At 40.5% G+C, this 255000-nt stretch overlaps 11 protein-coding genes and 1 long non-coding RNA gene across 23 annotated transcripts in view; 6 read left to right on the forward strand and 6 right to left on the reverse strand.

Moving 5' to 3' along the window:
• The window catches only part of gabrb2a (gamma-aminobutyric acid type A receptor subunit beta2a), an 84175-nt gene extending 76686 nt beyond the window's left edge, over positions 1-7489 (reverse strand). For 2 of the 3 annotated variants that reach the window (XM_017711553.2, XM_017711555.2), the window contains exons 1-3: positions 7328-7489; positions 7121-7212; positions 6012-6079 (exon numbers count right to left, since the gene is read on the reverse strand). In XM_017711553.2, the coding sequence (XP_017567042.1) occupies positions 6012-6079; positions 7121-7212; positions 7328-7401 (234 nt within the window). In that variant the 5' untranslated portion in view covers positions 7402-7489. The remainder of the gene's footprint in view (positions 1-6011; positions 6080-7120; positions 7213-7327) is intronic. The other variant, XM_017711554.2, reaches the window with a different exon arrangement.
• Positions 7490-13976: 6487 nt separating this feature from the next.
• gabra6a (gamma-aminobutyric acid type A receptor subunit alpha6a) lies at positions 13977-36874 on the reverse strand. The gene is made up of 10 exons (XM_017711556.1): positions 36494-36874; positions 33692-33798; positions 33473-33540; positions 31089-31309; positions 30176-30258; positions 29945-30088; positions 26946-27098; positions 23164-23411; positions 18486-18727; positions 13977-14282 (listed from the first exon to the last, which is right to left on the reverse strand). The coding sequence occupies exons 1-10, from the start codon at positions 36526-36528 to the stop codon at positions 14270-14272; spliced, it is 1314 nt and encodes a 437-aa protein (XP_017567045.1). The 5' UTR covers positions 36529-36874; the 3' UTR covers positions 13977-14269.
• A 123-nt stretch (positions 36875-36997) lies between these two features.
• nudcd2 (NudC domain containing 2) lies at positions 36998-41127 on the forward strand. The gene is made up of 4 exons (XM_017711559.2): positions 36998-37367; positions 38298-38346; positions 38452-38603; positions 40034-41127. Exons 1-4 carry the CDS (start codon positions 37179-37181, stop codon positions 40115-40117), a joined length of 474 nt encoding a protein of 157 aa, XP_017567048.1. The 5' UTR covers positions 36998-37178; the 3' UTR covers positions 40118-41127.
• ccng1 (cyclin G1) lies at positions 40468-44137 on the reverse strand. The gene is made up of 6 exons (XM_017711558.2): positions 43959-44137; positions 42745-43008; positions 42041-42291; positions 41839-41917; positions 41639-41749; positions 40468-41460 (listed from the first exon to the last, which is right to left on the reverse strand). The coding sequence occupies exons 2-6, from the start codon at positions 43006-43008 to the stop codon at positions 41269-41271; spliced, it is 897 nt and encodes a 298-aa protein (XP_017567047.1). The 5' UTR covers positions 43959-44137; the 3' UTR covers positions 40468-41268.
• A 32-nt stretch (positions 44138-44169) lies between these two features.
• On the forward strand, positions 44170-48872 carry LOC119264282. Its single transcript, XR_005130941.1, has 2 exons — positions 44170-44442; positions 47688-48872. It is a non-coding gene; the product is annotated as an uncharacterized LOC119264282 (long non-coding RNA).
• On the reverse strand, positions 45878-69138 carry LOC108435605 (septin-8-A-like). 2 transcript variants are annotated; one of them, XM_017711560.2, is made up of 10 exons: positions 68985-69014; positions 65055-65169; positions 64763-64958; positions 61435-61621; positions 60450-60611; positions 59496-59592; positions 59051-59219; positions 57929-58061; positions 57454-57644; positions 45878-47714 (listed from the first exon to the last, which is right to left on the reverse strand). In XM_017711560.2, exons 1-10 carry the CDS (start codon positions 69012-69014, stop codon positions 47660-47662), a joined length of 1335 nt encoding a protein of 444 aa, XP_017567049.1. In that variant the 3' UTR covers positions 45878-47659. The 2 variants fall into 2 exon arrangements, with proteins under 2 accessions (XP_017567049.1, XP_017567050.1); XM_017711561.2 differs by lacking the exon at positions 45878-47714 and adding an exon at positions 49988-50488 and having other exon boundaries at positions 68985-69138.
• A 9738-nt stretch (positions 69139-78876) lies between these two features.
• sfxn1 (sideroflexin 1) lies at positions 78877-94734 on the reverse strand. Its single transcript, XM_017711534.2, has 11 exons — positions 94570-94734; positions 89781-89949; positions 88355-88525; positions 86834-86932; positions 86639-86714; positions 84757-84842; positions 84484-84611; positions 83339-83388; positions 83098-83147; positions 82942-82989; positions 78877-81464 (listed from the first exon to the last, which is right to left on the reverse strand). Exons 1-11 carry the CDS (start codon positions 94637-94639, stop codon positions 81368-81370), a joined length of 1044 nt encoding a protein of 347 aa, XP_017567023.1. The 5' UTR covers positions 94640-94734; the 3' UTR covers positions 78877-81367.
• A 3250-nt stretch (positions 94735-97984) lies between these two features.
• LOC108435596 (cilia- and flagella-associated protein 69) lies at positions 97985-125891 on the reverse strand. Of its 2 annotated transcripts, XM_017711536.1 has the most exons (24): positions 125838-125891; positions 125569-125716; positions 125223-125279; positions 124000-124065; positions 122687-122796; positions 122520-122596; positions 121085-121183; positions 120841-120993; positions 119537-119714; positions 117840-117963; positions 117688-117736; positions 117477-117598; positions 116256-116490; positions 115135-115299; positions 111739-111854; positions 110548-110666; positions 108919-109000; positions 108209-108401; positions 107460-107597; positions 107265-107341; positions 99950-100147; positions 99095-99181; positions 98844-98948; positions 97985-98520 (listed from the first exon to the last, which is right to left on the reverse strand). In XM_017711536.1, exons 2-24 carry the CDS (start codon positions 125689-125691, stop codon positions 98347-98349), a joined length of 2847 nt encoding a protein of 948 aa, XP_017567025.1. In that variant the 5' UTR covers positions 125692-125716; positions 125838-125891; the 3' UTR covers positions 97985-98346. The 2 variants fall into 2 exon arrangements, with proteins under 2 accessions (XP_017567025.1, XP_017567024.1); XM_017711535.2 differs by having other exon boundaries at positions 125569-125842.
• Positions 125892-126397: 506 nt separating this feature from the next.
• LOC108435607 (lysine-specific histone demethylase 1B) lies at positions 126398-153310 on the forward strand. The gene is made up of 21 exons (XM_037542980.1): positions 126398-126592; positions 128298-128464; positions 129487-129608; positions 129686-129775; positions 130841-130952; positions 131252-131365; positions 132725-132763; positions 133112-133289; positions 133691-133875; positions 137841-138011; positions 138988-139062; positions 140054-140188; positions 142447-142618; positions 143263-143390; positions 145243-145374; positions 145525-145599; positions 145708-145824; positions 146924-147049; positions 147445-147567; positions 150742-150894; positions 152425-153310. Exons 1-21 carry the CDS (start codon positions 126577-126579, stop codon positions 152506-152508), a joined length of 2514 nt encoding a protein of 837 aa, XP_037398877.1. The 5' UTR covers positions 126398-126576; the 3' UTR covers positions 152509-153310.
• A 2092-nt stretch (positions 153311-155402) lies between these two features.
• On the forward strand, positions 155403-176057 carry LOC108435608 (protein FAM133-like). Of its 5 annotated transcripts, none has more exons than XM_017711568.2 (11): positions 155403-155497; positions 158182-158277; positions 159603-159698; positions 162255-162353; positions 162755-162850; positions 164466-164567; positions 164735-164914; positions 166530-166628; positions 171435-171533; positions 173299-173420; positions 175714-176057. In XM_017711568.2, the coding sequence occupies exons 2-10, from the start codon at positions 158229-158231 to the stop codon at positions 173403-173405; spliced, it is 927 nt and encodes a 308-aa protein (XP_017567057.1). In that variant the 5' UTR covers positions 155403-155497; positions 158182-158228; the 3' UTR covers positions 173406-173420; positions 175714-176057. The 5 variants fall into 5 exon arrangements, with proteins under 5 accessions (XP_017567057.1, XP_017567056.1, XP_017567053.1 ...); XM_017711567.2 differs by having other exon boundaries at positions 155405-155537; XM_017711564.1 differs by having other exon boundaries at positions 155411-155619.
• Positions 176058-178800: 2743 nt separating this feature from the next.
• On the forward strand, positions 178801-208842 carry LOC108435609 (dpy-19 like 4). The gene is made up of 20 exons (XM_017711570.2): positions 178801-179398; positions 179887-179973; positions 181111-181320; positions 181782-181906; positions 184318-184408; positions 184821-184942; positions 185904-186049; positions 187519-187642; positions 187826-187960; positions 189003-189134; positions 189343-189444; positions 189540-189613; positions 189736-189894; positions 190171-190290; positions 193714-193834; positions 193923-193979; positions 198124-198206; positions 201088-201220; positions 203024-203182; positions 204552-208842. Exons 2-20 carry the CDS (start codon positions 179889-179891, stop codon positions 204714-204716), a joined length of 2343 nt encoding a protein of 780 aa, XP_017567059.1. The 5' UTR covers positions 178801-179398; positions 179887-179888; the 3' UTR covers positions 204717-208842.
• Positions 208843-227403: 18561 nt separating this feature from the next.
• The window catches only part of LOC108435610 (sodium bicarbonate cotransporter 3-like), a 90060-nt gene continuing 62463 nt past the window's right edge, over positions 227404-255000 (forward strand). For 3 of the 4 annotated variants that reach the window (XM_017711571.2, XM_017711572.2, XM_017711574.2), the window contains exons 1-3: positions 227405-227734; positions 247931-248012; positions 251705-251854. In XM_017711571.2, coding sequence (XP_017567060.1) covers positions 227654-227734; positions 247931-248012; positions 251705-251854 — 313 coding nt within the window. In that variant the 5' untranslated portion in view covers positions 227405-227653. Of the gene's footprint in view, positions 227735-247930; positions 248013-251704; positions 251855-255000 lie in introns of all 4 variants that reach the window. The other variant, XM_017711573.2, reaches the window with a different exon arrangement.

Consider the following 255000-nt stretch of genomic DNA (forward strand, 5'->3'; position numbering starts at 1 on the left):
ATAATAATAATACACTATTTCTGGCTAAATCAGTGACTTTTTGTTCAACAATAACAATAATTATCTTTAAAAACATATTACTGTTGTTGTTAAAGGCAAAGAAACAGAGTCGATTTCTGAATAAATGAGCTTTCAGCTGTACTGAGGTCAGACACAAAGGAGCACGTCTACTGTCTCGAACCTCACCCGGGGCTCTAAAGTTATTGGCTGTTGTGAGGCCTCAGATATTTTCCATGAACCTGAGAGAGCTACAGGGGGGTTCATGGGGTCCACCCACATAAGCTCTGCATTAGAGGACAAACCTCAAGCACCGCAAACCAGACACATAAAACATAATCCCAATTTGTTGCTTTGTTTTTGAGGAATAAGCCGATTTAAAACATTGCTTTTATTCATCCAACCTGTGCGTTTAAATATTTCTTTGGTTTGGATGAAAACAATTAAATTGCTTGCGATCACATGAAGAAATTCTGAGGTTGAACTGACAAACTATTACGTCCACTGTATCATTACGAACAGAAGGCATTGAAGCAACGGGGTCTTCCGTACAGCAAAATATGTATTTGAGACAGCACAATGCTTTGAGGCATTTCGAGGAAAATGACACGCAATACAAAACTTAGTGATGATAAAGAGTCAGTGTTGCTCAAAAAGAGCCCGAAAAACTATTTAACGTTTCATACGCTGAGCTGCACCAAATCCAGTTAAACAGGACTAATTACGCTGTCTGTGTAATGAATGCAGCTGATCAGTGCTCTTTAAGTACCGATGATGGCCACGACATGCTCCCAGAAGCATATTGTGACATAATGTGAGGCAATTTATCACAATAACAATAAATATTGTCACGTCGCCACCCCTAGTTTGCATTAGTAAAGTTAATGAGCCCGTCCTGTCAGAGGGCCTACTCTATAGAAACCTGATGCAGCTTGTTTTGATTGGACTGTTTGTCTTAGGATTACGCCAAAGGGATCCTCACCCTGTGTTGTAAGCCTTAATCATGTTAACAGAGAGCTTATTAAGTCGGTTTGTGTTTCCAAAAGTTCTTTCAAAACAATCCTCAAAAGTTCGCAGTGAACCACGTGTGTTAGGATTAACCATCAGGTCCTGGACGCCATGAGCAAAGGGCACACGTCTCTTTCACGGGTGTTATAGCACTGATATCCAGTCGTGTGCAAAAGTTTTGGTGCCCCATTCGATTCTGAGCCAGAATGAGTGAGCGCATCACGTCCCTGCACTGTTAGAAATACAGGTTCGGGGCAGGTACATTCCTCAAGCAACGTAAAGGTGCCCTCAAAGGTGCAGCAGCGGCTTTAAGGCCCGATTGTGCACCTTAAATCGTTTATTCCAAGTGAAAAGTACAGATTTGTAGCTTTTCAAGATCGAATGTTTTAAAACAGAACCACAGAATAGAAATGCCGAGGCGAGGCAGGGCGTGTGGAGTCAGTACAGCTCAGAAGGGATCATTTAAACGGATGATGATACAATTCGTTTTCCTTGCGCCTTCATTTCTGAAACTTCTTAGGAAGAAAGGGACGGAACCGTCACTGGGGCAGCGCCCCTCTTGTCCCCGGGACGGCTCCCTCGAGGCCACATCTCAGTACCTTCAGTCAGGGAACATAACTGTAATATACTCCGCTCAAATAAGCTGCATCGGCTCCACGCACCCCGTCTCGCCTCTAGCCTTCCTGTCCCATTGTTCTGTTTTGAAACGTTCGGTTATGGAAAGGCACTTTTCACCTGGACAGGAAAAAAAAATAAACTTATCTGAGGTTCACAAGCAGACCTTAGACCCGCTGCCGTAGCTCTGAGGGAACAGTCTGCACCTCAGTGAATGGAAGACGCACAGGCACAGCACCTTTATTTCTGACCGTGCATGCGTTCAAATCAGCAAATGAACAGCAGTCGTACAATAAAGTGTGTAAAACGTGTCATTCCACAAAAAAACTTTTGCACACAACTGCTGCACATGATCTATTCAAAATATAAACATCCCAGATAAAATATATATTTATATATATCACTGCGCTGCACAACTGAGCGACTGTCGATCAGCGCATCTGCCACACACCTGCCGTGTAAACACCTGGAAAAAAAAAAAAAAGAGGGAGGGAAGAAGGGAGGAAAGGTAAACGCACGTGCCTTATCAAAGCACTAATAAAGTGATTTAATTAGGCTCTTTCCCACCGTGTTTACCCATCAGTGCCGTTATTAGAGAATAAAGCAGCGACTTTCAGCTCATTTATTAGTAAATGAAACGTGAACCTCTGGCTCTCTGGGAGATTAAACTGCTCCATCAGCCGCTGCACAGCCGAAGCTGGAAATCAGTGGGACACATAAATCTTTCATCTCACCGCCATACATATTTCCCTCTGATTACAGAGTCGTGGCGCTGCGCGGCCGACAGGGGGCGCCGAGGGGCGACGCAACTTTTCTCCACGTCCTCTTTTTCTGTTGCTTTTTTTTTTTTCCTGCAGAATTAAATTAGAGTCGTCAGTGAGGGGGGGGCGGGACGGGGGGCGGAGAGGGGCGTCCATCAGCGCTGTACGCTGAGAGACGCACGTGCCACGGAGCGCAGAGCTCGCGTATCGTTTACAGAGCGGACCACGTGGCCGCTCGGCGTTGCCATGTGAAGCCGGTCTCCTTGAGGAGGGACGGATCACCTTGAACTGCTGCACCCCCCCAAAAGGAAACGTCACCGAGGGTCCGGTCTTCATCTGCCCCTGCGTTCACGCGCGGGTCAGGCTCGTCCTGCCGCTGTTTCCCTTCGCTAACGCTCGCGGACGAGCGGTGGCTAGGGCGCGCGCGCGCGTGCGCGTGTGTGAGTGCGTCAGTGCGAGTGTGTGTGCGCGCGCGCGTGTGTGTGTGTTTGGAATTCAAATGGAGCCTCCACACACACACACACACACACACACACACACACACACACACACACACACACACACAGAGGGGAGACTCTGAGCCCAGGCATGCCAATGAACTTCTGCAGTTTTGCAAAATCATCATGTAGCGCGAGCCCCGCGCGCAGCGCCAGCACGCGCCTCCGGGTTCGGCGTGAACAGAATACCATAAAGCTTTATGCAAAAGCTCATGACATCCTAATGACACGAGATCATCTTCGGATCAGCTGCTCTGCTCTGACCATCGCGGGCAGAAGACAGAGAACCCTGCGTTCTGGAGCAATAGCCCACTTGTGACAGCCTTAGAACATCCCTATGGCGTTCTTATGACAGGGGAGCACTGGACCAGCTGTTTTGGGCCATCACTCCACTGCTGAAGCTTATAGCATCTTTATTACAACCTCAGTCCATCCCTTTAACACCCTAATGATAGGAGACCACTTCTGGTCCATCATCTTAGACAGGGGCTAAATACACTAGTCAAGCTTATGCCATCCTTATGACAGCATAAGAACATCCGTCTGACGTCTTTACAACAAAAGTCCGTTCCTGGATCCAATGTTTTCACCATCATAGACAGGGTGTAAAAAAAAATGTTTTGGACCCAAAAAAGCACTGCTCCAGCTCATATCCTCATTACGCCAACCTCAGGACATCTTTATGACACTCTTATGACAGGACATCACATTTGGATCAGCTGTTTGAGCCATCATCTTGCACAAAGGCCAAAAAACAAGCCTACATTCTTAAAAAAGATGGTTCTTCGGGGGTTCCTGGTGAACACTAACAAACCTTTTGCATGATTAAAGTGTTCTCTGTATGGTAAAATTGTTCTTCAGACTGATGGACGATGTGCTGGAGATGGCTATATCTAGAACATTTTTAAATTGCTTCCATATAGCACCAACAAAAATTCTAATAATGTTAATATATCATGCTTGTAGCAATAGAACAAGCCTTTTTGGTGCTATATAGAAGCATCTACAGCATATTCTCCATCAATCTGAAGAACAATTTCACAATGCAAAAAACACTTTAATCATGAGTGTTCATGGTTCTACATGGAACCACTTTCTTTACTAAAGAAGCCCTAAAGAACCGCAATATCCTTATGACAACCCCAAGACATCCTTCTGACATCTTTATGACCATTTTGGATTCACTGTTTTGACCATCATGGAGGGTAAAAAAACAATGTTTCGTACCCAAAAAGCTCTGCTCCTGCTTATATCCTCCTTATGGCATGCTTAGAACATCCTTTTGACATCCTTATGGCAGGGGATCATGTTGGGAGCAGCTATTTTGATCCATCGTGCAGAACAGAGGGTGGAGATCTTAGTGTCTTGGCGCAACAATAAAAATCCACTGCTGAAGTTTTTGCCAATCTTATGACAACCTCAGGACATCTTTATGACATTCTTATCAATGCCATGTTTACGTCAGCTATTTTTAATGGACAAAGGCTAAAAAACACTGCTCAGGTCTGGCTTATGACAGCCTAAAAACGTCCTTTCTGACAAGAGGCCATTTTTAGATCAACTATTTTAACCTTCATGGACAGAAACTAAAACAAAAAACAAAAAAACTGTGTTTCAGAGCCCAAAAAATACTGCACAGGCTTATGTCATCCTTATGACATCCTTAGACCATCCATCTGACATTTTTATGACAAGATATCACATTCGAATGAGCTATTTTGATCCAGCATCTTGGACAGAGGCTGACGAATACCGAGTTTTGGAGCCCAAAACATCACTCAAGCCTATGTCACCCTTATGAGAGCCCTAGGACACTCTTTTGACATCTTTATGACAGAGAGGCCATTTTTAGATCAACTGTTATTGTGTCTTGGAAAAGTACCAAAACATGAAAAAACGCTTTAGGCCATCCTTAACAACCTCACAACATCGTTTTCACATTCTTCTGACATAAGACAATCTGTAGATGAGCTATGTTGACACTACTCAAGCCTACGCCATCCTTATGACAACATAAGAACATCCTTTTGATATTTTTATGACAAGTTGTCAGTTGGATCAGCTACTTTCATCCATCATCCCAAAAAGATAATAAAGAGCACTGTGTCTCGAAACAATAACAACAAAAATGCCTATGTCATCCTTATAACAACCTTAGGACATGTTTCTGACATCCATACGACAACATATCATGTGTGGATCAGCTATTTGGATCCATCGTCTTGGACAGATAATATAGAACATTGTTTGCTCAGAGGACAAACCCAATGTTGATGCTTATGATTGTAACAACAACCTCAAGACATCCTTTTGACATTGTTATGACAAGATATAATGCTGGGTTAGCTATTCTGAGCCATCATCTTGAAAACAGGCTGGAGAACACTTAGTTTTAGAGCCAAACAGCACTGCTCAAGCCTATGCCATCCTTACAACAGCCTTACAACATAATTTTGAGTTTTCTAACAAGAGGCCATTTTTAGATCAACTACTTTGACCAGGATCGACGGAAGATAAAAAAACACCAAGTCTTGGAATGAAATAGTCACTGGTGAAGCTTATGCCATCCTTATGACAACCTTAGAACATCTTTTTGACATTCTTATAACAGGATATCATGTTTGGATCAGCTTGGATCAGTGTCTTGGAACAGCAGCAACAACAACAACAACAAAAAACCCACGGGGGGAAAGGAGCAGGGGTACGACCCACTCCTGAAGCCTTATGCCATCCTTATGACAACCTTAGGACATGGTTTTGACTCATTCGCGACAATTTTTAGATGGGCTACTTCATGGCCTGAATAGGGATCACTGTGCTGTGGGATAGGGCTAAAGCCTATGCCATTCTCATGACAACCTTAGGACATTTTTTTGACATTCTTATGACAAGAGAAGAATTTTGGATCTGCTGTTGTGATCCCTCACCCTGGACAAAAGATGAAGATCACTGCTGCTGCATCTTTATGACAACCTTAGGACACCATGCCACATCCCTTTGACAAGATACCATTTTTAGATCAGCTATTTTGATCACTGTGGACAACGCTGTGGCTACAACGCTGTGTCTTGGCCATTACAGACAGGAACAGAGAGCAGGGAGATGCAAAAACACACTGCTGAGTGTTACATACCATGTTCACTTCGGACACCATGTCTATGCTGGCAATGTCTATGTTCATCCCCACCGCCACCGGAGCCCCTAGACGAGAGAGAGCCAGCAATTAACCAAAGAACAAGCACAGTGAGGCAGCGCAGTCAGGGATAGAGAGGAGACTGGCTCATTAGACTCGGGCTAAAACCCAGCACCACACATTCACGTGGCACTGCGCATGAAAACTGTTGATTTTGCTACAAACCCCAATTCGGCTGGAGGTGAATAAATACGGCGTTTCGTTCACTATTCCCACCCGTATTCCGCCAAAGATCCCGCCCCTTCTGAGGCTGCGATTGGCTCGTAGTTTCCACACTCGCAAGAAGCCCGCCGTTCTGGAGCGCGCAAGTCCCGCCCCTCCTGCGCTACGATTGGCTGGTAGTTCGTACTCACGCGCTCTTGAATGCGAAGCGCTTCAAAAGCTAAAGGCGTTCTAGAACGCCTACTCCGACGCGCCCCGCCCTCCTGCGCTACGATTGGCTGGCGGTTCGCACTCAGTGAAGCAGTACGCGCGTTCTAGAACGACAAGCCCCGCCCCGCCTGCTCTCCAATTCGCCCGCGGTTTGTTCCCACGAACGGTGCGCTGTTCTAGAACGCGTCTAGAACGGAAAGACTGCGTGTAGGTTCGAACTACGGGCCACTCGCAGCGCAGGAGGCAGGACGGTGCCAGCCAATGGCAGCGCAGGGGGCGTGGCCTGCCCGAATACGGGTGGGGGGGGGATCATAACGCGTGAATCCACAAACTGTGAATCCACTGGCAACTGTTAAACGCAGCTTCCTCAGCAGAGCCGAACCGAGCAGCGCAGCGGGGCTGAACTGCTGAGGAGCTGCGTGACCGCTGAAGCGGCGCGAGCCTCGCCAGCCTTATGAAGTTTAAAACACAAAAAAGGCTCGATGGTCAAGTTTAACGTGGAATAAAAACACGCGGGGGTCGGGGGCGGCGTGTCGGGGGGGTGGGGGGGGTGCACTGCATGCGTGCGCGGTTCATGCGTGACTGTCATGAACAAGGAAGGTTTGCATAAGTCATTGGGGATGTGCCGCACGTCTGAAATGGATGGGGTGGGTGGGGAGAGAAAGGAAAACAATTACCTCCGAAATCCGGCCTGAGTCGGATGTCGTATCCCTTCATGAGTCTGTCCACCGTGTCTTTGACCACTGGCATGTTGCTGGGGTCTCTGCTGCTGTAAGGAAAAGGCAGCGTTAACATGAGAACGAGGCGCGTGCAAGTGCTCTAAATTCCCCACGCAGGCAGCAAGCCTGACATTCTCCAGTCCGCATCCACCCCGAGTCCGTTACCTCTGCGCGCACACGGCGGTCATGATCAGAGGACACAGCAGGAAGATGCACTGTGGTTTCCTCATCCTCTCCATTGCAACAGTTCTGCTGAGGGGGGCTCGGACCTGGCGACGGCAGCGCACGTCCAACTTAGTCCAGCGCAGTGGAGGCAATGAGGCGCGCATGCGCACACTGCGCCTCCAGATCAAAGAGCAGCGACTGATGATGATGATGATGATGGTGGTGGTGGTGGTGGTGGTGGAGGAGCAGTTTGCATTGCGGAGGAGAAATTAAAGGGACAAGTGGGTGAAGAACGTAAAGACGCGGAGAGCAGGAAGGAAAACGAAAGCAGCCTCTAATGAAGAGGATGAAGAAGCTCCTCGACAACTCTGGGAATAACTTCAGGAGAAGGAGCGCGAGACAACACAGGCTTCTCACTGGTTAATAACAGCCACAAATAATAACAACAAGAGCAACAACAACAATAATAATAATAATGATAATAATAAATATTAATTTAATGAGTAGAATCGTTATTATTATTATTGTTGTTATATCAACACTATATATATATATAATATATCATTAATGGTTGTTATATTACCAATAATATGAATAGTAAAGATACTTAGTAGTTTTAATGTGAAAATACTTAATATTACTACTAATATTGATCATCGTACTTATTATTAATATTATGGAAAATTTTACTACTTCCATTACAAAAATACTAATCATATATTTATTAAATTAATATATAATATTATTGTTATTATGATTATGGTTAGTATTAGGAGTATTTTTATTGGTAATACTTATATATTAAACTACAAATATAACAACAACAACAACAACAACAACAATAATAATCATAATCACAATAATAATAATAATAATAATTATTATTATTATTATTATAGTTGTTGTTGTTGTTGTTAGTATTGTTATAGCTGTTGTTGATTGTTTCATTAAAAAATCCTCTACTGCTTTCTCCTTATTGCATGATGAGTTATTAATCATTAACAACTAATGACACTCTAACAGTGACAGACAAGGTGACCATAATAACCTCCTGCATTACTATATTATTAATAATGGCGTCTCATCGTTGATTCATTAATGACACCCATAAGCTTTGTTTACTGTGACAGAGAGAGACAGACAGACAGAGAGAGAGACAGAGACAGACACAGAGAGAGAGAAAGAGAGACAGAGACAGACAGATAGACAGAGACAGACAGATAGACAGAGACAGACAGACAGAGAGACACAGAGAGAGAGATAGTGAAAGACACAGAGAGAGAGAAAGAGAGACAGAGACAGACAGAGAGAGAGACAGACGGATAGACAGAGACAGACAGACAGAGAGACATAGAGAGAGAGATAGAGAAAGACATAGAGAGAGAGAAAGAGAGACAGAGACAGACAGAGAGAGAGACAGACAGACAGAGAGACATAGAGAGAGAGATAGAGAAAGACACAGAGAGAGAGAAAGAGAGACAGAGACAGACAGAGAGAGACAGACAGATAGACAGAGACAGACAGACAGAGAGACACAGAGAGAGAGATAGAGAAAGACAGAGAGAGAAAAAGAGACAGAGATAGACAGAGACAGAGAGACAGAGAGAGAGAGAGAGTGAAAGAGACAGAAACAGACAGAGAGAGAGAAAGAGAGATAGAGACCGACAGAGACAGACAGGAAGAGAGAAAGAGAGACAGAGAGAGAGATAGACAGAGAGAGAGAGAGATAGAGACAGACAGAGAGAGCGGGAAATAGAGACAGAGGGAAAGAGACAGACAGAGAGGGAGACAGAGACAGACAGACAGAGAGAGACAGAGAGAGCGAGAAAAAGAGAGAGACAGACAGAGAGAGACAGAGAGAGCGAGAGAGAGACAGACAGAGAGAGAGACAGAGACAGACAGCGAGACAGAGACAGACAGAGAGGGAGACAGACAGAGAGAGACAGAGACGAACAGAGAGAGGGAGACAGAGACACAGAGGCAGACAGAGAGACACAGAGACAGACAGATGGACAGAGACAGACAGATGGACAGAGACACAGAGGCAGACAGACAGATGGACAGAGACACAGAGGCAGACACAGAGAGAGAGAGAGAGAGATACAGTGACAGACAGACAGAGAGAGAGAGAGAGACACAGAGACAGACAGATGGACAGAGACAGACAGATGGACAGAGACACAGAGGCAGACACAGAGAGAGAGAGAGAGATACAGTGACAGACAGACAGAGAGAGAGAGAGACACAGAGACAGACAGATGGACAGAGACAGACAGACGGACAGAGACACAGAGGCAGACACAGAGAGAGAGAGAGATACAGTGACAGACAGACAGAGAGAGAGAGACACACAGAGACAGACAGATGGACAGAGACAGACAGACGGACAGAGACACAGAGACAGGGCCATGATTAATTTACAATGAACTACATCAAAAATTTACACTGTCAGTGTCACCAAGACTTGTAAGAGCTGGCAGACAAAAGCTAATCAAACAAGCTAAAGCAGAAGCAGCACGTCCATAATTAATCACGTAAGAAGCACAGGATCATACTTAAAGATGTGTCCTGACTGTCCGTGTCCACCTTTGGTCACATCTTTAAGTGACCTGTCCTATGTTGCATGTGGGTGCACAGACACTGTAAATGATCATGTGCTGTACCGTGTATTTCTTGCTGCACAGTTCAGTCACTGAGATGGAAACAGACTCAATCAGAGTGGTTTGGTGTGAAATGGTTAATTGTAGTGAGACTGATAGACTGATGGACTCAGATTTCTTTACAGTGGTGGTGAAGGGAACCAGGGGTCACCATGTCTACAACACAAACATAGCCATTTTATTTGAAACCAGCAGTTGACCTACATGTGTCTCCTGAGTTTTACTGTTTGATTTTGATGATGGTAAAACAGTGGTAGCTCAAAAAAAACACAATTTGTGGACTATGTTGTCTTATAACACCCTACGTATTCCACTCCACCATGACTGGGTTTATAAAACGTGCATTTCAGGCCAAAACCTGGTCTAAAATGAATTTAATACAATGTCTCTGACTTCAGACAGTCATTCATTACCATTTCATAGGTCATAGGTTTCTGTGAGGGAGCTCTAATGCTTTAGAAGCATTAAATGCCTGGACGTCTGGTTCCCATCACCACCACAGTGAACAACGCTGACTCGGTCGATTTTGTTTCTCTATCACAGAGCATTCCACAACAAATGACTCTGAATGGCTCTGTTTGCATCTCAACCATTTAATCATGCAGACACTGCAAAGGCCTGTTCTTAGGCCCACACGTCAGTTCCTCCCTCTCATACAGTTACTTTCTAAAGTTTGGGAACTCCTAGCTAAATTAAACATGCTGTTGACTTTTGAAGTGAAAACTAAAAACAACCAATGCAGCAAAATATTTTGAAAGAATGAAAAATGTCCACAAATGTTAATGTGCAGTTACTTTACATTTCATCAACTTATAGAAAATAACATGGTGTTTGTGGCATCTGAAAATGTTTGGACACCCTACTGAGTCAGCACTATTTTCAGCATCTCTTCTGTGATGTTCTTGGGCTGTTTTGCATGCATATTGCTGCTATCGGAAGAGAACCTCTCCAAAATCGGAACATTACAGGAGAAGGGAAAAAAAGACCTTACTGTTAGTGTAAGTCAATGGAACCAGAAGTTTTTAGGAGTAAATTTGAGCTGTTTCTTTTGGTTCATTCATTGTGAAATTCACCTAGAATATAAAGGGTAGCAGGTATTTTCAAAATATGTCAAAAACTGACAAACGACAAAAATGGAGATACAAGGTTTTCTTCCCAACAACAACTATATGTTGCATTTTTAAGATCTACTCACAGGTCTTGAATGATGTAAAGTCAAGGGACAGTGAGGGCCAATCCAAAAATGTTAGCTTGTGTGTCATAAAGTACTTCATGGTGAATCATGAGGGATGATTTGGATCTTGGTCCAGTTGTTCGAGATTTTCAGCTCAAGTGTCTTGACTGTCATTTGGTGATACTTCCATCCATCCTTCCATCTACACTGTGCAATGTTTCCTGTGCCACTGGATGGACAATCCCAATGCGTAATGCTGGACAGCTGGCAAGGTGTTCTTTTCATCAAATGCTGCTCTTTTTTTCTCCATTGTTGATGATTGTGGCCGGACGATTGTAACACTGAACAAGTTTTAATACTAATAACTAAATTATTAGGCTGCAGTTTGAGGGGTCAGCTGTAGCTGGCTGTCATTTAGATTCACTCTAAGTTGAATAAACAGTGTTGGTGAAATCCTCCAGAGATTGCAGTCCACGAGATGAAGCTCCTCCACCAAAATCCTCACTGCTGGAGTTGGGAAAGCACCTTGGAAATCACAGACTGGCTGCACCAGGAGATGCAAGTATCAGAACTCACTTCTCTGATCATCTCTCGCTCTCTTTTATTTTTTGTTTCTTTTTTTCCTCTCAGATGGAGAATTCTTTGAAGCTGCTGGAGAATATGAGCCCCCACCGCTGCTCCTCATCCAGTGCAGTGAAGACCGGGTCTCTATAGAGGGCACACATCTAAAAGCGTTGGTTCAATGTTGCATCACCGGTTAGAGCTGCAGATTATATCATCAACTTTTTATTCTGAGTGTGTTTCTTACTCTCTGTCACACACACACACACACACACACACACACACACACACACACACACACACACACACACACACAGATAATAAGCGGTGCAGGTTTATGATGTGCTGCATGCACAGACTTAGTCAGAGCAGATCGCAGTGAGGGACACGGGCCTGAACGACAGAGCCAAACGGACAGAAAAAGAAGCACATATGGCTGACAGAAAAAACACAGGAGTGGGAACACATGCTTGTCAAGCAGTGTCAGACAGGCCTGTGTACCATCACAGCTCAGGAGTGAGAGAGAGAGAGAGAGAGAGAGAGAGAGGAGGGGAGAGGACTCAGAGTAGAGAGAGTAAGAGAGCGACCGGAGAGAAAGAGTGAGTGAGAAAGGGAGAGAGAGGGAGGATAGCGAGCATAGAGAAAGAGAGAAAAGAAGAAAGAACAGAGAGGAGAGAAAGAGACGAAGAGTGAGAAAAGAATGAGCTGAAGAGAGAAAAGGACACGCAGTGTCACTGACGTGAGGCGCCAAAAGATATTTGACTGACCCTTGTGGAGAATCTACAGCCTGTTAAACACGAGCGAGTGAGTTACATATGGTTCCATAAGGTGCCTCACATCTAAAAGGAGAGACACTAGAATATGAGGGAAAGCAAAAGAAACACAGAAAGAGAGAGACAGAGAGACAGAGAGACAGAGAGAGAGAGAGAGAGAGAGAGAGAGAGAGAGAGAGAGAGAGAGAGGAAAATAAACAGAGAGATAGAGAGAGCAAAAGCAGCCAGCAAGAGAAAAGGTGTAGAGGGAGGGAATGGAAAGTGAGAATGGCAAGAACACAGCGTCACTGATGTGAGGCACTGCTCTTATGAAGCACCAAAAGCTATGTCACTGTTAAGGACGCCCCCTTATGGAAAATATTCAGCCTGAAAAACATGAATGAGTGAGTTACCAGAAAATGAATGAGTGAGTTACAAGACTCTGTTCTGTACGGTGTCTCACATCTAAAAAGAGAAACACTAGAATGAGAGACAGGAAAAGAAACAGAGAAAGAGAAAGAATGAGAGAGTGAAAGAGTTGAGAGAGAGTGAGCAAAGCAAACAGAGATAGAGGGCAAAAAACTGAAAGAGAGAGAAAATGTGTGGACAGAGAGTGAATGGAAAGTGAGAGAGAGAAAAACAAGAACACAGTGTCACTAATGTGAGCCACTGCTTTTATGAAGCTCTTACGAAGCATAAAAAGCTATTTGACCATTAACGACGCCGTCTTGTGGAGAATATTCAGCTTGCTAAACATGAACAAGTGAGTTACAAGACAGTTCCATAAGGTGCCTCATATGTTAAAGGAGAGACACTAGAACATGAGAGAAAGCCAATGAAACAGAGAGAGAGAGAGAGGAAACAAGAATACAGTGTCACTGATGTGAAGCACTACTCTTATGTAGCACCAAAAGCTATGTGACTGTTAATGATGCCCCCTTGTGGAGAATCTTCAGATGCTACATGTGAGCGAGTGAGTCAGTAAATGAGTGAATGAGTTACAAGACAGTTCCATAAGGCGCTTGACATCTGAAGAGAGAGAGACTAGAACGTGTGTGTGTGTGTGAGAGAGAGAGGGAGAGAGAGAGAGAGAGAGAGAGAAAGAGAGAGAAAGAGAGAGAGAGAGAGAGAAAGAGAGATACAAATATGTCTATATTCTACGAAAATCCCGTCTTGAGTTAAAGATGAGGCACATCGATGGTATTAAGTCAGTGGAGGTGTTGATTTTCAGTGTAATGTATGCTGTATATTTAAATATATATATTTAAATATACAGCATATAGTATATATTCAGAATAATACAGTATTTAGAAAATAATGCTATGCATGTATTGTGGCAGTGGTGGCAAAAGCTCATATCTCTGAAACGGTGACCAACAGAGGGACATACAGACATTTAACTCTTTTATGTACAGTAACATAACATGATTTTACCTCAGGTCATTTTGGGCCATTTCTATTGGTCCAGTCTTCACGAAATGATCTCAGAAAGTACAAACAAAAACTGAAAAAATAATGTTTTAATATGACATCAACAATATGTAGGAAATATTGAAATGATGTAGTTAAAAGAGTTGAAGTGTGGACCCCTATACAGCCTGTTACAGTTTAATGGGTTAACAGACAGACAAGATCAGCAGATTCAAATGTTTCGGCAACACTTTAACCTATGATGGTCATGCCAAACAGCTTCTTTAAAAGTGAATCGGAATTTAAGAGAGAAAAACGAAAACAGCAGATGCTTTTTCTTCAGCAGTGCATGAGCTGGCTGAGCTGAACCATGTGCCAGAGAGACTCAGTCGATCTCCCTGTGGAGATAAAAACACACAAAGACACAAAACGTGAGATGAGCAAAGATTACACCTCTCCGAGCGAGTGTGGCTCTGCATCATGACGTCAGTGATTAATGTTTGATGAAAATCATTTGTTCTGAGTGTGAAATCTTGGTCGGCGGCAAAGGGAGAGAGAGCGCTGTGCTGTGCGACGCCTCTCTCAAACCATTCTCAGCCTTGCTATTGTGTGTTTTTATTTGAGCGGCAAGAAACCTCCAACAAAACTCCCATTAGCTGTTCTCATGTACAAGCACGCCAGAGCATGGGGCGCTGGGTGTGATAAGGGCACCAGCCCCGAGAGTACGTGATGCTTTTCAAGCACTATTTTGGACTCGATTAGCTATTTAAGCCCCAATCAGGAACTGCTGCCACTGCTAGGTTGGCAACAGAGGCCTTCTAGCAGCTGACAACAAGACTGTCCTCATTAAAACTAAAATATACAGCTGTGCTGATAGTACGTTTAATTGCTGAGCTGTTACTCAGTTTGAGCCCTTGCGTCAAATATGTTTATTCTTCTTTACTGGATTGTTTATCTATGTATTCATAATCATTTTGATAGTTCAGTACACAAATGTGGATGTAGTGTCTCCTTAACACCTATAGATGGCAGCAGCTATGAAAGGCCAGGTACATTTTTTCATCATGTTGTGCATCAGAATATGAATTGTGACACATTTTGAAGTATCACATATAAGTGTATATCACTGATCAGCCATAATAATAATAATAATAATAATAATAATAAATATTGATCAGCCTTATTGTTTCTACTCTTATTGCCCATTTTATCAGCTTCACTTACCATATAGAAGCACTTTGTAGTTCTATAATTACAGACTGTAGTCCACCTTATTTGCATGTTGGATCATTCTCAGCACTGCAGTAACACTGACGTGGTGGTGGCGTGTTAGTGTGTGTTGTGCTGGTACGAGTGGATCAGACACAGCAGAGCTGCTGGAGTTTTTAAACACTCACTGAGTTAGTTGAGTTTGTGTCCACTCACTGTCCACTCTATTAGACACTCCTACCTTGTCAGTCTACCTTGTAGATGTAAAGTCAGAGACAACAGCTCATCTGCTGCTGCACAGTTTGTGTTGGTCACCCTCTAGTCCTTCATCAGTGGTCACGGGACGCTGCCCACAGGACGCTGTTGGCTGGATATTTATGGTTGGTGGACTATTCTCAGTCCAGCAGCGACACTGAGGTGTTTAAAATCTCCAGCCGCACTGCTGTGTCTGATCCACTCAGACCAGCGCAACACACACTAACACACCACCACCATGTCAGTGTTACTGCAGTGCTGAGAATGATGAATGATAACTTTTTTTTCTTACAGAATATCATTTTTCAAATGCACACGTCCTTTCCACATGAATGAAATCACAATTTTGTCTTTTGCCTAATCACTTTCAGCAATTGCACTGATATAATATACAACATCATTTCCAAAAAAGTTAGGACACTGCGAAAAATATAAATACAAGCAAAATGCAACAATGTGCAAATCATTTAAACCCTGTATTTCATTGAAAATCATATAAACAAATCAAATGTTGAAAATAAGAAATTTTGTAGTTTTTTGAAAAATATATGCCCATTTTGAATTTGATGGCAACAACACATTCCAAAAAAGGGGCAACAAAAGGGCTAAAAAAAAAAAACAACCACACATGATTCTGTAGTGGAAGTCACTGCATGGGCTCAGAAACACTTCTGAAAACCACTGTCTGTGAAAACAGTTCATCACTGCATCCATAAGTTAAAACTCTAAAATTCAAAGAAGAAACTATAGAAACAGGATCCAGAAACACTGCCACCTTCTCTGGGCCTGAGCTCATTTAAAAAGGACTGAGGTGAAGTGGAAAAGTGTCCTGTAGTCCAACAAATCAACATTTGAAATTCTTTTTTGGAAATCATGGACTTATTATCAGTGCACAGTCCAAAAGCCAGCATTCAAGATGGTATGGGGGGCATTAGTGCACATGGCATGGGTGATAAGCACATCTGTGAAGGCACCATTAATGCTGAACAGTATATATATATCCAGAATACGTCTTTTTCAGGGAAGGCCTTGAATATTTCAGCAAGACAATGTAAAGCCACATTCGGCATGTATTACAACAGCATTGCTCCATTTCAAAAGATTCCGGATGCTAAACTGAACTGCCTGCAGTCCAGACCTGTCACCACTGATAACATTTGGAGGGTTATGAAATGAAAAATACAACAACTACACCCCCGAAGTGTCGAGCAGCTGAAATCCTGTATCAAACAAGAACAGGAAAACACTTCACTTTCAAAACTACAGCAGTGTCTTCTCAGTTCTCAAACACTTACAGAGTGCTGGTAAAAGAAGAGGTGATGAAACAGAGTTGGAAACATGCCCCCGTACCAACTTCTTTGGAACGAGTTGTTGGCATTGAATTCAAAATGGGCAAATATTTTTCAAAAAAACAATACAAAGTTCTCAGTTTCAACATTTGATGTGTTGCCTTTGTAGTATTTTCCTTTACATTGTAGTTTACATGACTTGCACATGAATGCATTCTATTTTTATTTACATGCTGCACTGCGTCCCAACTTTTTTGGAAATGGGGTTGTATTTTATGCATGCAGAAATGATCCACGTTTGAATGAATAAAACTCTGTGCAGTACTTTTTTCAGCGCAAGAGTCAACTGGCCGCACCCTCAGCTCTTCTGGTTTTGTCTAGTCAGTCCCGAGGCTGTTTTACAGTCTGAAATTATTCATGCATTTACAGCTGAGCCAAACAATTCAGACTAGGAGAGCATGCTGCTATTGTTTTAGGGAGCGTTAGCAGATCAGTATGTGCTGCGTGGGGGTGACTTAGCTTCAGCTGTTTACTGCACAAAAGGGAACAGATCAAAGAGAACTGCACTCACATCACCTCCGCAGTCGGAGGGCTTGATCACAGGTAAGGCTCAAGGTACTGGTGCCCTGATATTGGTGTATGTGTGCAGTTTGCGAAAATAAAGACTTTACACCGAGATTAGCAAAACAGAAAGCCTGGATTCCAAAGCAACAAGCCACCCCTCACCTGGCTTGAGCCACACCTCACCCGGCACCTGAGCATTCACTGTAATAAACCACCAGATACTCACTTTTCAGGACTCCATACATTCTCGGCTAAGAAATCTTTCCCTTCCCCTCATAGACCTACACCTTTTAAAGGAGTAGTCTAGCAAAATGTTTACATCATTGCCCTTAATCAACCAGCCAGGACTTGTTTGACATTTGCTTCTTTAGCAGTTTTTTTCTGGAGCTACGAAGCGAATGCTGCCAAAAAGTCATAGTAACTTACAGTCACCGATTAGTATTGTGCAAACTGTGTGCCCAGATCACCTCACACACCTCAAACAACATTAAATTGATCAAAAATGGGTCAAAGCACGCAGCATTGGGTTCCCAATAAGTTGAGCTGTCCTATGAAGTTGCTTAGCTTGTACCGACAAAAGCATGTTAACTTGGGCGCATTGATCTCAGCTGAGATGTGGTTTTGACAGGAAACATGGAAGTGATCCTGGAGTAAAACTTTATACTAAATATATGTTTTATGCCAAAACTTTATAACAACGCTGTCATAAAACTATGTCTCGGGTATTAAGCCATGCTTTCTTAACCATTTTGTGTAATAGCTTAGTGGGATGTAATTTTTAGAGCCATTAAATGCTTCCGATGTCTGGTTCCTAGAACTATAATGGTGAACAATTCTGACCTTGGTAAATTTCTCTAGAAAGGCACTTTTCACACCGAACCACTCGGAATGATTGTGTTTGCATGTAAACCTTTGAATCATTAAGTCATTTTGCAAAATAGGTGGAATTCTCCCTGCGGCACAGCAGGCACTTGAAAACTTTCTGTTTGCTAACTTGTATTTCTGTAAAATCATGATAGTTTGTATACAGAAAATTTTTTAATGTAATCAAATTTTGAGTTGAAAACCATCTTGAAAATATGAGTATCGGTACACCCCTCTACATTAGCCTCGTAGATCTAGTGCAAAAATAATGACGCCAACTAAAAGCAACAAACATGTCTTTGCTGATCCAACCGGGTTTACTGGCGGAACTGTCACTAAGCGCATAGAAGAACCTGAATCATCTCCCAACTCTGTGACTGAGAGAGGCAGCTGGGTACATACATACAGGCACACACACACCTGGCTTTCTCTATGGTGTCCTTGCTGAGGTAGATGTACCAGTAGATGATGTTGAAAACAGCAAAGGCCAGTGGGAAGAGCATGCGGGCGTACTGGTCAATGGGGCTGGGGCCGGCCAGCGTCACATTGGGTGGGGTGGCTGAGCCCTGCTGGAGGAAGATGGGCAGACGGGTTTTGGGGGCTTCAGAGATGGAGCTCATCCTCTTCCTCACCCGACCTCCAACGCTGGGGTCAGACACCGTCTAGAAAAGAACATTTCATAAACGCATATGGAAAGTATTTTGCAGTGGCTTTGCATGTGACGCAGACAAACAGTGTTTTTAGAGTAGAAACTTCATATTTTGGGTTGCATCCTTGAATTTTGACCTTTAGTCACCGAGTCATTCTGCCAACATTTGTATTCCTTTTGCTAAAAAACACAACAAGGCAATAAAATAGAATTAATGGGATGATTCATTGCAAACTGTCTAGACATGCTGATTTCTATTGAAACCATTTTACACAGACAGGTGCCCCCAAACTTTTGACAGGCAACGTATGCAGCAGCTGGCATGTGAATAAGTTAAATAAGAGGGGCTGTTGAAAATGGGCGACTCCATAGAAGCTATAGAGGAGAGAAAGTGCCTGAGACTCAGTAAAAACTTTCCTGTGCGCAAAAGCTGCTTACGTGCAGCTTTTTTCTGCATTACAGGTGATGTTTAAAGCTCAGAAAGTGCTGAAACAACTCCACAGCAAGCCCGAGATTACCACTGAGTCGACTAACAGAGAACATGGCACAACATACACACACTGTTGCACTTTCTAGAGGGTGCAGCTTGAAGCACTTTTGTTGCCAACTGCAGCAAGACCTACTTTAGGTGTAGCCTGGCTCATGTTCTCCTTTTTTCTGTATTGTACTGCTTTTTCTTTTGTTTATTTGGCTTTATATACCAAAATAATATTGTGCCATCACTCTTTATCCCTTAGAATTAAGCAGGCTATGCTGTTACGGTGCCTTTCAGGCTGAAACTGTTCCTAAAATCTTCAATCACATTAGAAAAAATAAATGTGAGCTTCTCTTCTCGGATCCTTTGCCAGGCAAAAATGAACAGCTTGCTTCCCAACAGCCAGGAACAGCACCACGTTTAATCCCCTCATCTTCTCCTCCAATAACTCTGCTACAGACTGTCGGCAGTAACAACACTCTTCATCACTTTAGTGGGTGGGTCTAAACTGCTGCAGGCCGAATACGCGGTCATATGGAGCTGTGTTCATGGTTGTGACATCACAGCCATGATAAATTCAAGACAGGCTGTTCTACAGGTACAGTTTCTATATAAGAATTGTATAAAAAGTGGGGAAAAAACAGGATTTTGACACTTGACAAGGCCCAAAAAATGAAAGAGCTGCTCATTTAAATATGCCAGCACAGGAATTTAGCCGCATGCATGCAGCCACTGACAAAAGTAAAATAACTGTATCAGTTTTGTTGTGTAGATTTGGAGCTTTTCGTGCGCTACCATGTTTATCACTGCATAAAATATGCATAAGGCTTTTTTAATAGTTGGGTGCACTGTGAGCACGTAAGCTCATCCAGAGCTCACTTCAGATCAGTAAGTGCTCATAACTGATATGTTTAATCGAGGTAACGATAAAACAATGACGTGTAACTTCTGTTCCTAGTAAGGTTGTTCACAAAGCTAGTTTGTGGCTCAAAATGAATAATAAAAAAAGAATTTTTGGCTTTGTTGGATAGAAATTGTGTTATTAATGGAAAAGAGGCCATAAAATGGCAGATATATCACTTTTTGTGGCATTTCAAGGATGATTGTTTAGCATATTACATAGTATGGATTTAAAGGGTGACCTGATTCTCAATAATATTTTTTTCACAATGTTTCTCAAAACTGTTAAAAAAATAGAGATGCTCATGGAGCTCAAGGGCTATGCATAGTTTTTAAAAAAAAAGCAAAAGTGAATAGACAAAATCTTCTAAGTTTGAGGACAGAGTGCGGACACATGTCCCCCTCCCAGCCAGAGAGGAGGAACAGGAGGGTAGTAGGTAGCATCTCCACAGTGCACACAGAGATTACAGAAGATCTCATGGAGTGTGGTTCTAATATAGAGGCTATTTTTAAACGCCAGGCATGAGCTGGCCACATGGGAGCGCTCTCTGGAGACACTGCATGCCTGCAGCATTAGCATATCCAGCCTCAGCACATCACATTCTCATCACACATGTCCTGATTCAGTTACAGCTGTACGACACAGGGAACTGTGCATGAACGATACAGACAAGGACGACAGCTGGATGCTGCTGGTGTTTATCAGAAGTCACATTTAAAACAGCATGGCATCAATTTATAATATTTCCCTTCATAATTAAAGCAAGCAGAAAAAATATGCCAAAAGTGTGGATACATATTCAGTCCATAGCAGATTTGTGTTTGTAAGTAGGAGCGATGATTATTTATTATGATGTATATTTATGAAAAGTCATCGTTATAGGTACAGCCTTGCTTTGCGCAAAGATTTTACCACGGTTGTCATTTCTTGACATTGAAATTGACGCGCAGTCTTGGATTAACTTGTTAATGCAGAATGTACAGTCATATGCAAAGGTTTGGGCACCCAGGTCAAATTCCATGTTTTGGAACCCTCTACACACCTGCAGGCTTTAATGCACAACTACTGTCTATTTGCTGAACTCAACCTATTGAGGAAAAACATAACAAAATGTGGCCTGTGCACATTTTTGTTTTATGTTTTATTTTTTTTCCAATATGCTAAACTCAAAATAAATAAAAATGGAGCACTACAATTTGTAGAAAAGCACATTTTAAGAGTGTCCTGTGTAGAGGATGTGCTAACTTATTTTCACGTAGAAAAGCAAGAGAACATGGAAATTGGCAGGGGTGTTTACATTTTTGCACACTATTGTAAACCAAGTGTAAATTCAAATTCTCTAACTAATCATAGTTGTGGGATTTGGGTGTCTGAGCGGACAGCAGAGCCCCTCGATTTCAGAAAGATTTTACTGCTAAAAATAATAATAATAATAATAATAATAATAATAATAATAATAATAATAATAATAATACAAAAAATCTCAACTTTATAATATTTAATTGTAGTAAAGGCCACGTTCAGTTTATTATTAAAAATTATTTAAAAAAAAAAAACATTCCAGTGAAAAGAGCATGACTACGTGTAAATCATTTGTTAAATCTCAGCACCTCCATATTTAAAACCCCATCCCTGTACGTAATTATGTCATTACCTTAAATTAATTAAATGAAATAAAAGCTGAATATAAAGCAAAATGACTCCAGACGTCTGAAGGACAACGCGTAGCAGTTTTGACATGTGGCAGGCCAAAGTTCACATACAAACAAATGGTGCAGCCCAGAAGGTGGTCACAACTCCTTCTGAGCGTTGGCTTCTCTCAGTACCCTATCCCGCAATATTTTCCATGCCTGGTAACCTTTGGATTCCTCGCTGGGGTCTAGGCCCAGATGTCTATAAAGCTGCTCTCTGACAAAATCTACTGTGAAAAGAGCTTTATAAATAGAACTGTGGGGCAGAGCCGCTCCGACTGCAAAAAGAGCTGTCACACTCATCACGCAGACCAGAAACCATGTCAGTCACTCCACGGGCTGAGGGACGATATTAAGGAACTAAATCCATCATTCAGGCCAGGACACATGGTTCTCGGGACAGAATGACTTTAGACCCCTTAAAGAATTAGTTCGGCAAAAAAACTAATTTGTCCAATTTTCCATTTACCACAGATGTAGCTGGGTCAGTCAAGACATGTTTGAGCACAAACTTTGCCTCTTTAGTTTAGAACCGGAGTGGGGAGGCTAACATTGCTAACAAGCACTAGAACTCAATAGTCACCCAAGTAGCCCAAATCTTTGCTATAAACGTACATCAACAAAAACTCTTTCAACTTATTCAAACTGCATGTAGGTTATTATTAATGTCATACAGTCTTGGTGAAGTGGGTTGAGACACAGTATGACTTACAACTTAATAGGAAGCCATTTCAGACAACACCAGGGCTGGTTCTCTCAAAGCAGGACTGATCTTGGATCAGATTCCTCCATATTTATAATGTCATATTTATGATGATATCGACTACTGTCGTCATATCTTTATCAGTAGAGTGCTGATTTTGCGTTTTAGACCGACACATCAAGCTGGACCTTCTTTTTGAGCCTGTGCATGTGAAGATAATGTGATGTGAAGACTTAGGATGTGGTCCGGAAAACGATTATAAAAATGATTATTTCAGGCTTTTCAGGGAGATAAACAGCAGCACATGGACACCATATCTGTTTTTTTTCCTCCTGACTAAGTAATGCTACTTTTCCATTTTAGCAAAACAAAAATCTTACATAGTGCAGCTTTAAAAAAAATATGAAAAAAAGATTTTTTGACAAAACTGCAATAAATGAATAAAACAAGATGTCATAATTGGATCCAATCAGCTCCTTGTTAATATGAAGTTTATGCAGTCACATTATCTCCTGGTTGGTTGTTGTTGTTTACAGGGTCTCTATATTGGTCTTTTTTATTAAACATAGTTAGTCAGAGTTCATTAAGCACTAATGACGTCAATGATATACGCAGAACAGTGTTTCGTGACCCAAGTTATACTATAACACACTGTCAACACAGGGGCTGCAGCAGTTACCGATTCGTCTTCGTCGTCGCTGCCCTCGGCTATGGACTCCAGCACGGACCCTCTGGAGAGCCTGCGTCTCATTCTGTTGGCCTCCAAAGTGGCAAAGTAGTTAACTGCAGCAAACTCCACCAGAGCAGAGGCCACGAAGGCGAAGCAGACAGCAATGAACCAGTCCATAGCCGTGGCGTAGGCCACCTTGGGCAGGGAGGAGCGGGCACTGATGCTCAGAGTGGTCATGGTCAGAACGGTGGTGACTCCTGCAGGTCAGAGCACATTACAGGAGATGTGAAAGTTTGTGCGCCCCTAGTCAAATTACACTGTTGATTTTCAAAAATGTAATACATCCTCCACAGAGAATACACTCTTGCACGTTTTAACCCCTTAAAATCTCAGGATTATAACATAATAAGGCTTATTATTCAAATATGCAAACTTGCTGAGCTGTTCTTATAGAAGCGTGTAATAAAACTTTAGGCCTGCCATTTAAGGGGCTGATGCACAGTTACTGTTTATTTGCTGGATTGAATGTATCGGAGTAAAAATAAAACATAAAATATGGCCCATGCAAATGTTATGTTACTTTTTATGTTTCATTTTTTTTCCCCAATATGTTCAGCTCAGCAAATAAACAGAAATTTTGCACTAAAGTTTTAATTTCCATGGATGGAATACGTTCACCCTATTTTCACTGAGAAAATCAGCTGGATAATTTGGGCGTGGCCAAACTTTTTCAGTGAATATAGTCATGAATACAGCTCAGGCTTCGCTGATTCACTCAGCAAGTCAGAAAATAAAACATTTCTGTAATGACCGCATGAACGACCAGGCCTTTTGTAAGGCTAGAATGTGTGTCAACTTACTGATGGCTAAAATCTACAGGCATTTTTGATGGACTTGGTCATAAACATTTATCAGACCTCTGCAGATTTATCCTTCACATCAGATAATAAACTATTTCTGGGTCAAACCCTGCCAAGGAAACCCCAATCTAGAACCCTGACCTGCTGTAAACATCAAATACTACTAATTCTAGAGCTTGTCAGAGCCGCCTTTATTGATGACTATGCAATATTAATACCCTGTAAAATATTTGCTGTAAGTCATCATCCAGCCATAGGTGAACTGATTAGAATTTGTGCATGACATTGTTTTAGGTGAATAAATGCACTAAATCTACAATGTTCCTGGACTGGATAGGAGGAACACTGGTTTAGACTGTGACTGCTCTATGTAGTTAATGCTCAATGCAGTCTGATTCATATAGTATTGTGGGGCGACTGGCGCCCTCTGCAGGCAGGAGGAGAAAACGACATTGCGGAGATGCCTTTATATACTAAACTAGGCCTGTTTTAGTTTTTGAGGTTTGAATAAAGCATTATTACGTTATTCTTGTTGTTTTGTGAACAGATGAAGTCATTTTTTTAATGACTACATCACTTAGGACTCTGGATATGGGTTGACACTAGATGGCTTCTACATTTTTAAAAATAAAGGCTCCTAAAAGGTTCTTGGCTTAGATACATGGTGCTAGCAAAGATCTTTATTTGATTTAGAGCCTTTACATTATGTGTCTTTAAACTTTGTAAAGACCGGCGCATCTCATCTCTGCTATGGAACTGCTCCAAAGAACTGTCCGCGGCAGCTCTAATTTTAAGAGTGTACCACTTTTTAAAGAGAGGACCGGGACTGTACCACGGGAATGATCTTAAAAGGCCAACGAGTGCTCATGACAATGAACTCACGGATCTCATTTAAGTAACAATATCCCAATTAAATCATGACCATGTAGCTAAAATCACACGCATCTATACTTTTATAGTATAATTGCATATATGAAAACTTCACATACCATAACTTTTATTTCATAACTTAGGATTATTGTACAAAAACTGTATATTGTAGTGGTCCAATATTGGTGTATACTAATTTGTATATTGTGTATATATTTAGAGTCGTGTGTGTGTGTGTGTGTGTGTGTGTGTGTGTGTGTGTGTGTGTGTATATTTTTCTTATACATTTTTGTATATTTTAGTACTACAAGGGGGCTAAGATTTTCACTCACCTTTGCACTTGTGTAATTGTGACGTGACAATAGACATGATTTGATTTGAAGTTTGGAATTAAAGTTTTAATATAAACCAATTCAGTGTATAAAAACACACACACACACACACACACACACACACACACATTTTCTAAACCACTTATCCTTCTGGGGGGGGAGGGGGGCTGGAGCCTATCCCAGCAGTCATTGTGCGGAGAGTGGACAGGATGTATAAATACACATAAAAAAATATATGAAATGATTCTGTGTATAAAGTGTAAAATTATTTTATACATGTTATACACATTATAACATACACATATTACTGCTTATCCTGTGCAACTTCATGTTTCAAACACCTAATATGATACTAGGAAAAGATATTTTAGTTGTGTCCAGAATGATGAGAAGGGCTGTAAAAGATTCTAAAATAACGAGAAAACTGTATAACATCAGAAAAAGACGAGGAAAACCTTCTTCTGATGATGTTCTGTGATGAAGGTGCAAGGAATTTTGCTTTGGGGCAGATTTCTGCAGGTGGGTTGTTTTTATTTCTTTGTTGATCTTTTCACTGCCTCTGGTGTCCATTTTGCGCTGAATAAAGACAAATTTGCTGCTGTCTTTTCAATTTTGCTTGACTAGTGAGGTAAGAGTCATGCCAGCTTGACTGTATTCATACAACCCCAATTCCAATGAAGTTGGGACGTTGTGTAAAACATAAATAAAAACAGAATACGATGATTTGCAAATCCTTTTCAACCGATATTCAATTGAATACACTACAAAGACAAGATATTTAATGTTCAAACGGATAAACTTTATTGTTTTTTGCAAATATTCACTCATTTTGAATTTGATGCCTGCAACACATTCCAAAGAAGTTGGGACAGGGGCGTGTTTACCACTGTGTTACATCACCTTTCCTTTTAACAACACTCAATAAGCATTTGGGAACTGAGGACACTAATTGTTGAAGCTTTGTAGGTGGAATTCTTTCCCATTCTTGCTTGATGTACAACTTCAGTTGCTCAACAGTCCGGGGTCTCCGTTGTCGTATTTTGTGCTTCATAATGCGCCACACATTTTCAATGGGAGACAGGTCTGGACTGCAGGCAGGCCAGTCTAGTACCTGCACTCTTGTTTTTGTAGTGTATTCAATTGAATAAAAATTGCAAATCATCGTATTCTGTTTTTATTTATGTTTTATACAACAGTTCAGTGTCTGGGCTGGCAGTTAGTACTAGGTGACTCCACAGGGATTCCTACTGGTCATATGATATATTGGTGTAATGCATGCTGGGTATTGTATTCATTAATGAAAAAAACAAAAAAAACAGATAAATCTGAGCTACAGAAAACTGAAAACACAACAGGTCTATTCTAGTTTTAGGCTTGAATGCCCCTTTTAGAACATCCAGAATTAATAAGATGAAGGTAAATAAAGCAAACTTCATAAAACATATTAATGTAATATTTTACACTTTTAAAGATAATTACATTATATTATTTAGCAGTTAATAACCTTTTGCTCACAGAAGTCCAGAAATATAGAATAAAATATCTAAAAAATACCCTTTGGCGAACAGTCACATTATATAAATTGTATGTATATTAAACTAACAAAAACTGTTAGTACCGCAAGTGCTTCAAAACTTCTGAGCAGTAGAGCAAATACAGCACGTGTTGGTCTGATGTAGAAGGACTGCCTGGTTCTGAGGTTAAAGCAGGTCTGAGAGTGTTTCCCTACCAGCCACAGTGCGAGCTGGGACCGACTCCTTGTTGATCCAGAAGGCCACTTGGGACAGCACAACCACCATGATGAGGGGGATGTAGGTCTGAATCAGATGATAGCCCAATTTCCTCTGGAGGATGAAATGAACGAGCTGGACGGAGTAATGGCCTGAAACAGAACGAGAGCACAAGGGCAAAGGAGGACACAGAGTATGAGAGAAGAGTTTACAGTTAAAACTATTTATAGTTACATATTTAAAATGCACTGCACGACGAGAGGGATGGGGAGGTTCTTCAATGCTCAGCCATTCCAACTTTATCCCAGGCCTTCCTGAAATGTTTAAGATTCACTGTATGTTCCCATTTGGCCATCACATGGATATAATTACATTTAGAGGTTATTAAAAATGTCCTTATTTGTTTATAATGCTCAGGATATTCACAAATATATATACAAATATAATTTAAGTTTGCAACACATGGAGGCACTAAAGCACCGTTACTTTGAATGCTCAATGAGAGAAAAATGGAATGGACTTTATTAAATATAATATTGACGTGTTTATTAAAATAAAACATCATTTTTGAAAAAAACAATGTGTACAAGGGGGGTTTGTAGGTTATGTTGCCTTGAGGCAACACTGTGCAACAGCAAAAAGAAATGATACGGTGTTTTATATGAAATACAGCATGTTTTATTCTCAGAATATAGAAAAAGTAATGTTTGGCTTTCTTGCAAACCAAGTAATCCTTGAAAACCACAAAATGTAGTTATATTATAACTGAAGTTTGGGGGGAGGAACATGCCTGAAACCCCTCCTTCCTACAATCTAACGTCTCAAAAATGCACATCTGCACCTTCCATTCCTGTGAGGAATCTCCTCCCTCATCTCCTCCCAAGTTCTCAGAGCTCTCCCCTTCCCTCCTTCAGTCATCCCTCATACTACCACCACCATATTGAAGGCATGGTCCACACTTACATATAACAATTAGAACCACACTAAAGCCACACATAAGCAGAAACAAGGACATTTTAAGCACTCAGAATTTTCAGAAATAAATACGTATGTACCATTGACAGTAGAAAAACGTCTGTGCTGAATGTGACATTAAAGACTGGAGAGGGCTTCTAGCCTCTAATATCGAATACACGTGAAATACTAAAGTAAAATTTCCTAAATAAACAAAAATGAACTAATTCTATGAGCCTAAATAAAAAAGTAAATGATAACTGCAGTGCTACTGGCTAAATCCATCCGCTTTCACACAATGTTGCTTGTAGGCAACAAAATAATCTGAAAACAATTTCTTATTAAAATGAAAATATTATATGATACTGAACTTAAAAAAAAACAATCTCCAACAGATGTGAACATCATGCATGAGGGGTTTAAATGTGAACAATGACTCAAATAAAATACATCAACCCAATCACTGAAAACGCAGCCTGTGTGGTGATGCAGTACGTTTTATTCATGTGGAAATGATGCACACATTTGGATCTCGTGGATTGGAGGCACTGGTTTATCGGTGACTGAGGTGAAAAGAAAGAGAGAGGGACAGTGGAGCTCACTCTCGCTCTCTCTCTCTCTCTCCCTGGCTTTAACTGGGGCACTGTCCTCGCGTCTGGGCCTGCGCCTCATCCACTGTCTCTGTGCCTCACTCGTCTGATGGGTCCTCAGCAGGGGGACACTGCTTTTTTGCCTGCGCATAAATCTCCCTCTTGCAGACCCCATATGGCTTCAGGGCCTGCGAGCGGCTTTAGCCTTCGCTGTTCTTTTTAAAGACACACACAACAGCATAAATTAGCCCTGACTAGTTAAGCATCTTACACTGCCGCTCAGGGAAGCATTTGGCCGGCAATATGCCCACCTTGTGACTGTTACATCATGCAATTAGGTTGGAAAAGTCACTCACTCTGTTGCTAATTGGCACTAGAAAAGCTACAATAATTGCTACTGTAGTACTTTAGGGGAGTGTATCTGTGACAGAATGGATCGATTAGATTACAACTCTTTAGGAAGCAGTTCAGCATGTCACGAAATCTCTAATTTGTTTTGGAACAAATAAAAAATAAAGAAAGTTTATATACACATGTGGGTCATTCTCCATTTGAAGGGGGAAACTATGTCACAAAGGTTGCTGGGCTTAAAATATAAGGTCAGCATGTGCATTTACACAGTTGATCTGAGGTTAAATAACATTTTGACCTCATGATTTCTCAGATTTTTCTTTCTTATCTTCTTATCTTGTGTCATAGTCGCTCTGCATTTGCAAAACAGCTCACCACAAAACCAATTTCCAACATTTGAGAAACCATTTTCAACATAACACAATACTTTTGAAGAGGTTTGACTTTTGTATTTTTATATAAAACAGATTCATGTTTACTTTTTGATTCATCAGCATTGGTCACTGGTGTTATCAGGACTCTTACATTACATTTTAACACAGTATTTCTAACTCTTAATCTTGGCTCAAGGCTCAGAGAGGACGCATCTCAAGGCAGAGAAGGTGAGACCGCACTTGCTTATTATGTACTCCGATCAGGCATAACATTATGACAGATTGTACCACATTTATGTTTGTGCTGCTGGAGGTTTGAAACACTGTGTCCACTCACTGTCCACTCTATTAGACACTCCTACCTTGTCAGTCCACCTTGTCACAGAGGTTAGCTCATCTGCTGTGTTTAAAAACTCCAGCAGCACTGCTGTGTCTGATCCACTCAGACCAGCGCAACACACACTAACACACCACCACCACGTCAGTGTTACTGCAGTGCTGAGAATGATCCACCACCCAAATAGTACCTGCTCTGTGAGGGTCCATGGGGGTCCATTTTAAGTTTCCATATTTTGAAAACTTAAAATAAATAAATATAATAACACACATCATGTACCAGTGCTTTAAGGTCCTGTTATGTTATATATTTGCCATACTGTCCACCCTTCATTTGAAGCAGCACTGTCCATTAATTAGAGCCATTATCCAACCAGGAGGGCCAGTGCCTACCTGTGCTGATCTTCAGTGTTTCACTGGACAGCGTCTTTCCGATTAGATCATACTGCAGTAAATTGGAGGACTCAGGGGGGACGTCCACCGACTCTACCAGGCCCTTCCTCCACGTGTAAACGATCTCACGGTTCGTGTAGGCGTCTGCAGGCAGGACAGAAGAGGAGAAAAGTCAAAGCCAAATCAAGAACATCTGTGGTGTTGACGATAGTGAGAGACTATGGTGCTCACAGCTTCCAAACCGCAGAGGACAAATATGGCCATCCATGGGAAAGTCCATCAGCTTCATGGGGCATTCTGCACTTACAGTCAGCCTGAAACATCCCCCCCAGAAACAGATACACAACAAAAGAAAAAGAAAAACAAGAAGCAACTTGAGACCGTACGTTACAGTGATTTCACCAAAAGAGGGGTTAGGGATGATGAGAAGCTGCTTATAAGCAACTGAATGTTAAAACATTTTGCAGGACTAAATGGACCTTAGGAGTCTAAACCTTAGGATAAATCCACCTTAGGATGTCTAAACAGACATTAGGAATGGTTTGGTATGAAATACACTGTTCTAAAGAAACATAGTCAGAATTGTCAACAGTGGTGGTGATAGGAACCAGACGTCTAAAGAGTTTAAAGTCTCAGAAAGCCTCCACAGAAGGTTATTCAATGTAATGCCTCAAAATCAGTTTTATTATAGTTTTGAGATAAGATAATTGCTTAAAATGTACATTTGTTAATATATTCATGGCACAGAGGAACATAGAGCACCATGTATTGCAAAATAGTCCCCAAAATATAAAATATGAATGGGAATATACTTCTGTTAGATGTCACTCCTAAGAATTTCTAAGGGTGCCAATATTTGTGGACATACAAATTTAAGAAAAATATTTTGTTCATGACAAGATTGAGGCTTTTCCAATATTTGTGTGTAATACTGAAGTCTAGATGTATATAGAGTAACATAACTAGCCAAATACACACGGGCTGCATCTCAATCCACATGCTGTGGAGTTCAATATTTGGGGAAACTGAAAACAGCGTCTTTTAGCTCGTCCTCTCCATATGCTTAGTGTCTCTTGGTGATTTCTTAATTACGTTTCCTGCTGCTGTTTCGAGCGTCGGGGTTGTTCACGACTTTTTCAGGTACCTCATGGTGTAGAACACGGTGCCGTTCTGCATGATGCGGAACATCTTGTTGGGTGTGGTTGTGTTGTGTGCCAGAGATTTCCTTGCATTGCGGAAAAAGGTGTCAGGAGTCCAGATCTTGTCCACCATGCGGTTGTTCAAGCGCAGGATTTCAATGGGGCCCTCGAATGCCAACCTCTCGTCCACCCACATTTGACGGAAAAACATGTCCATGGTGAACTCCTGTGCAACAAATACACACACAACTAACCCATGAGCACCACAATTCAGCCAGAAATGCAACATGTTTAAATCTGAAACTGTACACTTCCTTTGGTCCATCTGTTTTCTCAGACTGTCTCAGGTTTAACAAAAATATCAAACCAATCCATGTGGCTTCAGAAGTGAGTTATTACTAAGTATATAACATTAAATTGAGTTTGTTTTATCAAAGCAATTAAAAACCCATTTTTCATTGTGAAGATACATAATTACATAATCAAAAACTGAAGTGGATACTGTTAGATGTTCATCCGAGGGAAAATATCATCACTTTAGACGAGAGGTGCCCAAACTTTTTGTTTTGGGCGCCAAAGTATGTTCATAGTGAGCCGAGGGCCAAGACAAAACAGGTAGCCAGCAACTTGGTCTTACATTTCCCACACAGCCATTATATGAAATATACATTGTCTTATTTTAATACTCCTGTAGTTTTCTTAGAAATGAGGCACCCTGTCTGTGTACTACTGTTATGCTCAGTTAACTCACAATTGCCAGATTATTCTTTTATTTTATAGCATTTCACTACATGCGTTATCCCTAAAAGTACTTTAAAAAGCTTCTTTTAAAGATAAAATATAAGAAGTTATTTGAAATGTGTGTTATCTCATTGCCTGAGGGTGTGGGAGGGTCTCCTAACTATTACTACTACTATTAATAATAATAATAATATCATAATCACTTATATTATATATACTATGACTATATCAGTACAGATGAGCACACCAGCAGACTTATGTGATGTATAGGGTCCTTTTTTTTGTCAATAATTTGTAGGTAGTTTGACCAGAGGAGGATGGGTCCCCCCCTAGTGAGTCTTGGTTCCTCCCAAGGTTTCTCCTCAGCTCTGAGGGAGGTTCTCCTTGCCACTGTCGCCCCTGGCCTGCTCACCGGGGGGTTTTTACATTCTTGTTAAAACTTTGTGTTCTCTGGAATTCTGTGAAGCTGCTTTGTCACAACATCAGTTGTGAAAAGCACTACAAATAAATTTGATTTGTGGGGGATTAGGCAACTTTCTGGTGGACCAAATCAAATGACTTTGAGGGCTTACTTTGACCCACAGGCCGCACTTTGGTCGTCTCTATAGAAGAAGTTCTGTTGCACAGTCGTATGCAAAAGTTTAAACACCCTCAGTCAAATGACACGTTTTGCTGATGTCTTAAGTGAAAATAAGTCAACACGGCCTCTACGTCCTCTACCGCTCATTCGCTGAGATTAACGTAGTGGAAAAAAGGAAATACAAAATATAAAATGTGCTGTATCTTTTGCACAGGCCACACTGTGTGTTTTATTTGTTCTGCAATATGTTACAAGACATGTTGTAAAACATGGTGGACGTGACTGGGTTAGCTAAAGGAGAATTCGACCAACGTTTCAGAACTGAGTCAACATTTAAAGGAATTACGCGCTTCACTTCAAGGGTTCCTATGACCATCACTGTGAACTGTGAATTGGTAAGCTTCTCTAGAGCAGACCATTTCAAACCAACCCACTCTGAAAGAGTCTGTTGACTGCGGACATCCTAAATATTTAATTATTAAGACATTTTGAAAAATAGGTGGGATTTTTCAACCAGCACTGCTCCCAGTAGACCATACGAACATACAATATACACACACACACACACACACACACACACACACAATATACACATTCAGAATGCAAATATTTTTCAATGTGCAATTAAGTGCAGTACAGATCTTATGCAGCTCTTATTTTATTTTATTATTATTCTTATTTTGTTGTAAATACTCTAGAGATTTAACTTTAATTTTTATTATTTATAATGTTTATAATGTTGATACTGTTTCCCGTTTCTATTACTGAGTGCCTTACTCCTGTTACTCTGCTGCTGCTGTAATACTGTGAATTTCCCCGCTGTGGGACTAATAAAGGATTATCTTATCTTATCTTATTCCCCTTTAACTATTTGGAGTGACATTAAAAACGTGACTTTCCACAAAGAGCGAGAGACAGAGACAAGTCTCAGACTCCATTATGGGTTCTTATCACACTCTCCACAGAGCACCATTCAGCGCCTGGATGACCGCGGACCCACCACGACCCTCAGCAACAACAGATGGTGAAAGACAGAGGGGAGCGAGTGAGGAACTGCGATCTCCTCACCATTTCCACATCTGACACTGGCCCAAAGCTGGTCACAAATATGTCTGTTTTGACTTCAGTGACTGACACTGCAGAGGAAACGACATAGAGAAAGAACTTAATAATCATAATCATTTTTACTCAGTAGAACATTTGAGCCTTTATATCAGCTGTGCAATGTAATACGATGTATTCGTCTATAAGATGTTATGAATCTAAATGATGTAACTGTGCGGTCACCTCCTGATCCAGGACGCAGCCGGTTATCGTAACCCTCAAGAAGCCGATCCAGAATGCGCGTGATGTTTTCTGAGCTTATCTTAACGTTTCCTAATACATCACCCAGACTGAGGAGACAAGGTGTTTGTACACAGTTCAGCAAGTTTGACTGAAATCCTTACAAAAAATGATCTAAAATAATGCAGTAAGAAACCATTACATTTATACTCACTCTTAAAAGTAATGGTTCTTCAAGAATTCTTTAGTAAAGAAAATGATTCTGTATAGAACCATGGAAACCAGAACAAAAAAGTACAAAATTACAAAGTATTTTATAGAATAAAAAGTACAAAGTACTTTAAAGAATAAAAAGTACAAAGTAAAAAAGTACTTTCTAAAACAAAAAAGTATAAATTACAAAGTAATTTATAGAAGAAAATAGTGCAAAGTACTTTATAGAACAAAAAGGTACAAAGTACTTTATAGAAAAAAAAGTACAAAGTACTTCATAGAACAAAAAGGTTTTTGCTCCATGTTGCACCGTGTTGTTCCTGGAGGAACGTAATTCCACTCCACTGTGTACTTGTACATAGATGGAAAGACAATAAAAGCCTCTTGACTTGACTCTTGACTTGAACAATCATGCATGATTATAGGGTTCTCTGTATCATTTAGGCTGCTTTAGACTGATTTCAAATTGATGGAGAATGTGCTGCAGAGTTCTATATAGCACCAGAAAGGTTCTTCTACTGTTACAATGCCAAGCCTGTAACAATAGCACAACTCTTTATAGGTGCTATATTGAGCCCCTTTCAAAAGGATTCTATATAGAACCATATAAAACACATTCCCCATCAATCTGAAGAACCATTTCATGATGCAAAGGGATCTTTGAGTGTACATGGTTCTATAAAGAATCACTGTAGTTACCAAAGAACCCTTAAAGAACCATGTTTTTAAGTGCATTGGCTGTACAATGCTTCTATAATGACCTTTAATATCTTGACCCCTGTATAAGTCTCCTGTAGTACTGTCTCATAGTGATCTATAGTATTAGTCCTGTAATAAACTATAGAACTGTCTTGAAAAACAGTCTCTTTTAGAAGAGAAACCAAACAATTTTTCAACATTTCTGCTTAATTAAGTCACTGAATTATTCAAATAACACAAAGTTATTCAGAGTGGTTTGGTGTGAAATGGTAAACTGTAGAGAAACTTACAGACACAGATTTCTTCAGTGGTGGACAGTAACAAAATAAATGTAATTAGTTTCTGTACTAAGTACTTTTTTGTGTTTCTGTAATGAAGTTTTTACATTTTTTACATCTTTCACTCCACTACATTTCAGAGTCTAATATCCAACTTTGTCCTCCACTACATTTTGAGAAATCTGTTGTTCCTTTTGGTTTCTGTGTGTATAAAAACGTAACATGTCAAAACGAAAGAAGCGCAAAGCCAGAGCACCAATCAGGGCCCAGCGGTCACTTTGTTTAGAGCTGGTTTAGACCTGTTGGTCATACCGACCCAGTGCAGCACACGGTTCAACGTCAGCGCAGCAGCGTAAAGGTTTGGGAGAGTCTGTTCAACATAAATGATGAACTAACCTAACTTTGTGTAAATAGAGCACAATATAGAAATATGTCCACATATGCAGTCGTGACTGACGCGGCTTTTTTCTGAATTTCTACAAACACCATTTCATTTTATAGTAAATTAGTTTGGGCTGGTTTATGTTTATGAACAGAGGCCTACAGATCAACATAGTAAAGGAGCTCATCTGTGATCCTGAGTTTAAAGCCAGTTTTTATTCAACTTAAACTTGGAACTAAGTTGTAAATAAATCTGAAACTGAAACTCAGCTTGTGTGTAAAAGTGATTTCAGAGCCACTCGGTTCTCCCTGATGGAAACTGTTTACCTTCAGTGTTTTGTGCTTATGATCATTTTAATAGACGTCAGCGTCACTAATTAATGACGTTCTATTAAAAGACTGGTTTACCAAGAGAGACGCTGGAGGACTTTCACCTGAAATGAGTTCATGAAGCAAGTCTGGTTATAAAAATGATAACAGGACATCAGAGCCAGAATTACTCTTTTAGTACTTTTACTTTATACTTAAGTACATTTGAAGGTAAATACTTTAGTACTTTTACTCAAGTGGAGGTCTAAAGGGAGGAACTTCTACTTTTACTGGTGTGATATTTTACCTTGGGTGTCTCTACTTTAACTCAAGTACATGGTTTGTGTACTTCACCCACCACTGGATGTCTTTACGGTGGTGGGATGTCTGCAACACAAATATAGCCATTTTATTACTCTCCAAAACCACCAGTGAACCTACACATGTCTTCTGATTGCTGTTAATAGTAAAATAGTAGAAAATCTGAAAAATAAGTTTTCTTTAGGGACTATTCAGCCTTAGAACTCATCACATGTTGTTATAAATGCATTTTAAAATATGTTTTAGGCAAAACTTTGTCTTAAAAGTAACATAAAACAATGTCTCAGTCATCAGGACGCATATCAGTAACCATTTTATGTGATAACTTTCTGTGAGGAAGGCCTTAAAATGTTTCCGACGTCTGGTTCCTACCAACACCACTGTGAACAATTCATAATCTGTAATGGAGCATTTACAACCACTCAGAAAGACTTTGTTTACATCTTAACCATTTAATCATGCAGAAACGCTGAAAAGTAATTCAACGTCTTAGCAGGCAGTTCTATACCTCCATACCTCTTTAACCTGTCTATAAATATCACATGTATCTTCTCACTATGGCATAAACATAGAAAATCACTTGTTCCAGGCTGTTTCCACTCACCACATCAATGATAACAACGCTAAAATCCGGCCCATGTTCTCCACACTCAGCCGGTGCCTCCTTCTCCAGCAGCACAAGTGTATAACTTGGACCTCTTTTCTTTGCTGTGCTGTGAATCTCAGCGTTGCAGAGTTGTCTGAGGTGAGATCTTGGAGAATAATCGAGTTAAGGGATTAAGAAAATCCACTAAGTGACTGGGTTTTTGGAAGCAAGCAGGCCTGGTTTCACCCAAGTGGTGAAAAGAAAAATAAACACAGTTTAAAAAGCGTAATTACATCCATAATTAATAGTGGCTCATTATCACGCCATCTAAATCTGAGGATGTTTAAATGATCCCAGCTCATGTGCATCATCAGGGCCCCCAGTGCTGCTTTGGCCTATTTGAAGTTCTGCCATCCAGCCACTCGGCCCGGTGCAGTTCCAGCTCCCACCACCAGGTGTCCGTGTGAAGACTTTACACGCTGCAGCTCCCCGGCGTAGAAGCAGAGCAGGGAGAAGATGCGGGAATGGCGGAGACTGTTTTGAAGGCTTCTCGCTGTGAGCGCCCAGGTCTCATCCTCTGCAGGTGTTAGTCTCTCAGAGGGCGGTGGTTTCAGCAGCGCGGACCGCGCCACGCCACGCCACGCCACGCCGGCTGGGGAGGTCGAGGCTCTGCAGCTGCTGCCGTAACGTCACAGCGCCCAGCATGTCGGTCCATTTCGAGGAGAGGAGCGGGGTCGTGCCCTGTCAGACGCCCTGGGGGTCGTGGTATCAGACCATGGAGGAGGTCTTCATCGAGGTCAACGTTCCTCCGGGAACCTCAGGCAAAGAGGTCCGGTGTAAACTTGGAAGCAAAGAAGTGGAGCTGAACGTCAAAGGACAGGAGATCTTCAAGGTACCGAGGCGGTATTAGCCTTTATTAGCCTTTAATAGACTTTATTAGCCTTTAATATCCTTTAATAGACTTTATTAGCCTTGAATTGCCTTGAATAGCCTTTATTAGCCTTGAATTGCCTTGAATAGCCTTTATTAGCCTTGAATTGCCTTTATTAGCCTTGAATTGCCTTTATTAGACTTTATTAGCCTTTATTAGTCTTTAATAGCCTTTATTAGACTTTATTAGCTTTTATTAGCCTTTATTGTGCTTGAATAGCCTTTATTAGCTTTTATTAAACTTTATTAGCCTTTATTAACCTTTATTAGACTTTATTATCCTTTAATAGCCTTTATTAGCTCTATACACTCACCAGAGATGGTTCTTCAAGGGGTTCTGTAGTGAAGGTAGTGGAACTTGGAGTTCTCTATAGAACCATTTTGAAGGAAAAAGGAAGGCAGTGTGTGAGGTTTTGTAAAAAAAATTTTTTTTTTTTTTTAATGTATAGATAAACACAATGATGGTTCTTTAGGGGTTCTCTTAAAAGTAGTGGTTCTGTTTAGGACCATTTAAAAGGCGAAAGGAAGGCAGGGTGTGACTTTTTTTTTTTTTTTTTAATCCTGAATCTTACATAGATATACGCTTAAAAGAAATTTAGGAGGAATGTGCTGTAGATGGTTCTGTGTAGAACCTTTTTGAAAAGGGTTCTTTATAGGGTTCTGACATCATAACAAAAAACCCTTTTTCATGCTATATATCCTTTTTTAAAAAGGTTCTACATAGAACTATCCACAGCACGTTCTCAGTCGATCTGAAAAGCCGTCATGCAGACGGTTCCTTGCATGTTTATGGTTTTGTGTAGAACTATTTTCTTTACTAAAGAACCCTTGAAGAACCATAATTTTAAGTGTGTATAACACAGGCCAAAGTTAACTGGGTTTACTGCCGCAGGGAAAGCTGTTTGGAACCACAGTGGGAGACGAAGCCACGTGGACGCTGGGTGAGATTTTGCTGTCATTCTGGGGAAAGTGGGTGATGAATGAATGAATGAAGCCTGTTAAATTGATCAGGTTATTGTTTGTGACTTTTCCTAAATGCCGTCCAGAGGACAAAAAGCTGATCCGGATTGTCCTGATGAAGACAAATCGGCAGGCTGGAAACTGCTGGGCTTCCCTGCTAGAAGGGCAGTATGCCGCTGACCCATGGGTTCAGGACCAGATGCAGAGAAAACTCACGCTGGAAAGGTTCCAGAGAGAGGTACATGAACATTCACGCACCTGTATGCTGAACACGCACTAGGAGAGCTGCCTGACACCCTCTCACATTGTGCTAGTCATACCCCAGAAGACTTTGAAAGGCTTTTGTCGGACACCCTCTCACAGTCGCAGGGTTCTTATGCCGGCCATACACCATAAAACTTTTCACGCAATTTCACTGTCGCAGACAAGTATCCAGTGTCGGAAGACTAACGTCGCGACTAACAGGACAAGATATGGATATGACATGTACAAGATGCCAATCTTGTAACGCGCCGTTTGGTGTGCCTGTGTGCGGTTAGGAGAAGAGCGGGTAACGCGCGTCTAGGTGTGCCTGTGTGCGGTTAGGAGAAGAGCGGGTAACGCGCGTCTAGGTGTGCGTGTGCGCGGTTAGGAGAAGAGCGGGTAACGCGCCGTCTAGGTGTGCGTGTGTGCGGTTAGGAGAAGAGCGGGTAACGCGCCGTGTAGGTGTGCGTGTGCGCGGTTAGGAGAAGAGCAGCAGGAAAGCTTTGTGAACAGTCCTGGAGGCTTGGAGTCCTGCGCAGTTTGGTGATTCTTGCACGAACACATCCAGTTCAACTCCTGTTAATTAACTACCAAGGAGTCTTCAGCGGTCCAGAAAAGCTTTATAGGAATCTTTTCTCCTTCCCCTTTGTCTTAACTCAAGATTTTCGCATCACAGAAGCAAATCTCATCCTGAGTTAGGAGTCTTTTCTCACCTTAGAGCACATTTTCTTATCCCAAGTTGCGAAATCTTATCTTACACGCTCGAAGTCGACGAGCAACGGTCATGTCTGTTACCTAGCAACCGACCATACGAGACGTTAGCCCGTGATTAATTAAGCTAGTTAGCCGGGCAGCTAACGCTAGGTACTGTCGCTGAGGTACAAAAGTCCAACAAAACAAAGTTAGTAATATTGTGACCGCGCTTCGTGTTCGCTTCGCGCTCCACAGCTTCAGTTTCATTTCCCACCCGCTTTAGCTCTGACTCTGCCTCCTCATTATTCACCAATATCGCTTTATCCAACTGGTTTTCTGTAATATTAGCACACGAAGGTGGTGTCCGGGCTTTTAAAACGCTTTTAGAAAAGAAAACCGGAACCCTCAAGTCAAAGCAGTTTTCAGTGTAGATCAGTGTACCATCACTGTGCCGCCAGTCACTGCATAAAATAGGAAACCCTGTTCAAACAAGTGAAGATAAACCCCAGAACTGCCTTAAGAAGTTAGACAATGTCCTAAGTTTTGTCCTGTTTCTGTAATACTGTTTCATCTGCAGTTGGGATAAGATTGTGAACTTTAGCTATTAACGTTAGGGAACAACTGCTTCTGTCCCAAACTGAAGTTGCCATGGTGATTAAGCATAAGATTTCAGGCTTAAGTTTCTATAATTGGGCTCCAGGTCCTTACACTTATTTTCTCTTGTTTTGACAGAATCCTGGATTTGACTTCAGCGGTGCTGACATTTCTGGAAACTTCCATGGTGGGGGACCAGATTTCTCTAGTTTGGAGAAGTAAAACCACAGTACTCCAGGAGAGCATGAGGACTTAACTGACAGTGAGCAGTAGGGGTTGGTTTCCGTTCAGTGGGAGGTCTTCAGGTGTTTTCTTTTGCACTTCAAGTGGGTGATTGTATGGGATCTTTGGACGTTCAATAATTTGGGGTTCAGGCTGTTGGTGTTGAAGCCATAACTTGCCACAAGAAGCCTTCAAGTCAGTTTGTCATTTAGGTTTACAGATGCCAATTTTTTTTGGTGCCTCAGCCAATGCTGTCTGTACAGCCATCGTTGAGTGCAGTGGATGTTCTGGATTTATAAAAACAATAAAAGTAGGTTATACAAGGGTGTCTGTCATTGAAAGTGAGCCAGTTTAACATTTCAATAGTGTTTTATTGAAAGGTGCACATTCATGTTTACAGGGGGTACATGTCTAATCATTAGCCAAATCAAGCCTGAGAATGTGACTGCTGAAGAGAAAACTAGCAGCAAGACATGCTTTGCACATTGGTGAAGCAATTTGGACCCTGTATCTAACATGTCTGGTTAGACACAGCCATGACAGCATGACTTGTCAAACCTGTTAGTCATAAGAAGCATCTCAGTTAGGAGTATGTTGCTCAGCAAGGTAGAAACCTACACACTGATTTATATCCCCAACAAGAAACTAAAAGAAAACATAACTAATCACCTTGGGTAGGAGTGTGCTTTAGGACAGTTCGGCAACCTAGGGTGGGAGTTAAGGGTTTTGGGCCCGATTTCTTGGTTCCATTGTAGTCATAAATTCACAAAACCCTTCTCCCTCCTCTTCCACATGGTGGACTGAGGACCTAGGTGGTTCAATACTTCACCGCTTTAAACAACCAGCGCCAATGACTGCGCCGATTCAAATGAACATACTGTACATGCGCGCAAGCTGATCAAACCAGGCAGGCATGACCCTTGTCTGGCTGACTGCTCTCAATCCCACCCTTGACTAGAAAGCCCTAGTCAAAGCAGACAATAAATAACCATTACCACGAAAAAAAAAAAAGAAAAAAAAAAGGGGGGGGGTTTAAAAGCCACACATTCAGTTTCCTTACAGAGCTTCACAAAGAAGCTCTTTAAGGAAGCCGATTCACCATCAAGTTGTCATAACTCAAAGCATTTACTCTAAATTATGGCCACCCAACACTAACAAGCAGATTCAGGAATTGTAGGCAGATGAGCAATCTTGTAGTAGCTGTGCTTCAGCTGTCGGGCCGTTCTACCAGAGATGATCCAACGTAGCCTCTGGCTGTTAGGCTTTGAGCACTTGGTGGTGGAATATTCCATCAGGCACTTGGCAACAAGCTCCCTTGCACAAACCAAATCTCCATCTTTAACCTAGAAAAAGGATTAAAAGAATTTGAAATCTGGTCAAAGGCCATGAGAAAGCAGTGCACTGCTGTATAAAGTTACAACAGCCAAGTTACTTTTCCAGACTTCACATAAGTCATTAGATAACCAATTACACAAGTCCTCAATACATTACTCTGTTTAGAAATTAGGGCTTGACACTTACAGCAAGTAACAGCTGAAGGTCCTGCACCGCTTCTCTCAGGACTACTACTGACTCAAATCCATACAGCTCCTCAACCTCATGTGCCAACAAAGCCAGGGCAAGCAAGGAAGGCTGATGGAACAAGATCATTAAGACACTTGAATAAAGTTGTCCAGCAATCCAGTGAACTATACAACTTCATGAAGACTCCACTGGCTCACCTTTATTTTCGTGAAGACAAAGGAGCAGTGGCATGCCTTGAGCTGAGCCTCAAGCCTCTCAATGTTTAGAATCTTCTTACTGCAAAAAAAAAAAAAAAAAAAAAAAAAGGGATTAGTCTAATGCAGAACATTAATCATAAGACTTACACCATACACAAAAGCAAGTGAGTACTTATTACATAATTGCACTCAAGTTGCTGACCTGTCAGCATCCATCTTCTCCTGGACACGGAAGTGAAACAGTCTAAGGAAATGCAGTGCAGTGGGTGCTCTGACTTTCCAGTAGAGTTTTTCCAGAATGATCTTTTCCATCCTCATCATATCTGAGACTGTGAAGCGGTTCTGGCTGATCCTGATCAGATCGCTTGCCAGAGGAATGTTCTCCTCTTCTGAGGTTTTCACAGCAATGTAGAAGCAGCAAAGACCAACACAGGAGAGGTGCTTTGGCTGAATCTGAACGTAAGGAAATACTAGGTTAATCTTTAGTGAAGTTATAGGAAAGTAATGTGGCCAGGGCTCAACATTGTGGCAAAGAAGCAATAAACCTAAGACACTGGGCAAGTTTACATATTTACACACCCACATTATGCTTGGACCAGCTATGGGTGAAAGGATGACCAGTTACAAGACTGAAGTATGAATGCATTGTTGTCTCAGAAACCTCGCATTTCAAATTGTAACTACAGTAGAAGGAAAAACAATTTTTAATGCAAGTCAGTGGAACCAGAAATTCCCCCCCCCAGTCATTCTGGGCTGTTTATTTTGGTCCATTAATGAAATTTACACAAGGTAAAGGGCAACAGGGATTTTCAAACAGTCAAAAATGTAAAACATCAAATGGAGATACAAGGTTTTCTTCTAACAGCGCAATTTAACCTTGCTGATTATTCCAGCCCTGAATCATACCTTCATCACAGCCAGAAAGCGGTCCAGGAGGCTCACAGCAAGGGAGAAGGTCTCAGCACTGAAACCAAAGAAGCGTGTCAGGGAGAGCAGATCCTTCACCTCGAAGTCCCTCAGCTTGGCGGTCATCCTCAGGCCATTATCGTGAGCAGACTCCAGGATGCGGAGGCCGCACAGTTTTGGCTGAAAGCGAGCCTCCTGCTCCAGGAGAGCCTTCAGCTGGACAGCAAAGGGCAAGGCCTCCGTTCCGTTCACTCTGTCAATCATCTTAAAATGAAAGAGGCAGCATTTAACAGCAGACAGTTCGTAATGACAAGCGTCACCAATAGGAAACCCACGGTGTTGGCTAGTGAAGGTCTCCTGGTCTGAAAGCTTCTAGAAAGTCACGGGGGGGGGGGGGGGGGGGGGGGGGGGGGGGCGGAGGGCTACATGTTACATGCCCAGACATGCCATTCTTTTGTCAAAGGCTTGTCCAACCAAGGACAAACGCTGATCCTTCACCTAACGACACAAACGAGGCGCCTTGTTTTAATCAAGTGTTTGGAAACAAGTGCTGAGCGTCACATGAGGCCAAGCCCACTCAACCTACAACAGCAGGACCACCATAAGGAGGCATGTCGGGACATGTTCTTGTTGGACTAGAGACAAACTGTTGTAGCGCAGATGAAGTCCGATTTGTGCTTAAATTTCCCCGTTCCACATTAAAAGGTGATGCAGTAGATGCATCAGTGAGCCTGAACGTTAAAGTTAACCGACGCACCATTTTAGGTGGAACGGGAAAACTCGAACAACAGCTGGCGAACAGCGAAGCTGACTTCAGCCTGTAGTTTATAACTCCTTTACAAACTAATAAAATCCATTTAGCAAGCATTTTTACACGCATAGGCAGGTCACTGTCGCCCACAGTTACTTTTATAGTCTTAGGGCTACATTAAGCGTTAGGCCGAGCCAGAATCCGTTACGCAACAGCTCAAAACATTAACCTAGTTACGTAGCGCCGTAGCTGAGCTACCAGGCTAACGTTAGCCGAACAATGCCTTACAAACAAACCTTCACAAAGTTGATGTTTAACAGCTGTAAGGCGAGTTATAACGCAGAGCCACGAGCCAAATCACTATTACGGACGACTAGTTCAGCGAAGAGGCCAACTTACAACTTCACAGAGAGCGGAGGTTAGGTTAGCGAGCTTAAGCGGCTAACGGACAAGACAAACTTACCTTGAAATATTAGCGTGCAGAAAGCGCAACAATACGCCCTTCAAAATAAAAATAAAAGTTGCAGGAAAGAAACGAACGTAAAAAGAAACGGCGAATGTAAGTATGAAAGAGTTTAAAGTCAGTGGAAAAGTGTCCGCCCTGCACACCCCAACCCGCGGCGTCAGGCGACCGAGAGGCCCCGACTGCCGTCCTTTATACTTACATGGCCCCGCCCACATGCAGGAGGCACGTCTTAATTGGCTGGTAGGGAGGCGGTGTCCCTTTGCTCTGCTTTCGCATTGGTTAAGAAAAGCTTCAGTCCCGACTCCAGCCCTCAAGCCACGCCCCTGCACGGCAGCTGCTGCTTTTTTTATCCTCATGGAGTCAGCGACAAAGTAAGAGCACTCTGGTGGGCAGGTCAGGGTGTGAAATGAAGCTTTCCCCCTTGAAGTCAAGGCAGATCTGAGGAATGGCTCGGTTCTCGGACTTGTTCATGCCATGTTTGGTAAGGGTAATCACTGTCCAGTGTAATCAGGGCATGTCTTTGTGATCAAATAGATCAAATGTGAAGCTGTGGAACCACAAGGTGATTATCAGGCCTAATGTGAGCCGAATGTAGACCTGACGTAGTCTTGTAAGGTCAGACAACTTAGCCCAGTTAGGCCTACGCTCTTAAAAGGATGGTTCTTCATGGGTTCAACAACTAAGGGAATGGTTCTGTTTAGATCCCTGAGTTTTATATAGAACTACACTTATTGCAAAAATGGTTCTGCATAACACTCGGTTAAGCTGTCTGAGCTTATTAGAACTACACCCTTAACAACGAAGGTTCTTAAAGGGTTCTTTAGTGAAGGGAATGGTTCTGTACAGTACCGTGAACACTCATGCATGCTTCAGTTTGAATGTGTTGTATATGTTGACCATGGTTCTGTATGGCACTAAAAAGGGTTCTTCTATTGTTGAAAGCTGAAAAAGACATTTCACGATGCCAAGAACTATTTTTGCAGTAAAAACGAGTGTTTATGGTACTGTCTAGAACCACTCCCTTCACTAAAGAACTGTTGAAGAACCATCTTTGTTAAGAGTGTGGTTTTAATGAGCTCAGACGACTTAACCCAGTTAATCCTATAAGAGCAGCAAACCATGGCGTACAGAGACGCTGCATACATAAACCCTTTTGCTTCATTAAAGGGTTCTTTGCATAGTGAAAGTGGTTCTTTAGATTCATGGAGATGGTTGTCATGTGCTGTAGATGGTTCTATAAAGAACCTTTTTGAAAAGGGTTCTATATGGCAAAAAAAGGGTTCTTATATTGTTACAATGTAAGGCTCGTTACAATAGAAGAATCCTTTTCGGTGCTATTTGGACCCAGTTCAAAAAGGTTCTTTATAGAACCATTTACAGCACATTCTCCACCCTGCTCCTGGTTCTATATAGAAACATCTCAATTAATTCTACATCAGCCCTTTCTTAACCTTTGGACCAAAGAGACTGTTTATTTTTTTACCGTGCCTTTAAGAATGATGTATGTAAATTGCCTGTGCTCTGATTGGCTGTACTGCATTGCGCTTCTTTTTAAAAGCCCAGGCTGAAGCCCTCCTTATAACCTCAAAGTGAGCAGACAGATTTATGCAAGTGTGCTTTTTTTTTGTGACATCACAAAAACAGTCCATGCAAAACAGGCACTTAGTTTCCCTATATAGACTGCATAAGCCAAGGAGTGAACAGCATGATTTGATGCTTTAATAATCTTTACAAACTATATGCAGTTAGTAAAAAAATGTGACGACAAATTTGATTTTCTATGATATACCCCTTTCAGTGGATTCCCTATGTGTTATTCATATATGTCTATAAAACCCTGTTTACTGGGGGGGGGGGGGTTTCTCGAGGCAAACAAACTTAAGTCAAGACTCTAAACTCAACAGAGACACTTATCAGCGATTTCCAAGGGCGATTTATTTATTACCAAACTGCTGTGGTTTGTCCAGGGAATATTTGACGTTTAAAGGGAATCTACATAATGATCAGCAATGCACCAGAAAGCAATTTCCAGGGAGATAAACAAATAAATAAATAAAGCTAATGAATTAAAATCTCTAATCCAGTGTGACGTCTTTAAGCAGCTCCGGTGGTAAACAGTGAAGGCTGCCATTTCACAGTTCTACAGCGCCCCCTTGTGTTTCACAGTGAATACAGCTCACAGTGTTGTTGAAAAACACTGGGCAAACCAAACCAAGCTCACTCACACAAACACTGACCTGTTTACAGTTAAAGCTGTAGGTTACATTTGGTAAAATTAAACAATATTTGTTTAAAAAGAAAAAGCTGCATGAGTTGCATCACTGATTAAATGTAGCTTTAGAGCTTTAATCAGACCGTAAAAGAAGCATAAACATATATAGGTTGCCATCCACGTGATGGTTACTGTCACAATACGAATCTAACAAGTCTGTTAGTGATACAGTGGTGCCAAAAATATTTGGGCATCCGTGCCATGCTTAAAAATGTACTAAGCTTATTGTATTAGAAAACAAAATGTCATACTAAACAGACCCTTCAGAGACAAAGCAAGTTTCTTAGAAGGCTTTTGCAGGTTTGCATCCAGGATGCCTTCACACACCTCTGAGTTCATGATCCCATCAATGAACACAAGTTCACTGACACCACTGTCAGTAAACAGCCCCAGACTTTGACTTTCCTCCTCTGCGCTTTACAGTACTATTAGTTTTGCCTGGTTGGAGTTCTTCTCCAAGTTTTCTCCATCAGTTTGAGGTGTTTTTCTCTGGAACAGATACATCTTGATGAACATTTTACAAAGCAATCTAAAGGGCTTCACTGGTGTTTACTAATGATTAACCTTCAATATGCAGATGATGCAGCTCTCACGGCAGAAAACTGTGAAGTCCTGAGGGCCCTTATAAGGACGGTTGAAGAAAAGAGTCAAAATCAGGGACTTCAGCTCAATATGAATACTAGTTTTATGACAGCGTAAAGGCCCGCTAACTTTACCATTGATGGAGAAGATACAGAAATGGTGGACAGCTTTTTCCCACTCTGATCAGTTATTAACAACAGAGGATCCAGAACTCAAGAAATACGACAGATTGGCACAGAACAGTCTGAAGGAGCTTGAAAAGACCTTGAAATGCAACAATTAATCTCTACAGACGAGGAGCAGAACTGTCCAGGCTGTGGTTTTCTCTGTGGTTCTTTATGGGGGTTAAAGCTCAGTAAGAAACAAGCGAGACAGGAAAAACACAAACTTTAGTGTTGGCAAAGACTTTTAAGAGTAACTTGGATGGCAAAGAAGACAAACGAGTGGATCCTCGACCAAATCAAGAATCACCTCTTACTTGAAGCCCATATAGCCAAACGGAAGCTCTTATTTTATTCTCAGAAGAGCCATTTTTATTGGAAAAGAACACTGTGCTTGGAAGAGTTGAAGGTAAAAGAGGACAACCAGCTACAAGATGGATGGAGACAATCAGAAGGATCGTTAATCTGCCAGTCAGAAGCTTAAAGACCTAAACAGAAGACAGGATGTTCTAGAGAAACACTGTCCATGCATTCGCCAGGAGTCGGAAACGACTTGACGGCAATACACAGTAATAGTAATTATGGTTAAAGTGTGCAAATACATTTTGGGGCAACTGTATATCACAAAGAAGAAGACAGTAGTCCTTTAGTTGTCTCCCTGGCCAATGAGAACGAAACAAACCCTAATTCAGATTCCTTTCTGTTCTGAAGGAGAAAGCTGATGGAAGACTGAAGAAGCTATGAAAGGAAAGAAGACAGAAGATAGATAGGGAGCAGAAGAGGGACAGACAAACGGACAGGAAGATAAACAAATAGACAGACAATAAGAGAAAGAGAGCATACAATTAATACCTTCATTTTTAGCATCAGTTCATTTGTTGTAACTGTTTCATGCAGTCATTTACATGTATAGAGAATGTAAGCATGTAAAGCAAAAACCCGTCTGGCCCTTTCAGAGTGACAGCATGTTCTGCATAGTGTAAAGTTTTAATACCTCCATCGATTTTTCAAATTCTCTGCATAATTCAGTGGTCATGATGTAAACAAAGTCATTGATGTCAAATAGTTCACTGTAGAGAAACTTACTGACTCTGATTTCTTTACAGCGGCGCTGATAGGAACCAAATGTCATGATGTCTACAACACAAATCAAGCCATTTAGTTACTATCCAAAACCACCAGTGAACCTACACGTCTTCTGAGTTTTATTAATGTTTATGATAGTAAAATAGTTGTAAATCTTAAAACAATAAGCTGTTAATAAGATGTTTTTCTGTATTATTTGGCCTTCTTTCCAAGTTTTAGCCCTTATTCTTGTGAACAATCCAGACTCAGTAAGGTTCTCTATATTGGAGCATTTCACACTGAATCACTCTAAATTACTTTGTCTACATCTTAATGATTTAATTATGCAGACATTTACATCGACATTTCAACAACATCGTATTTATATTTAAACCAATGAGAGCTTTATATCATTTCTATGCGCAGATCCCCTTTGATAATGTAGTTTACCAACACTTGAATTAAGGAAAGTGTTACTCTGCCCACAGTGAGGTCAAATGAAGTGGTCCAAGGCCAGGACATAAGGTCTTGTATGTAATATATCTGAATCCAGAAGCTCCCAGATGTTTCCATGCCTTATAAGAACTGGAAAGTCTAAAAAGAAATTAGGCTAAATGCACAATAACAACAGGCTTTTATGAGATCCAAGTAAAAAATATAAATAATAAATAACAAAAACTGAAATTAGTCTCTGGTTTCACAAAATAAAGGACACTTTATTTAATTCAATGTAAAAAAAACACAATCACATATGGATATATTAATGGTATATGGTAGATAAGTCTGCACAACAGTCTATAAATCTCCCTGTTGTGCCAAGATATAAACCAGTTAGTACCACTTATAACACACAGTGGGTAGTTCAAGGATAACAAACTTAAAAGTCAAATGTTGGTAATGTTAGATATGCAGACATACAGTGTAGACTGGTGTATTGTTATGATGCTGATAGTTCTACCGTGCATAGTGAATTGTCTCACTGAGTGATAAAAACCTCAGATCATATAAAACTTTGTTACTGCTGTATTTTCATGCTCTGTCATTTCATGAGTCCTGTCAATGCTAAGAATAAACATGTAAACTCACTGGACAAAACATTAGTCACCTGCAACTGAAACGTACCTAATTGCTTGTAATACCTCCACAAGGACAAATAACAGCTGCGATTCAATTTGGCTTGGACTGCACAGGTTTCTGGATGTAGGTGACATCGATGTTCAGCCACTCCTGCATCAAAGAATTGCGCAAATCGGCCAGATTTCGCCTTCCCTGGCATCTCACTTGTTGTTCCAGGTAGTTCCACAGATTTTCAAGAGGTTTCAAATCTGGTGACGATGAACATGACACCGAGCACCATTCACATACAGGGAGAAACGAGATTCATCGGACCAGATAACATGTTTCCAGTCACGAACAGTCCAATTTTTGTATCTCAACGTCCACTGTAACCGGGCACCTTTGTGAGCAGAAGTGAGCGAAGGCCCCATAATTTCAAGGTACGCAGGTCCCTGTGGAGTGTTCTTTCAGAAATTGGTTGTGAAGAACCTGCATTGACTTCTTGAAGCAATGCTCACCTGGAAGCGAAGTGATTTTTATTCACAAGCCATGAAGCTTCCCAGCATTCCTTGCCTGTCAGTTTTGTCTTTTGGCCATAATTCTTATGAGAATTTTCGTAGATGGGGATTTTGGCCACTGCTGGTGGATCTGTACACCCATACGCTTCAACACACTTGCAAATACAGCTACTTCCTTCACACTGTGGCCTTTGGCCGCCCGAATGTAATCACTCCATTTTGCCAATCATTAACATCTGCTTTGTGACCCATTTTCCACACACTAAACAAGACATTCACTGCACTGTACCACCTCTTCTCAATCTATGAATCTCATTGTACACCCTGCATATATATATATATATATATATATATATATATATATATATATATATATATATATATACTGTATATATTGGCTGATCATCCTCATGCCACAACATCTGCAGGAGCCTGAAGTTACTACCACCTTAAACATGCAAGGTGACTAACTGTTTGTCCGGGAAGCTTATGGTTCATTATCATAGGAAGGTTTAACATGAAAGTAAAAAAGGTAACACATTATAAAGTGTCATAAGATATTTTCATTTTTTAGTGAAAGGTACTAAATCACAATATGTCTTAGTAGATAATACTGCAATACTTTCACAATCACAATTTTGAGAGTCATATTGTGGCTCAAGTATCGTGATTATATAATACTGAGAGACCTCTTCTAATCCTCCCTCCAGTTACGATAAACTTAGTCTGTATAGTGAAATGTATTCTACAATAACCAAAAGCATATTTCAGTGATGACCCATCTGCTGCTCCATGTTGTGCTGCTGTCATTGTAAACCATGTGAATAGGCGGAGTGCTCCGAGCAAGGCTTTGAAAGTGTGCAAATAAGTCAACTGAAAGACAAAACAGAGGAAAGGGATGACAAAACAGCTCACATGGGTAAGACAGGGGTGAAAAAATCTTAAACAGTAAACAATAATAACTGACACTGACAGAGTTTAATCAATAGTCCTGGTGTGTTAAAACCGAGGCAGTTCAGGGGCTTTTCAGCACAGCTGTCTTCTTAACCGTTCTGCCTGGAAGGAATATTCATTAACTCTGTGAGAAAACCTTGATTTCAGACATGAGCCTCATATGCTGCTTCTTAATGAAGTAGCTCTGAAGCATAAGAAAAGTAGTTGAAGTGCGCATGCGACGTTTGCTCATGTGCAGTGTGGATATGACGAGTGAATGACTGCAAAAAGTTACATCTTGTCAAGTGAAATTGTGAAATTTAGTTGATGCATCTAGTATTTCTCGTTTTGGTATTGTTGTAAGTTTATTATCAGATTATTAAACTTTAAGATGAAGAGACCTTTATCAGTCCCACAACGGGGAAATTAACCCATCCGTCAAGCGAAACACCGCACACACTAGGGGGGCAGTGAGCACACTTGCCCGGAGAGGTGAGCAGCCCTATCCACAGCGCCCGGGGAGCAGTTGGGGGTCAGGTGCTTTGCTCAAGGGCACCTCAGGCACACACTGTCGGCTCTGGGGATCCAACTGGTGACCTTCTGGTCACAGGGCCGGGTCCCGACCCTCCAGCCCACGACTGCCCCAAATCTACACTCTGCATATTTCTATACTCTGAAAACGATGCTTCCTCAAAGGTAGAACAAAGAACCCTATGTATGATTAAAGGGTTCTTTGCTTTGTGAACTTGTTCTTCAGTCTGATGTGCTGTAGATGGTTCTGTATAGAACCTTTTTGAAAATGCGATGTCAGTCTTGATACAATAGAAGAACCCTTTGAGATGCTGTACAGAACACTTTTCAAAAAAGTTCTGTATAGAACCATGAACACTCAAAGAACCCTATGCATGAGTAACGGGTTCTCTGCATTGTGAAATGGTTCTTAAGATTGATGTACAACGTTCTGTACATGGTTCTATATAGATGCTTTTTAAAAAGGGTTCTATACAGCACCAAAAAGGGTTCTTCTATTGTTACAGTCAGGCTTATTACAATAGAAGAACTGTTTTTGGTGCTGTATAGAACCCTTTTCAAAAAGGTTCTTTATAGAACCATTTTCTTTATAAAAGAACCCTTAAAGAACCACATTTTAAAAACTTTTAAACACCTTTTAAAAACATTTTAAAACTTATGAATGATAAAACTTTGTGATTTTACTGTGATGATCTGACTGTACTGGCAGAAAATGTAGCTTATTTCAGGTGTATTTCTTGCAACAAGCAACACAGTGAGATATGATTACTTACTAAAGTGAGATAATAACATGCGTACCTAGTATGTATTGTTGGCTTTTTTTATCTTGCACATCTACTAAACGCTGATTTAAATACCTGCTTGCTCAACTCAGTCGATTTGTAAAGAACCCAGTCATAATGTTTATATGCATTATAAGGATATATGGAAAGTCTAATGATGAAACGATGATTTTAGGCTAAATGCACAATAACAACTGGCTTTTACAAGATGGAAGTAAAAAAAAAAAAATTCAACCCCAGTTCCACTGAAGTTGGGACGTTGTGTAAAAGCCGTTTGAACATTAAATATCATGTCTTTGTAGTGTATTCAATTAAATATAGGTTGAAAAGGATTCGCAAATCATCTTATTCTGTTTTTATTTATGTTTTACACAACGTCCCAACTTCACCGGAATTGGGGTTATACACACACACACACACACACACACACACACACATACACACACACACACACACACACACACACACACACACACATTTCCAGTTAACTATTAGTAGATCTACATCTGTACGAATCTTGTGTCAACTATTTTTCTCACACTGGCTCTGAGTAGACTTACAGTGTTCTAAAAAACTGATTTATTCATATTTATCGTGAACCCTGCTCATATATTTGTTCTAATCTATCTCTACTTACTCCTGAGACCAGGTGACACAGTTTATTTACACGGCTCAGGTGTGAGCTGATGGTGTAAATGTAAAACATCACACAGGTGAACGCTACCTGTTAGTGTGGATTTTGCCTGTAGTTTTATCCATTTTTATACAAAGCAGTTTGTCATATGCCAGTCAGTTTGGTATTACTTTACAACTCCTCAAACACTGACCAACTATTGACTGATCAATAACTTTTGAGGGGGGGTGGGGTGTTAATTGTGGACATGTATTCTCATGTATTTGAAATGCATATCTAATACACTGCAGTCCATGCCAAACACTAAAATGTATTTGAGAGTATTTATTATTGTCATATAAACCCAAAAATATTTTGAAATAGCTTTGAAATAAAAAAAAAATTAAATGTAGGAAATATTACACATAAAATTCTAACACATAAAATAAACACATCTTTATGTATTTATCAAATATGAAAATATCCAAAATACTTATCTAATGCACTTCACTGTTTGGAAATCTTTTAAAATGAATTAGTATCCAGTTTCATAATTTTGCTCACCAGCCAATGAAGCTTTAACATGGCAAAAGCAAGTGTTGTTGGTATTGATAGGCTGAAAAAATGCAGTTATGATTTGATACCTTTATTATTTGACATACATTTTGTGTGAGTGTCTCACCTCATATGCATTCAGTTCATGTACACTTAGTTTTATCTGTAAAACCTTTATTAAAACTACATATGATTGGAAAAATATAATTACAAATTACAAATAAGTGCGTTTTAAAATTAATATTTAACCAATACCTGTTTTGGCCATTTTCATACACTGCATATATATTTGATAAACACATTTGGAATATATTTGTCTTCCACTTTTTTTTTATTAATACATTTTTTTGGTTTGTTTTTTTGTGGAACTATTCCATTAAATGACCTTATGCTGCCATTAATGCTGGTTGTGTCCAGCAGTGGGCGCTACACTCAACAACCAGGGCAGATGAAGAGTGGTTGATATTGTAAGGTCACTCAGTGAACTATCACATCTACTAACGCCATGCAAGCTTAAAAGACCAACAGTCACTATATTCTAATGATGTAGTCTAATATTTATATTCAGTCGATTTATTCAGTCTCAGTGCTCTGTGTTTCTAACTGCAGTGATTATGTGAAGCATCTCTTACTCTCTCACTGCTGGTTCTAAAAACACACCTGACACAACAGTATGACAGCTCAGAGGGAGCCAGACCCCAAAAATAGCACTCTTCTCCTTTAGAGCAGAGGATGGAGACGGAGACGGCCGCGCTCACACACAGACTGATGCTGTCCTGACATAAAAATACTGACACCAACTGTTTTCTTTAATCAGCTGTTTTAAAGAAATGACATGTGGATTTGATGCTGACTCATGGCAGCATAATCAGCAAACATTAGGTTATTTAAATGTTGTATATATTTAACATATTTCAGCATAATTAAATGGTTGAGATGTAAACTAGACACTCAGAGTGGTTTGGTGAGAAATGCTCCCTTGTTTAGAAAACTACAGAGTCAGAACTGTTCAGGAATCAGACCAGGGGGTTTTTGCCTATAAAAGCCTTTATTTTTCCTTACAGCAAATAATTAATGTTTAAAAATGCCTGAGACCTTGTTTAAGGATAGTTTAGAGTATACACACACATGCGCAGACACACACACACACACACACACACACACACACACATCCATCATCTAAACCGCTTATCCTCCTGGGTCGCGGCGGGTTGCTGGAGCCTATCCCAGCTGTAATTGGGCCGAAAGCAAGGTCACCAGTCCATCGCAGGGCATTTTGAGTAAATATATATATATATACATTTATATACACACACACAAAGTGTATATATATATATATATATATATATATATATATATATATATATATACTTACTCTAAGTATATAGTATATGTTTATAATTAATGGTAATTAATTTTGTTAGTAAATAAAATGGCTAAATGGATATATTTGCATTGTGGATTTGACAACCGCAGGTTCCTATCACCACCACTGTTTCACACCAAACCGCTCTGAATGACTTTGACATCATGCACAAATTTTGAATCGGTAAAATTCTCCTGATATTTCTCACCTGTTATCTCACAAGCACAATTTTACAGTAACAGATTCATGGAAATGTTTGGGCGTCCCTGGTCCAATGACATATTTTGTTGATTTTCTAAATGAAAATAAATGAGCAAATCCTCTACAAAGAACACACATCTGCACATTTGAATGCATGATTACTGTTTAATTACTAAAGAAAAAACATTTCAGAACAACTAAAACATAAAATGTGGCCTGTGCAAAAGTTAGGCCAATTATGTATTGCATGTTTTAGTTTCACCAAAATGTCGAACTCAAAATAAACAGAAATTAAATAGCAAATAAATGATTATTTGGGTAACAGCTCAGCCTTCTGCACTGTAGACTGGGGTTCAATCCCCCCCTCTGGGTAAGCACCCTACACTAGACCAATAAGAGTCCCTGGGCTAGACTCCTAACATTACCTTCGCCTACCTATGTAAAATGATCAAAATTGTAAGTCATTTTGGATAAGAGTGTCTACCAAATGCCGTAAATGTGATGAATAGTACATTTTAGGTAGAAATTGTGCACTAAAATTAGCAGAAAATACCAGATTTAGGTGCGTTCTCTGTGGATGACGTGTGAACTTACAGTATTTTCACTTAGAGAATCACAAAAAAACACCAGGGCTGTTCAAACATTTGCGTACAACTGAAATAGAGATAGTTAATAGCTTATTCAAACCAGTGTAAAGACTTTTAGTATGAGTACAGGAACACAATACTTTGTGTTGGACCAATAGACAATCAGTGGTATCATGTATATCCTAACATACTCAGCACACCACTGGGCTCGGCAGCCTGTGTCTTGGTGCAGCGTGCTGTTGCTGAGTGCCAGGCTGCTGTGCAGTCATAGGGCTTCTCACTGCACTGACATCATCAGCCAGCTCATACAAACAAGAACAGCATACAGAGACAAACATAAAGCCTACAGAGACAAACTGAGACGCACTCAGAGAGACAGAAGACGTGGAGACACCCTGACACATATCATATAAATCCTAACTGCTTATAAATAAATGTATAACATGATTGATGTGGAACTTTGAAAAAGTAAGATGTTTCAGTGTGTCCAAAGTGATGAACATAACGAAGTTCTTATGAAACGATCATCTAAAATGTTCAAATGTGTTGCATTTCTAAAGTATTAGTCCAGCGTTTTGAACTTCTCAAGATTTTCTACTATTAATCATGAACGACTTTGAAAAAGTAAGACATTTAAATGTGTCCAGAATGATGAACAGAGATGTGGGTGACTGTAAAGTGACCAAGAACTGTAAATGAAGTTTGTACAAAATGTGCAAAATGTGTTGCATTTAAAAAGTATTAGTCCAATCTTGAGGTAAAAAAGATGACCAAAACTACTGTAAACAAGCACTTACATTATACTGATTATGAATTATTAATCAGTTCTTGCTGTTCATATAAAAACATGAAACATTCAGTAAGACTACAAGTTTATAATGTGGCCACACTGTCGAGTTTCGGGAAGGTGGCCATGCAAGGTGGCTCTGGGGTGCTCCACACTCCCACTTAAAAAGGACAGTTATTGTTGCTGTTGTGGTTGTTGTTGTTACTGTTGCTGGGCTGTTCAGGGTAAATTGTGTCTGAAGAGGGTGGACTTTGTGTGTAACGGGTAGTTAGAAGTGTGTCATGTGTCGTATCCTTGTGTATTTCTTGCTGCCTGTTGAAGCGCCTGTTTAAAATTAAAGAGCATTTGCCTGTACGTCCTATGTTGTTTGCGTCTTCTTCTGATCTGACACTGGAATAACATTTGAATCTAAATTATGCTTTTAATGTGTAAATAACAATATATAAATGATGCCATATCACCTTATAATTCCATATTTATGTTTTGTTTTGCATCTGTTGTTGACCTAATAGGAACATTCAATGCGAATGGACCAATAGAAACGGAAAAATAGAAAAATCAAAGACCGCTCTTTATTTATTTCATTTCCAGTCAAAATGGTCATTACGTACTAAAGTTTCAGCATCCAGAACATATTTTAATAGAAAATTACAGAGAAACCTCAACAACTAACCACTTTTTTCCACCGTTTACCATTATTGCATCTTCTGTTCTTTTTGACACACTTGCTTTCAGTTTTTTCAGTTTTCTGCTTTTACTTCATCAAGCAATCCCAAACATATTCAGTGATGTTGAGGTCTGGACTCTGGGGGTGGTCAGTCCATTGTTGTGAGAACACCAGCATTCTTTGTTTAATGTGTCTCCTTTTCTCCGTAAGAGAACAGCTACACATCCTTTCAGAGCCACAGTGCTGAGTGGTCTTCTCACAGTGGAAGGATGGACAGAAACACCTGTGGATGTTTTCAGATCTGAAGCCACTTGATCTTCTCCTCTCTCTTGAAGATGAAAGCTTTCAACACTGTTTAATCTGATGGGGACAGTTTTGGTCTCTACCAGATCTTACACGGTTGTTAGGAGCATCATTTACTTTATAGAGTTTTGGAAACTCCTGTTTGTTCACTTATTTTCCCCTTTCCTTATGCAAGTGAGCTCTTTTCTATTTAATCTCCTCAGAAATATTCCTTGAAAAACTTTTACATAGTGGCTGTTTTTGTGCTGACAACCTGTAGCATGATGTAATGTGTGTCTGCAGTGTGCCAGGGCCCCGACTGCCAAGGTGCTGTCATAGCGCGTCTCCCTGCACAGCACATGCAAACAAGAACAGCATGCAGAGACAAACAAAAAGCCCACAGAGACAAACCGAGAGACGCAGGGAGAGAGCAAGGACACAGAGACACGCTCACACACACGCTCAGAGAGGCAGACAGAGCCTAACACAGATAGGAGCAGACAGGCTGACACTGGAGGAGGGGAGACCACTCACTTTCTCTTGTCTTTGTCCTTTTTGATGGTGTGTGTGATGGAGCTCTGCAGCATGTGTGCCTGCAGCGCCTCCGCCGCCACCTTCCTCCTGCTGAACGAGTTCATCTCCTCCTCCAGCTCATGCCGCTTCTGCTCCAAACTCCTCTTCTCCTCCTGATGCACACGCTTCAGCTGCTCGAAGCGCTCATGCAGCTGCACACACACATAAACACACACAGGTTAGTTCTACGCTGTATCGGGATGTGGCGTCATACGCATGTCCTACACTTATGTGGGTATCTCTGTAATAATATAACCCTATCTATATGCAATTATCTGTGTAATAATACCCCTCCCACCACGCCACCACCCCACCTATCATCAGGAGAAAAAGCTCAGCTACTGCAGAGACCCTAAAGGACTTGATTAGTCAGCATGGGCTTCATGTCCACCAGTAGAGTGTTTATTCCCCAGGACGTCCTTCCCTGGCCCCTGACCTCTCTCTCTCGCTCCTTCAGCTCCGCCTCCGTCTCCTTCACTTTGTTGACGAACATCTGCCGCATGTCCTCCTCGCTGCGCTGCAGTTCAGCCAGGAACTCTTTCCTCTTGGCAACATAGATGTCGTGCAGACTGAGGAGGACCAGAGAGACACCAAAAACCTCAGCAAACATCAACAGCTCTTCTCTCCAGACAGCTGCACTTACACATCTCAGCAGCTACACACCAGATCTAAAACTGCAGTTAAACAAAATCTCTCTTTGGATTGTTTTATAGAGAGCAAAACAGAAAACGACTGAGAAAAGTGAACCCCAGTGGAATCTTATAGGAATGGGTTATATGTCGCCATTACTTGTCAGCTTCTTTAGCCCTGTAGTGCTTGTGCATAAACTAAAGATGCGAATGTCAGCCAACAAACATGTCTTGGCTACATATATATATAAAATGTATGTTTACATTTATGGCATTTGGCTGACGCTCTAATCCAGAGCAACTTACAATTTGATCATTTTTACACAAGTAGGCAAAGGTAGTGTTAGGAGTCTTGCCCAAGGACCCTTATTGGTATAGTGTAGGGTGCTTAGCCAGATGGGGGATTGAACCCTAGTCTACAGCGTAGAAGGCAGAGGTGTTAACCACTACACTACACCAACCACAACTACAACTACACAACCACATATGTTTGTGTATATATGTGTAGACAAACTGTATATATGGGACATATGTATATTTAATATATCTTATGGGTACATATATATAAGTATCTACATTTAATCCTAACCTTAGTTTTGCTCTTTCAGTTTCTCAATTAAAGAATAATTCATAAAGTACACAAAGTCATGTTGTTGGGTTTAATCTGCTTCCCTGAAATGCTCTGAGACAGAGGGCTCCATATTACATGTGCCATATAAAACAGTACAGTACACAATACAGAAGCTGAGCACACTAGAATCCACACCTGGTGCTGTTTAACCAGATAAGACCAGCAGTCAGACACCAAACATGTCTGGGCTGATCGATTACTTTTGCAGTAGGGAGGAGAAACTGTGTGCATTTTTATGTGTGAGTTTTACCAAACTACTGCATTACGTGTGGAGGGGCTGTCAACCCTGCAGCAGTACCTGAATGGCTGTGTGTCAGTGTCGGTGTCTTTAAAGCCCATCTCCTCCAGTTTGCAGCGGCGGTAGAGCTCGTAGTGGCGTGTGTGTGTCTGCTCCCGCAGGTCTTCCATGTTCACCCGGATCAGCATCTCTCTCAGCTTCACAAAGTCACAGTGACTCTCATTCTCTACTGCACTCCAACACACAAACACACATACTACTTAGACTGGCTTCACACAGTGAAACATTCATGCAACTAGTTGCGTGTTGTGAGTTGCAAACAACTCAGGTTCCATGCAACTTGACAGTCACACAAAGCAATTCAAACACAATCAAAATCGCATGCAGCACATTCAATTGCTCTAACACAATGGACTCCAAGTGTGGTCCTGCAGAACTACCTTCCTACTGAGCCTAGTCCCAACCACAATTTGCCACACCTGCTCCACTTGCATTAGATACTCACCCTGCACCACTCCCCATGGGTACTGCCTGGCTCGCACCAGCTTATTTCCCACTTTCACCTCCTCACAGCTCCCCACAACAGCAAACGGCATATGTGCCTGCAACACAAATCCACTGAGTGAAAACACCTGCTGGCCATTATAGCATCTGCACTTTCATCTGTTTTGTGGAATTCTTTATAACATTTTGAGGCTTGTAATAATTTAGGCCTGCAGTTTGCACAATGCTAATTTGTATTAGCTTCCATTGCATGTTTGTTACATAAGCCTCATAGCTTCAGAGCAAAACTAAACAAGCAAATTTCAGACATCAAACATGTCTTGGCTGACTGACTACATTTGGGTGGAGGGAAAAGTATTTGAATGATTTTTCAGCAAACTATTCCTTCGACCACTTTTTTTTGCTACATTATGTGGCCGTACACATTCAATCCCAATCCCAAATTTCAACACATGAAAGGTCTCAATATTCCCGCCTCAGGTGTGTCAGATGATGGAATATAACAACATTACTGGGAGGCCACATGGAGACAAGATTGGGACTGTCTGTGTCAGATGCTCAGTACTGTTTTCAAGTTCATAAAGGTACAATATTATAACACAATCAGATATTTCCACAGACTGTATCTGTGATAGCCTGTCATTTTAGCACATCCTGTACTATTTTGAACCCTGTTAACCTAACAGAGCTTTCATTGGGTTCACATTTCAGTTCTTCGCTCTCCTAACTACATCACTTACACAGTAGTGGTTAAAGGGTCAAAGCATTTTTTCCTTTACCCCTTTAAATGGCAAGGGCTCACCAGCAGGCCCAGAATTTTATTACACGCTTCTATGACCTAAGAACAGCCCAGCCAGTTTGCACTGAAGTGTCTGTAGATGCTGACTAATAACCCCTAGTAATAAGCCTGGGATTTTAGAAGTTCAAATTAAATGTGCACTTGAATTTGACTCACGTTCATGGTAGAGTTGATTTCTGTAACAGCTTCATCGTCTGTTGGAAACTGGTAAATCTGAACGCCGTTGCTGACCAGTTCGCTCATAATCTTAATCTTAAATTTCTGAAGCTCGCACTTAGAGATGGTGTCCGCCTTTGCGATAAGGGGAATTAAGTTCACCTGTCAGAAAATAAAGTTCATTTTAATTCATGCAATACATTGTTTTTCAACCCTACTTCATATCATCCAGTTCAGAATTCAGAAGCTTTGTAATACTGAAATATCAAGACACAAATCATTCCTGTTAATGGGAAGCACTGTCAGCTGCATTTTAACCCTTTAAACTCTAAGGGCACACAATTACTTGCTCTCATAATGACATACCTTGTAGTTACTGAATAATTTACATTACTAAGTTATGTAATAATAAGTCTTAATCATAATACCTGAGCGATAATCTAGCAGTTTAAGAGGTATAAATATAAAATACCTCACTGTCCAACTTCATGGTGACCATGAAGTAAGTTAACCTTAAAGCCTATATCTAAACATTACTTTTAGTCTGTTAGCTGTCTGCCTAGCTCACCAAACTAGATCTAGTTAAACGAATAATTAAAGCTGCTTGCATTGTTACTTATATACATGCAATTTGTAGCTACACGCAGATGTATTAATGAGATCCTGCTAGTGTGGGTTTCCTCCCTTTCAGCCTTGTACACAAAAGTGACATGAGTGCCAACAGCTCCCTCTTGAGGAGAATCTTCAGCCTGCTAAGTGTGGCTTCATAATGACCCACTGCCACCCTGATTACCATTAAAAATGCAAACTAATCAATTGAAAGAACTGCGAAATGTAATCAAAGATAAAAAACAAACTAATCGATTTTTAAATTTAGTAACAATGATAGTCCTTTTGCAATGTGCTCTGGTCTTATGATTAAAAACAAGATAATAAGACAGTAGTTTAAAGGTCAAACATATAAAAGTTGCGACACATCTAGTACCTTACTGTCCAGTTTCTTCATGGTGACCAGATCTAAAGACTTTAATGAATGGCCTGTAGGGGAGATGAAGTACAGGCAGATGTGGATTCTCGTGTCGTGGTAATTATGGAGGGAACGTTTGATCTTCAGCTCCTCTTGGAGGAAGTGTTCAAACTGGGTATCAATGTAGTCCACAATGGGCTTATAGCTACAGAGGGCAAAAGAAGAAATATATTCATCCATCCATCACAAGATGTAGCTTCATGAATTCTGTGTTGATCAATGCAAAAAAATCCATAGAATCACAGAATATTTTTAAACAATAAGTCCATATTGTTTGTTGCTTTGTGGTGTAATCCTTTCAGGCACCGTGCCCATTCCAGTTGCACTACTTATTTCTGTTTGTTATTTTTGTGAATTTTTTAAAAAGAGTTTAAGAAAATGATGCTGCCCAAATGCAGTGGGTGGAATGAGCCACTTACAAGCACAGTGGACTATGATACAAGTGAAAACAGTAAATCTGCTTTCTAACTATTATATTAATATTTGCCATGCATAACTTAAGCTTTAAAAGCTTACAGTTGAAGGTGATATTAGTTAAACAGTAAGTATAAATCTTGTAAATATAAACATTGTCAATCCTTCTGGACAGAAGGTCTCGATGTAAACAATAGAGCCCAAGAGAATCACTCTACAGAATAAAAACCTGTTATTGTTTGCATTGTGCGGCTGTTACCATTATTTTGATGAAGTTATCAAGTATTAATTAATCAAGTAATCAGTTTTTAAAATATAAAAGTAAACCTTAAAATTGAATGTAATTGAACAAGAACAACTTATACAAAGCAAAGATTTGTTTTTTACTGGAACACACACAAAATATAAAAAAGCATGCAAATTGGTGCGCCGATCAACGCTGCAAAAAATGGTATGTTGCCACATAAAATTTGTTTTAAATAATTATATTAAGTCAATATATTGGCAGATCATTTTGCTTGATTTAGGAAATTATCTGCCAGTATAGTGAGATCATTTTACGTGATAAAATGACATAAAACAAGTAAAAAAATGTCTAGAAATAAGACAGATAATCTTATAATAATCTTGTAAGTCGCTCTGGATAAGAGCATCTGCCAAATGCTGTAAATGTAAATGTAAATAATAAGTGCACAACCATCTCATGGGAAATGTTAGATATTTCAAATAAATTTAAGATCATTTCACTTGACAAGGTACCATTTCTGAAGTGAAACTTCGAGACGCCATTAGGGCAATGTAAGACATGCGTTATGAAGGGTATCCACAGGTAAGGTAAAGCCACTTTGAGAAGTTTAGAAATCTTTAATGCACAATAGTAATTTGCTCTGTGATGGGATATTATATGGCGTTTTCTCCAGTGATGACATTCAAGTTGATCTTAGCACTGTCTGTCTTTACTGGTCCTTTTCTCACCACGCCCACATTAACTTAGTATGTGCTCACTGTTAGATGAAGATGAATAACATTCATATATCGTTTAAGAGTTTTTTCAGACGTACGGGTGATAAAAGGCCTTTTTATAGAAAAAGACAGCAGAAGCAGAAGCTTCAAGAATAAAGAAAGCCTCTTTCAACAGAAGATATGAGGAGTGATTCCTCATATGATCCATATGTGAATGACCATCAGAGGTGGACTAAGGACACAAATCATGTAGTTGAGTTAAAGTAGAGATGCCCAAGATAAAATAAGTCTCCAGTAAAATTAGAAGTTCCTCCCTTTAGACCTCCACTTGAGTAAAAGTACTAAAGTAATTACCTTCAAATGTACTTAAGTATCAAAAGTAAAAGTACTGAAAGAGTAATTCTGGCTCTGATGTCCTGTTATCATTTTTATAACCAGACTGGCTTCATGAACTCATTTCAGGTGAAAGTCCTCCAGCGTCTCTCTTGGTAAACCAGTCTTTTAATAGAACGTCATTAATTAGTGACGCTGACGTCTATTAAAATGATCATAAGCACAAAACACTGAAGGTAAACAGTTTCCATCAGGGAGAACCGAGTGGCTCTGAAATCACTTTTACACACAAGCAAAGTTTCAGTTTAGGATTTATTTACAACTTAGTTCCAAGTTTAAGTTGAATAAAAACTGGCTTTAAACTCAGGATCACAGATGAGCTCCTTTACTGTGTTGATCTGTAGGCGTCTGTTCATAAACATAAACCAGCCCAAACTAATTTACTATAAAATGAAACAGTGTTTGTAGAAATTCAGAAAAAAGCCGCGTCAGTCTCGACTGCATATGTGGACATATTTCTATATTGTGCTCTATTTACAGGTTAGGTTAGTTCATCATTGGTGTTCTTGCTTTGTGGTTCTTTTGTTTTGACATGTTATGTTTTTATACACAGAGAAACTGTGAACAGAGAAATTTTGATTTCTCAAAATGTAGTGGAGGAAAAAGTCAGATATTAGACTCTGAAATGTAGTGGAGTGAAAGGAAAATTCGCCCAAAATGGAAATACTTAAGTAAAATACAGATACAGAAAAAACTACTTAAGTACAGTAACTAATTACATTTACTTGGTTACTGTCCACCACTGGTGACCATGGCGAATCATCCATGTGCAGGTATAAAAACTATTTGAGTTTACAAATGACGATGGACTGAAAGGTATGTGTGTTGTGTTTAAGCAAGGTAAATATGTCTAATTTTCTGTATATTCTGGTCTCCACCACCCTTTTCCCACACCTCCTGCACCCACACCCTTCAGAAGACCAGTCTGCAAGAATATTATCAGTATTAAATGGGTCTGCGGTGCTAGAAAGGTTCGGAACCACTGCTTTAATTATCTTGCCCAAATAGAGAAAACAGACCCAAATCCCTTGGATTTTGGCAGTGGTTCTGAAATGAGGTCCAGAGTGGGCTAATGCCCAGCCAAAGCCCTTAGAGGAAAGTCTGTCCACTCACAGGCCATCTTGGCAATGCCGAGACATAAAAGACCATCGGAGAGACTCGAAACTAAAGGCCAACTTTCAGTTTAAAAAACATAATTTAAACCACTAAAATCTGCCAAAAATCTCAGGAATAGTTTACAGTGTTTGGCTGCACAAAAGCTTTGTGTAGGTTGTTCTTTCTACTGCGCTCACCTAATCTATACAACTGAGGGGGGCGTTTCCCACTAGCAGCTTTACCAGTTAGCCGACTGGCTCTTTTTATTGAAGATGAGACAAGAAGCTAGGATGAGAGTTCCATCTCAACTTCCAACCAGTGACCTGCCTCCTCCTTTATAACATCTCTGGTTCAGCCGTGCTTAATTAACAAAATGAACAGGCCCAGTGTCCAGAGCAAGAATAACCATGTTTAACGCTACCTCTCCTCTTTATTGACCTGGTCACCAAAACCAACAGTGTCCACAATCGTCAGCTTGAGGTCAACATTACTCTCCTGTAGGTTGTAGGTCCTGTGCCGTAAATAGACCGTGTTCTGGAAGTGGTTGACCTCTTCGTTCTCAAACGTTGTGTTGAAGAGAGTGTTCATTAGTGATGACTTCCCGATCCCTGTTTCGCCTGAGGAGACCAGAGGAACACGGCTTCAGTCGAAAACCTATCAAACGTCCAACAGCCACTCACAGCTCTTGCACTTTTCTCTGCTCCATTGCTTACCTACACAGAGGATGTTGAAGCAGAAGCCCTGGGAGACGGATTTGCTGACCAGCTGGTCAGGAAGGCTGTCGAAACCAACATGACCACGGAGGGTCAGCGTCCTCTTCTCCTCAGTCTGATTGAGATGAAAACACACACAAAAAAAATCTGATGAGACTCTTAAGCACACAGCTGACACTTTATTAGAAACACCGACCTTAGACCTTTACTCACTGGACATTTTAACAGAAACACCGGCCATGTCTGTTCACTTTGTACAGTGCTGTGAAAAAGAAATTGCCCCCTCACTAATGCATATTTGTCACGCTTGAATGTTTCACCTCAGCAAACTGTTTTTAATATTAGACACTAATGATCTAAGTAAACACATAACGCTAATCAACTAGTTAACCAAATTCAATTGAATTCTGGGTTCAGTTTCACTGGCCACACCCAGGCTTGATCACTGCCAGACCTGTTGAATCTGAACATCACTTAAATGTAACCTGTCTGAAAATGTGAAGCAGCTAGAAGGTCTCAAAATGCAGCACACGATGCCATGAGATTCAAATTCAGATGCAAAACAAAGTCATTGAAATCCACCAGTCTTGAAAGGGTTACAAAGCCATTGCTAAGCCTCTGTGACTCCAGTGAACCACAATGAGAGCCATTATCACAAACACAAGCCGTTATTAGGTTTAGGGAGGAAATTACTTTTTCACATGGGTGATACAGGTTTTGAATAAATCTTTATCTTCAGTAAACGGAATGATCATTTAAAATGCTGCTTTTTGTGTTTACTCATGCTGTCTTTATCCTATATTCAAATGAATTGGATGATCTGAAATACTTAATCAAAAATAGAGGAAATCAAGTGAGGACCAAATAACTTTTTTGCAGCACTGTATGTTTACAATTACTGACTGTAACACAGCTGATGTGTTGACTCCTGGCAACCGACAAACCCAGACTCATCCATCGGATTGCCAGACGGAGAAGTGTGATTCGTCACTCCAGAGAACCCGTCTCCACTGTTCCAGAGTCCAGTGGCGGCGCTTTACACCACTGCATTCGATGCTGTGCATTGAGCTTGGTGATGTAAGAAGGCCACATGAAGTTTGGAGGTCTGTAGTGATTGACTCTGCAGAAAGTTGGCGACCTCTGCGCACTATGAGTCTCAGCATCTGCTGACCACGCTCTGTCATTTTACGTGACCGACCACTTCGTGGCTGAGATGCTGCCGTTCCCAATCACTTCCACTTTGTTATAATCCCACTGACAGTTGACTGGAATATTTAGTAGTGAGGAAATTTCACGACTGGACTTGTTGCACAGGTGGCGTCCGATCACGGTACCACGCTGGACTTCACTGAGCTCCTGAGAGCGACCCATTCTTTCACTAATGTCTGTAGAAGCAGTCTGCAGGCCTAGGGGCTCGGCTTTATACACCTGTGGCCATGAAAGTGATTGGAACACCTGAATTCAGTGATTTGGATGGGTGAGTGAAAACCTTTGGCAATATAGTGTATATTAACTAAATGCAACAACAGCATTGAGACATCACATTATTAAAGGAGAACAGCAGACTAACTTTATCTTTCTGCAGGCCCCATAGTGACTGTTCTGTTGGCAGAATGAAAATAAACCCAGTTAGTTTAAATTACCATCATCAAATAAAATATTTTCCCTGTGACCCAGACTAAGTACTCTGATTTCCCTGCTTTCAGGCAGACTAGGACACTGCTGGCTCTGGGTGAAATGTTTAGCCTCCATTAAGCTGCTAGTGAGCAGTGAGGGGTAGAAGGGGAGGGGTGAGAACCCCCTGCTGTGAAAACACTTCACACCTCTCCACAAAGACGACCGTGCAGAGACAAAACAGGCAGCACAACTTCAGCTTTTTTGATATCAAATTACTAATTTGATTAATTAATCATTTGAATTATCTCTGTATATTATCATTTGTAAAACACTTTGAATGACCACTGTGTATGAAAGGTGCTATATAAATACACTTGCCTTGGGCAAGGAGGGGGACAGCATGTTAGATGCAGGTTGTAACTAAACCCTGCAGGAAAGTAGATGTCCTGGAGGACGGCTGGAAGCAGTGACACACCCTATCTGTACCACTTCCCCGCTGATGTGAGTGGTCAGTCTGGAGCAATTCTCTACAGTGAATCCATGAAGGCAGCACTTGGGCTCTTAAACAGGGCAGCAGGCCAGCAGGGCTGGAGCTGAATTGAGATGCATGGCTCAATGGCTCACCGCAGCGATGAGACCAGCCCTAGAAACACACAGCAGGCTGAGGGCTTCACAGCGCCAGCTTCTGTACAAGCACAACACAGCATTTCACTCACTGCCGTCATCTGCTCTGCTGTCCCACTGCTCTTAACACACACACACACAATGGACATAGAGGCCTCTTTATATACCCCCACACCCCCTTAGTGCCCTCACCCTGTAAAATAACCATAAAGAATCAGTCATGCCTCTTTTTTCTTGAAATTAAATATATTACCATCTCAGTAAAACAAACTCTGGCAAATTCGTTACATTACATTAAAGGGTCCATATAATGGGAAACTACATTTTCTTCACTTGAAACACTGAAACATTATTATGTTCGTTCGCTCCTCTGTATGCTTTGAAACTATAATACATACATGCATGCATACATGGAAACTAAGCTGGATTAACAGCATACAGTGAACTCACTGTTTTTGTGATGTCATAAAAACAGATTTGCCTATATCCACCTAGTTCAGCCTGCAGCGGTTTAGCCCAGAATTACGGCTGTTTTTGTCATAGGAAACCGCATACATGTCATGAACAGACCTTAAGGGGTGAAACTAAAATACAGTATTAAAGTAAGAAATGAGCCCTTTAATATGAATAATGCAATACGGCCTGTATTATTCGTTATTCATATGGAATTCATATGTAATGCAGTCCCAGTTAATGACTAAATGACTATGAATTCTCATAATTTCTTGCTCTATAAAGGGGGTAAAACATCACTGAAGTGCATGATGACTGTCATGTCAACTTGTCGCTAGGTATTGATCCTCTTCTGGCGGTTAATCAGTGCTCTAGAGGGAGATCAATAATGGTCGCAGACCAGTGGTGCAGAATGTTGGTCACTGTATGGGTGTGAAAGTGAAACCCTGCTGTCTGAACACGTTCTGTCACTCAGTTTCACTGATTTTAATTGCAGCAGCTGACCAGAGCAATAAAAGCAGCGGTGAAATGGTAATGCAGGCTGTTTACGTCGAGTTAAGCCCTGTTAGCATCACTTAAAAAGGGAAAATTAACTGGGGCAAAAGTCTTAATGTTAAAAATCAAGTAATTTCATAAAAACACAGGACAAATATCTTCATATTAAATAGGACACAAGGAATGTTTTATAGCCTCATATACAAAATAAAAGTCCCCCTTGCACTAGTGCATTTGTACAAGTTTAAACTGATGTACTAAATAGTACACATACATACAGCCATGTGCAAATGTTTGGGCACCCCTTGATCAGATTATTAAATAATAAAAAAAATACAAACCTAAAATGTGGCCTGTGCAAAAGTAATGGCACATTTGATATTTTAGGTTTAATTTCTTTTTTCTAATATGTTCAGCATATAAATAGAAATTGTGCACTAAAATTAGCATAAAAATGCCATATTTAAGTCTGGTCACTGCAGAGTTAATGTGTGAACTCTTTCACTTCGAAAATCACCAAAACATTTGACCAAGGGTGTTCAAACTTCTACATACGACTGTATAAGCGTTCACAGTTTGTCACTGTGTATGTAAACGCTTTGTATAAAGTAATCAATGGATGAAAGTCGCAGAAACTCAACAGGCTTTATGTCTTACTGGGGAGCAGCTACAGACCAGCGACGCTCTGAGACTAAACTGTTCCCACAAAAACACAGAGAATAAAACTGAATGGTCACTTACAGGCTGTATGTCTACGTCCACAGTGGCCATTCTGACAGCGGGTCGTCAATGTTGTCGTCTACTCCGCGACTGAAACTTCCCTCTGAGCCTCTTCGGTATGGCCGCTTGATGGCAACACCCTCTGAATTAAAATGCAGCTCAGGCAGCTTAGATGCTTAAATGCCGTCCTCCACAAACTTGGCAGCTCCAGTTTTCCTTGCACTGAGGGAATGTGCGCACTAAATACCCTTAAAGTGGAATTCTACGAATTTTTCTACATTTCTGCATAATGAAATGGTTAAGAATTACAATTAATACCAATCAAATGAGGAAACTGACTGCATTAAAGGGAAATTCCACCAACTTTACAAAAATGTTGCTGCGATGTGAACAAAGTCATTCAGAGTGGTTTGGTGTAAAACGCTCTGTTTGTGAGAATTTCTTACTGCGTCAGAATTGTTCACAGTGGGGGTGATAGGAACCAGATGTCTGAAGGGTTTAATGCCTCTAAAAGCTATATCACAGAGACTTATTACTAAAAAATATGTAAATATAAAACAAATTTAAATACTCTGCCTCATACCTGACACAATGCTTTATGATAGTTTTAAGACCAGAGTTTGCCATAAAATATATCTTTTAAAAAGTAATCATGGACCATTCTGCCATATTAGTTCCAAGAGTACAAGAATAAAGTTTTAAGTGCATTAATTAAGAGAATAATAAGCCAATTATATACAAAAATATCATTTATAGGGTGATCTATGCCTTCTGTTGGAAGGTGGCTGTGCCAGTCCCTAACCCCTAAACCTCGACTTATCTTCTTTTAAAGATCATTTTACTTCTTTTAAAGTGAAGCTGAAAGATTTCGATTCATCATTAGTTCAATTTGGAAAAAATTAAGTAGAAAAACAATTTATTAAAAAAATGTCTCGCATTTTCATGTCACTATTGAAACAAAACAAACCGTTTTAGTCTGTGGGTGGAGCCTAATTTTGGCCATGCTTGTATATTTTAGAGCAGTAAGTGAGACTGCATCCCTGTCCCTCATGGCCACATGGTGAGCACTTACATCTAATTGTTTTGAAGTAAAAGTGTCCCAAAGTCTAAAAATCAGTGTTGAACATTAAGAGCTGTCACCACTGAAACACACAAGTTCTGTAAATGAACTTTTTGTGTTTTAATGAAAAATATTCTGATTTTATGTCTGTAAAACTGTCCAAAGCTGGGTTTGCTATTCATGTACTGGCTACCACTTTTAGGTTGCACTCAAAAGTAGCTAAAACTGTCACTGCCTAAACATTTGGTGAAGTTTCAGTGGTTTTCTATTTATATTTATATTATTTCTTATTATTCTATTTTTCTACAATTATTATTTTTTTAAAATTAGTATTTAGTGTTTTTTTAGTGTCTGTTTAAGTTCACACTTTTCCTGTTTACCGTCTATATAATGTTATTGTTACACCATGGGGTCTGAGAGTAATGCAGTTTCAGTACACTGTATGTCCTGTACATATTGTAGTATTGACAATAAAACTGACTTGACTTGACTTATGAGAGTTTTGAAAGAACCAAAGTGGAATGTTCAGTCATTTGTTTTTATAAAATAGACATAAGTAAGGCATAGGGTGACTCAGAGAGACGGGACTTTAGTCTAAGTCAGTTAAAAGTCTGAAATGTGCTTCCCAATTCAAACCACATACAGTGGAGAGCTTCATTAAGGATGTTGTAAAGCAACATTTTTTCATATCAACATTACATATAAATACTCAGAAGACTCGTGTAGGTTCACTGGTGGTTTCTGATAGTAAATAAAGTGGCTATATTTGTGTTGTACACAGTGTGACGTCTGGTTCCCATCATCACCACTGTAAAGAAATCAGAGTCATTTACTTTCTCTACAATGAGCCATTACAGAAAACCAGACCAAACCATTCTGAATGATTTTGTTTACATCTCAACCACTGAATTATACAAACATTTTGGAAAGTTGATGGTATTTCCCTTTAATGTTGTCATTTGGTTGGTATTTTGCCTACTGAGCAAATTTATTAATAAGGGACTGCAACCAGCTGGGCTGGTTCATTAAAGATTTTCATGAGAAATGGTCAGAATTCTTCTGTCAAAGACAAACAGGCACATAAACCTATAGATGAAGCAGACCACTCCAATATAATATGATCAGTTTCTTCAAGGTGTTATGCAATCAAATCAGTAAATGAGACTATAAAGCGCAGTGCAGTATGGAATTCTAGGAGCGGCCCGGTGGACTAAAGCTTTTAAACATGCTCTAGAGTAGCGCTACAGGAATTTCTACAGGATTCCTACAGCAAGTTCAGACAGGTCATACAGTGAACTACACTACACTACAATACATTACTGCTATATACAGTACTCCATTACAGCACTCCAGGAATACTGTGCTGAATTAAATGTATTCTCCTGCTAGTGCTAAACTGCACCCCTAGGGGTCTCACCTCTCTATTTAATAAATTATTTAACACAATCGTGCGCTACCGCTCCCACGTTTAGAGTCACTACCAGAAAGTCTGGGACCATTGATTTCAGTAATACAAACTCATCTGTAGAAGCTCTTGACAAAAATGATGTGTCCACACTGATGAACTGAGCTGTACAGTATTAAGAATGAAGTTATAATACAATTAACAGTCGTATGCAAAAATTTGTGCACCCCTGGTCAAATGATATACTTTCTTTATTTTATAAGTGAAACTAATACAACACATTCTCTACGAAGGACCTTAAATATGGCACTTTTCTGTTCTGTATACTTTCTGTTTAACTGGCTGAAGGAAACATATTCGAAAAAACAACTGAAAAAATATCAAATATAAAATGTGCCATAGGTTTTGCACAGGCCACATTTCATGTTAAAAATACATTTAGTGTCTAGTGTCACGATTGGCTCCTCCCACTCCATGTGCCTTTTTGTTTTGGTTTAAGTCCTGCCCCCTGTTTGGTCACTCCACCCCTGATTGTGTTCACCTGTCCCTCGTTACCCTTTATTACTTAAGCCCTGTGTTTGTACTTTGTCTTTGCTGGGCTTTGTATCGGTCTTTGTCATTGCTCTGTTGGATGTTTGCTTTGTCTGAATATCTGTTGTTGTTTGTTTCTGGTTTGTCATGTCCACCCCACAATCTATTCGTATGGGCTCTTTGACCCTGGACCGTTATGACCCTGATTTTGGATTTTCCCTCAATAAAAGTCGCTTACCTCCGCACATGCGTCCGCTACTTTGCTCCCCGTCACATCTAGTTTATAATATTTCTGATTTAATCTTTTTGCCGTATAACGTTGGCTAATTATTATAGCAATAATTATCAATATAACAAATTATAAATGACAAACTTTGTTAATTTTTCACTTTTTATATAAAAAAATAAGATATTTATAGGTCTGGAAAAAAGTGTAATGTTTCATGTGTAAATTTAGAGTAAATTAGCTGGTTAGCTTAGTAAAATACTGAAGATAACTGTAGTTTAATTACAGATCTATATTGCTGTATTAGTGGAGTCTGTGGCTGTGAAGGCAAAGTATAAAGTTGCTATTTTATTGTTATTTACTGTTAATGTGGTTCGGTAAAGTACTTTGATAGTAATGCATTAGTATAGAGTAACATACTGTAATTTTACACTGGAATGTATTAAACTTCACAGGACTGTCTATCCATCCACTGCTCATTAAAACACAAACACTTGAGCAGACTGGGCTTCTCCGCGGTGCGACCTAGAGAGACTAGAGCTGTGGTACGGTGCCCCATCCAAAGTCATGGGGACCCCCAAACTCGGTACACTTTTGTATGTAAATGAGTTGAATCAGGTGTGTCAGATGAGGGAGAGTATAAGCAATGTGTGAAGTGTGGGGTCTTCAGGACTGGAATCAGGATCTATTGCAATAGACAGTTTCTGGTTAAAGGTTCTGAGAGTAAATGGACTTCGTACCAGAGAGCTGCTGTTTTTAACTCCACGCCCACTGAACATTCCCCTCAAGCAGAACACTTAACCCTGAAGCAGAACCTCAGTTCAAAAAGTTTAATCACTGTCAATCAAATTATATCATCACTGTTCGAGGACAAACAAGGACCTTCAAAAGTGCAGCAAAACATTCTTTGCCCTTAATGTAAGAAAATGTAAACATTTGTATTTTGTATTTTATTTGGATTTTGGAGCATTTTTATTGGTACATTCATCATGAAATATTCATATGACATTAGCAGCTGCTGAGCTCAAATAATGCTTATAAATGAAAACTGAAAATATTGGAGATACTTCTTTTTGCTAATGTGCATGTTTTGCTGATTTTAGTGCACAATTTCTATTTCATGCTGAGATTAACCTATTCAAATTTTATTTTAAATACTTTTATGTTTTACACATTTTATGTTTTCATTCTTTCAATTTGTTGAATTAAACAAATAAACATGTGCATTGAACTGTGCAGAATTGTTTCCTGTAGATGTGTTTACTTATTTCCACTTATAAAATCATCAAAACATGTTGTTTGACCAGGGGCGCCTACAGTTTTGCTGCTGCTGCAAAGTAAACAGTAAATGAGTTATTCAACAGAAACGTCCATTTTTGTGGCACTAGCATTTACAGATATTTAACAGTTGAAAAACATGTTAGGATTACAACTTATTTCTATTTTAAAATAAAACAATAAGTTATTTGAATAGTTACACCTTCATGAGCCTCAATTTAGCCATAATGCTTTTTAAATCCATTATATTTAAAGTCATGGGCTGGAGGTTCGGGAACCAGCCTTGTGAGCGGAAGGTCACCGGTTTGATCCCCAGAGCCGACAGCACATGACTGAGGTGTCCTTGAGCAAGACACCTAACCCCCAACTGCTCTCCGGGTGCTGCGGATTGGGCTGCCCACCGCTCTGGGCAAGTGTGCTCACTGCCCCCTAGTGTGTGTGTGGTGTTTCACTTCATGGATGGGTTAAATGTGGAGGTGAAATTTCCCCGTTGTGGGACTAATAAGGGTCACTTAATCTTAATATAGACTTACAAGCACCACAGAAGAGCTCGTCCTCACAGTCATGTGTTTCTGCTGTTTTAACTGGAATAATCTATACATGACTGTGAAATATATGAATTAACCTACATAAAGAAAACAAACAGCAAATAAATATTGTAAAAAATCCATTAATTTGAGATAAATATAACACTGATGACATCACTTGACTTCCATTTACCTATTTTCTGAGGATCTATGAAGAAAAGCACAATGTAAGTCCACTGTGTCTTTCAGTTATCAGAGATTTTCTCATTTAGCTCATGATTTCATACAAAGCTTTCAGCTGAAGTCACTGGTGTGACCTACTTTACTCTTAGGTAAGTGTGAAAAAAAAGTAGAATCTGAATGGATGAAATGACATATTTCAGTGGATATTCCATGACTGACAACATGTGGTTTGATGTTCTGCAGCAGCCGTTTTGTAAAATGCATTTTGCATTAAAAAATGTCCCCGGTGTTACCTCTCTTATGTGTAACACCAGTGACTCCTATGGGGCGACCTAAGCAGCACTGAAAGCTTTCATCTGTGAGAACGAAGAGAAAATGAAGCTGCTTCAGGTCTGAAAACATCCACAGGTGTTTCTGTCCATCCTTCCACTGTTAGAAGACAACTCAGCGCTATGGGTCTGAAAGGATGTGTAGCTGTTAAGTAGCTCTGAGAAAAGGAAATAGACAGAAAAAGAAGAAAATCTGTAGACGAAACGAAGAAGCTCTCAGAACAATGAACAATGGACTGACCATCACTGAATGTGTTTGGGGCTGAGAGAATTTAACCAACTTCCACGACTGAACTTTGGAGGTGTGGATCTGAATGTGTGTGTGCGCGTGTTCTTCTGGATTCCTGTTCTCTAACCACACTCACCGGTATCTGAAATGAATAATGATGTATAACCAGTGTATAAATCAATTAGGCTAAATGTTACAGTACAATGAGACCAAATCCGAACAGCCTGGGATTCATTCAAAACATGTACACTCTTATCTGACCAACAGCTACACAGACAGCACCAGACACAGAGATCATTGATCTTTAACATCCTTTATTTCTTCTAGGTAACCTACACATTACAACATCCCCATTAATGTAAAAAGTAATAACACCTTTCTCAAAAATATCTGACCCATCTCATTTACTGTAAATGGCAATTAGAGCTTAATTTCATTCTGAATGTTTGTGCGCCCCACTGGGTACACTGCACATACTGTACCAATGAAGTTTAATAAACCGATGAACTACATCCGTCATTTGACTCTTATCGTGCTGGTTTTGTTCTGTGCCTTTTTTGAATATTGATCACATAGTTCAAAAATACAGATTGAAAACAAAGATTTTACATTTAAAACAAGAAAAAAAGAAAAGATGACTCTTAAAATCCAGCGTGCTTTGTAAAATAGTGCTATCACTTCTGTGTTTATCAGGTGTCTGATCTGATTCCTGTGTAGGCTGCACGCTGGTCACAGCTGAAGACAAAGTATTAACCCTTTCTGTGCGCGTTAAAGAAATACTGCAGTGTCTTTCAGCCTAATCTTTATCTGAAACATCTGTATAACACGTGATTATACTACAGTTTCTGTACTTAAACATCCATTTTTTTTTTCTAAGCCGCTTCTCCGTCAGGGTTGCGGGGGGGTGCTGGAGCCTATCCCAGCAGTCTTCGGGCGGAAGGCAGGATACAAGATACATCGCAGGGCAGACACACACAGTCACTCACACCTAGGGGCAATTTAGCATGTCCAGTTGGCCTGACTGCATGTCTTTGGACTGTGGAAGGAAACCGGAGAACCCGGAGGAAACCCACGCAGACACGGGGAGAACATGCAAACTCCACAGAGGACCCTGGTCGCCCGGCCGGGGAATCGAACCCAGGCCCTCCTTGCTGTGAGGCGACAGCACTACCCACCACGCCACCGTGCTGCCCTACTTACAAATTGTTATTTGTGGTAATCGAATGTATTATAGAGATGCTTTTGATAAAGATCAGGTTGAAACACACTAAAGTATCTCTTTAAGGCTCTTAATTCTGTGCGTAAATAATGTAAACGTTCAATTTTAAATCAGACACATAATTTTTTTAAAAATTACGTAAAAAATATATGCTTTCATAAAATCACTAAATAATAACCCAAAAAACTGCTGATATTAAATGCAAATTAGAACACAGCCTCACATCACAGTCCATTTAACAGATTAACGGTCTGCACTATACGCACCCCTCGCCTACCCCACAGCTCGAGACACTGTTCAATGCACAGACAGTTCCTGAAACATAACTAGTCATACAGAACCACAGAGAAGTAGAATTAAACACATCAAGGCTCAGTACAGTGAAAAAGAATTACACTGCTGATCAAATGGAATGACCACAAAAATGAACACTGATAGAGACCATTAACACTCACAAGCACAGCTACCGACGGTAAAACCAACAGGATTCTAAAATAAAGGCCGGTGAACAACTTTTGCAATAGAAAAGAAAAAACTAAAGTCACATTAGCAGCAAAGGCCACTAGACTTTCCACTAGTATAACAGAACACTGGGCCTATTTATACTAGCCTGGCTGAAGAACAACTGTAGTAACTGGCTTTAAGTGAAAAGGAAAAGAGAGAAAGAATATACAGAACAACATTAGATCATTAACTTTCCTACCTGTTCCTAATTCATGTTTCTGATTTTACTCCTATCAGCAAAGCTCTGTTTCCAAACAATAAATTAGCACTCGCCTTAATGTTGCCATAGACGTTCTAATATGGCATATGGGTAACCGATGTAGCTGATGAACCCCTAAAATTTAATACAAATAAATTGTCGCTGTCATACCAAAACCTCTTATCCCTGAAACAGCAATTTTATTAGGGATGCACCGATATGGGAACTCTGGGTTTTTCATGTGCATATCTGCCAAAACTGATACATAAACTTTAATAAACTTTAGAAAATTGAGGACTGCATCTACTTATATTAACATTACAGAGAAATACAACACATTGCCATGGATTCCCAGATGGTTGTTAATGTGTTGTAAAGCTGTTATATAGTTTAACTAAAGTTAAACTAAGTTTCAAGGCCGTTTCTATAGTATCCCAGGTGGTTGCTAAAGTGTTTCAAGGCCGTTTCTATAGTATCCCAGGTGGTTGCTAAAGTGTTTCAAGGCCGTTTCTATAGTATCCCAGGTGGTTGCTAAAGTGTTTCAAGGCCGTTTCTATAGTATCACAGGTGGTTGCTAAATTCTTGCTATGGAATCCCAGGAGTTTAGAAAGAAAATGTCATATCTGAACAAATGCTGTATATAATAACATGCAGTCACACCCAAAAGCATAAGTGGTTATTCTCATAAAAGCATGTAAAATTTCATGGTAATAATAATAATTATTATAATAATAATAATAATAATAATAATATCGCAGAGAAGAGTAAGTTGGCTTTTTCAATAAAAGGAACAGAACATTTTTATTAATAAATACATAATCAAATATCAGCTTGACGTATTGGTCCAACCTAAATATCTGTCTGATGCCAGTATTTTTTTTTAGCATGTGTTAATAACTAAATAACTCTTATTATTGTGCATCCCTAAATTTATGTTCTGATTTGCTTAAGAGGAAAAAAAAATCTTACCTCTTAACCCTCATTTTAGTAAATATGAGATTTTATTGCAGGTAATTTTGACCATTTCTACTGGAGCATTCATCACACAATGTAAAGGGCAGCTGTGTGTGTGTGCACGTGTGTGTGTGTGTGTATGAGGTATGAGGTTTTGAAATGACAGCTACAATATAGTACAGAAAGTCCTATAGGTCACAGTGAACTGTGAGCTGTCAATGATTATCACCTGCTTTGCTATTTGAATGGACTTTGCCACACTAATTAAGGACACATGGGAATGTTACCTTAGGCAAAACACTCCCCCCCCCAACTAAACAGTTTGTTCATGCAGGGTTAGCAAACAGAATGATAAAACATCATATTTAAACCAAATACTGTGGACTACTAACCATACTGCACCCTCTCTCTCTCTCTCTCTCTCTCTCTCTCTCTCATCAATCCAGTTTCTTCAGGACTGTGCAGCTCAGGTTGGCCTCTGCAGGCTGTTTTGCAACGGAGAGATAAAAACTCATTTGGCAACGTTTTGCATCAATTGCACCGCTCTCAGATAGAGGTCCCTCGATTCTTCGTTAAAGGTACACTAAGCAGTTTCCCCCACTGTGCTTGTAAGTCATTTATTGCTAGCTAAGATGAAAGTGACATCGAAGGTCACATGGCTTAAGGACAGGAACTACCCACCTGTGTAACCCAGTAGTAATCCTGACGGTGGAGAAGCTGAAAGGCTTTTTTTCAGAGTTGAGCCTTTAGCTTGCCCCATTCTACATACAGTAAAGCACCAATTTTGAATGGAAAGATTCTGTTTTAGTCTTCATGAACAGAGAGGGCACATAATGACTGGGTTTAAACCGTTAAAATGAAATAAAACTGTGACAGGAGTTCAATATGTCAAATTATGGTCTCTGTTGTTATAACATATTCCAGTTTTGTTTATCTAGCTCATCTCGTTTATCTAGTCAAGTCCACTAACAAGCTTTTTTGGTTGTTTTTTTAATAATTGGCCATTTGTGACCCACAATCAACTCATTTGCTTAAACTGTATTACCACTATCATCACTTATTTATTATTATTATTATTATTATTATTATTATTATTATTATTATTAGTAGTAGTAGTAGTAGTAGTAGTAGTAGTAGTAGTAGTAGTAGTAGTAGTAGTAGTAGTAGTAGTAGCATTATTAGTACTAGACCTGTCAAAATAATGAAATTTTCACTGACAATTAATTGTAATTAACTATTTAATTGCCTGGTTTGGCTAAATTAACTCTCCTAATGTGTCTCAATAACTTGTCTGTCTCATTTTCTCTTCTTTTTTTTTTTTTTTTTAATTGCCAGGTATTTACCTCAACCCACACTGATAAAAGCACACCCAGCTCAGTTACATCTGTTGTGACACAACCATATAATAACTAAAATAACTGCGGTCAGCTCAAATAACTGGCAGACCTAAACAGAGTAAGTATTATTCACTCCTACCAGGTGAAACTCACACATACGCAGCTAAGGTTCAGCTGTTCTGTGAGAATAAGTCACATTACTGGGTACCAGCTGTCATAATATCAATAGTACCATGAATGGAAAACACTATTTAGTGTACCTTTAAAGTGAGCTTGAAATTTTTGGCAGTTTTGTGTCAGAAGCAGCTTTAATGGACACGTTAACACTGTTGACTAAGTACAGTAATGCAATAAAAACACTAAGAGAAAGCACAGGATCATTTCCCACTGTCTTTGTTCCTCTCTGAACATGATTCCGTATGGCACATGGAATGGTTTGGCATCAAACATGATAACAGTGCCGTCCGCACACGATTGGACAGTGACACAGCTCTTGCTGTTGCAGCGCACTGGATTTGAAATGAATTAATACTTTGGATTATTGTCCCGCTACAAGATTTCAGACATTCTGGTTATTTAAGCAGTTCAGTAGTTTCTGAATTCATCCTGATGCTGGCATCCCGCTTTGGTGGTCACATCGTCGATAAAGACGAGTGATACAGTTCACATCATCTATCAGATTAGAAACCTCGCTGGCGGTCACACCTGCTCATACAATTCACCGTGTTTCATATCGTCGCTGTCCAATGAAAAACATGTATCTCCATTTTTTTGCGATTTTTACTTTTCTGCATCATTTGAGCTCAGCAGATGTCCTTTACATTGTGTGATAATTTCATGAAGATTGGACCAATAGCAATGCTCCAAAACTGCTTGAAATGAAATTCAATTCCATTGACTTACATTGAAAGTAAAGAATGTTTTTGCCCTCTCCTGTAAAGTTACTATTTTGGAGATACCTGTATTTCTTTGGACAGCAACGATATATGAGGTGGCTTTTTCTGAACAAGAGCAATTCCAGTTTCTCAATCTGAAGGTTGAAGGGAAACTCCACAGATTTTTCAAAATGTTGGCATAAATCTATCATTAAAATGTAAACAAAGCCATTCTTAGTGAATCTTAGTGAATCTAGTAAAAAGTGAATTAATCATTTTATAAATGGCCAAAACAACCAGTGAAGATTTACTCTATTGGCATAGTGGCACAGTGGGTTGTGCTGTTGCCTCACACCAAGAAGGGCCTGTACTGTTCCCAGCCAGGTGACCACCGTCCTTTCTGGAGTGGCGTTTCCTCCCACAGTCCAGAAACATGCAGTCAGGCCAGTTGGACATGCTAGATTGCCCCTGGCTGTGAATGTATATGTCTGTCTGTCTGTCAACCTGTCCAGGGTGTTTCCTGCCTTCTGCCCAATGACTGCTGATAGACTCCAGCTCCCCCCTGTGACCCAGAAGGATAAGTGGCTTAGAAAGTGTGTGTGTGTGTACTATTGTGCCTTACAATGCCCTGCATATAATCTCTTCCATGAAAAACTGATAATCTCTCCTCAAAACTATTACAAAACAATGTCTGTAGCATCAGGCAACGCATTTCTAACCATTTTGGTTTTAAAACACTCTTAGAGAGAGCTTCTAGAGCCATTAAACTCCTGCTTCCCTTCACCTCCACTGGGTCAGGAAGTTTCTCTACAATGGAGCATTTCACGCCAAACCATCCACATGACTGTGTTTACATCTTGATGAAGAAATTATGCTGATATTTCCAAAAATCATTTCAATTCCTTTTGAATTGACATCTTATTCATTAATAAGACTTTGGCCCAGCTCTCTAAGGAATTTGTGTCTTAATTAGCAAAGTGTAGCTCGATTTTTCTGTTCTGAGGCTTAAATCCTTTGGTTAATCCTCTGAACTCTGTCTAACTGTCTTATTATTTGTCTTCTTCATGACTTAAAGTGTTCCTCCATCAACCACTACCAAAATTTTCCAGGTTGTTTTGTTGTGTAAAGTTAACCAACGTATTCTTGCTTAAGTAGGTACCAAACCGCCAGCCTTTGTTTCTTGCACTTTAACCTAATTTTTATACTTTCATTTCAAATCCAGAGCAGCACAGATGCCACCATCCAAATGCTTTTGCACTGTGAACAAAACCATGTCAAAAACTCTACATGTAGGTACAAAACCGAACTGAAAGAGCACCTTTGAGACGGGTATTTTCCTAACACTAGCACACACCTGCAACGTCAAAAAAACAAAACTTTTTTTGATTTAAAAAACCCAACAGTCACTAGGGATAACATCTTACAAAACAACTGAGTTGGAATGTCCTTGAGATGAGACAGAGGAACTTAACTTTGGCACACTGAAGGTGGCTTTAAAATGGCGGTGAGAGGGATGGCTATGGCAGTGTAGGGATGGGGCTTTTCCTCTCATAGTCCTTTGTTAAAGTAGACTCTCTCCACTCCTGGATGACTCGCACGGATCTTTTCCTGAAGCTCGGGCTCCAGACGGCTCAGGGCCATGGAGCTGTGGGCACACAGTCCAAGAGATACATTAGATACAGACATTCACACCATAAAGCAACAAGGTCTAACGCTGCATTTACACTGGATCACAACAGTCCATCAGAAGCGTGTCCAACCTGGGGGATGCAGTATGTTGAAAGAGTTCAATGGTGCTGATCTATAATGCAAATAAATCCAGCCAAAGAGATTCGTTGAACCAATCAGAAGGCAGGATCCAATTCTCATCAACAACATCCAGTGAACGGCTGCTGCACGTTCCAACTCCTATGCAATTTCACTGATTTTTCCACAGCTCTCCTATGAACACTGCTTAACACAAGTCTTCCTTCAGGGTTAACGTGAATAATACTGATGATTTTGCCACATTAAAATTATTATGCTTGTCAATGACAACTACCTTCCTTTATATAGCTTTGTTTTTATCAAGGCAGCCATGAACTGAACTGGTCATTTAAAAGGCAGTAATTGAACGACAGGGCTACAATCATGGAGTCGTGGCAACGTACAATTGAAGCATCTGAGCTTCAGGGTTGGATTTCAGGTGCCTTAATGCATTAATGCAGTTTAGAAAATTAACAGTTTAGCACTTTGACATCACCAATTTAAACTGTTTTAACTTCAAGATGCAAAATCCAAGCACGATTAGCTGGACACTGACAGCCAGTGATAAACAATGACCTCTACTCCCAAACCTGTATCTGCCCAATGTTAATCAATATTTAGGAGAAGAATATAAGTTTTATCAAAAAAGTCAAAGCATTCATTACATAAATATTTCCTATTTCCTAAGCCTGGCTTGATTTTACATGGGATGCCCTGGTAACACTTATTACAGGCAACTGGGGTGCATGCAAGTGTGGTGGTAGTCGGTGGGGTGGTAGTGGGGGTTGTGCCACTACTAGGGTGCCACACTGGACCAGCTTAACTAACCATTCAGAGAAATAAAACCTGTTCATTTTCATTGTGTCGCTTTAAAAATAAGGTCAGTGCAGATGCACCACCTGCTTGTCCCTGTAAAACAATAGTTCACTGGCAAATACATTGAGGCAACAAATGCAGCTCATTTGCCAAGAACTATTAAATGAACTGAAGTTTGCTTCTTTAGTTCTGTGCTGGAGCTACGAGTAAGTAATGTAAACTTATAGTCCACCAATTAGCCTCACTCATCATACAAACTGCGTCTAGTTGTTAAATAACCCCAAATAGACTTGATATGTATGGTTGCAGACACTATTACATAATATTAACTACAAAAACCTCAGACATCAAACGCATCTCACCTGATCGATTACATTTTGGTAAAACTTTGTAAATCAGATTTTTTTCCTGAACTGATGCTTTAATGCTTTGTAATGACCTCACTGACCTCATTTAAGAAATGTGAATGTAATACATTAAACCAGCTCCTGCTTTATTGAGAAACTACACCTGAACGTTGAGTTGGCACAGTTTGAAACGGCTGTTTAAAGCTTTCTCACCTCTTCTGTGGGAACAGTGCGCAGCACAGTGGAGTGGCGAACACCAAGCTATGCAGAATAAAGGAAAGACAGTCACAAACAGCTCTTGCTGAAAGGCTATTAGAAACACTGGGAATGGCTATTTATTATACCACCAATCTATCTTTGGCAACTCACCAAAATCCCACCAAGCCGACCTGAATGGGTGCACTCATCCATGGGAACCTCTGAAAAGATGAGAAAAAAGAAATCAACCCAGCATCCACTGCAGCGCTTCTGCGGGGCTATTGTGAGCGTTAATGTACGCACTGGGATGTAAAACGCTGAGGCCCTTACTGAGCATGCTCAGTTCAAACTATTCAACTGCTGCACAAAACCCAGGCATACAGGACGAGAATTACATGGGAAGGACAAATACCTTAAGGAAGGCTTTCTTTTCCAGTGTGTTCATTAAAAAAGGTGGAATAGCTAAAAGAGAAAGAAAAAGAAATATTAGACATGACTTGTTTGGCAGCTTGTTTTTTTCATTTCTGCCAGAGCTTAATTACACACAACAGATGGAAATCCGGTTCTTGAGTGCTCTTCCAAACCTGACTCCTCTTAAAGAGGGCTTGATAAATATGAGGAGAGCTGATTCAGGCGTGATACAGCAGGGAAAACATGTTTTAACTTCTTGTGCTGTGCAGGGCGGCTGCCTGGAACAGCTGCTCTGGGTATTGTAAGCTTTTATGTTTTTAAATGCCAGTTGATATGACAGCTATATGTTCAGCGGTCTGGAATTATGAAAGGTTCTGTCTTACTTTCTGTTCATCCATCTATCTATCTCTCTATCCAAACACATACCAATGATCTATCCATCTATCAACCATCCATCCATCCATCCATCCATCCATCCATCTATCTATCTATCCATCCATCTACTTATCCATCCCCATCTACCCATTTACCTGTATATTGACCAATATTTATCCACCACCCATCTTTCTATCAATCCATCTTTTATTATCTTGATATTATCTTGTTATCTATCTACAACTTCCCATCTATCCATCTCTTTCTATCTATGCATCTATCCATCATCCATCTACCTATCCATCCATCTACTCATCCATCCTCATCTACTTGTCTATCTACTGACCTATATTTATTCAAACATCATCCATCTTTCTATCAATCTATATCTATCAATCAACTCTCTATCAATGCATCTATTGATCAACCTATTTCTATCTATGCATCTATCTCTCTCTCTATCTCTCTCTACTGACCTGTATTTATTCATTCATTTTCCATCAATCCATCTATTATCTATCCCTCCATCCACTCATCTCTCTATCCATCAAACGTCCCATATATATCTATCCATCAACCTGTATCTATTTGTCCATCTACTTCATCCATCAAGCCATTTTCCCATCCAACTATCTATCTATCTATGGACTAATCTCTGTTTCTATCGACACATCTATCCATCATCCAGGCAATCTCCTCAGCTAACTATCCATCTATCTGTATTCATCAATCCATCTAAATAGCATTTCTTTAAGGGAGTGAAATACTGACCCATTCCAGGAGAGGCCATGAGGATTCTGGAGATGACCACCTGTGAGATTGCCTGTTGCGCTGCGTTTGTTGACTCCCCTAACCGGTTATCATTCTCATCTGTGACTGGAATGCCGTGCTTCAGCTCCCTGAGAGTGAGACACAGCACAAAACTCAGTTAAACCATACACAAAATCCACCATCCGAACAGACCAGATACTCATCATCAATGGTCAAAGAGAGCCCACATGAACATCAAAGCGTTTGATTTCTTGGTTTGAAAGCTGATTGTACCTTTGCCTCATCAGTGGAATATTGATACAGTTAGCAGCAGCTACAGCAGCAAATGGCACAAAGCGTCCCACAAGTGGAGAGATATGCTGGGAAAAGGAAACAACATTCGGTTAGATTATGGGGGAAACATGAACAGTTGTAATTATCTATGCTGCCCTGGAGAGTGGGCAGGGTTTCAATTTGCCAAAGTATTTTTACACCACACTCTGAAGTGCAGCGTAAATGAACATGAGCTATTTTTACTGCAGTTATTAAAACTGCTGTGAGGTTAGAAGTACACAGCAGTAGTAAAAAGATTTAGAAACTGTAATAAACTGTGGCCCGAATGTGCTTATGCTATCAGACAGTTTGCTCTCTAGTCTCTTATGAAGATCACTGAGTGATTACCAGATAAATAGCTGAATGAGTACACGTCCATGTGAAGGTTATGGTGCAGCTGGGCGATATATTGTCTATACTGATACATCACAATACTGACACACCTTGGTACTGCAGTTCAGATTTACCAATATTTTAGTGCAGTTCCAGGCAGTATAATGGTTCATCCTCAGGTATATGTTTCGTAATAACCATTGCAGGCAATCATGCCACAAATAAGTGCAGAAAGTCTGACATACAAACAGTGCAAACCATGCTAATATTAACCCCTTTAGCTGGATGGCTGTGCCAGGGATGTTAGTCACATCCTTCTGTCTACTCTGTTGCACCTGTTGTCATTCAATGTGTTTTGAGGCAGTAGATATAAAAATACTGGCAGCCTTTTGGGGTTAGCTTTAGTCTAACATGGACACCAGACGAATCTGCTATTCTATTTTCTCTGAATCCCTTCAGAAGCCGCCTGACGCGGTCAGCTGTGCCAATTGAGGTCACAGTCGGGGCTCAAGCCCTGTGGACCCTGTGCGCTGGTACGGATAGTTCTACAAATGTAATACTTTCCACATTCCAGTAGCGTCAGACGGTCAGAGGGATGAGTGTATGGGACATGCATATAAGACAAGCTAGAAAATGATTGAAGCTGAAGTTCCACCTTAAATGGCACAGCTGTTACAGTCAGGCACCAATACAGATGCTAGAATACAGATGTAACTGCTGCTTTTCCCCTCTCCTCAGCACTAGTGTTAAAAAGAAAATTTGATATTGTTGTATTTATATATTGATTAGTTTTAATTTTAATGTAATAAAACATGTTCAATATTTTCATTAACAATAAAAATATTTCAGATTCGGTTGTTAAAAATGTTTTATCCTAGAATAATAAGCCACTGTTAACCTACAAAAAGAAGCTTACTTAAGCATCTAAAGTAGTTTTATTTGAAAGAGTATACATACACACCGTGATATAAACCAAAATGCCAAGACATTTAAATGATACTGTGATATAGATATTTGGCAATACTGCCCAAGAGTACTTTATACTTGCCTACTAGTATAAAATAGCCGTGTTCTATAGTTGATTTTTCAGTTTTTCTATGAATTCTATTTTGCACATTTTACTTATAGTTTCCAGAACCTAATTATTAACCGGTTATTGCCACATCACATTTACACAGGTGCAAAGGTGAGTGAACACCTGAGGTGCATAGCCCCCATCTAGGGCTTAAGTGTTACGTATCGTTGTTGTCGGAAGAAAACATTGTATCTCCAAAATGGTAACTTTACAGGAGAAGGGAAAACCTACTTTATTTTTAATGTAAGTCAATGGAACCAGACGTTTCCCAAGTAATTCTGGGTTGTTTCTGTTTGTCCATTCTTCATGAAATTTACATACAGTGTAAAGGGTCACAGATGTTTTAAAATTATGTCAAAAAACTGAAGAACAACCAAAAATGGAGATGTTCTAGTTTAAGTGTATAAACACTGCTGAAATGAACGTCTGAGTTACCTTTGCTAGCGCGTTGAGTCCTAAAGCCGTGGCGACCGCTCCTGTAGTCGCAGACACGTACGCTGTGCAGAGCTGACTGAACATCAAACCATTGAATGCTATTATTAACACATTGTGGGACGTGAAGAAAACACACAACATTCGACACTGAATGGGAACTTGCAAAGCACATGATTTACTGAAACATCCACTCACTTCACTGTAATGGGAGCATCTCCACTGCGGTTGGTGTAATTAACTATTGCATTGAAGGACTGATTGATCCACTGCCAGAACAGCACTGCCGGGGTTGTCCTGGTGTTTTAGGAAACAAAAAGCTTTGTACTGAATCATTAGAGGCACTATATTACCATGGGCAATATAGAGGCGCTCTAGTTTATTTACAATAGTTAAATAACAAATAATGAACAGATATGCAGGTGGTATTTTAACTGGTTTTAATTGAAAATCTTAAGTGAATTGCATTTAAAATGGTATTTGAGAAGGTCACCCAAAGCAAAATGTCCAAGATAATTTGCAAGACATTTAACATTTACTTGATACCCCACTTGTTTTTTGTAGACTCTCACATGCGATACTAATAAAACAATACAGTTGGTTTCCCCCTCTGGGAAGACCACCCATGTGTCTCAATTCAGGGGCTGTATCCTTCAGAGGCTGCATTTGAAAGCCGACTGCGTCACAGCGGCATGACTAGACTGTACGGTTTCAAAGCCTCCTTCATATGTGGCTGAGAAATGTGTCCTTCTTTTCTACGGCAATGAAGGATCTAACATGTGGATCGCCAGCCAACATATCCTGAGGTTCACCGTGTGCCGGCGAGGATTCGAGAACATGGCAGCATCAACAGACAAGCAAACAGCGACTGACGAAAACACTTTTAAGTATAATTATTAGGTTTAATTTGAGGCGAAAGGCTAACAATACAAATGTAAAAAATAACAAACAAACAAACAAACAAACAAACAAACAAACAAACAAACAAACAATCTCATCAGTAACTGGTGGTAAAGCATATCAGGCTCTAATACATGAAAAAAAAAAGAATAAAAAAAATAAACAACTAAAAAGTTTCTGGCTCCATCTTTAAAAGAACTTGACAATAGCGGTGTTTGGTGGCACAGCGGTAAGGGTGGGAACGCAAACCCGCTGTAGGGCAGACGGTCTCATTTCGGTTCAGCCTTCACGGGTCTTTCGAACCGTGTCCTTTGAAGGATCCAGCCCCTGAATTTGGACACACTGTACGCTTGAACTCTCCCTAGCTCTGCCCACTCACACCTGCATGTGACTCCAGGACTCATTACTCCCTTTATACGCCCCTCTGTTGGGTGTAGTGGTGGTGAAGTCTCTGTGTTCTCTGAGTTCTGTTCTCTTTCCCCTGTTTTTGACCCTATATGAATAATAAATATTTAACATAACGAAATAATGAAATACTAATGATCACAAATATATAATGAAATAAATCAGCGCAACTCTTAGTGACCCGCTGTTAGTAGGCAGTCCTGACGGCAGTTTGTGTGAAAGTACGCGGCCTTCGTAAATGGAAAGATAAATGCAGGTGCATTGCGTGTGCGTCCAGTGGCTACATCAAGGCCCACTCTATGCTGCGCCCGCACTCCTGCATACATCTGGCTGCTTTTGCTTATGTGACCGAACCATTTTTGCTAAAATGTCTCGACTGATTCCTGACTGGGGCCATGCTTTGCTGTTGCTCACCTGTAGAAGGTCATCATGCAGCCGGTGATGGTCATGTTCATGGGGACCTGAGCGGACATGCGGCCGATCACCAGCATCTTCTCCCCCGTGTCTGGATGAAACGCCGAGTCAAAAATATACTTTGCCCTCCAGAGCTCATCTTCTGTCAGACCTGGGGTCACCACCCCCTGTCTAGGGTACAAAAACATGACATAAACGGATATACTTTCGGACTTGGCCTTAGCATAAAGCCTTCTGCTGAGGTCATGAATAGTTCACATAATACAAACATTACGGAACTTAGTTTCGCTGCCAGCATATGAGGACCTGAGAATCAACACAACGTCTATGAACGGACTGAACAGCTGAACCCGACATGGCCCTGCAGGCCCTCTTAGCATCAGCGTTAGCTTTAGCCTAAGCTAATACCAGTGTGCTGTACGTTAGCAATAGCATAAGCTACACATCGTTTTCAGCAGAAGGGTGAAAATGCATCGTTATTGAGTCAACAAAACACTTGGGCCAATGAGCTGGTAGATTAAAATGGATTACAATAATATATAAAATATATTATTATATATAATAAATTATAATTAAGCTCATATATTAAAAGTACTTTTATGTATTATTTTTTGACGACAATAAAAATATTCTTGTGTGTACATTTTCACATTTTCTACAGCTGTACTCCTTTCAGCCACCTTGGGTTTGAGTGCTATATAAATAAATTCATTATATAAATAAGCATATAGATTTTTTAACTGAGAGGTAATATTATGGAGTATTTTAGGGTTATATTATGCCAAACGAGGTTAAGTCAAAGTTCATTTTTATAGCGCTTTTTACAACAGGTGTAAAAAAATTGTAACATATTGTCACTACCGAAAAAAAAAAAAAAACACAAAAAAACAAAAACAAAGTAAACAAAAACCCTCAGGAGAAGGAATTTTCCTGTTAATTCACAAAAAAGATGTGATATATGATATAGTATGTATAAGGTATACTGTATTATATGTATAATATACAATAATATATTATACATATAATATATTATGTTACAGTAATACATACCGTGTTGAGTTACCCCTGTATTTTGTTAAATGTGTCATGAAACGGATCACAATTATCACCGTCACACATCTCACGATGTGGCACCGGTACTGAGGTTTTAGTTACATGGCTATGCTATTAATTTGGTATTATTACTCTGCTATTATGGACCACAGCATGACTGAATCACTAATGTCCCAGTTTTTTTTTCATTCATTATAATCATTATCAAAAGTGGAATAAATGACGACGCTTAATGTATTGAATGTGACCAGCAGATGGTGAAGGTCTGCACGTTCACTCCATATTCAGGGAGTATAATTAAAATAATCCTACTGAATGATGAGGTCAGAGGTTTACACCTTACAGTTATCCAGTCAGTGAACTGCTCAGGTACCTATAATCCTGAATGATCCTGTGCGCCTTCTCGAGCTGTTCGTTGGACAGGAGGATGTTGCGGGGGTCTGTGACGGTGAAGAAGTGCTTCGCTCGGCCTATGAAGGTTCCCTGATCCCAGCGAGGTTCTTTGATGTTTATGGAGGTGGAGAGCTCGGCCGCCATGGTGACTACGGGACAAAATAGGGAGAGAGGTTCGGTTCAAGCTCAGAGGGGTTAGGCAGGCTAAACACGTTCCACATTTGCGTGCAATCAGAAGCCTCAGGGTCATAATGTTGACAAGCTTAAGTGGGAAAGCCTTGAATAGCATGGCAGTATGTTTTGTGGATAACGGCCTCTGAGAGAGCAGTGAACTCATCATGATTGATTTTAGACTCTTTTGACGACCACACCAGCCACCCATGTCCTAAACTAACACTGGACTGAAAGTGCGCTGTTTTTTTTTCATCCTACAGAACAATGCTTCACATGAAACTCCTCCCTGGATTAGCCGCTGCTGAATCAGCACCAGGTTGCTATGGAAACAGCTGACCAGCCAACCAAGGAGGATTTGAGTTCACCTCCTCTGAAGCGCATGGCAGCAGCAGCAGCAGCAGCAGACGGCTTGACTTTCAACCAGGCCGTGTTCTCTCACGTGAACAGTTGCTCTACAACTGCAGCAAGACGCAGGCAACAGGCCAAGAATACCACAGTACTGAAAGAGGGGAAAAGGCCGGAGTAGTCAACGCTGAACGAGAACAAGAGGTGATGTGAAACCTCTTAGCGTAAGGCGGTCTTGTTTGCTTTCAAATGGCCAATAGAATTGTAAGCAAACAAGACCACCTTGTTACTGAGGGTCCATGCCGAACCGGAAGCTGCAAGCTGGCCAATATTAACCGAAGACAATATATGTGTTCATCAGTCATAAGGAGCTGGGCTGCCTTCTGTCCTGGGAGGACCTTCAGTTATTTTTGGGATGGTGTTATACAGACCCAGACAAAACATTCAGGCTGGCTACTGAAATGTCCGGTTCTAACAGGGACGGGCCAAAACATTTGAGCTCTGACTGACACCAAAACATGAAATGTTTTACATAACACACCAGGTCCACCAGTGCAGCAAAGCCACAAAAAGTGTCATCTTACATTTAATGTAATAACTCTTACAAATGCATTTATTTTTATTTTACATTGAAAAAAAAATTGACTCCTTCAAAAATGTACAAAATGGAAAAAGGCTAGTAAACCACCGCTGTCACAAACAAAACCTCGATCTCCATTTTTGTTGTTTTTCAGTTTTTGACATAACCTGAACGTGCCTGTAGCCCTTTACATGGTGTGTATATTTCATGACAAACAGACCAAAGGAAACAGCTTTTTTTTCTGAGGCTGGAACAGACTGAACCAAAAATGTTGTGTTTATAACATTATATGGGGGGGGGGGTCGAGCCGGTTCGATCCCCAGTGCCGACAGCACATGACTGAGGTGTCCTTGAGCAATTCAGCCTTTTTCTCCTTCCTTCCTTTCTTCATACTTTGTAAATTAGGCTAGTAAATAATTAATTTCTACCTCCGTGTCAGCAGCAACATCTTCTATACAATCATCTTATATTCCGCCTAGTCTTTATTTCTTTTTCTCTCCGTTGTTCATCTTAGTCTACTTTCTAAAATAAAAGTCTCTGTGCATTTGAAATCTGTTTGGGGAGATTTAAAACTAGTTAGACCTCGTATGCAGGACAGTAATCTGGGTGGCCCAAGGGAGGAACAGCAGTGGCAAACAATCAGCGGGGTGCCACCCTTATCAAGCCAGCGGACTGATACAGCATTGCTGTCAAAAACAATTGTCATTTTTCAGTTTTTGACATTACTTGAAAGTGCCTGCTGTTTTTTACATTGTGTGTAAATTTCATGATGAATGGACCAAAAGAAACGGCCCAAAATGACTTGGAACAAACTCTGGTTCCATTGCTTATACTCGCAGTATAATAGTTCCCATTTTGGAGCTACAAGGTTTTGTTCCACCAGCAGCGATATGCTCACTGTCTGGGGAAGTAACAGGGCATAAAAGGGTAACTTTGTTTTCAGTTTCACTTCAAGGAGTTAAGGACTAGGCCTTACAGAGGTTCTCTTATTCTGCAATTGCTGCCAGCTTGCAAATCACATGACGTCCAGAATGACCGCATGCGCCTTCGTGCCTCTGAAATTTGACAAATTAAATTTCCTTTTTTTCCGTTGCTCTGTGTGTAGCTTTGGCACCAAATGGAGAAATGCAACTTTGGAGGCACCTTGGCTCTTTTTCGGGAAAGGATCAACATAAATCACAAATAAATACATTTAGGATGTAGATTTTCTCTGAAGTATCAAACACAGGTGCTGAATTTCACACTGCAGTGTCAGGCAGTATCGATATGATGGTCTGTGAGCCTTTGGGGACTGAGTTTTACTACCCAGGCCAGATTACATTCTTCGAGTGCCAAGGCGGCGTTGCTGATCTGGTTTCAGTGCTATTTTGAGGGCTATACATACTTGCAAAACTACTCAACCTCTTTCAGAACTTGGAAGTAGCCTTACATTGTCTTAAAAGTACCAAAACAGCCTTAGTTTCTGCAGATCACTGGGAACCCAGGGAAATATTCAAAGTATACAGTAATGCCACGTTTTCACATCTGCCACTGATTCCAAATAGTGAGTCTCGGTATCTGCTGCTATAATCTTACCACTGGATACTGGTATTAGCATATGATCTGGATTAATTGTATCCGTCTATACTGCCAGTGTTACTCAATGATTAGAAATGTCCCATTTTTCACAAAAATGCACGGAATAAACCCAAAGACATCTGTAGTAAACATCATACACTCTTCAGTTCAGTGCACTGTCAGTACAGTATTACTTGTACTGTAGCTACACATCCAGCATTAGTACTACGACTACTAAGAAAGACATGAAGCTTATTTTGTGTGTCCCACATTGCACCTGGTCCTGCATTGGCATACACTGTGATGTATCAATCTATCTAGAGATTTGCTTTGGCCAAACCTTGTTCATGCTGTGGCTTGTTCACTGCAGCCAATGAAATGAACTGCACAGGTCTCAGACAGGCCCATATCCCAATTTTTAATTGAATCCCCCCCACTGAGGTTCATTTATCTTGTTTGTATTGGTTTACTTACTGAAAACAGTCGTAAATCATTTTTACGTGACCCATTTTCCCAGTTTTAGAATTGAACAGGCTGTTTTTGTTACTGTGCCTTTAAGGCAGACGTATGAACATGTTCTGACTGGCTGACCTGATTCACACCTCTGTCAGAAAGCAGTCCAGGCTCAAACACTCCTTATAACTTCAACATGAATGGGCAGGGCTAAACTGCTGTTCGCTGAAAAGGTGGACCTACATAAATGTGTTGTTTCTTGTGGCATCACAAAATGGACTGTGTCCAAAATAGCCTTTTTTTTTACATTTTAGTTTTAATATATATACACACTTCATATGTAAAGGTTTGTGGTCACCCCTACTATTTACTGAGTTCAAGTGTTTCAGCCATTAATCATGGGTGGGTAACATCAAGCACATAGCCCTGCCATCTCCATAGACAAACACTGGCAGCAGAATCGTCCTGTTCTAGTAGTTACAAACACGGCGCCGTTGAAGGATTTCACCTATGCAAGTCGGTTCATGAAAGTTTAGCCATGCTAGATCTGCCCTAGACAACTGTAAGTGCTGGAGTTGGGTAGAGCATGCCGCTGGAATTGGGTTGCCTGGAGAACACAATCTAACAGACCGCATAGGCTGATATAGCTGCAAAAAGAGAAGGAGGGCAACTCTACATTAACGCCAATGGTCTTGGAACAAGATGTCCAACAACCCCACGCAGGTACGATGTTTAGGAGTGGTGGTTACAGTGCCAATTTGGCTTTTGTGTGACATGAGCCCTTTAAATACTAGTTGCAACATGTGAAACAGTCTTTGAGTCAGGCCTGTGCAACAGCACGGTGAGATTTCTCATGAACTACTGCACCAAAGATGGCTGCAGGAGCAGCAGCCGAGAGCTAGAGCAGGCGGTCTGGACCAGCTGCGCTCAGCCGTAAACCTCAGATCAGACCTGCGCTAAGATTTAAGGGTTTATTGGTCATTTTTAGCGTCATGCACGCCGAAGCACAGCAGCAGGTCTAACGGCCTCGGGGTCTTTCCCCCTGAGGTCTGCATGAACTTTGATCACAAAGATGCGCTGCACGGTGATCACACAGCGCGCGCTCACTCTTCGGTTCAATAAGATCTCGATTAACTGGAGATAATGACGTCTCGCGCCTGCAGAGCTCGCGCCGGTTTGTGCCGTGTTAACGTTACTGCCTCGTTTGAAGTGAACCGCAGTAACGCGCGCAGCAGAGCGAGCCGACTCGCGCGCAGTCCGTGCTCGGTAATTGCATCATTCATTCCGCAGCGCGCGGATGGAGTCCGGCCCCAAACCAGTCAGTACTGGTTACGGAGCTCGCGCATCTGAGTGGGCTGAGAAGCGCACAGAGCCCCCGTGTCGGCTCGAGACCGAGCAACACGTACAGACCCCGCCTGACAGGCACGGCGGGTCGCGACCACCCGAGGAGACGCCAGGCGTTGTTATCAGACGAAGCTCCGAGTCCAGCTGTGCAGCCGCTGCGCCGCCACATCACCGCATCGCCCAGCCGCCGGACGGCCAGCGGGACCCGCCGCTGCGGAGCGGCACATAAACACGCCGCGCATTTCAGCGCCGCGTGACAGAGAAGATCGCCGCTGCGCCAAATCAAAGGCAAAAACGTGCGCTTAGCGTTACTTACAGCCCCAGTCCGTCCGCTCAGCCCCAGTCACAGCACTGCCGCTCGCCCCGCGGCTCCCCGCTCGTCTCATATGCAAGCGCGGAAGAGCAGCGCCACCTTTCAAACTAAGAGTTTCGGGTTTCCTTTAAAAACACACGGCGTCCGGCTGTAAGCCCGGCTTCTGTCACCACCAGGCGTTTCTACGGCAGTCCAGAGCAGGTCAGCATTTTTCTGGACCGTTATCTTGACATCAGGACTTCTGATCTCAAGATAACAGCAGTTGTTTCCTTGATATACTTATTTTAATTGGATTTTCTCGTGAACTCAAGATAAGAGTTCTTTTCTTGACATCAAAACTTGGTTTTCTCATCTCAAGGTTATCATGTTATCTCGAGAAAACGTTTAGTTATCTTGGGATCACACAATCTTTGCCACAAGCAGGTATTTCTACATTTCTACAAGTCCAGACAGGCCATGAGGCAGTCATAATTTTCTGGACTGTTGTCTTGATATCGCGACTTATTTACCTCACAATCTTAAAATAGCGAGAGTTATTTTCTTGATATCACAACTTATTTTTCTCATAATCCTTGAGATTAGAAAGGTTATCATGTTATCAAGCGCTGTTATGTTAAGAAGTTCAGAGGAGCCATGAGATAGTCATAATTTTCTGGACTGTTATCTTGAGATCATTACTTATTTGTCTTGTGATCTTAAGATAACAGAAGTTGTTTTCTCAATATCAAAATGTATTCGTCTTGTGATCTCAAGATAACGAGTTTTTTTTCTTGATTTCACAACTTGTTTGTTTTCATAATCTCAAGATTACCCAGATTATCTCATTATCCTGAGAAGGCATCTTGTGTTATTTTGAGATTGTAAAATCTTTGCCACAAGCAGGGATTTCTATGGAAGTCATGAGGTAGATGAATAAGTTGTGATATCAAGAAAATACATCTTGCTATCTTGAGATCACAAGGCAAATAATTTATGGTCTCAAGATAACAAGAGTTATTTTACTGATATCACAACTTTTGTTATCTGGAGACCACAAGACAAGTTTTGATGTCAAGAAAACGTTTGGTATCTTGAGATCATAAGAAAAATAAGTTGTGTTCTTCAGAGAGTGATCTCAAGATAACAGTCCAGAAAATTCTAATTGCCTCTGGGTCTCTCGGTCTTATACGCTACATCTGTCCTACATGCGCTGTAAATATGGAATACACTTTTATTCTGACTCTCATAGTTTACTTGATTTGTGCCTATCTATCTATGTCTGTCGGTCTATCTATCTATGTCTGTCGGTCTATCTATCTATGTCTGTCGATCTATCTATCTATGTCTGTCGATCTATCTATCTATCTATCTATCTATCTATCTATCTATCTATCTATCTATCTATCTATCTATCTATCTATCTATGTCTGTCGGTCTATCTATCTATGTCTGTCGGTCTATCTATCTATGTCTGTCGATCTATCTATCTATGTCTGTCGGTCTATCTATCTATGTATGTCTGTCTATCTATGTATGTATGTATTTCTGTCTGTCTGTCTATCTATCTGTCTGTCTGTCTATCTATCTATCTATGTCTGTCTGTCTGTCTGTCTGTCTATCTATGTCTGTCTGTCTATCTGTCTATCTATCTATGTCTGTCTGTCTGTCTGTCTATCTATCTATCTATCTATCTATCTATCTATCTATCTATCTATCTATCTATGTCTGTCTGTCTGTCTGTCTATCTATCTATGTCTGTCTGTCTATCTGTCTATCTATCTATGTCTGTCTGTCTATCTGTCTATCTATCTATCTATCTATCTATCTATCTATCTATCTATCTATCTATGTCTGTCTGTCTGTCTGTCTATCTATCTATGTCTGTCTGTCTATCTGTCTATCTATCTATCTATCTATCTATCTATCTATCTATCTATCTATCTATCTATCTATCTATCTATGTCTGTCTGTCTATCTATGTATGTATGTATTTCTGTCTGTCTGTCTATCTATCTGTCTGTCTGTCTGTCTATCTATCTATGTCTGTCTGTCTATCTGTCTATCTATCTATGTCTGTCTGTCTATCTATCTATCTATCTATCTATCTATCTATCTATCTATCTATCTATCTATCTATCTATCTATCTATCTATGTCTGTCTGTCTGTCTGTCTGTCTGTCTGTCTGTCTGTCTGTCTGTCTGTCTGTCTGTCTGTCTGTCTGTCTGTCTGTCTATTGGATTTCACAGTTTTCACTCATATGGTTCAGTGAGGAAAATCTGTTTAAAGTACTGCACATTGGACAGAAATACAGCTGTGCATTCATTCCATTTTAAAGTGGACTGTATTAGATTCTGACATGAATTCAGCATTTTTCTTTTTAAAATGCAAACCTTCATGTATTGTTTCTCAGTAATGAGGTAAAGTGGTGTGAAAACCTCCTATCTCAACATTGCTTTTTAACTCCGCATGAAATCCTCTCCGTAAATATCCCTGCTAGTATTACTTTTAAAAGTTGTGCATTAAAAAAATAGAGAGAAATCTTATTTTCTACAGTGTAAATGAGGAAATGCAGTCACTATGCATTATTTGAAATTATTTGCATTAGAATGAAATACAGTGGCACTTATCAGACTTAAAATATTAGTTTAGATTAATGAAATAACTCTGTATGGCCTGATACCAAGCACCAAGGCTAGTATCCTGACACGAAGTCTTTTTGTGGACGTAAAAAAGGGAAATCCTTGTGAAACCTAGTCGTTGTGTACGCCAACAGTAGTATATATGAAAGCTCTTAGTTATTGCTGAGGTCCCTCTTGTACGTATATGGAGGGTTGTGTGAGATGCACTATGGAGAGTTGCGTAACAGGGCCTGTACGGAGGGAACAGTCTGGTAAGAGTCAGACCAGAGGGGGTTTTTAAAAAGTCATCATACGCGTTTGGTTGCATAGGTTACCAAAAAGGCGTAAGGTTTGGAGATGATGGGGACTAAAATGGTATGGAATTGTGTAAATGGGGTGGGGAGATTACCTCATCGGCCCCGAGATGAATAAAAAGGGACGTTTTGAGATGTTCTTGGCATTGTGGTTGTCTGGGAACCATCTTGCCATTTGATGCTGAATAAAGCGAAGGCCTTTCCCTTCCGCCCACAAGAACTCAGCGGCTGAAGTCTTTTTTCATGCCTTTTCTTGCTTCTTCAATTTTGTTGTTTTAATTCTTTCTGAAGACGTTAGGTTACAGATAGTTATTATTGTAATACCACAAATAAAATTAGAGCTACTTATAAATGTCCAGAGAGGCAAAAGAGAGATAGCTCTTGGTTGTGACATCAGAAATGTTTTTTTTTCTTTCTGCTAAGTTTCTGTTTTGGAGATATGAGGTTTTGTTCCCAAATTCAAAAATACAGAGTCTCCTAGATCAAAAAAGCTTGAGCAAATGGCCTCCAAGTGCACTTAAGATATATTATACAATCAGATACAACAATCCTCCAATAGCCTGATGGAATCCTGCTTGAAGTTGAGCCAACTCAGCAAGGCAAACAAAACAGACACTATTACGCATCAGCAGGAAACAACAAATGTGTAGCAGCTTCGAGTCTGACAAAAAAATACATATATATTATTTATCTGAAGGATTGTACATAATTTCTGTAGATTTATTTATAAAAGTTCTATATATCTGCGCAGAGGGGAGAAACTCCGGTTCCTGGAGGTCTCAGAGCTGTTGAATTGGGTGCATTAGAGCTGTGGAGATGCTAAACTCTGCGGTGATCTTTTGGAGATTGATTGTCTTTACTGTGGTGTCTATTTGACAGTGACAGTGTTAGGAAGCTCCAGCTCAGTGTTTGAAGGGGCCACTTTCCTCAGTGCTCCCCCCTCAATAGGCACCCTCTCCAGAGCTAAATCTGTATTTGCCAGGGGTCCTCCAGTCAGAGCTGCAGGGGTGCTCTCAATCGTCAAGACACGGCTGAAGAAATTCTGTTACACGAAAAACACACATTGAATACATGCTGTTGAATGGACACTTGCAATAGACTGTCAAACACAATTCAGAGAGACACATCACAGGATATTTATGGTCCATGGACTATCACACCATGGTCTGGTTAATCTGTGCTACATTCGTATTGCTTGCTGCCATCAAAACAAACACTTTTACCTTTTAATTTCAAGTTAATAAGCAATTTTTCAACAAGTGACATCATCCAGAATCTCGTCAACGTCTAATCAAACACAGAGACAGCATCAGAGCCTTAAGATGATGGGACAGAGTTCATGTTATAGCAGTACAAAGCTCTTACGGTAGTCTGCAGGTTGGGAATATGAGTGGAGTGAAAAATAAACCCGTCCGATTTCTCCCTCGGCCGAGACAACTCGATAGATCTTTCCTGCAGCAGCTTAGACTCCTGAGGCAAATCAAAGAATCCAGAGATGGAAATGAAGTACATACTGGCTGAATATGATGCACTGGACTCAGTTTCTGCTACTGTATGTTGTCATTCGTAGGCTAACTATAAGTCAATTCAGCAATGACCACAATACAGATACGCACCTTTAAGATTTTGTAGTCTGATGTCTTTGCAACATGATGCTGCCAGGACTTTGCAGTTAGCTCTTGTTGCTTACGGTTTAAGCTGATCTGTATGTTGAAAATAAAAAAAATACCCACAACTTCAGTTGCAAGTGGAGTCTATGTGGATATTTAGTTGCTGTCCAAAGAAAACCATGAATTTCTAAAATAGTAACATTACAGGAGAGGGCCAAAAACATCCTTTACTTTCACTGTATGGTAATGGAAAGACATTTAATTTCAAGAAATTTTGGAGCATTGCTATTGGTCCAATTTTCATGAAATTTTCGCTGAGCTCAAACAATGCAGAAAGGCAAAAATTGCAAAAAATGGAGATACATGTTTTTCATTGGACAGATTGTAAGTACCTGACAACACTGTGTGGAAGCTGGGAAAGTTTGCAAAAATATAATACCACGATAATTTTACAACATAAAACACACCAAATACTTCAACACCTAAACACATTTTACTAGTAGTGCCAATTTAAAAGCAGCCGCTGAAAACGCTGGGTTGATTTGGATTCAGAATTTCAATCACTGTACTGCACCACAGCCAGTTAAACAGGACGATTTATGCTCCTCTTTAAAATGAGAAAAAACAGCAAGTTAGTCTGTGTTCTTTACCCACTACTGACTTCAACAAGATGCTAAAAAAAGCACAGCGCTTATCATGATTACATTGTTATATTGTCCGCCTCTAGAACTGCCCCTCTAAAATATACAGCAACCAGCTTCATATGCACTGGATATATGAGGCCTGGCCAAATATGATGAAAGGATATTTGGCATTTCACAAACTGGCTGTGAGAACAAGAGTCAATAAACATTGTTTGACCTCTTTATATGCAAGTTTCTCCTCCTTGAGGTCTTCCTGCTTCTGCTGGTCCAGAATGCTTTGCTGCAGCAAGCAGACGTGTCTGGCTGTGTCTTCGCTTGTCTGGACGATGGTGCTGAGAGCCTCGGCGTCCGGAGTGATGGGTCTGACACCCTCCAACTCCAGCTCAGCTGACACTTCACTCCACACCTCTCCTGTCTGCACACACACACACACACACACACCCACACACACACACAGTGTAACTGACATTCCACACTCTGATGTCCAATGAGCTGTAAAGTTGGGGAAACATCATGATATGTGATCATTATCTTGATATATTATGTCACTATGCACTTTACTGAGTATATCATGGGTCTCGCCAGTATTTCTTGTGCATAATACATCTAATAATTAGCCATTTGGGATTAAGTCATATATGCACAACTCCATACCTGTGACATTTTGGGTGAAGAAGCTAGAACTTTCATAGCGCACTATATAGCTTGGAGGGAGATGCTGAGATTCATTGAGAAACTGTGCTGTAGCAATTTGGCTAAAATGTGCCAAACTGCACTAAACTAAAAGCAGGCGGTGATGTTCCTGGGCAGGATATTCCAATCTCTCTACAGCCTATTTTAAAAATCACTAATCACATCATTGCCCCGCGATGGACTGGTGACCTGTCTGGGGTGTATATCCTGCCTTCCGCCCAATGACCACTGGGATAGGCTCCAGCACCCCGTGACCCTGAGGGAGAAGCAGCTTAGAAAATGTGTGTGTGTGTACTCACATTATACCATTTAGTCAACCAGAGCCGCATATACGAACTGCAAATGTTGACTTTTTGCCTCTGTTTACGTGTACTCATGTATGATCAAGTTTGTGATGATGTTTGTTATTATGTCTATTATTATGGTTGTGTGTATTTTTGGGTGCCATATTGGTTTGTGAGATCTGCTCAAACTGCTGGAGGAGACCAGTGTGAAGAAAAAAAGAATGTCCGTCCATCCATCCATCCATCCATCCATCCATCCATCCATCCATCCATCCATCCATCCGTTTTCTAAGCCACTTCTCCGTCAGGGTGAAAAAAAGAACGTGATGATTCTTAATATTAATCATTAATCCATTGACTTCTTATATTCTTAATGATGTTTAAATGTAGATACTTTGAGTTTCACTACAGTTTATTCTGGCTCCTATACTTACACTTCCATTTCCTTTGGTCATATTTTGCCTGTTTCAGCTTGTTTGCAACCTTAGAAAAACTAAACAGTATAATATTGTGATATTTTTATATTTTTGATATACTGCCCGCCTTTACACAACTGTCAGCTCAGACTAGACCCTAATGACTAATAGCTAATAAGGATTTTAAAAAGCTGCCCTGTTTTCTAGAAGCAGACACCTAATACATTTGAAGGGGAACTCCACCAATTTTGCAAAATTACTTAATCATTCAACTGTTTAGATGTAAACAAAATCATTCAGAGTCAAAATTGTTCACAATTGTTGCACTAGGAACCAGACATTGTAGTTACCACTACAAATTGACAATATTGTCAATATATTATTGACAATAAACTGGACTGGGCTAAGAACACTGACGCCCTCTACAGGAAGGGCCAAAGTCGTCTCTATTTTCTGTGAGGCGCCTGAGGTCCTTCAACATCTGCCGGACTATGCTCAGGATCTTCTATGAGTCTGTGGTGGCAAGTGCTATCCTCTATGCTGTTGCATGCTGGGGAAGCAGGCTGAGGGTGGCAGATGCCAACAGACTCAGCAAACTGATCCGCAAGGCCGGTGATGTTGTGGGTGTGGAGCTGGACTCGCTGATGGTCGTGTCAGAGAGGAGGACGCTGTCTAAGCTGAAGGCCATTATGAACAATGGCTCCCACCCACTCTACGACACGGTGATGAGACACAAGAGCTCATTCAGCTCAAGACTCATTCTACCAAAATGCACCACAGAGAGCCACAGGAAGTCATTCTTACCTGTGGCCATCAAACTCTATAACTCCTCCCTCAGTGTGTGATTCACAAAACTCAATACCAAACTGTTCAATAATAACAACTGTGTGTGCAAAAACTCAGAGGGACACTAACTTAATTTAAATCATTTAAATAATTGTAACTGCTTTGTACCTGATGTTTCATATTACTATCACAATCACCGCCACCTTACTATACTCATAAGTACTTAAATCTGGTGTACATACTGTAAATTCTCTATATTGTCTTAAATTATTAGTAAAGTGTTTATTTTTACATAAGTGGCTGCAACTGTAACAACTGCAATTTCCCCTGGGATCAATAAAGGAATCTGAATCTGAATTATCACCATTTTATCTGCTATCCAAATTAACCAGCGAATTTTTGTGTTTTGTAAGTAATGCTTATATTGTAAAATAGTGCTAAGTTTGAAAAAATCCCATTTTTGGGTACTATTTTTTCCTAACAATTCCTTGCATGTACCCCTGTCTGCCCTGCACGCCTTTTGTGTTGTATGGGTTGGCAACATTGCGTCTCACTGTGTCAGCAAAACTCATAGCTTTTGTGAGTAACATTAATCATCGGAGGGGCTGTGATAGATCACAGGTTCATCTCGCTGTCCTTCCCCATAAACCTGTGAGCAGAGTAGCAAGTAGTTTGTTGTTGACACTGTCAATTTCCATTCACCCTGGGCTCTTCTGCCTCGCCGTCGGCGGGTGCAGTCTCTCTCTCTCGCCTCTGTTTTCTGTAGAAAGGCGCATTTCACACTGAACCACTCTGAATGATTTTGTTTACATCCTAACCTTGGAATGAAGTCATTTTGCAATTACTGGAGTGGAGTTCCCCTTTAACATGCCTACAGTTTTTCATCAAATGAACCACTGTTCTTTTAAATGGCCCATATCCTGAAAGAACAAATTTCCTTTGCTTTTTTAAAAAAGCAAAAAAGCTGCAAAAACAGGCATTTGCTTCTGTGATGTCACAAAAACCTTTGCCTTAACATATATCTGCCTACAGTAGCTTAGCTCCGCTCAGTCATGCTGAAGCCAGCTGTGTTTTAGCCCTGACAGCTTTCTAATAAGGCAGAATACAGGAGCAGCCAGTCAAAGCAGACCTCATTTACATACAGTGCCTTCAAAAAGTCTTCATACCCCTTGAACTTTTCCACATTCTTTCACGTTACACCCACAAACTTAAATGTATTTTATTGGGATTTTATGTGATAGACCAACACAAAGTAGCAAGTAATTGTGAAGTGAAAAGAAAATTATGTATAGTTTTCTTATTTTTTCATGAAGTCTTTTGGGGTATGTCTCTACCAGCTTTTTATGTGAGCTTATGTGAACAGCAATTTTTGAGTTTTGCCACAGATTCTCAACGGGATTTAGGTCTGGACTTTGACATGGCCATTCTAACACATGAATATGCTTTGATCTACACCATTGTAGCTCTGGCTGTATGTTTAGGGTCATTGTCTTGCTGGAAGGTGAACCTCCATCCCAGTCTCAAGTCTTTTGCAGCCTCTAACAGGTTTTCCTCCAGGAGTGCCCTGTATTTAGCTCCACCCATCTATCCATGAACTCTGACCAGCTTCCCCGTCCCTGCTGAAGAGAAGCATCCCCACAGCATGATGCTGCCACCGCCATGTTTCACGATGGGGATGGTGTGTTCAGGGCGATATGCGGTGTTAGTTTTCTGCCACACATAGCGTTTTGCATTTAGGCCAAAAAGCTCAGCTTTGGCTCATCTGACCAGAACACTTTTCCACATGTTTGCTGTGTCCCCTACATGGCTTGTGGCAAACTGCACCAGGACTTCTTATGGCTTGCTTTCAAAAATGCCTTTCTTATTGCCACTCTTCCAACTACGACTAATAGTTGTACTGTGGACAGATTCTCCCAACTGAGCGGTGGATCTCTCTCTTTTTTTTTTTATGTCCGCCACCAACCCCCATCTTCGGAGGACCAATTTTTCTATATTAATGGTATTACAAATTTCTTTTAGTATACGCTGCAATCGTGTAGAGGGAGGACAATAAACTGCAAACATACAAGCAAACAAAAATTACAAGGGGCAATAAACGTGAAGAAAATTGTAGAAATTGGGAGAAAAAACAAACAAACATATAGAACACGTAAAACGTAAAAGGAGAAGAAAAAAAGAAAACAGAAGTTATAATATTTGCACCCTCAGAGAATGAATTGAGCTATAGCTATTTATAATATCTGCCATATACATTTATTTGTGTGTGTGTGTTAATATGTGACCAAATGTGGTTTTTCCTTGTTTTCCAGTTTGTCAGAATAGTCTTTTTAGCGATGGTTAGACCACCAAAAGTGCTCTGTTGTCTTTCTTGTTTAGATGGACTATGTTTAGCTGGCATGTATGTAATTATCAGGAGTGTTTAGTGAACTGTGTAAACAGATTTCAGAGTCTGTTATTCCCATTTTATAGAGCCTTTGCCCAGTGTAGTGAACTCTGAGAATGATCGTATATTGTATGAGGTGGAGGTTAGTAATGTTAGTCATGCTAAATGTGCTTTCCAGAATGTTTGTCCTGAGGTCGGTAGAGGGAGTAACCAGAAGATCTTCTTCCCACTTTTTCCTTGGTACATAAATTGTTTGATCTAACTCAGATAGGAATTTATACATTTTAGATAATATTTTTTTGAGGAGGAGATGTTTAGGAATTCTTAAATTAGTGCACTTCGTTCTAGCATATATTTTTTGTTTTTAATGTTTGAGTTTAATATGGATCTAAGCTGATGATATTCCAGAAACTGGTTGCTCTGAATGCCGTATACCTGAGTTAGATGTGGAGTTTTTATTCTGCATAATGTGATGTAAGTGTGTAATACCCATGTCTTTCCATCTAAAGTAAAGTGTAAAGTTGTTGTGTTTTTGGTGGCAGGAGAGTGTTTGGAGGGTGCCAATGATCTTATGCAGTTTCCACCAAGCTGTCAGTGTTGATGCTATCATTGGGTTTTTGAAACAGGAGTGGCGTTTGAGTATTGAACAAATGAATGGTAAGTCAGAGTTGTATTACTTGAAGCTTGTTCTACTGCTCTCCATAATTGATCTGTTTGATTAGGCTTTATCCATTTTATTATGTATTGCAAATGATTCGTTTTTTGTATTGTTGGAAATTGGGGGCTTCAGGCCTCCCTGGGTTCTGTGCTTCTGTAATGTAACTAATTTGATCCTAGGTGGTTTATTTTTCCAGTAAAATTTGGAGATAATGGAGTCTAAGGTTTTGAACCAGGTAGAGTGAGGCTGAATTGGACTCATTGAGAAAAAATAGTTTACTTTTGGTAACACGATCATTTTGATTGTATATATTCTGCCAATAAGGAATAGTGGAAAGTTCATCCAGCATTTGAGGTGATTGTTTATAGTTGAGAGTAATGGGTTAAAATTGAGTTGCAGCTCTGACAGCTGGGAGGAAATTTTGATGCCCAGATGTGAGATGTATTGGGTGCTCAAGTGAATAGGAAGAGACTGTGCTGCTGTAAGTTCATGTGATTGGTGGTAGATTTAGTCCAGTTAATAGAATAATTGGAGATTTTGGAGTAATCTGTATGGTTTGAGGAATTGATGTGGGGGGATTCTGCAAAAACGGTAGGATGTCATCTGCATTTAAACTGATTGTGTTGTACAGTTTGGGTTTGGAAACCTTTTATGTTTGTGTTTTGTCGTATAGCTGCTGCCAACGGTTCTATAAAAATTGAGAATAGGAGGGTTGAGAGGGGGCATCCTTGCCTGGTACCTCTGTGCAGTGTGAAATTTGGTGATATTAGTCCATTAGTATTAACTCTGGCCTTGGGTGCAGTGTAAAGAAGTTTCATCCAATTAATAAATGATTTGACCGAACCCTATTTTGTGCAATGTGGTAAGGAAGATTTTCCATTTGACTTTATCAAAAGCTTTCTCTGCATCTAATGTGACTATTGCAGTAACTGATTTGTGAATCGATGTGTGACGTATGAGGTTAAGTAGTCTGCACAGGTTAGTGGTTGAATGTCTTCCTTTGATGAAGCCGGTCTGATCGGGATGTATAAGTGATGGGATAAGGTCTTGCTTATCATTTTTGTGTCTGTGTTAATGAGTGATAGTGGACGGCAGCTGGAGGGTAGGGTGGGTCTTTGTTAGGTTTGAGAGGAAGTGAAATTATAGCGGTGTTCATTTCAGATGGTAAAATCTTGTATTTCGGATGTCATTCTATTGAATAGTGGGTCGAGTGTTGTCCAGAAGTGCTCAGTGGGAAAGCCGTCAGGACCAAGTGGTTTATTATTAGATATGTGATGAAAGGCATTATAAAGTTCTGACGTTAGTCGATTTTCCAGTACTTGTGTTTGTCCTTTGGTCAGTCTTGGAAGGTTTATGTTATTAAGAAAAGTGCAAATGTCTTCTGTTTCTGGCTCGTGTTCTAGTGAGTATAGATTTTTATAAAATTTTCTAAATACTTGATTGATCTCCTCTGGTGTTTGCATAATATTTCCTGTCTCATCCTTGATTACTGGTATTGTTGCTTTTTCTTTATTACATTTTACTAGATTAGCCAAGAGTTTTTCAGGTTTTTTGCTGTGTTCACAATTTTTGTGTCTTATTTGTAATATTAGGAATTGACTCTTCTTATTTATGAATTTGTTGTACTGTGTGTTATATTTCCTTAGCTCATTTTCAGTTTTTTCTGTGGAGTTGTTTAGCTGTGGATCTCTGCAGTTCCTCCAGAATGACCATGGGCCTCTTGGCTGCTTCTCTAATTAGTGCTTTCCTTGCCTGGGCTGTCAGTTTAGGTGGACGGCCATGTCTTGGCAGGTTTGCAGTTGAGCCAATGATGAACTGAACAGTGCTCTGTGGCAGGTTCATAGCTTGGGATATTTTTTATAACCTAAGCCTGCCTTACACTTCTCCACAACTTTAGCCCTGACCTTTCTGGTGTGTTCCTTGGTTTCATGATGCTGTTTGATCATTAATGTTATCTAACAAACCTCTGAGGCCTTCACAAAACAGCTCTAGTTATACTGAGAATAAATTACACACGGGTGGGCTCTATTTACTGATTAGGTGACTTTTGAAGGCATTTGGTCACACTAGATTTTATTTAGGGGTATTAGAGTACAGAGGGCTGAATACAAATTCCACACCATACTTTTCAGATTTCTATTTAATACTTTTTCAAGGCACTGTACATCATCCTTAATGGTACAGTAACAACAACAGCCTGTTGAGTTTGAAGGGATTAAAGCAAGGTTGGAAAATGGTCATGTAACTTAATTATCACACAAGAAAACGCGAGATATGGGCCCTTTGAGTGACACCATAGAGTCTGAGCTTACCTTAAAGTCCAGGTATCTGCTCACTATGCTCAAAGTGATGTAGTCTTCTGCAGTCAAACCACGCAGTTCCTCAAAGCCTACAAGCACATCCATTTTTCATTAAAACAAAAAAAAAGAAATAATGCATCTGTTCTCTCTCTCTCTCTCCCTCCCTCTCTCTCTCCCTCTCTCTCTCTCTCTCTCCGACATGCTCACCTATTCTGCAGAACAGACAGTAGATTTTTGAGCGCAGGTTTTCTGATACATCCATAACAGCAGCACTAGGTCTGTTTGCAGCTACAGACACTAATGGCTCCTCCTCTTGATAGCGAGACAGGATGGGTTTCTTCACATCTGCAGGTTAAACCAACACCATTAAAACACTGAACACTACTTAACCGAAAAATATCAACTCAGAGAACTGAGCCTACATCTTATTGAGTAAGGGTGGACGTTTTATTTAATAGACAAAGAGTTTTAATGTTTTAACTTTAATATCAAGACCAGAGGCCACTAGATCAGTGATGCTTTCATTGAAACAGTTTAGTCTACAGTAGTCCACTTTAAGGGAGAGCATTCAAGGAGGGCCCTCTATTGTGCACACACTGGATAAAGTAGTAATTTGAATATTTGTGGGGGAAAAGGGGAACATTATGTAGATCAGGAATGAAAAATTCAGGTCAATCAATAAGATCTGTAAAAAATGTTAACTGGTTTAACTTCAAATTCAGATTAGCCTGAACTAAAAATTGGCAAGGCAATTTAGTCCAAGACTAGTCTTAGCCCATGTATGTGAAGCTAATAATGAAATTTTACTTACAATGCTACAATGCTTCCATTCTGTCTAGAGTTCACCGATTCCTTACATTACTGACTTTCCCCTCATCTGCAACATTATTAGCATCATTTCACATTGGTAGCATAACATTTCTGGGTGAAATGGTGTTTTATCTCTGGCCCTGTACCAGTGATTCTCCCTTGCTGGTCTCTATTCACGCCGAGCTTGGCCTCCTCCTGCCTCCAGAGCTGAAGCAGCAGAGCCGGGGCAGTAAGGTCCTTCTCTCCCCTCCAAGCATCGACGTGGACCAGCGTCTTGTGGTTGTCACACAGCTCCAGCAGGGTCCCCAGCAAGGCACTCTTCATGCTCCTGGGGCTCAACTGTGAATTGAGGCAGAGTGAGATGGGGTGATGGGGTAAGGCTCACATTGTGCAGTTAGAGTGACCTGGTAAAGTTTTTATTGATTGGAGTCAGACTGTGTCAGATATAATCGTTCAAAATTCAAGCTTTTTGATTGGTCAGGAGACTTACTATTTAGGTTAAAGTCCATGTAGCCTAAAGTTAGACGCAGTAGGTTGTGTTATAGGGTTACTGACTGTGGTTTCATATCATTCTTGTCTAACTTTATTTTTATACCCCCACTGGCCGGGAAAGGGAACTGGTCTGAATGAGACCGTTCTTCATTGGCCCAGGTTAAGCGTTGTTCATATATGAGTGAATAAAAATAATCTTGCAAAATGTTCTTTTTATGGGCCAAATGACACAGCTTTAGCTTTAGGATGTGCACTGAGTTCTTCGGTTCAGAGCTACAGCTCCACCTGCTGGTCAATAAAAAGCCTTGCTTTCAGCAACAGCAGCAAACCTCTTAATGATGGCCGAGCTTGTGATGTTACTTACGTGGAGAAAGTCGAGTAAAAGGAAAGCGCCCTCTTTCTCCAAGAACAAATCTTCTGTCGTGTAACAGCCAACAATGCAAGACCTGCACGTTTTCAGATTAGGGGGTAAAATAAAATAGAAAAGGATAAAACAATATTATAGAAGGCGATCAAACAGTCGTTTAGGTTAATGGCACAGTTGAGCTTGAAACAGATTACTCTGCCCTGTAACAATGGGGATCACTCCCAAACAAAAATGGAATACAACAGATTCTGTTTATGGAAAATACCACATATTTGGCTGTATGCAGAAGTTTGGGCACCCCGGCCATATTTTGTTCATTTTCAAAGTGAAAAGAAGTAAACCCAACTGCTGCAGCCAATCATTTTTAAAAATAACAGTTTTCACTGATGTCATTGCACTATTACTTTGTATTTGAATAAATAAATATAGTGATTGTGGCAAGTGTTTGCAAATGTTTGGACACCTTTCCAGCTGTAAAGTCTAAGAACTTAATTAACTCATAAAGCCTCAATGGACTCAATAGGACTGGTAAGGCAGGACAAGAATTGTTAATATTTGCCATTAATGTTTGTCAACTGATTACAATTACACAGTGTAATAAATGCCTGCAAAAACAGTGAAGCCACAAAAAAGTTGTTAAAGTATTAAAACTTCCAGCAACTTTTACCGGAAATGTCATTTCAGGAGAATTGTGAAAGTCAAGGTAAGATCTGGAAAATTCTCAAACAGATCTGCTTGTATGCTGGCCAGAAAAGCAAAGAAAAAACCCCATATGACAGGAAAGGACCTGCAGGAAGGTTTAGCTGATACAGGAGCGGTTGTGCATCACTGTATGCAACCAGGACACCTTACCTGCAACTTTATCACCAAATCAAACATCAGAAGTATGCAAAACAGCATCAGAAACAAATCCTGTGGAATGATGAGGTAAAATTGGAAATCTTTGGCTACAGTCACCAAAGGTTTAGACAAAAGGGGAAGCGACATTTGATGAAAAGGACACCTTGCCTACTCTTAAGCAATGGAGCAGAAAACATTACATGGGTAGATGGAAGAATGACTTCCTCTAAACATCAGCAAATTCTGGAGGCAAATGTGACAAAGCCAGTCAAGAAAATGAAGCTGGCTTCTACAACAGCACAAAGAGCCAAAGCATACCTCAAAATCCACCATGAACTACTTCAAGAAAGGCAAGTTGCACAGTCCTCGGAGTTGCAGAACGTCTAAGACGACCCATTTTTCTGTTTTTTTAAGTTAATAAAATATCAAGTAGCTGAGCATTAACTTCTGCAGAAAAATGTTATTTTTAAAAATAATTTGCTGGAGAGGCTGTAGTAGCTTTTTTTGTCATTTAAAAAAAATCAAGGAAACATGTAATTGGCCAGGGGTATCCAAATCTTTGTATACAGCTGTACAATACATTTCATTTCCCAGGCCTAACAACTAATTCAACACAAGTGAACGATGTGATCAAGTCTATTAACTAGTTAAATCAGATGTGGTGGAGCAGGGAAAGCATGAAACTGTGCTTTGCTACTTTACTGAGAAAAACTACTTTTCCTAACCCACTTTTGGTATAGAGTGAGTAATGTGGTATGAAGGTGTTCAGAGCATGTGAGGGCTTACCAGACGCAGTCCACTGTAGACAGGAAGAGTCGGTTGTGTCCCAGGCCGCTGTAGAGCTGAGCTGGGTTCATTTTTAGATAACGGATGACCATCTCCACACCCTCTGCACCAAACAGCTCCTGCAAAGAAATCACACACAGATAATTACGCATTTGTGGTTACATGTGCCAGTGAGTCTCTGTCTCTACTGTTCACTGAATAAGCCTGTTACAGGATTACGTTTTGTTTTATTTATAATGTTTGCCTGGTTTTATATACCAAATCTTTCCCTCTCTCATCAGTATCTAAGCTGCTTATCCTTCAGGGTCGTGAGGGGTGCTGGAGCCTATCCTAGCAGTCACTGGGCAGAAGGCAAGGAACACCCTGGACAGGTTGCCAGTCCATAACAGGGCAGACATACAGTGACATTCTTGCACACAGCCACACCTAGGGGCAAGTTAGTATCTGGCTGCCTGACTGCATGGCTGAACTGTGGGAGGACTCCACACAGACAGGACCCTGGTCGACCCAGGGAATCAAACCCAGGCTCTTCTAGCTGTGAGGTGACAGCCCTATGCACTGGCGCCCCTGCACCAAATCTTCCTAATTCATTTTTATACCACCATTTTCCTGTCTTTTTATCTCAGGCTTTAAGACTGATGTATAGAAATGACATTGGCACACTGTTTAACAAGTAAAAGGAGGAACACCACATTCAAAAAACAGCCCAGGCTGAAATGTATGTGACAAACTTCAGAATAAACTGAAAATAAACTTCAGTCACTCTTTTTGGATGTCTGGATCCTGTAATGATGGATTGACTTCCTGACATTCAGGAACAGCACAGCGTTTAATCTCCACATCTTCCACTCCAATATAGCTGCTACAGACTGTCTGCAGTTCACACCACTTCACTTTAAAATGAATGAGCAGCACTAACCTGCTGTATGCCGAATGGATGGTCATGTGTAACTGTGTTTAAGGTTGTGATCGTGATGATATTAAAATAGATTGTTTCTGTAGTCGCTTTATAGGCTGGGGAATAAAGTGTGTGTTTTCAAAATGGTAACTGTATTTACATATTACATTAAACTTATATAAAAAAATAAGTTTTCCCTGGTATGGGCCCTTTAAAACCTAGGACAACTAAGGGCAGAGGATGCCAGCAGATGAACTGCACATCGTAAGGAAAAGCCCCTCTGGGTGTCTCACCTTCCTGTGCATGTCTTCCTCACACAGGGCAGACAGGGTGAGCAGCACGTCTGTCTGAATCTCCACACAAACAGCATCCTCCTCTTCCTCTCTCTCCTGGAAGTGCCTCAACAACCCTGAGCGTGGACACATATTTTAAACAGTTACAATATAAAGGCACAGACAGGTGACTAATAAAAGAAAAACCTGAATAAATGAGTGGAGAAACATAACACAAGTGTACATGCTTCCAGACAGGCATCCTGCATGATGCATATAAGCAATTAACATCCTACTACGCTCTGCAGCATATATAAAAGTGCTGAGTGCTGAGAAGGGGCCAAGAAAATGAAAAGGAAAATATTTAAGTGACTTTAAGTGAAGTTCATTGTTGGGTTGTGGACGGCAGGAGCTTTAGGCTCAAAGACTGCTCAACTGGCTAGTATTACAACAGAAGAGATTTGATATGGTCAAATGAGGCATCCATCACAATGTTCTCCCCAAGTGGGTGAGTGCATGTGTGGCATGCACAAAGAGAACAGTACAGGAGAGAATGCTTGACCTCTACGGAGAGGAGGTCCAGTAGCTGATATGCTGAGGGAGGGCCTTTGTTGGCAAGATTTGGATCTACTTGTCTCCTTAGAGGAAAGGGTCACTTTTACACTTTTATCCTCTGATGAATCATTTCTGAAACCTGGTCTTTTTTCCAGGATATCAAGACCTCCATTCACAGGGGTCGCTGAATGGTGTGGTGAGCAAGACAATGATGTAAATCATATGCTGCAGCCTTCTAAGTCACCTGATCTCAATCCAATTGAACACCTGGACTGACATCCCTCTACACCGCCATCATTGAAACATATCTTTTGGTAGAATTTAGAAAGCCACACAGACACGGGGAGTCTAAAGTATTTAGCCAGTCACCAATTGTGCAAGTTCTCCCACTTAAAAAGTGGAGAGAGGCCTGTAATTGACATCGTAGGTAGACCTCAACTATGAGAGACAAAATGAGGAAAAAAAAATTCAGAAAATCACCTTGTCTGATTTTTAAAGCATTTATTTGCAAATAATGGTGGGAAATAAGTATTTGGTCAATAACGAAAGTTCATCTCAATACTTTGTTATATATTCTTCATTGGCAATGACAGAGGTCAAACATTTTCTGTAGGTCTTTACAAGTTTGGCACACACCGTTGCTTGGGATGTTGGCCCATTCCTCCATGCAGATCTCCTCTAGAGCAGTGACGTTTTGGGGCTGTTGGCAGGCAACACGGACCTTCAACTCCCTCCAAAGGTTTTCTATGGGGTTCAGATCAGGAGAGGCCACTCTAGGCCACTCCAGGACCTTAAAATGCTTCTTACGAAGCCACTCCTTTGTTGCCCTGGCAGTGCGCTTGGGATCATTGTCATGTTGAAAGACCCAGCCACGTTTCATCTTCAATGCCCTTGCTGATGGAAGGAGGTTTGCACTCAAAATCTCACAATACATGGCCCCATTCATTCTTTCATGTACACGGACCAGTCGTCCTGGTCCCCTTGCAGAGAAACAGCCCCAAAGCATGATGTTTGGTTTCATTTGACCATATGACATTCTCTCAATACTCTTCCGGAACATCCAAATGCTCTCTAGCAAACTTCAGACACGCCCGGATATGTACTGGCTTAAGCAGGGGGACATCTGGCACTGCAAGATCTGAGTCCCTCTCGGCGTAGTGTGATACTGACAGTAGCGTTTGTAACGTTGGTCCCAGCTTTCTGCAGGTCATTCACTAGGTCCCCCCATGTGGTTCTGGGATTTCTGCTCACTGTTCTTGTGATCATTTTGACCCCACGGGCTGAGATCTTGCATGGGGCCCCTGATCGAGGGAGATGTAACAGTGGTCTTGTAGGTCTTCCATTTTCTGATTATTGCTCCCACAAGAGATTTCTTCACACCAAGCTGCTTGCCTATTGCAGATTCAGTCTTCCCAGCCTGGTGCAGGTCTACAATCTTGTTTCGGGTGTCCTTCGACAGCTCTTTGGTCTTCACCATAGTGGAGTTTGGAGTGTGACTGTTTGAGGTTGTGGGCAGGTGTCCTTTATACAGATAACGAGGTCAAACAGGTGCCATTAATACAGGTAATGACTGGAGGACAGAAGAGCTTCTTAAAGAAGAAGTTACAGGTCTGTGACAGCCAGAAATCTTGCTTGTTTGTAGGTGACCAAATACTTATTTTTTACCATTATTTGCAAATAAATTCTTTAAAAATCAGACAATTTGATTTTCTGAATTGTTTTTCCTCATTTTGTCTCTCATAGTTGAGGTCTACCTACGATGTCAATTACAGGCATCTCTCCACTTTTTAAGTGGGAGAACTTGCACAATTGGTGACTGGCTAAATACTTTTTTCCCCACTGTATATATATATATATATATATATATATATATATAGTGATTTTCTGGATCTTAGTGTGTTTGTTTAACCATTTTCAGAAGCCCAGTATTTTATGTAGTTAAAAAGCAACTCCTGGTTTGACCAATCAGTGCTTCAGTAAATAGTGCTCATGATGTAATTGATGATATTAACAAATCTCTTATTTGAATTATGAATATGACTTTATTCTAATGTACATTGTGATAAACTCACTGCTGAGGTAAATTGCTTAAAAATTTGCTTAGATGCCTAAAACTTTCACACAGTACTGTATGTGACAAACTGTTCAGTTCAGACTGAAATTCTCAGAGAGAAAAATACCATCCACACCCCAACAATGAACCTCATTTAAAGCCACATAAATCTTTTTCTTTTGATCTACTCGGCCCAAAATCGAGGTCAACCTGTCCTTCTCAGCATTTTTGTACATGCTACAGAGCATATGAGGATGTTAATTGCTTCTATATATCATGCAGTACATCTTTCTGGAAGTCTCTTTTCCAGGATGTCAAGACCTCCATTCACAAAGCATGAGGGATCACATGAATGGTGTGATGAGCAAGACAATGATGTAAATCATATGCTGTGGCCTTCTCAGTCACCAGATCTCAATCCAACTGAATACCTGGACTGACATTGCTTTACACCGCCATCACTGAAGCATCAACTGAGAGAATATATTTTGGTAGAATGGTGTTCCCTTCCTCCAATACATTTCCACAGACTTGTAGAATCCATGACATGACACAAAAGCTGTTCTGGCAGCTCAACATTCACATTTACAGCCCAAAATCTGGAAGCTAACTGGAATGGTAGGCAATTGAATCTTTTCAACAATCTTCAATAATAACACTTACTTCTGACAAGCTGTCATTTTTTAAATTTGCACTAACCAATCAAGCGAAAACCTGCACTAGCGGTGTAACTAAATCAGGCCTTTTGACAAGAACACAGTCAACAGTATATAATCTATAACACATATGGTATATCCCATAATATTTACCAAGGAGCTGGCTGAGGGCTCCCTGATCACAGAGGTCCTGGTTGATGAGGCTGTTGCTAAGTGACACCATACTCCTGAGGAGGCGCACACAGTACCTCATCTGAGCCTTCTTCCCGCCCTGGCCTCCAGCACCATGGAAACCATGACTCTGTCCAAAATAAGAGTCTGGAGAAAAAGAGTGAAAATGAGTTTATTTGATGTACATTATTTGATGTACTGACTGACTTACTGTGGCAGCGACTGCTTAATTATATCTTTAACACAGCACATCAGACTACAATCTCTGCAGAACACTGCTACTGAAATATTGTGAACCAACTCCAGATGATACAACAAAACCATTTATCCTGTCCTGATATTGAGACAGATATTGAAATCTTAAGCATTAGCCAATGCCAATACCAGGCCTGATAGACACCAATTTGACGTTTCTTCTTAAGAAAATGCTAATGTCTAAAATCAGCTATTTTTAATTAGAGCGCTCACATCATGGGAAACTGAACTGCCCTTCGTATTTTTTGAAAGCAGAAAGCTCAATTTTCAAAACACAGCATTTAGCCAGTTCGGCCACTTTTGAAACCAACATATTTACTTTTATCCACTTATTCATTCCACAGCGGTTTAGATCAGCACACTCACACTGAAGTTATAAAGTGTGTTTCTGCTCTGACTTTCTGACCGAGCCACAACACAGCCAATCAAAGGCAGCCGGTCAGAACAGAGATCATTTACATGAATCGGTCTTAAAAGCACCAAAAAAAACAGCCTGATTAATTCCAAGCAATAAAAGATTAGATTCGTTTTTGCATAAACCTTCATAAACACCGGGTTGGGGAGGGGTGGGAGTATGTGCTGTTGCTGGAGCCTATCCCAGTGTTCATTGGACGGAAGGCAGAAAACACCCTGGGTAGATCACCTGGCCATCACAGGGCAGACTCACAGACCTACACACGGTCACACACACCTAGGGGCACTTTAGTGTCTCCAACTGATCTGATTGTATGTCTTTGGACAGTGTAAAGAAACCAGAGGAAACTCATGCAGACTGGGGGAGAACATGCAAACTCCTTCTACAATGTGTCGCTCCAGCTGCTTTACCCAGCACACCTTTTCTAGCATACCTTGCTGAGTGCACCACTCCAGCAGCATCAGCAGGCAGGTGTTGGCCTGGCATGACAGATATTCATCCAGCATGAGCGGCGCCACTGTGGCCAGAGTGGCTAAAGCGTGCAGCTGTAGCTCCTCCTGCTGGACAGAGGTCCAACTGCGTCTGCCCTTTCCGCTGGGTCGTCTGTCAGATGAACTGGGCCGCACAAGCAGCATCAATGCCAGCATCACACGGCTCTCTTTAAACAGCTAGTCAACACAAACACAAGGACAGACACATTCACAAAGTGAAAACAAAGCCATCCTGGACCTTTTAGGTAATTTAGTCCCGGCTGGAAGTACGTTTAGACCCCAAAAAGTGGACGTTTACATACAGGACAGATGGTTGGCCTGAGTAAACTGCTACAAAAGTGGTGATTCAATAATTTTTTTGAATGTTACACTATCAATAAAGGTACATTTTAAAGCCTAAAAATCTAAAAAAAAGTTTTGAGTATTGTTTTTATTGTCTAAATTCCACCACTGTCTAAACAGTTTTTCCAGTCATATTTGTCTATTCAATGTATTTTTAAAAACTTGAATTATCCTAAAACAATCCAATCAAATTGAGGTCAAATTTGAGAATTTCATGGACAGACATGCATTGATCACTCGTTTTTACAGAGCCACATTGGCCAATGGCTAATTGTTTATTATTTATTTTTATTAGACTTTTTAACAGCGAAGCTTTAACATATTTCTAATATCTTCTATTAGCTAAAGTCACAATAATAATAATAATGTAATTTTCGCTGTAATGCCTGGCATTTTTTAATAAAAAATATTGATACCAATTCTGATGCAAAATGTCTTTTAATCCTAAGCACTAAACTGAGCAATTCATTCTGTAGAGAAGAGGTAACTGGCTTTTAAGCACAATGAATCATGAACAGCTATGCTTTTTCATTTTAACATTGTGGCACAGTGTAACCGAAGCACTCAAATACAGCACAAATGCACTTACATGCTTCATATTATTCACCTCATAAAATTACAATGCAGATCGGCTGATTTATGGGTGTTTGGAGCAAAATCTACTGATACTGATGTCAGCAGATTCTGATCATGCATCACTATTCAAGCTGTACTGATCTGTTTACTAAGGAATCGTGTTGTTGTGAGGTCAGAGATTTACCCCCTATGCCACACTAGTCTGCTGTGCTCAGCACTCCTGCCACACCTGCAGCTCCCCTTACCTGCACCGCCGACAGGTCTCTGGACAGAACAACAAGCAGATTGAGCAGTAGCTTCTTCATCTCAAAATCCTCACTGGTGAAGGACAGCTTGAGGTTTCGGATCAGCGGGTTATGGCTCTTCACTGCGGGACAGGAAGTAAAACTGATGTTAAATTATATAAAATCTCATTATCTATGACAGCATCCACATCCAGAACAGAGCAAGACTTACGTTCAGGAAAAGTGACGAAAAGGATGAGCTGCTTGGCGAATCCACTCTCCTGTTGACAAGAACGTTAAAGTTGCTTTGTAATGAAAAGAAAGTTAAGCAAGGAAGCATTGAGGATAACTCCAGAATGAGAAGGTAATGAACTCAGTACTTACAATTAGTGGAGCCCTGGGGTTTTCGGCAATCAGGGTTATAATCACTAGAAGGTCATTTCGGAGCTGCTGGTCATAGTGCCGGTAGCCATTAAGAAGCTGATGCAAAAAAGCCTCTTTCAAGACCCTGTTGTTCAAAACACTCAATCAAAGATGAAATCCAGGACCAGCGAATACTTAACACCTCATTTATTCCTGAGCTGAAGTGGTAGTTATGTATGTCTTATTAATGGTGTGCACTTTTGAACTCAAGGCTCCAACTCAAACAACTCAAATGCTAATTTGAAAGGCAAATTCTACACCAATTTTTCTACGTTTCTGCACAGTTCAATCACTGAGATGTTAACCTTCTGCACAGTTCAGTCACTGAGATGTTAACCTTCTGCACAGTTCAGTCACTGAGATGTTAACCTTCTGCACAGTTCAATCACTGAGATGTTAACCTTCTGCACAGTTCAGTCACTGAGATGTTAATCTTCTGCACAGTTCAGTCACTGAGATGTTAACCTTCTGCACAGTTCAATCACTGAGATGTTAACCTTCTGCACAGTTCAATCACTGAGATGTTAACCTTCTGCACAGTTCAGTCACTGAGATGTTAACCTTCTGCACAGTTCAATCACTGAGATGTTAACCTTCTGCACAGTTCAGTCACTGAGATGTTAATCTTCTGCACAGTTCAGTCACTGAGATGTTAACCTTCTGCACAGTTTAGTCACTGAGATGTTAACCCTCTGCACAGTTCAGTCACTGAGATGTTAACCCTCTGCACAGTTCAGTCACTGAGATGTTAACCTTCTGCACAGTTCAGTCACTGAGATGTTAACCTTCTGCACAGTTCAGTCAGTGAGATGTTAATCTTCTGCACAGTTCAGTCACTCAGATGTTAACCTTCTGCACAGTTCAGTCACTGAGATGTTAACCTTCTGCACAGTTCAGTCAGTGAGATGTTAATCTTCTGCACAGTTCAGTCACTCAGATGTTAACCTTCTGCACAGTACAGTCAATGAGATGTTAACCTTCTGCACAGTTGTTTCACAACGGGGAAATTTCACCTACAGATGTAACCCATCTGTGCAGTGAAACACCACATACGCACTAGTGAACACACACACTAGGGGGCAGTAAGCACACTTGCCCGGAGCAGCGGGCAGCCTTATCCGCAGCACCCAGGGAGCAATTGGGGGTTAGGTGCCTTGCTTAAGAGCACTTCAGTCACGTACTTTCGGCTCAGGGGATCAAACCGGTGACCTTCTGGTCACAAGGCTGGTTTCCTAACCTCCAGCCCACGACTGCCCAAAGACTGATTGATTGAATGTATGAACAAAAGGTAGTTTTATCTCAAAAGTACCTCAAACAAGTTAGCAGGCATCAGATGCCATATTCAGAACCATTTCATGTAATAAATTTGCGTAAAGGAGCTTTTATAGGCATTAAACACTTCCGACGCCTGGATCCTGTCACCACCACTGTAAACAAGTCTTAGGAGAAGTTAGTAAGAGACAGTAAATTCCCCTAAAAAGACCCATTTCATATCGAACTGCTCTGAATGAGTTTGTAATCAGATTTTACTGATCTAATTAAGTCAGTAGAATTCCCCTTTAACTCTATTTTTATGCAGTACTATACTATCCTACTACTATCTTCAATAGAACTGTGATGTCTCTCCCATGAAGGAGCAATGAGGAATGTAAACCCACATGATGCAGTCCATGTTGCTCAGCTGGCTGGTAACCTCCTCTCTGGAGCCGTTCTCCAGAAGGTTCCACAGGATCTCAGAGGAACGGAACAGCACTTGTCCGGACTGATCTGGTTCGTTCATGTGGAAGCAGACTTTCTGGGCTCCTTCTGCCTTCAGCATAAAGCTACAGTTCACGGCTGCAAGGCCACATGCAGTGAAAAAGGCCATCAGATGAGTAATTATATTACAAAAACATAAAGGAATGGGAAAACAACCATAAAAATGTAATCTCCTCAAATATGAGTTATTTAAAGTGAGAATTTTCCCTTCACTCCAGTTGTAATTAATCAGACAAGACATGTTTGATGTCTGAAGTTTCTTTAGTTTTACACTAATTCTTGGTACCACATTACTACTAATCCTAAGAGCTGGGAGTTACTTGGCTTAGCTTTAGCTCTCAATAATCTTGTAATGAAATAAGAAAATACATATTGTATGTCTAAATATTCACAGTTTGAAAAATGAGATGGTCTTAATGTTGCTATAGATGATACATGCAAGCTTGAACGCTACTAAAGCTGCTGGTCTAAGCTCCATTTTTAAACAGTTCTTCACAAATATCATCGCTATTAACATCACTGGTGTGGTAATTCTTTGTCATGTAATCTCAAAAATGCACCCCTCACTTTTTTGCCATGTTTAATGAACAAACCTGAATTCTATGACTGGCCTTTATTTGCTACAATAGTCCTCATTTCTGCTAGCGCCTGTGGGAGAAATGCTGGCCTACGTTAGCGCAAAGCTAGCAGTGCTATACGTGTACTTTCCCTCACTGTGTTTAATTCTACTTATTGCAGCTCCAACTGCTTTTGAAAGCAGAAAAAAATGTGATAGATCAATTAAAGAACCAACCAAAGCTAAGAATTTGGTTCCATGGTTCTGTTGTCATTAACTCTGCTTCAAAAGGAGCTCCTTCCAGCACTGCCTGTGCATGTGAGATATGCCCCCAGAAGCATGGGTGACCGTTCCAAATGTTCTGACTTGGTCTACGCCTCCCGAATTAACATTGTGCAAACTGCATGCCCAACTCACTTCAGACTTATCTCAAACTACATCAAGCTACTCTCAAATAGACTTGAGTATGTGGTTTCTTCAAGCTTCCTTTACTTGCTAGCTATATTAGCCTAAAAGCTCTGGTGCCAAACTTAAGAAACAAATAAAGACACTTAGCATGTCTTTGCTATCTACATTTGGGGTTAGGTTTAAATGAGAGCTAACCAAGTCTGGCAAACACAATTGAATCCAGCTGAATGCAGAGCTCACCGGAGGAGCTGGAGAGGACTTGTAGGGCCCGCAGGACCTGAAGTTTGGCTGGCAGCTGGTTCTCCATTAGACCCAGTGCCATCACCAGAGTCTCAGCCACACCGCTTCTCTCCACCATCTCCTGTCTGTAACCCAGGCTTGTAGGACACAGACCTGACAGAGAGACAGGCATACATTCCGTCAATACAAGAAAAGGCAAGTACCCCAATTCCTTGATAAAGTATGCTGTGTTGTAGGGACTCACCATCTTCACACGGCTTTGACTTGTCAGAGCTGTACAAGGATATGATGGAAGCGCAGATTTGCTCTCTAACCTTTGAGTCTGAGACCCTCATCAGATAACCTGCCACGATACGAACAATACACTCCACACTGTCATACGATAATACAAGCAACAAGTTCAGCATGATGCTCATTTAACTTAAAGGAAGAGTTCAGCCAAGAAGCACATATGCAGATGGTGTAAAATCCTGTCGTACCCTGTCCTCGTCTTTCTCGGTTTAAGCCTTTGCTCCATGTGCTTTGTTTAGGTCAGCCACTTGCTTTTGTTGTTAGTTGGTCTTTGTCTCCTCCCTGGTCCTGCTTTCTTGTTATCTGTCTCACCTGTCTGTTTTCTTTCTGTTTCAGTGTTTCGTTCAGAGTGTTCGGTCTTTGTCTTGTCTTGTGGATAACTTTGTGTCATGGATTTTTAATTAAACTAAGGCTTTTCACTTGCATCTTGCCTCTTTGTCTCCCTCAGCGTCACAGATTTCTTCTTATCCCAAATGCAGTTGATCAGCCAAGACATGTTTGGTGTCGGAAGTTCGCTTCTCACTGCTTTCACTGCTTTTGTAGTGAAAAAAGTCTAACGCAGCTAACAAGTAAGCGAAGTTTATACACCACAATATAGCATCATGCCTAATTTGCCATACTACCTAAATTGCCATACTATTGCTTTACACAGTGTCATGTTGTTAAATAATCTCAAATAGACTTACTTGGTTTCTAACACTGTAAGTCATACCGTTATCTATCAATATGAAAGAAGGTATTTTGCATCTAAAACCAGTAGAGGCAGCCATCATCAGCTGCTGAAGTCAGAGCTTTCCTTTTTTCCCCGTGTTAGAGAGGCAGATCCCACATAAACATAGCTTTTTTAGGCATGCAGTTTGCATGATGCTAATGGGTAAAATACAAGCTTCCATCACTTATTACCTACATAAGCCCTGTGGCTTGCATGCAAAACTAAGGAAGGGTCGGGTGGGTGAGGCGTGGAGGGGCTTGTGGTGAACTTATCATGACATTATAGCACGGGTCTGCCTCAGGCTGGCTGTATACCAACTTCATTCACCCAGTTGGTCCTTCATAGCTCAGCAATTGTAAACACGCCAGGCATACCTCTGAAAATTTTCACAATGTGTCACAGTGTGAGGGATGCTTGTTATGAGGACGAGCTAAAACTGAGGTCGCAAGAGGAGTTGTGTAAGATCTTAATTAATGTGTGGAAACTAGCAAATCGAGCTGGAAAAGAGCATTTCCAAATGACGAATTGTTAACCAAACATTTGGCTGCCACTGAAGCTAGCACCAGCTCCACTACGGCGAGCGAGTTGGCAGCCAGCCAACACTGGAATAGCCAGGCAACCCCCTGATTACCCGGAGGGATTTCGCTCACTAAGATTAATGGAGCCCATCACTTACCCATCTGAGACAGAGAGTCGGTCACAACGCTGGCATAATTCGTCTCATCCGAGGCCTTCTCCTTTAAGAAAGGAAGCCTTGAAGGGAAGTTTTGCATTGATTAATTTGGATGAACTGCTGCTTCCAGCCTATAATACATTTGCACTGATTACTGAGGAAAGTCTTACCTGCATATATGCAGCAGGTCACACAGTATGGAAGCATATTCGGGATGGTCTTTCGCTCTTTCCGCACACAAGTTTAGAATCGTAAAGGCGTTCACAAGATCTCGCAGAAGCTTGAGTCAGACGTCAAGGAAAATGTTCGACAAGCTTCAAGAACTGTGACAGTTCAGGTAAATGCCCAGTTAAGAAGGAGTGAATGGCGGTGAACGATAAAGGCCATTAGGTCATTAGAACGATGCCATGAACGATGCCAAGACTTCTCAAATCACCTTATTTTGTAATGAATCGTTTTGTAAATAAGATGTTAATCTTAAAGAACTTACACATTAATTAAAGGTTCTACACTAATTAAATGTTTTTGTCAAGAACTGTACATCCAAACTAAGAATCATTTAATGATGAAGGGGAACTCCACCAATTTTTTTAAATTTCTGCATGATGAAGTCATTCAGAGTGGCTTGGTGTGAAGTTTTGTTAATTCTCTTCTTGCCACTTCTTTTCATGAGAAGTCATGGTTCATGCCTTGCTAGCCCTTTGCTGCTGTAGCACTGCCCATTTCCCTGTTGTGGGTCTAATGATGGATTAGCTTGTCTTAATTGATTTTCTAGGGAAACGTACAGAGTCATAGCAGTTGTGATAGGAACCCGACGTCTAAAGTGTTTAACATCTTTGAAAGTTACCCTGCAATATTATTATATCATGAATGTTATTGCACAACATATGACAGTTATAAGTACATTGAATGAGAAATGAACTAATGAAAGTTTTACCTAAAACCTACATTTAAACACCATTGTAAGCAGAACAGCAGCCAAAGAAAACTATATTATCAACATTACATAAAATAATTTATGTGTTCATTGGTCATTTTGTTTAGTAAATAAAACTGATATTTTTATACTATATTAAGGTGTCGATATGTCGACCCCTGGTTCCTATCACCACCACTGCAACCAAAACAAGAGTTGCGTTTCTCTACACTGCAGCATTTTACATCAAACCTCTCTTGAAAAAATTAGGAAAAACCTACTTTTAATCAAAGTTATTTTCCATGCAGACAAAAGTACTTTCTTCATCATACTATGTACCGGAATATGAAAAAGCACTGGCATAGGCTGGCAAATTGGTTTGTAATTGGACTCAAGAGGACCAGCAAAGCAGCTTTCGCTCCCACAGGGACTGGGTGACACTTACTTACATCACAACTGACATCATGACATCCACCGGCTGGTAATGGAGGTACAGTTTTATCTTCACTTAGGATTATTTTTCCTGTTTTCTAATTTTAACAGAATTTCTCTGTCCAGTGAGGATACAAATCCGTTCTGGCATCTCTTTGCGACTTTCTTTAAGGCAGAAATGTGCCTCTCTCTCAGTGAGCTCTGCAAGTAAAGAGATCATATTCAAACATTTACACCCAGTTCTCTATGGAACGTTTCACTGATTTGGTCAAATATATAAACTACGTGTTTATAAAGTCTGTAGACACCTGTTTATCCAGCGTTTCTTCTAAAATCAAAGGTATTAATAGGGAGTTTGCCTCTTTTTTGCTTCTCTACTCTTCTGCGAAGGCTTTACGCTATATATTGGAACACTGCTGTGAGGATTTGATTGTGTTCAGTCACAAGAGCATTATTGAGGTCAGGTACTGATGTTGGATGATCTGTTCTGGATCATGCCAGTTCATCACAAAGGTGCTGGACGGAGCTCCATCACTCCAGAGAGCGCAGTGCTGGGGGTCTTTGTATCCCTCTAGACAACACCTGGCATTGGGCAAGGTGACCTATTCTATTGGTCAGTGCTTTTCATACATCCTGTGTGAGCACAACTGAACACAGGTGTACCTTTAAGGAGAATTCCACCCATTTTTCAAAATGTGTGCCTAATTCAATCGCTGAGATGTAAACACACATTCAAAGTGGTTTGAAAATGCTTGACTGTAATGAAACTTAGTGACTTCTTTATAGTGGCGGTGATGGAAAACACTGGTTATAGCGTCTACAGCATAAATGTAGTCATTTAATTTACTTTCTAAAATGACCAGTGCACCTTCACGTCTTCAGATTTTTTTATATGTCATCTTGACGACGGAAGACAGGGCTAAATCTGAAAAAGTAACCGTCTCTGAGCACCATTTTGACAGTAATGGATTGTAAAAGTGTTTTAAGCCATAAAATAATGGCTCAGGCAACATATTCATGATGATTTTGTGTAAAACGTTTCTGCGAGGGAGCTTTTAGAGGCATTCAACTCTTCAGACGTCTGGTTCCTTTCACCACCACTGTGAACAGGTCTGACTCAGTAAGAACGGAGCATTTCACACCAAACCACTCTGAAATGTTTTGTTTACATCTAAACCATTTCATTATGCAGACATTTCGAAAAATCTGTAGGTTAGAATTCTCCTTAAAAGTGGCTAAATTCACCAACTATTGGGGGTGTCCGCAAACTTCTGGACACATTGTCTAGTCCTTATCTCTGGATATGAAAAATAAAAAAGCTGAAAACCACTGAACCCATTTGAGCTCCGATCACTTACTGAAACGGGGTCTTCCAGGAGGCGCACCACCCGGGAGAGGTCTGGATGCCTGGCAGGCTGTGAAAACACATGCTTCATATATGAGCTGCTGACTGATTTCACAAAGAAGGCCATGAAAAAGACACGAAGCTGGAGTTGTCTTCCTGTTCTCCAGCTTCTTGATCGAATTTTCCCGTTCCACCTTAAATAGAGCAGCAATTACACTCTGGCGCTGAGGCGCCGCAATGTGACCGCCGCACTATTTAAGGTGGAACGGGGAAAATCCCAAGAAGAAGCCAGAGAATAGGAAAATGACTTCAGCTTCGCGGAAAACCGAGCTAGTCGTTGTAATAAAACTCACGCCCACCTCGGCGAGCTCCGGAACAGCCGGTGTGAAGAACTGATGAATGGAGGGAAAGTGAGGAGCAGCTTTTCCAGACTTGGATCCATTCGGCGGTTTAGTTGTCATTCGCGCCGCAGTGGAGAACATCCCGAAAGGAAGACAAACTCAGCCGCTTAGTGACAACATGACAATTAACGGATCACAAGCAGGGACCTTTTCGAAGCAAGTTAAGTCGCGAAAATATGCCTAAAACCAGTCTTTATAACTACGCGGTGAAAATGAACAACACGAACCTGAGCTGCTTGGTTACCGCCCCCATGCACAACAGTCTCCATGGCAACGGAAACAATCTACGGAGCATCGAAGGGTTCAAACGTTATTTTGGTCTCTTTTTTTTAGATTCAGAAAACCCACGTGTGGTTGTGTGTAATTCATACTTAATGTGAAAAAATGACTTTTATCAATTCATATATCAGGGCAGTTGACTTGGAACGGAGTCACATTCGCCACTGCTGGACCTGTTTATACCCTTCATATTCTGCTTCATGGCAATGTGTGTCAGACCGCAAAAATAAATCTAAATGTACATATATACACGACGCAGGAATGGCTTTAAATGGCTTTCTAAATGTGTATTAATTGGAAAAAATCACCATATATATTTCTTTATACATGCAGGGACTTACATGCTACTAAATTTATATATATGTATATGTATATATATATGTATATATATGGAAATAAGAAAATATATATGTTAAAAATTCTACGTATGTAACCGTCCTGTCATGAATGTACAGCGTTTACTACACATACTTGTGGACTTTTATTTTGACGCTTTTTGCAGCTCGCAAAAACGGAAGCTGGATTAAATGTCTGGAGTCGTCCAGGCTTTCTTCAGTTTTTGTTAAAAACTAAAGGCTGCGTTGGAGAAACAGACGCCCAGCCTTCTTCTCTCGTTAGCGGGACGCTGTAGTGTCTGAAGGAAGGCAGCGGCGCTGAGTGAGGGTGAAGAGCAGCGGAGCTCCGTCGATGCTTTCGGACGCAGGTTAGTGAGGAGCTGCTGCTCTGCTGGGCTTGTTTTCAGTCCGAGTGCTCGGAGCTGCCGCTCTGCTGGGCTTGTTTTCAGTCCGAGCGCTCGGAGCTGCTCAGCCCTCTCAGCTCACAGCCAGGGCTCAGCGCAGTCAGTGGCACTGAGCACAGGGGCTTTGTTTACGGGCTCTGTTACCGACCGGTTAGCGCCTCTGACTCTGCCTTAGTTTTCTGAGCGGTTCGTTCGGTATAATCCACAAATGTCGCTAGTCGGCTGTCGGCTGTGTAATAAACCCCTTTAATGTTTGCCCACCGGTAATGATAAAGCGCTGACGTTTCGCTGGCTTTAATATCTGAGGTCGTACTGGCGATGACAGTCAGCGTTACCATCGCTCACGACCTCTGTTGTGCTGCAGAACAATGAAGACTCGCTGCCGGGGCTGGGCGGTATGACGGTGTGTATCGGTATCGGGATGACTCGCGCCGCGATGTTCCTCTCTGAGGAATCGTGGATTTGTACACAGATCGAAGACATAATTCCTCAAGGGCTTTTGCGGACAAACTGTGGTTCTGTTTAGAGCTGTGAGTTCTGTGTAGAATCGTAGCATGCAAGAACGACACACCTAAAAATGTTCTTTAAGGGTTCTTCAGTAACGGCACTGGTTCTGTTTAGACACCCACGAGCTCTATATGGAACCATTACATGGCAAAACTACACACTTTAACAAAAAGATGTTTTTAAGGGTTCTTTAGTAATGGCACTGGTTCTGTTTAGAGCTATAGGTTCTATATAGAGCCATAGAATAAAAAAAAATGTTGAAATGTTCTTTAAGGGTTCTTTAGCAAAGGCCGTGGTTCTATTTAGAACCACAAGCTCTACATGGAACCATTACATGGAAAAAAATACACACTTTTTAAAAAAATGTTCTTTAAGGGTTTTTTAATAAAGGCAGTGGTTCTTTTTAGAACCACAAGCTCTATGTAGAGCCATAGAATGCAAAAACAACACAGTTCTAAAAAAAATGTTCTTTAAGGGTTCTTTAGTAAAAGCAGTGGTTCTATTTAGAACCTCAAGCTCTATATGGAACCATTACATGGAAAGACTACGCAATTTAAAAAGGTGGATTTTTAAGGTTTCCTTAGTAAAGAAAATGGTTCTATATGGAAACATGAACTTGCAGAACCATCTGCATGATTAAATAGCTCTTTGCATTGTGAACGCGTTCTTCAGATTGACGGAGAATCTGCTGTAGATGCTTCAGAACCTTTTTGAAAACGGTTCTATATCGGACTGTCTACAGCAGATTCTCCACCAATTTGGAGAAGAACCATTTAACAATGCAAAGAACCTTTAATCATGCAGATGGTGCTTTTATAGCACCATTTTCTTTACTAAAGAACCCTTGAAGAACATCATTTTTGAGTGTTTATGACAAAAAATCATTTTATTCAGCACTTCAGTCACTTAAAGCGCCCGAAATCCAGTTGGACAGGACTGATTATGCTCTCTTTGAAGGAAACATGCTGTTGTTCCTTGTTCTCGAAGTACCGAGGTTATCTGCAATAAGCTTGTCGCAGCGTATCCAGACACATTGTGACGAAATGGTCACAACAGTGACCAATATGTCCCGACTGTAGGCTTGGTGTCTTATTGTTTGGCACCTGTCTGACTGTATTAACAGAAAGTGACTTTTATTGTTGTAATCATGTCTTAACTACAGATTATGGGGGGACGGCACCCTGTAGTCGCTCGAGGGGGAAAAAGCGAGCGGCATCGGCGGTGACCGTGGATGCCTCTTCAGGGGAAAGCAGCTCCATGCGCTCAGCGAGGCAGGCTCCTAGTGCCCGGTCCAAACGGAGCACCAGCACCCCGGCAGCACAGGCCAGTGTATGCAGCCTCATATAGATTGTCTGTCTTAAATTCGTGCTTTTATTCCATCCCTGGGGCTCATAAAGTGGGATCTCTTGCTTAGCCAGCTAACTTTAACTTTAATATTGTCTTCACAGTCCCCTTTTAGTATATCCTATCCTTTTAGCCAACCTACCCGCCCAGAGAGCAAGGCCAATTGTGCTGTCATGGACCCATGGCCACAGATGGCTGTAGCATCACCAGGGAGCTCGTAATCTCCTGATGATGGGGCAAGCCTCAACCCATCCTTACTGATAAAGGAATAGGTCTGTCTTGGCTGCTCCTTTTATACACATGTATGATTATATCATCTCTTTAAGATGTGTGGGTTTTTGTTTTTTTGTTTTTTTTTTACCTCAATTTCTCCCCAGTTTAGTCGTCTCTAATTCCAGCCACTTGTGAGGACTCCCCCAAATGTGCGATACTGCCAACGCTAGGAGGGTGAATGTTGGCACAGGCTTCCTCCGAGACCTGTGAAGTGCCACCACATCTTTTCAAACTGCCGCTCACGCATCATCACTGGACAGCTGAACGTGCTCGGAGGAAAGCCCCAACCACCAGTTCTGTTACGTCGCGTTGAGTAATGGGAGGTGAGGGCTATCCTACCCACCCAGAGAGAGCGAGGCCGGTTGTGCTCTCTTGGACTCCTGGCTACAGATGGCTGTAGCATCATCAGGGATCGAACTCGCAATCTCCTGATGAAGGGACCAACGCTCGGGAGACCCCTTAAGATGTTGTCTTAAATTGCCCCAATTCAACTTTTTTGGATCGTGCTGCAGCCATTTATTATGTATATTTCCAAAAATACAATGAAGATGAAGTTAAAGTAACCCTTTAAACACAGATCAAGGTAGAATTCAAAATTGCAGCTTTCTGTTTTTATTTGCACTTCGTGTACTGTCCCAGCCTCTCTGGAGCTGAGGTTTGCATTAAAAAAAGACCTGTAGTTTAGGAATCACTGCTGTTCTTCACTACTGTACTTCTCTGTCCTGATTTCCTAGACCAAAAGAAAAGCTCCAGAGACAGAGGAGGAGGAGGAGCAGGTGGAGAAGAAGTTCAGGAAGTGTGAGAAGGCTGGGTGTCCTGCCACATACCCCGTTTGTTTCGCCAGCGCATCGGAAAGGTGCCACACGTTCACTCAGAGCTTGGGTTTGGTGTTGATGTTGCTGTGAGGTGATCTGATCTCTTTCTCTTCCAAAGGTGTGCAAAAAATGGGTACACATCCCGCTGGTACCACTTATCCTGTGGCGAGCACTTCTGTAACGAGTGTTTCGACCACTACTACAGAAGGTGAGGTTTGAGTAAACCTTGAGTGGTGTTCACTTTTCTAGCCTTGCAGCTCAGTTTTGACTTTTTTTCTTTTTTTCTTTTTTTTTTGGCTCTGATTCACTTTCAGCCTTGACTGTTCACATTCATGTATAAGTGACCAGTATCTGGCTTTACTGTGAAGAAATCTGTGTTTTTAAAATGACCCACAGGCCACACATCCTAATGAATAGTGTCCTGTGAATGAATCAAGTACATCATAAGTAGCATACGCCTTTATTGCAAAGATTAATACAGCTCTCAGCACTGAGTTTATTTGGCTAAAACATTATATGTTCATTACAGCATATGTCAAATTTTCTGTGTAAAAAAAGGTTTTAGCTGGAGTTTTATAATTAAATGACTGAGGTCTACATCTCACTGCGTCAGCACCACACAGTGTGTGAATAGCTTGTCATGGAAAGTTTATCCAGAACGAAAAACGGTTGGAATATTGTTACAAACGGTATGTTGCTTTAATGTTTCTTATTTTATTTATTTGTGGTCTAATAATGGTTTTAATTGTGATTCATCCAATGCTATTATTAGAAATATCAGGTTTCATTTACCAGGGCGGAAGATCCTATGATAGATGGAAGTCATTCCATCTATGCACAAGTACACAGTGGAGTGAACTTATGTTCCTCCAGGAACAACACAGTGCAATAAAGTGCAAACGTGCAGACATCGGGTGCAAACAAAAACATTTAGCTAGAAACAATATAATAAATACAATAAATTAAACAGAGATCAGACACAGTAAACAGACAGGACAGTGCAGCACCGACACAGCACACATTTCTGGACATGAGGGAGTAGAATAAGGTGTACATATATTGCACTATTATGCAAATGGTTTCGCCTGTCACGTTTGTGTTCAGTGTGATTTTAAACATTATTCTGAACTACTTGTAAATTATCAGATCAAATATAATTGTGGTGAAATTTGTGATTTCCTAATTCATTTATTCATTTCAAATTGGATTATGGTGAGGTCAGAGATCTATAGCCACGTTAGTCTGACTTTCGTTTGTGTCTTTGCTTTGTAAGTCACAAGGAAGGTTATGAGAAGTACACCTCATGGAAGAGGTTGTGGACGGAAAACGGGAAGAGCGAGCCCAGTCTGAAGGCCTTTATGGCTGACCAACAGCTCCCTTACTGGGTAAGAGATGCCGAAGAGATGAAGAAGTGCTGGTAGTACTTTTAGTCTTTCAGAATCCAAAGACTTCGTGCACCCCTGCCATTCAACATTTGAAATGCTTGAAGACCCTTGGTAATTTTGGAGGTGTGCTGTGTTGCCGTCGTCCTCTGTAGGAAATTAACAGATTAAATGCAGATTAAAGATGAAACTTGCACCCACTCTGGAAACTTAGAAGCCACTCCTTTCATAATCATACTGAAAACTTTTTTTTTCTGGTCTTTCTTTCTTTCTTTTCTCATATGTGTGGTCTCTTTCTTCAGGTTCAGTGCACAAGGCCAGACTGTGGGAAGTGGAGGCAGCTCACTAAAGAGATTCAACTAACTGCTTCACTTGCTGCAACATACCGCTGCGGTATGAAGCTCAACAACATTAAAGTAAGAAACTGTGTCAATCCACACTCCTTTCAGTTCATTTGGATTTTTCTTGGTTTGACTCTCATGACATTAAACATTGTTGTGTTATGAGCTCTTAAAAATAAATGCAGCAAAAAGGCTTATTTGGAGTAACGTTATACAACAGTACTATAACAATGGGTTCCTTCCGGGCCCAGCACTGCAAAAACTTAGTGTTCCTCTTCATCACACACCTGATATAACTTATCAGCTATAAAGCAAGTCCTTCTTGAGCTGAATTCAGAGCATTAGAAGCACTAATCTCTCCATTGCTGTGACTGGGAAAAGGAAGAAGCTATAGAAGCGCTGTTGGTTCCCTAAAGCAGTTGCTCTCAGACCAGTGCCCAGATCCCTGAGTAGGTTCACTGTTGGTTCCCTAAGCATTCAAAGTAGTGCTAAGGGCTCTTTAGAAGGTCCACTGTGTCTTCTGTAAATAGTGGCTCTCAAGCAGGTCCCCAGGACCTCCTAGATGGTCTGCTGTTGGTTCTAAAAAAAAAAACAAAAAACAAACAATAGCTTTCCAAACAGTCTTCCGAGCTCTCCAGACAGTCCACTATTGGTTCACTAAAGGATGGTACTCAAACTCATTCAGCCCCTAGACAGTGCACTGTTGGTTCCCTAAAACAGTATTTTTCATCCCAGTCTCCAGGGCCCCCTAGATGGTCTGCTGTTACCCAAAACAGTGATTCTTCAGCCAATACTCAGGGCTCTCCAGATGGTCCACTGTGTCTGCCCTAAAACAATGGCTGAAGAAAACAGGTCCCCATGGACCCCTAGATGGTCTACGGTTGGTTCCAAGAATCAGTGGCTCTCCAGACATTCCACTATTGCTTCCCTAAAGGATGGCACTCAAACTAGTGCTTGGGGCTCTCTGCAGTCCACTATTGGTTTCCTAAAACAGTGGTTCTCATACCAGTCCCTAGGGTCCCCCTAGATTGTCTGCTGTTACCCAAAACAGTGATTCTTGAGCCAATGCTCAAGGCTCTCCAGATGGTCCACTGTTGGTTCTCTAAAGCAGTGGTTCTCTAACTAGTGTTTAGGGCATGTCAGATGTTGGTTCTATAAAGCAGAAGCCTTGCCCGTAAGAACTTTTCAGTGGATGGTTCTTAAAAAAACTGTTTGTTAAAGTTTTTAAGAAACTTTGAAATATCAAACAACTCTCACTTAAAGTTCTGTACCAATTAAAGCTTTCCCCTAGAACTATATGCCCATATGCCCTTAAAAATTCATTTAGGAGCCTTTATTTTTAACAGCATATGTGTTAAAGAATTTTTGTTGTTGTATCAGACACTGTATGTGTGACGAGTAGAAAATGAATTGTGTTATTTGTCATCACTGTAGAGTGAAGGACCGGATCAGTGTTCTCAGCCTGAAGACATGGTGAGTCAACTCGTATATCTGAGCAGATTTTCTAATAATTTAATTGTGCTTTGATTTCTGAAGCACCTTATATAGTAGTACTCATCACAATTATTGTAGTTGTTCAGTGGTAAAACAATCGTATTCTCTCGCGCTCTCTCTCTCTCGCGCTCTCTCTCGCGCTCTCTCTCGCGCTCTCTCTCGCGCTCTCTCTCTCTCTCGCTCTCTCTCTCGCTCTCTCTCTCGCTCTCTCTCTCTCGCTCTCTCTCTCTCGCTCTCTCTCTCTCTCGCTCTCTCTCTCGCTCTCTCTCTCGCTCTCTCTCTCGCTCTCTCTCTCGCTCTCTCTCTCGCTCTCTCTCTCGCTCTCAGAGAGTGGCTGGTGTAGCAGACAGTTGGTGGCACTCCATGCTGATTCTACCGCCGCTGTTCAAGGAGAGTCCGGCTAATCCTTTCCTCACCGCTTACTACCCTGACTGTGTGGGCATGAGTCCGTCCAGTTCACATGGTGACCTACGGCCTGAGCAGCGCCGCAACATCCAGCCACAGAGTTAGTCAGAAAAGATCAGTTTATTCTTGTGGTCACACTGTCTGTCCGGTAGGGCTGCAACAAACAGCTGACAGTGTTGACATAAAAATTATGAAAGTTATTTATGAAAAATTATTATTATTATTATTTTTTTTTTTTACTGTAAATGCATTGCTCACTTAAAAATACTCCATAATACTCTGTGATGCATTTACAAAAGATTGCAATAAACAGGAAACGGATGGAATTTTTTGTAATATTGGTGGCATTAGGTTGCAGCCTTACGGGCGAATTTGGATTTACATAACTTTCTCCCAACAAAATACAGGATTGAGTAATGTTAATGTTAATGCATGATGATGTTTGGTAGGAAGCGCACCACCATACAGCCCTAATGCATGTGTCTGTGTGTACATGTTTAGTCCCAGGTTTGTGCCCATACTTCCAGCCGTTCTACCAGCCCAACGAGTGTGGAAAAGCTCTCTGCGTGCGGCCAGACATGATGGAGCTGGACGAGCTCTATGAGTTCCCAGAATTCTCCAGGGATCCCACCATGTACCTTGCTCTGCGCAACCTCATCCTGGCTGTCTGGCACAGAGACTGCAAGGTACTAAATCTTACTTCTCACAGTAGCAATTAGCAAATTAGCTAATTAATGGAGTAAAAGCTTCAGTTCCTTATTAGCTACCTGAGACTGCTAACTTTAGGCAATAAACGTGTCTTAGCTAATGGACTATGTTTGGGTTAAGGGCAGAAATTGTGTACATTTAACTTCTTTGCTGTTCCTTTTATGTCTTTAAGGAAGACAGTAAGGCATTTTCCTTGCCAGTCGACATTATCACTGTATCTACTATGTGAGATATATCCTGTTATATCCTGTTGGGATTTGCTGCTCAATATGTAGAGCGTCAAATATAGCAAAGTACTCTGCCTCACTTAAACAAAAGCACCCACTCAGCCTGCTCTTAACGTAGTCTAATGTAACGATTTTACCTTAAAATAATAGCTTTAAAATCATTTTGATTGTACCCTGACTTAGAATAGTGAGAATAGCATCTCCATCGTTGTCGCTCGGGGCCCGGAATGCCTGCTATAGTGCTTTGTAACTTTGGAAGATTGGGCACAAGACCTCACCAGAAGATGTTGTCGGAGAAGCAAGGAAGAGAAAAAGAGAGGCAGACCAAGCAAGACACCAGACAAGAGGAAATCTCAGACTGGCTTTTACTTGTTGGTGAGAGCTGAAAGAGAGAATTGGATGCAAGACAGTTTGGCTAAGGGGAAAACAATGAAAATCTGAAAGCGAAGTGTTCATCCGTGCCAGTGTTATTCATGAAAGCCTACAGAAATAGGCTGTAACCTTATCTGTGCCATTAGCGTCTTACAGAGTGTTTATGTATGCCTGAAGTCATCTTACCTCAGGCCCATTTCAGGCTAACATGCAAAGGAATAAATTCATCTCTCGCAAAATAAGCCTTAAAAGTTTACAGCCTCCTGTAATGTGAAGTCCTGTAATATTATGCCACCTTGTAAGTCGCCTTTTAGTTTTTCTCATTGTATTTTTTGACTGTGTTGTACCGAATTGTGTCTCACTGGCAGAATCTGACTCCGAGTCCCTCGGCCATACAGATGCTTCAGAATGCACTCGTGATTTTAGTGGTTTACAACCAAAATCACAGGTGGTGTGCAAAAAAATTCTAGTTCTCACATAATGCTGCTATAAACGTCGTCTGTTGCGTCGTCTGTTGCAGCTTCTGTTTCACATCTTTGATGGGCAGGACTGAGTAAAACCGGATCATCACATTTAAACAAAACTTCTTTTAGTTACTGATTCAGCAAAGTCTTTGTCGTGATTTTTAACAGGCTCTCTGTGAACTAATCGAACATTCAATTCAACACCCGAAGTAAAGAACATGTAACTTAAAAGAGCAATATGCAGTGTTTAAGAACAAAGAAACGCTTTGTATAAAGTGATTTATCATGTCTTTAAGTTTCTTTCGTGATTTAGACTTGCCTGAGACAAAAGCTGCATTCAAATTAGGAGCCTCATTGCTCATATCCGATCTCTCTGACACGATGGTTCACGCTCATTTGGGTAAGTGACTCAAATCTGTAGTTAATGTGAACGAGCCGGCATCCTGAAATGACCCTCATGGGCACTTCCTACTCAGTAATGTCACATGAATGAATCGCATGCATCAGCAGAAACTAATGAGCAGAACGAGCTTCGCTGAGAAGATCATTAACCCTGATCAGCTCTCAGCTTCATTGTTGGAGCTAGACGAAGGAGAAAAAGTACATGAATTCTGATCTGAGCGTCACATTATGGTCGCGTTGCCATGAATTGGCTACGTTTCCAATCTAGGACCACGTATGTAAGTGGCTCAGGTCGGATTTGAAAAGATCAGATTTGTGTCCACACAGCCCTGAAAACATCAGATCTCAGTCACATCAAGGCAAAAAATCACATCTGTGCCACTTCAGCCTGGAAATGTGAACATAGCCAAAGACTCAAGTTACTTCATAGGCTTGTATGAACCAAACTTGCCATAGAAAGATTTGCAAGCTTGTTGTTTAAAGCTGCTGAGGCTATGCTAGACACTTTTCCCCATGTTATTCTAGTAATATTATTTGTGCTGCGGTGCCCCCAATCTCACATCCCCATCCTGAGCTCACTTCCCCTACTTTCCAGTCACAGTATTTACAGTGTTATTGGATAAATCGTGCATATCACAGCTGTCAGTCAACAACTATGGGAGTAACTTAAAAAGGCATAGGTACACCCTTAAAGATGGTTCTTCATGGGTTCTTTAGCAATGAAAATGGTGCTATATTGAATCATGAACAATCAAATAACCCATTCGAAGGGTTCTTTGCATCACGAAAGGGTCTTCATAGTGATGGATGCAGTAAAGACGCTCGTATCACCCACACCAATAGGTGTCGGTGTAAAGTTGCAAGAACACTGATTGCTTCATAAGGTAAATGGGGAAAAAAAATTGCTTATTGCTCCAGATGTCTGCAGTGAATCTAGGGAGCTGTAAACGGCAACAATCAGTACTGTTAGCCTGATAGTAACATAAAAGGCAAATCATTATTACTGGGAAACTTGCATTATCTTAGAGGGGCTACCACATAAACACCAGTTTTCAAAGGGTTCTGGGGTAAACATGGCTAGGCTGGCATGTGTTCACGATTTATTGAGTGTATCTGTTATTTTAATGTAAACAGACCTAAAGTCAAACCTGTAGAGTCTCTATTCACTGTTGTCTATGGCAGCCATTGTAGAGCTCTCAACCACCGCAAAAAGCTACACCTGTTCTGCCCTCTTTTCTGAGACGGACGCTGAGAGCAGTGGTCATTAATATGCAAAACAATACCCGGAAAAAGTAGCTGTTCTTCCAAAAGAGTAAATGACCTGGTAAAACACATCGTACAAAGACGGAGTTAAGGTGTCATTTTTCTTCACAGCTGTCTTTTCAAGGAAATGTATTTAGTTATTAGAGAAGAGTGAAGTTTGTCTTCTTTAACCAGCCATTAACAGTAGAGGAGAGAATTCAATAAGCACTCTACTTGTTTTAACTCCCATTGCGCAGCATGGCCTTGTTTCCATCTATTACAGCAACAGCGTCTCAGGCATATGCCAATTGAGTGTAGCAGTGGGACTAAGCTTCTGCGTAGGTTTCTGACAGGAGGAGCTATATTTTCCACCACTGTGTTCCCCAGAGCCTAGAACTGACTCCACTGGCCATTAAGCTGAGTGGAAAGTGCAGATGCATACATTTCCAAAGGCATGCTCCCTGCAGGGTCCTGAGGTGCAGTCTGCAACAGGACCGGGCACGTACAGTAGAGCGAGAGAGTGTGAGCTCCTGGGATTCAAAAGTGGATTAGTCTCACTGTGTGTGTAAGTGTGTGTGTGTGTGTGCGTGTGTGTGTGGGCATTTGGCATTTGGGCATTTGATACTGTCATATGGGCATTTGATACTGGTTTTTGGCCTCTGCCACTATCTCAACATTTTTGGAATGTGCTGCAGGCCTCAATTTTAGAATTAGTTGATCTTTACAAAAAAATAAAAAGTTCAAAAGGTAAAGCATTAAATATCTAAATATCTCATTTTGATTTTATTGTTTTGATCATGCTATGAGAACTAATGCAGTTTCATACATCCCCTTTGTCAGCCGAACGGCACACATTCACACTGAAGTTATAAGGAGGGTTTCATCCTGGGCTGCTTTTTGAAGGAGGCAAAATACAGGACAGCCAGTCAGAACAGAGTTCATTTACATATATCAGCTGTAAAGACACGGTAACAGAACAGCCTGTTTAACTCTGAGGAAAAACAGACCTTTCAAAAAGACAATGTTAAAATGAATTATGACTGGTTTTGGTGTATGAACTGGATCTCAGGGAAACTGATGAAATACAAGAACAAACAGAGTCTGAGCCCTTTTAAAATTAAGAATGTTTTTCCTTCTATAAAGTTTGTGTCTCGATGTGGCAGTGATTGTGTGTATTACTGTGAAACACATGACACGGTCTTTCTGAATCATTTATTTTTGATGTTGACTCTGCAGGAGGCTTTAACCCCGCAGAAGTGTGCGCCTCACGTAATCGTGCGGGGTTTGGTGAGAATCCGCTGCGTGCAAGAGCTAAACAGAGTTCTGCACTTCATGACCCGGAAAGGATTAATCAACACCGGAACGCTGCTGGCCAAACGGCCTCTGCTGCCAGAGCCCTACCACAACGTGAGTCTGAGTCTTCTACTTTTGTGCCAACTGCTGATGCTATCAACTTCCCTCCTACACACTTTACTTTCAGTCCTGGTGCACTGCAGGGTACTCAGGTTTCTGACCTCTTTGGCTGCATTCAATTAATTATCCTTATTGCTCACTTCTGCGTTTCTGCTCGGATCTAAACTTGCTTTTCTTTCTTTTCTCACATTTATGTTTGTAATATTTAATTCATTGGTGAACTGTGGCTGTTAGTCACTATCTCCACACCTTAGGCCATAAAAACTGTCAAAAAAGTGCCTCTACAATAATGCTAATGTCTGCTAGGGATTTATTTTGAAAGTCCAAGATAAAACATGGAATTTTGAACCTGCCATAGAGCCTCCGCCACTTTGTTCATTTCTAACAACTGACACTGAGTAAAAACTGGTTAGACTGCTACTCATATTAACATTCAGTGATGTATCTAGCACCTCCAGAAGGTCCAGATCAGGGGTGTCCGGCCTTATCTGCAGAGGGCCGGAGTGGCTACAGATTTTAACTCCAGCAAAGCAGGAGGTCACCTGCTGAAATGATGGAAAACTAAGACTGGCTAATTAAACAAGTATAATCAGGTTTGGAGTGAAAACCCTGTAGCCACGCCGGCCCTTTGTGGATAAGATTGAACAGCCCTGGTCAAGAGTGATGTTTTTCCTCATGAAATTGGTCCCATCTGCTTTGCTTCAGGAAGGTTTCTCTAACTGGACCTTATTGAATTTTAATTAAAGACCTCTTCTCTATAAACACTGGCAGCCCTGCCCTGCTGCCTGCTCTGATTGCTCATACTAACGCCATCTGACCACAACCACTAATGTGTGTGTGTTTTTTTTTTTTTTGTTTTTTTTTTGCATGATTTATGTTCCTTCTAAATGCAGAGAGGGGCTCTGATGTACATTGCACTGAACATTCTTTTGTGGATGAATCTTCTCTTTCTGTCCTTTACTGTCTGCAGAAGAAGGTGTTGGTGATTGGAGCAGGACCTTCAGGACTCGCTGCTGCTAGACAGCTTCAGAACTTTGGCATGCAAGTCAGTTAGATTTTATGATTAAGTCTGGTTAACAGCACATGAACACAGCAGTAAGGGTAGGCAGTATCTGAACACCCAGGCTTTTGATAGTCATATTTTGGGCCATGTTATTGGCCTTTAAATTGTTAGTGAAGACGGCACTGTGCATTACTAGTCCTATAAAGCTGTTAACCTCTTAAAGTTCTTGGAACCATCAGTGGTTCCAAAACGCACTTCATAACTTTCATATTTCATAAGCTACATTCAGAAGGTGGGCGTCGTAAAGAGTCTCTTTCCAGTCAAATAGACGGTGATGTCATTTTAAACCCTTATAATAAAAGAAGCTGAACTCAGTTTGTTTTTCTACTGTCGACCCGTTTTTCCACAAATCTGGCCTATAAACTATAAACAGACGGCGTCTCTTCAGTGATCTGCTCTGTATAAATGTATTTTATAAAATAAAACAAAGAGCGTCTACGATTTTTGGCTTTCAGCAGTAAACTGTAAGCATCTAGCAATATGTGTGATCATAAAACACGTTCCGTTCATTCGATGGGAGCTTTTACAAAACAAAAATGAATAAAATAAACATTTGCATTTATTTCATGTAGTTACTGAATAACTTGCCTTCTGATTTGGTCATATTCAGAAGGAAAAAACAAAATATACCCCGGATATTAAGAGGTTAATGTAATTGCTTTGTGCAATTCTAACCATAAAGCATTGAGATATATAATAGTTGGAATAATATTACACTACATCCAGTTTTACTTCAGGTATACACCAGAAGGATGGAATATTCCAGAGAACATTTAGTCTTGAGGGCTGTTGAAGATGTTTAAAATGTCACACTGGGCCAGTAGTGGAAGTGACGCATCTTTTGATTGTATTCTTGTGTTTTTTTGTTAGTTTGTTTTTGTCTTTCTGATCTGTATAAACACAGCTTTGTAAATTTAAACACATCCTCACTGATGATGAAGTTTTCTCCTAAGCTGTTGTGATTGGATCTTAGGTAGTGGTGTTGGAGGCAAGGGAGCGAATAGGAGGGCGAGTTTGGGATGACTCTTCGCTGGGCGTCACTGTGGGGAGAGGGGCTCAGATCGTTAACGGCTGTGTCAATAATCCCATCGCTCTAATGTGTGAACAGGTGAGGGAGACACACACATTGATAAACAAACAGTAGGATCGCAAATGCTACCAAAAGATATTCTGTGCAAATGTCATTCATTTAATTCCCAGTCAGAATGGTCTTTTTGTTTAGCGGTATCAGGAAAAATTAGAAAACATATTTAACAGAATATCATGCAGATGCCTCAAGTGGCCACTCCTCGCCTTTATCACAGCTTCCATTTCTTTCAGGAGACTTGATTGATTTCCATTTTTCAAAGAATCTGCAGGGATGTTTTTCCACACCTCCAAAGTTCAGTCTTTGAAGTTTGTTGCGTTTTCTGCTTCTCACCATCCAAGCAATCCCAAACATATTCTGTGATGTTGAGGTCTGGACTCTGGGGTGGTCCTAGAGTACCAGCAGCTGCTTTGTTTGATGCGTGTCCCTTTCTCTGTAAGAGCTTCTTGACAGCTACACATCCTTTCAGACTTGTAGTGCTTAGTGGTCTTCTCACAGTGGAAGGATGGACAGAAACACCCTTGGATGTTTTCAGATGTGAAGCAGCTTGTTTTTCTCCTGCCTCTCAAAGATGAAAGCTTTCAATGCTGTTTATCTGATGGGGAAAAAATTTTTTTCTACCAGGTCAATGTTATGGCAGGTTTAACTGGAAATGTATGGTGGTCTCTGACTTTTGCACAGTACTATAAGTAAATATGTAAGTGTACACTGTCTGTTCACTGTTCTTGCAACTAACAATTGTGAGGTAATCTATTCTAGGAAATAACAAATATTTCTAGAATTTATTTTGTTATATTAATCAGTGTATAACCACTATGCAGAGACCCATCTGAGTGACCAGTAGATGCTGTTCACCTCATACACTTTCTGTAGCGTATTGCAGTCTGTGAAAATGACTGTGTGTGTGTGTGTGTGTGTGTGTGTGTGTGTGTGTGTGTGTGTGTGTGTGTGTGTGTGTGTGTGTGTGTGTGTGTATCGTTAGACCAGCTTAGAGAGTTTGATCTCTTTCTTTTTTTTGGTTTTGTTTTAAATATTGTATTTTTGGTCTTTAAGTACATTTAGCAACACGAGACATCAAACATTTGACCTTAAACATCTGTTTAAGACCCTTCCCACCCATCCTTCCCATCCTCACCCACTTAAACCCTTCCTTTAGCTAAGCCAGTCATATGAACATAAATATAAACAACAAACAAAAAATAAATAAAAATAGTCCAAAAAGTCTAATGCAGCACACGTTCAGTTATGAATTGGGCTCTTATTACACCACTACCAATTTCATAAACTTGTTTTTTTAGAGATCTTGGTATGAACACTTTCGCTCTTTGTTTTTGAGAAAAATTATGCATCAAGTGAAGATTTTTCCATAATTGGCGTTGTCTTATACAATAGTTAGTTCCGTCCATGGCAGCTGATTGGTTGAGAAGTGTTCTAACTGTGTGAAAAACCCCTGAAGTTATAGCGAAATAACAGCAAACGCTATCGCATCGCTGAGACACCGTTGCTAAGCAACGAGTTTGACAGCTGTAGGAGACGCTGAAGTCATTTGAACATTTTTACTTCTTACTTTGCCACAAACAGAAAACGGATACTTTTAACATCACATTTGACCAACAGCCGATTTGGTCAGACTCTGAAGACGAGACGACACTAAATTCCCAAACTGTCATCACCACTGAGCAGCTTTTCAGTCAGCAGCTGTAACAGAAGATCAGCTAAACAACCTGGAATCAGCCAGAAATGAACCGAATACCATTCACCAATCGGGTCGTCTGATCTTCAGAGTCTGACCACATCAGACAGAGCCATAAAACTGACCCAGTAAAGAACAAAAAGCTGCTCAGTGGTGACGACAGTTGGGGACTTTAGAGTAAGGAGCTGGAGAACGAACTGCAGACTGTGCAGCAAATGGGCGGAGTTTGTTACTCTGACGTGGCAACAAGCTGCTTGTTAAGGAACTATAATTTGGCAGAAGGAACCGATGACATTAAAACATATATTAAATTCCACGTTCACTACCCAGTTTATTAATTTCTTACTTTATTTATTTAACTGTTCTATAAAAGCAGTAGAACACTCAAGGTTGTGTGTTATCACTAGAACATCAGGGCTGTGATGATCTGCAACCAAATCACAGGCGTGATGTTATTCCGCGATAACGCACTCCCTCTCGAGTTATATTGCTTAAGCAGCTCTACTATATAACAGTCTGCATGTTATCATAACTACTGTTACTAGCACATGCACTCCCTCATGACAGACTTTGCTGTTGTGTTTAGCTGGGTGTGAGGATGCATAAGCTGCGTGAGCGGTGTGACCTGATCCAGGAGGGTGGCCAGATCACTGACCCTGCCATAGATAAGCGCATGGACTTTCACTTCAATGCCATATTGGATGTCGTCTCTGAGTGGAGGAAAGACAAGACGCAGCACCATGACGCTCCGCTTGGAGGTACTGTGTGTTTCAAAGAAAAAAGTGGCAATTCAAAGTGCTTTACGCAAACGGAAAAATAAAAGCAGTAGATAATACAGTTTATACTGTTCCTGGGATCAAGCACCTCAGATAGGCTTTTGTCAGGATTGTTACAAAGACATATGAAGTGCATAAGTAGTAAGAAATGTAATTGTGATTATACTAGAGTCATTTCCAGCACCATAAGTGAGGAAGAGCACCAAAAGTTACCGTAACCAAACAAAATCTAACTTACTAAAGATGTCTTGCATTGTGACGACCTCTTATTAAATCTCTGTATATGACGCTGTATTAGACAGTCACATTAAAGACTATACTGCCTATGTGTGTGTGTGTGTGTGTGTGTGTGTGTGTGTGTGTGTGTGTGTATATATATATATATATATATATATATATATATATATATATATATGTGTGTGTGTGTGTGTGTGTGTGTGTGTGTGTGTGTGTGTGTGTGTGTGTGTGTGTATGTATGTATGTATATATATATATATATATATATATATATATATATATATATATATATATATATATATATATATATATATATATATATATATATATAATTATTATTTTTCTGTTTGTAGTTTTCTACTCGTTTGTTTATTTTCACTCTCCTTCAGAAAAGATTCAGGAAGTGTATAAGACGTTTCTGCAGGAATCAGGCATTCAGTTCAGCGAACTGGAAGAGAAAGTACTTCAGTTCCATCTCAGCAATCTGGAGTACGCCTGCGCCAGCACCCTGGACCAGGTGTGTAAGACAAGAGAAACATCGCTTTACCAGACCAAAGCAACATCAGCTCAAACGGGAATCTCACAGATTTTATTTCTGCAAAATTTCTGCATAATTCAGTCTTGTAAATGTAAACAGTCATTCAGGTTTAATGTGAAATGGTGCTTTGTAGAGAAACTTACCTAGTCTGATTTCTTTACAGGGGTAGGAATCAGGGATCACAATATCTAGAACACAAACAGACATTTTATTTAAAATCCAAAACCACCACACTTCTTTTTATATGTACTGTTGATGTTAATTGGGGTGACGACGCCGACGCCGACATGTCAGTCAAGTGAACCGAAACTAAATACCGGACGTTTGTGATATTCCGCCCGAACAAGTCTCAAAAATAATATACGTTAATTAAATGAATTATTTTCAAAAGCTGAGCCGCATCAGAGGGATCAAAGAGCCGCATGTTGCCGACCCCTGGCCTAGTGATCTGACCATAGGATCTGACACTTCTCTTGATCTGACATGCGCAGGTTTCACTGTAACCAACACCAAGGCCGAGCCTACTAGCCATTAAGCCAGTCAGAAACAGGGCGGGCGGGACTTGTTTTGACCAAACAAATTGATACCTATATTAAGGGGAAAATGGAACTGAATAGTAATTTTAGGGCTGTAGTATTATTTATGAGTTTGTTGCACTGTAACTGTTTTAAAATATTTAAAATAAATGGTGCATAGTTTGCTATTATATTTTTAAAAGAAATATTCATGTCATTTAGTCAATGGTTAGGCTACTAATCAATTCCTAGTTTACTTTGGAGTGTTGATATTGCCACCTGCTGACCGTTGTTGGTATGGATGTAGTATCTGTAGTCTCCTATGCTATAGAAGCAATAAGGTATGTGACTAGTTAAAAACAGGTATGGATTCATGAACAGGCCTGCTAGTCCCAAGAGTTCTGGTAATCTGCACAAGCTTCTGAAATATAGGCTTATATTGGGTTTGTTTATCTCATGTCTGAATGTTGTTCATGTATTTCAACAAAATTCAACACAATCTACCATTGAAGGGACTAATTCAAAAGCAAAAATTCTTTGACAGTAATGAAGATCAGGGTTATACATAGACGTATATCTGCACCCAGGGGCCAACAAGTTATGTGTTAAGTGTGTCGCATACATAGCACCCCCACCCTGCTCACCTCCCGAGCAGAGAAAAAAAGTTCAGGCTCAGGAATTTTTCCCACCATCACCCCTGTAATTGTAAAATAGTGGTAAGTCTAATGAAGTAACTTTTTTTTCTTAGGTGCTATTTTGCCTTACAACACTTTACGTTTCCACCATTAATTGATTCATGGCTCTTTTGTGGATAATTGAGTTTTATATGTAAATTTCACAATAATAAATCTTTGTGGACTGTTTTGCCTCTCTGTATAACATAACACAACACATTTAGGCCAAGACCTTACAAAAACTATTGTAGAACAATGTCTCTGACGTCAAGCAGTGTGTTTGTAACAAGTTCATCAAGTAACTTTAAGTAAAGGAGCTTTTAGAGGCATTAAACTCTTCAGACATTCGGTTCCCATCACCACCACTGAGGATAATTCTGACTTGGTACAGTTCTCCAGAAGAATCCAGTTTTTGTTTCACATCAGACCTTTCTGAATGTGTTTGTTTACATCTAAATGGTTTTGTTGTGCAAAAATGTAGAGAAATCGGTGGCCTTTCCCTCTAAGATGTTTGCATTACCATGGCAACGCATTTCCAGTAGCTACTGATCTGTCATGACTATGTAGGAGTCTCTTAAACAATCCATAAAAACATGTGCCACTAAATCAGTCCTTTATATTTGCTGCCTGTTTGTTTTGGAGGTGTCGGCACGATCATGGGATCATAACGAGTTCTTTGCCCAGTTCTCTGGAGACCACACCCTTCTGACCGAGGGCTATTCCACTCTGCTGCACAAACTGGCCCAAGACCTCAACATCCACCTCAAGAGGCCGGTAGGTTTCTTGTGCTTATTTAGTGAACAGTGACTGACTTCAATTTCAAGTTCAAGTTGGTGTCTATTGGGGCATGGATTGAGGTTGTGTTATTTTTGGCAAAAGAAAAAAGACAAATCCTATATAACTGAATGAAGCATCTTTATATAGGTGAAGTCCATTAATTACTCAGGAGATGTTGTGAAAGTCACCACCTCAAGCGGAACCCAGTATACTGCTCAGAAGGTACAGGACACTCCTTAATTTAAATAAGTAGCAGTCATTTTTCTGGTTCTAACTGTTTACCCACAGATATGTTTTTGCATGGAGTCAAATTCTTACATTGTTTCATAGGTCTTGGTGACGGTTCCTTTAGCTCTTCTCCAGAAGAATGTTATCCAGTTCAACCCTCCTCTCCCAGACAGGAAGCTCAAAGCCATTCACAGTTTGGGTGCAGGCATCATAGAGAAGGTAAAGGGGTCATTTTTTTGGACACAGCTTGCATCTGATCTTATTCATAACATGAAATTTGAGTGGAGTGTCTTTTAACAGTATAATATTGTCCAAGACTTAAAACAAAAAAAATGGTCTAAAAACCTGGAACATGCCAAAGATGTAATTCTCTTTTTATATTAAAGTTTTTTTTCAGGAAATATTAAAAAAATAAAAAACAAGATATATTTTCCATAGCCAATGAATTGGATTACAACTACAGCACAAGTAGTTTCTTTTTCTTTTAATTAATTAATTTATTTATTTATGTTTGAAGGGCCCATATCATATTTTTTTATGAGAGTGTAATATTGACTAAACGTTAAAGTTTCAAAATATACAGTTCACTTCCCGAAATATATGGCCCATATATGGACACGAGCTGCAAAAACAGTCCATTCTGTAATGTCATTAAAACCAGCTTATCATTGCTGTTGGAAGAAAACCTCCAAAATTAATTCATTTTAATTGTTAGCTTTACAGGAGAAGGAAAAACATACTTTATTTTTAAGGTAAGTCAGTAGAACCAGACTTTGTGTCCAAGTAATTTTGGGACATTTCTTTAGGGCTGTTTACAGGACAGTAGATCTTTATGTATGTTTAGTAGATCAAAATATGTCAAAAATGGAGAGACAAGGTTTTCTTCCGACAACAGCGATATGCAAATATATCCACAGCAGTTTAGCCCCTCCCATTTACACACAGACATTATAAGGAATGTTTCAGCCTAGACTGCTTTTTGATTGAGGGCAGCCAGTCAGGACAGAGCTCATTTACATATATCAGTCTTAAAGGCACAGCTTAATTCTAAGGAATAAAGAGATGTAAATGATTCATAACTGTTTTTGGTACATAAACCACACAAATGTAAAAAAAGCAGATCTCAAGGAAAGAAAAAGCAAAAAGGAAAACAGAGAATATGGGCCATTTTAAATTGTGCCGTAATAGATCCTCACACAGGTGTTCTAATAGTTAATTGTCTTCCTTATCGAGACCTTTTCAAAATGTTTCATGTTGTTCTCACAGTAGGTGCCTATGCTGTGGACATTGGCTAATGATGATGTGTCTTCTGTTTCAGATCGCCCTGCAGTTCCCCTATAGATTCTGGGACAGTAAAGTCAGGGGAGCTGATTATTTTGGTCATGTTCCCCCGAGCCCAGAGAAGAGAGGACTGTTCAGTGTGTTTTATGACATGACTCCGAAGGTCAGATTAAGGACCGATCTTTACTTTTTCCATTTTATTTGTAATTTGCAGTATGTCTCTCCACTGAGATGAGCAGTGTAGTGTAGTTAAACATGTTTTCATGTCATCATATGTGTTTTAACTCTGTAATGTGGTTACATGTGATTCCAAGTGTTGTGAAAAACACTGTGTCTCCAAATCGGCAGCTGTTTTTATCAGAAGAGACTCAAGTTTCATACATCTTGCATATAGTGATCATTACACTACATTGTGTGCCGCTGCACTTAGCAGAGATAAGATAATGTAGCATGTGTCATTATATATACTCACTCTGATCTCTGGATGAAGAGTGTACATTTGTTCAGCAGTACTGTGGACTTGGCTCTTAATGCCATGTGTGTCACCTGTTCCTGCAGGGAGATCAATGCGTGCTGATGTCAGTGATAACCGGAGAAGGCGTGGCCATGGTCAGAGATCTGGAAGAGAGAGAAGTGGTTGAGCTCTGCATGAACGTCCTCCGTGAAGTCTTCAAGGAACAGGTACGCTGATCTTAATGTGCACCATTGCCATGTATGTTTTGGAAGTAATGAGCCAGGGTGAAGGTTCTTGGGGTGCGTTTATATATTTTGGATCGGGACCAAAACAGAAAAAAAAAACCCACTGTTGTATCTTAGTTCTGGTCTGTTTAGCGTTCACACTGAAATATTTCATATCAAACCAAAAGATCAACAACAAAAACCATGAGAGTAAAAGGTCACAGCTGATTGGGCAGATTTTGTGACATACAATAAGTGTGATAATGTCCACCCAGCTTTCTGAATCATGCTGTTCTATTTGGGCTCTTCAGTTTCATTTATGTCTTTTTTTTTTATCTGTCTTGTAATTTTAGAGCAATAAGCCATGAAACTCCCTGCATTACTGTGGTTGTGCGCTATGCGAAACATTGTGAAATCCCTGTTACACAGCCTTGAGTAGCTTTTACAGAACAGAGAAACTGTGACATCTTATTAATATAATTTGGGTAAATCAAATGGGTATATCGAGCATGTAATAATGATTTCAAACATGCCTCAGCATCATTTTAAAACCAAAACTACGTGCTCTATAGTTCCCGATTCACCGCTTATGACATGCATGCGTCAAAACGGCATCAGAAAGTCGTCTTTTCCACCAACCAAAGCAGTTATGCAGACAGGAGATGACCAGTTGTTTTGTCTTTGATGTGTATTGCGTTCATGCTTCAAACGAACCACACCAGAATTTGTTTACAAGCGAACCAAGACTGATTTGCTCAAGGGGCATTGGCCCACTTATGTGGTGAGCACGTATAAACGCAGAGTGCACATGACACTCATGCTAACACAGCAGGAGCACCACTCTGGCTTCTTGCTCTTATACCCCAGTGCTTTTGTTAGTTTCTGTGCAGTGACGTCAAATTACTTTTTATCAGGTGTACCACTGTTCTACCATCATCAAGATATGCATATTCGATTTTTCCAAGTTCGTCACTGTGCACAATCCCTTTTTCCCATGTTTCCGGAATGTCCCCCAGCTCTCCCCTGGGAGGACTTTTTTTACTGTGAAAACTGAGGAAAAGCTTATTTGTATTTTTTATAATAAGATTTTGTCTCTTAATAAAGAAAAGATTTCTGAGGCCGATACTAAATGGGAAGGAGAGTTAGGACTTGTGTTGGACGTGAGATGGTGGACTGAAGCTTTGGCTAGAGTTAACTCTTCATCCTCCTGTGCAAGGCTAAACATAATGCAACTGAAAGTTATTCATAGAGCTCATCTATGCAATGCTAAATTAGCACAAATTTATCCGGAGGTTAAGCCAACGTGTTCTCGCTGCGACCCTCTCTCATATGATCAAATTGGGGAGATGCTGGGACTTTGTATACTCTACTCTTTCAACAGTCTTTAATGCAGCAGTCTGAGTCTCTGCCCTCTACTAGCTACTAGCCCGAGAATAGGAATCTCTTGTTTTTGCTCTGTTATTGGCAAGGTGAAGAATTCTTATCAGCTGGAAGTCTCGCCGTCCTCCCTCTCATTCCCTCTGGCTAAGGGATGTTGTTTTCTTTCTGTGCCTCGTGAAGATCAAGTTTAGTTTGAGGGGTTCAGTGGACAAGTTTTATAGGTGCTGGTCACCTTTCATCACCTTTTTCAGGTCCCTCCCACAGCTTCCCGCAAAGGACTTTGGTAATCCCCCCTCTTGAATGCACATTAATCCCATCTCCCCCCCCCCCCCCCTCTTTTTTTATTTTTATTGGTGTTTTATTTATTTATTTATTTTTAAAATGTTGCTTGATTTTATCTTTATTTATTTTTATTTATTTATTTTTCCTTTCATGTTATTTTATTTGTATATTGATTCATGATTATAAGGCCGTATTTTGTAGTTGTTGTTTTTAGAATCTGGAGAGGTGGAGGTTTGCACTGGAGAGGAGAGGAATGAAGGTCAGTAGAGATAAGATGGAATACATGTGTGTGAATGAGAGGGAGGCAGGTGGAAAGGTGAAGATGCAAGAAGTAGAGGTCATAAAGGTGGATGACCTCATATATCTTGGGTCAACCATCCAGAGCAATGGACAGTGCAAAAAAGAGGTGAGGAAGAGGGTGCAGGCAGGATGGAGTGGGTGGAGACGGGTGTCAGGGCTGATGTGTGACAGAAGGATAGCAGCAAGAGTGAAAGGGAAGGTTTACAAGACAGTAGTGCGTCCTGCTATGATGTACGGTTTGGAGACTGTGGCTCTGTCTAAAAGACAGGAGGCTGAGCTGAAGGTGGCAGAAATGAAGATGCTGAGATTTTCGTTGGGAGTGACAAGGCTGGACAAGATTAGAAATGAGCAGATCAGAGGGACAGTGAAGGTGGAGCAGTTTGGAGATAAAGCCAGAGAGGCCAGGTTGAGATGGTTTGGACATGTGTTGAGGAGGAATAGTGGATATATTGGTCAAAGAATTTTGGAGATGGAGCTGCCGGACAGAAGGAGAAGAGGTAGACCTCAGAGAAGGTTTATGGATGTAGTGAAGGTGAACATGGAGATGGTTGGTGTAAAAGTAGAGGAGGCAGTGGATAGGGCAAGATGGAGGCAGATGATCCGCAGTGGTGACCCCTATGGGAGCAGCCGAAAGAAGATTTTGTAGTTGTTGTTTTAGTAGTTTTGTCTGTAAATGTTTTGTTTTGTATTTGTGTTGTAAGACCTTTAAAAAGCAATTTAAAAAAAAAAGTTATATACGCTGTTTAGACCAATTAAAACACAACGTGGGAGAAGCTGGATCAGATTCAGCCGTTCTGCAGCAATGACAATCTCAAACTGGACAGGAACAAATTGGAGGAAAATTAAACTGTGGAAAAAAGCCAAAATAAATAAATATTTAAAATAAATACATAAATAAAATAAGCAATAGAAAAAGATTGCATATTAAAAACTCAGAAAACATGATGTAGGTTCATGTGATTGCTTTGGAAAGTGAATAAAAAGGCAACATTTGTGCTGTAGGCCAGTGTTTCTCAATCCTTGTCTACTGAGTAAGTTTCTCTGTAATGCATCATCTCACGCCATTCTAAATGACTTTGTTTACATATCACCTTAACTAGACACTTGAACATAATCAAGAAGAAAGATCTGCATGATTGGTTACTGTGAGGCTGTCAGAATGTGCAGCAGTGTGAGAATCGGAGACTGAGACATTTAACCTCTGTAATGTTCTAGGAGGTTCCAGATCCACTGAAGTACTTCATCACACACTGGAGTAAAGACATGTGGTCGCAGATGTCCTACAGCTTTGTGAAGACAGGGGGCAGCGGAGAGGCCTATGACATCATCGCCGAAGATATTCAAGGCAAAGTTTTCTTCGCTGGCGAGGTGAGCCCGTTTAACTCAGTGGGGCCATTTGGCAGCCATTGCATTTGTCAGAACGTTCAAGTTTCACTGGGGTTATAGATTTGACAAAGCCTGTTAGAGATTTGGAACATACTACATAAAGTAGATGGCAAAGCTCTGGACCTGCAGTAAAGGAATGAGCACAAACTACCAACAAATGTACCCTTTGACATCAGTTTGGATCTTGTCTGAGATGATGATGATAACTTGCCTCCTTCAAGTGATTTGATTTTTGTCTACAGCTTCAGTTCTTCCTCTGTATATCTCTCTATATAGCCCAGGGGTCACCACCCAAATGTTAAGAAGACCTGTGTCCTTTTTAAACAAAAATCAAACCCCCCTGGGAGCCACAATATTTTATGTGTATTTGATTGAAGTAATGCTTTACCATCTTGGCTGTAAATATGTCTAAGTATGTGCTAATGTGCTAGTTTAGGCTAAAAAATATAAACGAAAACTCGACTCACTTTGCTGTGCTTTAAGCTTTAGTTCAGCTATAGCCGCTTTTCTCGCATCTCTGCCAGGAAACTTTTTCCCAAAAGTAAAATAGCTTCTTATAAACTGTCTCTCAACGTTCAAGACTGAAGTCAGCTTCTCATTTGCCAGCTTCTTGTTCGAATTTTCGTGTTCCACCTTAAATGGTGCCAAAATGTAACTGCTGCACCTTTTAAGGTGGAATGAGAAAATAAGAACATGAATCTGGTGAATAAGAAGCGACTTCAGCTTCATGACTTTTTAGTGTTTGATAATGCTATATACTGCATTATAAGTGCAAATAAGTACATGTGGTGATTAGCAGTCTCCATGATCTTCAGGGTTAATTATTAGCAGATGTACAGGGTGAGTCAAAAGTCACAGTACACGGTTTTATTTTATTTTTTATGCTGTCACAAGCCTCCACGATGCGGTGCTGAAGGTGGTGTTTGTTGCGGATTTTCTCAGCATACACAATTTGTTTGAGATGACCCCAGAGATAAAAGTCGATAATAAAATAAAAAATAAAATAAAACGGTGACCTGTGTCTTCTGACTCACCCTGTAGATCAGTCTTAAAGACTTAATGAAACAGTTTGTTTAATTCTAAGAGAAAAAGATTATAAAATGGACAATTAAAATAAATGAATAGAGAACCTACACTTCTGGGTTTTAATATGTAATGTTGATGTTAATATTGTGGTAGTCTGAAAACATCTCCTTGGCAACTAGTTTGTCCTAAGACCTCTCTACCGTCAGAGTATTTAAATGATATATTTTAGGCCTAAACCGATCATCAGTACTACAATAGGACATCATTTTGCTGTAACAGCTTCCTGAAGTAGCTTTTAGAGGCATTAAGCTCTTCCACTGTGAAAGATTCTGACAGGAGGAACCACGTGGGACCAGTTTTATCATAATGATTTGAGTTGTGCAGAAATGTCGAAAAATTGATCAGATTTCTCTACAGCTATTTGTTCTGTTTTGGTGCATTTACCTTTAACATAAACTGTGCTTCTTTGTATTTCTCACTCTACAGGCTACAAACCGGCACTTTCCTCAGACAGTAACAGGCGCTTATCTGAGTGGAGTACGAGAGGCAAGCAAGATCGCAGCACTGTAAAGCTTCAGGCAGATGATGGACAGACTGGAACGTTAAATCAGAGCTTCCATGACCTTCTGGAGCAGGTGTTTCAGAGCCCCTTTCAGGAATCATAACACCTGACCAATTATTTTGGTGCTGCAATGAAACAGCGGCTGATAAAATGGACTTTATATGGATTTCCCATGGTGTTACACGCCTGGCAAAGTTGAAGTGATGTTTTGTGAAGTGCTGATTATGGCTTGAAGCTGTTTGATGCTTTGTTATCTGGTGGGTCTTCTCATGTAATCATGGCTCATACTTTATTTGGTGAAATATGTCAGTGTTTTACTGCTTCTCACACTTTCTTTCTTTTTTTTTTTTTGGTACCCTGAGATCCTAAGAAGACTTTTTTGTGGTTTATAGGAGATGAGACGTGCTTGAGGAAAAAAGAAAAGTGTTCAAAAAGTTTCAGTGTGACTGATAATGTACTGATATTCCAGTGGAGGTTTTTTTCACCCCAATGATGTTGTGTAATTTAAATCATCTACACTGTAGATTATAAAAGTAGCACTTTGCATTGATTTGTTGAGTTAACGTTTATCATGATTGTGACAAAGCACTGTTGGGTTAATGGTTTGGACTCTTAGACATAAACGTTCTGTATACAGAGTGCAAGAGGACAAGAAAATAATGAATTCAGTGATTCACTGTACTTGCTCTAATTATGATCTGATGTCTTTTCTTTGGAACAAAATTATAATATATGCATACTGTAAATTATACAGGCATTTGTCTTACATTGAATCTTTACTTTTTCCAACATAAATTATCTGAACAAAAACACTTGTTTGTTCTTATTGATGATTTTAGTGATAACTTTTTTTGTGAACAAAATCCTATACCTTAAAATGACAGGCTTTTATTTCCTTTCCTCTATTTTTTTCTGACATCTGATGAGTTGGAACAGACAAAGAAGTGCCATATGTGTAATTACAGATTTGTAATTATCAAAATCTATGAATCCAATTACTTGTATTCAATGTTTCTCACACACTGTGCTGCACTAAATCCAACCAAACAGGGCTAATTTAAATAGATATACTTTTATTTCTCTTGTACTTTAACTTATGTCTACATTTATTTTCTACATAGTACATGTAAATTTATGGACATGTAAGTATGTCTTGCTACCGAAACACTGCAATTTCCCTTCGGAATCAATAAAGTTCTACCTATCTATCTACCTACCTACATAATAATAATAATAATAATAATAATAATACTTTTATTTTATAAAGCGCCTTTCAAGAGACCCAAGGACACTGTACAATACAAAAAAAGTAAAACAGATAATACATTAAGATTTATAACAATATATAAAATAAACTAAGAAAAAAAAAATATATATATATAAAATAACAACAATAAAAATAAAACAATAATAAAAGACTTAACTAAAATAAATAGAAGTTCGAGAGAAATTCTCACTCAAATGCTAGCTGGAAGAGATAGGTTTTAAGACCGGCTTTAAAACATGATAGAGATGATGATGTACGGAGCTGTAGTGGAAGCCCATTCCAGAGTTTTGGGCCAGCAACACCAAACGCTCTATCACCTAGAGTACGGAATTTTGTAGAAGGCACAATTAGGAGATGAGAGTAAGAGGAGCGTAAAGTGCGAGTTGGAACATACATCTGAAGTAGATTACCCAAATAAGTGGGGGCAAGATCATGGAGAGATTTAAAAACAGTTACCAGTATTTTATACTGTACTCTAAACTGGACTGGAAGCCAGTGGAGATCCCTCAATACTGGTGTAATATGTTCCCAAGATCTTTTATGGGTCAACACCCTAGCAGCAGAGTTTTGCACATACTGCAGTCTGTTTAAAAGCCGGGTAGGGAGACCATGCAACACTGCATTACAATAGTCTAATCTAGAGGTCACGAATGCATGAGTAATGATCTCAGCAGCAGCAGAGGACAGAAATGGGCGAATTCTGGAAATGTTCTTTAAATGAAAAAAGGCTGTTTTGCAGACATTTTTTATGTGGGGTTCGAACGACAGTGTTGTGTCAAAAATTACACCCAGATTTCGAACCTGAGCAGAGGAGGAGACAACAAACCCTGGTATAGAGAAAGCAAGGTTACTGAGCTTTCTGGCAGTAGCAGGAGAGGAACCTACCTACCTACCTACCCATCTATTTATGTACCTATTTACTTACCCATCTACCTGCCTAACTACCTACTAACTACCTACCTATCTATCCATCTATCTACATACCTATTTACCTGCCTAACTACCTATTTACCTACCTATCTGTCTGCATACCCATCTATCTATCTACATGCTTACCTACATACCTACCTACATATGTCTATTTGTCTATTTACCTACCTACCTGCCTAACTACATATCTATCTACCTGCCTGCCTAACTACCTACCTACCTCTATCTATCTATCTATCTATCTATCTATCTATCTATCTATCTATCTATCTATCTATCTATCAGAAAAGTAGTTAAAAAGTGTTGGCAATATCAACAATAATCCATAATGTGCCGATTATCAGTATAACGGTTAGTACTGTCATTGTCCGGCTCTAATGTCATGCTGAAGGAAAGTAATGATGCTGCGCAGATGTTGCGGAATTGAACGCGCACAAAAACCTCTAGTGCTGAGATTATGTGGCGCCGCTGTTTGGACATGTACGCATTTGCGACTGTGTTTAGGAGAGCCGCACTGTGAATATCTACAGCGAGAGAGCTCGGTGTGAGTTAAAAAAGTGTATGCTGAAAAATATACGGACATATAAATAGAAAATCCCTAAAGTCGGCCTCTTGTTCGAATGTCCCCGTTCCACCTTAAATGGCGCAGCAGTTCCATTCTGTCGCCTCAGGCGCTGCATGGAACTGCTGCACCATTTAAGGTGGAACGGGGACATTCGAACAAGAAGCTGTTTCATCGTCAGCCGGGGAGAGACTAGCAGGCTGCTAAGCTCCAGCTGCACCAGGCCCGTTTGGAGAAGGTGTCTCTGCACACAGAGAGGCACAAACACTGCGGACAAGGTCTTATTTTAAAGAATTCACATCTAGAGGTCTGTTTTCCGGAGCAGCCGTTGGGTCAGGCTGCAGGGTTTCTCCGGCAGTGGTAACGTTAGCTAACCGTTAACTTGCAGCTGCATTCGTTTTGAAATTGTGGCGCGTTTTGTTTTAGTGCAGGGCAGACAGATGACCTGGGTTGCCGTGGTCAAGCTAATTCTCATTTCTTCAAAAATATAAAGATTAAAAAAAAATATCAACATAATCTCCTAAGGATCCAGTTCAGGTGGCCACATCTTCCCAGTTTTAGGTCCCAGAGCTGCAGCTAATATGACTGGCATCCTACCCAGGCGTGGTAAATGGACTCCAAACTTTTATTGTCACTGTTTCAGCTTTGCTCTGCGCTGTGAGGCTGAGCTGGAGACCGTGTGGTCTTTAGTGTATGTTAAATGTGCTTTTAGATGTTCTAGCTTTGTGCTGTTCTACACCCAGTTGGTTTTGGGCAGCTGCTCTATTAAAGGAGCGCTTCACCTTTAATTTATTACGTCATATCATGTCTTAGTTTCTCTACCCACTGACCAAAGGACGGTTCTTTAAGGGTTCATCAGTTAAGGCAGTGGTTCCTTGTAGAACCATGAGTTCTACGTAGAATCATTTGGTTGCTTGCATGTTTGTTTGTGTTTTTCAGGGTGATGGGGAGTGTGTTGTCTATGGTTGTATATAGAACCTTTCTGACGGTGGTTCTAGATAGCACCAAAAGAGGGTTGTGCAGTTCTTACGGTGTCAAGCTTGTACCAATAAAATAACCCTTTTATGTAGAACCATAGGTGGCACATTCTCCGTCAATGTGTGGAAAGATTTCATCATGCAAAGAGCCATTTAAGCATGAAAAGGTTCTGTATTTAGAACCATGCCCTATACTAAGGAACCCTTGAAGAAGTGTGTAGCTTAAAGGGATGCTTCGGCTCATGCCTCATGCCTACACACTTCACCAAAGGTTCTGTAGTAAAGGAAATGGTTCTTTATATGAACTTAAAGAACCCTTTGCATGATAAAAGGATTCTTCAGGTTGATGGAGAATGTACTGTATATGGTTCTATGTAGAACCTCTTTGAAAAGGATTCTATGTAACATCAAAAAGGGGTCTGATATCATTTCAGTGTCAAGCTTGTAACAATGAAAGAACCCTTTTAAAAAGGTTTCGCGCAGAGCCATAGATGACAAATTCTCCATCAGTCTGTGGAACCTTTTCACCATGCAGAAAGCCATTTAAGCATGAAATGGTTCTATACCCCATATTTTCCGTTCCCTACACTAAAGAACACTTGAAGAATCTTTATAAATTTGAGGCTTAAAGAGATGCTAGATTCTCTACAGGCTGACGAAAGGATGGTTCTTAAATGTTCTTAAAGTAAAGGCAGTGGTTTGTCGAAGAACCATGAGTTCTATGTATAATCATTGGTACTTTGCATGTTTGTTTATTTGTTTTTCAGATTGTCAAGGAATGTGTCTGTGGTTGTATATCGAACCTTTCGGACAGTGGTTCTAGATAGTACCAAAAAGGGTTGCGCAGTTTTTACGGTGTCAAGCTTGTAACAGTAAAAGAACCCTTTTAAAAAAAGATTTTATGTTGAACCGTAGATGACACATTCTCCCTCAGTCTGTGGAACCATTTCACCATGCACAGAACCACTTAAGCCTGAAATGGTTCTATATCCCATACGTTCCACTCCCTATACTAAAGTACCCTTGAAGAATCTTTAAGTTTGTGGCTTAAAGAGACGCTTCATCTTATACCTCATACCTACACTCTTTAAAAAACTTCATCAAAGGTTCTATAGTAAAGAAAATGGTTCTTTATATGATCTTAAAGAACGCTTTGCATGATTAAAGGGTTCTTTGCATCATGAAATGATTTTTCAGATTGATGGAGAGTGTGCTGTATATGACCTTTTTGAAAAAGGTTCACCAAAAAGGGTTCTGGAAGTTTTTGATGTCAGACTTGTAACAATAGCAGAACCCTTTTTGGTGCTATGAAGAACCATGTACATTACATTCTCCATCAACCTGAAGACCCCTGTTACGATGCAAAGAAGCGTTTAACCTTGCAAAGAGTTTTTTCGAGTGTTGAGTCTATATAGAACCATTTTCTTTGCCAAAGAACCCTTGAAGAACCATGAAAGGTAGGAATTTGCCAGCGCCCGGTGTTTTAGTGTGTACAGCTGTCAGTGCTGATACATAAACACTTGCAGAATGGAGCAATTGGGACTGTGTCTGTCTGAACAGCCATAGGGAGAAATGTAGTTTGTTTCTATAGGATCCCAAAAGTGAAGTACAATCCTGACGTTTTACCGCAGGAACCCAGCGTCCCTTAAACGTTCTCTTCTTCTGGAATACAAGAAATGTGTCCCCTGTGAAACACGGTTCTAACCTGAAACCGCTCATTTATTTAAGCAGTTATCTGATTCTGATTGCTTTAAAGGAACCCATGACCTTCCATGCTGATGTCACTAATGGTGAACAGAAGCCAGCCCATGTCATTTATCACACTCATGACACGTGTTCCCTCAAACTTTCAGGCGTTCTTATCCCACGAGACCTTTCACTGGAGAAATCGTCCTTTGTGCTGTATTAATTGTCCATTCTGTGTGTTGTATTAACCTTTTCCTAGCGTCGGTTGAGGACAGCTCGGGTGACGATGAGCCTCTGAGTGCCCTGATGAAGAGTAAAAAGGCTCCTGAGAGGAATAAATACTCAAACGAGACACGTAAGAGAAAGTAGGATGGGGTTACATAGGATCTTCACGGGATGTTTCACAAAGTGGCGTTTCTCAGTAAAGAGGAATGATCTGATTAACCGAAGACCCCGGAAGTGAGGAGTGTCATTTTCTGAGATTATTGCTGGTGCTGATGTTTCCTTTATTGGATCTGCGGAGCGATACCATGTTTATTCATTACTGATACAGGTGACAGGTGATCATCTAGTGATACAGGTTTTTTTATGAAAGTCTGATCACAATCAGGATTGTCTAATCACAGTTACTTGAGATGATCGCAGTTATTACAGCTGACTGCAGTCGTTTCTACAGACATATGCTGCAACAAACAAGAGCGCGTTGGGTGTGTTGGGTTAAGGCGAATAAATGTAAATAATGGACAGCTGTTAATCTATTTATTGAGACATTAATGGGGCTTAAGAAAACAAAAAAAACACTCCAGACTTGGCGCTCTAACATGCCTAGGGGGCAGCGCTGAGTAATGTTAGGTTTTGTTGGCTTACCTAAATCTAATGTTTGTGCTGGCAAAGCATTTGGTGGCTCTGTTCTGTATAACTGTAGGCATTTGTAGGAGTACATTCAGTAGTACACACAGTGTTATCTAATAAGTAAACACAGCTACCAAGTAGGAAGGCTAAACAATCAATTTTGCCACTTTTGTCTTCTATTTCAAAACAATGAACAAGACAGTTAAATTGAGCATTTTGTCTATGAATTCGGGCAAAGCCACTACAGGGCGATTCAAAATGATTCGTTCGATTTCAAAGCGCCATATTCTTCCAACCGTGAGGCGCCTAGGACCCAGTCACATACCAATTGAAAGAGGGGGTCATAGAGTTTCTGGCTGTCAGTATGGCAGTGAACCTCCGACAGCTCAGAGCATTCGTCGTTGGTACCAGCAGTTCCAAGAAAAGGGTCACCAGCATCACCAGACTTTGTGGGGGTAAGTTAAGGATTCTGTTTATGTGCCACGACTCCCAACGACACCGGATGATCTCGGAAGAGCTGTGAGTGCAGCGACACCCGACATGCTCAGCTGAGTATGGGATGGGTTTAACTATGGCGCTGCTGTCTGTACAGCTGGAGGAGGCTCATATTCAGCACTTGTGAAACCGTACATCATAAACTTTATGCTCACTTAAACCATTTACAGTTTACTGCGTGGTTCTGTAATGATGTCCGAGTGAAATGAATAATTTTGAAATTGGATGGATCTTTTTGAATCATACTAAGAGTTTTTACGTTTTTTGTTTGAAATGACAAATCTTTGTCTGTTTTTTTTTTTTTTTTAATCTCAGTCTTCAATTATTTTCTAGAGTCACCTGGATGCAGCTCAGATGATGAATCTCTAAGCAAAATGACCAAGTCCAAAAGCTCATCACCTGCAAGCTCAGAAGGACATCAGGAGAGTGGTGAGGGTTGTTTCAAACATTAAATGTTTTTAGTCTTATTTCTGTTTGTTAGTAAATGGCATTGACTGTAATTTATTTATCTTTTTGTCTGTTTAGTTTTTTTGCTTAAATTGATTCATTTGAGTTCCATTACTGTTTACATCTTGAGTGTCTAGTAACATATACTAAATTATTATGATAATAATTATTAGTAGTAGTATTTAAAATAATAGAAAACTGAATGAACAGCCATAGTTCTAATGTCAGTTAGTCTAGTACAAGTCCTCCCCTGTGAATTAGTTGCAGTGACTAAACCATTGTAGCAGTAGACATAAGAGTGGACAGTCCACTGAGACAAAGCTTTGGGTTGGGTTAAAAGGAGAATTTTTTTTACAATTTCTGCATGATAAGTCATTAATAGTCTAGTGTGTAATGTGCTGTGTGGTCATATGAGCCAGACCTCTGAGTTTAATGCATCTAAATGAAGATATCAAAGGATGTTATTACATAAAACGGTTCGAATACACTGCCTTACCTATTGGGGGCAGTCGTGGGCTGGAGGTTAGGGAACCAGCCTTGCGACCAGAATGTCACTTCGATCCCCTGAGCTGACAGGACGTGACTAAGGTGCCCTTGAACAAGACACCCAACCCCCCAACTGCACATGTTCTCACTGCCCTCTAGTGTGTGTGCTCACTAGTGTGTATGTGGTGTTTCACTTCATGGATGGGTTAAATGTGGAGGTGAAATTTCCCCGTTGTGGGACTAATAAGGGTCTCTTAATCTTATCCTTGAGACGTTTGTTTTATTGTAGTTTTGGGGTCAAGATTTGGTCTAAACCTATTCTAAACGCATCTAAACAACTTATTTTTTTATTGTACCATCATCATCTTTACATAAAATAACTCGGACGACGCTTGTAGGCTCACAGGTTATTTTGCGTAGTAAATAAAATGTCTATATTTATGCACGGTAGACATCACGACCTCTGGCTCCTATCACCATTCCTAGGTTTCTCAACAGTGAACCATTTCACATGAAACTGAATGACTTTGTTTACATCCTCAGCAATTTTATTATGCATAAAGTTTGCGAAATCTGTGGTTTTCTCTTTTATTATTAATGCTTCCGATTCTTTTTTCCTTTTGAGCATTGATCCTTACGTGAAAATAGTCATGCCGAGTTTCCCTTTAACCACTCATTTTAAACTAGGTGATTAATTGTTAAATGTTTAAAGATATTAAATGTTTATTTTTTGCTGAAAACATAAAAAATGTTTTTTGAAACATTTATTATTTTTAACAACATAATTTCAGGCACATATCCACTTACATTACGCAGTTCAGTTTAGACTGATGTAAAAATTTTGAAATGTTTTTTTAGTGGTCGTATTTTCCAGTTTTCACTGTATAAATCACGAAGATTTCCACTGTTCTCTCTGCACAAGAAGACATTTAAAAGGACTGGTATTGGTTCTAAGACACTACCCCTTTTAAAATGACTGTATTGAGTTGATTGGATTGAAAGATGATCAGTGGGAGCAGCCGCCTCTACTTACTCTTATTCTCTTTGTGCGTCTGGCATTAAAATGTGCCCCTCACGTGGCTGTGCCTCTGTTGTGGGACACATTAGTCAGGGTGTAACCATTCCCAAAATTCATAGTCCAGTTTGATACAATGCAACAATCTCGACTCACTACGTTTTTTTATTACAGCAGAAATAAAAAGTGCCTGAAAATGTGCAGTAATTCTGTTTTCATTTAATTCAAGTATTCAACATTATAGTACTGTTTTAGAACAATGCGCTAGCCACAAGCTGATGTGTTAGCAGCAAAGTTATATACCCTTTTGAGGAGTGCACTGTTGTTTATTCTCAGTTGTGTAGGTGGGATGACGAAAGCTCTGTAGACACTATCTGGATTTAAACATGAACAACTTTATTTCAAATTAAAGATCGCGCTAAAAGCCCTGTTGCAGAGACCCAGAAGCCAATGTGGAATCTCTCTCTGAAGTCCGAGATGCTTCAGCTTTTTAAGGCAAAATTTACGCACACACATAACGCAAAATCCATACATTAGCACGTGACAGTATCTTATGGTATGGCTTACATCTGTTTTTTGTTATTATGGCCTCAGCTTCTAGAAAGACAGAGAGGCCCAACTCTCTCCTGGGACCTGAAACTAGGGCCCCCTCGCTCAGGCTCCATCGACACACATAGAACCTTTTTCAGCCAGGGCTCCAGTGAAACACATGGAGCCGTCTGATAGTACTCTCAGACAGCAAACAGCTAGATGTATATTAAAGCCCAATATCATATCAATATCATATATTTTATCAAGCCTGATACACTTCAGCGCTTTTCCTCCCTGCTCTTGATTTTGAGGTAAAGAGAAAGCGATTTTCAGAGGAAGCAGGGTCTGTGGGGCTTGCTTGTATCATTTTAATTATACTTCATGACTTGTATTGACCAATATAGTATGATATGTTGTACTATTACACTCATACACATTAGGAAAGTACTTCTCGCATTAGAGGTGAATGATCTGACAGACATTCTGCTAATTTTTTTACATACCAGCTGCAGTTAAGCCCTCAGATTCAGAGGATGATCAGCCACTAACAGCGATGGTGAAAAAGAGAAAGAAGAGGCCGGTCAGAGAGGAGACTGAGATGCTTGGTGAGTTCTTGTGCACTTTTTGCGGTCTTCAGTTTGGTTATTGATTGAGAATTTGTTTGGTATGATAAGATAAACATGGCAACACTTTACTGTAGGGAACCGTTCATAAGGCTACTTGACATGCACATAAGCTTGCCATGACAACTGCCATAACCCTACATAAAGGTTTATAAATTCTTATTCCAATAGGCATCATCTGTCATAAAGGCTACTTTAGCTAACTTTGATCAAAATTGGCAAATACAAGCTTTATAGCAAATGACGTTTGGAATATGCGTTTATAAACATTAGGTAGGACTGTGTCCGTCGTCTTGACAAGCTTATGTAGATGTCATGTAGTCTTATGAACCATACCCTACAGTAAAGTGTGACACAGTCACAACAGTTTTTCACCCCTGTAGAACATCTGGACAGGCATAAAATAGAGGAGAAGGCCTCTAAGCTGAGACAGGCATCAACGTCACCAGTGAAGACCCCCCAGAAAAGAGGAAGAAAAGGTAAGGAAGATAGAGTAACTGCACTAGATGTCCAGGAATATTCAGACCTCCCTTGTAATTGGTGAATTCAGCTTCTCTAATGTGCATACATGTTCAGTCATACACATACAGCTTGTATAATCTCCATAGAAAACCACTGAGCAATGCACTGGAGCAGCCACTCATTAGCCTAGATTCACCATGACCAATGGCAAGCATCACCTAGAGGGGTATAAAGGCCCCTCCCCAGCATTGAGCTACAGAGCAGTGGAACTTTGTTCCGTAGATATATTTGATGGAGCTCCAACCAATAACTTTGGGATGAGTTGGCGTGATCAAGAACTGATCATCCAACATCAGTATCTGACCTCACTAATGCTCTTTTGGCTGAATGCAGTCCAATTCTCACAGCAATGTTCTAACATCTAGCGTAAAGCTTTAGCAGAAGAGCCTGTTATTGCAGCAAAAGGTGGACAAACTCCCTGTTAATACCCAGATTTCAGAAACAATGCTGGATGAGCAGGTGTCTACAAACTTTTGGACATTTAATGTAGTTTTGAATTTCAGCTTCATGAAATTCATGTAATCTGACTTCTCATTTATCATAAAATCTACAGCAATATCAGAAAACATTTTTTCAATAACACAGGAGATTTTTTTATTGTAAAATCGATCAGGCCTAATTTCACATGAATACAGCACTGTTTATAGTTACTTATATTGATAACTAATATTTGTTTTTCATATTTTCTTTTTAATTACAAATCAAAAGAGTGTGTGTCTTAAACCAGAAATAAATGTGACGTCCCCAAAGTGGGTGTATGGACAGACTGATCAAGAAGCACTGAGAAGCACTGAGGGTTAATAACATATATTTGTAATATAATTTAGTCAGCCAATCAGCAGTGTAGCGTTTGGAACAGGTCTATTGGCTTATGGATGCTAAGATCAATAATTTTTAAAGTTTTGTACTGAATGAGACAGAATTATTTGATACTTGGTAATAAAAAAAGTAATCCCTTTGGTACCTGCAATATATTGTATTTTGATACCGAGCCCCGTTTAGAAGCATTATGTATATTTTGAGTTGATTTTGGAAATATAAGTTTAGTCTTTGTAGACTGGCTGATGGTGATGCACTAATCATACACTTTTGTGGTCGATTGCAAATTATTCATGGTAAGATTGACCCATTTTTAACCTGAAGCTCATGGTGTGGTGGCTATATGAACACATGAAACGCATGGGCACATTTCCAGTTCTTATTTTATTAGTCACACTAGAAATAACAACCAAACTGACATGCTAAAAATTAAAAATCAGTTGCTTATTTAAACAACGTGATTAAAAAAAATGGAAAGCAATCGAAAGTAAGAAGCAACTGGCTATTCAGTACAATGAGTCATGTAAAGCTGTGCCTTGACATTTTGGTGTACGTATAGCAGCAGCTTTCAGGTACAGCGCAGGGGCACTTACCTGATTTATTTATGTCATATTGCAACACAGACTGACCAAAGCTGAAAAAGTATAATAGCCAATCGCACATTGCGTGTTTGGAACAAAAACATCTGCTGAATCTGATCTTGGCTGACTACATTCATGCATTCTTAATATAAGCAGTATTGTTTTGTTGTAGTTAAGCAGGAAAGGAAGAGAGTGGCTTCAGAACAATCCACACCTGAGGACACGGCACCTAAAAAGAGAGGGCGCCCTAAGAAAGAAGATACAGAGAAAAAAGGTGACCCCTTTGATGGTCAGCAAAGCCTGTACGTGCTTTATCCTGTAGTGCTGTTTGGTTTAATTAAGAAAACCTGTTTTTTGTTGTGGTGCTGATGATGTTAATGCTCTGCATTTGCAATCTAAATGTGTAAAACAATATATAAATATACATTCTCCGTTTCACAGCACCCTCTGGTGACAGCTCCGGTGATGATGAGCCTTTGGTCCGGCTGGTGAAGAAGAAGAGGCAGCCACAGATGAAGCAGGCGGTCGTGCTGCTGAGGCGAATGTCTAAAAGCGACGTTATTGACGCAATTACACAAGGGGACACACGCAGCCGAGAGCGGACCAGCAAAGACAGGGCAGGTAATAACCACAACATCTCCGGTATGTTCACTGAGCCCAAGCAACACTGAATCGCCCTCAACATTTTGAAATACGTGTTTGCTGTCATATGCAAACATCATGAAAATTTTAAATCATACCCTTCACCTCCCGGTGAAGTCCATAGATCTAAACTAAGCTGCAAAATCAATCCATGTAAATTTAATGTTTCTGTGATGTAATGAAAACCAACACATACTGTATCGCACACATATCTGCCAATTCCACAGCTGTTTAGCTCCACCCATTCATGTTGAGGTTATGAGCTGTGTTTCAGGCCAAATTCCTTTTTTAATGAGGCATAAAACAGGGAAGTCAGTTAAAACATCAAAGGCATAGTGACAAAAAAAATGCCTTTTTAATTTTAAGGGATAAAGTGAGGTTGGAAAATTGTCAAAATGAATTTTGACTGTTTTAATCCATAAAACCACACAAACTTAATAAGAGTTTAATAAAGAAAATACTGAAATGTAGGTTATGGGCTGACTGCTGGGATAAGCAGCCTGGAAGGTGTGAAAGATATGGACCATTTAAAGGGGAATTCCACTGATTTTGCAAGATTTATGCATAATTAAATGGCTAAGATGTGAACAGAGTCATGCAGAGTGATTTGGTGTGAAACACAGAGCACAATAAAGTATTAATGCAAAATAGTACCTAAAAATATAATTTGTCAGGTTTATCACTATTTGTCTATTCCCTTTATAAAAACCCAGAAGACACATGCAGGTTCGCTGATCATTTTGGATAGTAAATTAAATGTTTGAGTTTGTGTTGTAGACATGACGATTTCTGGTTCCCATCAGTGCCACTGTGAATAAAATCCTTCAGCATGGCTCTCACAAGGTCCAGCAGTAGCCTGTTTGCTTTTTTTTCTACAAGTAAACCCCACATTCATGTCTTATCATTGTGGTAGGTTTTATTTGGAAAGTTTATTTAATTACCTTATTACTATTATGACAGTGTTAATACAGGGTGACTGAAAAGGATTCATCTGATTTCAAAATGTTGTATATCCCTTGTAAATCATTTCAGAACAATGCAGTAAACTGTAAAAGGTTGAAGTGAGCTTAAAGTTTATTATGTAATTTTGCAAGTGCTCAGTATGAACCTCCTCCAGCTGTACGGACATCAACGCCATAGGCAAACTCAAACCATACTCCATTGAGCATGTCAGGTGTCACTCGGGGGTCTCCACCTCCTTGCAGACTGAATGCAGCCCCTCTTTCAGCTGGTATGTGATTGGTTCCTAGGTGCCTCACAGTCGTTAAATATGGTGCTTTGAAATTGGATGAATCTTTTTGAATTACTGTACATGTTCAGTGTAACAGTATGTGGTTCGCTGTTCTTCCTCATAAGACCAACAAAGTCACTGACGTGCCAGAGCGCTGACGTCATTAAAAGGCTGGCAGTGCATGTTAGTCTGGGGGTGCATGTCTGCAGCCAGACCCTTCAATCAGATAGTTGCTTTGTCAAATTCAGGGACGTAGATAACTGAATGCAGTGGACAAGTAATGGTTGCTTCCTCCTGGTTGGACTGTTATTTTAGAGCAATCACACGGTTAGTAGTCTCATATCTCCATGTCCTCTGTTGCAGGCACAAAGAGTGATGTGGAAAGCTTGGACGAGGAGCCGCTGAGTCACAAAGTGAAGCGACAGAAACAGCAGAGTAAGCCTGTGAAAGACAGAACAAGAGGTAAGCATTGCCTCATTATCAGCCATGGTGATCCAAGATCACATAGTGGTTTGTGTATCTAATGAAGGCATTTATATGTAGGAGGGAAGCTGACATCAGCTCACCTTGATATGCATGGGTCCTAAGCTTACTACAACTCGAATAATAAACAGTACTTATTATTCTAGATATTATTTCATATTTCTTAAGCTGTTCCAAGCTCAGAGAAAGGCATAAACCAACTTTGCCCCAGTGTTCCTTCAGGCAAGACTGGTCCCACAGCTGTGGTGATGCTTGAAATAAAATGATGAAGGGATTGTTTGAACAAGTGGCGCTTAAACAGTGGAACTTATACAAAGATGAGTTCTCGAAGTGTGCATGGTTAAATGCAAGTCAGAAAAGCTGAGAATAATATCTACCCTCTAACAATGGATGACGAGTTCAATCTGAAATATACTTGGTACCGAGGAATTTAAAGCTTGCTTGAATAATGTACAGGGCGAGTCAAAAGTCAGAGGACACCGTTTTATCTTACCTTATTTTTTTATTTTATTATCGACTTTTATCTCTGGGGTCAATCAAATTGTGTATGCCGAGAAAATCCACAACAAACACCACCTTCGTGGAGGCTTGTGACAGCATAACAAATAAAATAAGATAAAACGATGTCCTGTGACTTTTGACTCACCCTGTACATCAAAATGAATAGATTAGATGAACTAAAACAGTTTGATGCTCAAAAACACTTCAAATGAACTTCTGCTCTGTTACACTTTATCAAAAAACACTATCATAGCGGAGTAGATAGATAGATAGATAGATAGATAGATAGATAGATAGATAGATAGACAGATTCAACTTTATTGTCATTACTCAGTACAAGTACATGGCAACGAAATGCAGTTAGCATCTACCAGAAGTGCAAATAGTGCAAAAAGCGACTAAATAAATAGGCATAGTGCAACATTACAGTATATAGAATAAATTACTATTATAGATATGCAAAAAAAAAATTATAGGTGTGTAGATATGAATAACTGTTGCGATGTGTTATTTACATGGCAGTAGAATGTTAAATTAGTGCAGTGATAATAATGATGAATAAAATAAAACAACAGCTCTGATTGGTGAGTGTAGTATGAAAGGCAGTGTTCATAGTCCGCTGTGTGCAGTATGAGTGGTAGTGTTATCAGTGAGGTGTGGAGTTCAGCAGAGTGATTGTGGAGGGAAAGAAGCTGGACCTGAGCCGACTGGTTCTGGCCCGGATGCTCTTGTATCTCCTCCCGGATGGAAGTAGGTTGAACAGTTTGTGGTTGGGGTGGGAGGGGTCCTTAATGATGCTGTGTGCTCTGCGCACACAGCGCTGGTTTTGAATGTCTTTGATGGCAGGGAGCTGCATGCCTGTGATGCGCTGAGCAGTCCTTACTATCCTCTGCAGGGATTTCCTCTCCGCCACAGTGGAGCTACTGTACCACACGGTCACACAGTTGGTCAGTATGCTCTCGATAGTGCATCTGTAAAAATTTGTGAGGATCTGAGGAGACAGCTGGTCTTGTTTTAGTCTCCTCAGGAAGTAAAGACGCTGCTGTGCCTTCTTGATGAGATGGGAGGTGTTGAAGGACCTGCCGAGATGTGGATTCCCAGGAACCTAAAGCTGGACACACGTTCTACCACTGCTCCGTTGATGTAGACAGGAGAGTGTGTGCAGCCCTTGGTTTTCCGATAGTCCACGATGAGTTCTTTAGTAGGCCTCCATGTGTATGTTATAAGGATGAATGGTGTCACTGATGTGAACCACCGTTCTTAAAAAGTGCCAGAAGCTGCTTCAGTGCAGATAGCTCCCCTTGTGAAGAGTCTTCAGTCTACTGAACATATATGAGTTAGTTACAAGTCAGGTGAGGAGTTTCGTTTCTAAAAAACACAACCCCATTTGCAAAAAAGTTGGGACGCTGTGCAAAATCTAAATTAAAACAAAATGCAACAATATGCAAATCATTTAAACCGTATGTTTAATTGAAAATACTACAGAGGCAACTGGGATGCTCTTTTTATACTCAATCACATTACTGACCTGTCTCCAGTTAACCACCACGTTTTATTTAGCATTGCACAACTTTAGCAGCGTTTTGTTGTTCTTTTTGTGGATCTCCTGATGTGAAATGCTTCATACACCGAAGTATTCAGTTGGTTTTGCAGACATGGATGAAGCCAAACCCTGAACTAAAAGGGGATTGTTCCTGTTAACCGTTCTGAGGATAGTTGAAGATTAGGTTTAATCACCCTGCTTGCTCTTGATTCTGGGGTGCTTAACTCTGTCTTACAGAATGTCTCATTTGTTTATTTTAGAGCCTTTATCCTCTTTAACAAATCTGCTCCCAGAGTAGTTGCTATGCATGCCTGTCCAAATGGGTCAGATTTCTTTCATCACAGTAACAATAAAATGCTACTTAAATGCAAAGTTCACTACTAAAGTGCAAAAGTTCAAGGCGTCTGAGAAAATTTGACTTAGAAATAAGCATTTATTTCCTATGAAATACACAAATAATATTAATACAATAATAATACAGTAGTGATTTATGTATGTCAATGTACACCACGTTCCAAATTATTATGCAAATTGGATTGAAGTGTCAAAGATTAATTTTTTTGTTTCTCAATTAAACTCATGGATGGTATTGTGTCTCAGGGCTCTTTGGATCACTGAAATCAATCTCACACACCTGTGATAATTAGTTTGCCAGGTGAGCCCAATTAAAGGAAAACTACTCAAGAAGGATGTTCCACATTATTAAGCAGGCCACCGGTTTCAAGCAACATGGGAAAGAAAAAGGATCTCTCTGCTGCCGAAAAGCGTCAAATAGTGCAATGCCTTGGACAAGGTATGAAAACATTAGATATTTCACGAAAACTAAAGCGTGATCATCGCACTGTGAAGAGATTTGTTGCTGATTCAGAGCACAGACGGGTTCATGCAGATAAAGGCAGAATGAGGAAGGTTTCTGCCAGGCAAGTTCATCGGATCAATCGGGCAAAGTATATAGAGTTTCTGACTGACCACTTCCTTCCATGGTACAAAAAGAAGAACCGTGCCTTCCGGAGCAAAATCATCTTCATGCATGACAGTGCACCATCTCACGCTGCAAAGAACACCTCTGTGTCATTGGCTGCTATGGGCATAAAAGGAGAGAAACTCATGGTGTGGCCACCATCTTCCCCTGACCTCAACCCTATAGAGAACCTTTGGAGTATCATCAAGCAAAAGATCTATGAGGGTGGGAGGCAGTTCACATCAAAACAGCAGCTCTGGGAGGCTATTCTGACATCATGCAAAGAAATTCAAGCAGAAACTCTCCAAAAACTCACAAGTTCAATGGATGCAAGAATTGTGAAGGTGATCTCAAAGAAGGGTTCCTATGTTAACATGTAACTTGGCCTGTTAGGATGTTTTTGATTGAAATAGCTTTTGATTTCAGTGAATGTGACCTAATGCTGCAAATTCAGCAAATGACCATTTTCAGTTCTTTACAACCTATAAAATGTTTGGAAACTCTGCTGTGCATAATAATTTAGAACAGTGCGTTTTGAGTTTTTATTTTTGAAGAATATACTGTTATCATTGGGAGGTTTGTTCAACAAAATTCAATTTATACTCTAACGGGTGATGACTTTTATTATACTGACTCATTTGCATCGACCATTTAGGAAAATCAAGGAAAAATATAATTTGCATAATAATGTGGAACGCGGTGTATTCGTTTAACCATTTCCAAACCTCTCTTAATGGCAGTCCACTATTATTTGTTGCTTGTTGTCCAACATCTGCCTTGCTTTATTATATTAAATCAGATGTCCTGCTGAGAGTTTAGCCAGTTCATGTGATGAATGGGGGTGTCCAGGAGACCTGGAAAACCAAACGTTGTTCCTCAAAGTAGCTTACAAGATATCAGCTACTTTTTACTGTTTTCATGATTATTTGCATTTATTCATTCATTCATAATAATGCATTGTGATTTTTTTAAGCAAATACACACTTACTGGCAAAATAAATGGTTTAAATAATATGTTTAGGCACCTCTAACCTTTGCACAGTACTGCGCATTCCTGTGTCGTGTTCGGGTCAAATCTGACCGATTTACAACTTAAAACACTCATAAATATTGTGTTTTACCTCTGATTGCCTCAGGCCTTATGATATCCTCCACACTATGCACTTGAACATATAAAAGTGATGATCACTGCTTTCTTTGAATTTTGAGTGTTTAATCAATTGTTACACCCGTGGGGTTCCTGGTCAAAAGTGACCGCCATAGGAAATGAATGGGTATCCCGACTATATTCATCCATCAGACAGAAAACATCCTCATACACACCCCCCCAACTCACTTACTCTATTTGTATTTACACTGCAGTTATTTTATGTCTAATTCTATAAATTCAGGTTAAACACTACTTTGAGACGTCTACAGCTAAAGAATGTTGAATAAAAATATGGTGGTGAAAAATGTTTTTCGTGCTAATTTAAGAGCAGTTAAAACAGACCGGTCGATTTTGACCGGGAGCACTAAAGTAAGGGGCGGGAGGTGAAGAGGACAGGAGGCTTAATAAGTTTGCTTCTTCAAAATTGCAAACACACTTTCAGCTTTGGTAGAACATTTTCTGCACACATGAAAAGCACAAAAAAGGCAGATGTTATCAAAGAGGAGTAGATTAAAAGGCAGAAATAGCCACATTTTGTCTCAGTGTTAAAGGGTTAACTGGCTGTGCAAAGGCTCTGTTAAAGAAATGCAGCAAATTCAGACGTGAGCCTTCATGTTACGATTTCCACAGGTGCCAGCTCGGATGACGAACCTCTGGTGAGGCGAGTGAAGGCAGCACCGGTGAGGAATAAGTGCAGGAAAAAAACCAATGGTGACACACCCAAACAAGGTGAGAGCATAGAACATTCTGGAAACAGCTAACAAGAATCCGTTTAAATGTGACCAACTGTGACCATGCGGCCACAACATAACTTCAGTGTTGGTTTCCACACTCGTCTATGGGGGTTCAGCAGTTAAGTAGTAGAGCTTAAGTCTTGTTTAGACACAATGAAGTGTTTTTCTATGTTGGCAGAAGTAAAGGCTACCCAGTGGTATAAAAATTAATTTTGGTTGTTTACCTTTGATTTCTGCTTTCTTTTACTTGGGTAGGGTCAGAGACCAGACCGTGACTGGAAGTGTGTTGTTCAGTTGCCTTCCTGAATTATCTGCTGTAAGGTAGCCTTGAATGTCACAGAAAGGAAAAACAAATTTCTCCGGTGAACTGTTGTGTTGGCTGGATTATCATTTGGAGTCGTTGGAGCACTTCATGTTTTCTTCTCTATAAAACTTGATTTTATTTTTTAGCACTTTAAATTTTCATTAAAGCATTCAGTTAGCTCTAAGGTTCAGGGCTGGAGGTGGTGTTAGCAAGGAAGTCAGTATTTTGACTATATATGTGTTCAAGAGAGAGTGTTTGACTTTGTACAGAATGTATGTTGGAATGTGGATCTGCTCACAGGAACGTTGTAAAGCGTCAGTATAGATGGACTGCCATAACCTCGTCCTGCACTACACAGCATTCTAAGTGGAGATTCTCCTTTGAAAGGAAAATGTAGTCCAGTAGTTCAAAAATTGTATGTAATTCAGTCGTTGAGACATTCAGAGAAGTTTGATGTGAAATGGTTCATTGTAGAGAATCTTGACTCTGACTTCTTTACAGTGGTGGAGGTGATGGACACCAAGGTCACAATGTCTGCAATACAAATATGGACACTTTTCTTGCTTTCCAAAATTACCAGTTAATGGTATTTAATATAACAATAATAATGATAAATAGTAATAATATTAATAATAAGTAGCCGTTTTTATGCTGGTGGCAGCTCAAAGTGCTTTACAGACAGGTGATAAAGTTAGTAATACAAGAAATTATAAGCATTGATTTAGAACTATATAAGAAAATGACACTGATCAAATTATAAGATGAATACCATGAGACGTTGAGGTTTATATATTTATATATGCTAAATTAAATAGATGTGTTTTTAGATGCTTCTTTGACCTATGTATGTCGTTAATGTTGCTAACCTACATGCATCCACTTAGTTTTTATATTTAATGTTTATAATTGTTAAATAGTCATAAAACTGGAGGGGAAAACTTTATTTGGGGCCTGTTTTGGTCAAGAATCTATCACAAAACTATTGTTAACTGGTGTTTAGTATGACAGCTTGACAGTATATTTGTAACAGTTTCATGCACTAACTTTTTCATGATATAGCTTTTAGAGGCGTTAAACACTTCAGATGTCTGGTTCCTGTCACCACCACTGTGAGTCAATTAGTTTGTTTACAATTAGTTTATTTAAAACACATCTAATCTCTCTGAATGAATTTGTTTACACTGTGTTGATTTAATTATGTAGAGATAGAAAAGAAAAATAACTGGAATTCCCTTCAATCCCTGTTTGGGAAACCAACTCTTAGAATGTTTCAATTGCTGATTGACTCCAGTGAGTCCAAACACTGCTGACACCCAGTGACGCAGGAGTATTTTCCATATTAGTTCTGTGGAGTGGTAAAACAAGTGGCAGGCAACACTAGTTAATTAGAGCTCACTGTTTTAGAGAGCCATTTTAATTGCCCCATGTTGTCTCCTGCCGATTGTCCTTCACGTAGAATCTGAGCTGGCTGACGAGTTAAAAAACGACTCTGACGACGAGTGCCTGGTAAAGAGGAAATCAGACACAGCAGCTCAGCCTCTCTACAGGGAAAGCAGCAGCTGAACAACGCACGCACAAGTGAGTCTTTCTATATCACACACTCCACCATGTTTTACACTTACTGGCCACTTTCTGGCCAGTTTCTGACCACAGAGCAGCTCTTGATGGAATATTTTTGGGTGGTCCACTCTTAATCTAACAATGGCACAAACCTGTGTAAAAAATCCAGAAACATCGTTGTGTCTTATACACTTTTACCAGCACTACATACACCACCATGTGTGCTGATTTACCATCCAAATAATGTTTGGTCTTTGGTGGTTCTGTGATCAGAGGCGGTCTTTACACTAGGCAGAAGTAAGCAGTACGAATGAAGGCTCTACACTGTCCTCTGGTGTAGTGCAAAAGTTCAGACCTCTCCAGATTCTAACGAGAATGTACTGTATTATAGACAGGCTAATTTGCATATCAAAAATCATACTTTTTTACTACTTGTTTTTCTTTTATGATTGTTTAAATGGTATAACTTTATGATTTATCCCTTGCAACCATGCCTACTAAGTGAACCTACACAGTACAACCCTGTTTCCAAAAAACTTGGGATGCTGTGTACATATGTATGTATGTGTGTGTGTGTGTATGTGTGTGTGTGTGTGTGTGTATGTATATATATATATATATATATATATATATATATATATGTATGTGTGTGTGTGTGTGTGTGTGTGTGTGTGTGTGTGTGTATGTATGTATGTGTATATATATATATAAAATCACATGCCTTCATGATGCGGTGCTGAAGGTGGTGTTTGTTGTGGATTTTCTCAGCATACACAATTTTTGAGATGACCCCAGAGATAAAAGTCGATAAAATAAAAAATACAATAAAATAAAACTGTGTGTGTGTGTGTGTGTGTATGTGTGTGTGTGTGTGTGTGTGTGATTGGAAGCGATTGGAACGACAGCAAATCAGCCGCAAATTGTTAGGCCACGTAAAATGACAGAGCGAGGTCAGCAGATGCTGAGGTGCATAGTGTGCAGAGGTTGGGCTCGGCCCCTTAGTTCCAGTAAAAGGAACGCTTAATGCTTCAGCAGACCAAGCAGACAATTTCATGTTCCCAACTTTGTGGGAACAGTTTGGGGATATACCCTGAGTTTGGTGTGGAAGAACTTGACTGGCCTGCACAGAGTCCTGACCTCAACCGGATAGAACACCTTTGGGATGAATTAGAGTGGAGACCAGGCTTTCCCATCCAACATCAGTGTCTGACCTCACAAATGTGCTTCTGGAACAATAAATACATTCCTAAACCTTGTGGAATGCCTTCCCAGAAGAATTGAAGCTGCTATAGCTGCAAAGGGTGGGCTGATATCATCTTAAGTGTGTGTGTGTGTGTGTGTGTGTGTGTGTGTGTGTGTGTGTGTGTGTGTTGCACAATGATGTGCAAATCATTTTATCCTTATATCAGCAACACGTTTCATAAAAAGGATGAGCTAGCACAGCTAAAGATGGGTAAAGTTGTGTAATGCTAAAAAAAAAACACTCAGTGGAACATCTCACAGCTCAGCTAGTTAGGTTGAATGAGCTCAGGTTAGTAACATGATTAAATATTAACAAGAGCATCCCAGGGAGGCTGAGTCTTTCAGGAGTAAACACTTTTCTCAATGTAAAATAGCAAAGAACTTGGGTAATGCAAGTTATAGCTTCATTAATCCACCATTAATGGGCACCACTAATGCTGAATGATTATATACAGGTTTTGGAGCAACATATGCTGCCATCCAGATGATGTCTTTTTCAGGCAAGGCCTTGCTTCTTTCAGCAAGGTAATGTTAAATTACATTTTGCATATATTACAGCAGCACGGCTACGCAGTAAAAGAGTCCAGGTGCTAAGCTGACCTGCCTGCAGTCCAGACCCGTCACCCATTGAAAACATTTGGCACATTATGAATTGAAAAATACAACAAAAGAGACCCTGAATTGTTGAGCAGCTGAAATGCTGTGTTAAGCATAAATGGGAAAACGTCACTTTTTAATCTACAGCATTGTCTTCTCAGTTCCCCAACACGTACAGTGTGCTGTTGAGTGCAGTTGCAACATTTGATACGTCGTCTTTGTATTAGTTTCAATTAAATATAGGGTTCACATGATTTGCACATCACTGAATTTTGTTTTTGTTTACATTCTGAACAGCGTCCCAACTGTTTTTGAAACAGGGCTGTAGGTGTTTCTGATGAAATGGCCAGTGAGAGTAAGGACGAGGTAGATATACCGAATAAACTGATGACTAACAGTGTGTATATATGCTCTACCCATAAGAAACTACATGTAAAGTTGAATGCTTTTCTTTTTTGTTGTTTTTATACAGGTTTGGTGTGAAAGCAGATCTAAGAAGACGACTCCCTTATTATTCATATCATTCTGTGATCATAAGTCCTGCATTCAACTACATTATTTATTTGTAGTAATGACGGTGCTAAACTGTCATGCTGGATTTAATTTCCCTGGATTTCGTATCGTATACTGCGTAGTTGCACAGTTTCATGCCATGATGCACATGAATGCATGAAACGGTTACTTTGTTTTAAATTAGATTGTTTTAAATATTTTATATTCATCGGTTTCTGGTCTTTTTATGTTAAGCATGCAGATGTTTTGTTTGGACAGTGTTTGTAGTAAAAAAGAAGTGCACTAAATGAAATGCAGACACGAGGCCTGTGTTTTTATTCTTGACTTTTATTCAGGAATACAGTGAATGAAGTATGGTCTTGATTATGTCCTAGTCTAGAAATGTATGACAGGTGTGCAAAGCAACCTGAAACTGAGGAGAAGCCGTAGTTCAACTGTATTTTAACTGTATGTTCCTTAGAGCAGTGTTTCTCTGTGTTGCACATTCTGGGGCTGTTTTCCTGAATATTGATTAAGCCTACTCTGGAACTACTTTTCAGTGCCTGTGGTCTTTCTCCACTAAAAGTCCTTTTTAGTCTAGAATTATGTTTATTCTAGATCTGGGAAAGAGCTGTTTTCCAGCTCTAATACACCTGATCCAAACCATCAGCTCGTTAAAGTAGAGTTTCACTCATTTTTCACTGAATTTCTGCATAATTAAAACTTTGCGGTCTAAACACAATTTTTCTAAGTGGTTTTTTGTGAAGCAAAATTCTAAATTTTGAAAATTCACTTATGTCAGAGACGTAACTGCCTGGCATTGTGAGGCAAAATAGCCCCCAAATAAACCTACAGGCTTTATTCACTGAGCCTATGACTTTTTGATGTAAAACCTAAGACCTCTGTTTACTGTCCTCAGCTTCTCTCTATCCACTGATCCGCCATTGTGGTTCTCCTATCGGTTCTTTCATCTCATCTCAACTTTTAGTTCCAGTTTCCCAGATAGTGATAAAGCCTTATCTTGAATTAACCTGCAGTTTCTTGTAAAATCACCATTGTAAGTTATTTTTATTGTAGGTTTAGGCTTCATACAGGTCTGAGAAACCAGGCCATAGTGTTTTTAGAGAAACACCACAAGACTGATTTCACATCAGTTCACTAGCAAGGTGATACCCGCCCAGTTGAGGAGGAGTTTGTGGTATCCAGGAGGGCTTTTTTTCCTCCAGAAAGGAACTACAGCTTTGTAGGTGAGTTAAGGACACTGTAGCCTAAAACCAGAGTTTAATACACCGTTTGTGGTGTTTGCGGTAACAGTAGCACAGCATTATATCCCTCAGCCTCATCACAGAATTCACGTTTCTATATTGTATTTATGTTTTTACTTATCAGTGTTGTCTTACTACAATACCCAGCATGCATTGCGTTCATACAGAATATCCATCCATCCATCCATTTTCCAATCCGTTTCTCCGTCGGGGTCGCGGGGGGGTGCTGGAGCCTATCCCAGCAGTCTTCGGGCGGAAAGCAGGATACACCCTGGACAGGTCGCCAGTCCATCGCAGGGCCATACAGAATATACCCTTTGGAAATCCCTGCAGTGCTGAGGAAGGCCTGACTGCTAGTCTGGCCACTGAGCTATAGCCTAATAAAACAGGCTAGCATTAGAGTAACTTTATAAAATAGCCTTTATCAAAGACACAGCTCACACGCTTGTGGTACACTTTACAATAATGTTAGCTATTTTGTTCTTGCAAATGACTGGGGAAAAGCAAAAAAATCAAACCTTCCACCTTCAAAATACACCATCAGAAGGGGGTTTTCCTTGTCTTTGACCTGGAACATCTCTCTCTAGAGACTACATTTAGCAGAAGCTCTTATCCAGAGCGACTTACAATTTGATCATTTTATACAGGTAGGCGAAGGTAGTGTTAGGAGTCTTGCCCAACAACTCTTATTGGTATAGTGTAGGGTGGTTGCCCGGGGGGGGGATTGAACCCCAGTCTACAGCGTAGAAGGCAGAGATGTTACACTAACCAACCACAGACTATGGCAGCATCACTGTAGGAGGTGAGTAGCCCATACAGTGACTGTTAAATTTTTTATATATATATATATATATATATATATATATATATATATATATATATATATATATATATATATATATATATATACATACATACATACATTTCCCCCCCCCACTCAGCCTGGGTGTTGAATCTTTTGCATATAAATGTGTAACTTTTACGGAGCCCCCAAAGGGGCTGGGGTAAAAATTTCTTTTGAGGGAATGGTTTGCAATTTGTGGTCACAGTTTTTGAGAGTTTAATGCCTCTAAAAGCTCCCTCACAGAACGTTATCACATTAGGTGGTTATGAATGCACTGACTGATGATATTTGTGATATTGAGGTTTCAGCCTAAAACGTGTTGTTAATCCATTCATTTGAACGCATTCATGGTAGATGGGTGCATGCAGGTTGTTGTAAGGCAAAATGTTCCCCAAAAGAACTTTTTTTTTCCAGATTTTCCCCCAGCATTACATGTAAAAACTCAGAAAGCAGGTGTAGGTTCACTGGTAATGTTGGGTAGTAAATAAATGGTTATATATGTGCGTTGTAAACATTGTGACCCCCGGTTCCTGTTACTAAAACCGTTCGTCTGCAGCGAACAATTTCACATCAAACTCTGAATGACTCCGCTACGGAGCCCAGCCGGTGACATCTCATATAAATGAAAAAATAATGCGAGGTCACGACTTAGTAAGGCGTGGGCATGAGATGGTTAAGTTGAGCCCACGACTTAGCGAAGCATGGAAACGAGTTCCAAATGGGTGGCCACGGCTTGGTAAGCCATGATCTCGTTCCCTTACCAAGTCATAGCCACGACTTAATCATCTCATTCCCACACCTTACTAAGTCATGGCCACGCATTAAGATCTCGTTCCCACGCCTTGCTAAGTCGTGACCACACATTATTTTATACATACACACACACACACACACACACACAATGTCACCAGCGGGACTCCGTACACCGCTTATATCGCAGTTACGAAATTTCGCCAAAATTTTGAAAAGTCGGTTGAGCTCCCCTTCAAGCATGGGCATGTTTCTTTGAGAGGGAACGGTTCTACACAGAGCCGTTGTCTTTGCTAAAAGATCTTATTTGAAAGCTGTAGAAACCCGCTGTTTTATTTGCCCAGTGCACAAGCAGGCTAGCCGTGACAGCGTCCGACGGGTTTTGACGTGCTAAACTTCAGCTAGTGCGCTAATCCTGGCAGCGTTAGCCGTAGATTAGCCACCAGCCGCTGCGCGGAAAAGGCCTTTTTGTCCCTCGGCGGAGTCCGTAGCAGATCTGCGAAGTTCGAGGCGGCCCTGCGACGCTGGAAGTTATTTCGGGGTAGTTTTGGGGTTTTTTCCCACTAGTTAAGGCGTTCCGTCGTCTTTTCTTTAGCGTTACACTGTCCTGGGTCTGTTCGGACGACGGAAAGTGACCAAAACCCGCGAGTCTGACCCTGAAGAACCCGAGTCTCCGCTCCGTCCGTCCACTTTACAGCATCGACCAACGGAAAACCGTGACAGACCGTTAAAGCTCGAGCCGTTGAAACCGGCCGTGGGAGCCAGGATGGTGTGAAGGTTCCCAAGAGCTGCTATAAGGGATGCAGGTAGGCTCACCGCCCGTTCCTGCCACATTCATTAACATCATGTAGGACATGTAGCACTGAAGCTGAAGTCCAGCTTCCTGTTCGAATTTACCCGTTCCACCTTAAATGATGCAGCACTTGCATGTAACTGCTGCACCATTTAAGGTGGAACGGGGAAGTTCGAACAGAAACCCGACGAATAGGAAGACGGCTTTAGTCTTGTACATGTAGCTAGCTCGTTGGCTAACGTTAGCTGGCCAATATGGCATTATTATGTGTTTTTTCGTCCATTAAAAATAAGAATCCACTTATTCAAACAGAAAATCGCCGTCGAAACCGTCGTTATTTCTACTCGTTGTTAACGTTTTGGTGTGAGACAGCGTTTGCCCAACTGACAAGCTTGTTTTTGATGGACCTGCTGGCTGTTTCTGGACCTGGGTATGGCTTGATGTGGGGGGGGAAGGTCAAGAGGTCCTGATTAGATCCTGTTGACCTCAACTTTGATCTAGAAATGGCAGAGCTGCGATGCAGAAAGACGGGAGAGAAGAAGGAGGAGGAGGAAGCTGCATTTGAAGTAGATCAGCAGCATCGCAAAGGTAATACAAGCACCATCAGTCCTTTTCATTTGACCAGCTGTGGGACAGTTTCTTGGACATGCATTAAAGCAGAGGTTGTCAGTCCAATCAGGCAGAAGGGCTCCTGATTCCACTTGTGTGTGAACCAGGTTTCATTTATAAGAGGTGTGCAATTAATATTGTAGTTCACCAAAAATAAAATGTACACAGATATCTGTTTACCTCAAGTGTAGTTGATCAGCCTAGAGATATTTGATGTCCAGACTTCTTTAGTTTTGCACTAGAGCTGTGAGGCGTGAGTACCTGACAAGTAATGAAAGTTTGTGTCACGCAAAATCTTTTTGTCATAGACTATAAAAGCCCTGAAACTCTACTGTAAAAACAAAAGCTTTAGGACACCGAGTGTGCTTGGGACACCGAGTGTGCTTGGGACACCGAGTGTGCTTGGGACACATCAACCACATTTTGGGGATGTGGATAGTTTGTGATTGGATTTTTTTTGCTGGTCTGTTTCTTTAAGGCTAAACTGTAAATGATTCACCACTGACAGATTTAGCACTAACTCTAATTTGGGAAAACTGGCCATTTGTGTGTCTCTAATGCTGCTGTTCTTTCTAGAAATGTCATGATGTTACTATCAAGACAATATTACTGATCAGAGGTAGAAGAGCTGCACCAGTTCTTTATGCGCATACTTGTGTAAAAATGATCTGCTAAATTATAAAGGACAGTTTCAGATGTTTGTTAGAGTATCGCTGACCGGTCATTGAGTATAATCACTCATGCAATCATTTGTGTATCGAAATCACAGTTTGAAAGTTTGAAAGGTTTTAGTGATATCCTACACTGTTCAGGGTTTAAAAAGTTTTAAGTGGGAGATTTACACCAACTCCCTTACTCTAAACTACCAGTCTGGCACAGTATATTGAGGATTAAAGCAATGAGTCTGAAAAATACATCTGCTGGATTTCTTGGCCAAAACAAGGCTAGAACTTAATTCATAGAGAATAGTCGCAGCTTCAGTATTGGTCAGAAAAATTGCAATGCTTTCTCCAAATTATTCCGTCCTATGTTAAAGTACAGCAGTACAAATTCTTAAGAACAATGGAAATAACCATAGCTATCCCTCCCATTTTAAATCATTCTAAAACATTTCAGAAGGTGTCACGAAAGATGAGGATCATCCTGATCATGCTGCAGACGGGGCCCCCAGCAGTACAGCGGAGGAGACATGCACAGATGCTGGCGGCACCTCAACAGAGGAGACTGGAACAGGTGTAGCAGGAGCAGACGGCTCCTCGCCTGCTGAGGCAGAGGATGAAGAACAGACCATGTCCTCAGCCAAGAGAGCGCAGAAAAACAGCAAATGTGAGCAGCTTTGTTAATGAAAGATGTTTTTTTTTTTCTTCTGTTTAGTGTTTGTGGACCTGTTTGTGCACATAGACTGTGACTATAGGTGTGTCAGTTTGATTAGCATCAGTGCAAACAGTTTAATTCACCTTTTTGGGATATTATTACTAGGTAAAGGTGTGTATGGGCTGTGGGAGTCACGTTACAGTAGGCCTGTGTGCTTTTCCTCAGAACTGAGCCATCAGCAGCGTCTCAGAGAGGCTTAATTGGTTATAAATGAATATGTAGACTAAACGAATTAGTAAACTGGACTAATTATGTCAACTGCTACCAGCAGTTTACTTTAAGTACAGTTCACACTTGCATTTTGTGTTGTATTGTATTCCAACGGAGTCTTAAAACATCTGTGACCCAGTTATTTTGTGCTTGATTGGCGCTTTTGACTGGCGCCTCCATCTCTCTGTGCCTTCCTCCTGCAGCTTTACTTTTTCAGCGGGTAGTGAAGGTATTTATCGGTTGCCTCGCAGCTGTCACATGTGGGATGATGTATGCTGTCTATCTGTCCACTTACCACGAGAGGAAGTTCTGGTTCTCCAGCCGACAGGTGACTTTACTGAGCTGCTATGTGCAGTGTTTTCATTAAGCACCCTTATACTCTGATTATTCAAACAGTAGGGCTGCATAATTTTAGACATTTCGGTGTATTGCATTTGCGGAAGGACTTTTATAGTAAAGCCACTTTAGTAAGCTTCTCACCATCATGCAATTTTACTTGACAATTAAATGCTGAATGAATAATTGTGATTAACAGTATGTCTGTGATCGTTGTATGCAGCTATTAAAATATCAGCCAATTTGCTTTATGCTTCTTAGTTATATTGCTTTCTGCCAGTACTTAGTAGCTCTCAATTGGAGACAGAAGCGACTCAAGCTCACAAAAACAAATGTAGAGCTATGAGCCTAATGTACACAAACAAATGCCTGAGATTTAGCCAGGGTGCTCACAGCATTGAAATTCTGGGATCTGCTATGGGCTTCATTTGAATACTGCGATATTTGGTATTGCAGAGGCCAATATTAACAATCAATAGGCCTGTCACAGTCATGGAGTTTGAGCTGATGATTAATTGGTATATAAAATTTTGCAATTAAAGATTTAGTTGTTGGTTTTGTTCATTTTATGCAACCAATGAAGTCTAAAGTAGCTTAATTGGCTTATGAGCTGTCTTGCTTCCCAGCTGTTTACTTTGCAAACAAGAGAAGATGCAGTGTAACTGTATCTACAGTGACCGTGTCAACCAAATCTTCTATTTTTCTTGAGACTTTGAAAATGTGAACAAAAAACACTTTCTACAAGCATCCATGCTAAAATTAGCATTAGCTGTATTAACTGTTGAATATATATGTATAGGAAAAAGGGGTTGCAGCACTTGAATTTTCTTTTCAAGTCGACAGTTGTGTGATGAAAGCCGAGTTGACATAAACAAATTGCTGATGAAGTCAAGAATAAAACCACAGGAGATGGCAGCGTCTTGAAACGGGTGAATTTAAAGGTCCATGTCAAAGCCAAACTCCGCAGGTCAGTAGAGGATGATGTACCCTTTCCGGTGAGACCTGGGTTGCATTGCTAACCTTCAGGGACCTGGAGATATGGACCCCTTGGTGGTGTTGGTGAGACGCTCGTCTGCAATGGAGTGTCAGAGAGCCACATAAATTGCGAGCACCGTAACTGTGACCGTATGAGTAAACAACTTCAAACTCTACGAGATTATAGGCCGTTTCGTCCCTACCACAACACATGACTTTTTATTTATTTATTTATTTAGTTATTGTTTGTAGTCTTTGGGAAACAACATTCGATACCTGATCTTTAAAGCACTAGATTTATGGAGAAATTATAGAACGAATGTCACACTCCACTGTCCGTAGAGCGTGATTTGCCCTTTTCAGTGAGCCCTGGATCATGGAGATATGCATCCATGTTGTTAGTGCCTTAATCACGTCATCAGTGACCGGTCGACATTAAGCTTAAAGTGTCATTGCCAAACATACAAGTCATCTAGTTTATGCAACCAATAATAAGAAATATATATTTTACTTAAATATGTTATATCGGAGTTAAAAAGTTAGAACTGTAGACTTTATGTGCATTTATTTTTCTAATAAACACATCCAACTCACATTATGGCAAATAATTGGTTGGTTAGTGTAGTGGTTAACACCTCTGCCTTCTACACTGTAGACTGGGGTTCAATCCCCCACCAGGGTAAGCACCCTACACTATACCAGTAAGAGTCCTTGGGCCAGACTTCTAACACCGCCTTTGCCTACCTGAGTCGTCTTCTTTCGGCTGCTCCCTTTAGGGGTCGCCACAGCTAATCATCTGCCTCAATCTTGCCCTATCCACTGCCTCCTTTACTTTTACACCAACTGTCTCCATGTCCACCTTCACTACATCCATAAACCTTCTCTGAGGTCTACCTCTTCTCCTTCTGCCCGGCAGCTCCATGTCCAACATTCTTTGACCAATATATCCACTATTCCTCCTCAACACACGTCCAAACCATCTCAACCTGGCCTCTCTGGCTTTATCTCCAAACTGCTCCACCTTCACTGTCCCTCTGATCTGCTCATTTCTAATCTTGTCCATCCTTGTCCCTCCCAACGAAAATCTCAGCATCTTCATCTCCGCCACCTCCAGCTCAGCCTCCTTACCATACATCATAGCAGGACGCACTTCTGTCTACCTTCGCCTACCTGAGTAAAATGATCAAATTGTACGTCGCTCTGGATAAGAGCGTCAGCCAAATGCCATAAATGTAAATGTAAATAATTGTAGTCAGATTAAATAATTGCGATCATCTCAAGTGATTGCAACCAGTCAACTGTGTAATTGTGCCAGATCTGACAAAACGATATATTGTGCAGGCTTTTACAGACTGACCAATCATTGACCATGTTGAGCTTCTGTTATAACACCACTGTGATGTTAAGTCTTCACCTTTTCTTCCTCAGGAGCTGGAGAGGGAGATTACCTTCCAGGGAGGCAGTGGCCTTTATTATTACTACTATAAACACATGCTCTTCGCTTCTTCGTTTGAGAGGGGTAATGCAGCTTTTTTTGTCTTGGTGGAATTTTAAGTTGCCCCATTAATCCTCAGTATAGTGTAAGCACTTGTATATTCACATGCCATAAGAAATGGTTGTACCAGCTTGGGCAGATCTTTTTTTTGACAGGGGGCTAAATGCGAGAGCATCCTCTGGGCAAAACGCCCAGAAGGCATTGCGCAACACATTTTGCTTCAGAGTTTTGTTTTTTTTTATTATTATTATTATTATTTTTGCTGCCTTGCAGTTAGTCACATATCAGAACATTGGAAGGACACCTTCTGTTTGAATTACTGAATGTCGCATTAGTTGTGAAAGCGCTAAATGCATCCAGTATTGTCAAATAAGTGAGAGTAGTGTTCTCTGACTTATTTCCGTGATAGGTGTCTGATTTCTCTCTCTCTGTGCAGGTGTGTATGAGCTGACGCGGGATAACAGGACTGTGTCTGGTCAGACCATAAATGCAGTGGAGCAGCTGTCTCTCTACCCAGAGCTTCTCAGCAGCCTGCTCTACAAACTCAGTGGCAGCCAGGTCAGAGCAGCTTGACTGCAGATATGTGTGTATCTTTGTGTATATATGTATTATCAGAATTTCATGAGGGATGCATTGATCTGGAATTTATTGCCTGCTAATGCACTGTTGATGGTGAAAACAGTAATCGATCATGTTACTTTCTTGTTTTTTAAAACATATTTACCTTATTTATATATATATATATATATATATATATATATATATATATATATATATATATATATATATATATATATATATATATATATATATATATATATATATTGTGTGTGTGTGTGTGTGTGTGTGTGTGTGTGTGTGTGTATGTGTGTGTGTTTCTCACAAGCATATCTGACCCAGCGAAACTAAACATTACAATACATATGTTAATACATATGCATGCAAAAAGAGCGGCAGATTGTTGGGTATCATTACCAGTTGTAATTCCATTTAACTCAATTTCACGATTTATCAGCTATGTGTACCTCAATTACTAATTTGCAATAACACATGACCTCGGGTGTTCTATCGCTTTTATACAACAGTTAAATAAATAAAGTAAGAAATAAATAAATTGGGCTGTGAACGTGGCATTTAATATATTTTAATGTTAGCAGTTCCTTCACCAAATTATAGTTCCTTAACAAGCAGCTGGTTGCTAGGTTTCTCTCACTCGCTGCACGGTCTGCTGTAAGCCTCGCCTTTTGAAATACAGGCTGAGCCATGAAACTGCAGCAATATCTAGTTTAGCTCTTTTGCTAGATCAGTGTTAGTGTTGTTTTATTCCGACCAGTCTGTAAAGCATCTTACAGCCCGTTTTGTTTGGCGAATAGTATTCGGTTCATGTCTCATGTCATTGTGCACACTTGGTTCCAGCATAAACAGTTAATTTCTTTAAAACATAGCATAAGAGATAAAATAGCTGTTGTTCCCATTTGACGTCACTCTCTTTCCTTCTGTCTGCTCTCTCATACTGTAGGATGCCATTGAGCCGGTGTATTTCTACATAGGTGTGGTGTTTGGGCTGCAGGCCGTGTATGTGACCGCCCTGTTCGTCTGCAGCTGGGTGATGAGCGGCACCTGGGTGGCTGGCATGCTGGCAGTGGCCTGGTACATCATCAACAGGTGAGACTGAAGCAGCAAGTGTTTATTTACTTGACCTGCTTTGGGACGCTGGAGAGCTGTGCTGTAATGCTGTGTGACCCGTTTCGTTCTTTTTTCCGTTCTGCCTGTGGTGAAGATTTCAGCAGTGAAGGCTGTTCTTCAGTCTGATCAGTCATATTTTACTTGAACTTGTACAGTCAGTCAGTTTAAATTGTGCAATGCTATATTTGTGTGGATGTTGAGTGAAGAATTTTAGAATGAACTAGACTAACTTGGAGGAGAAAGTTGTGTTCTTGTATAGGTGTTTCTAGAGAGACAGCAGCATTTACTCTTTCTCTTGCCCGTAAGCAGCACAGCACACAGATGTGTTAGTATTATCTCTTCAGTCCGGACTGAACTGGTTCTCCCTGGTCGTAGCCAAGGCTACATACCAGTGATATCAGGGAGCAGAGAAAGAACAGAACAGTTTTAGAGGACATGCGGGACCTCCATGACGATATATCTATAAACTAGCAAGAGCAAAGTGAAAAGCTCTAGTTCCCTTTCAGAGCTTCCGCTGTTGCAGGAATCCACAAGCTGAATGAACATGAGAGAGAGAGAATAATTGAAACGTTGACTTTATATTGTCAGTAGTTGGAAGAAGCAGACCCTGTTGCTCTAATTGGACATCAGAAACGTTGTTCAAGCTGTGGAAGTTACAGGATTTTGGTGTTCAAGTTTGCATGATGAAAATAATGTTTCTGAATTGGTGAAAGTAATACAGAGTACATTCTGATGAAGCATATTTTATCCATTTATATAGCTATAATGAAAGGCTTTACTTTTTTTTTTAAATCAAATTTGAGCAAATTCAATTAATTGTGATAAACTCTACAAAATAATGCTACCAATTGATGTTATTTTTTAATCACGTCACAACCCTACTTTAAACATATTCAAATTCCCCTAAACTAATATAAAATTAAGTACATTTCTAATGTAATTTGTAGAGATCCATAAAGAACCTATAATCTTGATGCCCTGAATCAACCTAAGTAATGAATCAAAATGTGAGGTGCTTAGAGACTGAAAGCCTCAGGTAAGGAAGTAACCAGAGAGAGTTTAAGTTAACATATCCTCTGGAGAGAACACGTGTAAATATAACATTATTGTGCACACTTTAGTGTATCTGTAGGACACTGGAAAATGATAAAACATAAAATGTGCTGTAACATTTGCACAAGCCCTATTTTATATTTAATAGAATTAGTATTAAGTTAAGCAAATAACTGGTAACTGCTGTAATATGTGGAGAAGGTAGTTTTTTTATGGAGAATATGTTCAATTATTTTTACTTACAGAATAAACATAATGGAATTTGAACAGGGGTGCACAAACTTTTACATAACTGTAACTGTTAATGAAGCTTTCATGTTGGTCAGCTGGTTAATCTAGCATTGATTTGAGCTCGTCGCTGACTTGCTTTATCCCGGTTTGGTTCTGCACTGCAGGCCAGACACAACCAAAGTGGACTATGCAATCCCTCTGCGGGACAACTGGGCCCTCCCCTACTTCTCCTGCCAAGTAGCTGCTCTAACTGGTTTCCTTAGCAACAGCATCAGCTCCGCTACAGAGGTACGACTAGACAGTTAAAAAACCCACATCGATATGTATTTACTCTCTGGATGTCCTGCTTTTTTAATTTGTTTTTTTGACTCTGGTGTTTGTGTGTGTTTTTTGTTGTTGTTGTTGTTGTTGTTGTTGTTTTTAAGTGTCTTTTTGATGTTTTTGTAAGGCTGCTGTTTTTTATGTTTTTAGATGTTCTGTTACCTGCTGATGAGTGTGACGACATTCACCTTCATCGTGATGTGGGAGCACAGCCACTATGTACTGTTTGTACAGGGAGTCGCAATTCTGCTGCTGGACTGCTTTGACCTTGTTCCAGCCCGCAAGGTGCCAAACATGCGCATAAACACCAACACAGTGTACCTTGTGAATAGGGTGCCAAAAAGTTGCACTTTTGCAACTTTGGAATGTAATAACATCTGCAACAAATATACATGATACATTCTGATGTTTGATAATCGATAAAACGATATTATCAGAATGTTTAAAATTGGAAATCAATTGACATGTTTACCATGTTTTTAATCCTGTGCACTTCAAAAGTTTATTTATCACGCAATTCCCAGCTCTGCTTACCAGACTTTTGGGATCCGGAGATGATAGTTTGGCACATCTTGGGCCAACATGTCAGTCTTAACTCCAGGTGCAGTCCAAAAATCCTAATACTCAGTTTATCATTTGCATTTATTATTGAGAATCAGTGAAAGTGTACAGTGTGCAAGATGGCTAACTGGAGCTGTAGGAAAAGCATTGTTTGGAGAAAACACTGGGGGAGCTTGAGGGGGAGGGTGGTATTCAAAATGTATATCTAGGCTCTTCTCAGTATTTCTTGTTACCTAATTAGACATTGAAATGAGTCGTGTATGATTTGGAAATATTGAAGCGCATGCAGCTGATATGGCATCTCATTATGTAAAGTGTACACATTTTTTGTTCATAAGTGTGAAATAAGTTTTAAAATTCAACAAAATGTACATGGAGGGGCTACAAATGTGTAGGAAACACTGAAAAGTATACGGAGTGCACTGAGTGATTAGAGATGGGCAGTATAAAATTTTTTATTGCCAACATGATACATTTAGTTAGTGTGATGAACACTATGCTTTTCAATTCAATTTTTCAAATTGTGCATATTTTTTAGTACCTAATAGAAACTGGGCAACTTTCTGAACATGTTTCAATAAAATAAAAGCATAATAATCATGCACTCATACCAGATCATATCACATTTATGTTAATATCCTTATATCTCCTTGAAACTGTTTAACAGACTTATTGTGAGGCCAAAGATTTACACCCCTTTGGATCGACCGATCTTGTGAATTTGTTTTCTTTTTTGCTGTCACCCTTTCTGGCCTGTGATCTATAGACGGCAGACATTCATAAGGTGTACCTGAGCTCTTTGTTGCTGGCCTATGTTCTGCAGTATCAGAGACCCAGTCTACTCTCCTGTCCACTACTCAGCCTGCTTGTAGCCAGCCTGCTGGCCAGGTACCTCCAGGTAAGGTATATTTACCACTTGGGACATTTCTTTTAAACATTCCCTCAAAAGAAGCAATACAGTATTTCATGTTGTCATGCTTGCTCATTGGGCCAAAATACAAGAGATGTAAAGAGATTTGTATGGTGTGACATGCTGGCATGCTGTTTCCAGAGTGTTTTGGTTGTCTCAGCATTTCTCTCATTGTAATTTTTTTTTTTTTTTTTAGCAAAACATGAAAATGGGCCCCCTAGTGGCGAGACTGATGAAGATTGTGCTGCACCTCTACCTTGTCTTCACCACAGGCATTACCTTCAACTATCTGGTCAAGGTGAGGTGGCAGCAGCTCCTCTGGTTTTGTTTTGTATGAGTTTGTTTTGTGTATTTTCTCTTCTGAGAGAGAATTTTTTTTCTTTCATTTTGTAGAAGATTCTTCCAGCGAACCAGAGTGATTTCATATTGAAATTTCTGGAGGTAAAGTTTGGACTGAACACAACTACGTGAGTTTAAAGTGCTTGACACAAACACGCTCATAGTATCTATGTGCTTATATTTATTATTTTTATTTTTATTATTACTATTTTTAATGGTAACTCTTATGTGTTCTTATCGTTTGTCTCAGGGAGTTCATCCCAAACCTGCTGTTGTGTGAGGAGGGTTTTCAGTCCCCAGGACAAGATTTCTTCCTGCGCCTCACCCAGGCCTCTGTCCTGCCTTTCTATGTGCTGGTGCTTCTAGTGTGCCTACTCTCAACCTTGCAGACTATCTACAGAAGACTCAGGTAAAGCACAGTAGGAACACTCGCATATTACAGGAGGCTGTATTGTTCTTTTTAATATTTACTCTGCTTTGAAAATGTGCCTTACTGCAGTGAATTGTTGATGTCCATTTTAATTTAGTAAGTTGAGTGCAGTTGGCTAAAATATCTTGACAAAGGATGTCTAATGTGGCCAATACCTGTTTAGATGGACTTGGGATTGAGACATCCCTACTGGTAGAGAATCGTGGGTGATGTAGTTCTCTTTTCTTTTTTTCTTTTTTTCCTGCATCTGTGCAGTGGTGAGCGGTTGAAAGGCAGCGTGCGGATGGAGGACGGGCGGATAGGAGAGCGACCGGAAGTCATTTACCATGTGCTCCACACGCTGCTGTTCGGAGCTCTTGCTATGCTGTTCCAGGGGTAACATCATTTTATACTGTTCATTACTCATCACACTTCTACTGAATCACAGGGTTTATGTGTGAGAAGATAATCCTTTATTAGTCCCACAGCGGGGAACTTCACATAGTCCTTAACTCATCTAGGCTAAAGCCAATTTTATAATATAAAAATAATGGGGCAGTCGTGGGCTGGAGGTTAGGGAACCAGCCTGGTGACCTGAAGGTCACCGGTTTGATCCCCAGAGCCAACAGCACATGACTGAGGTGTCTTTTAAGCAAGACATTTGCTCCGCAGGGACTGCGGATTGGGCTGCCCACCGCTCCGGGCAAGTGTGCACAGTGCCCCCTAGTGTGTGTGTCTGTGCTCACTAAAGTGTATGTGGTGTTTCACTTCATGGATGGGTTAAATGCGGAGGTGAAATTTCTCCGTTGTGGGACTAATAAGGGTCACTTAATCTTAATAGCAACACTCCACTCTCTGCTTTGAACACCTGAGAAACAGGGTACTCAACTCTGTCTCTGGCATCAGTCAGGGAGACCAAATTCACATAACCTCTTTGCTAAAGCATGGGGAATATCAGCTCCAGTCTTGGAGACCCACTGCTGTGTGTGTGTCTTCCTTGGGCCACGTCATCTGCTCCAGCTCATCAGTTAATTATAAACCCCTTCCTGTGCTGGATCAGGTGTGTTGGCAGAAATACTTGAAACTGTGGAGCGGTGGGTTTCTCAGGACTGGAGTTAAAAACTGTTGCTCTAGCACACACGATCCCCTTAAGAAGGGCTTGGTTATAATGTGGCTGGGTTAAGTCAAGTATATTGGGGCAGATATATATACACACTGCTCAAAACAATAAAGGGAACACTCAAATAACACATCCTAGATATGAATGAATGAAATATTCTCATTGAATACTTTGTTCTGTACAAAGTTGAATGTGCTGACAACAAAATCACACAAAAATCATCAATGGAAATCAAATGTATTAACCAATGGAGGCCTGGATTTGGAGTCACAGACAAAATTAAAGTGGAAAAACACACGACAGGCTGATCCAACTTTGATGTAATGTCCTTAAAACAAGTCAAAATGAGGCTCAGTATTGTGTGTGGCCTCCACGTGCCTGTATGACCTCCCTACAACGCCTGGGCATGCTCCTGATGAGGTGGCGGATGGTCTCTTGAGGGGTCTCCTCCCAGACCTGGACTAAAGCATCCGCCAACTCCTGGACAGTCTGTGGTGCAACGTGGCGTTGGTGGATGGAGCGAGACATGATGTCCCAGATGTGCTCAATCGGATTCAGGTCTGTTGAACGGGCGAGCCAGTCCATAGCTTCAATGCCTTCATCTTGCAGGAAATGCTGACACACTCCAGCCACATAGGAGGAACCCAGGGCCAACCGCACCAGCATATGGTCTCACAAGGGGTCTGAGGATCCCATCTTGTGCCAGTCAGGCTACCTCTGGCGAGCACATAGAAGGCTGTGCGGCCCTCCAAAGAAATGCCACCTCACACCATTACTGACCCACTGCCAAATCAGTCATGCTGAAGGATGTTGCAGGCAGAAGATCGCTCTCCACGGCGTCTCCAGACTCTGTCACGTCTGTCACATGTGCTCAGCGTGAACCTGCTTTCATCTGTGAAGAGCACAGGGCGCCAGTGGCGAATTTGCCAATCCTGGTGTTCTCTGGCAAATGCCAAGCGTCCTGCACGGTGTTGGGCTGTGAGCACAACACCCACCTGTGGACGTCGGGCCCTCATACCATCCTCATGGAGTCGGTTTCTAACCGTTTGTGCAGACACATGCACATTTGTGGCCTGCTGGAGGTCATTTTGCAGGGCTCTGGCAGTGCTCCTCCTGTTCCTCCTTGCACAAAGGCGGAGGTAGCGGTCCTGCTGCTGGGCTGTTGCCCTCCTACGGCCTCCTCCACGTCTCCTGGTGTACTGGTCTGTCTCTTGGTAGCGCCTCCAGCCTCTGGACATTACGCTGACAGACACAGCAAACCTTCTTGCCACAGCTCGCATTGATGTGCCATCCTGGATGAGCTGCACTACCTGAGCCACTTGTGTGGGTTCTAGAGTCCGTCTCATGCTACCATGAGTGTGAAAGCACCACCAACATTCAAAAGTGACCAAAACATCAGCCAGAAAGCAGAAAGGTACTGAGAAGTGGTCTGTGGTCCCCACCTGCAGAACCACTCCTTTATTGAGTGTGTCTTGCTAATTGCCAATAATTTCCACCTGTTGTCTATTCCATTTACACAACAGCTGTGAAATTGATTGTCAATCAGTGTTGCTTCCTAAGTTGCTTCCTAAGTGGACAGTTTGATTTCACAGAAGTTTGATTTACTTGGAGTTATATTGTGTTGTTTGTGTTCCCTTTATTTTTTTTGAGCTGTGTGTGTGTGTGTGTGTGTGTGTGTGTGTGTGTGTGTGTGTGTGTGTGTATAAAAATTCTTCTTCTTTTTTTTTTTTTTTTTTTTTTTTACACCCTGTAACAGTACAGGGTGGTGGGTCCTCAGAACCGATACTGAGAACATCTGATTTAACTTAATTTAAACAATTTAAAGTTTTTTTTTTTTTTTTTATGAGTCAATTCAGGTACATTACTATAAGGAAGGTTAAGTGTGTGATATGGAAAATTTATAAGGTCATATTACCAGAAAGCATTTTGATTACGCACCAAACAAATTTTTTCTGACATTTGCTAACAACTTGCAGTGGACAAAGTGCTCAAACAAAACAGCAGTGAGACATGAAAAAGGCTATGAAAATGTGAGTACAGTGTTTAATATTAATTAAGAATTGAATAGTAAATAAATTGATTAATGAGGAAATTAGTAAAAATACTGACAATGTTATGGCTGCCCGATTTGGAGAAAGTACAAATTTGTGCTTTTTCAGTAACTACAATTTAACTTTAGGTTCAGCCTGTTTACAAAAACATAGCCACGAAGACCAGAACATCCTCTTTTTTTGGCTTCAAGCTTGATCACTAATGTACCAGGTGACCAGTTACTTATGGTTGTGTTGTCCTGAGTAGTTTATTTGCATCATGTAGGTGTTGAGTTGCTCCTCATTATTCTAACTTATCCGCAGGCAGTTCACACGCTCCATGGTTATTAGGGAAAAAACACACCTCTTAAAACATGTAGGTGCAAAATTGAAATTGCAGCTCTTTCAAAATTGCAATTTTGATATAAAAATGATTAATGATATGATTTATGATAAAAGCGCACTGTGATGTAATTTATTACAATGATGATAATAATACTGCCCACCCCTAATTCAGATTTTCATTTAAAATGGGTTCATGTGTTGAAGAGCATGAATATTAAAATGTGTTTTCTTATAAGTTTCAGATTGGAGTTAAACACTTAACACTTTCCTACCTGATATGCAGTCATGTCCATTTTTGGTCACTGTTTTGCTTCTCTACTGTAGGACAAAGTACCTTTGGACGCCGTATGTGTGTGCCTTCACCGCGTTTGGTGTGTGTTCTCCGGAACTCTGGATGACCGTGTTCAGATGGATTAGACTAAAGTCTGTCCATCCTGTAGTGCTGGTAGGTGTGGATGTACAGTTGGATGGATTCTTAATATGCAAAGCACTGCTTGACCTACTTGAGCCACTGATGATGTGTTTTTCCTTAGGCACTAATATTGAGCACGGCAGTACCGACCATCATTGGCTTCAGCTTGTGGAGAGAGGTGAGGTTGTGCTTATGCGTTATGATAAATTGCACTGAGTGTAAAGCTGATGTGTAGTTACATTAGTAACTGATAATCGTTCCTGTTATAACACTAGGATGCTTTAAATAAAGCAATGCGGTCTGCTTTTTACCCTTAAACGTACAGTTCTGTATTAGGGCTTCAAAATGTTGTGTATCCTGATGTTGGCCTGTAAAGTTTAGATATTGCACAAGCTTTGTAATATGCAGATAAGCCCTCTGCACAATCAGTTTTGCGCTGTGCATTGTGAGCGTACAGACCAGTCATAGTTTCAGATGAATCAGTATCTTCGTTTACATGCACACCACTGGTGTGATATTAGACACTGACTAAGACTGATAGTCTAATTATCCACGTTACGAAACTATACTCTGTGTAATTACCGATTCAGAGTTAATTTGTAGGGAACAGAATGCTTTATTCTGTGTTTGGTCTATCACTTTGGTTCATCTTGCCTTCAGATGAACCATACCATATCGTTTGGAAGTGGCTGCTGCTCAGGAAGTTGTGGTCTGCACACCAGAGTTTGAATGGCAACATTCTTACTTGTTTTAATGACCTGCACTAACAGGAATCACACCAGGGTTTTTTTTAATCAAACTAAACCTGCTAGGAGTGAACATGCCCTTGTAGAATGTTCCACTGACTCGCAGATGGACGTTTTGTGACACATTGCAGCTTTTTTGGTAGTGTCACTCAGCTTTTTGACACCAAAATGAACATAAAAAGCGAAAGGGCTCAAACAATCAGAGGCTGAGACTGAGAGGCTGTTTTCTCATGTCAAATATTAGATATGGGTAGAAATTTAAAACAGAGAAAAGGCAACGCGGATATTTTAAACAGCAGAAAACTAGATAAAGGACACTGTTCAGACATAACATTGACCACCTCCTTGTTTCTACGCTCATTGTTCATTTTATCAGCTCCACTTACTCTATAGGTGCACTTTAGTTCTACAGTTACAGACTGTAGTCCATCTGTTTCTCTGATACTTTGTTAGGCCCCTTTTTCCTGTTCTTCAGTGGTCAGGAGCCCTACAGAGCAGGTACTATTTGGGTGGTGGATCATTCTCAGCATTGCAGTAACACTGGCGTGGTGGTGGTGTGTTAGTGTGTTGTGCTGGTCTGAGAGGATCAGACACAGCAGTGCTGCTGGTGTTTTAAACACCTCAGTTTCGCTGCTGGACTGAGAATAATCCACTAATCCAGCCAGCAGCGTCCTGTGGGCAACGCCTGTGACCACTGATGAAGGACTAGAGGATGACCAACACAAACTGTGCAGCAGCAAATGAGCTGTCGTCTCTGACTTTACACCTACAAGGTGGACTAACAATGTAGGAGTGTCTAATAGAGTGGACCGTGAGTGGACACAGTGTTTAAAAACTCCAGCAGCATTGCTGTGTCTGATCCAAATGAGGCTAACAAAGTATCAGAGAAACAGATGGACTACAGTCTGTAACTGTAGAACTACAAAGTGCAGCTGTACAGTAAGAGGAGCTGATTAAATGGACAATAAGCGCAGAAACAAGGACAAGGTGGTCATGTTATGCCTGATTGGTGTAAATGTAGATAATATCTTTCATGAGTCGAAGTGTTCATGTAATCCAGCAAAAGTTAATTACTGTGGTCAAAGTAATGCAGGACAGTTTTAACCATGACTGTGACCAGAATATATCCCTCTTTGCATTTTAGGGCACCATTAGATACATTTTTCTCTTAGAGTCTGAATTGTAAACTAGAATTTGAGAGTGATTTTAAGGACACTACAGCATCCCACAGCACACCTATAATTTCTGTTGATCACCATGGATCCCTACATCAGCTGAATTTATACTAAAATCACTAAGCAACGGGCAGAGGTGCCTGATGAGCCCCTGAAATTGAAACTTCATCAAAACGCTGAATGGCAGCTTGGGTTACTGCAGATGTTGACTGAGAAATAATCATGTAAACAGCATGTGATTCATCACTGATTGATTCAGATTACTTGGAATTTGTTAAATGGAACATCAGTACAGACCACAGTGTCCAAAAAAGAAAACACTTCACTGACAACCCTAAGAAATTCAGAGTGAAGGAACATTTATGGCCCTGGTTCTATTCAGTGATCGTAGAAACCATTCTCACCACATCTAGCGCAGAATGGTAGAGATTTAGTGGCAGATTTACTAAGAGAGACGCTAATTACCAACAGTCTACCGACACCAGTCATGCTGTTGTGGGTGGCTGATTTAGTGGTTTATCTACTTTCATGCAAATGGACACAGGCTTAATATTGTAATTAACATACAAACAGTGCAAAATAACCACGTCCATTAACCACATTAATTTTATTGAGGTGCACTTGGGCTGTTTGGGAACTGTATTTTAAGCATGACCTCTAAGCTATGTGCAGTACATCAAAAAATGTTCTGCCGCAGCACACACAAACCACAGCACATGCAGAAGAAACGTGCAGGAGCAATGAAGGAAGAAGTAGCATTAATAAAGCAGGGATTTCAGAGCCAAATAGTCTATTTACATGATTAACAATAGATTGAATAAGAAAACTGTCAAATCATTTAGGCAAACCTGCTTTTTGATAAGTGTTGTTGTACACATATTAAAAAAGTGGCATAAAGTGACTTTTTTCTAAAACTATATTGTTGGCTTGTTTATTTCCTCCATCAAAAAAAATAATTTGTGACACCCCCCCCCCCCCTAAAAAAGCTATGTTAGCACCAGATGTAAGACAAGCTTTTCTCAGGTGTTAAATAACACACACTGAGTATTTTTCTCAGCCTCAGTAAGTCAAGAGTTGGCACTTCATTATAATGACCTTAATATTTTGTCCTTTGAGAGGAAAACTCACAAATAAATGCGTTTGCAATGAGGCACAAGCAGCAGAGAGCAGCGTTGGCCCCTTTTGGTCTTTTCATTAGAGCTGAAGTGCGGTTGTGCCTGTTTAGTAAAATGCAATATCACCCCGTTACACTTTCAACACTAGATAGTAGCAAGTGACGATGTCTAGACTGAATTAGATATCAGTGCAATGACAAAATCATGATTATTATTATAAAGTTTGAAATAATTTGAAAACATGAGTATTTATTTGTTGTTTTTGTTTGTAGTTGTTTCACAGTTATTTATTTGGAAGCTTCATCTATATATATATATATTTTTTTTTTAAACCACAGAAACTGCCGCTTGATTTCCAACACATTTCTGCAACAGCCTTTAGATGGAACAGTGATTTTATGTTAATGTTGAATATTATGAGAGAGAAACTTCTGCATATGCAGTGACGCAGAAGCACCACAGAGCAATTTTGCCCTTTTGATGTTTTAAAGGCGCTGAAGTGCCGTTTTAGTGCCTGTTCAGTGAAATGCAGCAACCACTTTTTAATGCTTAAATGCACTTTGTGACGGTGCAAAGCATTAGTAAACCTGCCCCGTGTACTCCAACGCATTGCCAACAAATCATCAAAGATGATAGGTGCCCCCTCCCCATCAACTGAATCATCACAAATGCACAGTAAAAAGAACAAAGAGAATGATCTGTGACTCCACACGTCCAGCATGATGTGTTTTTTAGCTGTTGCCCTCTGGGAGGCACTGTAGCTCTTTGCCCATCAAAACAAGATTCAGAAACCGCTTCTTTCTCACTACAATATAAACACAGAACTCCATCTGATTCGTGGCTCGAGCGTCTTGCCAAGTACTTGCATGTCATTTGTTTGACTAGGTCATCTGGAAAGTCAGTGCTTACTGTGGCTGATATTTTATGAGTAATGTGTGTTGAGAAGCTGGACACTGCAGGAAAAAGTTACACCCATGTCTGCAGATGCTGTTAAGAACTTGAGCCTCAGTTGAGCAAGTAATGTTGGTTTGTTTAATTGACTGGTCAATACTGATGTAGGTTGTCCAAACATTTTTACCACTATTTAGTGAACTAACTAGGTCATTTCTGTATAGAATAGCATAATTGAGGGAGTAGGGATTCATTTCACTCACAGCTGAATTCCCATTATGGATTGACCAGGGTTTTTTCATTAAAGGCATGTGCACAAATGTCATTACAGTGCTAGTATATTGTGTATATCTTGCAGTGTGTTTGTATAATTAACCTGCTGTTTTTCTCTGCAGTATTTCCCACGCGTGCTGTCTGAGCTGACCGAGGTGCAGGAGTTTTATGATCCTGATACGGTAGAGCTCATGAACTGGATAAAGTGAGTTTAATAAGTACTTTCCTCTTTTTAAAGCACTCCTGTTGTGTGGCCAGTGTGTAAGAGCAGAGAGCCCATCTGAAACCTGAGCCCCTTTTACCCTAGAGCCCTGCAATAAAAGTCACATAAAACTATTAATAGTTCCGGCTTCTGGGGTTTTTGGATTCCTTTTGAAGTTACTCTCTAACGTCACTGTAGTGTGCCAGAGAAGAAACCGGAATGAATAACTTTAGTCGGATAGGATTGGCTTATCACAGGGACACCTGTAATAAAATGTTTCCATATCTCTTCAGTACTAAAGCTCTTGCATATGAACAGCAATAACATCACTGCAGGATGAGTGAGTTACTAGTGGATTGTATTTTCTACAAACCTGGGTGTTTGCATCACATGGAAGTAATGATCATAATATTTAAGAAACTAAAAGTTACTGAACTTGTGAATATAAAGCAGTGCTTTATACCTGTAGCTGCCATTTTCATTGCTGCTTTTATCAACTTGCAGGATCTCATGATTCTGATTACTCCTGCAAAATCTCTCCAAGTTCTAACCAGATCAAATAAAGTCTTTCAACTCCTCTATTATTTTGTGATTTAGAACATGTTTAATATACAGATATTAAACATGTTCTAAATCATTGCATTAGGACACTAAATATAACTATTAGCAGCTACAAAAAAGCTTTTTTCCCCCATATGAGGCAACATGTTCCTGGAAAATAATAGAGATGTGTATCCAGACAGGACTAACATGATGAGACCTTTGTCAAATTAGGTGGAAAACAGTAGTTTTTGTTACCAGCTGTTCTCAAGAGAAAAGGAAGGAAAACGGAAATGACTGATTTGGGCAGAAATAAAATCACCGAGGAGCACTTGTAAAAATGTAGTCTTTATTAAGATTAAATAATGTATACAGCTACCTTTTAAGTGATTGCATTATCTGCATCTCTACAGTTCTTTTCTTAAAGATGTAATACTAATCAAGGCACCCAAGTCGTCCATATTAAACAGCTCAAAAATTAAACAGAAAGATCAGTAGATGATTCAGTACCTGGAGGCATGGTGGTCCAGCTTGTCAGGATCAAAACTACTGTTGGCATACAAAAAACAACACATTGGTAACAACAGTGGTTAAAAAAAAGTGACAAAGGTAACCATAAAAAAAACATGAAGACACATGACCTGCCAATCAATGTGGAGGAATGTAGACACATTAGCAGAAGAGTTCCTTGAAAGCACCGACGTCCTACGTCGTTGATGGTCCACTTATGATGTTACTGTGGTTGTATGTACCAAAAACAGTTTTCATTTATTTTACATGACCTTTATTTTCTTACTATGCCTTTAAGCCTGACACACTATATTGCCAAAAGTATTCAGTCGTCTGCCTTCAAACGCATATGAACTTGAGTGACATCCCATTCTTAATCCATAGGGTTTAATATGATGTCGGAACACCCTTTGCAGCTATAACAGCTTCAGCTCTTTTGAGAAGGCATTCCACAAAGTTTAGGAGTGTGTTTATGGGAACTTTTGACCGTTCTTCCAGAAGCACATTTGTGAGATCAGACACTGATGTTGGGTGAGAAGGCCTGGCTCACAGTCTCCACTCTAATTCATTCCAAAGGTGTTCTATCGGGTTGAGGCCGGTCAAGTTCTTCCACACCAAACTGGCTCATCCATGTCTTTATGGACCTGCTTTGTGCACAGGTGCGCAGTCATGCTGGAACAGGAAGGGGCTGTCCGTAACTGTTCCCACAAAGTTGGGAGCATGAAATTGTCCAGTATCTCTTGGTGCTGAAGCTTTAAGACTTCCTTTCACTGGACCTAAGGGGCTGAGCCCAACTCCTGAAAAACAACCCCACACCATAATCCCCCCCCTCCACTAAACTTTACTCTTGGCACAATGCAGTCAGACAAGTACCGTTCTCCTGGCAACCGCCAAACCCAGACTTGTCCGTCAGATTGCCAGACGAAGAATCGTGATTGGTCACTCCAGAGAACACGTCTCCACTGCTCTAGAGTCCAGTGGTGGCGCTTTATACCACTGCATTCCACGCTTTGCATTGTGCTTGGTGATGTAAGGCTTGGATGCAGTTGCTCGGCCATGGAAACTCATTCCATGAAGCTCTCTATGCTGTTCTTGAGCTAATCAGAAGGCCACATGAAGTTTGGAGGTCTGTAGCGATTTACTCTGCAGAAAGTTGGTGACCTCTGTGCACTATGTGCCTCAGCATCCACTGATCCCACTCTGTCATTTTTCGTGGCTGAGTTGCTGTCGTTCCCAATCGTTTCTACTTTGTTATAATACCACTGACAGTTGACTGTGGAATATTTAGTAGTGAGGAAATTTCACAGCTGGACTTGTTACACAGGTGGCATCCGATCACTGTACCATGCTGGAATTCACTGAGCTCCTGAGAGCGACCCATTCTTTCACTAATGTTTGTAGAAGCAGTCTGCAGGCCTAGGGGCTTGGTTTTATATACCTGTGGCCATGGAAGTGATGGAAACACCTGAATTTAATAATGGATGGGTGACTGAATGCTTTGGGAATATAGTGTATATGTAAATGAGCTCATTTAAAACGAGTCCAGACTGAAAAAAATCTTATAACTTTAATGTGAATGAGCTGGGTGAAACTGTTGTAGGATGAATGGATTGTGTTGGTTTTTCTGATCTCAAAAAATTGGCAGCTTAGTTTGCATATATGGGCTTCATAGTCTGGGGTGAACAGTGTTGTGAAACTGTAGCAATATTTAAATACGACATCGACTTAGTGATAGATTTTTCTCTCAGTTTTATATGTTGTAGGTCCTTTTTAAGATATTTTACCATTTTATAAAAATATTTTCTCTTCTTTCTCTCTTTCTGCCCTGCTGTAGAAGTCAGGCTCCGCTAACAGCTGTATTTGCTGGTAGTCCTGCACTGCTGGGCACGGTCAAACTTTGCACGGGGTGGCCTGTCACCAGCCTGCCTCTCTACACGGACCTCAGCCTTCTGCAGAGGAGTGAGAGTGTAAGTATATGCGTGTGTGTTTTGTTAAGTGTAAAGTGTACTATATATATACACACACACGCACGCATCTCCTGACAAAAGCATAATAACAAAAGTGTGTACGTGTCTGGTGTCTGTGAGAGACATGCCAAACTTTCCTTTGCAATATTTCCATCTAAGCTGTTATGGAATTTTACATGCCTTTGGCCTAATGTCACTGATACACATGGCCTGGTATTCATGAAGCATTTCCGTGCCAGTGTGCTGATCTCGTGTCATGTTTAGTGAATAAAGGTCAGGGTAGAAATATATATGTGTATTTGTCTGTGTGTGTGTGTGTGTGTGTATATGTATATGTGTGCAAGTATATGTATGTATATATGTACATGCATACATATATATGCACATGCACAGCTGAGTCTTTATTCACAAAGCACTTTCAAATAGTACAGCTGTTTTTAGATCAGGCCTGCAGCATGTGGTTGCCTGGCTTTCCAGGTGACAGTGTTACCTGAACTTGCAGCAACGCTGAAATAGAATCAACTACACTACTGTGGCCAAGAGGAAGAGTTTCAAATACGAAAAAGGATTTAATTAATTGATTTGTGCTAGTTATTTGACCTAAATAAAGGAAAATGGCAACAGACATAGTAACATTATTAAAGCAAGTCAAGTGGAAAAGGAAATTGACACTCTGTTAGGGTTTCCTGGCACTGCAGAGTAGCAAGTTCTGCTACTTCAGAATCATCGTTTCAACTTTCAGCCACGATTGTTCTTTTTCTTTCGCTATCTACTGACATTGGTACAACATTTAAGCGAAATGCTGCCCTCTTCAGGTTAAGCCATTTACTCACTCTAGGTTAGACATCACGTTGAATTGACTTGAGTTATTGATTGTCAAATAACTGTTTAAGCTCTAAAGTTATAGCTGGTTTAGTTATCTGCTTCATAAGTTCATACCAGGCATCCACATCACCTTGCTTCAGGGCTGCAGTTCCACATGTTTGGGAGCACTTTAAATACATCAGACAGCTAACTGAAAAAAACACTTTATATATTGTTTTTAAAGGACAGAACCTTTCTATTGTCAGTACTTAAAAATAAAACACAGACTCATGATTCGTTACAATGAGGCTTCCCACATTCCATAGCAGTCTAGTTTTGCTGGCTTTGAATTAGAGAGCATAATTAGCCATGTTTAATGAGATGCGGTGATGTACAGTACATTCAAGCTTGCATAAAAAAATGATTCTTATACATTTTGCACTCCTGGTACATCGTTTCTATTGAAAATTTCGAAAACTCTGACAGCTCAGTGCTTTATATCTCATGAAAAGGTCTTGAAGTATTGTGATGTTATATTTTTGTCATATTGCCTTTCTGTAGACTCCCGTTAACCTACAAGTTCAGCCACCTTGGTCAAATTAGGTGTTTTGTTTATTTTCTAAATGATATAAGTTAACACATCCTCCAATTCATCCATCCATTTTGATGTACTGTTATTGTTTCTGCGCTAAAGTAAAACATGCTTGGGAAAAAATAAAACTTAGAATTGCTCTGTATATTTTGTTTTTTTTTTTTCCCCCAACATGTTAAACTAAGCAAATAAACATAAATTTAGCACTAAACTTTGTTAAAATAATGCAAACTTTTTTCACTTATTTCACGGAAATCAACAAGATGATGACGTAATTAACGTGTATTCAGACTTTGGCATATGATTGTGTGTGACAAAAGATTGCATAATGCTGTTGAGTGACCAAGCTGGTGTGTGTGTGTGTGTGTGTGTGTGTGTGTGTGTGTGTGTGTGTGTGCGCGCTGCAGACGTATCAGGTGTATGCCATGCGCTCTGCTGAGGAAGTCTACAAGCTGCTGACGGCTCAGAAGAGCAGCTACGTCATCATTGAAGAGGAGCTGTGTAATGAGTTGAGTCCTGTCAGAGGCTGCAGGATCAAAGACCTGCTCGACTACGCCAATGGCCATGTTAGTCACTCATCACCGCACGTCAAACACATACACAGTACTAAACTGATCCACACAGAAAGAGACAAATACACTCCTGGGCAAAATAATGGGCCAATCCCAAAATGAAAATCATTAAGCTTTTAATGGTCTTAACAACAAATCATAACCAAATCATAACTTTGATTTCCTTTGTGTGTAAATTCGCAAACCTTTTACAGAAAGAAATGGCTGTTTTTCCACTCAGCACTGATGAGTCCAAACCATGTTGAGAAACATTGCCAGGCTAGTTTGTGGTTAATGTGAGACCAAATATTATCTAATAGGGTTCAAATCTGGACTCTGACCAGGCAAAAGCATTACTAAAAACATTTTATATATATATATTTAGTCCAAGAATGTACACACTAAAAATAGCGCAGCATGTTAGAGCTGTCATTGGAGGGAAGTCGGTATAGATGGAAAGAGTAGCCAATATCTGACATTTTTCATGTACACATCTGCTGATGCCCATATGTAAACATTTATAAAATAAAAAAAATTGGGACAATAGTTTCTCCAAAGTTTATCAAAGGAGATATTCACATACCACTATGGAGGTTAGCTTGTTGCCAGCTGGGAGAAGGTTTCTCTGCCAGCAGTAGATTTTCATTCACCACTACAGAGTTTGCAATACAGAGACGCTCACTGTTTTTAAGCTGAAAGATACACAGTGGAAAAGATTACGCTTGTAATGAGGTAACATATCATTATCATTTGTCTGTTTATCTAAAAGAGTGGATTCATTTCTCTGTGTAACCTTTAAGATCTACCACATTTGATCTACTGTAGTTTTCTGTGGTCTCTCTAATGTAGTAATGGCAAAATACTGAGTGATATGCTAAAACATTGGACAGTGTTCGGAGTGGCCTTGCTGGTTTGTGTACTTCCATCAGGCCCAGTTTACATTTGCTGTCGTCACTTAAAAACAGTGGTCCGTATCTTGGACGTGTGGTGGCCTTAAGCATGATAGTAGCTTAGCGACGGCTACACACACCACAGATCACATTTGATTTCAACTTTCACTCCATCACTCACTCAGATGTCCTCTAAATGGGTATATTTAGCATCATTTATGCACTAATTAGATCTGTACTATGGATATACATAGTGTGCTGCAGGTGAAGACATGCAACTGCTGGCACACAATAGTCAGATGGCTGAACTTACTATTCAAATCTATAGTAAGATGTGCACTTTATGAATAGATATCAATCAAAATGCAGATAACACTCATGTATTATTGATGCACTTCAGTCATTGTGTGAAACCAAGCAAAATGAAAAGCACATGGAGACAAAACTCATTTAGCAAGCAAACTAATTGTTGTCTTCTCTCTGTTCTCTGCTAGGTGGTGTATGATAATGGTGAAATGTATACGTTCTCCAAGCACGGCCGATTCTGTCATGAGATCAAAATGAACTACTCCCCATACACAAACTACTTTACTCGAGTGTTCTGGAATCGCTCGTACCACGTCTACAGAGTCAACTCCGTCATTTCTTTCCAGTACTGAGGACTGCTGCTTCCCCATTCTTTCTGTCTTTCTCCTTCTCCATAACTAGCTCCACCAGACTCCTGGAGCATGGGATGAGAAATCCCAGAAGACCTTTAAACAGATTTTAATATTGTTCATCAGATTTTAGTTATGCGCAATGACTTTTGGTGCTGTGATGTGTGAATGTGTATGTCTGTGAGTGGGTCAGTGTGCGTGTTTGTGTGTGCATGTGCACATCTGTGCCCACTTCCTGTCCTCGGTCCTCATTTACAGTCGCAGGACGGGGTCTGCAGTGCTACCTGAGCGCGTTTTAAGAATCGGGGTGGTGAATAAGCAGGCGGGCTTTGTTGGTTTTGTTGCCGTCATGCTGTCCACTGTTCTGTTTGTCGCAGTAATTTTTGATCGACACTTTAAGGAGAGAGGTGTGGAGATCTCTCCCCTCTCGACAGCTCGGTGCAGGTTAAAATAAGTTTGTGAAAAATCAAATTTACCCCCATGTAGCCGTTCATTCAAGACATTTGGTGTCCAGATTTTGTTTCTTTTAGTTCAGACCTGAAGCTACATGTGTACCGTTGCTAACAATCACTAGAACTACTGGTCACCCAAGTAGCTGTTTCCGTAAAAATGCATCTTTAAAACTTTTCTCAGACCCATTCAAACCATAGCCAGGCCTTTATTAAGTTCAAATAGACGTTGATATAATTTAGAGCACAATATGACATGCGGGCTGATAATCCATTAATAATCTGACTAATAGCTCAATCAGAATAGAATGAAGAATGTCCACATATGCACCTCATTTGTAATAGGCTAGTCCAATTTAGGCCATTTGGAATACAGTTTTCATCCAATTGAACGAGGTGGGTAAACCTGTAATTAATCATTTAAATAAAAGAATAATAACCGTGTAAACGCCTGTATTCGCTAACATTCCCAGTCGGAAAGTTTAAGTACATTCTGTGCATGTATGTTCGTATCATAGCGAAAGTGTATACAAAGTTTGTGCTTTGATCTTTAAAAGACGGCGGTGGGACGTGCGTCCAGCTTATGTGTCTCAGAAAACAACGTCTTCCTCTCCGCCAAGTACGTGAAGTATGTTTTTCTGAATCTGCCATATATTCAAAGTTATTAATACACAAGCTCACCTGAAAGCCTAGATGATGCACTGCGGCTCGTCTCACGCAGACTGGACTCACATGATGCTCGTTGTCATGGTAACGTCTACACCAAGTGGTACCTAGTGGTCATTTTGGATTGGATTGCTTGTTGTGTGCATGTACACAGATTTTTCATCAGACTTTTGAGTAGAGTGATCAGATAAACACCTCAGTCTTAATCTATAATTGGACTATTCAGTTGGATCTGAGCAGATTGAGAGCTATTTTGGTAATGTAATGTATTTGGGCTATTTGGGTGACTACTGAATGCTACTGTTTGTTAGCAGAGTTAGCCTCGCTGCTGCCGTTCTGAAGAGACTAAATTTAGACTTTTGGCTCTTTAGCATTTATTTAACTCTTAAACTACTGAACGTGTCTTGGCTGATCGGCTACACCCGGGCAAAGTGCAACAGTGTAAATATGATTTTTCGCTGAATCTTTTCTTTAATAAGAAATAGAAAAAGGGTCAAAAGTGGCAGTGCTGTGTTTTAAGTCGGAATTGTGGGTAGTATATAGGGGTGCAACAGTGCATTGCGATATCACAGTGTTAATCTGAGACGGTGTGCGTTGTAGAGAGTGGATGTTCTATTAATATGCCATCTAATGCAATTGTTTGACCAAAGTTTGCAACTGATTACTGTCAATTCATAACTCACTCCACCACTCCTCCTACATCTCAGCTTTAGCGTTTGTGCAAGAACATAAAATGTTCGTTTTCCTTTAGTTGTTAAAAATATTGTGAGAGTACCGGAATATGAGCACAGTGTCATGAATAGAATCGAATCAGGGGATGAGTGTATCTTTCCACCCATAGGCGTGTGGTTTTTGTATGTGGTAATTATGGGGAGTGCAGGCTGGTTCTGTGACTGCCTCAAAGTGGAGACTTGGGTTCTCGTGCCTGGTTTTCACGTTAGATAAATAAAATCAAATTTACACATTTTCCCCGTATCTGAAAGTATGTTGCTTAGCTAAAAACAGTAGTAGCAGCCATGAAGCCTGAATATAGTCTGTACCTGTATCCATTTTATATAGACTGCCGTGTCAACCGTGTCAGACACGAGAGGCTGGCCGAGATTATTCAACAATGACCGTTTGAAGCAAATGTTTAATGGTGTAGGCATGCAGTTCATACTATTTGCTGTGGTATCAGCTCCCAGTACTAGTTAGCTACATTAGCTCCTGCATAAAACTAAAACCGGCAACTTCATCAGACCCATATTGGCTGATTGACTTCAAAAGGACTACGAGGGGGAAACTGTATAAACTAGATTTTTTTTCACAGCACTACTGCTATGTCTTGTATCATATGCGACTGTATCTATGTGAAAGAGAAAGCACTCTCAGCCATTATTGTGGCTAATCTCTTCAAGGGGAAGTCCTCCAAGTTTTCAAAATGTCTGAAAATTCAGTTGACGGGATGTAAAGTCATTCAGAGTGGTTTAATGCGAAATGGTGCACTGATTGCTTTGCAGTTGAGATCCAGGAGTCGCAATGTCTTCAACACAAATGTGTCACTGCTTTCAGAACAAAACCTCATATCTCTGAAATGGGAACTTTACAGGAGAAGGAATAAACCTACTTTACTTTTAATGTAAGTCAATGGAACCAGAATTTTTTCCAAGTAATTTTGGGTTGCTTCTTTTGGTCCATTCATCATGAAATTTATACGCAGTGTAAAGGGGAACAGGCATTTTCAACTTATGAAAAAACCGACAAAAATGGATATTAAGGTTTTGTTCCGACCGCAGCAATATGTAATTCTGATGATTTGTAAAACAGGTAAAAAAAAATTTGGGCAGCTGTTTTGGCCTGGATGTACCTTTCTGCCATGAATGGATTAAAAATATACATTTTAGGCCAAAACCTTATCTCAGAACTGTCGGAAAACAAAGTCACATTCATCAGGCAGTATATTGGTAACTATTGATCTTAATAGTTTGATAAGAAGGAGCATTTAGATGTTTTTAAGTGCTTCATACAGCTGATTCTGAACAGGTCTGACTTGGTAGTTCTCTTCAGAACAGAGCAGTTTGCATCAAGCCACTCTGAATGACCGTGTTTACTTCTTAGCCATTAATAATAATTATGCAGACACTTTGAAAAATCTGAGGACTTCCCCTCAAGTTGCGCCTTTACACTGATGCATGGCCATTTTTTATTTACTTTACTTTTTTCCCCGAACATGGTCTCCCAAGTTATCTTTGTCTAAAACTCAGGACGGCACCGCTGTTGTAAGTGACCACAGACTGCACGTGCTTCCTCTTGTGCAGCAGGAGGCTTCCATAAGCATTTTAAGGTGTTCCCATAGCCAGCCTGATGTAAGGATCCAGTTGATGGATGGTCTAAACCATGGTTCCTTCAGGATGTGACGCAGTTTGGACATAAAGCCACGTCTGACCACCTTTTAAAATGAGTTAAACGTTGGATCTGGCTGGAGGGGGAGCTCAACAGCGCAAGATAACAACTTCCTTCCACACAGAGCTCATTTTCAATGCAGTGTCCAAAAACATGGTGCACTTGGTTTTCTGGTTTTCTTGCGGAGGGATGAGTAATGGGAAAGTGAGTTTCGTAAATGAGCTCTGCTTTATTTTATGCTTCTTTGATGTTTTTGTGTTTTTGTTACTAAATCATGGTGATGTAGTACCTGTTCTGAGAATGAAACACACTTGCATAATGTCGGTGCCTTTGTTTTTGTTCCTGTATTAGTCTCTGCCTTTGGGGCTCAGCTTCATGGTCCCGTTTCATTTGTTCTGTGGATGAATGCTGCATAATTTGGTAAATCTGCAAATGTATGGAATCCGTCTGATCCTCAAAACATGCGATTGTATCTGAAAAGTCTTACCAGTGTTCACTGGCAGAGGTGTTTCATTGCAAATACTAACTCTACTACTACTACTGCTGGTGAAACGCCGTCTCCAGGCTGTGATCATGTGATGTTTTGCTGTGAACAGTACATGGTCATATTAAAAAAAGAAAAAAACAAACCACACCTGGTTAAGTGGACTCATTCTTGGAGTAGCATGAGGGTCTGACTCCTCTGTCATATGTTGTATGTAGTCACTGTCCAAGAAAAACCATGCATCTCCATTTTTGTTCATTTTTATTTTTCTGCTTTGTTTCAACACACCAGCTGTCCTTTACGTTGTGTGAAAATGTCATGATGAATGGACTAAGAGTGTTTTTACCCTCTCCTGTAAACTATTTTTGAGAGGCCTGTTTTTGATTGGACAGTGACGATATGTTATTTACAACATGAAATTCTGATTTCTGTCTAATTCTTATGTTTTCTTCTGTACTGTTCGGTGTTCCATTGATGGGCTTACTTTTATATTGGTGGTTTTCCGTAGCGTATCTACAACTGCTCAAATGATCAAAACCAAGCTTGTTAACATTAGGTTTTGGATTAAGGTTACAGATGGTGTTAGAGCGAATGTTGGTGTTATGCTGCAGTTAACAGCTATTATCCCACATTATCCTACTTTTTGCTTTTTCAGAATCAGAATCCTTTATTGATCCCAGAGGGAAATTGCGGTTGTTACAGTTGCAACCATTTATGTAATAGAATAAACACTTTAATAATTTAATACGAAGATAAAGAGAAATTTGCAATATGTACACGAGAGTGCATTTAAGTACTTATGAATATAGTAAAGTGGCGGTGACTGTGATAGTAAATATGAAACCTCTAGTATAAAATCAGATTATTTAAATTATTGTCCCTCTGAGTTATTGCACACACAATTGTTATTATTAAACATATGAACAGTTTGGTATTGAGTTTTGACTGGTATGGAGTTTGGTATCGAGTTTTGACTGGTATGGAGTTTGGTATCGAGTTTTGACTGGTATGGAGTTTGGTATCGAGTTTTTCCACTTTTTCATTTTTCCAACCACTCTTTATCCCTTAAACAGGCTTTTTTTTTTTTTTTTTTTTTCAATTATGGACCTGTTTCAGTTTGTTTTCTAACTTGCCCTCACCCACTTCGAATCACCACTGGGTGCCAAAGAGGAGGAGTGGATTATTGAAGCGGAGCGTGCTCGCCCTCAGCTAGGTTAGCTTCGGAGAGCTAATCGGCTAGCCAGGAAAACTTTGCAATGTGAAACGCTTTGAGCATAACGTACATAATGGGTGTGTGTTTGAATTGGCTATAAATGGTGGTGTGATGCCTTTGCATTAGCAGTCATTTATAACAGTTGGAGTAGTTTGTAAATGAAACCCCAGGAAACCAGGGCTATGATTTTGAAATGTTAAGACTTTATAAGTAGTTTATTACTATGGCTTGTAAACAGCTTTGTCCACCATTATGTTTGGCTCATCTAATCTCATCTCTGTTGGCTCATCTAACACCCTTCACTTCAGCGAACGAAGTAACAGCCCTTACAGCTGCCTCAGGGATTCTCCTGAGGGGAAATTACAACAAATGGACAAAGGCTTGTTAAAACCACTACAGACATCGGGCAAAGTTGGACAAAGGTAGCAAATGAACTCTTTTCCGAGTGCTGATTGGATGATGTTACTGCTACTGAGTGCTGATTGATGGTATTATTGCTACTGAGTGCTGACTGGATGGTATTACTGCTACTGAGTGCTGACTGGATGGCATTACTGCTACTGAGTGCTGATTGGTTGGTATTATCTCATTATCCTCATTTCCCCTCAGGAGACAAGTGGAGGAGGGCTTGTTAAAACCAGTATAGACAAGTCATAGGCTTTTATGGCTGAGACATGCTAATGAATGCTGATTGGTTGGCCTTCCCACTACTGAGTGCTGACTGGTTGGCGTTACTGCTACTAAGTGCTGATTGGTTAGCATTACTGCTTCTGAGTGCTGATTGGTTAGCATTACTGCTAAAAACAGTTCCACAATGAGGGGAAGCTTTTACCACTTGCAGCTTAACCAGGAAGCTGATTGGCTTATTTAATTGAGGGGCAGGTCAGTGACCAACCGCCTCCTTTATGATGTCTCTGTTTATTCTCTGTGTATTCACTTTGTCTTAAGAACTGAATTCAGTTTTCTAGTAAACAGGCTCTTTCAGTTCAGGTATTCTGTCTGTCTGCCTCTCTTCACCTCACCTGAACTCCTTCTTTTGCTCGTGTATGTGCATGTTACACATCGCTTCCTCTTACATAGGATGAGTGCGAGTGACGCTTTATCCGAAAGGCCCCTCTGTGCTTGTTTAATTCCTCGACCGTGGCGCGGGCTCCTGTCTGAGCGCTAGAGGAGAAAAAGAGATGTTAGGTGAAAATATAGCAGAGCAAAGCTGGTATGAGTGTATACATATGCTAGGCTTACTTGTTAATAGTCCTAATGCCCCCCTGGCTCCTGGCTGGTTAGTCTGCTGTTCCAAACAGCTTGTGAAATGCAGAATAAGAAGCTGCTATAGCTTGTTGTCATTAGTCAAACCATCCTAACAACCCTAAAGGACTCTGTAAAAGAACTTTACTGCACTTTGTAGTTTACAGGGTGGCTGTACAATTTTTAGGAACCTTTAATCTAATTTACTGTCCTTTAAGACCTCATAAGACTTTTTAAGGATCAGAGGGAACCTAGGGTTATCTGATTAAAGCAGACCTGACAGAGTGGCTGCTTACAAGCTCTTGCTCATGCCCAACTATCCAGGCGAGACGTCCTCCTCTGACTTGCAGACGGCTGAAGATGGACTTTAGAGCAGCAGGCAAAGGTTAAAAGGTTACATAATAGACTGAGCCTGGAGAGGCTAAGTGTTGCTAAAACAAAAGCCTTTAGGGAGTGTAAGAGCAGAGGACAAGTTATTGCTGAGTATGGTGGGGGATAACATTTACGGCATGGTTGCATTTGTTTTGATAGAGAAAAGCAGGAAACCCCATGAATGTCAATAGGATCTTAATGTGGACAGCTGAGGTTCCTTAAGACAAGTTCTAATTACCAGTGGTGGACAAAGTACATAAAACCATGTACTTGAGTTAAAGTAGAGGCATCAGAGGTAAAATATGACTCCAGTAAAAGTAGAAGTTCCTCCCTTTAGAGGACTAAAGTACTTGCCTTCAAATGTACTTAGGGATCAAAAGTAAAAGTACTAAAAGTGTAATTCTGGCTCTGATGTCCTGTTATCATTTTTATAACAAGACTGGCTTCATGAACTCATTTCAGGTGAAGATCCTCCAGCGTCTCTCTTGGTAAACCAGTCTTTTAATAGAACGTCATTAATTAGTGACGCTGACGTCTATTAAAATGATCATAAGCACAAAACACTGAAGGTAAACAGTTTCCATCAGGGAGAACCGAGTGGCTCTGAAATCACTTTTACACACAAGCAAAGTTTCAGTTTCAGATTTATTTACAACTTAGTTCCAAGTTTAAGTTTAATAAAAACTGGCTTTAAACTCAGGATCACAGATGAGCTCCTTTACTATGTTAATCTGTAGGCCTCTGTTCATAAACATAAACCAGCCCAAACTAATTTACTATAAAATGAAATGGTGTTTGTAGAAATTCAGAAAAAAGCCGCGTCAGTCTCGACTGCATATGTGGACATATTTCTATATTGTGCTCTATTTACACAAAGTTAGGTTAGTTCATCATTTATGTTGAACAGACTCTCCCAAACCTTTACGCTGCTGCGCTGACGTTGAACCGCGTGCTGCACTGGGTCGGTATGACCAACAGGTCAAAACACATTTTTAAACACAAACAAACCAAAAGGAACGACAGATTTCTCAAAATGTAGTGGAGGAAAAAGTCAGATATCTGACTTTGAAATGTAGTAAAGTACAGATAAACGAAAAAAATCCTTAAGTACAGTAAGAAATTTTACTGTCCACCACTGCTCGTTAGGGGTGTCTGCTGTAAATATACTGAGAGAGACGCAGTGGGTGAAGCTTTAGTACATAGAAACCTCACTGACCACTTCAAGCAGTATAGCTCGATGTACAATGAATTCATGGAACTGGTGCGAATGAAATGAGACTGTATACCATTTTTGCTTGTTTTCATTTAGGCCTTATTTATTTATTTATTTATTTATTACGGTGTTTTAGTTCTGTGTTTTTAGTTGTTACAGTAATCATTATCTGCTCAAATCTGCTCAGAACCAAGTTTGTCTAATTTAAAAATGTGGTCTCATTTATCATCAAAAATGTTGGAAAATTTTGAGAGATCTTTTTTCTTTTTTTTTAGCAGAGGGGACATATGTTGTTATTAAACAGCTAATCTGAAGGGCACTTGTTGGTTGTTGTACTGTGTAGCAAACCATTGTACCACACTCATCAGCCAGATGGGCCCAGTTACCCTACTGATAAACTCCATGCTGGTGTAGGCTGGTTTTTGCTGCTCTGGTGATGCTCACGCTGCTTGACCAGTATATCAGCATCTAAAACTCAACATATGCCACCTTGCTGGTGACCAGCCGTGCTGCTCTATGCTGGTTCTCCCTGCTAGAAAAAAACAGCTTAGACTAGCAGGGCTGGTCACCAGCAGAACCAGCATATCACTGCTGTCGCAAACAAAACCTTGCATCTCCAAAGTAGTAACTTTACAGGAGAAGGAAAAAACATACATAACTTTTCATGTAAGTCAGTAAGTCCCATTTCTTTTGGGCCATTCATCATGAAATTTACACACAATGTAAAGGGCAACAGGCATTTTCAAATTATGTCAAAAACTGACAAAATTTGAGATGAGATTTTGTTCAGACAACCGCAATATTTTTTGGTTCAGAGGGTCAAACTAGGTAACTAGCTAAACCAGCACCAGACCACAGTAAACACGTTTGGACCAGCCTGGGATCCATATCAGTCTGAGCTGCTTTTTTCAGTAGGGTAGTGTTCAGAGCCAACTGGGGGTCAGAGGGTCAATAAAAAATATGATTGTTAATGCTAATGGAGTAGTACACTCTTAAAAATGATGGTTCTTCAGTGGTTCTTTAATAAAGGCAATGGTTCTATTTTAGAACCATGCAGGAGTTGTTTATACAACTATTTCATGTGGTTGTGAGTTCTTTACACAGTGAGTAACAGTTTCTTCAGCTTGATGGAGAATGTGCTGTAGATGGTTCTATATAGAATCTTTTTAAAAATGGTTCTAGAACTGAAAAGGGTTCTGCGTTACGATATGAAACTTGTGAAGAAGTAAGAACCCTTTTTGGTTCTTTGTTGGCCGTGAATTAAACGTATACCTCTTGGAGGAGGAATCACTGCAAGTCCATCCATCCATCCAACCATCCATTTTCTAAGCTGCTTCTCCGTCAGGGTCACGGGGGGATGCTGGAGCCTATCCCAGTGGTCATCGGGCGGAAGGCAGGATACACCCTGGACAGGTCACCAGACCATTGCAGGGCAGACAGACAGACACAGACAGTCCCTCGCACCCAGGGGCAATTTAGCATCTCCAATTGGCCTGACTGCATGTCTTTGGACTGTGGGAGGAAACCGGAGAACCCGGAGGAAACACACACAGACACAGGGAGGACCCCGGTCACCTGGCAAGGGACTCGAACCCAGGCCCTCCTCGTTGTGAGGTGACAGTGCTACCCACCACGCCACCGTGCTCACTGCAAGTCCTTAAGAATAAACATTTTAAACAAATAGTGATTATACTGTATGGGTCATTCAACAGAAATGTCTACTTTTTTTTATCTGTCCATAGGAGTCATTGGTATTACACATAAGAAAAGTAACACCAGAGACATGTTTTAATGGAAAATGCATTTTACAAGCTGCTTGCTGCAGAGCATCAATCATGGAATGTCCACCAAAATATGAACTTTAATCCATTTGTTTCCTGTTTTTCACAAAGACCTAAGAATAAAGTCGGTCACACCAGTGACTTCAACTAAAATCTTCGTGTGAAATCCTGAGCTAAATGAGAAAATCTCTGTGAGCTGAAAAGACACAGTGGACTTACCGTGTGCTTTTCTTCATAGATCCTATGACTTCCTTTTCCCCGTACCATAGAAAACGGGTAAAAGGAAGTCGTGACGTCATCTGTGGGCTTTTTGTTATGCGGTAACACCAGTGACACGACTCCTGGGAGCCACAACGTTCATTATATGTTTTATATTAATTTGGTGTTTGTTTCCTTTGTCATTTAATTCAGATATTTCGTAGTCATGTATAGATTATTACTGCAGTTAAAATAGCAGAAAAACCTGAAAATGTGCCACTTGCCCTTCACACATGACTGTGAGGACGAGCACTTCTGTGCTGCTTGGAATTCTGTGTCATTGATTTAAAATCTAATACTACTAAATTGAATCTCAAGAAGGTGTAATTGTTAAAATAACTCGTCGTTTTATTTTAAAACATGAATAAATTGTAATCCTAACGTTTCTTTTAAGGGTAATATATCTGCAAACGCTAGGGACACAAAAATGGACGTTTCTGTAAAATGACCCATACATGTAAATTTATCCACATGATATTTAGTGATGTTTCTCATTGATTTCACAAAATGACGTGCATTTTTAATGCTCTGTTTTTGCATCTCCATACTATTCAAAGCAAAGATGCTCCTGCCCAACATTAAAAGAAAAAGCCCTATATTAATAGATGCTGATCTGCAGTAACAGTTTTAGCCAGAAGGAGGCTTCAATTCACCAGCAACCATCCTAGAAGTCCCACATTCTGGTAAGATCTGTGTAAAACCAAGACTGTGTTCTGTTATGTTGTTTTTGGCACTCTTTGTCCCTGAGTGACTTTTTTTTTTCAGAGCTAATCTTTGCCTCTCGGCTGCCTCTTTGGGAAGCACTGTTAATCTGATCTTTGGCGGCAGCAGCGTTCGGGTTGGCACTGCGACCAGGACTGCTGATATGGACAGCAGATTGAGAAGAGGGTTTAAAAGACTGCACAAATTATTCAGTTCTCACAAGAATGATTCCTTGCAAGTGCAGACAAGAGGCCTCTATAAGAGAAAATCCTTAGTCCAACAAATTGGTCTTGTGCTGAGCATTAAGACATGATGATACGCTTTCAATAACACTTGGCATTGATATTTATATTCCTTTTAAGCGCTTGATTAAGTGTACCAGACTCTGAGTAATTCTTGAGTTGTTTTAAGTGTCTGTAATTAGTTGCTTCTCTTGCTGTGTAATCTAACTAGAATCACACAGATCCGACAGTTTAGCAAATGAGCTCTCTTCCTAAATCCTGAGGCAGAAACTGCTCTGCTTGAGCTTTTTGAGCTGCTATAATTTTGCAGTGTTCCTGAGAAGCACGGGAACCCTGTAGTGTCTGTTAGATTCACTTGTCTCCCTAAACAGCTCAAGGGCAGATTTCTGAAACATCACCACACATGATATGTTGTTTACAGCAAATAGGATTAGAGTAATACGCTGTCTCATTGATGACCAAGGATTTCTGATATATAGCACTGCTGCCCTTTTCCTTCATAAGCATATACTCTTAGCAGATCCTACCAGAACACTGCCTCACTAAAACCTACTCTGATGGAGAACATCACCCATTTAAAAAAAAAAAAAAAAAAAAAAAAGGTTTTATATAACATCGTTAAACATACTTGTACACCCTTACAGTTAACAAGCATGTGGCCTGACTACTCTAGGGGCAGGTTTTAGTTACTTTGAGGGGACACAAAAAAGACAAAAGGGCTCAATGTTTCGCTAGGGAAAATCCAAGCAGCACACAGAATCCCATAATCCAGCTAATTAGCACATAGTATCCACTAAACCATCCAGTCAGTTGACAGAATCCCCTGATTCTGTCAATCAGTGCATAGAATCCTTCAGTCTTGCACTATGCAGAATCCAGCCAATCAGTGCATAGAGGCCCTTAGTCCAGTCAGTCAATACGCAGGATCCCCTAATCCAGCCAATCAGTGCATGGAAGCCCTTAGTCCAGTCAGTCAGTATGCAGAATCCCCTAATCCAGCCAATCAGTGCATACAAGCCCTTAGTCTAGTCGCCTAGATCAAGATCCACTAAACCATCCAGTCAGCACAGAGAATACCCTGAACCAGCCAATCAATGCATAGAATCCTTTAGTGCAGTCAATCACTATGCAGAATCCCTTGTTCCAGCCAGTCAACACACTGAATTCCTTAATCCAGCCAGTCAGCATTCACAGTCCCATTCATTCGATGAAACAATTGTTTTTAATGTTGTATGTACTCTAAATTATTTCAGTACTTGTAGGTAAAGCATAAACAGTGGTTTCAGCTACTTTGAATGCCATCCTAACACACATTCATCTCCCTGAGCTCTGTGAACTGCGGAGGTTCGTTGCAGGTCCCCCAGCCAGGGATCTAGAACAAATGGCCTAAGGCTCAGGGTGAAGTCCAGCTCCGCTGCTCCATTCCTGCGCTAATTCAGTGGCAGCACTTTTTACAGATGATAAATGGAAAGGTGTGCTGACCGCAGTGGTCCCATTTGCCATTTGTCTTGCCCATCATGTGTGTGAAGCATGGTATTACAGAAGGTCTCTGAGCTGGCAGAGTGTTTCCCTCGATGATCTGTGAGAGTGTATGTGGGAGATGAAACTCTGTATTATTGGATGTTTTTATTTTTCCCACCCACCTGTGCATGGTAACCTAATCAAAACCCAAAAAACATTGTAGAGGCTGGGAAAAGTCTAGTTTCTCGTCTTAGCCAGCATTAGCCAAACCAATGTAAAACAACGAAAAGATATCACTGTAATGTTACCATGAGAAACTGACATGCCGGCACATCATCAACTGATGAGAAAATACGTTGAATGGAAACCTACAAGTCATCACCACCCGTTAGTTCTAGAGTTAGCTCCTCTGAAGGGACAGCCTCTGTTACTCCTTACTTGACACAAAGGCCAGTTGTGAAGCTAATGTAGTTAACAAGTAATGGAAGTCTAAACCCCACCAATTAGCTCTGTGCTAACTGCAAGGCCTGAATTCTCTCACACTTGCTTTAAACTAAGTGAAGTTGTTAAGTAATCACAAATGGACCTGTTGGTTCTTGAGACTGTACAATATATTTATTTATAAAAATGGACAAATGTACATTGCATAGCTAAAAATACTAGTAGCAGCCATCTGGAAATGTAACATATGGAGAAAATGCACTCCTTATTTCCCTCATTTGATGCAAAAGCCAGTTTAATTCTCAGCCAAAATGTTTCCCTTGGCTATTTTTGAATAATAAATATTTTCATAAAACATAAAACTTGTGTTTCTGCTAAATATTCCTATTTGTCTATTATCAGCTCATTAGCTTGTGCATTATGAGTAGAACCAAGTCAGAAAGTACATCCATATAATGCTCCCCTTCACAAGTCTATATGCATGTTTTGTAAATGATTATCTTCATAATACATTTGTGTCTTTGAAATATGAACAACACTGTAATTGTAATAATAATTTAAATGATACTTATGCATTATTGACTTGAGTTGAATGATATGTTACAAAGTACATGTAAACACATGCAGTAACTAAGGCTGTCACAAGCATGGTTTCTGCTGGCGATTGTCACATGAATGATTGCAATTTCTTTCCCCCTATTCCATGCATTCATTAAAGCACAAGCCAAAAGTGGCCAAACTGGCTTATTAACCATCTTGCTATGTAACTTTGTTTATTAACTATTCTGAATGACCTCAGGCTGAGCACTGATGCAAAAAAATCCTTCTATTCTGGCTTTATTACATCTCAGTGCAGCTTTTGAATCTGTTGACATTGAAGTTTTTAATCCAGCATCTTGAATCCCCCCCGCGACCCTGAAGGAGAAGCGGCTTAGAAAATGGATGGATGGATGGATGGATGGATCTTGAATCCTTGGGCAGCCTCTCGGTCACAGTTTTAGAGTGATTTAATATATTTTATTTCATATTTAGGCAGCCATTCATCAAACAGACTTGACATGTCTTGTGGAGTGCCACAGGGTTCAGTTTTAAGGCTTTTCCTTTTGTACTTGCTACTGCTAGGTGATGTCACTAGGAAAAATCATATACATTTTCATAGCTATGGTGACGACATCCAGTTATGTATTTCTATTCCTTCTGAAGGTCACAAATTTGTAGACATACTGACCAGCTGTGGGTCAGATATTTCTCAGCGGACTTGACTTGATTTACTATAATTAAATAATGAAAAAACAGAAATACTAATAAAAAGTCAGAGAAAAATGATTCAGGAGAAACTTGGTTCTTTAGCTTCACACACCAAACCTGAAGTACAAAACCTGGTGTCACTAAATTCGCTTTTTATCATTTGAGAAATGTCACTAAAGAGTAACGCAGAGAAACTTGTTCATGCATTTGTTACAAGCAGACCTGATTACTGTAGGGCTACCTGTATAGTTCAGGATAGATCTTAAAGTTCTGCTGCTAGTTTTTAAGGCTCTAAACGACCTTGAAGCTCCGCTTACGTCACAGAGTGTCTGTCTGTTTATGTTCCAGCACGTGATCTTAGATCTGCAGATACTGACCTTCTGTAAATACCCGCTGGAACATCCAGAGAACACAGAGAGACTCTTTCAGTTATTCTGCTTCTAAACTGTGGAACTCAATTCCACCTTTTATTAGACAGTCAAGCTCAGCACTCACTTTTAAGATGCATCTAAAAACGTCTCTCTCAGAATTGAACTGAAACTCTACGTCTCGAGGTATTATCGTTTAATTTGATCTGTCATTATCTTATATGATTCTACATTAATACACTCAATATTTGTTATTAGGCAATGATGTCATCATTTTGCCAGGCCTAATAGTAACAAACCTGATGAACGTCGAAGCACAATTGGTTTGGATTGTACGTGTTGCAGCTCGAATGAGAAATAAGAGTGTGTTTGTGTGTGTTTTGGTTCCTGTATTTATTTCAGAGTGATCTTAAGATCACAGTGGAGTAATTCTGCATACACACATGCAAGCAAAACTCTGCTGCATTACGACCTTGTGATGACCTTGTCCAGACACAGTAATAAAATATATAATATATGCGCGACAGAGTGGATGGGTTGTATGGGTGAGTGAATGAGTAATGGCTCATGTGAGCACAGAAATCCTCTGCGTTGGCCTCAGTGAGAGTCTATCTGTTAAGCAGCGGTGCAGTTTCGCCACGTTCAGCTACATGGCACCATCTCCTTAATCCTCCTGAGATTCGGCGATGAGTCACCATATTGAGTCATCCGAGCAAAGCCTTGCTTTCATTCAGCCACATTCATTCCCTCGCTCCCTCTCTCATGCTCGCTGTTTCACTTTCTCTCTTCTCTATCTATCTCATTCCCTCTGTCTTTGTATTTTATTACCACCCCCCCACCCCCCACCCCCATCCGAGATAACATCTGGTGTCTTTCCTGGTGTCATTCAGCCGCTGGATGCAGCTTGTAAATTCTCTCCAGAACGTTCCACTGCGTCCGTGGCTGGTTAACCTCACTGTACGGTATTCGTATTGAAGCCATAGTCTGGCGAATCAAATGTGAGCAATTTTCAGATTTTCTGTTTGCCTTTTTGTGCTGGAACTGCAGAACTAATGCAGCTTACAAGGAAAGGAAACCTAAACCCCACCAATTAGCGCCGGTGCTAACTGCGAGGCCTGAGTCTTCACGCACTGGCTTCAGTCAAGTTGTTAGGTAATCTCAAACAGACCTGTTGGTTTCTGACACTGTATGACATACAGCTATGAATAAAAAATGATCGTGATAAATTGTCCCAATATGCTTTAATATTGTCCATATTTAAAGAGCACTGATCAACTACGTTTCATTTCAAAGTGAGCATTTTTAGGCCTGTTTAACTGGACTGGATAGTGCAGTAAAACATTGGAAACAAATCATTGTAGGTTTCTTATTGTTATTATAATGTTTTTATGCAGCACTACACGTTCTGTTTTGTCTCTTCCAACTTTTGTGATGCCTGTTGTGTATCGTGAATATGTATTGAAGTATTGCGATATTATATCATTGCATGTTGCCCACCTCTAGTGTGAGACTAGTGTCTAATGCTAGTTTATGCTATTATGTGGTTGGTATAATGTAGTGGGTAATGCCTCTGCTTTGTAGGCTGTACACTACCCCCAATAGAGTTCTTGGGCAAGACTCCTAACACTACCTTCGCCTACTTGTATAAAAATGCTCAAGTTGTAAGTCGCTCTGGATAAGAACATCTGCCAAATGCCATAAATGTAGTTTAGGTAAAATATAAGCTTCCATTACAGGGCCTTTTAGCCCCTTTTAGCTAAAGCATTAAAGAATCAATCTGAGGTAAGATGAAGCCTTACCTTAGATAACACAGTGTACAAGCAGTGCAAATCAATGTTAATGTTAGATTCTTGAGCTGTCATTGAGTCAGAAATGCTTTAGGCACATTTTCACTTTAAGGGTGCATTTATACTTGTAGTTCGGTTCTCTTGGTCCAGACCAAAGCAGAAAAAACACGCTGTTGTTTTTTAGTTCTGGTGTGATTAGCAATCACACTGACATACTTAACATCAGGGACCCCATTCATTAATTCACTCTCCCATTAAATCATCGGCCTTTGAATCACATATGTGGGCATGCTTTACCCTATTACTCTAAGGTTACCTGCTTAATCATCTTCCTGTGTTCTTCCGTCCTTCTCTCCTTTCTCTGTTTACTGCTCTCTTTATTTTAAATGGGATATACACACAAAGCACACTTTTACAGGTAGATATAAAGTTTTCTCTTCATGTTCTATTCCATTTTCTCTTAGCGCCAGCAGATAATCTCAAACGTAAACACGTCAGTTCACAATTAGCTTAATGTACACACACACACACACACACACACACACACACACGCGCACAGGCAATTCTGTTCCCCGTTTTCTGTTTTCTCCGCTTCTCTTCTTTGAATAATGATACGATCTTGGTAGATTTTGTTTGTAATGCTTTGATATTGTTTTTGATGTTTTCTTAACGTCTGTCTAAGTATTGATTATTTAGTTCAGGGGTCGCAACCCAGATGATAAGAAGAGACATTTTGTTCTCTCAGAAAAAAATCAAACCACCTTGGGAGCCACAACATTTTATGGCCACTTACAGTCCATTTAAGTAATCATTTTACTATCTTGGAGGTAAATATGTCTCAGTATGTGCAGGTCCTGGTGTAGGCTGAAGAATATAGCTAAAATAAATGAAAACACAGACTTACTTTGCTCTGCTTTAAGCTTTAGCTCAGCTTTTCTAGCTGCTTTTCTCGCATCTCCAGCAGGAAACCTTTTCTTAAAAGTAGAATAGTAGAGTAAATGCCTTTTAATGTTAGATTTTTTACGAGGCTGAATTCGCTTCTCATTCGTGGCTTCTTGTTTGAACTTACCTGATCCACCTAAAATTCTCAGACCAGAATGTAACTGCTGTACCATTTAAAGTGGAATGGGAGAATATTTCGAATGAGAACACAATTTTTTAGTGTTTAACAGTTTCTCATGGCAGATTAAACATATCAAGAAACCAGCTGGAGTGATTATAAGTGCGAATAATTTAGTGTATTATTGATATTTGTCTATTTGCCGATTTGCTCAGTATTAGCTAGGCAAGACTGTTTTTTTGTGTTGCTATGGTGACCAGCAGTCTGTGCACTGATCCTCCAGGTGAAGGGGTGAATTTGCAGTTGTAGCAACATTAACTCCAGCGTTTAAGGCTTTTTATCGTTAAAACTGTGTTGAACGATCAGCAGAGCTTTATTTTACTGTAATAGAGGATTATTTTATTTTTACCTAAAAAAAATAAAACCTACAGGTACACTGGCTGTATATTCATATCCTGTAAGTGATTGCATTGTATTTAAACAAGTATTATAATAAAATGAGCATGTTGGAGAGACCACAAGGTCTGCTCTACGATTACCAATTCAGAGGCTATGAATAGATGATAAAACACATGCACGTCTAAAATCAGCATCAGAAACCCGTCTGTTCCACGTGCCAAAGATGTTTTCCACAGAGGAGATGACGGTTCAGTCTGTCTTTGGTCCGTTTTTGATCTGTACTGCGTTCTTACTCCAAACGAACCGCACCAGAGTTCGTTTTGAAGCAAACCGAGACCAACTTGCTCAGGGGGTCTCAGCCTGCAACGGGGTGTGCCCACAGCTTGGATGAGCCACACTAACAGAGCAGACACACACCTGCTAAGTCTGAACACACCCTAAAATAAAAAGCACAGCAGGCTCTCCATCACCTTCAAGGTAGGGGGCATAAGGGAATGGTCTTTTGGGGTGAGTCTTAGTCTAACATCAGGCTGATTGCTGCACTTTCTCTTGGACCACCTGGGAAGCCACCTGACTCAGCCAGCTGCATTAGATGCCGCTGTAGATGGGGGCTTGTTTATAAAACAAGCTGAACCAGCTGCTGCCCAAAGCAGTATAACTAACATTTTTTTCAAATTCTAGCAGAGTATTTGACTTGCATTTGATGGTTTCGTACTGGGTGTTTCACAGAAATCGCATGGTCTCTACAGGAAACCATTTAAGCCTATTCCCATTAGAAAGCAATAAAAAGCATTAGGTTTTACTCTATAATTGCTAAAAAAGGACCACTAGAAACCGTTAGGATTAAAACATAATGGTTTGGCTTTCTAAAGGGAATTGGTTTTAGGTTTCCTAACAAGACCACTAGTAGAACACGTATTAGGAGACCATCAAATGTGTTTAGAATCAGCCATTGGTTAACCTGTTAAACTATCACATTGTGATGTCAAGCCTTTAAAATAGCCAGAACACATTACAAAACCATCAGGAACCATCAGAGACACAATGGTTTATTATAATAAATATTAATAATAAATAATATGACAGGATTCATAGATTAATAGTAAGGCTGGAAACTTGAATCCCCTCAAGGTCGATACTGCATTTAGTTAGTTTTAATAAGCGGATATTGATGAACTGAAGAGTCTTTACGAGGACTAGGTTGATTGATTTATCTGTTAATTAAATCATTAAGTAGGTGCTGAGTGGCAGAGCAACATTGTCTGTGAGCTGGTGTCTTGCTTTTTTGTTCTGTGTGTGTGTGTGTGTGTGTGTGTGTGTGTGTCTGCAAAGTAAAGATACACACCATCCTGAGAGGAGTTTGTGTATTCTGAGCATGGCTGAGCCTGTGTTTTGTGTGGGTGAGTGGGTTTATGCACGTTCATAGCATCAGGGGCTTGTAGGAAGGCAGAATGGATGACCTTGTCCAATGTTATGAACAGAAAGCAACAAACGCACAAACAACAATCAGGCATAACGTTATGACCACCTCCTTGTTTCTACACTCTTTGTCCATTTGATCAGCTCCACTTACTCTATAGCTGCACTTTGTAGTTCTACAGTGACAGACTGTAGTCCATCTGCTTCTCTGATACTTTGTTAGCCCCCTTTACCCTGTTCTTCAGTGGTCAGGACCCCCATGGACCCTCACAGAGCAGGTACTATTTGGGTGGTGGATCATTCTCAGCACTGCCGTAACACTGACGTGGTGGTGGTGTGTTAGTGTGTGTTCCGCTGGTGTGAGTGGATCAGACACAGCAGTGCTGCTGGAGTTTTTAAACACCTCAGTGTCACAGCTGGACTGAGAAAAGTCCACCAACCAAAAACATCCAGCCAGCAGCTTCCAGCGTCCTGTGACCACTGATGAAGGACTAGAGGATGACCAACACAAACTGTGCAGCAGCAGATGAGCTGTCGTCTCTGACTTTACATCTACAAGGTGGACTGACAAGGCAGGAGTGTCTAATAGAGTGGACAATGAGTGGACACCGTGTTTAAAAACTGATAAAATGGACAGTGAGCATAAAAACAAGTCAATGTTATGCCTGATCGGCATTAAAAAAAAGACATTGTGTGCAATTGTGATCCATGTTATGAACCGAAAGAATGCTCCAAAATTACTTAATAATGGAAAAGAACCTTTTCACGGTAACATACATTAAAAGCTAAGAATCTTTTGCCTTCTCGTGTAAAGTTAGGCTTCTCTTTAGATAGTTATGTAGCAGAACGCCATCCTGTATGTTTATACATGTTTGTAAAGACCTGCTCTTCTGAAAATCAAGGTTGTTAATGGGGGGGTTGCCGACCTCCCTCACACGTCTTTGCTGCAGTAACAGCCTCCAGTATTCTGGGATGACTCATTGGGAAGCCAACCTGAGCCTGATGTTGTGCATGACAAATCAGCCCAAACCCAATATTTTATCAGGCTGATCGGCTTGGGGCAGGAAGCCGAGCTATAAAATGTATCAGTAAAATATAAATTATTAAATGAATAAATAGTTTCTCTGTTAGTAGACATTGTAATGGAGACGTGTAGAAGAGGGGTTGATGTGGAGAGAGGAGATGTGAAGACATCTGTTTCCTACTGCAAGCAGTGTTTTCACTCATCTTTTTTTTGTATGGTTTTTATGATTTGGTTTACAAGAGACTTCAGTGACCAATGCTGAATTAATGAATGATCTGCTGTTGTCTAATAAACAAAAAACGGTTTTAGAAACCTTGGGGAGGACACCCCAAAACATTCCTACACTATATTAGCCTGAGCCCAGCAATCCTCTTTATTCTTGTGTCACCTGTAGCACCATCCCCATCAGTCAACCCCATCAGACAGTGTTCTTGGGTCTGAACCTCACAACAGGCTGATGCTCTGCTATAGATTGAATGAATAACTTGTAATATTTACTAAATTCTAGCAGTGGCTGATTGTCACAGATGCAAGCGTCTGTCATAGGATGCCTCCTCTGCCACTCAGTGTGTGAAATTTCTCTCCTGCTAGATCTGCCCCAATCAACTGTTAGTGCTATTATTGTGAAATGGAGGTGAAGTGTCTAGGAGCAACAACAGCTTATCCACAAAGCGCTAGACCATGCAAACTCACAGAGTGAGGCTGTCAAGTGCTGAAGTGCACCGTGCCTATATTCTGTTGAATCACTTACTAAAGACGTCCAACTATTAAGATCATATTTTAGCTTAGTAGACAGGTTTCTCAGTGCATGTATACACTTACTCTGATTTCTTTCTTTTTTAGCAGCCTGCACATCTGCGAAAATAGACCATTGTGCTAGATACAGCAAGCAGTGTAAGATTATAGTCAAAGGCGGTTGGTTAGTGTAGTGATTAATACCTTTGCCTTCTACGCTGTAGACTGGGGTTCAATCCCCCACCAGGGCAAGCACCCTACACTATACCAATAAGGGTCCTTGGGCAAGACTCCTAACACCACCTTGGCCTACCTGTGTAAAATGATCAAATTGTAAGTCGCTCTGGATAAGAGCGTCAGCAAAATGCTATAAATGAAGAATTTAAATATTCTTCATGCTGTAGATCTTATTCTGTGATTTTATTGGCTGGTTGCAAAGCAGAAATCTGATTACTGCCTGACTCATATAGTCAAGTCAAAGTTTATTTATATAGCACTTTTTAGAACAGGTGTTGTCACAAAGCAGCTTTACAGAAAAATCTGGGTCCAAGCCCCCATGAGCATCGCCAGTGGCGACAGTAGCAAGGAAAAACTCCCTAAGAGCAAGAGGAAGAAACACTGAGAGGAACCAAGACTCAAAAGGCGAACCTATCCTCCTCTGGTCGACACCGGACAGCAAACAACATTAGCATAAAATATTATACTACAAAATGGGGAAACAGGAGGGGAGCAATGGTTACTTATATAGCTTGAGTTTATGCAGCAGCATCAGCAGCATCATCAGGCAGGTCAGTCCATGCAGGTGAAGTTTGCACAGCTTTGTACATGAAACTCCATGGTGGTCAAAACTGTGCATGTAGACCCAGATTTTCCTGTTATCTGATACCCAATTGCAAGTAAAGACATTGATCGATTATTGAATTGATCAGTTTTTCTGCAGTTATCGGGTTCTAAAGTGCATGTAAACACACTCATTTTACAACTTTTACAATTTTTACAATCATTTTACAATTGGTGTCGGCTGATAATCAAGGTGAAATATCGGTATTGGTTAGGGGTGAATGATTAATAGTATTTATATTGAATGTTGTGATTTGAAAGAGTGCAATTTTCAAATCACAAAAACTGCAATTTTAATGCTATGCTACATTATTCACACTTATCCTAGCAAGCTTTAAATGGACAAACCTAACCTAATAATGCAGACTTATCAACTGATACTCTGGCACAATGCATTCAGCATTCAGGCCTCAAGTCTGAAATGAACGTGCTGGTCATCCTGGGACAAAAAAAAATCCAAGAGATTAAAGAACTTATTTATATTCATTACTGCAATGTTGGTTATAAAAAATGCACTTAGATATTTATTACCACAAATCACTCAACCCTAGTATTGGTATCAGTTTTTAAATAGTATGGTGTCCCCTCTATTTCCTGCCACTTCACATTGAACTGAAGGGTAATAGAGCGAAGCACATGCCAGTATTCAAAATGATCTCTGAAAAACTGCGATATGGGTGTCAAAAGGGTGTTTTTCATTCTGTGTTTGTGTGGGTAAGAGTGTGTATTGCTGTGTGTCGATTTTGGCACAGGAAAATGAAATATAGATAAGCCCAACGATTGGCTGCTGAGAGAGAGAGAGAGAGAGAGAGAGAGAGAGGGAGAGAGGGAGAGAGGAAGAGGGAGAGAGAGAGTTAGAGAATACAAATACACACACGCAGAGAGATGTTCCAGCGTCCCACAGAGACTCACCGCTCTCACACACACTCACCCTCTTTCCTGCTCCATTGCTCCCGAAGCATCTCTGTCTCTCTGTCTCTCTGTCTCTCTGTCTCTCTCTCTCTCTCTCTCTCTCTCTCTCTCTCTCTCTCTCTCTCTCTCTCTCTCTCTCTCTCTCTCTCTCTCTCTCTGACACACACACAGGCTAATTCACCCTCCCTCTTTCTATCTCCCTCTGCCTCTCTCACTCTCACACACGAGAGTAGCAGGGCATGGAGGCAGCTGCAGCCTCTGCTACTGCTATTTTAACTGACATGGACGAGAGACACGAAGAAGGAGAGCACGTGCTGAGGGTAGGACTGTGTGTCTGTGTGTGTGTGGATATGTATGTATGTGATGGTATATGCAAAGGTCGGACGTACATACTGTGTGTGTGTGTGTGTGTGTGTGTGTGTTGGGGGGGCTGCATTATATGGTCTTGGATTTATATTCTTCATGCATGTACATGACTGTGTGTTAGGTGCACTTTGTAGATCTAAAATTATTGTACTCTAGCCCATCTCTGCTTAATTTCTTAGCCATATTACCCCATTCTTCAGTGGTCAGGACCACCATTTGGATGGTTGATCAATCTCAACACTGCAGTGACATTGATGTGGTGGTGATGTGTTAGTGTGTGTTGTACTGGTCCGAGTAGATCAGGCACAGCAGGGCTGCTGGAGTTTTTAAACATTGTGTCCACTCACTGTCCACTCTATTAGACACCTTGCTGGTTCACCTTGTAGATGTAAAGTCAGAGATGACAGCTCATCTGTTGCTGCACAGTTTGTGTTGGTCATCCTCTAGTCCATGTCAAACTGGAGACCTCCTAGGCCAAAGCAGTGCAGATATTAGCGTTTACCCCCATTTAACACTGAATTCAGTTCATGATGGCCTTGCTAATTAGCTGATGAGCTGAATCAGTGTTTTGGCCCAAGAGGACTAGAATGTGAAACATGTGATCTAGTCCTTCATCAGTGGTCATGATTTTAGATGGTGGACTACTCTCAGGCCAGCAGTGACACCGAGGTGTTGTAAACTCTAGCAGCACTACTGTGTCTGATCCACTCAGACCAGCACAACACATGCTAACACACCACCACCACGTCAGTGTCACTGCAGTGCTGAGAATGATCCACCATCCAAAAAGTTCCTGCTCTGTGGTGGTCTGGATCATTAATAAATGGGGTGAAGAAAGGCCAACAAATCATGCTTCAAGTAATCTGTAATTTTATAATTACAAAACAGAACTGAAGGTGTGGAAAATAGGGTATATGTAGTAGGGTGTATGTAGTAGGGTGTAAGCTCCTGCCACAAGCACACTACACAGGTGTAAGTAGTGTTCTTGATGAGGATTTCAGCCCCATCCACTACAGCTCCACCTGTAATGGCACAGGCCCAATACAGGTGTATGTGGTAGGGTGTAGGGTATATGTAGTAGGGTACAGGATGTAGGGTATATGCAGAAGGGTATAGTGTGAATGTAGTAGGGTGTATGGTATATGTAGTAGGGTGTAGTGTGTATGTAGGGTATATGTAATAGAGTGTAGGTTATATATAGTAGAGTGTAGTGTGTATGTAGGGTTTATGTAGTAGGGTATATGTAGTAGGGTGTAGTGTGTATGTAGTAGGGTGTATGTAGTAGGGTGTAGTGTGTATGTAGGGTATATGTAATAGAGTGTAGGTTATATATAGTAGAGTGTAGTGTGTATGTAGGGTTTATGTAGTAGGGTATATGTAGTAGGGTGTAGTGTGTATGTCGTAGTGTGTATGTCGTAGGGTGTATGTAGTAGGGTGTAGGGTATATGTAGTAGGGTGTAGTGTGTATGTAGGGTATATGCAAGTTTTGGCAAATTCTTTTGAAGACGTTAGTCTGCAATTAATTAACTGACAAGTCTAAAATCACAGACACAACCCATGAAAATATTAAAGAAATCACTGCATTTTATATACAAAAGGCTTTAGTAAATGGAAATAAAGGTGGCCTGACCAGGTTTGAAATATTTTTTAGCATTTTAAACAGCAGGTCATGACTAACAGCTGCTTTTAGGCTATTTTTATGGCACAAACTAAAGAGGTTGTTATGAACTAAAACATTTATAGATAACCTTAAAGCTATGCCTCACAGCAGCACCATGAAGTCGCTAAGGTACTACTCTACATTAGCACTGTGTTCTGTGGCTAAATATCCTAGTCATTTTGTTTAGACATACCAATATATCTGCATGCGCACGGGCCATCCACTGGACAGTCTGTGGACAGTAAGACCAGTGGCTGAGAATCCCTGCTCTGTGATTATATGTATGTGCAAAAACCATCTGGCCAAAGTTGCTAGCCTCAGGAATCATGTGCCCTTTACACCACTGAAGAGGATTTATGTGTTGGTGGAATATTGTTGAGCTGTCAGTCTTTGTTTCAGAGTTGTCAGCTTCTCCAACAAGTAACATCATTTCTCTTGCCGGGTTTGGGTCCAGCTTTGGCTTATTGCAGACTAAATTAATTTTCCTCCATTTGGTATTAAAGGCCTCTCATTTGAGTAACTGTGTGGAAAATAATAGCAGTAAATGTCTAAATCATGTTTGTCTGGTAATTTTCCAACAGTCCCTTGCACTGAACTGAGCTCAGGAAAAGCACAGTGATACCATGTGAGTTGAGTCTTAATCTTTGCTGAATCAAATAACATAATTAAACATTGTCCAGGAAAAGGTGTGATTATAGTATATTGTCATCTTAATTTAGCCATGAAACTGTAATTAAACTAGTGAGAATGAACAGAATTGCAAAAGTCACACGGACTTAATTGTGTGAGAGTTTTTGGCCACTTAGCTTACCTGTTTGCCTTCTTTTCTAAAGCCTTTTCACTGAAGGCCATTTGAAACAAGCCATTCACCTGCCAAACGAGAGCTGAGACTTCTTTTTACTCGTGTTCTTCGTCAAGATCAAAGCTGTTTTCAGTCTGAAACCTAATGTTGTGGAGTGAGGATGTCCTAAAACGTACACTGTAACATAAAGAACCAGCTTTTAGTACGGGCAGGACATCTGCCTGCAGCACAGAGCATGTTTAACCAGCGCATCTATGTGAGGCACAATGGATGTGGCATTAATGGAGGATATAATATCACCCAATGTTTAAAATTTCAGTTATGTTATTTCTAGGAATACTGATGTCGTGCTGTGGTTTGTACAAAATAAATCAATAAATTATTGTTTTTACTAAACTAAGTGAGCTGTTACCGACACTGGGAACTGTTACTGTGGTAACTCGATTAACCGTCACTGGGCACAGGCCTAGATAGAGCAATTATTTCTTTGTTGGTTCACAGTTTATTAGTTATTTATATGTGTATGTGTTTGTGTGTGTGTGTGTGTGTGTGTGTGTGTGTGTGTGTATTAGAGGATCATATCAGGTGACAATGAAAGAGGGAGTAGGAAAAGGTCTCCTGTTGGAGTTGAAAGTTGGAGAGTTGAAGAGAGGAAGGAGATCTGGCTTCTTAGGAAAGTGGGACACAGAGTGAGAGAGAGAGAGAGAGAGAGAGAGAGAGAGAGAGGAAATACTGTAAATAGGCCTGTTCAGGTTTTAGGCTGGATTTCTGTGCATGAAAATAGCTGCACTTGTTTTCATGCATGCGTGTGTGTTTGTGTGAGTGTGTAGAACACCTGCCTGCAGAAATGCTGCTCCCTTCCTGTCATTAACTCAAAGCTTTACTGTCAAACAGAGCAGTGAGTCACAAACAGACAGGAGCAATGAGGATCTGGCAACCGGCCTTGTCCCTCAACAGCACAAATATGTTCTGAAAATGTTCTACTTTGGTTGATGAAAATGTGGGCTGCACATATTGGAGACAGTAGCTCTTACAACCTCTGAATGAGTGGGAATAGTTTATTTTGGTGCATCACTTGCTCCCATGGACTTATATGGGGTATGTCTAACTTTAGTGGCCAAGTTACACTTACAACTGCATGGAAAATCTGCTACTGCAAATTCAGGACAAGAAAGAAAGTGTGAACCAAAGTCTTTTGACTTTGGAGAAAACAAATGAAAAGCCAGTGGAGGCACAGTGCATGTTCAGTCTTCAGTGAAACAGTAATGTTCCTCAGTGGCATGTTTGACCAGAATTGACCAGAGTCTTTTAAATGTGCATTATTTTCTAGCCTGCTTCTCAAAAGTCATTTGGTCAAAATAAAATGTTGAAAATAAAGTATCAGCTTTTCATTATTTATCAGGTTTACATTATTTTCTCCCCATAAATTAGAATGAGAATACTTTAGGCAACATGTTTGGTGTCTTAAGTTTTCTGTTATTCTGTGCTGGAATTATGAGGCTATTGTAGCAAAGAAATAGCAGAAGCTAAGAAGCATCATGCAAACTGTCCCTACAGTGTCACAAATTACACAAGCAAGTCTATTTGAAACAACTTGACATGGTTTGAAGCAAATGTGTGAGTGTAGTTTCCACTCTGCTAATTGGTGGGGCATTGGTGGGCTACATTAGCTTCACAGCTCCACTGCCAAACTAAAGATTCAGACTCCAAGGATATCTTGGCAGAGAGACTAATTTGGGTTAACTGTGCAAACTGCACTTTTTGCAATACTCTTGCTTGAATGCAGTTCAGAAGCCCAAATCTGAGCTGCTAGTAAATGTATATGATTTGTCTGTTGAACTTACATGACCTTTCAACCAGCGTAATGACAGAAGCATCCTTGACAGACAGAAGCTTCTCTGGGTCTGACCACAGCTAAATTTAAGGTGTTGCTGTTTTTAGAGAGGCCAGGTCTACGGCAGTTGGTCGAGCTTGAATGTATGTTTGTATATGTACATGTGTGCAAGGCATCTCCTTTTGGCGTGTGTGTGTGTGTAAGGATGTTCCTCCAGTCTATTTCAGAACTTTTACAGCTGATTTGGTTCACTTCATTCCACTGTTTTGCGCCAATCTTGAAGGGTTCCATATCCTGAGTTTTTCTTGTAATTTTTTCTCAACATTTCTGTGGTTTTATGTACCAAAAACAGACCAAATCTATTTTTAACTGGCCATTTTATAATCTTTTTTTCTTAGAATTAAACAAACTGTTTCATTACGTCTTTAAGACTGATCTACAGGGTGAGTCAAAAGTCATATTTTATTATCGACTTTTATCTCTGGGGTCATCTCAAACAAATTGTGCATGCTGAGAAAATCCACATAAATAAAATGGTGTCCTGTGAGTTTTGACTCACCCTGTATCTAAATGAGATCTGTTCTGATATAACATTCAGTTCTGTAGGGTCACAAATGCAGTAAAACAAATCAAATGCAAATGTAGCATCACCTAATCATTGTGCACTTAGATCTAAAGATCTCTCCAATGTTGATCATTTTTAAAGGAGAATTACTGTGGCTCCCCAGTCGTTTCTATACATGAACTGTACGGACTGGGAGTGAAAGATACATTTTACACACTACATCAAACTCTTATTTCAAAAAGGCATAGAAAATTTAGGTTCCCTAGAGATGAGCCCTTTAAGTATGTGTGTGTGTGTGTGTGTGTGTGCGCGTGCCAAAGAAACATTGCTTTGACATGTGATAAGAGTGTAAAGGCTCCTATGCATATGTGCGTGTGAGATCCCTGTGGACTGTAAGTTGGCAGTGCCAGTGCAATGTTGGCATGGCTACAGGCATAGTGTTGAGAGTGAGTGTGGGGGTCCAGTACAGCTTATCCTGTGCCACGCGGGCATCGCATTCTGTTAGTGTCACCCCTCCCAGACAGGTGACACACAGGACCATTATAGAACAGTACTTTTATATATATATATATATATATATATATATATATATATGTATATGTGTGTGTGTGTGTGTGTGTGTGTGTGTGTAAATATATATATATATATATATATATATATATACACACACACACACACACACAGAAACAGCATGCCTGCTGTGAAATGTTCCAGTGAGTATTTCAAATGCCGATCTGTGTATTTCCTTGAAAGGGTTGTGTGTGTGTGTGTGTGTGTGTGTGTGTGTGTGTGTGTGTGTGTGTGTGTGTGTGTGTGTGTGTGTGTGTGACAGAGAGAGAGAGAGAGAAGAGCATGTGTGAGTCCTGTTGCAATCAGGGGTGACCTTAGTGTTTCCATCTCCCTCCCCCCTCTGTCTCGCTCCCTCTCTCTCTCTCCCACCACCCGGCTCCTCCTCGTCTCTCATACGACACGCGCACTCTATTTGAAGACACCTGTGGTGTATTTAGGTAGTGAACACCATGGTGCATGTGTTGCGTCACTGTGTTGTTAAAGCAGTCCCAGAGCAGACAGTGAGCTCATTCAAGGCTTTAACTCTGAGCGGATAAGTTAGAAAAATAAATATTTAAATATGCAAAATAATAATTACAAGAACTGTTACAAGATGAGTGCTAGGTAAGATATTGTCTACACACATGTCCTGAAATTAGTGTCACATGACAATACTGATTTCAGTTCCAGCTGCATTGATGTCTAACACAAAGCAGAGTATGTCACATACTGACATACTGATCTAAAATGTGTTATTCTGTAGAGTCAGATCTGCTCATGGTGGTGGTCATAGGACCCGGACATCATCTGAAATGTCTATGGCTTTAATCCATCCATCCATCCATCCATCCATCCATCCATCCATCCATCCATCCATCCATCCATCATCTTCTGCTTCTCCGGGGTTCGGGTCGTGGGGGCAGCATATTAAGCAATGAGGCCCAGACCTCCCTTTCCCCAGCCACTTCCACTAGTTCCCTGGGGGGGATTCTGAGGCGTTCCCAGGCCAGCTGGACGATATAGTCACGCCAGCGTGTCCTGGGTCTTCCCCGGGGTCTCCTCCCGGGTGGACTTGCCTGTGACACCTCCCAAGGGAGGCGTCCAGGAGGCATCCTAACCAGATGCGCGAACCACCTCAGCTGGCTCCTCTCGATGTGAAGAAGCAGCGCCTCTACTCCGAGTCCCTCCCGGATGACTGAAATTCTCACCCTATCTCTAAGTGAGAGTCCAGACACCCTGCGGAGGAAGCTCATTTCGGCCGCTTGTATTCGTGATCTCGTTCTTTCAGTCATTACCCAAAGCTCATGACCATAGGTGAGGGTGGGAACGTAGATCGACCGGTAAATCGAGAGCTTTGCCTTATGGCTCAGCTCTTTCTTTGCCACAACAGACCGGTAAAGATCCCGCATCACTGCTGACCAGCACCAATCCGCCTGTCAAGAGTGAACAAGACCCCGAGATACTTAAAGTCCTCCAATTGAAGCAAGAGCTCATCCCCGACCCAGAGAGGGCTCTCCACCCATTCCCTCCTGAGAACCATATATATGATCTATGGCTTTAATTTAACTTAGTAATGGTCAAACACTGAGTGACGTGCTTATGAACCCGAACAGTGTTACATCCGATTCAGCTCCCTCTCAGATTCATAGAGGATAGTCACAGGCATGGGTATTCATGCAGCACTTAAACAACGGAAAGCCAAAAGGGTCAAAAGACTTATACTACAAATTAATAATGCAAATCCAAATGTTTTTCTGTTATCTTTTATTATCTGATACCCAAGTGCATGGAAACACATTGAATGAATTACTGATAAAAATTGATTGATGCAGTTATTGCATTATTAAGTACATGTAAACGCACTCAAGGACAAGTCTGCGGGAAGAAAGGATTTGAAGAAAATTACTTGGCACATCCCTTCTTGGTAGTCTGTCCTCAACCAAAGCTCTACCAGTAAAATATAAGCTTACATTCTTGGGTTTTAGCTAATTTTGTTGTCCTAATTGTGGAGGTGGCAGCTACTGCATGATAGTGTCTTAAAATAACACTGCTCTGTGTATTTAGATGCATTCAAAAAATGTGCTTGCTTTAGCCCAGTTCTACGGAGACAGCTGAACACACTAACACACCATTTCCCTGTCCATTTTCTAAGGCTCCAAGGAAACAAATGCCCTAGAGGCAACTGAAGGACGTGAGCTGTGTGTGCGCATACGTGTGTGTATGTGTGTGTGTGCTCTGCATCAGAAGTGAGGCGCTCTGACGTGGATCCTGTCGGCTCAGCCGGAGTTCCACAGAAGCTGTTGTGCCCTTCGGGGGATCGTGTTCGTGTCGTCCCATTGTTCTGTTGACATGGGATCCATCATGACTGATTAGCACTATCTCTAAAACTGTGCACCCCCCTGCTATTAATAGACTGTGGCTCCTGACACATTTATGCTCTTAAACACCAGAGTGTTGCAGTATTTCAAGGTTACATCTAGTCAATCTTGTCCTTAATTGCTGCAGTCAGTAATGCAGTCAGTGGTGTCTTTCACTGTTCTGCCACCCCTTTATTATAAATATATCATTTTCCTTACAGGAGAAATAGGTCACTGCAGGCCTGCACTGCTGATATAGGGGTACCCCCATGAAAACCAATTTAACATGTACAACCCTATTTCCAAAAGCCTTGGGACCCTATGCAAAATGTAAATAAAAACAAAATGCAATGATGTGCAAAACATTTAAACCCTATATTTAATTGAAAATAGTACAAATGTTAAAATTGATCAATTTCATTGTTTTTTGAAAAGTATTTGCCATTTTAAATTTGATGCCACGTTCCAAAAAAGTTGGAATGAGTCAACAAAAGGCTGGTAAAGTTGTGTAATACTTAAAAAAAGACACCTGAAGGTTTATTGGCAACAAGTCAGTAACCTGACTGTGTATAAAGAAGCATCTCAGAGAGGCTGAGTCTTTCAGAAGTAAAGATGGGAAGGGTTCACCACTCTGTGAGAGACTGTGCAATCAAACCTGGAGAAATGTCTGTATGTGAGGGACAAGGCCAAAACCAGTGTTTACTGGCCATGATCTTTGGATCACTGCTTTAAAAACAGACATGATTCTGTAGTGGAAATCACTGCCTGGGCTCAGAAACACTTCTGAAAACCACTGTCTGTGAAAACAGTTTGGCGCTCCATCCACAAATGCAGGTTAAAACTCTAAAACTCGAAGAAGAAACTGTTTAATTAAACAGGATTCAGAAATGCTGCCACCTTCTCTGGGCCTGAGCTCATTGAAAATGGACTGAGGTGAAGTGGAAAAGTGTCCTGTAGTCCAACAAATCAACATTTGAAATTCGTTTTGGAAATTATGGACTCTGTGTTCTCTGGGCTAAAGACCACTCAGCTTATTATCAGTGCACAGTCCAAAACCCAGTATTCATGATGGCATAGGGGTGCGTTAGTGCACATGGCATGGGTGACGTGCACATCCGCGAAGACGATGACTTTTTCAGGGAAGACCTTGATTATTTCATCAAGGCAATGCCAAACCACATTCTGTATTTGTAACAACAGCATTGCTCCATATTATAAGAGTCCAGGTGCTAAACTGGCCTGGCTACAGTGCAGACCTGTCACCACTGAGAACATTTGCCACATTATTAAGTGACATCCGACAAAGGACATCCTGATATGATGAGTAGCTGAAATGCTATGTTAAGCGAAAATAGGAAAACATTTCACTTTCAAAGCTACATCAGTGTCTCCTCAGTTCCCAAGAGGTGATGAATCACAGTGGTAAACAGGCCCCCGTCCCAACTTTTTTGGAATGTGTTGTTGGCATCAAATTCAAGATGGGCATATAATTAAAAAAAATTCTCAGTTTCAACATTTTATATGTTGTTTGCTTTAAAAATATGTTTACGTGATTGTTATTATTATTATTAATCTTTTTTTTAAGGTAGTACTTCTTTTTATACTTTGGCTTGTAACAATAGAAGAACCCTTTTCACAAAGGGCTTTTGTATAGAACCATCTGTAGTCATGCAAGGGTTCTTTGCATGGTTATCGTTCTTTATAGAACTGTTTTCTTTACTAAGGAACCCGTGAAGAACCGTCTTTTTTAATTGTTCTAGTAGTTTTGCCATGTTAGTTGTATACCTATTTGTTGTTATTATTATTATTATTATTGTTATTGTTATTATTAATCAAAATAGTGCTTATTATTGTACACTCTTAAAAACGGTTCTTCAGGGGTTCTCTAGTAATGAAAATGCTCTATATAGAACCATTAAGCCCTTTGCATGATTAAAGGGTTTTTTGCATCGTGAAAGGGTTCTTCTGATTGATGTTTGTTTCATGAATCTACACAGAACCTTTTTGAAAAGGGTTCTATATCACACCAAAAACAGTTCTATTGTTATGATGTCAAGCTTGTTACAATACAAGAACAATTTTTAGTGCTACTCAGAACCCTTTTCAAAAAAACATTCTATACATTGAACCATCTACAGCACATTCCCCATCAATTAGAAGAACTTTTCACAATGCAAAGAGCCCTTTAATCATGCAAAGGGTTCTTTGAGTGGTCATAGTTCTATATAGAGCCATCCCAGATAGCAGACAGTTTTGGGCCACTTTGGGCCTTCCGATGGTTGACTACTGGGTAAATGCTAGGTATGCGGGCTAGAATAGGGCCAGATCCTGGACAGCTTCATATGATTTTGCATTGTGTCTACATTCGTGAGACAATTCTGGCGTGAATGTTCTGAACCAACAATGTAGTTGGGCCAGATTGGGGCCAAATTTGGGCCATATCCTTTAGTTCTGCTCACGTTACAGTGTGTGTGCCAGATCTGGGCTGAGGACCCAGCTGTAGTGGTTAATGACACCATGTTTTAGAGGTGCACAGTTGGACGTGGCCAGATTAGGAATCGGCTGATCTTGATTCCTATGAATCGGCTGATCAGCCAGACAACCTGTGAGCAAATCTTACATGGCAGTCCACACACTGTTATGAAGGTAGTTTGATTCTACAAGAACTTTGCATTATTATTCAAATCATTTCTCCTGTAATAATAAAGCAAAGATAAAACAATTACTTTATATGTCTGGTATCATCATGTAATCAAGCCTGATATTAGACAGCAGACAGAAGCAGCCTGTGTCACACATGCAGGGACATAAGTCATGTTCACCACTAGTTAAACTGTTTTCAGTGTCTTGAAGCACTGTTTTCTTGCAGGCGGGAGGCCAAAAGGCAGAGAAAGTAAGCTTTCAAAAAAACGTATATGTGTGAGGAGGAGCAGATCTCCGCATGTTGGCGCACCAGCAACAACTACTGTAGTTGTGCAGTTCAGACCAAAATGCAGCTCATCATTAATTATCGCTGTGAATTTGTTTCTTTAGATCCTCTCATGTGACAAAACATTACACTAAGATGATACAGTGGTCATCATCATTTTTAACAGAAAAGTCTGACTGCTTTGATTGCTTGTGCAGCCAGTTTTTTTCTCTCATATCACTTTGTTTGTTGTGTACCTCTGAAAACGCTAACACTTCGCCCTACCCCTCTATCTCAACAAGAATCAGGACACCCTACCCCATTATATGAAAGTGCAAGGGCTAAATGGCAATGGTGAGGGGTGAAATGGGATTGGGCCTAAATATTTACACCTCCCCTAAGCAGGTGTAAGTTTTCGGGAAACCACCAGAAACCACACAGACAGCACAAAAAAGACCAAAGCATGACTTTTTTGGATAACCAAGCTAAAGCTCTAATCATCACCCTGCTTTTAACTCAGAGTGTGAAATTAAACACCCACAGCTCCAGCTCAGTGAAGCTTCTAAACCAGGGGTGTCAAACTGAACCATTAGAAGGGCCATATTAAAAATCTCTATAAAACCATGGGCCAGCTGTGCTTCTATTTCAGTTTTACTCTTTACATTAACAGATTTAACATTTTGCTGTGACGCCAAAACTGCAACAGCAAAACAGGCACTAAATGCTTCAACTGTTCAAAAATAAAGACATAAAAATACATTTTTATATAAAACGTTAGCAACAGATTTATAACTATCGACATCTATCTATCTGTAACTAGTGACCGGTCTATAACTAGTCACCTGCCATCTTTTCTTCACTGGCCCAAAGCTTGTTATTGGACTTTATGTTGCAGTGCATGCAGGGAACTGTAGTCAGCTCTGGGTAAAACAGACTAATTATAATAGAAAATTAAAATAGTTTTGCAGGCTGAATAGAATTGTTAGTAAGTATTAAGTAAGGACTCTTTAAAGACTTTACACCCAAACTTAAGTGTAAATTTACACAAACCTGGTGCAATCCAGTCCAGATCTCTTTTACGGAGGTGGTAGAGTTTGTCAGATATAGGTCTGTTTGTAAGAACCATATTTCTTGCTTTGATTAAAAACGTTAATCACTTTGTACAATATTTTGATGCTTGTAGCTTTATTAAAAATGGCTAATAAAAATTGGCCATCCTAATTTAAATCCGACATCAAAATCTGTGTTTGTTGTGCCCCATTAGTTCTTTATTAAGACCTTACTCTTTCTGCTAGTGTTGATTTAATCATCATAAAATTGAACAGTATGTTATTTTGTAATAAAAACCAATAGTACTGGCTTTCTTGTTCCCTGTCAGGTCCCTGAAGATGGACCCTGAAAGCACAGTCTATCTCAGGAAAGCTCCAAATTCTTGAGTAACTGAACCCAAACTCTTCCCTAATCCTTACTTTCATGTTCTTTTCAGCCCAGTGAAAATATGGCCTGACCGCACCTTCCACCTCAGCTGTGTACCAAATGCCTCGGTCACTGGAGTGAACCATCAAAGCCTTGTGAAGTGAGAATGTGGTTCGAGCTCTTTGGCTGTGCTCAGGCTGTTAAGAGCTTGTGTTTGAGTGATGTAACAGGCTCACCAAGGACAGAGCAGTGGCTCATTGGGTATTGTGCTCTCACTGGCCACTTTATTAGAAACCTTCACCTTGCTGGGGTACAATCAGAGATGCACTGAAATAAATCCTTGACTGAAACCGATATTCAGGGCATGCTCAGCCAAAAACTGACAACAAAACAATAAATAAATATAACTGTTCACATTAAATATATCTGTGAAAATAATTGCAGTATTTACACTGTAAACAAACTCATTTTGAGTTCACTGGACTTCTAATAGTAAATGAACAGAACAGCAAACTGTGTTTTACATTCTCTTATTTGAAATTCAGTGAACTCAAAACTTGAAGGCAACCAGGTTGCTAACTTTTTTAAGTGAAAACACAGTCGTTTTTTACAGTAGCCTTGTATGTGCCACAGTATGCATGGTCCTTAACAACAGAGTGTGTTAGTGTGTTAGTGGTGTTAGTGTCAAACCTATTCTGGAGAGGTTCTTTGGTGTTGTACCCCCTCCTGATACTTGGCATGAGCAGAGATTATAAATTGCTTGTCTAGTATCGCTCCAAAAAACCTGGAAAGCAAATCCACATTGGGTGACATTTTCCCTCTGCCCCTGCTTAAACTGACTGAGAGTGAAAGCAACAAACTGCATTTTAAGCACTACTTCTTATTTTCATGAGAGTTAAAATGATTTATTAAGTCTTTTTTTATTTTTTATTAAATATTTCAGCCATTTTTTCTATTCTGGCCACAGAAAATGATTGAAATAGTTCACTCTCCGAAAAAAGGGTACAGAACTGTCCCAGGGGCAGTGCCCCTCTTGTGACTGAGGTGGTCTCCTCAAGGACACATCTAAGTATCTTTAGTGAGGGAACATAATGCATTGCAATGATATTTTCTAAGCTGTACTGACTCCACAGCCCGTCTCGTCTCCAGGCTTTTATTCTGTTAGTCTGTTTTAAAACATCAGGTTATGAAAAGGAAGAAATCTGTACTTTTTTACCTGGAAAAACTTAGTAAAGGTACACAATTGGACCTTAAAACCACTGTAGTACCTTTTGAGGGTACATTTACCTTGTTTGTACCTTGATGAATAAAAAATGCACAGAGCCTTTATTTCTAACACTGTATTAAAATTTTGAGTGGTCGAAATTTCTGTATGTCCCTAATTTGCATCTGTTTATGCACAGTATTTGTTAGCAATCCTCTAGTTCCTCTAGTCTCTTGTCTAGACCTTTTTGGAAGGTGGATCACCCTCAACCTAGCAGTGACACTGACACATTTAACTCCACAAACATCGCTGTGACATTCATACCACCTCCACACATACTACCATATCAGCGTCACTGCTGTGCTGAGAATAATCCAACACCTGAATAATACCTGGACAACAGCGGTCCTTTGGTCAAAAACTGACCAATGATGAGTGAGGTGGCCTACAGTCTGTAATTGTGCATATACTGTATGTATGTATGTATGTATATATATATATGTATAGTGGGGCTCATAAAGTGGCCATGAACGCACAAGGTAGGTGTCTCTAATGAAGTGATTGGTGAGTGTGTGTCCTTGTATATGTGATCTTAGTGAGAGGCCGTCTAAGATCTAAGAGGCTTATTAAGAGGACAGAGCCCTGATGCTGTGAGCTTAGACTCCTGAAATATCCTCATCTCCCCAGACATGCGCAGCAGAGTTGGGGTTAAACTGAACTGGCTAGGATGTGTCTGTGAGCGGGAAATGAGTGGTGAGCAATAAGAATGAATGAATAGCAGGATGTTGAGAGAAATAGAGGAAGAAAATGAGAATGAAAGAGAGCACGTTGCGTTAGTACTCGCTGTGATATTGCCTTAAAAACCATATTTAGACCCCGTGTGTTGTAATGTGCCACTAAGAAAAAGGGGAAAGGGTGTGTGACTGGTTGTTACGTGGGTGATATTTTGGGATTTGGGCATAATTATTACGAGCTTCCTGTTTTCTGATACCCAAAATGCCAAGGGGGTGTGTTTAAAAGACTGTGTGTGTGTGTGTGTGTGTGTGTGTATTAGAGGGAGTGGGCTCACTGCTCTGAATGCTGAATATTTTAATTACAGTGCTAGTCTGTGAAACAGAAACCCGACAGGGTGTGATACTGATTTCTGCACATGGAAAACTGATTCTACTGATTATTTACATTGAAAGAGCAATGTAAAGAAAGAAATTTATTTTCAGTTGAAACGCTTTAGTGTAAACTGGTCTCAGATCAAATCTATAAATGACACATCTGATGTGATTCAGTGGTTGGGGGCGGGGGGGGGGATGCAGCCAGCTCCATAATAATTGAGTTGACTGATAATTACTGGCACCTTTGGCAATGAGGGGCAAAAAAAGATCCTTGGCTGGTTAATTAGCTTAATCTCACACTGAAAACATTAGTGAAATCTAACCTTCAGGTGAAGTCAGTTTAGGCTATAGGTGGACACAACTGTGCTGCCTGTTCTTCTCTACCTGCGGTGATACGTCTGTGCGTCCACCATGTTGGAGAGGTCAAGATCCGCTTGTGAGCAAATTCACTTGTGTTGAATTGGTGAGTCTCAGGATTAAATCAGCCACAGCTTCCTTATTACTCAACCGATTTTCACCTAATTGGTTTTGTATTAATCCTCAGACATACATTAAGCTAGGCTGCATGGACTGCTCTCGGTAGCTTTATTACTTTAATAACTGATCGTGCTAATTTGCCGTCTGGACCAGCAGGAAAGTATTCAGTCTGCACCTGATGTTTAGTGTGAGAAACACAATCTTCCCCATCAGCAAATCCATCAATGTGTGAATCACTTCTGATCTTAATACACATAAAAATAAAGTAAGAAGTAAGAACACAGTAAGAAGGACGAAGCTGAAGTCGACTTCCTATTGGCCAGATTCTCGCTTGAGTTTCCCCGTTCCACCATAAATATTGCAGCAGTCACATTCTGGTGCCTGAAGTTGCACCATTTAAATAACTACCACATAATGTTAAGATCCCCTGAATAGACTATTAAATGAAATAAGCTTAATATAAACCAATCACATCAACAGGTTCTTTGTGCCTCACCAACCACATGGCCATATCTACACATGAGCATCACACAAGCATGAGCGTGGATCACATGGCAGCACCGTTGACGTGTCTGGCTGGACCCAACGTGGCACCTAGATATGTACATCTGTGGTTTAGGCTAACAAGCTTAATCTCAGAGTGAAAACATTAGCGAAATCTAGCCTTTAGATGAAGTCAGTTTAGGCCATGTGTGTCAGACTTCAGTCCTCGTGGGCTAGGCTAAGTAAACAAAAAGCCTTATTGTTTTTTTTATTATTATTATTTTTATCAAAAGCTTGTGTGTCAGACTTATTGCCATCCCTTTAGTATGTTATGCAATATGCACTCCCTTTGAAAAAGTCTCCTAACCATCCTTTTTTCATGACAAACCTTCCTGGAAGGATTTTTGTTTTGTTTTTTGTTTTTTTTGGCAAAAAGCTTTTTTGTCTCGTCTGATCTCAGAACCCAGTTCCAGTCAGAGTTCCTGTGATGTCTTGGAAAGTTCAGGCACTTAAATTTGTGGTTGCTTGAAACAAAATACCTTCTTCTGGCATCTAATTGTACCTAGAGTTGATGACCACTAGGTCTGGACGATACCTAAAAATAAATATCACAACATTTTCTAGTCAAAAAATTGCCACCATCTTACCGTGTTACTAAAGCAAGTTAAAGATCCAAACCACGTAAGCATTTATCTTCGGTTCCATGCACTCAAGCTAGAATAATTGTAAAGCAAAACAGGTAGGGGAAAGTGAAGGGGTAGGGTGCACGCCTGCACACTTCCTAAAGGAGCGTGAACCACAATTTCCCAACATATTTAGTGAGCTGTTTGATGATATCTGATTACATTGCCCTGTTGGCCCGGCCTACAAAATGCCACCAACTTCTGCAATCACAGCTGTGCTTCTTTAACCATCCTCCTCACTGTATGCACAAACATGCATCCTCTTACGAGCAAATTCACTACAACTCCTTTTGTTTTAACCCCTTAACAAACCTTGGACTCACCGGCAGGCCCAAAGTTTTATTACTCACTTCTATAACATAGGAAAAGCTCCACTGGTTTGCACTGAAGTCCCTGTAGTTCCTGACTAATAAGCAAAGCAAGCAAGCAAAGCAAAATTTATTTATATAGCACTTTTTACAACAGGTGTTGTCACAAAGCAGCTTTACAGAACAATCAGTATTACAGAAAGAAAAGAAAAGAAAAGAAAATCCGGGTCCGAGCCTCCATGAGCAAGCCAGGGGCGACGTTGGCAAGGAAAAACTCCCTAAAGAGGAAGAAACCTTGAGAGGAACCAAGACTCAGAAGGGGAACCCATCCTCCTACGATCGACACCGGATAGCAAACATTATTAGTATAAAGTATTATAGTACAAAGTGGGAAAAGAAAAGCAGTGAATAACTTGATTAGTTTATGATTATGCAGTGGCAGCAGCATCTGAGGGTGAGGACTGCACAGCGTTATAAAGCAAGAAGCTCAATGGAGGTCAAGCCAGTCCAGAAGGCTGGTGAGCAGTGGCACCTGATCAAGGCAAAAGAGGCAACAGCATCAGATGGGCAGCTATTCAGCTTGGCAAAGAAAGGAAAGAAAAACACAGAGTCAGTTCTGGAAAGAGTGGCTGACCACAGATCACGGTATAACAGAGCAGCAGAGACTCTGTCAGGTCTAGATCTGACAGGGAAGACTAATCACCAATGACTATACTTGACTATACAAGTTTTTAGCCTAGACCTAAAGACTGAGGCTGTGTCTGAGTCCCGAACATTAGCAGGAAGGTTATTCCAGAGCTGGGGGGCTTTGTATGAGAAAGCTCCCCCCTGATGTAACTTTATTAATTCTAGGTACCAGTAGTAAGCCAGCGCCTTGTGATGGTTCATAGTAGGAGAGAAGCTCACTCAGGTACTGAGGGGCGAGTCCGTTTAGAGCTTTATAGGTCAATAATAGAATTTTATAATCATGTGAAATTTATATAATCATTTATATTTATATAATCATAATGTGAAATTTAACTGGTAACCAGTGCAGGGTTGATAAAACTGGGCTAATATGGTCAAACTTTCAGGTTCTTGTGAGACTCTGGCTGCAGCGTTCTGGACTAACTGAAGCTTGTTAAGGCTTTTGCTGAGACATCCAGACAGCAGGGCATTACAGTGATCTAGACTTGAAGTACTGAATGCATGAACTAACTTTTCTGCGTCCTGTGGGGATCATGCATTTCTTAATTTAGCGATATTGCGAAGATGCAGGAAGGCTGTTCTAGTGATATTAGTTATATGTGCGCTGAAGGACAGATCAGTGTCTACAGATGAGCTTGATGCAACTGAGAAATAATAAGACTTTGTATGAAATAAACCTGGATTGTTAAGGGGTTGAACCTCCTTTAATTATTGACCTAATGATGAATATGAGCAATTTCTGGTGTAGGTAATCTTAATAGCCATTATCTGACTTCAACACACTTTTGTCTCATTTCGTTTGTGTATTTTGTCATTTTCTCCATGTTGATGAATGAGGGAATTTGGCCTTCTGTTGCCTGTTTATACACCAGTAAAACAGGAAGTCGGGGATGACCACTTAAGATTTCATGAACACTGGTGTGGACTTTTGAGTGGAATCTTTTTGCTGTGGTTGCATTTGCATGAAGATGAAGGTTTCTAGTCTAGATATCTAAAGTCTACATTTTGGCCAGGATCTATTACATCATTATTCAGTATCAGTACTTGGCTAATCTGGAATGGTCAGTGTGATAATTAGTTTAATCCTTTGATTAGTGACCCTTAAGGCTTCCTGTTTAGCCGGCTGGGCTCAAAGTCAGAGATGCTGGCCTGAGTCAGGCTTGCCTGGAGGTCAGCCACGCTTCTACTAAGCTTGCCCCAGCTGACTGTAGCACACTGAGCCTACACTATCCAGGGTTACCCTAAGCAACTATCACACACAAATATTGCTACTGGATTATTCCAAAACAAAACTGTGATATTTCCAGTCACCTTGATTCGCTTGATGTTGTCATATAAAACATAATAAGAATTATAGCGGTGGTAGTGACTCCTGGTCCTGCACAGCTCAGTTTACTTTTATCTGATCGCAGTTATTAACTGCACACCAAACACTTTAAATTAGGTCAAGCGGTTGTGTTAAAGCAGGGAACTTACAGTACTTTGTGATGTAGGACTGTTGTGGGGACCACAAGTACAGAGTGACTTGTTAAGTTCTAAAAGCCATGGAGAGAAACGCCCACCATAAATCAATTTTACGGTCCTTTTTTTTCCCCTGCAGGATGGCTGGTTGTTTTGTGAGGAACTACCTGAGCCTTTTAGATTATATTTCAGATTCCTGATCTTTGGGGAGCGCACAGGTTTCATTTATACAGTACCTTTTAAAAATAAGCCCACAATGTTTTAAGGGGTCGACTGAGAGACACACAGATATAAAGGAAAAGAAAATATTGCAACAGAGAATAGACGATAACTGTGTACTTACACGTGAATAACATGTGCAACAACACTGGAACTACTGATGGCTTAACCAGTGGTACAGATGTATTACGGAAGTACAGCCAATGTAATTACACATGTGTACCAACTTCAGTTTTGCCTCACGTGAGTTTTGACACAGATCAGAAGTCTTTTCCAGCAGTTAAAGGAAGTGTGTTTTACCTAATATTACATTTATTATTACATTCTTCACTGTGGAATAACTGTGTTGTAACAAGGAAATCTAATCATATCGTTGATTAAAGCCATTCTGTAATTACACTGTACCTTCATAACAACTACAGGGGAACTTGTGCTAGTTGCACTTTAAAATAAGAGGACAGTTCCTGTGTAGTTGTTATGTAGGTACTGTGTAATAATGGAGTGGTAATATAGACATCGCTTTGGGAGTAAAGCAACACATTTAATTCATGTCATAAAACATGCATTCTAAAATAAGGGGACATTACATTTATGTGATTACCCCTGTCTAAATAATTAGAAGTTACACTGTTGTTGCATAATCGCTGTTGATGGAACAAAACCAAAAATCTCCAAAATGGTAACTTTACAGGAGAAGGAAAAAACCTACTTTACTTTCAATGTGAGTCAATGGAACCAGACTTTTTTTCCAAGTCATTTTTGGCCATTTATTTTGGTCCATCCTTCATGAAATTTGCATACAATGCAAAAACCGCATTTTCTAATGATGTCAAAAACTTAAAATCGACAAAAATGGAGATACGAGGTTTTGTTCCAACAACAGCGATATGTTGTTCACATCCAACTTCACAGTTAGTAGAGACACTTATTATACAGTGGGACCGACAACATGTATCACGTTGTCTTGATTTTCTGAGGTCTAATTGTACTTTCTTTGCAGCGGAACATTTAGTTGGTCAAGGTTATTGATGTTGTTATGATAAGAATAAATATTATATTGCCCACCCCTGTCTCTAAGTGTGTGTATGAGTTCATGTGTGTATGTTAGAAAGTGCAAAGGTTTAGTGTCTCTATTGGAGTGACTGCACCATCACCTTGACCCATTCCACAGAGTGTGTGCAGCATCAATTATTCACTTTGCCCTCCATTACTGTGAGTGTGTGCAGTGGCGTGGGTGTGTGGAGGGGTGTGTTTAAGTGCATGGATGTGTCAGTGTCTCCAAAGGTTAGGGAAATGACTCGGTTAGTAAAGAGTTCCTGAACTCTGGCAGGTGGAGGTTGGAGTCTGAGGAGCTGAGACAGTTTGTTCTTGTCTCTGTACAGTATTTGCCACTGTGTCGCTAACAGTACCTGTGTGTGTCTGTCGTAGAGTCACGGTGAAGAGGCTGTTGTTGACCATGGAAAGACCAGCTCAGCCACGCACACCAACTTTGAAAAAGAAGAACTTGAGAGTAAGTGCATCCATTGGTTTATTCATTCATCCTTTCTCCATTCATCTGCCCATTTCTCCATCCATCCATCCATCAGTTCATCCATCAATCTAGCCATCAAAGCATCCATTCATCAGACTGACTGTTTATCCATTCAACAGTTTGTCTATACCTCTGTTTATCCATCCATCCATCCATCCATCCATCCATCCATCCATCCATCCATCCATCCATCCATCCATCCATCCATCCATCAGTTTATCTGTCAATCCATCCATCCATTCAACCATCCATTCCAAAGTCCACCTATCCATCTATTTATTTGTCCAGTCAAGCTTCATCCTTCCATCAATCCATCCATTCATCCATCCATCTGCCCTTCATTGATCCATCCATCTCTAGTCCATCTGTCTCTTTCTATGTGTGTGCATTTCCTGTACTTTGTGTTTCTCTGGCTCATGTTTTCTTGTTTGCTTGGCTCATTTCTATAATTTGCAGTAATTACAGAAGAATTACTCAAAACCCAAAACCAAGTATGAGCACCTCCAATCAGCTAGAGGCATTAGGGAGGTGCAGGAAAAGGACATATTGGCAGGCCAAGGTTCTGAGTAGCTTCAAATTCCATATAATATAATATTAAATATAATATTCAGGGCTTTATGGAGCCACTACTGAGGAATCAGCCCTCCTTTTTGAGTGATATCTGTCATTTTTATCTAGCAAATCATAAATCAAAACGAATCAAATTTATTTGTATAGAGCTTTTTACAACTGATGTCACAAAACAGCTTCTCAGAATCCCAGTGAAGACAAAGATTTGACATGAATGTAAAAACCCCCAGGTGGTTGTAAAAACCGCCAGGGGTGACTGTGGCAAGAAAACCTTCGGAGGCTCACAAGGGGGACCCATCCTCCTCTGGTCAAATTACTTACAATGTGATTATACTACTAATATTAATAGCAGTAGTATTAGTAGTAGTAATAGGTAGGAGTCTATGAAAACGTCAGTGTAGGGTGGGCAGCTAGTCTAAGGCAAGTGGCGGTAGCTGAGGGGTGGGCAGCTGGTCTGAAGCGGGTAGCAGGAGGGCTCGACAGTCAGTGTCCAGCTGGATAGGTGGGTGGTCGTTTACTCGGAAAAAGGCAGGGAGATGGAATTAGTTTTGTTGTGTTTGGGTGAAACAGAATGTGAACATTTCCAGAGTGTAGTTAATGACTCCAGCAGATCTGGCTATAACAGCTTAACTAAAAGGAGAGAACCAGAAGGACACACAGACACGGGAACACTCAAACAGTTTGGCATCCCTCCGCTCCACCGTCCACAAACCTGAGTGACCGTGGGCGAGTGGTGGGACGACAGCACCAGCGTCTCAGTTTATTATAATAATTCCAGAGTTTGGGGGCTTTATAAGAAAAAGCTCTTCCTCCAGCTGCAGCCTTATGAATTCTAGGAACTATTAATAAGCCAGCACTCTGGGATCTGAGTAGTCGTGATGGCTCGTAAAAGGAAATAAGGTCTTGCAGGTACTCAGGAGCGAGCCCATGTACGGCTTTATATGTCAATAAAAGAATTTTATAATCAATACAGAATTTAACAGGCAGCCAATGAAGTGATGATAGAACTGGCCTGATGTGATCAAATTTTCTAGTTTTAGTGAGGACCCTGGCTGCGGCGTTGTGGACTTGTTGGAGTTTGCTTAAATTCCTGCTCGTACATCCTGACAGTAGCGCATTACAGTAGTCTAGCCTAGAAGTAATAAAGGCATATACTAGTGTTTCTGCCTCACGCATGGAAAGGGCATTTATTATCTTGGCAATGTTGTGAAGATGTTAAAAAGCTGTCCTAGTGATGCTGCCTGTGTGTTGATCGAATGATAAATTTGAATCAATTATGACGCCAAGATTTTTTGCTGCTGATCCAGGTGTGGCTGGAAAGTCGGCGAGATTTAAAATTAAATCTGGTAATTTACTTCTTGCCAATTTAGGACCCAGAAGGAGAACCTCTGTTTTGTTACTGTTTAGTAGGAGGAAGTTACGTGACATCCAGCATTTCACATCTTTTACACAGTCCTCTATCTTCTTTAATCTGTATTTGCCATCAGGCTTGGCTGATATGTACAGTTGCGTATTGTCTGCGTAACAATGAAAGTTAATGCCATGGTTACTTATAACTGTGCCTAATGGTAACATGTATAGTGTAAATAATAATGGTCCTAGAATAGAGCCTTGTGGAACTCCAAATCTTACTTTTGAATAATTGGAAGATAAATTGTTTACACTGACGAACTGATAACATTTTGTTAGGTAAGACTGGAACCAGGATAGGGCCGTCCCTGTGATTCCAACCATGTTTTCTAACCTTTCTATGAAAATATTGTGGTCTATTGTATTGAAAACTGTGCTGAGGTCAAATAGCACTAATAGGGATACATAGCCTTGATCAGAGGCAAGAAGAAGAGCCATCTCAGTGCGGTGATGTGGCCTTAATCCAGATTGGAATTTTTCATAAATGTGGTTCTTATGTAGATATAAAGTTGTTGGGCTACAGCTTTTTCTAAGATCTTAGATATAGATGGTAAATTAGAAATAGGCCTGTAATTAGACAATACACTAACATCAAGATTTGGCTTCTTGATCAGAGGTTTAATTACTGCTAGTTTAAAAGCTTTGGGTACATGGCCCAGACTAAGGGGCGAGTTTACTATAGTTAAAAGGGGATTGATAATAACTGGTAGTACTAAATCATCATCATAAAAATATGAGGTGAGATTTGAATGATTAAACTGAATGTATCCGTCATGCCAGTGAAAGGACGACTTCAGATTCTTTCTCATCAAAATCATCAAAGAAACTTTACAAGCTTTTAACATACACATCATAGCTAAAGCCACCTCCACTGACTACAGGGTTTGTTTGAGAGATAGACTCAATGGGACTTGATGCTGACATACAAATGATGGCACACAATCAGATTCTCAATCAACAGTGATAATAATTACAGCCGAAGAACTGCTAGACCACTTTCAATGTAATGCAAATCAAATCTACAACTAGATGTACTTTAGAGATACTAGAGGAACATTTATATGCAAAGTTTTCAGAAAGGGTTGGATGAATAATCTTTGTATAGTATGGGTTTGTTATTTTATACTAATAAAAATGATTTATTCCCTGTTTGTAACTCCAAGACCAGGTTAGCTCTGTTGAAATGTATTACCTCAACAAGTCACACGATTTGACAACAGACTCCACATGTGTGGAAAATGAATGGATGCACCGCTGTGAGTTCATCTGTGAGGATGAATACACTTCTCCCTCTGTCAAATCCCACAGTATGAGCAGGATTTACGAAGGACAAATTGAGAATTAACACAGATGAACGATTCTACTGCAAACAAGTCCAGGGTCAGATTATTTAGAGCCACATATATTTCAATGGAATAGTATTAGTTATTAATTATAATATAATATAGTGCTCACTGCTTTAATGCAGCAACACTCCTGTGTATAGCTTTACAGCTGTCAGAGGAACTCTTCTCTATAACTTTAATGCAGTGACAGGATCCTATTGCAACTTCAGTGTAGTGATAGGAACTCCTGATGGAGCTTTAAAGCAGTGTGACCTTAGCCTTACAGTAATATGTGGTGGGGCTGGTTGTCGCTTTAATGTATGCCTATTTAATGTATGTCTATGTAACGCTTGGCCTCTGTCCCAGGCCATAGGGCTGTGTATGTGGGAGTCCATGTTCCGCTGGGGAAGGAGAGCAGACGGCGACACAGACACCGAGGACACAGACATCACCGCAAGAGAAACAGAGAAAGAGATTCTGACCAGGAGGCTGGAGAGAGAGAATCCCCAACATATGGTAAAACAGTTTCATTTGAAATTTCACACACATACACACACACACACACACAGACACACACACATATATATATATATATACATACATACATACAGCGCTTTGTAGTTCTACAGTTACAGACTGTAGTCCATCTGTTTCCCTGATACTTTGTTAGCCCCCTTTTACCCTGTTCTTCAGTGGTCAGGACCCCCATGGACCCTCATAGAGCAGGTACTCTTTGGGTGGTGGATCATTCTCAGCACTGCAGTGACACATGTTAGGCAGTTAGTATGTATATATGTCATTCATAGTCTGTTCATTTGACATGATATAAATATCAGGAATTTGTTTTACTCCAATTCCAAGCGATTCCAAAAGTCAATTCCACACAAAAATCAAATGGTTTCAAAACCAAGTCACAGAGACGAGATTCTTCTTCTTCTTTCGGCTGCTCCCTTTAGTGGTCGCCACAGCAGATCATCTGCCTCCATCTTGCCCTATCCATTGCCTCCTCTACTTTTACACCAACCATCTCCATGTTCACCTTCACTACATCCATAAACCTTCTCTGAGGTCTACCTCTTCTCCTTCTACCCGGCAGCTCCATCTCCAACATTCTTTGACCAATATATCCACTATTCCTCCTCAACACATGTCCAAACCATCTCAACCTGGCCTCTTTGGCTTTATCTCCAAACTGCTCCACCTTCACTGTCCCTCTGATCTGCTCATTTCTAATCCTGTCCATCCTTGTCACTCCCAACGAAAATCTCAGCATCTTCATCTCCGCCACCTCCAGCTCAGCCTCCTGTCTTTTAGACAGAGCCACAGTCTCCAAACCATACATCATAGCAGGACGCACTACTGTCTTGTAAACCTTCCCTTTCACTCTTGCTGCTATTCTTCTGTCACACATCAGCCCTGACACCCGTCTCCACCCACTCCATCCTGCCTGCACCCTCTTCTTCTCTTTTCTGCACTGTCCATTGCTCTGGATGGTTGACCCGAGATATTTGAAGTCATCCACCTTTACGACCTCTACTCCTTGCATCTTCACCTTTCCACCTGCCTCCCTCTCATTCACACACATGTATTCCGTCTTGTCTCTACTGACCTTCATTGCTCTCCTCTCCAGTGCAAACCTCCACCTCTCCAGATTCTCTTCCACCTGCTCTCTACTCTCACCACAGATTACAAAGTCATCTGCAAACATCATGGTCCATGGAGCCTCCTGCCTGACCTCATCTGCCAACCTGTCCATCACCACTGCAAACAAGAAGGGGCTCAAAGCTGATCCCTGATGTAACCCTACCTTCACCCTGAAACCATTTGTCACTCCAACTGCACACCTCACCACTGTCTCACTATCCTCATACATGTCCTGCACCACCCTAACATACTTTTCAGCTACACCTGACTTCCTCATACAGTACCACAGTTCCTGTCTTGGCACCCTATCATATGCCTTCTCTAGATCCACAAAGACACAATGGAGCTCCTTCTGACCTTCTCTGTACTTCTCTACCAACACTCTCAATGCAAAAATTGCATCTGTGGTACTCTTTCTGGGCATGACACCAAACTGCTGCTCACTGATCTGAACCTCGCGCCTTAGCCTTGCTTCAACAACTCTTTCCCATACCTTCATGGTGTGGCTCATCAACTTTATACCTGTGTAGTTACTGCAGCTCTGCACATCACCCTTGTTCTTAAAAATGGGGACCAGTACACTGCTTCTCCACTCATCAGGCATCCTCTCACTCTCCAGGATTTTGTTAAACAACGGGTTAAAAAGTCCACTGCCTTCTCTCCTAAACATCTCCATACCTCCACAGGCATGTCATCTGGACCAACTGCCTTTCCATTCTTCATCCTTTTTAAAGCTGCCCTCACTTCCACCTTACTAATTCTCTGCACTTCCTGATCCACTATCTCTCCCCCCGTTGTCCTCCTCTCTCTCTCGTTTTCCTCATTCATTAGTTCTTCAAAGTACTCCTTCCATCTACTCAACACTCTCTGTTCACTCACTAGTACATTTCCCTCTCTATCCTTTATCAGCCTAACTTGCTGTACATCCTTTCCAGCTCTATCTCTCTGTTTAGCCAAACGATACAAGTCCCTTACTCCTTCTTTACTGTCCAGCCTCTCATACAGCTCATCATAGGCCTGAGCCTTTGCCTTTGCCACCATTCTTTTCGCTATGCGTCTAGCCTCACAGTACTCCTGCCTACTTCATTCATCTCTCTGGTTATCCCACTTTTTCTTAGCTGCCTTCTTCTTCTGAATACTCACCTGGACTTCCTCATTCCACCACCAACTTTGTCTTTCCTCTCACCAGACGAAACACCCAACACATTCTTGCCAGTTTCTCTCACCACCTTAGCTGTAGTTTCCCAGTCCTCAGGTAGCTCCTCACAATTTTTCCCTGAACTGCCTGCAACCATCCTCCTCCTTCAGCTTCCACCATCTAATCTTTGGCTCTGTCTTCAGTCTCTTCCTCTTCTTTGTTTCTAATCTCATTCTACAGACAACCACCATATGCTGCCTTGCTACACTTTCCCCTGGCACCACTTTACAATCTCCTTTAGGTGGCATCTCCTGCTAAGTATATAATCCACCTGTGTGCACCTCCCTCCACTCTTGTATGTCACCCTGTGTTCTTCCCTCTTCTGAAAATACATGTTCACCACAGCCATTTCCATTCTCTTTGCAAAATCTACAACCATCTGACCTTCCGCATTTCTGTCTTTCACACCATACATACCCAGCACCTCTTCATCCCCTCTGTTCCCTTCACCAACATGTCCATTGAAGTCTGCACCAATCATCAATCTCTCCTCTCTAGGGACACCATCTACCACTTCATCCATCTTACTCCAAAATTCCTCTTTCTCCTCTAACTGACAACCAACCTGTGGTGCATATGAACTGACCACATTCAAAATTACACCATCAACCTCCAACTTCAGGCTCATGATCCTGTGTGACACTCTCTTTACATCCAGAACACTTTTCCCAAGCTGTTCCTTTAGGATTATCCCTACTCCATTTCTCTTCCTCTCTACACCTTGATAGAACAGTTTGAATCCACCTCCAATGTTCCTGGCCTTGCTTCCTTTCCATCTGGTCTCCTGGACACACAGAATATCTACCTTCCTTCCCTCCAT

This window comes from Pygocentrus nattereri, chromosome 11, assembly GCF_015220715.1.
Source record: "Pygocentrus nattereri isolate fPygNat1 chromosome 11, fPygNat1.pri, whole genome shotgun sequence".
Lineage (NCBI taxonomy): Eukaryota > Metazoa > Chordata > Actinopteri > Characiformes > Serrasalmidae > Pygocentrus > Pygocentrus nattereri.

Bases quoted from the DNA above. Each gene is read 5' to 3' on its own strand.
- gabra6a (XM_017711556.1), bottom strand. From the start codon at position 36,528: ATGGGCCGGATTTTAGCGTTGTTATCATTGATGTG. The intron at 33,799-36,493 runs GTGAGTGGAAAC...TTGTCTCCTCAG, and splicing joins GCGTTGTTATCATTGATGTG to TCTGGGTGATGTATTAGGAA. The intron at 27,099-29,944 runs GTAGGCACTGGC...GTTCTGTTTCAG, and splicing joins AACACTGAAGATCAGCACAG to GCCATTACTCCGTCCAGCTC.
- nudcd2 (XM_017711559.2), top strand. From the start codon at position 37,179: ATGTCGGTCCATTTCGAGGAGAGGAGCGGGGTCGTGCCCTGTCAGACG. The intron at 37,368-38,297 runs GTACCGAGGCGG...TTACTGCCGCAG, and splicing joins AAGGACAGGAGATCTTCAAG to GGAAAGCTGTTTGGAACCAC. The intron at 38,604-40,033 runs GTACATGAACAT...TTGTTTTGACAG, and splicing joins TGGAAAGGTTCCAGAGAGAG to AATCCTGGATTTGACTTCAG.
- ccng1 (XM_017711558.2), bottom strand. From the start codon at position 43,008: ATGATTGACAGAGTGAACGGAACGGAGGCCTTGCCCTTTGCTGTCCAG. The intron at 42,292-42,744 runs GTATGATTCAGG...CCTTACGTTCAG, and splicing joins GCTTTCTGGCTGTGATGAAG to ATTCAGCCAAAGCACCTCTC. The intron at 41,461-41,638 runs GTAAGTGTCAAG...TCCTTTTTCTAG, and splicing joins ACCTTCAGCTGTTACTTGCT to GTTAAAGATGGAGATTTGGT.
- LOC108435605 (XM_017711560.2), bottom strand. From the start codon at position 69,014: ATGGCCACTGTGGACGTAGACATACAGCCT. The intron at 64,959-65,054 runs GTAAGCAATGGA...TGGTCTCCTCAG, and splicing joins CTTCAACATCCTCTGTGTAG to GCGAAACAGGGATCGGGAAG. The intron at 59,220-59,495 runs GTGAGTATCTAA...GTTGGAGTGCAG, and splicing joins CCCATGGGGAGTGGTGCAGG to TAGAGAATGAGAGTCACTGT.
- sfxn1 (XM_017711534.2), bottom strand. From the start codon at position 94,639: ATGAGACGAGCGGGGAGCCGCGGGGCGAGCGGCAGTGCTGTGACTGGG. The intron at 89,950-94,569 runs GTAAGTAACGCT...TTTGTCCCGTAG, and splicing joins TGAGCGGACGGACTGGGGCT to TCACCATGGCGGCCGAGCTC. The intron at 83,389-84,483 runs GTCAGTATTTCA...TTTCTCTTTTAG, and splicing joins CATGGCCTCTCCTGGAATGG to CTATTCCACCTTTTTTAATG.
- LOC108435596 (XM_017711536.1), bottom strand. From the start codon at position 125,691: ATGTTCTCCACTGCGGCGCGAATGACAACTAAACCGCCGAATGGATCC. The intron at 120,994-121,084 runs GTGAGTCCCTAC...TCTCTCTGTCAG, and splicing joins GTCAAAGCCGTGTGAAGATG to GTCTGTGTCCTACAAGCCTG. The intron at 100,148-107,264 runs GTAAGCTCAGAC...GTGTGTGTGCAG, and splicing joins GCAGATACCTGGACTTTAAG to ACAGGAGAGGTGTGGAGTGA.
- LOC108435607 (XM_037542980.1), top strand. The intron at 133,876-137,840 runs GTACTAAATCTT...TTGACTCTGCAG, and splicing joins TCTGGCACAGAGACTGCAAG to GAGGCTTTAACCCCGCAGAA. The intron at 145,600-145,707 runs GTACAGGACACT...ATTGTTTCATAG, and splicing joins CCCAGTATACTGCTCAGAAG to GTCTTGGTGACGGTTCCTTT.
- LOC108435608 (XM_017711563.2), top strand. From the start codon at position 155,841: ATGACTGGCATCCTACCCAGGCGTG. The intron at 159,699-162,254 runs GTGAGGGTTGTT...TTTACATACCAG, and splicing joins AGAAGGACATCAGGAGAGTG to CTGCAGTTAAGCCCTCAGAT. The intron at 166,629-171,434 runs GTAAGCATTGCC...CGATTTCCACAG, and splicing joins TGTGAAAGACAGAACAAGAG to GTGCCAGCTCGGATGACGAA.
- LOC108435609 (XM_017711570.2), top strand. From the start codon at position 179,889: ATGGCAGAGCTGCGATGCAGAAAGACGGGAGAGAAGAAGGAGGAGGAG. The intron at 189,135-189,342 runs GTAAGGTATATT...TTTTTTTTTTAG, and splicing joins TGCTGGCCAGGTACCTCCAG to CAAAACATGAAAATGGGCCC. The intron at 198,207-201,087 runs GTGAGTTTAATA...GCCCTGCTGTAG, and splicing joins GAGCTCATGAACTGGATAAA to AAGTCAGGCTCCGCTAACAG.